The sequence below is a fragment of the Dermacentor andersoni genome, chromosome 10, assembly GCF_023375885.2.
Source record: "Dermacentor andersoni chromosome 10, qqDerAnde1_hic_scaffold, whole genome shotgun sequence".
Lineage (NCBI taxonomy): Eukaryota > Metazoa > Arthropoda > Arachnida > Ixodida > Ixodidae > Dermacentor > Dermacentor andersoni.
The window spans coordinates 83104011-83392368 of record NC_092823.1 but is presented as its reverse complement, the minus strand read 5'-3'; the positions used below and the strand labels follow the sequence as shown (position 1 = coordinate 83392368).

At 46.6% G+C, this 288358-nt stretch overlaps 6 protein-coding genes and 2 long non-coding RNA genes across 17 annotated transcripts; 5 read left to right on the top strand and 3 right to left on the bottom strand.

Moving 5' to 3' along the window:
- Window positions 1-8318: 8318 nt before the first annotated feature.
- LOC126543506 (uncharacterized) lies at window positions 8319-14535 on the top strand. Its single transcript, XM_055078025.2, has 3 exons — window positions 8319-9211; window positions 12169-13099; window positions 13907-14535. Exons 1-3 carry the CDS (start codon window positions 8319-8321, stop codon window positions 14312-14314), a joined length of 2232 nt encoding a protein of 743 aa, XP_054934000.1. The 3' UTR covers window positions 14315-14535.
- Window positions 14536-37511: 22976 nt separating this feature from the next.
- Window positions 37512-40236, bottom strand: LOC129388341 (uncharacterized). Its single transcript, XR_008615312.1, has 2 exons — window positions 39750-40236; window positions 37512-37743 (listed from the first exon to the last, which is right to left on the bottom strand). It is a non-coding gene; the product is annotated as an uncharacterized lncRNA (long non-coding RNA).
- A 6382-nt stretch (window positions 40237-46618) lies between these two features.
- Window positions 46619-50264, top strand: LOC129388037 (uncharacterized). The gene is made up of 3 exons (XM_055078022.2): window positions 46619-46677; window positions 47924-48854; window positions 49661-50264. Exons 1-3 carry the CDS (start codon window positions 46619-46621, stop codon window positions 50066-50068), a joined length of 1398 nt encoding a protein of 465 aa, XP_054933997.2. The 3' UTR covers window positions 50069-50264.
- Window positions 50265-53764: 3500 nt separating this feature from the next.
- On the bottom strand, window positions 53765-75109 carry LOC129380707 (uncharacterized). Its single transcript, XM_055062478.2, has 7 exons — window positions 75026-75109; window positions 68284-68401; window positions 63523-63635; window positions 60687-60755; window positions 59522-59557; window positions 55503-55571; window positions 53765-53933 (listed from the first exon to the last, which is right to left on the bottom strand). The coding sequence occupies exons 2-7, from the start codon at window positions 68387-68389 to the stop codon at window positions 53829-53831; spliced, it is 498 nt and encodes a 165-aa protein (XP_054918453.2). The 5' UTR covers window positions 68390-68401; window positions 75026-75109; the 3' UTR covers window positions 53765-53828.
- An 8144-nt stretch (window positions 75110-83253) lies between these two features.
- On the bottom strand, window positions 83254-118402 carry Taldo (transaldolase). The gene is made up of 8 exons (XM_050191420.3): window positions 118184-118402; window positions 115336-115459; window positions 102340-102447; window positions 96724-96855; window positions 94306-94366; window positions 92253-92497; window positions 89428-89495; window positions 83254-83712 (listed from the first exon to the last, which is right to left on the bottom strand). Exons 1-8 carry the CDS (start codon window positions 118281-118283, stop codon window positions 83552-83554), a joined length of 999 nt encoding a protein of 332 aa, XP_050047377.1. The 5' UTR covers window positions 118284-118402; the 3' UTR covers window positions 83254-83551.
- A 3296-nt stretch (window positions 118403-121698) lies between these two features.
- On the top strand, window positions 121699-184178 carry LOC126544177 (E3 ubiquitin-protein ligase Mdm2-like). 6 transcript variants are annotated; one of them, XM_050191414.3, is made up of 11 exons: window positions 121714-121781; window positions 128585-128618; window positions 132523-132600; window positions 136353-136486; window positions 141401-141456; window positions 148374-148561; window positions 149402-149674; window positions 155281-155385; window positions 170985-171308; window positions 172990-173046; window positions 173766-184178. In XM_050191414.3, exons 2-11 carry the CDS (start codon window positions 128595-128597, stop codon window positions 174081-174083), a joined length of 1557 nt encoding a protein of 518 aa, XP_050047371.1. In that variant the 5' UTR covers window positions 121714-121781; window positions 128585-128594; the 3' UTR covers window positions 174084-184178. The 6 variants fall into 6 exon arrangements, with proteins under 6 accessions (XP_050047373.1, XP_050047371.1, XP_050047372.1 ...); XM_050191415.3 differs by lacking the exon at window positions 121714-121781 and adding an exon at window positions 121839-122478; XM_055062475.2 differs by lacking the exon at window positions 121714-121781 and adding an exon at window positions 121839-123179.
- Window positions 184179-187964: 3786 nt separating this feature from the next.
- Window positions 187965-217507, top strand: LOC126544181 (uncharacterized). Of its 5 annotated transcripts, none has more exons than XM_072284909.1 (9): window positions 187965-188382; window positions 189046-189144; window positions 194614-194721; window positions 194860-194923; window positions 195074-195316; window positions 195782-195955; window positions 196050-196234; window positions 201894-202264; window positions 217333-217507. In XM_072284909.1, the coding sequence occupies exons 1-5, from the start codon at window positions 188044-188046 to the stop codon at window positions 195154-195156; spliced, it is 693 nt and encodes a 230-aa protein (XP_072141010.1). In that variant the 5' UTR covers window positions 187965-188043; the 3' UTR covers window positions 195157-195316; window positions 195782-195955; window positions 196050-196234; window positions 201894-202264; window positions 217333-217507. The 5 variants fall into 5 exon arrangements, with proteins under 5 accessions (XP_072141010.1, XP_072141008.1, XP_072141009.1 ...); XM_072284907.1 differs by lacking the exons at window positions 196050-196234; window positions 217333-217507 and adding an exon at window positions 209617-211762 and having other exon boundaries at window positions 201894-201979; window positions 202093-202264; XM_072284908.1 differs by lacking the exon at window positions 217333-217507 and having other exon boundaries at window positions 201894-211762.
- A 31550-nt stretch (window positions 217508-249057) lies between these two features.
- On the top strand, window positions 249058-282537 carry LOC140213535 (uncharacterized). Its single transcript, XR_011890395.1, has 4 exons — window positions 249058-249304; window positions 273650-273719; window positions 279047-279106; window positions 282286-282537. It is a non-coding gene; the product is annotated as an uncharacterized lncRNA (long non-coding RNA).
- The last annotated feature ends 5821 nt before the right edge of the window (window positions 282538-288358 follow it).

The following is a 288358-nucleotide window of genomic DNA, read 5'->3' as shown; positions in this document are numbered from 1 at the left end:
TGTGTGAATATGCCTTGACCCAAAGAACTTAAACGCAGCCGCGAAGCGACATCACTATCGCATTCCAGTTCCAGAAGAACTGTTCGCGCGGCTAAGTGGGCGAACAGTGTTCTCAGTTTTGGAGGCTAAGAGTGCTTTTTGGCTGCTAGCTCTTGACGAAAGCAGCTCATATTTGTGCAAATTTGCCACACCTTGGGGACGCTATAAGTTCTTCCGGGTACCATTTGGCCTCAACACAGCACCTGAACTTTCTCATCAAGAAATCTACAGTATCTTTGAACGTCCAGGTATTGTCACGCCATACTTTGACGACATCTTGATCACATCAAGAACACTTGATGAGCATGTGGGACACTTGCGTAAAGTTCTCAGCATAGCGCGAGCTAACCTCCAACTGAACTATGACAAACTCAAACTAGGTTTGCCCTCAGTCACCTACCTAGGACATCAGCTGACACAGCAACGCATCAACCCTGATCCCAGTAAAGTCAAGGCCATCAATGCAATACCAGCACCAACTAGCATAGCGGAGCTGCTTCGCTTTCTGGGATTGGCAACATACCACATGAAGTTCGTCCCGAATTTATCAATAAAGGCACAGCCCCTTCAAGAACTTCTTAAGTCTGACATCACATGGATATGGACTCCTCAGATGACGGATACATTCAACGAGATCAAGAACAAGATGACAACAGCGCCAGTGTTGCACTATTTTGACCCACCACAGGCTATAGCCATATCCACAGATGCAAGTTCCTATGAAATCGGCAGTGTCCTACTTCAGGATGGACATCCAGTAGCCTACGCGTCTGCAGCACTCACACCAACCTAGCAGCGCGATGTGCAAATTGAGAAGAAACTGTGGTGTTTCCCTGTGAACTGTTTCACTATTATGTCTGTGGTCGCAGCATTGTGGTTGAGGCTGATCACAAACCTCTCGTTGGTCTTCATTTAAGGATTTCCACAAAGTTTCTTCCAGGCTACAACGCCTACTACTTCGATTGCAGCGCTATAATGTGAAGTTGGCATACGTACCTGGTAAACACTTAACAGTTGCAGACAAGCTGTCTCCCGCCGCTGATCTAGCAGCAACCATTAAGACCTCGGACCAAGAGTATCAGGTTCTGACCTGTACATTGGTGCAGGTCTCAACCTCAAAGCTAGCTGGGATAAGAAGCTGCACAGCTACTGATAGCACACTCCAACGTGCAGCCTGGTAAATCCAGAAAGGCCGCCCTATCAAAATCTTAAAAATTCCGCGAACAGTGAAGCCCTACTATTCAATCAAGAGTGAACTGTATGCAACTGATGAATTTCTTTGTTACGGTGAGCGGCTTGTGCCCCTGGCATGCCCAAAGGACGTAATCTCAAGGATCCGCATGACCCATCGTGGCATAGGTTCCTGAAAGAATACAGCTCGTCCGAGTGTCTACTGGCCTCGAATAAGCCAGGAAATTGAAGAGATGGTATATTGTGAGCTCTGCCAACGCCATCAGCGTGCTAATAAGCGAGAACCACTCCTTGGCAGAGAACTGCCGACACGTCCGTGGGAAAAAGTGGCAATGGATTTTTCCTACTACAATGGTGCCACATATTTGCTTTTAGTGGACTACTACTCCAAGTTTGTAGATGACAAGAAAATGTCAACAACTTCAGCCTCATCTGTGATCTTAGTGCTCAAGGACACGTATGCACGGTTTGACATACCTTCAGAAGTCGTAACTGATCAAGCACCTCCATTTGACTCCACTGAGTTTATAAACTTCAACATGGAATAGGACATCGCTCACAAAGCCACATCTCCTCTTTTCCCTCATTCAAATGGACAAGTTGAGAGAACGGTCCCGCTATTATTATAACAATGACAAAAGCGCTTTCTGAGGGCAAGGAACTCTCAAAGGTGATCATGAACCACAGATCAACTCCAATGAATGGCCTCCTGTCCCCAGCAGAGATGCTTATGGGAAGAAGGATAAGAACGTTTATTCCAGCCCTTGTTAACACACTACCGCCACAAGGTGCTCCAGAAGAAGCTTCAAGCAAGGTAGCAGGCACAGCACAAGAATGCAGACCAGATTGCTCCGAGACCAGCCTCCGTTGGGCAAGAACCTGTCAGTGTGGTTGTGGCATTGAAAGAAATGAGACAATGGAAAAAATGAGACAATGCAGTCATAACCCAAGTAGGCCCAGAGCCACGGAGGTACACATTCAAAGCAGCCAATGGTCAAGCGTACCTGCGCAACTGACATCATCTACGAGTGCGACGCCACTCAAGGGATCCCCTGGAAACATCTGAAGACTACTATCCCGTTGAATGAATAGAAGAAAGTGAGCCACACCATTCCTCACGCCAAAGTCTTCCGCCTGACTGATCCTCAGACCTGAAAACGGTGCCACCGCAAGCATTTCCGAAAAAGACGCGCTCGGGAAGACCAGTGAGAATTCCTTCAAGATTTCTCCTGTGAAGGACAGCAGGCTGGCACATATGATTGAGTCCAAACAGGCTATAGTACACAGATAGAATATGCAGACTTAACAGAAGGCAGGAAAAAAATATCGCAATTATAACAGAGAAGTTCATGATCACTCGAACACCCTCGCGAAGCAACAGTGGCATGAAATTTGTAACTCTGCCAATGGTTGACTCAAACATGGAGGTAGCTGGAACTTCCTCACGCATTTGCTCAACGAGAATGAAACAAGGACAAGCGAAAGAAACTACAGCAAAGTTGGTTGATCAAGAAAGCCAGGATAAAACACAGCGGAAAATCATGGATGGACGCGCAGCCAAATATCTCCCACTTAAAGAATCAAACGAAGAAGACGAGAACCCTCAATATACGGGAGGCATATGTGAAGAACTTGACCGGGAGTTTACCGAAAGTGAAGTCAAGGCGGCTCTTCACAGTCTTAATGGTAGATCGGCGGCGGGACCTGACGGAATAACTAATAAGACAATAAGAAATCTAGATGATGGATCAATTTCTTATTCAACTGAACATTTCAAGCATGTTGGGGAAGAAAGAGGTATACTCCGAGGAATGGACGGTGGCCAATACTATCCTCATACGAAAACTATGCAAACAACTCAAGCTTGATAACATCCATCCTATTTCCTTTACGTCATGTCTAGGCAAAGCTATGGAACGTGTCATACTAAATTGGCTCACGAAATGTGTCGACCAGAACGACATCCCGTACACCTTCCCGAGCTGTCAACGTCCCGAGCTGCCAACTCAGGATGCTGTGCAACTGATCAAACACCAACTTATACAGGCCCGCACAGCGCATACAAAAGCCCTTTTGGGATTGGATGTGGAAAAAGCTTTTGACCGTATAAAGCATAGGGCAACAGACATTCTGTCGGAGATGGGGTTACGCAAAAGACTTCTTAACATGATGAAGGACTTCCTTAGTTTGTATGTTGCAGAGAACACACTTAAAGCATGTGGTTGAAGTGCTTGGCAGCTAAATGAGAACACTTGATCACTGAACACCACGGAAAAGGTTGTAAACCAAGAGCTTACATTCCGGAATATAAGCAGAGAATGTGCTTATAAGATCACGAAGGATCCCCAACGAGAATAAATGAAAAGATGAAGGTTCTTGGGTAACACATCGAAGGAAAATGTGCTAACTATTGAATAATACAACATATCTCGAATAGAACAGATGAAGTCATTCGGTTACTAAGAATTACCAACAGACACAGAGGCCTAGGGGAAGACAACGCTTTGAGGCTAATACACGCCTTTGCTCTCTGTCAATTCACATATGTGACTGGATTATTTCCATGGAAGCAGCCAGAACGTAACAAACTTAATGTGATGCACAGGAAGGTTGTTAAAATAGTCTTAGGCATACTGAGTACTGCTGCAACGGACAAATTCATGAATAGAGAGGTGCACAACACAATGGACTAAATCGCGGAGGCCCGACAGCTAGCGCAACAAGAAAGATTCACAAAAAGAGGAGCTGGTAGGAACATATTACAGACAATAGGTGTAGGACTGAGTAAATAACGCATCCCAATAGAGGTTGAAGTAGAATTAAGGACTCAAGTCATGAATAAGATTAGAACCAACCCTCTCCCCAGAATATCAAAAAGAGAAAGAAAAGAGTTAAGCATTCTTGCAGGAAATAGAGCAGCAGAACCAACTGGCAGCTATAGTTGATGCTACTGGATGGAAGGTGAAAAAGCATATACGGCCATTGTATCAAATTCTCAAGGGGAGGTGCAAGATGCAATTACTATTTTTACCAAGGACCCCATGGTTGCAGAACAAGCAGCAATTGCTCTAGCCATGAGGAGTAATAAGTGGGACTGCATTTAGAGTGATTCAAATGCCACTTTAAAGGGTTTGCTAAAGGCTAGTTAGCTGGAGCTGCAGCTAAACTTTTTGAAAGCATTGGGATTATGAGAACTGAAATACGATCGTTTCCTGAGCATTTGGGGAAGTGGAGCAGACTTGGGTTCACCTCAATGAGGTTGCTCATGACTTGGGCCGAGAACTTGCTAACCGTGACGGTTACAACCGAGCCGTTCGCCATCAAGCAAAATAATAAAGAGGTGATTTAATAACTTACAATGACATTAACAAACATTACTATCTAGGCCGCCGGCAATTCCTATTGCACCATTCAAAACTGAAGAAGGCTCTGCAAGTCTCACTGCACTTATTGCAAACAGGTGCATGTCCCACGGCGTACCACATTAATATAATATATCCAATGAGGGAGATAAGATGCACTGCAACAAATGTAATGGCATCATGGGAATCAGACATATGCTGCCGGGGTGTCCCGCGACTCTCCGCAACATCAAGATGCCAAGTTCGGACGGTTGGTTAGGATTCATTGTAAGGTTAACTACAGCGCAACACGACACGGACAACCATGTCTAACATATATATAGGTGCCAGTTCACAACCATAACATGCACGAGACAAACAGATACATCGAGGCAACTGTGACCAACTGATGCATAATCAAAAATACCTTCGTTTTGTGTTTCTTATGTTGCTCTGTATCGAACCCTACAATTAACTCTCCCCAGCCTCGTTGAAGAATGCACACAGTTGGAAAAAAATATTCAAAGCCCATTTTTTCAAGACCAACTAAGGGCTGTCCAGAGGGCCCATGATGTCGCTGAACGGCTTGGCTTGACAGTGCCAACGTGGGAGCCTTGGCTTAAAAAGTCGAGCCTCTGCACCTCATTTCAATAAAAGCTTTCACACACAGACACAGAGGTCAGCTGCTACCATAAGAGAAGCAGACAACTCACGCGACATGGCGGTATGCCAGGCGAAGAAGTCTTGGATTTAAATTTCACTACAATTTCTATTTCTCCCGTTGTTAAAAGCTACAAAATATCTGCTGAACAATCGACGTGAAGAGGAGAACTAGCAGATTACTCGGCTATGCTAGGCTGTTACGTGCCAAGAATAAAAGAGCTTTTTGTAAACTAAGCAAACGTACGTGGGCATACGCTAAGAGATCACACTGACTAACAAGCTTTAGCAACGCAGGCATCCAAATGCTTCCAAAGCCAAAATACGAGCTAGCAGTGGATTAGAATATGCTGGAAACCTTATAGTCATCTCTCTAGCCATCTTGAAGCTTTGCTTCACGCTTGATTACTACGCATTTTTGATGCGTCGAGGCTGACTTAGGTGGCATGCGCGAAACTGCTCAGGCTGACAGGAAGGAAGGGAAAAGTGGAGAAGCAAAGGCATGGAGGTTAGCCAGTTTAGCTTAACCGGTTTGCTACCCTACACATGGGAGCGCGATGGGGGGAGTTGAAAGATGGGGAAAGGAGAGAGAGAGACATAGAGCACATAGCACAGCACACACATCGTCAGTTAGAGTCCATCGTTCTTAAGTGGTACGTGATATCACTGTCACAGCCGCTGACAGAATTAGAGGCATGTCTATGTGCAAGCACGCAGTTTACTTCAAGTTTTATACAAACATACCAAAAATCCTATAGGCTAATGCTGTAGCTGTATTGGTAGGCTCTCATTTGGGTAGCAGGTGGAAGAATCTTCAGCGTGCAGTAAGGCGTTCTTGTGTGGTCGTTGTCGAACATTTTGTTGTTCATATCTACGGACGAGGTCTACCGACATTTTCTCCCTTCGTGGTAAAAGCCTATCTCAACAGCATTGACAGATTTCGAGGTAAGCGTGTTGATAAAGCCTTACTGAAGAACAGTTGCGTATAGGAGTATAGTGTTCACGTATAGTATTCACGTATAGTATAGTATTCACCGTGTACAGTGTTCACTTATCACTGTTCGCGAGGCAGCGACAGCGGGGATCCGCGCCATGTTTGTGGTCGCGTCGGTCGTGGAGCGTCGGAAAAATTCCAGCAGTGCTTCTCACGCGAACAACTGATTGCCATCTTTGGCCCGCTTATCGTGTTTTGGACTTAACCGCTCGCTGATATTTCAGCAGGGTCGTCTCAGTGTTTCGCACGCAGTGTTCTTCTTATTTGTTTATTGCACAGGTCTACGTGCAGTGTTTACGTAAACGGGCCGACTACGCGCCCTGGCCGTGCGTCAAGTGAGCTTCGCTGTCACGGTGAACTGGGCCTTGTTTGGCGGCAGCCATCGCACAAGAGAGAAGCCCGGCGATAGAAATGTTGCCCAGATTGTGTTCTTCTCGATACCTGGTTATCTCTTCCTCACAACAGCCTCAATGTAAAAGAGCATAGCAGCTATGGGCGAGCATGCCTCTGCAAGGCCTGCCATGCAGGTGCAGAGTAAGCCAGCACCTGGGCGTGTAATTTTACGAGAAGCCATCGTGGGAGTGGCGTTTCTTTGAATGATTGTCATTGACGAACACGGGAGGGCCAAAAAAATAAACGGTTTTGGAATGACCAGCAGAATTCACGCAACATAAAATATCACGAAGGCTGTGGAATCACAGAGTTTATTTCTCGGTTTCCTTTTTTTTTTTTTCAGTGAAGCAACGTTAGGCATACCTTTAAGACGCAAGTGGACAGTAGGCAGTAAATTCTGCAATGACGGCTATCACGTTACGCGAGCACTTTGAGGCGCGGCTGGTGTACCCAGCCGCTCGCCAGTTAACTGCGGCCTTCCATCGACTTATCGACTTTGAATTGCTCGCGCGTCACGAAGCTCGAATAATTCACAAAGTGACCCTTGATATCTGCGAGGTCCAGGCGAAGCAGTAGTTCGACATCGCGCAGAAGCTCATCATCTATTAGTTCGAGCGGGTCGACAAAATCCCACAAGGGCACTCAGCTTTCATTAGGTGATTTATCTGGTTCGCTCAGCTAACGCACGTGCGCGCTTACGGGCATCGCACACTTACGCCACACCACTCGATAGCCGAGCCTCAAAAGTACTTTTCGTCAGAAAAAATAGGGCTCGTGCATATTGCTGGCTGCTTGGCGACTCAGGCCTGCTCGTTTAGGCAGCGCGAACTAACGACCCAAGTAATGGCGTACGCCGCAAGCGCTCCTAGTGGATGACGTCATGTGCATACCTCTTGTTCGTTAACGCTGCTGCAATATCGTGAGCAGTATGAGAGGGAACACGCTAACTCGTGGCAAACAGCCTGGAAACCGAGTCAGAGCGGTACGTGGATGGCGCTGTCGAAAGCAGAGGGGAAAGGGGCACGCTCTTCCGTTAACTGTTGGCACTCCCACCGCGCCTGCGTTTGTCGAAAACGGCAACCAACGACATTTGACTGACGGCCGATTGCCGATAAGGTGGTTACGTGCACAGTAACTTACAGCGAGTCACTATTTCTCGGTCATGTTTTCTTTCTTTTTTTCACTTTTTTGAGAGCTTGTGTGTCTAAAGCGCCCGTTCGTCCGTTTAGCGTAAGGTATATTCAGATACACCCCCATAACACCTGATGTTTATACTGTGCAGCGCACCGTGTCACGCGTTCCAGACAGACGGACACATTTCCCAGGGAAGGAGCTCTCGAATGTTTACGCTTCAAAACACTGCTGGTAGTGGCTATGCTTTGGTGGACAGAGTTACCAATAACCGCAATATCAAATAGCTTTATCAATGCGCGCTGGCGGTGCGAAGTTCTGCACTTTGTATAAAGAGACGCATGATGGGAGTGCCAACAGTGATCAAAACGGCGTCCTCCTTTCCACTCTGTTTCCGACGGTGGCCACCACGTATCGCCCATAGCAGGGTTCGAGGCTATGTGACACGTGCACCTCTGTTCCCGCCCATATTGCTCACGATAGCGCACCCTTTCATACTATTTGCAGGTCTTGCTGAACTGCGTTTACGTGGCAGCAATCCCTTTCGCCATCCAGTGGATTGTTGAACCATGTCTAAGGCACCTCATGCAGGCCACGCCGTCGACGCCAGCTATGCCCTCGACAACAGCAGCAACGAATGGAGCGCGCAGAACATTCCATGCACCAAGGGGGACGGTGCGAGCTGTAAGTTACTGGAGCACCATCCGGAAATTAATAGGGTACTTCTAGGCGCTGCCCTGGAGCTTCGGGAAGACAAGCGAGGACAGAGCAGAGGTGATGTCCTTATTGCGGCTGTCGAGGCAAGCACTTGCCGGTTCGCCTCGTACAGCTCTAACGAAAACTGGTGCAAAGCGAGAGCACTGAATCTCGTTGAGCGTCTACTCGCCCAGCACCGCTGCATCACGGCGATGGAATTCAACAGCAACCTGATGCTTCGCCCATCGTTGCTCTCGGCAGTAAAACGACACCCCTGTTTGAAAAGCTTTACTGTATGCGGAAGATTCATTGCATCCGACGGCGCAGCTGTGGTGTTCGACGTGATAGGATCTTTGCCGCAGCTCAAGAATCTAGCTTTCAAGTCTTACGAGTTCGAGAAGGAATCCTCGACTACGAGCTGCGTCATTGACTACTCATTTGACCTTCGCATAAGTTGTCTGTCGACCCTTGACCTCGCAGAGCTGCGAATTCCCAGCACTGAGGCCGGTTGGCTCGTCCGGGCACTCATTGAAAACGAAAGCATCACCGACCTCTGCGTCGGAGAGTGCGTGTTTTCGTACGGAGATGACTCCTATCCAAGGTTCCCGACGTACCTCGCGAAGGAAAATTGCCCGCTGCGAAAATTGACGCTCAAATCGAACGCCTACTTCATCAGAGGGTCACTCATGGGGAAACTTGTCGACGCATTTTGCAAAATGAATTTTTTGAAGGAACTGAACGTGGACATCGTCGCGACAACAATGTTGTAAGTAAAATTGAAATTGTATTTTGGATAGGCTCTGCAGTTGTAGAATATCGCAACGGTTCTTAAGCGACCTTAGCTTTCTTGACACTGTGACACTGTGAGGCACGTAAAATTTAACGCGTACACTATAGTCAGTCAGTCAAGAGCTTTATTGAGGTCCTGAGGGGGGTTTAAGCCGTTAGAGATCGCACGCGGGGAGCTCCTTGGGCCGAAACCGTAGGCGACGCCCAAGTCGGGACGGGAACGTGGTGACGCTCCGCCAGTTCTTGGGCCCTCTGGACGGCCTTGAGTTGGAGTTTGAGGTCCGGGCTTTTGAGGGCTTCTTCCCATTCGGGCTCACTGGAGAGAGGACCCTCTGGTAACGCGGTACATTGCCAAAGCATGTGCGAGAGTGAGCAATAGAGTTCTGGGCAGTCTGGGCAATTTGCCGGGATTTCTGAATTGTAGCTGTAGCCAGCATTTAATTGCGGAGAGTTCGGCAAAAAAATTACTAATTTTTTTCTACTGTATTAGCTTTTTGTTCGAATAGATGACATTTCATGTTCTTTTTCGTTTCTTTAGAAAATGCGTGTAGCCTTCATGGTCGGAATAAAAGTGCACAAATCGTTTTATCTTTCCCGGATTTCGAACTATGTTTGGGTAATGGAAGAATAATAATGGCACATACAATCCTGCAGGTTGTGCTCTTTTTGTTGGACTATGTAATGTCCGGTGTTAGCATGTGCCGTCCTTATCGTCCTTACAAGTACCTGTTCTCCGACACGAAACAAGAAAATTAAGTAGGTAATTCTTTAAAATATGCTTTCTGCCAGAGGGTCTCGTAGTCAATTCAAGAACAGCTTAGTCGGTGTTGTACTGTTTAGTACGGTTATCGTCCCAATATTTCAAGGGAAATTTCTTGTGACTGCCGCTGAAACGACCATCTATCTTGGCACTTTTGCAAGTTTGCGCCACACGCTCCGATCGACATGTCGGTGTGACGTCATGCATGTCCGTGTTTCCATTTATTTGCACTGTTTCAGCGCTGCAAGCGTTGTCGCCACCCTGTGGCTCCCTCAAAATTCAACACGGTCTTTCTTTATCAAAAAGAAATGATTTATGGACCAGAGCAGACGGCGTAAGAATTCATGAGACCGAAAACCTTCAAGGTGGCGTCGTCACCGCTTTTCTCTTTTTGGGTCTTTTCTGCCTTACCAGGCCCCGCTCGTAATAACAGTGGAATTTTTTTTCCTTTTTTGATTTGCTGCACTTTTATACACTTGGGCTCGGCGGCTGCCTGGTGATCGCGGCACAATCTCGCGCGCCATATATGGAGGAAATTGTGGGGCGGCAGCGGTGCTGGGCGGTGCTTGACTCTGCAAACAAGTGCTTATTTTGCGCGGTCTCATGCGCCGTATCTTGAAAGGTATCTGCAGACGGCTCCTACCTTTGTGCGCGCTGTGTTCTAGCCGCTCTTGCATTGAACCGATAGACGGCACGAAGGTCACTTCGCTCGCTGCTGCTGCCGCACCTGCTCACACCAACGCTATGAAAGCAATTGCCCGCGCCCATCGAGTGTGATGTGTTCATGTTTGATTATGCGTGCTGGCACCATGCTTGTTAATTCAGTAATAAACGAATGTTTCCACTTTTATACGGCAGATAAATCTACTATCCTTACATTGTATGGGGAACAAGCGCTGACCAGGACAAGCGATGGCAGTTTGAGGGGGTAACTAAAATATGTTGACACCATCCGGTAGGAAGGCCACGAGGATCGCACGACATATTTAACAATCACGAATGCACGCCTTGATCAATGTTTGTTGAGCCCGATGCACTCAGCCGGGTTCTTTCTATGGGCATGCGGGTTGGGAGGAGCGCATACGCTGTTGCGTTCTGGCACGTCAATGCCAAGACGGATCATTTTCTGGATGCATGTGCTTCAATATGAGCGGCAAATTTGGCGATGCAAAATCGTTGTATGTTCTAGTGTAAACTGCGCCCACTGCTCGCTAGGCTGTACGTTACGGCGCTGCCCTGGACTCGCGAAATTTCAGCGCTGGTTGCCCATAGCTGTTTACTAATTTCTATCGCAATCAATGCTTCGGTTTCCGGTTTCCGGGCCGAATGCCTATACGACGCCTGAATAGAAGGTCGTTCCCCGCTATACCGACACTCTCCGTGCGAATGGCAGTGCCCAATTAGACCTTCCCTAGCGTGCAATCTTGGGGCGATGGGCACACAGCCTAACTGCGCCAGAGTAACCATTGGTGTCGCTGAATGTTGGCACGCTACGGCCTCTCCAAATGCTCCTTCGCTAAGCCACCGCAAGAGCGGTATCTGCAAGGAACCGGCGCTTTTGTGAGCGCAGAAGGTCATGGTCCATGAAATTAAGACGCATGATCTGGGTTAAACAATACCGGAAGACTAACTACGTCCAAGAGGACGCCTGATGTTCACTCGTCAATGTAAATCAGTGCGCATTGAGACCTGCAGAGACGTGGACCTCAGACATAGCGGATGGCTCAGGCTCCTGAAATAACCGTAGTAGAGTTGGGTGCAGGTCATTCTATTTATTTATTTATTTATTTATTTATTTATTTATTTATTTATTTATTCCTCAAATGCCCCTGGAGAGGGGTATTACATGAGGGGTGGGCAGCTTAAAAGGTGTTCGATGGCAGTCTTGAACTCAGTCGCACTGGATTGGTCCGTCGCTTGTTCCGGCAGATAATTTCAGTCTCTCGTTGACGTTGTACGTTGGAAAAACGAATGCAGATGGGATGATGTACGCGCATGCGGGGGGTATACTGACTTTTAATGATGAGTCCGGGATGAATTAGTCCGTTAAGAGACTTCAATTTCAGTTTTTAACACGAGTTTATATTGGAGTCCAAATGTTCGATTCTCGCGTTTGCTTACAAGGGGTCAATGTTCATTCAACTCAAAATGTCTTTTCTATATATTGTTTCCAGCGTACCTACGTTCGCCCTCTTTGCCGAAGTGGCCACTCGGAGCGCCAAACTACTCATCCTGAAGTTGCCTTGGACGTCAAGATGTTCCATTTTTGGTGCCCACATTACAAGTCCTGAAGCCACGCAATGCATGAAGTCCTGGCAAACAGCCTTGCAAGGATCGAAGTCACCGCTCAAGCAGCTGCGCGTCGACTTGAAGGGCTTCGGCAAAACCGAATGCGACACTTTCTTCGACGCAATCGCCAACAATGAATCTCTGCGGCTGGTGGAAGTCGACACTTTGCCATTCATTGATGGGCTCGACAAGGTCTCCAAAACTATTCTGGAGCGAGGTCTGAACGATCGAGTGCTCATCAAAGGACACCATCGGCACAGCAACGCAAACCACCTGCTGAAATGCCCGCAAATCAGCAGCGTGGCCGTAACGGTGGAGTGGTTCGTTTTCCGCCAGCGTGTCGGCCCACAGTCATTTATCTCGACTCTGGAAGTGGTCGGTAGCTCCAGTAACGTAACGTCACTGCTGGTCGAGGGCAATAGATTCGATCGCGACGAATTATCTGCCTTGGCAGCATGCCTAAGGAACGCGGCTGTACTCACTGATGTCGACATAAACCTGAGGGGCGCTATGGCTGTCTTATCAGAAAAGGATCGTACGCATGTGCGGGCGGAACTAGTGTCAGCGCTGGCCTCCAACCTCAAACTTGTCAAAGTCAGCATCAAAGGCGTGCTGCTGTCCAATGACGACTTGAACGTCCTCGCACATTGGGCCAGCAAGAGCCTTAGCATCACCGAATTCACCATGACTCCTGTCTGTTGTGGTGGTACCACGCCTGGCAAGCTTTGTGAAGAGCTGCAAATTGCTTTTGAGCAAAGGCCCGGTGCGCTAAAGGAAGCATTCAACTTCAAGAACATCGCACTTGCAGACATCCTGGTATGGCACAGTGATAACGGCTGTCTCCTTCGTTTCTGAGCACAAAAAAATGTTATGTTACGGAAGACAGGGAAGAAATATAATTTGCAGAAGAGTTGGGAGGATTACCAGACGGTACCTTGATGCTAGTGTCCTCACGAACAGCGGCCTGTTCGAACATTTTCTGACTTCGCCAATACATATTTTTCGGCACCAGACTGCCTCATAAGCGGTATAAATCGTACTAATATGCGCAGGCTTTGCGGCTTTTAGGAAATGAGATAAATAACGTCGTGAAAGCATCGCAAATCCATTCGAGGATACAAGTAACTCATGCGAAACAAGCCACCGAAGCTGCGGTGAGCACGCAAGGCGATTAGGCGAGATATACGAATGGAGCACTGCGAAACAAATAGACATGAAGTAAAGAAAGCTCCGCCTTAAAAAGAGCGGAGAGCATATCTCTTGCGCTAATAGATTGCAATTTCTCCGCCAGTATTTATTTGTGTGCAGAAAATAGAGGTTGTCTGTGATTTCGCTCTGCATTCATATTCCTGCAATTTCAATCTTAGTTCTACTCCGAATACTTCACTCGCGTTGCTACGACTTCTTTTCTACAGTTTCCGAGATCATCTCAGCTGCAATATGAGCACAACTATGATGTCGAAGTACGTTGGCTGTTTGAATGAAAGCTATTTCCTTATTGGGAAGCGTCGTACGCTTCCATTTGCGCGCACACCATCAAACACTTTAGAAATTTGGACCGGTTCAGGCTTATCATACGTTTTTTTCTACTTTAACCATGACGTGCTTTCTTTTTTCATGCAGCAAGCGACCATACGGAATGCCTCCACCGTCTCGGCCGCTTCAGAATTCGTGCTAGGTCAGCAAGATACCTTGGACGGTGCGGATGCCATCGAGCTGATGCACGACCATCCACGCCTCCTCGAGATGGTGATGGAAGGTGCTGACGTCACAAAGACGAAAGCTAAAGAGAAGATCAGCAGCGCTCTTCTGCGTGTGCAAAACTGTAACCTTGAGGGGTTTATGAGAATCGCAGGCGTCGTCAAGGAGAGGGTGGAGTGCCTTCGTCATCCCGATGCCAGGTTTCAGCTCGTTGACATTAACCACCACTGCTGGCTGCACATTCGCAGGTTCCTGAAGATAAGGGACGTTGTCAACATTGAGCCGCTGTCGGTTAATCAAAACGACGCGTGGGCTTTTGAATGCGATTAGCACACCATAAATAAAAGATCTAGCATTCTCCTGAGCGGAAACTTGCTTAGTCTGAGTACGAGTGGCACCCAAGGAATAAAATTGTACAATATTTAGTGACCTTATACTCTGTTAAAAGGTTAATCACCGAAGCTGTGTGGGATGACTACATTGACGACTATATTGACTCATACGGTTACTGCTATATTGGTTGAAAAAAGACGCCCGCAACTTCGTGGTTCTTCTGGTCTTTATTTTCTCATTCGTTACCACAGTGACCACAGCTTCGAGGTCGCTGTGGTAAAACGCCATCGGTTGTACGGCCATGCAAGACCCGTTCTTGCCAAGGGTTAAGTCTACATACGGCCGGTGACACTCTGTCGGCACATTGGCCGCCGTGTCGCACTCAATTCCAAACCGTTCCAACCAGAAGGATACAATCCATTCTCTGTCGTCGTGGAATCGGCTGGGAATGGACGCCTGCCCAAGTGCATGCGCCCTTTCCCAGGCCTTCCCGCGACGAACAAGCCAGCGAAATAATCGACAGTGCCTGTGCCCCTCCTTATTTTTATTGAAATGAAGATAAAAGTGTTCAGAGATTGCTTAGCAACGGACGCCTGCGAATGGGCAACATTCACAAGCGCTTTGCCAAGGACAGCAACCACGAGCGCATGCAGGTGGCAATGGTAACGAATAAGAGTACTTCTAAACGACAGAAATATGTAGTCACCCTGTAACTTCTCGTTCTTGTCCCTCCCCACTTGCCTGCCCGATGAAAGAACACACTGAGAGCGACCGCCGCGACTGATAACATCACGCGGAAACAGTTGTACGACTTATCGCTCTGGCAGATTCTTTTTCAACATCTCGAACACATTTTTTTCCACATCCTAGCCATGGAGAGCTTAGATGTAAAAATGTGTTTTAGTGAGTCTGAGTTTGCCATTTCTTTTGCCGACTTGTGGCTGAGAGGTAGATCTCTATTGAGCGTTTGAGCGTGTTTCAGGAGGCGGGTATGAACGGGCATGAGTGCAGCTGAGTTAGAATGCATTTGTCATTTCTGCGTGCCTTATTTCAAAAGAACTTAAAGTGTCGGCATCTATGACATTGCAGATCAAATAACCGCCTCACTCAGTTGGCGTGCCGGCGCAACAGTCATCTATGTTCTCCCGAGAATGCTGCGCGCTCTCTAAATATTCGCTTATCCACGCCATTTCTGGTAACAATATATCGTCCAGCCAACATGTTGTGTTCAAGCTAAAGAGGAAGGAGAAATCGCCACTATAGCAGCCCTCCGTATAGCACGGCTTTGAGTCGCTGTTTTCTAAAGAAGCCCAGAGCCTCATCTAGTAGCCGGTCTCAGTAGGATGCGACACTGGTAATAGGCGCAACTTGCTATGTTTTCCAGTCTTTTGGCCTCAGTTCGTGTTTGAGCTGCACGATATACACTGTATTTCAACGTTGGGGCTTCTTTCAGAACCTTCAAGGCAGCATTCCTGCACTGCAAAAATTTGTGAAGAAATGGCAGCGCAACCCTAAATTTTAATTTTCCTAGTAAGGGAAAACTGCCTGTAGGTTTTGCAAATAGTCTAAATTTTCGATATGTACAGTGCTTAGCGATTGGACAGCTATACTGGGACCGCATTAATGTCACTTGCTTTCCTAGCGCATTTGCATGGATACGATTACCTAAAACTGCTTTGCAATGCAATGAGTCACTTCTCACATTCACCTTTAGAAGCCAGCGTCCTTTGCCACTCACAGGCGGATGCACACCGTGAAGCCGCCAGTGGGCGCGCACTCTGGGGCGACGTCATGGGCTGGACGGCCGGTGACCCCGCTACCAGATGGCGCTCTCATCCGCGGCAGCGGATTATTGACACCGCGCATTACTGAATTACCGCGAATTACTGACAAAAGTTGGTGCACGCACTAAGGTTTTCAGACGCCTGACAAAGCGAGTGCCTGAAAAACAAGGTTTTCTGAAGTGTTTAAGTGAAATGGGAAAGAACAATAAATATGCACCTCACTGAGAAAAAAGAAAAATTATTCAACGTAACTGGAGCCTCAAATTTCAAAACAATTACCTGTGGTTGGAAAAATTAGTTCCCACTTTGATGGCTCACGAAGTTCCAGGCAGTTTCATACAGGAGGATAGCGAAGACACAGACGAAATGAAAGAGCACGAGCGCTAGTACCGTCATGAATCACTACAACCAGCTTGCATTTCGGTTAGTAAAGATTTCACAATCACGATTTCATCACGTGACTTCATGTCCTGGATTGCTGCCGTCTGCGCCTCTTCTGTGGGTCGTACAGACAGAAAATCTCGGCTTTTTATCACATCTGTATTCCGGTGCTCGAGCATGACACATACTGATGACAAACATTGCAAAGGCTTTGTCCGCAAGCTTCAACATACCGACGAGTGCCCCAAACCATTCGGCCCGTTCGTGGGACAACAGGAAAAACAAGACCTTCGAAAGGGGAGATGGCAACGTCCCATGCACGCGAGAAAGGAAGCACGCCATCGACAGAGCGTAGAGGCGCTTTCTGGCAATGGCGTCCCCTTACTCAGACCTTTGTGTGGATAGCTTTTGCTAGTCTTCCTTGAGTTTTTGGTGCATTCTCGGTGATGAGGAATTGTTATTGAGGGGGAAGGGGACATCCCTCGCGGCCATTGCCGTAACTGAATCGCACAAGTCGGACATTCGAACTATTCTACTGTAGGCGGAGCTATGGTCAGTCGGCGTTGCAGGAAGTGGTCTCTCTCTCTCTCTCTCTCTCTCTCTCTCTCTCTCTCTCTCTCTCTCTCTCTCTCTCTCTCTCTCTCTCTCTTTCACGTACTAGCTAAGATCAACGCTGCATAACTTCGGCGATTGCAGGAGCCGGTACTCTTGCACCGTCTGGAACATGGCCGTCTTGAACATGAAGCACGTTTGGCGTTTCATGTTTTTTAAGAGCTGTAAGATTTCTTTTTGAGAGTTGTCGTCAAATCCAGGATTGGTTTCAATGTCACCACAGCAAAGAAATTGGCATATTACGAAAACTAATTCGCCACTCAAACCACACAACATTTGGGGGCACGGAAGTAGCAGAAGACATCAATTGCTAGAACGGTTAGCACAAAGGGAAGCGTCACAACAGACCTTCATGAAGTGGAAGGAAGGAATGTCAGCCATGTTGGCTGTAGTGCCACAGCTGTGCCCACTGAAGCCGGATTGTAGTGCAGGGCCCTTTAGAAGTTCGGTTGGAACTGCAGTTCTTTTCGAGTTCTTGCCTGTCGTATAGCCTGCCAGAGGAAAGTGCCTCCAGCAGTATTGGCGATCAGTGAGAGGCGGACCAGTTTAGGCTCAAGAAAGCAGGCGGCGGGGTCACTCGCAGACCATACACCCTAGCCCAGGAATACCGCGAACTAAGCCACGTCCTATATGAAGTGGAAGGAACTAATGTGAGCCATGTTTGCTGCAGTGCCACTCATGTGCCCACATTTAATTCTCACGGCAGCCCCTGACACAGTTGACCAAATTGTGTCTATTAAAGGTTTTAGCGATAATTCCTTACTGCAAGTAACTCTTAACATACCCTCATCTTTTACAGGTTTTGCTATTAAATGATACGCGATTACAATAAAGTCAATTGCGACGTTATGAATTCCGAATTAGATATATTCTTTTCCCACGTACTGTTTCCTTTATATTCTTTCGGTGGACGAGAATTGGATCCTCTTCAGGAATAAGATTTCTGCCTTGGTTAACGAATACGTCCCTCTCATTAACATCACCAATGGTAAATCTAACCCATGGTAACCCAGATCAATACGCGTACTGAGAAACAGGTGAAGCGCCACTAGGATAGTGCTAAACGCTTGCGCGCGCAAGTAGCTTGAGACACAAGCAAGGAAAGCCCGAACATTTACTGTTCCGGGCTGTCTTCAGCTAAAAGTAAATACTTTGCTCAAGACTAAGCAGCTCTTTAAAAATCTAGTCCCAGAAAGTTCTGGGATTACTGTGCTTCACTGTGCTTCTACCTTGAGCACTTATTTTTCTTCTATATTCACCACAGATCAGCCTGATCCGCTGGATATATCAGAACTAAACTACCAATATATGTCACCATTAATAAAGGTGGACACTGTCCCACGCCTGGTAAATAACCTCAAGCTAACGACATCATGCGGCGTTGACGACATTAATTTTAAAATTCTGTAAAACACCTCATAGCATCTAGTAAAAGTATGTCTTACATCGTTAGGGAATCGTTAGAGACTGGAGTGCTGCCCTCAGACTGGAAGATAGCAAAGGTCATGCCCATATTTATTTCAGGTAATAAATGCACACCGGAAGACTACCGTCCACTATCATTAACATCTATACGCTACAAAATGCTAGAACTTGGTTTGCATAAAATGTCTATAGCCATGTGGAATCCAACAATTTTTTCTTTTCTAATCAAGACGGATTTCGGAGAAACTACTCGTGTGAGACGCAATGATTCGAATTAAAAACTGATTTACATACTAACATTGAAGAGGATCTCCAAACTGATTGTGCTTTTCTAGACATTTCAAAAACGTTCGACCTTGTAGCACATTGGCGTTTGATGTTGAGATGATCTGCTCTTAAATTAGATTCTATTACTCTAACATGCATTCGCAAATTTCTATCTAATCATTAGCAATTATTCCTCTCCTCTTTCACACGTTACTTGAGGTGCACCACAAGGCAGCGTTCTTAGGCCGCTACTATTTCTAATTTACATTAATGACCTACCCAATAACATTTCCTCACAGTTCCGGCTTTTTTTAACAACACATTTTTCAACTCTACACAAACAAACGTATTATTTTTGTCACTCCCTTTCCCTTTACTAGTTTCCAAGCAGGCATTCAATGGTGTTTTGTTACAGCCTAATTTTACCCCTCTCGCTCTGAAATTTTATGGATTATATTTCGCTGAAATTTTATTGATGAATGAGCTGTCACGTTCAAAAGCGTTCGTTTTGTTTCTTGTAAATATTGTAAAACTATATTACTGTATATTAGCGCATTTCTTACGCTGTATCTATTGTGCAAGTATTCACATATGGATTCTAAATATTGTATGTTTTAATCTTTCATTGTTCTCTCCCCTTTTACACAACGCAGCGGCGAATCGGGCGCACAATAACGCGGAGACAACCAATCTTCCCCTATTGCGTAGTGAAATCCGTCTGCTCCTGAGACAGATTTCTTGTCGCCTCAGCAAAACTACCTGGTTTGATCAGATATACTTTATAGACCCATGTATAAACTTATCAATGCCGGAAAATCGAAGAGACAACAGAAAATTTGAAACATTGGTTCACCGCCTGCATCTTGGTACTGCATTTACAAAACATTTCTTGTACAGATAAAACATGTCTCTAGTCCGCAGTGTTCTTGTGGCCATCCAGACGAAGATGTGCATCATCTTCTCCTCGAGTGCATGAAATACGATCCACAAAGAAGGGTACTGCAAGCAAATTTGTTGATATTAGACAGAAGACCATTCACTCTAAAAAATATACTAGGCCCATGGCCAACTGCGGGCCTTCAAAAAAGAGCGCTTCTTGCTCTGAAAATGTTTTTAGAAGACACCAACATTTTTGGAAAGTATTAGGTATCAGATGATCCGAATACGCTAAATGAGTAACGCAAACGTTGTTCGTGGTTCATAATTGTTTTATGTGGTGATCGCAAATTTTACACAATATGTATATTTCTGTTCTGTACTTGCAGTGCATTACATGTGTTGTGTGTTCTGGCTGTTCAAAATATCTGACTTTGTATATGCGTACGTGGACTGAACTAATGCACGGAACTTTGCGACTCATTTAATGTTTGACTATATATTTTTTATTCATCCTGTGTTCTACTGAGTGCCATATTTTGTGTCGCTATTCGCCCTTTTTACGCAAATTTGTTTCCTTTGCCAAGTGACAAGGAGTAGCCGGTGCCACCATAAAGGCGCCAACCTCTCCTAATATTCATTTCAATAAAAAAAAAAGAGGTTAGGAAAGCACTGGAGCCTGAAACGTCTCGAGAGGCAGAATGCAGAAGAAATTTATTGAATGTAAGCCCTGCCACAATGATTGCTGAGCAGGAAATGCGCAAGGCCCAAAGCAATGCTAAGCATTACTATCACAGGTCGGGTCGAACGCGACGTTTTGAAGTTGGGGAAAAAGTAATGATCCTGAAGCCCTCATTGAAAAACAAAGTACAGGTTCAATGGTAATGACCCGTTGACATATTTCAGAAATTATCTGAAACCAACTACGTGATCATGGTACCGGGAAAACGAAGGAAACCACAAGTGTACCACAGCAATCTACTTAAACCCTACCGGAAGAGAGAGGCCATTGTGAACATGTCCCTTAACCAACCTGAGGACCAGCTTGTTGACTTTCCGGGGTTAACACCAATAACGGGGGCAAAAGACATTCACGACACCATTGACAAGCTAGTAGAGCAGGCGGAGTTGAATCCAAATCAAAAGACCGAACTGAGGGAGCTCGTGTTTGAATTTAGACATATTTTCAGACACACCCGGCAGAAACACTGCGATCATTCACGATATAGAGTTAACCTCATCCGACCCAGTTCTTTCGAAAGCTTATCGCGTTTCACCTCGTCAACGTCAACTCATGGCCGCTGAAAGAAACAAGATATTAGAACTAGATGTAATCTAACCCGGAGAGAGTGATTATACCTCGCCTCTTATCATGGTTGCGGTCCCAGGAAAGGAGCCGTGACCGTGTATCGACTACCGCCGGGTCAACTTAATCACCAAGGACCCGACCTACCCAATACCGCTTATCGAGGAGAAGCTTGAGAAAGTGAGCAGTGCTAATTTCATATCTAAGCTCGATTTAGTCAAAGGGTACTGGCAGGTTCCGTTGACCGAGGGGGCAAGCAGGCTTGCGGCGTTTATTTCCCCAATGGGAGCCTTTCGGCCGAAAGTCCTGAGCTTCGGATTGAAGACTGCTCCCTATTGTTTCTCTAGCCTTATGGACCAGGTGCTACGGGGAATGGAGGACTTTGCACTTCCATATCTCGATGACATAGCAATCTTTTCTTCATCATGGGCGGACCTTATGCAACACCTGCTTACAATGTTGTGTCATCTATGAGAAGCCAACTTAACTGTCAACGCCACCAAATGCCAATTAGGGCGCGCGGAGCTAGCTCATCCATATTATGTAATAGGGCAAGGCCATCGTTGGCCTTCCAAGGTTAAACTGACCGCTATAGACAACTTCCCGCAACTACGCACCAAGTGGGACATAGGTCATTCCTTGGCTTGGCAGGTTATACCGCGTTATTCGGAGATTGCAAGTTCGTTAACAGATGCTGTCAGAAAAACAGAACCACAAAGTGGGATGACGCAAAAGAAAGGCTTTTAGTATGCTGAAGAAATCACTAACGAATCATCCAGTGTTGAACGCGCCCAACTATCATAAGCCATACATTCTTCAGTGTGATGCCTGCGACTGGGGTATGGGGGTGGTGCTTTGTCAAAAGAGAGATGACGAAAACGAACACCCTGTGCTGTACGCCAGTAGAAAGCTTTCAGTTCGTGAGGAAGCATGCAGTGCATCAGAAAAGGAATGCGCCTGCGTAGTATGGGCGGTGAAAAAGCTAGCATGTTATATAGCTGGTTCAAAGTTCACCATAGGACTGACCACTGTCCCCTCACATTGGTGCAGTCCATGTCTAGGTAAACGGTCGTCTTTTGCGCTAGAGCTTGGCTCTTCAACAGTACACCTTCGATATTTACTACAAGAAGGGTAAGCTTAACGGCAATATCGACGGCCTGGGTCGTTGCCCATAGAGTAACGAAAGCCCCATGCTCACTTGGTTTTCCGTGGCATTTTAACGTTTGTATTTTTTTCATAGGCTTTTCTTATCGCGAAGTTGTAGTCGATGGTTAGCTGATTTTAGTAACCACGTCTTAACGCTTTCAAGAAATGGCTGTTTTTAGTGTTCAAGGGGGGAGGAGGCGCGAAATGAATCGGAAAGCAGTAGCGGGTTTTCTGCTTTTTTTTCTTTATCCTGGTGTATCTTGGAGTAGGGTGGCCGTGTGCCCGCTGTTTTGTAATTGTGGATCCGGCACTGTTCTGGGATGATTGCTTGCTTAGACAGGAGACGAAAAGTTGCCAAACCTGTTTGCAAGTCCTGTTTCACCGCACCGAACAAGGAGAAAAGACACAAGAGCGCCACGAGGACTGATGAACAATTCCCAGGAATCTACCAGCTACGAACCAAGGGTTCGTCACCCCTGAGGGGAATCCTGCTACTGAAACGCCGAACCCTCGCCCAGTGGTTGCTGGCCCCTACGCGTCGGGATCTTCCTCCCCCGCCGGACATGCTGTTTCGGTTGGCGTGTAGCACCCCGTGCAAAAAGGATGTTCGACCACCATGCCTCAACGAAACGAAAGGTGAATTCCCAATTTGTTGTGGTTGTCTCGAGGGGTTGCCGGTCTGGCTGGCACCCTGCAGTACTTACACACCGCTTTGTTTGTGTGCGACTTCAGAGGGATCCTTTCCACGAACTGTCAAGCTCTACAGGAGAACTTCCATGAAGACGTCAACTGGGAGAATGGATCTATTGCCCATAGAGAACGAGATACCCTTTCCATGGACTGTCAACATTTTCCGCGAACCAAACAGGCCCCGCGGGTTGCCGCCAGAGGAAGCAAGCCCGTACCACCGAACCTGGGCGCATGGATCAGCAGCCCCATCCCCGACCAGACCTGCGGGTTTCCCCCTGCGGAAGCAAGCCCGTACCACCGAACCTGGGCGCATGGATCAGCAGCCCCATCCCCGACCAGACCTGCGGGTTTCCCCCTGCGGAAGCAAGCCCGTACCACCAAACCTGAGCGCATGGATCAGCAGCCCCATCCCCGACCAGACCTGCGGGTTTCCCCCTGGGGAAGCAAGCCCGTACCACCGAACCTGGGCGCATGGATCAGCAGCCCCATCCCCGACCAGACCTGCGGGTTTCCCCCTGCGGAAGCAAGCCCATACCATCGAACCTCGGCGCATGGATCAGCAGCCCCATCCCCGCCCAGATCTGCGGGTTGCCCCTGCGGAAGCAAGCCCGTACCACCGAACCTGGGCGCATGGATCAGCAGCCCCATCCCCGACCAGACCTGCGGGTTTCCCCCTGCGGAAGCAAGCCCGTACCACTGAACCTGGGCGCATGGATCAGCAGCCCCATCCCCGACCAGACCTGCGGGTTTCCCCCTGCGGAAGCAAGCCCGTACAACCAAACCTGGGCGCATGGATCAGCAGCCCCATCCCCGACCAGACCTGCGGATTTCCCCCTGCGGAAGCAAGCCCGTACCATCGAACCTCGGCGCATGGATCAGCAGCCCCATCCCCGACCAGACCTGTGGGTTGCCCCCTGCGGAAGCAAGCACGTACCACCGAACCTGGGCGCATGGATCAGCAGCCCCATCCTTGTCCAGACCTGCGGTTTGCCCCCTGCGGAAGCAAGCCCATACCATCGAACCTCGGCGCATGGATCAGCAGCCCCATCCCCACCCAGATCTGCGGGTTGCCCTCTGCGGAAGCAAGCCCGTACCACTGAACCTGGGCGCATGGATCAGCAGCCCCATCCCCGACCAGACCTGCGGGTTTCCCCCTGCGGAAGCAAACCCGTACCACTGAACCTGGGCGCATGGATCAGCAGCCCCATCCCCGACCAGACCTGCGGGTTTCCCCCTGCGGAAGCAAGCCCGTACCACCGAACCTGGGCGCATGGATCAGCAGCCCCATCCTTGTCCAGACCTGCGGTTTGCCCCCTGCGGAAGCAAGCCCGTACTACTGAACCTGGGCGCATGGATCAGCAGCCCCATCCCCGACCAGACCTGCGGGTTTCCCCCTGCGGAAGCAAGCCCATACCATCGAACCTCGGCGCATGGATCAGCAGCCCCATCCCCGCCCAGATCTGCGGGTTGCCCCCTGCGGAAGCAAGCCCGTACCACCGAGCCTGGGCGCATGGATCAGCAGCCCCATCCCCGACCAGACCTGCGGGTTTCCCCCTGCGGAAGCAAGCCCATACCATCGAAGCTCGGCGCATGGGTCAGCAGCCCCATCCCCGACCAGACCTGCGGGTTTCCCCCTGCGGAAGCAAGCCCGTACCACCGAACCTGGGCGCATGGATCGGCAGCCCTATCCCCGACCAGACCTGCGGGTTTCCCCCTGCGGAAGCAAGCCCGTACCATCGAACCTCGGCGCATGAATCAGCAGCCCCATCCCCGACCAGACCTGCGGGTTTCCCCATGCGGAAGCAAGCCCATACCATCGAACCTCGGCGCATGGATCAGCATCCCCATCCCCGACCAGACCTGCGGGTTTCTCCCTGCGGAAGCAAGCCCGTACCACCGAACCTGGGCGCATGGATCAGCAGCCCCATCCCCGACCAGACCTGCGGGTTTCCCCCTGCGGAAGCAAGCCCATACCATCGAACCTCGGCGCATGGATCAGCAGCCCCATCCCCGCCCAGATCTGCGGCTTGCCCCCTGCGGAAACAAGCCCGTACCACCGAACCTGGGCGCATGGGTCAGCAGCTCCATCCCCGACCAGACCTGCGGGTTTCCCCCTGCGGAAGCAAGCCCGTACCACCGAACCTGGGCGCATGGATCAGCAGCCCCATCCCCGACCAGGCACCAGGGTTGCCACCTGTAGAGGCAGGGCCGTGCAAGCTCACCGAGGAAGAGTGATCAGCTGCCCATTCACAACCACTATCAGTGCCTGTCACGTGATGTTGACGTGAGCAAGACTCCCGCCTACAACATTAATGGGCCTATTTAAAGGGCCCCGCAATGTAATCTTGCACTTCATTCTCTTCTTCTCATCGTTCCCCAACAATTGAATAAACCGTGCAAGTTTCGCACTAGAAGTCGTCTCGTCCCTGCCTGATCGCCATGGTCTGCCGGATGCCTGCAGCCCGCCGACAACGCCACGCTACTCAGAAGTAACGTCGGTCGGGCTTCGAGAAACAGGCGTCGCAAGAAATGATCGGCAGTGGTGGGGTATGCTACCCTGGAGAACGCAACAATGCACCGCTTCAGATATTCCATACTGTGAGGAGCTACTGCGCATACCTAAGCCGTACACCTACTAACGTTACTGTTAGGCCGCCGTACCGACCCAACTAAACATGCGCGAACTCCGGCCAGACATCTACCACCGCTTCGGCGGTGGACGTAGGCGTAGTCATGGCTTCGCCTCTCACGCCTCTCTCTCTCTCTCACGCCAAATGATAATAAATGCGCTGTGCTGTCAAAATTGCGCCACTTTTGACAAGCGGCGTCCAGCACTATACCACTGGGGAAAAAGTGAGATGTCCAACGCGAGCGTCTGTTCCATAAATGCCTCCCGAACTTTCTGAGCTTTCAGCCAGCAAGACAGGGAGGCAACCAACTCCTTTGATCAAAGCGGAGCGGGTGCGTCTCCATCGGGAGCGCGAGCACAGGGAACTAAGGCAAGCGCCGAAAAGTCGGACAATCTACGAATGTAGCAATTTCAAGGAGCTCAGGGAAGTCTCGGGCACTACATCTCGGGCACTACAAGTAAGGGGTTTGCAAAATATTATTTTTCGGCAGCTAGATGAGATATACAGAAGCAAAATTTTCAAGATGGCACCCAAAAATCATGTTTTGTAAACCTCCCAAACATGTCCGAGAAGTTCTGCTAAGCCGTAAGCGGTCATTTCTTAAACCTAATTGCCCAAACAACCTTCGCGATACAACCGCACCTACTACGAATAAATAGCGTGCACATTTGTAAAATTACACCCTCCCGTTATCTTTAACATAAAAGAAGGACACGTAAGGCCATTTCTGCACCTTATTGCCCGTACATCCACTGCAGCATAGTCTGACGTACATGACATCCAATTTATAAGTATTCTAGATCTAGAAAAAAAAAAATGCCACACATTCTGAAAGAAGTCGTGTTCACGGCACTATTCCGCTGACATTCTAGCATGCTAAGCTTTTTTTAATGGAGGCGATGACGTCGCTGGTAGGAAGACAAGGTGCATTGCTGTGATGGTTTTCAGCTATGCATTTTTTTCGAGTTTAGTCTTTCAGACAGCTATTCTTACTGAGCTCATCTAATAAAGTTTTTTTGTCCACATCGAATTCTAATTTGCGGCCACTTGTTTATCTGCAGCAATGCTTTCATGCGTAACGATTTCAGTGCAGGCAACGGATTATGTTTACGGGTATTATTCCCACGGCAGTAGCTGGTCTTTTCGTGCATCTGCATAACACGGAAGCACGTGCTTCAGGTAAGTTCTGGCGCTTAGTGGCACCGACGGCGTTGCCGTCTTTATTGTTGCGGGAATAGCAGCAGCGCCGCGATTTGTCTTCAGTAGTAGTGAAAATATCATCGGTTTCAGATGAGCAGCAAATACGCCCCATTACCGTGTACGGAAAACACCTTACGCTCTATAATGAACATGAATATGCACGGCTACGATTCGCTGTATGATGTCGTGATCAGAAATGGGGGCTCTATATTTATGAAGTTCTGAACTAATATGGTAATCCGCTTCTATGGAAAGAAATATCTTTTGGGAGTTTGAGTGGTGCTCGCTCGACAAAGCTGTATGCGATAAAACACCTGAACCTTCGTTCCACCTCATTGCTCCTCTCTTCCACGCTCCAGCCTCAACCGTGGCGCCACCTACGACGTTTGAGCATAGCAGACGACCTTTCGCAGAGTGAATGCACGCATACCAAGGCGGTGGGCTTTAAGCGTTCGCGTTGGCTTTCTAGCTCCCAGTGACTTCGTGTTCAGCATAGAATTTCTATCAGAGGGTTATACAAATTCAGTGCAGGCAGCTTTTTTCCTCTGTTTTGATGACTATCTTTTGAAGAATTATCTCAACGAGCGCCAACGCCCCACCATGGCGACACCAAATGCATCACGTGCGCTACAATTAGGTGTCTCAAGATCTTTTTTTGCGAATGTTTGCGATTAACACGTTTGCGATCGAATGTCAACATCCTGGCCGGCAGCAAGACTTCAGTAAATTAAATTATCCGCGTCGACCTCACCACGTGAACTCGCGGCACGAATCAGCTATGACGCACAAAGGCTGGCAGACGGCACGGACAATCGCTGCTATGAAGGTTCGATAGAGTATTGCAAGCTTCAGTGCCGCCAACATGCCAGCTTCCAAATCTTCTAAGTACGCTCAAAGGGTCAGAGGTGGGCGCTGGTGCTATCGTGTGTCTCGTTCCTCAAAGCCGACAGAAATACACGCGGGCGATCATCTTCGTACACAGAAAATGAAATCAGTTTTTTTTGTTTCTAGCATTCGTTCGCCAAGCGGGAAGGCTCAAACAAGAGCATAGCAAGCTTGCCTGTGTAAATTAATCTTTTTTTCAGGCGAGTGACTTAGTAGGAATAACAATTCATCGTGCGTTAGCTCACCCGTTCACGAAGTGACACACTTGTCGCGAGCCTAGTTGCACTCGGGTGCATGCATAGAGAACGGTTGCGCTCGCCCCGAAATAACATTTCCGAGATATGACTTTAGTGAAGTGATGACAACGCAAAAAATCGCCGCGCTATGACGCGCCCGAATTTCCGGTGTGTGATGCAGTCGTTCATCTTTAGGCGCCATTTTTTATCTCATTACGTGTTTAAGCGCGCCAACCTAAGTTCCCTACAGGGAGTGCGTATCAGAAACATAGTGACCCTATGCGAAATAATACTTGAGCGAACGTGCCAGCGAACGACTAAACGAACGACGGCTAAAATAGCCAAAAAAGAACGAGGGACCACCCATTTCCTTTGCGAGTGCTCTACCATCACACCTTAACCTTCCCACACTTTAAAGCTCATGCGAATTAGCATGTACGTCTCAAAGAGCTATGATGGGTATGATGGGCAGATAAATTCTCGCGCTCGAGCTTCAAATTCTGTCACAAGGACTGTGCTGAATCTTAAAAGTTTAGTAATCACCTTTTCGCACGCAGCATCGCCTGCCCGCGAATTCAAGCCTGTTGGCGCACAAAACGACAAGGCGCACCAAATACTACCACGTAGTACTTATATGAAGTGCACGCTGCGAAGGAATCCTGTTAAAGCGTGCAGACAAATGGCAACATGCTCAGTGAACTGTGCAATATCTACTAGGTTATGGCCCTCAACAAATTACGCAAGCCTCACATAAGCCATACTGTGAGAGACTCGAAACTCACCTAGCATCGTTGTGTGGAGGACGTTGGTCTCCCTCCAAGCTCGATGAATCCTTTGTCTTCACCCGGCGCGCTTACCCGATGGTATCGAGAAGAGCTTCTTGCCTCTGCCGAAACTATTCGCGTCTAAGGGCGTCAACCTGTGCTCCAGGCCAGTCAGTAGACGCCTGTCAAGCGAAAATGATGGTAGAGCGCGACGTTAAACAAACGAAGCCTGCATGAAGGCACACGTGATGTCACTAGGCCAATAGCGACGCGGCGTCAGCCTCGGCCAGGGCATGCGAGGAGGAGGCGGCAAATTTCAAAGCGTGTCGCTATTTTAGGAAGGTTGAGGTGCTTTAGTATGCGATAACATGCTATTTCACAAATTACACGTACCTGTATTATTTTAAGAATCAAACTTGTACTAGCAGTAAATCCCTATGGATTTAGCACGAGTCACTAAAAAACAGATAGCCAATACTCACTCATCAGTTTTATTCCCCGTAACAGCGCGAGAGTAGTTAATCCTTTCCCGCGCACGTCGTGCCGTTTTGTTGTGTTGATGTCTTCGAACATTTCCTGTGGATTTCAAGGTAACATTATTGGTGCCTCCACCCCACTGAATCATTATAACGGTAATGTGAAGCATTCCCGCCAAAACAATGCTGAGCCACACATCAGCTGTTTGGCGTAGTCCTTTGCGAAGTGTCATAGTTTCCAGCCTCTTCTGCTTCAAATCGTGTTTCAGGTGACCTTACTTGCGTTTTCACTGCGTTATAATATGCATTTGTTGTTTTTAAGTTTTTCTGTCGTTTTTTTACTGCTGTATGCACAGATATGTCCAGGAAATGTGAATAAAGATTGCAGCACTGCAGACGTGGAAGCATCGGCTCTGTTTTTTTCTTTCTTTCTCCATGCCCCGCTGACCAATTTTGAGAGTATAACGAAAAGAAGCATATCACTGGATCCGCGAAGCGACGGCGAATCGACCGGCACCGAGATTCGAGTTCTGGCTTGCATTTTCAAGATTCTACGGATTTTTTCAGCTTCGACACGCCGAGTTAAATTTATCGGAGCTAAGCTTAGTGAGGAGTAGGGCCTTTGTTGAGCCCAGTATGCCCATATGTCTGCAGGCATGGCAGATACATACAATGAATATGAATATTTTGCTGAACACCGAGCAAACAGTGCTGAAGACGACTTCAGTTAGCAAGTAGTGGCTGGCCGAAGATCACGAACTACCACACAGGCTGTGGATGAGGAGATAAGATTGCCACGTAATCGACGAGAGCATGGTGTCAAGGGAACCACCGTCGGCGGAATGCTTAGAAATCGGGTTATCAAACATTCGAGAATGCCTCAACTGCCCGACAAGCACAGTAAGATCATTAAATGACTTTGAGGAGGAGTCAAATTGAACAATGTGAGCACCACCACGATTGGTGCCTCAGTCATCGAGGCGTGCGGCCAAACGGAAGAGCAAGTCCATGAAGATGTTTTCTGCCCAAACTTCACTCAAAATATCATTGTAGTCAGCGCACCTAAGCCCGGCAATGCGGTGAAGTACGTTAGAATCATGTCCTTCCAGATTATGGAAGCGGAATGCGAGGTAAAAGCTTATGAAGCAGCACCACATGCCACGTGCAAAGGTATCATCCGAAGACTGGCCATTGGAGACTCGCAAGCTATGATAACGAGAAATATCGTGCATGGCTTGAATCCGCTTGCGCTGGCTGCCAAGCGCATCAAGACGTCCGGATAGGTCATTGTACTTTTCGATGGACTCAAAGTGCCCAATTTTGTCAGGTATGAATTCGCACTACTGAGATGCCACCTTCACAGGAAGCAAATCGACGTCTTCTTCACCTGAGGTAGGGCCGCACACCGCTCGTATGAGTGTTGAACCCCTGACTTTGTTCGGTGCAGGGGATGTGGAACTCGCAACCCAGCGGATGAATATGTGTGTGTACCTAAGTGTAAATTTTGTGAAGGCGATCACCCTACTGGTGACAAGTTTGGCAAGCAAATATTTGAAGTCCCTTACGTCGTACACTCCATGGAAGAGAGCGCCACAGGACTCGGTCGTCAACGAGAGCGCAGTTGGAGGCACAACAGCTGGCGCCCAAACATCGCCCTCAGGTCACGGAAAACTCACGCTCCAGGAGTCGCTCCAGATCCAGGCATCGTTCACTATCCAGGGAGAGAAGCCGCTCCAAGTCAAGGGAAGCGCAGGTGCTCTTCGTGGAAAGGGGCTCAAGACCTCGCGAGACGGAGACGCCAGGAACCACCTGGGCTGAGAAACTGAAAGGTACGGTGAGGGTTCCTGGCGGCGTCTCGGCGCCTGTGTCTGTTGGCACTGACGCCAAATTAGAGAAATTGGTAAATGAAGTCTCTTCTTTAAGAAAAGCTAATGAATAATTGACGAGCCGGGTAGTAGGACTTCGTAAAAAAGACTAGTCGAGCGCTGCTAGAGTAGAGATAGCTAGGCCTGTAAGCAAAATCAGCGATCCAGGGGAATACAGCTCCCCTGCCTCTGAATATAGGGCGGTGAGCTGCGAGAATGATTCCGTCTTCTCAGCCCTCAGTGAACTAAAAGAGGCACTTAAAGCGATAATAGAGACAGTGGAAACGACTGACCTTAAAGTGGACAAATTGTGTAAATGGAGGTTAAGGGCGAAGAAAATGCTTAGGGAGATTGAGGCGCAAGTGGATGACGACGATGAGTGTCTGCCATCGGAGGCGGATAGTGTAAAATCGTTTCCTGGAATGGCGGGGACCATCACAGAGAGGAAAATAGCCGATAATTGAAAGGCACCCTTACCTAATAACAATGTGCTGTAATCATGGAGTTAACATGTGGCAGTGTAATTGTGGCGGATTCCCACAAATGAAGGCAGCATTGCGACAGGTGATGAGGTCATCTGAGGCCAGGCCAAAGGTGATTATACTGCAGGAAACCTTAGCGGATGAAATAATGTTTGCCTGGTACAAAGCGATATGTAGAGACAAAGAAAGGGGAAGATGGTTGGCGACTCGCACCTGCAAAAAGTTGCGATATATTGACCATGATATTTATCTTAAGCGTTCCACCTTTGAATTTATTCTAGTTGAGATAATACTGAAAAGGAACAGAGGCAAGACGCGAAGCATTTTCTGTTTGAATATTTGCAACAGTCCTAAAGACGTGAGACAGAGGTTTAGAGCACTCTTCAACAAGGTGCTTTCGGTTGCCAAAAACTTCCCGCTAATTATTGGAGGGGACTTTAATGCTCCCTATCACACGTAGATACACTCGAAACACAAAGAAGGGAGAGGAGCTATGGAGTGTCGCCATGTATCTGGGGTTCTGCTTGACTGCCGACTCGGCGCGTCCCATCCGTTGTGGCACGTCCACAAGCAGGGACACCACACCAGATCTGGCTTTGTAAACAACTCAACAGGAGCTAATTGGGAAAACTCGAATACGGATCTCGGCCGCAGTCATTACATCATACACATAATGATACACATACCGAGATAGGAAACAAGAATCTTCAAATTCACTGATTGGGGTCAGTTCAGGAAAATCAGTGCAAACATAAAGTGGGGCCTTTAGATGCCGGGAGGTGAGTTACCACGCAACAGAAGACACGGACAAAGGGAACGCTTAAAAGTACGACGCGGCGTTGATTGTCGGCTGATAGTTTTATTGCAGATATGTCTAACAAATATATATATATATATATATATATAATCGAGGCAACTGTGACTCACCGACGCATAATCAAAAATACCTTCCTTTTCTCTGTGTATTGCGTTGTGCTGTAACGACTGTTACAATGAACCTTCCCCAACCTCGTCCAAGAATGGGCACAATAGGAAAAAAGGAGTTAAAGCCCATTTTTTCAAGACCAAATAAGGGCCGTCCAAAGGACCCATTATGTCGCTAAAGGAGGTCGCCTGGCAGTGCCAACGTGGGAGCCATGGCTTAAATAGTCGAGCCTCTGGACCTCGTTTCAATAAAAGTTTTCACACACACACACAGAGTTAAACTGCTACCAGGAAAGAAGCAGACAACTCACGCGGCATGGCGTTATGCTAGCCGGAGAAGTCTTGGCTTTAAATTTCACTACAATTTCTATTTCGCCCTTTGTTAAAAGCTACAAATGATCTGCTAAACAATCACAGTGAAGAGGAGAAAGTTTTCGAAGTTTCAAAGTTTATTTGTCAATACAGCGTACACATTCTTACGATCAGCCTGCAGGGGCTGGCGATCTTCGGAGAAGCGACCTCCGCACCCTTCCAAGACCGCTACGACGACTCGCTTTGTAAATACAACATTGCGCCTCTTCAACAGCCCAATGGTGACGCTCGTCTAGCCACGTTCGGTGGAACGAGTATTGTTAGTCGATTCGCTGTCACTTTCACGATTTCCACGTAGCAATAGAACTCCTGCAAAGGGATGTTTTGCGGTGCTTTCCCACGGGCCCCAGAGGTCGTCAATGTCAATGGACAGACGCGACGGCTACTGATTGCGGGGCCAGCTCTGGGATCAAGAGGCGCCTGCTCGGGTCAAGACCCCTGTCTACAAGAACCATCTCATTTTGGTGCGTTCAGTGAAACCAAAGTGCGGAAGTGAGTGTGTGAACCCTCCTCCTCATAGGCGGGTCGACTACGATGACTTTGGACGCTCCCATTGGTCGAAGGTTGAACGGCCGTTTCTCCACACCTAGGGATCTAGGGGAGGAATAAGTGTTTTAAGCCACCGTTTTGCGGCTGCTTAGTGTGCTTTCTTTTTCAGTCATGCTAGACTGATGAAATGTAACGGTCTCCACCCTTCATGTTAATACTATAAATAAATGTCATATTCCTCGTTCTCGATGAGAACAAGTCCCTCCCTTCAACAACCTCCTTAGCGTGGATTACTCGGACGACGGCATGGGCCAGCTACCATCTATTTCATGCCCCACCCCAACTCTTACAACATACATAAATTCTGATCGGCCTAAGCACGTGTTGCTTGTTGGCTAAATCTGACAGCCCAAAATAACACATATAAAACAAGTAAAGCTATACACAAGGCAATAAATTTACGCACTAATCTCTTAAACCAGTCATCATCTTTCTCTTGTTGCTTGCAAGACAAAGATCATCAGGAATTTCATTAAGTATAGCTGGTACATAGTAATTGCGTATATTTTTACCATTGTTACTATTGACCCATGGTTTAACAAAGCATTCTGTTTTTCTCAATGTAACATCCTCTTTTACAGGAGTTTTACATTCATAGGAATATTAACACCACGTCAACGCAACAAAATACAACAGCTCTCTGTCAACCGAGTGTAATTTGGTACCCTAAGATATACTGCTCCCGATTCGTTTTAGTATGACATTTAATGTTTACTTCTTATATTACGAGCAGTTTCCATATAATGTAGTACCGTAATTTAAAACAGGTTCCACTGATGCTCTGTAGGTTAGCCGTCTAAGGTGAAGCGGAGATTTCCCCCGAAGGTTGAAAAGGATTGCATGATTACATTGCAATGATTGGGATAGCCCGGAAGCTGGAAGAGGTCGACGGCGTACACCAGGCAACTTATGCCGACGATATCACCGTCAGAACTAACCAAGGCTCGCTCAGCCAAAAAGAAGAACGACTACAAGCCGCAGCAACATGCGTGGAAGAATGTGTTCGGGAAAGAGGCCTCGCCTGCTCGACGGAGAAGTCAGAGCTCCTGCGAGTCAGAAGAGGAAAACGCTCGGAAGAACAAATCAGCGTCACCCTAAAAGGACAAAAAATACCAGAAAAAGAAGCCATCAGGATTCTGGGAATGTGGGTGCAGAGCAATCAACGCTGCACACACACCATAAACCTACTCAAGCAAGCGACAGCACAGGTGGCACGTATGATCACCCGCGTCTCGCAAAAAAGAAGTGGCATGAAGTAGGAAGACACAGTCAAGTTGGTTAAGAGCCCCATAATCAGCCGGATCAGGTACGCCCTCCCATATTACAACGCAAACAAAGGCGAACGGGACCAGGCCGACGCCATCATAAGGAAAGCATACAAAACAGCGCTTCACCTGCCGGCCAACACCTCGACAGAGAAGCTGCTGGCCCTCGGACTCCACAACACGTTCGATTAGCTCAAAGAAGCGCAATTAGGGTCGCAGCTACTCAGACTCCAGCAGACTACCACGGGCAGAGAGCTCCTAAAAAAAACTGGGGCATAAAGAAATTGAAAGGGAAGAACAAAGAACGGCAAACCTACCCGATGAGTATCGCAGTACCATCAAGGTAGGGTCCCTGCCAAGAAACATGGACCCGAATTCGCGCACCGCCAGGCGGAACGCTAGGTAAAAATATGTAGAAAAATACCTAGCAACCAAGGCGAACACGGTATACACGGACGCCGTGGTATATCCCCGAGAACGAAGGAAAACAGAACAAAGAGTCTTCGCGGCAGTAGTAGACTCGGACTATAGGGAAATCGCTTGCGCCTCGGCACGGGATTGTACGGTAACCGAGGGAGAGGAGATGGCTGTTGCTCTAGCGGCTGTGGAGGCCTACCGCACAAATAGATCCCTTATAATTCTAACAGACTCCAAGGAAGCATTCCGAAACTGCATTAACGGCAGAATCGGTCAAAAACGCTCCAAAACTTCCTCCGCCCTGGCCGACAGAATAAACGCATTAGACACACCATCTTTTGGGTACCGGGGCAGACTGAGATTGAGGGCAACCAAAGGGTTGATAGGATCGCTCGCGAGCATACAAACCGAGCGGACCTAAACAGAGATCCTGAGGATTTCATGACAGTGATCCCAACGTACTCTGGCATACTAAATTACCATAGAGGGACGAGGATCAGGTATCCTCCGCCCCACAATACATTCACTAAACAACAGGCAGTTTACTGCCGATAGCTGCAGACAGGAACTTTCCCAAATTTACTTATACTAAGAAAAATGTTCCCATGTCAATACAGGGACACATGCCCGTGGTGTGGCGCAATACCCACACTTTATCACATAACATGCGAGTGCAATACGAATAAGGCAATCTACAAAATAGAAATCGAATGCGGAGCAGTGGGAGGGCGTGCTCTCCAGCGGCAACCCTAGCCTCGAACGGAGGCTGGTGGATCATGCCCGACGAGCAGCCACGCTCAGTGGTGCCCCGAAATAGGGGCGCCAACCATGCAGACCGGGGATCGTCATCAACCAACAGAAAAGGAAGACATCCAGCCTGACCGCTGAATTACTCTTTCTAGAGCAATAAAGTTTGCTTCCTCCTCCTTCCCCGAAGGTGATACAATCTTTCTAGACAGGTAAACGATCTGCTCGTTCCAAGTGAGATGTTGATCGAAGAGAATACGCAGATATTGATCTGTTCGCTCTATCTGCATGGATTCGCAATCACATGGGTAACAACGGGAGGAGTGTAAGTACAGTGGTTGGGTTAAAGCAACTGTTCCGCGGGAGTTTTAAAACATGTCAGTTTTGTTGTGTGAAGGTTTAAAAAATAAAAGTTTGTGAGAACCAGTCAATTACTTCAGTTGTATCTGCCTGAAGCGTTTTAACGTCATGACAGAACTATCGGTTTACTCTGCTACGCTAGACCTTTATGTGTCATGAATAACAGAGCTTGATATTCTTATAGTCTTGTAAACTAAGCAAACGTACGTGGACATACGCTAACAAATGACACTGATTAGCTAGCTATACCAACGTAGGCGCTCAAATGGTTCGAGAGCCAAAATACGAGCTAACAGTGGATTAGAATATGCTGACAACCTTACAGTCATCTCTCTAGCCATCTTGAAGCTTTCGTTCGCGCTTGATTACTACGCATTCGTAATGCGTGGGGGCTAACTTTGGTGGCATGCGCTTAAGTGCCCAGGCTGACAGACTTAGAGGCATCTCTATGAGCAAGCACGCAATTCACTTCAAGTTTTATAGAAAGATACCAAAAATCCTCCCACGAAACACGCAAGCAGCTATTTGATGTCTAAAAGATGTCTTGAACGGCTAATTCAAAAGCCTAGTAGCTGTCTTGATCAAGACATTTTGTAGCCATGGACGTCTAGAAGTACTTCACTAAGCCCTGCTAACGTTACGCTAAAAGTTGGCTAATGGACAGCTTGGCAAGAACAACTGAGGACTTTTATTAGACATTCCCTCAAATTTTTGCGGCAGCTGTTACAGTAGCACGACGTTTGCCCACTGTTACAATTTATTTTAAACGAGGCATGGACATCAGAAAAAAAGTTTATGTTGTCGGATAGAGTGATGCACAGGTAGTTTTTCCAGATGTGAACCATGGGAATGGTGTAGTACAGTCTCATTGGTCAATTAGTGCTTTTTAATTACATAAATCAATTGAATGCCGCCTGTCAGAATTATTTTGTAAATAAAACAAGATCTGTATTGTATGCTGATATCATTCCGATGTTCACCCATTGACCTAAACAAGAACATCTCTGCGTGAAACACGTCATTATTGACAAAACTTCGCCCTGCTGGGTCTCCACCAAATTGAAATAGCTTCTAGCAAAGAAAAATTTTGTCAGTGATACTGCAGTTCAGGCAAAAATTACATCCTGGTTTCAGCTACAGGGGGCACAATAGCCTTACACCAGTATACGAAACAGAACACTGTGCTGCAATGAGTTAAAAAATAATGGATAGTACACATCTGGAAAAACACTCTGCGAACCACTCTAACTAGCAATATAAATATATTTTTTCTGATGTCCATGCTTCATTTAAAAGTAAATTGTAACTTACTTTGTGGGTGCCTCTTGTAAGTAACGCCACATGCTTGCACAGCATCACGCAGAAATAATGGCCCGTTCTTCGGCATACCATCCATTAGTGAATTCCTTGTACATTGCATGTTACCAGAACTGAAAGATAAATCATAATATGCTGTTATTTTTTTTCATAAACTGTATGATGAGCTTTTCATGCATAAAAGATGATTGCACGCGAAAATGCAGCAAGACATCAACTTCACACCATGTCACATACTCATACTTTATTACCTAATAAATTAGAAAAGATGCAGAAAGTGTAATCAACAAGAGTGACAAATAGCAGCAAAGGTGATCATGGATAAATCTTGAAGATGATTGCCGCCGCTGCCAGAGTAGGCCAGCCTTCGTAGGAGAGCACTTGCTGCCCACAAAAGCTTGCTGTCACAGGCCACGCGTGACGGTTCTTGTAGACATAGGCAAGCAATACCTGCACAGAAGAGGGGAAAAATGGTGAGGGAGGAAATGGGAATATTGAAATTGGAACTTCAATTAGTAATATGTGCTAATTAAGAAGTTTGGCTCACAATAAAAATTAATTTAAGCACTCCTTTCTCTTAAATTACGGGTATCTTAAGGTATGTATGCGATGATGTTTAAAATGACTAGTATATTTCCTATCATAAGAAGCCAACAAACACTGACACCAAGGACAACATAGGGGAAATTACTTGTGCTTAACAAATGAAATAAAGAAACGATAAATTAATGAAAACTAAAGTGGATGAAAAAACACCTTGCCGCAGGTGGTAACCGAACCCACAAACTTCGCATTTCGCGTGCTATGCTCTACCAATTCAGCTACAGCGGCATCGTTTTCCCATCCACTTTCTCGGGTATTTATGTGTTCTAGTAGAACCTGGGAATGTCAGCCAGCGCCACAACTCGGAGACCTTGTTCCTGGCATATAGTCATTAAGTTGCATAGCAGAGTCAGCCTTTAAATTATTTTATGCTGTTTTGTGGCTAAAAAGCCACTCATCAACCTGTCACACAATTCTGAGAAGCTTCCTGCAAAATATAATCAGTTTAAAACAGTAATTCACTCTGCAGGTAAATGAGATACTAACTTAATTAAAAAGTTAAATAGCGTTTTAAATTGTTGAACTAAAAGCAAGTTTGGCATTTTGTGCTGCCTAGCTGTTGCCTTTCTTTCAAACTTAAACATGACACAGTACATAGTAAGCAGGTAGCGTGCAAAGGAGGACTGGTGATAAAGTATTGTTCCAAAGCAACACTCCTAGCTGGATCAATCACTTTTGTTGATATATTTTCATGTGACCCTAATTGGATTAGGGCAATACTTCACACAAATGATGCAACACCTTGGATGATGCGTCATACAAAATTGAAAGTATCTCACGATGTGATCAAACGATAACATTGCCCACTGTCTTGGAAGTGTTAACATGCTGTTTGCGCAAGAAAGTGTAAAGTTATTCATATAGGTAGCAAATTCATCAGTGCATCTATAGCCTCAGGTAATTCTGAGAATCTATGTTGACTTGCAATTGAGAAGCCACTGCACACAAAAAGGTGTATTCAAGTAATGGTCCATGCTGAATAATTTCCCACCTAGTGAAAAGGCAAATGTGGCAGGCTAATGGGCTAGGGCAAATAGATTGCTAAATTCTGATAACACCTCCAATTATATTATTGAAATAGGTGATAAAAAACAGCACAGGTAAAATTGCAGTTATGAAAAAATTTTAAAAGCACCTCAGCAAACTGCTGGAACCCTCAGCATCATGCCTGTTCTACATGCACATATGTTGCAGCTCAATCTACATCTCAGACGCAGGCGCCTCCACACATCACTTTGTGATCTCCTCACAAGCTACCTGATGTGATTCATTTTGCATGCGCCAGCCAAGTGCTGATGGTGGTAGAGCGAAATTGAAGTTTGTCCTTGTATGGAAGCCTCGGCCCATGTTTTATCAATTCTAGCGGCAAAGCACACCTTTTACAGCACACATAAATCTTAAATTAGACTGCTTGCTGATGCTGTACAGTAAATTCCCGTAAAGAAACTAAATCACACAGAAAACATTTAGAATACCAATCTAATCAAATACTGACTTGAATACATTTGTGCAGTAGGGAAGCAAGGTGTAATGTACACTGCTGTAGCAAATTTTTACTTATGTATGGTATACTTGTATGACACAGCAGGCTTAATTTTTGAGTTCTTACATAGCAATGACTGCCTACAGGTACATTTTGTAAGGCTTAGGGAAACTAATTATTACTAGAACTGCGTATGTACACTGGCACTGAGAAATTGGTTATAATAGTGGCAGTTTATAATGGACCAATGCAAAAAAAAAATGCCCGTTTGTGAGACACCAACTAGCTATTTTAACACGACGCGCTACCTGGCCTTAACCCATATAAAAAGCACTGGGAGGACCAGAGAGGGTACAGTACATTGGCTTACACTGATCATGATGAGGTCCCGTCATCCAGCTAGCGCCAAGGTACAAGAAGGATGTCCAGCCGTCTATAGAGTGAAAGGAACAAAATAAGATAGCATCAAGTCAGTTGAAAGGCAGATTTGCAATTACAAATAAGGTGACCCAGTCACAGTGATTCATTAATACATGCCAAGCTGTCGTGTTTTCACTCCCAGATGAAGCACCTACTAGGTTAAAGGTTTTGCTGCTTATTTAGAACACAAGTGAAATTTGTACATCAGCAGACGATTTAATTTGGAATTCTATAGATGAAGTAAACATTGCAGTTATATTTTTGTTTTGCTATAAAGTGGGAACGCTACAAACTGCATAGTCACTGACACACGCGCGCACACGCAAGAACAAAAGGACACAAAATAGGGCGAGTTCAGTCTGGTTCAGCATTACAGCCAGCGCGTCGTCTTCGAGTGCACTCCTTTCGGTTGGTTCGTGCTACGTTAACCACAAAGACTAACAAGCAGGGCAAAGTTCTGACTGGTTTTGCGAAAGTCGTGGAGCGCGGTAGTGCTGAACGGCTGAACACAAGAAGAACCCTCGTATAAAAGTAATGACGAAAACTCGCAGGGCAGAAGAGCCCATATATCACGAATTGTTCGCGGGTAACACCTAAAAATATTCACATTGTTGACGAAAAACGAAGTGCAATGTATTTCACTTACCGGAAAAAGTGTTGTCCGAACGTGCGACGCATACAAAGACGCACCGAGACACGAAGGCGGCGAACGCAGATCACGCCATTGTGGTAGTAAGCCGTCGGCGAAAACACGCAATACAGCCGATGTCACGAAGCACTGATGCAAAACACACGGCAAGCAGAATCAGCACAGCTAAATGACTCCAATTAATATCCAGTATAAATGTACAGAACGGCTTTGAATGACGCACAAGTGGCATAACGAACCCACAACCGAGACATTGGGGGCGACAGTGGCCGTTTTTTCAAACTTCCTGCCTCCCAGTGTTTCCAGCACAGAATCAGATGTCCGACAAATTTGGATTGTGTCGCCGAAGTGATCGCAGCGCGGTGGCTCTGTGACACCGCTGTGCAACGCCGGCGTTTCGCTCCTGCTGCTATCAGTATACCTGCTGCGCGAGCATAGAATGGCTTCCTGGCGTCGTGTGCGCGCCCCGTATGGAAAACAATAACACGCCCTTGATTGTTGAAGTTCTGATGTGAAATTATTTAATATCAAAGCCAATTAACTTATGTTGCTTCCAACGAGTTCGATTTGTCTGTGGCGTCTTTTATTCGCTAACGCCGACGGCCGACGGTAACCGCACTTTTAACACGTCGTTTGGCATTTTATGCACTTTTAGACAAAAAGATCTAGAAAAGTTCTTGAGTTAGACATTCTGAATGTGTTTACCAAAACACACTCTAGTGACACCAGTAGTGGGTTTTGCCGCAGATAGAATATATACTAGCATGTTCCAAGTGCGGAGGTTATGTTTAGAAGAAATTCTATCTTCAGTCTTGTCATAGACCAAGACGTCTATAGCCGTTTCAAGAAGTTTTTAAGAGGTTCTGTGTTTCGTGGGCTGTAGGCTAAAGTTGTAACCGTATTGGTGGCTCACATTTGAGAAGCAGGTGGGAAAATTGTCAGCGTTCTTATGTGGGCTTTGCTGCACATTGTCTATTTCATACCTACCTGACGAGGTCTACTGACATTTTCTCCCTTCGTGGTAGAAGCCTACTTCTCAAGAAAATTGACAGATCTTGAGGTAAGCGGGTTGACAGAGCCTTACTGAAGAACAGCTGCGTATAGTGAGCATTCGCTGATCACGGTTCGCGAAGCAGCGACAGCGGGGCATCCGCGCCATGTTTATGGTCACATCGGTCGTGGAGCGTCGGAAAAATTCCAGCAGTCCATCTCGCGCGAACAACCGATGCCTATCTTTGGGCCTACCTTTCGAGTTTTGGACTTAACCGGTCGCTGATATCTGAGCACGGTCGTTTCAGTGTTTCCAGCGCAGTACTGGTGGTATTTGTTTTTTGCACAGGTCTCCGAGCAGCGTTTACGTATCCGGGCAGACATGCACCGTGGCAGTGCGTCAAGTGAGCTTCGCTGTCATGGGGAACTGCGCTTTGTTTGGCTGCAGCCATCGCGCAAGAGAGAAGCCCGGCGATAGGAATGTTGCCCAGATTGTGTTCTTTTCGATACATGCTTATCTCTTCTTCACAACAGCCTGAATGTAAAAGAGCATACCAAATATGGGCGAGCATGCCTCGGCAAGGCCTGCCGTGCAGGTGAAACGGAAAGCCAGCACCTAGGCGTGTAATTTTACGAGAAGCCATCGTCGGAGTGGCGTTTCATTGAATGATTGTCATTGACGAACACGGGAGGGCCAAAAAGAAACCGTTTTGGAAAGACCAGCACAATTGACGCAACATAAAATATCACGAAGGCTGTGGTATCACAGTCTTTAGTTCCCGCTTTTTTTTTCACTGATGAAACGTTAAGTCTACCTTTAAGACGCAAGCGGACAGTACGCAGTAAATTCTGTAATGAAGGCGATCACGTTACGAGAGCACTTTGAGGCACGGCTGGCGCACCCAGCGCCCGCCTGATAACTGCGGCCTTCCATCAACCTGTCGGCTTTGAATTGCTCGCGCGTCACGAAGCTCGATTCATTCACAAAGTACCCCTTGATATATCCGAGATCCACGTGAGGCAGTAGTTCGACATTGCGCAGAAGCTCATCTTTTACTTCGAGCGGGTCGACAAAATCCCACGAGGGCACTCTGTTTTCATAGCGTGATTCCTCTGGTTCGCTCAACTAACGCACGTGCGCGCTTAAGCGCATCGTACATTTACGACACACCACTCGATAGCCGAGCCTCAAAAGTACTTTTCGTCAGAAAACATACGGCTCGTGCGTATTGCTGGCTGCTTGGTGACTCAGGCCTGCTTGCGTAGGCAGCGCGAACTGGCGACCCAAGTAATGGCGTACGCCGCTAGCGCTCCTAGTGGATGACGTCAGGTGCATACCCCCTATTCATGAACACTGTTGTAGTATCGTGAGCAATATGAGCGGGAACACACTAACGCTTGACAAACAGCCTCGAAACCGAGTCAGAGCGGTACGTGGATGGCGCTGTCGAAAGCAGAGGGGAAAGAGGGACGCTCTTCCGTTAACTGTTGGCACTCCCACCGCGCCTGCGTTTGTCGAAAACGGCAACCTACGGCATTTCACTGGCCACCGATTGCCGGTAAGGCGACTACGTGCACAATCAATTGCAGCGAGTCATTATTTTTCGGTCATGCTTTCTTTCTTCTTCTTTTTTTAAAGATGTGTATGCTACAATTGTGCTGCTACAGTGCTGCTATTGGTTACGCTTTGGTGCACAGAGTTATCAGTAACCACAATAACAAGTAGCTTTATCAATCTGCGCTGGCGATGTGAAGCTCCACACTTTGTATAAACAAACGCATGGTGGGAGTGCCAACAGTTTGTTTCCAACGGCGGCCACCAGGTATCGCCTATAGCAGGGTTTGAGGCGATCTGACACGCGCGCCTCCGTTCCCGCCTATATTGCACACGACAGTGCACCACTTCTCTCTATTTGCACGTCTTACTGCATTGAGTTTACGGGGCAGCACCCCCTTTCGCCATCCAGTGGACTGTTTAATCATGTCTAAGGCACCTCATGCAGGCCATGCCGTCGACGCCAGATGTGCCCTCGACTGCAGCAGCCACGCATGGAGCGCGCAGAACATTCCATGCACCAAGGGTGGCGGTGCGAACTGTCAATTACTGCAGCACCGTCCGGAAATTAATAGGATTCTTCTAGGCGCTGCCCTGGAACTTCGGGAAGACAGGCGAGGACAGAGCAGAGGTGATGCCCTAATTGCGGCGGTCGAGGCAAGCACTTGCTGGTACGCCTCGTACAGCTCTCAGGAAAACTTGTGCAAAGCGAGAGCACTGCACCTTGTTGAGCTTCTACTCGCCGAGCACCACTGCATCACGGCGATGGAATTCAACAGCAACCTGATGCTGCGCCCATCGTTGCTCTCGGCAGTAAAACGACACCCCTGTTTGAAAAGCTTTACTGTATGCGGAAGATTCATTGCATCCGACGGCGCAGCTGTGGTGTTCGACGTGATAGGATCTTTGCCGCAGCTCAAGAATCTAGCTTTCAAGTCTTACGAGTTCGAGAAGGAATACTCGACTACGAGCTGCATCATTGACTACTCATTTGACCTTCGCATAAGTTGTCTGTCGACCCTCGACCTCGCCGAGCTGCGAATTCCCAGCACTGAGGTCTGTTGCCTCGTCCAGGCGCTCATTGAAAACGAAAGCATCACCGACCTCTGCGTCGGAGAGTGCGTGTTCTCCTGCCGAGACAGAGACTTCAATGCAATGTTCCCGACGTACCTTGCGAAGGAAAATTGCGCGCTGCGAAAATTGACGCTCAAAGCGAGCGTGCATTCCATCAGCGGGTCACTCCTACGAGAACTCGTCGACGCGTTCTGCAAAATGAATTTTCTGGAGGAACTGAATGTGGACATCGACGTGACAACTACGTTGTAAGTAGAATTGCAATTGCATTTTGGATAGGCTGTGCAGTTTTAAAATGTCGCAACGCTTCTTAAGCGACCTTAGCTTTCTTGCGATTGGCTGGGCGTCACAGTGTCAAGTACACGCTACTCCGAGTGTTATCCCTCAATGCACTCATTTAGGCGCGTAAAATTTAACGCGTACACTATGGTAGTGCATTTTTTAAGCTGTAGCCAGCATTCAATTGTTAAGAGTTGGGCAAAAGAAATTACTAATTGCTTTTTTTACTGTATTAGCCTTTTATTCGAATAAATTACATTTCGTGTTCTTTTTCGTTTCTTTAGAAAATTTGTGTAGTCTAAATCGTTTTAACTTTCCCTGATTTCGAACTACCGTATTTACTCGCGTATAACCCGCCCTTGCATATAACCCGCACCCCTAACTTTGAACCCCATGAAATAAAAAAAAATATCCTCGCGTATAACCCGCACACTTACCTGAAAAAATGAGGACTAGGAAGTTGCAACTGAGCAAACAGTCACCATTTTAGTTTTCAAAACAAATATATTTGAAAACGACTGCCGCAACGTTGTCAGTGCTGTCGTTCAATTGTCAATCGTCGCCACTCTCACTGCTGCCGTCTGAGGCTTCATCGCCGCTCTCAAAGACGTAATCATCTTCGGTACCATCTAGGCTGTTGCTTATGGCACACTTCTTGAAACTCTTGCGTACCATGTCGGCCGGGATCATCCCCCATGCATCTACGATCCACTGGCACAGCAGTGCAATATCTGGCCTTCGCACGCGTCCCGTCGGCGTAAGGGCGTAAAGGCCATCGGCCATCCACTGGGCATATAGCCGCTTCACGTGAGCCTTGAAAGGCTTATTGATGCACACGTCGAGTGGTTGGAGCATGGAAGTCATGCCGCCAGGTATTACGACAAGGTCTGTGCCGTTGTCAGCGAGGCGAGCTTTCACCGCGTCAGTGCAGTGGCCTCGGAACGAATCCAGCACCAGCATCGAACGGCGTGCCAACAAGGCACCTGGTCTTTTTTCCCAGATTGCTTGAATCCAGTCAATGACGAGGTCACTGTTCATCCACGAGTTATCTTCCACTCGCACAACAATTCCTGGGGGAAGTGGTGTACTCGGTAGAGTCTTGCGCTTGAATATTACATACGGGCGCAGTTTGGTGCCGTCGGCCAAAGCACACAACATCACTGTGCAGCGCAGCTTGGTGTTGCCGCCAGTCAGCACACTAACAGATTTTGCGCCCTTTTTTTCCAGGGTCGTGTCCATAGGCATCTCGAAATATACTGGCGTTTGGTCAGCATTTCCCAGCTGAGATAGCAAGTAGTTGCGCTCTTTCCTCAGTCCGATGACGTAACGTTGAAAGTTGAGCAGCTTCTCCTCGTAAGCGTCGGGAAGCCGCTGGCACATGGTAGTTCGCCGCCGCATCGAAAATCCATGCCTGGCCATAAAGCGCTGCAGCCATCCGCGGCTCGCATGAAACTCGCGTGGAATGTGCATTTCCCGGGCCAGCTTCAGGGCTTGCATCTGCGCCATCTCTGTAGACACAGCGTGGCCACGACTCCTCTGCTCCTCGATGAATTTTGCAAGCTGCGTCTCGAGGTGAGGGTACGCGCCAGTCTTCGGGCCGCGAAACGCTCGCCTGTCCTTGTTCGCAGCTTCGAGAGAGTCTTTTTTCTTCCGCCAGTCGCGAATGCAAGATTCGTCGACATCGTTCTTTCTCGCAGCAGCTCTGTTGCCGATTTGTTCAGCAGCGGCGACGATCCTGAGTTTCTCCTTCGCCGTGAATGATTGCCGCCGAGACACACTCATGATGCCTAGACAAGGCTGGCGAACTGTGCAAACTGGGCGTACAAGAAACGGCACCTTACTCAAGGCCCATCAACGTCTGAACAAAGCGTATGCAAAGCATGCGAAACGCGTGGCTGGCGTGGGACTAAACAGACTATGGATGTGGATCTGGCTGTGACCTGCGTTGGCCTCTTGTTGGCTGGATGGATGGATCATAGTGGCTTAGCCCTTTGTAACGGTGGTGGCTTGCGCCCCCTAGCCTAGGATTCCCCCCTTTTTTTTCCCCCGTAATTTTGTTCGTATTGTGAACTGTAATTTGTCCCTCTTTTATAGACTCACTCGTCCCTAGCCCCTTTTGCACCAATCTTCCAACCTACTCTTTGTCACCACTACCCTTCTCTCATCCACACGTCCGTCCTCCCCTGCAAATCCCAGGGCACCCTCTATATCTATCGCCGCGTCTTCGGCAATGTCCGGACGAAGTGTTCTGCACCGCAAAACGATATGCTCCATGGTCTCCGCTTCCACGTGGTCTTCTTTCAGTCCATACTGGCCTTCGGTGGTCAAAAGGTTGGTGCAATATTAATATGCACTGCAACACACGTTGATGTCGATGGGGATGCGGACTCTGCACGGCAGGCCGCGCGTTGCCGTGAAGCCGACCCGCCGAGCCCCCCTTCTCCGGAATATTCGCGTATTACCCGCACCCCCACTTTTTAAACACATTTTTTCAATTTTTGGTGCGGGTTATATGCGAGTAAATACGGTATGTTCTAGTGTAAACTGCGCCCACTGCTCGCTAGGCTGTACGTTACGGCGCTGCCCTGGACACGCGAAATTTCCGCGGTGGTTGCCCATAGCTGTTTACTAATTTCTATCGCAATCAATGCTTCGCTTTCCGGGTGAAGCGCAGCCTTTTGTTCTCACCTTATCAAGTGATCAGGCGATGATAAAATATTGGAGCGCCCGAATGCCTGTACGACGCCTGAATAGGAGAAGGTCGCTCCCCGCTATACCGACCCTCACCGTGCGAATGGCAGCGCCCAATTAGACCTTCCCTAGCGTGCAATCTTCGTGCGATGGGCACACAGCCTAACTGCGCCAAGAATAACCATTGGTGTCGCTGAATGATGGTCCGCTACGGCCCCTCCATCTGCTCCTTCGCTAAGCCACTGCAAGAGCGGGAGCTGCAAGGAACCGGCGCTTTTGTGCGCGCAGAAGGTCATGGTCCATGACATTAAGACGCATGATCTGGGTTAAACAATACCGGAAGACTAACTACGTCTAAGAGGACGGCTGATGTTCCCTCGTCAATGTTAATCAGCGCGCACTGAGACCTCCAGAGACGTGGACATCAGACATAGCGGATGGCTGAGGCTCTTGAAATAACCGTAGAAGATAGAATTGGATGCACGTCATTTTATTTATTTATTTATGTATTTATTTATTTATTTATTTATTTATTTATTTATTTATTTATCAAATGCCCCTTGGAGAGGGGTTTTACATGAGGGGTGGGCAGCTTGAAAGGTGTTCGATGGCAGTCTTGAACTCAGTCACACTGGATTGGCCCATCGCTCGTTCAGACAGATAATTCGTCTCTCGCTGAACGAATGCAGATGGGGATGATGTGTGTGCATGCGGGGAGTATACTGACTTTGGACGATTAGTCCGGGATGAATTAGTCCGTTAAGAGACTTCAATTTCAGTTTTTAACACGAGCTTATATTGGAGTCCAAATGTTCATCAGTTATCGCGTTTGCTTACAAGTGGTCAATGTTCATTCAATTCATGTCTTTTCTGTATGTGTTTTCAGCGTACCTACGTTCACCCTCTTCGCTGATGTGGCCACTCGGAGCGCCAAACTACGCAGCCTGAAGTTGCCATGGGCAGACACATATTCCCTTCTCAATGCCCCAATTGCAAGTCCTGAAGCCACTCAGTGCATGAAGTCCTGGCACACAGCCTTGCAAGAATCGAAGTCAACCCTCAAGCAGCTGCGCGTCGACTTGAAGGGCTTCGGCGAAGCGGAATGCGACACTTTCTTCCACGCAATCGCCAACAATGAATCTCTGCAGTCGGTGGAAGTCGACACTTTGCCATTCATCGATGGGCTGGACAGGGTCTCCAAAACTATTCTGGGTCGAGGTCTGAACGATCGAGTGGTCATCAAAGGACACTACGAGCACAGCAACGCGAACCAGCTGCTGAAATGCCCGCAAATCAGCAGCGTTGCGGTAACGGTGGGGGAGTTCGTTTCACGCCAACGTGTCGGCCTGCAGTCAGTTATCTCGACTCTAGAAGTGGTCGGTAGCTCCGGTAACGTAACGTCACTCCTGGTTGAGTGCGATAGATTCAATCGCGACGAATTATCTGCCTTGGCGGCATGCCTAAGGGACGCGGCTGTGCTCACTGATGTCGACATAAACCTGAGGGGCGTTTTGGCTGTCTTATCAGAAAAGGATCGCACGGATGTGCGGGCGGAACTAGTGTCGGCGCTGGCCTCCAACCTCAAACTTGTCAAAGTCGGCATCAAAGGCGTGCTGCTGTCCAATGACGACTTGAACGTCCTCGCACATGGTGCCAGCAAGAGTCTCAGCCTCACCGAATTCACGATGACTCCTGCCTGTTGTTACATGATCCCAAATGCCAAGCCTTGTGAAGCCCAGCAAAGTGGTTTTCAGCACAAGCACAATGCCTTAATGGAAACATTCAGCTTCAAGAACATCGAACTTGCAGACGTTCTGGTATGTCAGAGTGATAACAGCTGTTTTCTTCGTTTCTGAACACAAAAAGAATGATTGTGTGACTGAACACAGCGAAGGAAGGTAATATGCTGAAGAGTTTCCTGTAAGAAGTGCCAGAGAATACTTGTAGGATAGCGTGCACATGAGCAGTGGCCTCTTGAAACGTTTACTGACTTTCCAAATAGATCATTTTCGACAGCAGACTCCATCATAAGCGGTATAAATCGGACTAATATGCGCAGGCTTTGCGGATTTTAGGACATCAGATAAAGTCGTGAAGGCATCACAAAACCATTTGAGTATGCAAGTAACTCGTTGGAAACGAGCCACCAAAGTAGCGGTGAGCACGCAAGGCTATTATGCGTGATATGCCAATGGAGCACGGCGAAACAAATGGTGATGAAGCAAAGAAAGCTCTGCCTTAAAAAGAACAGCGTGCATGGCTGTTACGTAAACAGATTGCAATTTCTCCACCAGTATTTATTTGTGCGCAGAAAATAGAGGTTGTCTGTGATTTTGCTCTGCATGCATATTTCGGCAATTTCAATCTTAGTTCTACTCCGGATGCTTCACTCGCGTTGCTATGAGTTCTTTTCGACAGTTTCCGACATCACCTCAGCTACAATATAAGCAAAGCTATGAAGTCGAAGCTACGTTAGCTGTTTGAAACAGAGCTATTTCCTTATTAGGAAGCGTCGTATGCTTCCATTTGCGCGCACACCATCAAACACTTCAGAAATTTGGATCGGTTCAGGCTTATCGTAAGTTTTTTCTACTTTAACCATGACGTGCTTTTTTTTATGCAGCAAGCGACCATACGGAATGCCTCCACCGTCTCGGTGACTTCACAATTCGTGCTAGGTCAGCAAGATACCTTGGACGGCGCGAATGCCATCGAGCTGATACACGACCATCCACGTCTCCTCGAAATGGTGATCGAAGGTGCTGACGTCACAAGGACCAAAGCTAAAGAGAAGATCAGCAGTGCTCTTTTGCGTGTGTACCACTGTAGCCTTGATGAGTTTATGAGAATCGCAGGCGTCGTCAAGGAGAGGGTGGAGTGCCTGCGTCATCCCAATGCAAGGCGGCAGCTCTCCGACATCGACCACTATTCTTGGCTACACATTCGCCGTTTCCTGAAGATAAGGGATGTTGTCAACATTGAGCCGGTGTCGGTTAATCAAAACGGTGCATGGGCTTTTGAATGCGATTAACACAGCATAAATAAAACACCTAGCAATCTCCTGAGCAGGAATTTGCGCAGTGTGAGTACAAGTGGCGCCCAAGAAATAAAATTTGGAAAAAAAAATAGTGCCCTTACACATGGTAAAAGGATAAGCAGCGAAGCTGTAGGGATGACCGCCTTGACGACTGTATTGATTCACATGGTTATTGCTATATTGGTTGAAGAAAGACGCACGTAAATTCGTGGCTGTTCTGGTCTTTATTTTCGCATTCGTTACCACAGTGACCATAGCTTCGAGGTCACTGTGGTACACCGCGATTGGTTGCACCGCTATGCTAGATATGTTCTTGCCAAAGGCTGTCTATACACGGCCGGTGACACGTGGTCGGCACATTGACGTCGGTGTGACACTCAATTCCAAACAATTCCAACCAGAAGTACAGAATCCACTCGCCGTCATCGGGGACAGGGCTGTGAATGGGCGCTTGCCCAAGTGCACGCGCCCTTTCCCAGGCCTTCCCGCGACAAGCAAGCGAGCGAGATAACAATTGACAGTGCCACTGCACCACCTTTTTTTTTTTATTGAAATGGAGATAATTGTTCGGACATTTATTAGCAACGGACGCCTGCGAATGGGTAACAGTCACTTGCGTTCTGCCAAGGACAGCAACCATGAACTCATACCAGCGGCGATGCTGTTCAGCCGCAGGCTACTCTTCTTCGTTACAAAAGAAAGATACAGTCACCCTATGACCCCTTCTCTACTCTCTCCGCTTGCCTGCTCGAAAAAAGAACGCATTCAGAGCCTGAAAACATCATGCGGAAACACTTGGACGACTGATCGCTCGGGCAGGTTGTGTTTGTCAACATCTCGGAGCATTTTTTTTCTTCCCAGATCTTAGCCATGGACTGCTTAGCTGTAAAAATGTGTTTTTAGTGAGTTTGAGATTACCGTTTCTTTTGCCGACTTGTGGCCGAAAGATAGAGCGCTATTGAGCGTTTGAGCGTGTCTCGGGAGGCGGGTGTGAACGGGCATGAGTGCAGTTGAGTTAGAATGTATTTTTCAGCCGTTTCTTTGCGCGTTATTTCAAGAAAGCTTAAAGTGTCGGCATCTGCGACACGGCAGAGGAAACAACCGCCTTATTCAGTTTCCACGCCGGCACAAAAGGCATCTGCGTTCTCCCTCTCTAAATATGCTCTCTCTAAATATGCTCTCTCTAAATATGCGCTTATGCACACAGTTTCTGGTAACAATATATCGTCGAACCCACATGTTGTGTTCAAGCTAAAGAGCAATGAGAAACCGGAACTATAGCAGCCCTCCGTACTGCTCGGTTTTGAGTCGCCGTTTTCTTAAAAGCCCAGAGCCTCACGTAGTAGCTGGTCTCAATACGATACGACACTGTTAATAGGTGCAACTTCCTATGCTCTCCAGTATTTTGCCCTCAGTTCATGTCTGAGCTGCACGATATACACTGTATTTCAACGTTAGGGATTCTTTCAGAATCTTCAATGCAGCATTCCTGCACTGCAAAAATTTGTGAAGGAATGGCAGCGCAGCCCCTTTTTAATTTTCCTAGTAAGGGAAAACTGCTTGTAGGTTTAGCAACTAGTCTATAAATTTTTGCCATGTACAGTGCACAGCGATTGGACAGCTACACTGGGACGGCATTAATGGCCACTCTCTTTCCTAGCGCATTTGCATGGACGCGACGACATAAAAATGCTTCGCAATGGATTGAGTCGCTTCTCACCGTCAATTTCGGAAGCCCGCGTCCTTTGCCACTCAAAGGCGCTTGCTCACGAGCCTCCGCCAATGGGCGCGCACTCTAGGCCTACGTCATGTGCCGGACGGCCGGTGACCCCGCTACCAGACACCGCTCGCATCCGCGGCAACAGATGATTGATCATGCGCATAGATGAATTACCGCGAATTCCTGACAAAAGCTGGTGCACGTACCAAGGTTTTCAGACGCCTCACAAAGCGAGTGCCTCAAGAACAAAGCTTTCTGACGTGTTTGAAGTGAAATGGGAAAGAACAATAATTATGCACCTCACTGAGGAACAAGAAAAATGATTGAACTTAACTGGAGCCTCAAATTTAAAAAGAATTACCTGTGATTGGAAAAATTTGTTCCCACTTGCATGGCTCATGAAGTGCCAGGCAGTTTCATACATGAGGATAGCGTAACCGCAGACACATTCAGAATAAAAGAACACCAGTGCTAGTACCGCCATGAATCGTTACAACGAGCTTTTATTTCGGTTAGTAAAGAGTTCACAATCGCGGTTTCATCACGTGACTTCACTTCCTGGAATGCTGCCGTCTACGCCTCGTCCGTGGGTCGTACAAACAGAAAATCCCGGCTATTTATCACATTTGTATTCTGTTACTCTTCAGGAATAAGATGTCTGCCTTGGTTAACAAGTACGTCTTTCTCATTACCATAACCAAAGATAAATCTAACTTATGGCTCACCAGATCCCTACGCGTACTGAGAAACAGGGAGAATGATGACACGGAGCATGGCTTATATTGAAAAGTCACAGTGCTGCACTCTTCTTCAGAGTAGCTTCTTTGCCTTGATTTATCGTCGGCGTCAAAGAGTTTGCCGTTCATGCGACAACAAAAGTTATTCAACAAAATGTTAGCACTGCACCATAACACACATCTCATGACAACTTTACTGGTGTGCCCTTCTTAACATTCGGGACACATGTATTTATTTCAGTCTAGATTATTCCTGACGACCGGTGCCACGAGATGGCCACACGTGCTCCACGAAAATGCTAGATGCTCCGCCTCCTCGGCGGCGCGGGCCGCCAGGCAAGCCGTCCGGTCTGAACAGGCGCGCGCGCTCACCGCCTCGCCGCGTTGAAAATCCGCTTGGCCGCTTAGACGCTCCGCTTTCGGTGTGAATGTGCCTTAAATGAGGATAGAGTCAATTGAGGCACTTGAACCTTCGACCTTTGGTGGGAATCGAAGCCGCGAGCTGGGGTGTGAATTAGGGAAAAGTTAATTAAGACACAGTTAGTTAAGGTAGAATTAGTTAGGGCCGTTGAACCCACGACCTTTGGCGGGAGAAAACAAATAATAGCAAGGAACGACGCATTCGAATGAAAATGTCAAGTAATGTATTGAATGTCTCGTGAGTGCGCAGGCTTGCACCTTCGTCCTATTTAGCGTAAGCTAAAGTAACTGTCGGCTTTTATTTTTTTATATCATTCCAGACATTGGCATATGCTCACAATGGCGGATAATCCGGCTTTATTATCGCTTTTGCCGCCCGCCGCATGCAGTAAAGCGTAGCTGCACTCTTGAGCCTGTTTCACATGTGGGTGCGTGCGCGACGGCGGCCGCTAAGCGGTACCGCGTCGGAGAAACGCTGCGTGGTTTCACATGCACCCTCATGACGCGACTCGCGACGCTGGTCGCGAGTCATGGGTTACCGCGGTTCCCCCAAACGACACGGAAGCTTCGCATATTCATGCGTCAGCACGTGCGGGGCGCAGGTTCTGTTATCCGAGAAAAAAGAACTCATGCTGTGACGATGCACTTTTACTTCGGTTTCACTTCCTGTTCTATAACATCCTCCTACTACAGGCGTGTAGCACCGTAGCTGGAGAGGATAGCTCTAATGAAATTTGGCGTGAAACGAGTCTGTCGGCGGCGTTCTCGATGCAAACACGCCGATGTAAACAGCCTATAAAGCAGTCAGCAAGATGCAAACAAACAGTTCTTTATTAATCAATGTGCGCTTGTTCAATCGTAGTGCCTTCTTTTTTATTCAGGTCCATCCGAAAGTCAATACTGCTTGCCGCCCTACAGCGACAGCATCGTCCATTGCTTGCATATCAAGGGGACGACTGCGATATACTTTCCACATGCACTCCTAAAAGTGAGAGGAATAGTAGAAATATAAATTCAAATTCGCACTTAAGTAATCTTTCAACAAAAGTACATTACCTCGCCTGTTGTCCCCTGCGCTAGTGAACATTGTCTCGCGAGCAAGTGAAATATTTGAAGCTTTCATCTTGCAATGCGCCGAGAATAACTGATTATAACTAATGACCGCGATAGGGCACACAGGCCTCTGTAATCCTCATCTTGCATCTGCTATCGTGGGTAATAATTAAACGGAGATGTACTCTGTTAGTTACGAGATGAAAGAACACCATGTAACCAGCCCAATTTCTCGCTCCGCGTTTAAAGTGCGTAACTAAGCAGTACGTTTCTCAAACCGAGTGCCAGTAATACCGTTTGACAGGGCTCACTCTGTCACGGTACGTATAGTCTGTCAAACTCAAACAAGTGCGATGAAAGGTTGTAAGGTCTACAAGGGTTTAGTCTGCTGCAAAAATTTCACGATTGCTCGGCTAAGACCCCCCGAGTTCGGCACGTACGGTCCAGAAATGGCGCGGAGAGACTCCGGCAGCAAAGGAAAACGATGTCCAACCCCTACGACCACCGTGGAACGCGTCCTTCTCCGTAGGGAGCGCAAGCACTGGAATCTGAGGCAAGCCCAGGAGACCCAACCGTGTACGAGTGCGGCACACTCGAGTGACGCAGGCCTGGCTCGAGCGGCGCCACCAGCATTATTTCTTTACGCTAGAGCCCAAGAACCCTCCGTACAAGTGGACCCACTATTAATAGGGAGCGAGAGATCGTGCTTGCAAAATTCTGCCGGAGGACCCCCTTTAGCTCTACCATTAGCTATGCGTGTAAGCCTTATAATGCGTAAATAAATGTGACTTGTGTATTTGGTTACGTTCTTTGTGTACTCTAATGCAAATAAACCCTCTGCAGGACGCAGATGTCGTTTCACGTGCCCTGCTGGAGTTGCGTCCCTGATGCAGCCTACCCAATTTTTTTCTTTTGTTTCATTCATAGCTCGCTGCTAAGTACCGCGCCGTTGGTGCCGTCCGTAGCAAGAGAGCTGAGTGAGGCTCCAGAAGTGCCCTTCATTGGCATATCGTCGTCGTTCGTGGTTGTTCGAGTGTCCTAGTTCCAGCTTCGTTGTCGTCCCGCCACCATCGTCATACAGTTGTTGTCACACTACGTTGTCATACAGTCGTGGCGCCCTCGTCATGTATTCGTCGAAGCACTGAAATGGCTCAGTGGCTATGAAGTACTGCCAAGCACCACTGGGCCATGAGATGACGATGAGCATATGAGGACGATGGCTTGACGACGACTGTACGACGACACCTGCTGATGCGGAGCACATGACTGCAATGTCTTGGAGGAGGCAGGACCTTTAGATTCCCAAGCGTTTCGGTGAGATCGAGATCGGGAGCGAAAACACCTGGCCCGCGCCGCAGCTCAGGCTTAAACAGTTAAGCGAGCAATGCACACTCGTAACCGCCCGGTCGGTATTTCTTTTTCTATTCTTTTTTTTTTTCTTTTGCTTACCTCTGCAATGAGGCTTGAGTTGCGCGCAAGGCTAACTTTTGTCACTCACCAGCGCCTTTTGTGAAGTTTCTACGTGAGCTTCGGAGATGTGCAGACTCGTTACATTTGACAAACCCTGCTGGAAAAGAAGAGTTACGCAGAGTGAATACTGCTGAGAAACACACACATCACAAGTAAGAAAGTCACGCGATCGTTTTAAAGTGTTACCATTCCTACGCCACTTCACGCACTTTCCAGGGACCGACTATCTATGTTTGTATCTATGTATCTCAGTATCTATACGTACCGAGGACAGAGACTGCAGGTGCTCAATGATTTCCTCGCACCCATAGAATTGCACGTCGCGCTATCGGTCATTGCAATACGGTATAAGTAGGTGTCCGTAAACGCCACTGCAAGTCATAGGGGGTACAACTTTGCCTCGCAGCGAGAAAGGCTAAATGACACTTGTAGCCGTAGCGAGGAGTCCAGCTTAAGCAGTCAGCAATAGCAGATACTCGAAGAACTCCAGGGAATTCAAACTGCAATCGAAGCCTACCCTGTCTAGGTGACATAGCCAATCTAAAAAGGAAGCTGTTGTTCGGGATCAACACTGATTTCCCAGTCCAAGTACAAGTAAAACGCGAAACATGATCTCATGGGACAGCTGTAGACCGATTACAAATAACCACTTCACTTCACTTCAGTTTAATACCTTGGAGGGGTACTGCATAATACCTAATAGTACCATAATACCTAATACCTTGGAGGGGTACTGAATAAGGGGTGCCTAATAAAGTAAATATTAAAAACAGGTGTTAATTTTGAAATATGGGTTGCAATAGCATCGGTAAAGGCATATGAGCTTGTGATGGCTTCAATGGCCTGTGGAACGCGGTTCCAGTCCCTTACTGCTGAAATAAAAAATGATGACCTTTGCGATGAGATATGTATGAAGGGGGCGCGATTTACGGTAGGTGATTAAGGTAGATCTAAGAAAACAAACGGAAAAGAGAGACAGTGGCAACCTAAAGTCGAAAAGAAAGCGTTGCCAAGCCAGATTCCGCTTTTAATTATGAAATGCTGATATTGCACGAATATGAAGAATAAGTAAACCTAGCAGCATGATAATGTACTCACTCGAGTGCATTTGTGATATTTGTTTGATGCGCGCTCCAGATGGGAGATGCATAATCAAGTTTCGACTTTACAAATGATTGATAGACGAACGTTTTCACTTGTTCCGGAGCATGACGTAGACGTCCCCTAGGAAATCCCAATGATTTATTAGCAGCTGAGATGATCTTGCTGGTCTGCAAGCGCTTGCATAGATCACAACGTAGAGTGACGCCGAGGTATTTGAATGATTGAACTGATTCTGCTGGTACATTAGCGACGGAATAGCTAAATCTAAGCGGTAGTCACGGCTGCGAGGGAAAGACGCAAGTTTACATTTCCTAGGATTTAGATTTATTAGCCAGCGATTACACTATTCTTGTACGTTACTAAGGTCGTTCAGAATGAATGTGTGGTCAAATGTGTCGGAAATTGTGCCGCAAACACAGGAACGTTACATGATACATGGGTTGGCAGATTGTTATTATGTGTTAAACTAAGAAGCGGTCCTAAGACGGATACCTGCGGAACTCCTGACATTTAATTATGATTATTAACGAAAACAACCTGAGAGGGGTTAGTCAAAAATACTCCAATCCACTTTACGACGTCAGGGTGTAAATTTAACTTTGATTTAATTTACCTTTTCAATTTACCTTGTTGATTTTCAGAGAGAAAATTTTATTTCAGCATTTGCAGGAAGCGGCTCTTTCAGTTAATACGTCATACCTTTTACGAAGTTTGCCAAAGTTGGTACGTTTAAACACAAGTCCCAATTTCGCCCGAAAGGCGAAGCATCGATTGGGATAGCAAATTAGTAGACAGCTGTATGAAGTAATCATTGCTTTACCGGCCGCGTAAACTTAGAAGAATTCGCTAAGTTAATAAGCGTGGTGTCAGCGTGCACCGGCAAACATCCCACTTGGTGACCGCGAACACTCGCTGTCAAAATGTTGACGTGAGCAAGAGCGGCAGCAGCAGCGAGTGAAGTGACCCTTGTGCTGTCTATCGCGTTAGCGCAAACACGGTGAGAACACAGCACGCACAACGGTATACGCCATCTTCATATAGCTCTCAAGATACGGCACGCCCGACCGCGCACCGCCGCGCAAACTACGCAGTTGCTGGTAGAGCAGAAGCCCCCCCCCCCCCCCCCCTCCCTCCAGGCTGCCTCCCTTCTTTGCTCCCTTTAGCGCGCGAGATCGAGCTGCGATCGTCAGTTCCCCTTGCGCCCGGTCGAAAATACGCAGTTGCTGCCGGAGTCCAACGCCGCACGCCCTCCCCTGCCTCCGTCCCTCCCTCCCATCCTGCCACAGCCTTTCGCGCGACGGAAGACGGCGTGCTTGCTCTCCGGTTTATAAAACCCCTTAAACTTCGTAAGGTAGTGCCACTCTTTGAAGAATGCCGCCTCCTCCACGCGCGCTCTGCCCGAGGCCGACGCCGCACGCTGTTGGCCTAATAGCATCACCTGGGCCCTCGCGCCGTGCATCAGCGCCATTTTTGCTCGAGAAGCGTCTAGGGAGTGGCGAGGAGCGCACATTGGTGCCGTTGCTACGCTCGAGCAGTGTAGGCGGCGCCAGGGTCGAAGAAAGCGCGTAAAAGAGAGGAGAAATGAGGAGGAGTGAAGGCGGAGGAGGAGAGTATCGCTACTATACGAAGTATAAGGGGCTTTACCGGTTTTCTCTCTGGAGCGCGCCAGATTGAGCCGCGATCATCGCACATACATCATACGACGCGCGGTGACGGGGTTATTGCCCTTTATACTTTATACAGAACATCACGGCGACGGAAAAAATGAGCAGGAGTGTCCATATAATTGCTATCACAATAAAGATTCCCCGACGATTATGATACGCTCTAACGTGAAATTTGAGTGCAGCTGTATACGTATTTTTCATTCACGATATATTGGCAGCCGCGAACAATGTGTCTCGTGCGGCACATTGCAAATGGAGCGAAGTAGGGCACGACTGCCACGCTAATCGTGCGATTGCGAAAGCCAGCGCGTGGGTGACGCATGGGTGCGATTCACAGCAGCCGCCACCGAGAGACCTCCCAGCCGACGGGCGCATTTTTGGCACCATCGCGGAGGCATCGTCGCCGCACTACGCTCTTCCTCTCACGCTTTCACTATGCCCTCCCCCGATTTCCTACTCATGGTTCCGCGTCACCCTTCTCTCCGCTTTCCTCCTCGCGTCTTCACCCCCCACTGTGCCCCGCGTACGCTGTCATCATTCGCAGTGCTCGTTCACTCGGTTACGCCGACGCTCGCAGCAGAAACGGTCGACTAAGAGCTGCGCTCTAAAACGACGAAAAGAAACTTGCCACCGGTAGGATTCGAAACCGCAATTTCCGCATTGCGCGCGCCTTACACTACCAACTCCGCTACAGCGGCAATTGTTCTCACGTCCACATTCTTGGCTATTTATATATGTGTACAAGATATAACCTCGGGTATGTTACCCAGCACCACTCATGGCCATGGCGGCGAATGCGGAACTTCATTAGCGTCGATGGTGTCACGTAGTACGAGAGCATTTAGGAGCATTCAGTGGACTAACGCTATTTCGTGTGCTACCTAAAAGCATCAAACCTGCCGGAGTTGAGAACGTCGCTATGCAATGAACGAGAAGAAAGGGATACAATGGGACCGATTTCAGCTTATTCTCACAGGCCTACCTGGAGGAGCCTCGATTCACCACAGGTAGGCTCGATGCACTCAGACTCGCACTCGCACCCGGCGACCTCACTCGAGACTCCTGTGTCGGTGTGACTCCCTGAGTCGACTCGTGAGCGAGGTCACCGGCCTACGGCAGTGTATGTACATATTCAGCTCTCCGCAAAGCAACCTCGCGGACTGGAACGCTATGTGGTTCCGATTGCGGCAAATATGAACACCAAATCAACCAACAAAAACTAACTTTTGGGTGGTTTTCTCGTTAACGTGGCTTTGCTGAATAGCAGATCTCTCACCTGTTTACGAACCACTTGCAAAGTGCAGTCATATACCTGAAAAAAAAAGGTAAATTTTCGCAACGTGTTACTTTTCTATGGTGGTACATTCACACGTTTTTGGATCTATCGATACGACATCAAACGTGGAGAATACATCGTCAAAGAAACCTTTACAATTGGGATCATGCCGGACAGTCCACGGAATGCGCCTCAGGCCGTTCTTCGCACCGCTAACGTGCTCTGCGCCTATTTCTCTACTTTTGTTGCGATAGCGATTGCGTACGCACGCTCGAGCCGAATTCGGGGGGTTGCCGTTGGCGTTGTCATGCTGTCCTGCTATCTACGGCGCACGCGCGACCCGAGCGTGGGAAGATTAGAAAGACTCCGGAGACGCGAAGTACGTTCGGCTGCAAAAGCGACGAAGTCACGTGGACGTAACCGCTACGCTGCGCTAATCAGGCGCTGCTGAGGCCAGGGCATCGATCTGCTAGCGCGAGCCTTGTGCGAATACACACACACATTAACGTTGCCGCCGAGTAGATGTGTGCATAGCGCACCGTGATGAACGTCAAGCCCAATTTTCATCGAGGCACGGTGCCTTCAACGCCGCTAGTACGCTCTTCATCGCGTCAGCGCTCTGAGGCCGCCCTCCGACTTTCGTGCGAAAGTGGCAATTTCTTTTATTGCGTTATTTGCGTTCACGCTCACTCGTGGAGCACTCGTGTATTGTTTTGGGTATCGCCACAATGCCTTCCAAGAGGGGAGGCTTTGTATATAGAATAAAAACAGGGGCAGCGCCACACAGGAAGAGCGAGTAAAGAGCACAGGACAGAGCGCTGTGTCGAGCGCTCTGTCCTGTTCTCTTTACTCGCTCGTCCTGCGTTGCGCTGTTCCTGTTCTTATTCTAAAGATGAACCAACCAGCCCCATTGAACACACTGCGGACGCCTGCTTTGTATTGCGTGTTGCGTGCTCCGTGCTATATATTCACATTAATGTGCTGAACATGCATTGCCTATCCTTACGAAGCACTGCTAGGACAATCCGATCGGATTATTAAAAAGATGAACTCACCACGTCGATCACAGATTACACCTGATGCAAATATCAACAAAGCAAAAATTTCGAAGCTGTTTTCACCGACTGCTGCTTTTACAAAATATATTTCGGATGTGCATACGTACAAGTTCCGGCGCTCCGTTTCGGGCGAAGGACTTGCATGTGTTGTAATGGGTACAAAATGCCAAGATGGTCTGCGAATAAACATTGTCACAGAAACAATCGAAGATGGCAGTTAAAGTCGGCGATACCTTTCTTATTTAACCCGCTGCATATCCCCGTGCCACTCGTGAATTTTGAAATTTTATGGGCACATCAGCAGACACAGAAAGCGGCAATCTCGCCACCAACCACGACGCCAAAAGAAACCATCACATAGTATATTTTGTTGTAATCGCTGCACCTCTGTTGAAACTCTGCAGTGACTTCCACGATCCCTATTCCCGCATTCATAAATGCACTTAACTTGAACCTCACGCTTGACTTGATTTAAATGACGTCTGTCGGGACCGCGCCTAACAAAACGCAATGAGTGTCTTTGGAACGTGCACGTCAAGCGTCGGTTATATCAAGTCAAGGATGGGCTTCAAGTTCAAATGCATTTCTGAATACGGGGATTAGTATCTTGGCCGCAGCTTCGTTGCAATGCCTATCAACCAAGGGACCGCGCTAGATGCCAAGGTGTCTGTTGAAGATGGCAGGCTATCGTTCTAATATATTTAAGGCTTCATACCCCTTGGCACATCAATTCTGGAGTATTGGCCAGGAATCGGCGCGTACCAATATCACGTATGCGCGGTACTGAACCTGTCTGTTCGCGCACGAACCCAGTGGAGCGTTTCGTCTACTCGGTAAGACAGCAGACAGCACGCATCTAGCTGCACTGTCTAGTAGACAACTTGTTTTACTGGGTATGTAACACTGCTTATTTTTCCTAGATTGTCCCAACCATCCAAAGCGGCCAAGCAGCTCAAGAAAGCTATCGCTGTAATATGGACAGGTTTCTGGTATAAATCTGGGAAAGGCATTTCGGCTGTGATTTATAAACGATATTTATGCGGTTTCTGATGTACAAAATTAAGTCCTGAACAAAGGATGTTCGCCGGTACTGCACGTACGACATCATGCGGCAGACAACTTAAAAGCGGGATAAAGGATTAAAGGAACACACGACACGGCGCCTGTTTCAACCGTTTCCTCAATCTTTCGTGCCGATGTTGCGCTGTTTGCCGGTATTACGTAAGGTCTCCGGCATTTTAAATCTCCCGTCAACAATACGGCTTTAATAAATGCGGATGACTCGTCAGCCAACGGCCTACTAGGGCTATTTCATGTCCAGGAAGTTTGGACATCGCCCCTTTGGCAATGTGTTGAACATCTCCACAATATACCAGCGTAACTCGATGAACAGCACTTTCTAAAACCTATATTCTAAAGCCTCCATGTGTGTGCTCCTCCTTTCGGATATATATATAAACGAGAAGAAAGGGGGTTAACCGAGGGGCCCGATTTTTATTAGTCATATCATAAGAAGCCAACAAACACTGACACCAAGGACAACATAGGGGAAATTACTTGTGCTTAATAAATGAAATAAATAAACGATGAATTAATGGAAATTAAAGTGGATGAAGAAACAACTTGCCGCAGGTGGGAACCGAACCCACAAACTTCGCATTTCGCAACCTTCGCAGTAGTCCCCCTTCTACTGCCTAAGAGGGCACTAACCCGTTGGTCATGCTAGCTGGTCATCGCGCAAAAAAATTAACCGGAACCGCCCTGAACGGCAACTGCCGAACATATGCGTTGCTCTTATGGCGGTGTCGGCGTGGTGCAGAATGTATATGTTCGTCAATGTAAATATTTGCATATCCGTGCTCGTACTCCTCACGCACATACACACAAGTAATGCATACGACGGAAGGACAGCCTGTTGGGCTAGTTGGTCTAACTGTACTAGAAGTACACATCAGAAGGGCCGTCTGAAGTATATTTCTAGTGGCGCTTGTGCGTGTCTTTAGTGCCTTCTTTATGTGTATGTGGATTTTTTGCGCTGTAATTGGAATTTACAATGCGTACGACATGAACATAACCGCTCACAAACATCATTACCACATATAACACAGTCCGCATCGCGCCGATCGCCATATAATGCTACGCATTGGACAGTTCCCGCAAGGGAGGTTCCGCCTAACTTTCCGTGTATGTGTACTAGAACTTACCGTGGGAGTGTTATCCAGCAGTGGATAATCAGTTATCCACTGCAGTAATGAGCAGTGGTAAACAGTTATCCAGCAGTGGATAACACTTACGCCCATGGCAGCGGATGCAGAACACCACTTCTACGGTAAGCGTCCCCTAGTATGTGAACGTTTGGGTGAAGCCAACTGCCCAACCAATGTGCAGCGAGCTGGGGACTGTCGGATTTTTTTTTTTTTTTTTGTGCCTCTCAAAGATGTGTTCCAAAACGCTAAAATGAGTGCGAAGTGAGAGCAAGCCCGCGCTCATCGCGCGCGCAGAAGCAGGACTCTCGAAAGGGCTCTCAAAGAATCAACACTGCTGAATGGCTGGCTTGACGACCACGCAAAAGTGACAATGCAGGCTGAGCTTTCCTTCTCCTGGCAACCATAACTCGTTGCGTGTTCCTTAACTTCGTCTCAACCTTTTATCGTTGCGATAACATTATAGGCAGACTTCACCCATTTCGTAAGTATCATGTTCCTCTTATGAAAAATATTGCCCGATCTGGAAGACGGTGCAGTTTAACACAGCGTCTCAAAGCGCAAGCTGTCACGAGCGTATAATACGAGAAATTGACAAGTGACACACCCGCCAGACGCTTCAAAGCGCAACTTTGGCCCGATAGAAGCATGCATGCGATCATGGCTCGTAGATTATGCATGCACATGCGCACACCCAAGGGCTTTGGGAAGTAAGTGAACCATGCTTAGCTCTACTTACTCTGTGCACCTTGTCAGGCGCCATTGTCTTGGCGTACGCAAGAATATAGTTCTTGCACACTCTCATGACTTCTCCGAAAAGTGCCTTGGCGCTGAGAAGGCGAGGCCCGAGAGCTGGCGTTGTAGATAAGAATAATACATCTTAGTACCAATAGACCAAACAACATGGATAAGGCTCCGTTTAGAAAAAAAGTCACCGACGATTACGATACGCCCTGATTCGAAATTTGAGCGCAACTCTATACGTGTTTTCATTTCGCGATATATTGGCTGGCGTGGACCAACAGTCTCGTGCCGCACGTTGGAAACGGAGCGAAGTGAGGCGCCATTGCCTCTCTAATCTGGAGATTGGGAGAGTCAGCGCGTTGGGGGGCCAGCTCGTGGGTGACGCGTGGGCTCGATCCCCGGGACACGCCGCCGACTAAAAGCCCCTCCATACACGCTTTCGCCGACCAGGTTAGGTACCGCCAACCTACCCTCCTCCTCCACGCTCCTTCCTCGCTCACACCCTCAGCTTCTGGCGTCAAGCGGAAGTTGCGTAGTCCCAGCTTCTCATTTAGGCGGAAGCGACGTCACTTCTGCTAGAGGTACAAGCGTACAACAAGCGAAAATTCAGGAACCGGAAATACCGGAAGCGGAACGACCGGAAACGGATACCCCGGAAGCGGAAACTGTGGAAGCGGAACTGGTATGAGCGACGAATTAGGGAACAGCGGTGCACAACAAAGGTTGGCGCTACTTAGCAAAAGCGGCTTTGACGCGTGGATGGAGGGGCTTTACCGCTGACAAACCTCCCAGACAACGCGCCCTACTCTGGGGCCATCTCGTAGCCAATGTCGCCGCACTACGCTTTTGTTCTCACGCTTTCGCCATACTCTCCTCCACTCTCCTTCTCGTGGTTCCGCTCAGTTTCACTGCACCCTCCTCTCCGCTTTCCTCCTCGCGCGTCTTCTGTCTCGCTGCTTTCTTTTAATCCGCCGCTACGCCGCGCGTTGGCTTTCGCTGTGCTCGTTCGCTCCGTTACGCCGGGAATGCCGGCGCTCGCGGCAAGAACGGGCGGCCTAAGAGTTGCGCTCTAAAATAAAACTTCAGAAAAATAACTAGGAAAACAGAAACCTAGGAAAAATAAAGTAAAGCTAGGAGAAAGCTCTTCATTACGCCTCCGATTTAGATCAGTTCTAGCAGTAATTTCCTTTTTTGGAGGGGCATTTACTTCATTGCGCAACTATTCTCACTTTATCAATGTAAATGAGAGGAGTAGAAGGGCCAATATCATTATCCCCGTTTAAGATACACTGCACTCCCAGCGCACGTCTTGATCGGTACGCTGCGGCACCCAACAGCGCCACAAGGGCGGCGCCCGTTCAATAGTGCTCGCAATTATTCCACTCCAGCGATGATAACGCGGCCTAGAACGTGTGGTCATCACTACTGGCTGGTTGCGTACGCTGTCTCATGGGAGAAAACAAACGTGTCCGCGCCAATATATGATGACTCATCCCGTTTCTCGGAGGCGCGCACCTTCGCTAATCAAGAAGACGACGGCGTGTACGTAGCAGACGAGCGGAGCGAGAGCCGTTTTCAATGAAAAAATCGTAGGCTTTGACTAACCGCTTTATTTTATTGCGATAGCAAATATATGGACAGTCGAGGCGCATTTCTGCCATCATCGTCGGCGTCGGCGTGATGTCCCGCATAAAGTCGTAGGCCGATTACGTCGTCGCCGTATGATGTATGGGAGAGTGAAAGCGTGCGAGGGTGAGCCGACGATGGTGGTTCACTCTCGCGCGCGCTAAGGAGGAAAGCGGAGATGAAGCGCGCTGTCTTCCGTCGCGCGCAAGGCACTGGGGGGAGGGAGGCGTTCTGCTCCAGCGGTGACTGCGTATGAGCCGGCCCAGCGGACCCTATCCTGAAAGCGATCTGCGATAGGGACAGAGTGCACCGAGTAGCGATAGCTTCATGTGTGCTGTGTTCTAGCCACTTAGTTCGCGTTGAAGCGAGGAGGAGCACGAAGGTCAATTCGCTCGCTGTTGCTGCCGCCCTTTCTCACTCCAGCGTTTTGACCGCGAGCGAGATGTGTTCATTCTTGCTTGTGAGCACGTGACACCATCCCTGTTAATTTCGCTAGCAAGTGAATGTTTGCAAGTTTACGCGGCCGATAAACTACTGTCCTTACTACTTCTCGCTGCCTACTAATGTGGTATCGCAATCGATGCTTCCCCTTTCGGGCGAAACTGCGACATTTTTTTTTACTGATAAGTAAAACTGCCTGTGTTATCGAGAACGTTAGGTTGATTGCCTCCATTTACAATTCTTAGGCAAAACGTAAAGCTTGCATGATGTTTCGAAAGCAAATTTGGGCCATAAGCACCATCTTGTACGCATCGTGCCCTACTTCAGGCGTTAAAGAAAATGGAGGAATGTGCAGAATAGAGCCTTAGGAGTGCGATTCTATTTCGTCAACCGTTAAAGTTGATGGAATTTTGTCAACTACGACATCGAAATATTAAAATGAAAATTCGATACCGCAGCCAATGCGCTAAATCTCTATCAGCTTGCCGTGCGTCGCGTACGGTTTAACGTGAAGCCAGAATACGAGCTCGAACGTTTGGTATCATGCACCTTTAATGGTATATTGCCATGGCATTTTCGACTTGTAATTTTTTCCCTTGTTTGCCTTAGGCGAATGTCTTGGGCTCCAATATACTAGAAAATTGGCTGGTAAGCATCACATCACACTAAATAATTGCTGTGCGGCTTTTCCATGGAACTGTTTCGGTTTGGTTTCCCAGGCGGCGTGCGTTTCATAACGCACTGACACTGAGAGGGGTCACGAAAAAGCAGCCAATCACGACGTTTCGCCACTCACTCTGGCTCACTCGCTCTTCTGATTCGCTGTTAGGCTTTGCGCTGCCACATGTAGCAGCCTAATGTGCCACTGCGCGAGCCAGAGCGAGTGCTGACGCGTCGCGAAATCCTGCTCACACGTGACCTACTTTCAATGCTATGACGTCAAGAAACGTACGCCGCCTGGGAAGATGAAACCGAAACTGGCTCGTGGGCTGAAATATCAGTGGTCAGTTAGAGGCGCTAAAGTACGCTCGACTGTTGAAATTTATTTCTTAACCCTAAGGGCGCAGCTATATCCGGGCGCCGGAGCCGGGATTCGCAATGGCATTCTACTTCTGAGCACGCCATCATGCTCAGTGAGCCACCAATTTGGCTTTAGACAAATATATAAAATACCACTTTTCTTACTTACATGGTAAGTGGATATACACCGACACTTGGCCGGATGCAATTAGAAGACTCCTCTTCGCATTCGTCCCTTGCGCGCGGGCGAGATAGAGCTGCGATTGTCAGCTCCCCTCGCACGATTTCACTAGCACATACAGCGCAGGGCGCGCGGCGATGGTGTCATCGTCCTTAGACTTTATACGGAACCTCACAGCGACGCCGACGCCCACTGACATTGACGGTAGAAATGCGCTTGGAGTGTCCATATAATATCATCAACTCTAGATGTCGGCTTTCAAATAGCGAATACTTATCCATGCTTATATCTTGTACCCAGTCCTGCAATAGCCCTTCCTGGGTCGCAGTATGTCCGAGTAAATGAAATATAATAATCCAAACTTTATTAAAAAGCTATGTCCAGAAAGAGAAGTACCAAACGATTGCGAGAAGTGTAATGACATCATTACTCTGTATCATATGCTTTGGCAGTGTCCTGTGTCTTTCACAGACTGTGACAAGAAAATAGATTGGTGGCAACGAGTCCTTCACAGAGGAGTTATTTTAGATCAAGTACAGGCCGTCCAGAAGGCCCACGATATGACTGTAAAGTTAAACTTTACTGTCCCGACGGGGGAGCTGAGGCTTTTATTTTTATTAATTTACATGCCTCAAAGTAAAAAATGTCCCAACGTGGGAGCCGCCTGCGCCAACCTAAAGGTTAATCTTCAGGACCTGAGTAAAGTTCATCATACCATACCATAAAAGATGACGTGCGCAAATACCAAGATAACGAGATATTTCAGTGCTCACTCCTAGTTCTCTAGGTCCTGATATACGATTCATTACCAAGCACACACGATATATTACGAAAACACAAAGTGAGAAAGATGGATGGATGGATGGATGCAAAACTTTAATAAGGTCCTGACGTACGCGACTCAGCGCGCTGCGGGCCGCTCCCACGTTGGGACAGTCAGGCCTTGCCCGACCGCCGCATCGTGGGCCCTCTGGACAGCCCATAGTTGCGCCCCGGCATCGGGGCTCTTGATAGCGGAGAACCACTTGTCCTCATTGATTTGTTCTGTGCCTCGTAACGAGGGGCAACGCCAGAGCATATGGTCTAGGCTAGCGATGTCATTGCAGTGCCTGCAAGAACTAGTGGCATAGGTGTCGGGATAAATTTTGTGGAATAAAGCCGGGTTGGGAGAAAGATAAATTTTATTTTGTACCATAAGCCCACTAGCCAGCAATAAGCATTTTTATGACACAGGCACGATATCGAACAAACGCGAGTATAGGGCACGACGCACCAGCGCTCATCTCGTTTATTTATGTTTCTTGCCTCGTTACTTTAGAGATCGAGAATGCAATTTGTTTTCAAATAAATCGACATAAGCCTTAGAGACAACAGCAATGCATTTTTTCTCATCCATGGATATTAAAAGAACTTTTGCACACACTGCGCTATATTGAGAGGAGCCGGGCTTGTTTATGCAAGTATAACATATCAAAGATCGCTTCTTACGTGGCAGTTTCGTGTTGCATGAAAAGCTTGGACCCAGCAAGGAAGCCCCCAGCAGGAAGAGGACACCTAGTGGCCTGGCGATGCCCATATGCCGATGAACCATCATAGATCGGTACCACTGAATTCGGAAAGAGATGAGAGAAAAGTGTCGACACCAGTGCGATTAACATTAAAGCAGTGTAGAGACACACCGCCGAAACGGGTCGCGTTATGAGGCGCGTACTGCACCCGGGTTCCTCTGTCGCGCTTCCATCTTGACACGCAGCGCTATCGGGTGGTGCCACCGTGAATCCCGCGCGTAGCCTCCGAGATGGGTGGCGCGCCGATGCATGCGAACGCTAAGAATTGTTTTCTTGGTGCTCGCCGTGGATTCGTGGAGTACCGCTAAAAGCGTCGCGCTGCTGCCCTTCAGGAACCAGCGCGACGCGGGTTCTGTTGCGCGCAGCACCGGATGCATTTTAGAGGTTCTTGTGTCACTGAAGAATGGCGCCAAAGAGGTTAGATGCGGACACACATACGTACAGTCGCGGTCAAAAATACGCGGCCCACGGCTCCAGTCGGCGGAGCGGCCGCGAGCCGCACCGCGGCGCTCGCGTCGGCGCTGCGAGAGTTTGCGCTCTGACGACAGGTATCTCCCTACGTATCGTCCGTATCCGTTACGTATCCGCCCGTTACGTATCGTCCGTTACGTATCCGCCCGAGAGCGAGGGAGATACCTGTCGTCAGAGCGCAAACTCTCGCAGCGCCGACGCGAGCGCCGCGGTGCGGCTCGCGGCCGCTCCGCCGACTGGAGCCGTGGGCCGCGTATTTTTGACCGCGACTGTACGTACATAGAATATTGCGAAATTGGTGAGGTTCCCCAAGAACGCTAATCGCATTTACAAACTTCGAGCGTCTGTTTGTGGGGGTGGGCACTTTGACACCATGATTACATTGAAGCGACTAGCCTTCTTTTCCTATTTCCCCCCTCACTGTTCTTGGTGCTCGCTGGTTGTACGTTTACCGCCGACACAAAAAAAGAACGCTGACGCAACGCGCGAGTGCTGACCCGCAACCGACTTACAGGGCGCCGTTCGCCGCCGAATGCCAACTAGCTTTCTGAGATCAAGGAGGTTTTAAAATGGAATTGCTGAGGTGGAGATGACGTCCCCAAAGTGAAGCCGTGTCATTGCCATCTTACCACATGCACGAGGCAAGGTAGCACTTTCTTCCCACCTCGTGCTATCTGAGGTCGTTAGTTTTGCCCTACGGATATTGTTCCACTACTTCATTTCTGTTGCTAGTTTACGATGAAAGCCTAAACTCTGTTCTCAAACGTTACGGAATATGATCATGTTAGTGCGCAGCTAAAGCTAATATCTTCGCCATAAACTCCGAGGACAAGGACAAGGACAAAAGAAGGTATAAAACGAAGACACTTGTCCTTGTCTTGTGTTGCGCTGCAACGAACCTTACTGTGAATCCCAAACAACTGGGCCAACTTGCCGTTTTGATGCATTTTCTTTTCCAATTAGCCTAGCGTCCATAATAAGTAACCAAAAGTAACAGCTGTGAGCGGATTTCAACTGTCGCGGCTCTCTTTCAAAGTAGAATTATAGGCAAATTCTGGCTTCACCTGCGCTGGTAAGAAACAGCGGGGGCTGCCACTCCAGCAAACATTTTTTTAAAACCTCCTTATTTGAGACGCACGTGATGTCCCAGAAGCATTTTAGAGTGTCGTTCACAGGCTGTACTAAAGCACAACTCTAATAATCCTCTACTCCTGGCACCCTTTTTCCTGCGGCGGCTGGGCTTTTGCGTTTATGTATTTGTACTACCGCTGCAGATGTGCTAGTTGGTTACTATGCTCTCTACGAAATTGCGCAATGAAACTCAGACTTCATCACTGTAACATCTATGCGCCTTCGAGCGCATCATTTCTTTAGTACAGCTACTAGCATTCTACAAACGTTCGGCTACTCGCTTACATTGACAATCATCGTCAATGATTTCTGCACAATTTTTGTTATCTTTATTTCCCCCTCTGTTCATTTTCTTAACATTTTTTTTTAATAATCATGTGAACCTATATGTGAACACCGCACATTGGGATAGAAATGGGGCTAGCAATCGTCTCCTCAAAAGAGAACGACGTCATCCCTTCGAAGAGCATGTAGGGTGAAAAATAGAGGAAAGAGAAAGGGAAGCTGGAAAAAAGAAGAAAGGATAGTCCCGAAGCACACGTCTCGCGTTGATTGTCAACGTGAATTAGCACTGAAGCAATGTACGAGCAAACCGTTTTGACATCGCCGAAACGCGTAGTGTATGACGTGGGGATGCACCCAGTCTCCTATCTCGTGATTCGATGATGACGATGAATGGGGCGGTGACAGATAGTCACGTAGCCTACTTGAGTTATTCATGCATGCTATACATGTTTTTCATTCCAGCATTTTGGCATCTACACAATATTTTTTTTTCTTCAGAACTTCTCCATTTACCTTGTATCGCTACCTATGCCTGTAACGGATACAGTCGTATCCATTTCTTCCGTGATTTTTTTTTTTACCAATAGTCTAAACGTCTCTTGCTTAACTCGACTGCTCACCGTTTGATGCTTCTGCCCACGTTAAAGTCAGGCCCTCCTGGAAGGTGTACGTTACCTGCGGGTCCCGCTGGGTTAACCCCTTCGCATTCCATTAGGATGTGCTGAGTGGTCTCCGGATTTTTGCTGAGGCATACACATGCCTCACTTCTGAATATTTGCTCCAGCACGTTTTCGACCTTAGGCAACCAGCTAGAGCCTCAAATATCAAGGCACTGCCGTTTGTCTTATCGTACACATTTTCCCTTCTAATTTCTTTCTTCCCATTCTTGTAAATCTCCATGGTCTTCTTTCCTTCTGTTGTTTGCACCCAATTCACTCTATTTGTTTCTCTGACTTTCTTTCTGGTCACTCCTGGTTTTCTATTTACACTTTCAATCCCCTTGTACTTGGCTGTCAACTTTCTTGGCCTCTTCCTAAATTCCGTGTCCATGTTTTTCAGGTAGAGATACGTGTGCACTTCAGCCGCCCATTTATTCTGATGCGTGCTCCTCAGACTTCCCTCTAGACACACTGCGCCATCTATCATCACCATCACCATCATCATCAGCCAATTTTATGACCCCTTCAGGACGAAGGCCTCTCCCTGCGGCCTTCAATTACCCCTGTCCTGCGACAACCGATTCCAACTAGCGCCCGCGAATTTCCTCATTTCATCGCTCCACCTAGTCTTCTGCCGCCACCGATCGCGTTTCCCTTCTCTTTGTACCCAGTGTGTAACCCTAATGGTCCGACGGTTACCTAACCTGCGCATTACTTGACCTGCCCAGTTCCATTTTTTTCACCTTAATGTCAATTAGAATATTGGCTATACCCGTTTGCTCTGTGATCCAACCCACTCTCTTTCTGTCTCTTCTACCATTCTGTCTTTCTACCATTCTTCGTTCCATCTCTCTTTGCGCGGTCCTTAACTTGGTCTCAAGCTTCTTTGTCATTCTCGAAGTGTCTGCCGCATATGTCAGCACCGGTAAAATGCACTGATTGTACACCTTCCTTTTCAATGATAATAGTAAGCTTCGAGTCAGGAGATGACAATGTCCGCCGTATGCGATCCAATCAATTTTTATTCTTCTATGAATTTCCTTCTCATGATCAGGTTTCCCTGTGATTAGCTGACCTAGGTAAACATACTCCTTCATGGTCTCTAGAGGTTGACTGGCGATCCTGAACTCTTATTCCCTTACCAATCTATTCATCATTGTCTTCTGCATATTAATAATCAGCCCCACTGTTACACTCTCTCTGTTAAGGTCCTCAATCATTTGTCGTAACTCGTCTGCAGTGTTGCTGAATAGAACAATGTCATCGGCAAACCGAATGTTGCTGAGATATTTGCAGTGGATCCTTAGTCCTAAGCCTTCCCAGTTTAATATCTTGAATACTTCTTCCAAGCACGCAGTGTACAGCATTTGAGAGATTGTGTCTCCCTGTCTGACCCTTTTCTTTATAGGTATCTTCCTACTTTTCTTCTGTACAATTAAGGTAGCTGTAGAATTTCTGTAGGTATTTTCCAAGGCATATACGTAAGCGGTCTGTAATCCTTGATTACGTAATGCCTCTATGACTGCTGGTATCTCTACTGAATCAAATTCCTTGAAATCTATGAAAGCCATATAAAGAGGCTTATTGTACTCTGCGGATTTCTCGATTGCCTCGTTAATGAGATGGATGTGATCCACTGTAGAGTATCCCTTCCTGAAGCCAGCCTGTTCCCTTGGTTGACTAAAGTGCAATGCTGCCCTTATTCTATTGGAGATTATTTTGGTGAATGTTTTATATAATACTGGGATTAAGCTAACGATCCTCTAATTTTAGAATTCCTTTCACGTCTCCCTTTTTATGAATTAGTATAATGTTTGGATTCTTCCAGTTTTCTGGGACCCTTGCAGTCGATATCTACTTCATATATAGAACCGCCAATTTTCCAAGCATTATGTCTCCTCCACCTTAAATTAAATTGACTGTTATTCCATCTTCTCCTGCCGCTCTTCCTTATTTCATGTCTTGCAAGGCCCCTCTGGCCTCATCGCTAGATATAGGAGGAGTTTCTGTATCTGGTTCAATACTGTTTCTAATGCAGGTATCCTGACTCCTTTGGGTACTGTACAGGTCAGTATAGAATTAGGCCGGTTCCTTTACTATACCTTCGAGATTGCTGATGATACTACCTTGCTTATATTGCAGTGCATACGTCTTGGTTTGTCCTATGCCAAGTTTCCTTCTCACCGATTTCAGGCTGCGTCCATTTTTTACGGCTTCTTCAGTCTTTCTCATGTTGTAGTTTCGCATATCACTTATTTTCACCTTGTTGATCAGTTTTGACAATTCCGCGAATTCTATCTTATCTCTTGAGTTGGACACTTTCATTTTCGCCGTTTCTTAATTAGGTTCTTTGTTACTTGGGAGCGTTTGCCTACTGGTTGCCTTAGTGCCTTGCCTCCCACTTCAATTGCTGATTCTGAAGCCAACCTAGTTACGGTTTCATTCATTAGCTCTAAGTCATCCTCATCTCTCTGTTCTAAGGCTGCATATCTGTTTTGCAAGTACCAGCCTGAATTTGTCTGCTTTTATTCTTACTGCCTCTAGAGGCTGCCAAAGCTCAAAGCCATTCTTCACAAGGCAAGCGCGACGGCCGGCCAGAGCACGCTGATCGCGTGCGGCAACTTTAATGCGTTGGATTCGGCGTGGGTCTACACCGAGAGCAATGCGAAAGGCACAAACATGTCCTGAGATGCGGCGGAACTCGGCTGTACCCTCATAACCGACCCGGCTCACCCAAGGAGAATTGGCAACTCCATGTCCCGAGATACCACCCCCAACCTCACGTTCATCAAGGACAACGAACCGATCACGATCGCATGGAGGAACACGGGGGTGGACCTCGGCAGCAACCACATGATCGTGGAAATCGTCATACCGGAGCAGGGCAGTACTAACGTCAGGAAACATACGTGGATTGATTGGGCCGCTTTCAGAGATAACACAAATCAGGAGGAGGAAGAAAAGACCGAAATCGATGACATGGAAATGTGGATCAACAAGATCATCCAAGAAGCTCGAAACTCAACCAAGGACATAGAAATAGACCTTGGAACGAACAGAATGGACAGCCGACTGGCCCACCTCATCGAGGCGAAGCAGTCCATTCTCAACAGATGGAAAAAGCAACTCCTCAATCGTAGGCTACGAAAGAAGGTCGCAGAACTCAACAGTCCAATTGAGGAACGCTGTCGCACGCTATGCGTGCAGCAGTAGACCGAGATATGCAACGCCGCCGACGGCCAGATGGACAACGGGCAAACGCGGCGTTCTCTGGTAACCGCAGTCCGCCTGTGGGCCGGCCTTCACTGGATGTACCACCGCGGGCCCGTAATTTGGACACCCCTGGACTACCAGTGACTCAAGTTGGCGGGAAAACGGCTACAGACAAAAATAGAAACGTGGCAACAAAAACATTCCCGAAAGTGCGTGAAGTATCCAAAGAATGCTAATCGCATTCGGCATTTCCCATTTGACACCATGTTCGGTTGCCACGGGGTGTTACAAGATGGCGCAGCATGTCTGTTTAAAGCGAACACTTGTGCTTGTGACGAGAGCACCTAGTGACAATGGCAAGGTGACTGCTCGGCAACAGCGACTATGGTGCGTCGAATAATCTATTTTTGTCCAGCGACGAAACGTAACAGCCTGTTCTTTCACAACCTCAGCCGATTCCGAAAGTAGCGCGCACTAAACTGGGTCCCTTGTGGCTCTGGCTGCTGCAAGGGTAGGAAATTCGTGTTCTCCCGCTTTTATAAGCGAACTCAAGCCATGGGGCGTGACGCAGGCACGAATCATGTCCGACCACAGGCTTGCACGAGGAAGGAGAAGGTTAAACTTATTCTCTCGGGACATTACATGTGTCTGCCGTCTAATGAGTAGCACATCAAGATGTTGCGCTGCGGACCACTGCTTCAAATCTCACCATCGGGAACGTAATTTTCTCTATCTAAGAGGCCCCAAAGGAGGCGAGATGTGAAGCTACCCAGCGCAAATCTCCTTGCAAAAAGGCAAAGAGCACTGCGTGAAGGAAGCAAGATAAATCACTCTAAACACTTACAATTCAATACGCGTGAGTAATAAGCAGAAAAAAATGTAATGTGCAACAGAATCACGAACCTTCTTTTCTCTCCTGAGCCGCAGGTGGTTCACAGTTTTTTCACCGCGCTCACGTAGCCACTGGTTCTCACAATAGAACTTCACGTAGCGTATTCCAGTCGATGTGTTCTACTTTCTCTCTAAGGTAAACGCACCGTCCCATTTATCAATGAAAGCTAGCAAAGGCTCTATTCAAAAAATACATACAGGTTGACCTGGTGAATAAATAAGTGAAGCTTTCGTTACGAATAATTTAGTTTTTTGTGTGCCATCGACAGTGCATGAAAACAGTGAAAAAGCAAACATCCCACGCACACATGGGCGGCTGTAGCAGCAGCCCATGCTTCTTGCTCGAGCTAGTATTCTTGATATCCAGCTGCATACCTTGGTCATGGGCTTTCCCTCCTTCCTCTCTCTCAGTCAGGCTGAATGCCTGGGCAAACACGCACTGTTTCTTCTCTATGGAGTTAGAAAAACTCTGCTACGTGTCCTCTTCATTTCTCATTCGCGCAAATGTAATCGCGTACGCAAACGACCTTCCTGTTCGTATAGCGCGTGTATTTTAAGGAATTTCTCCGCTCTCTGCGACGATGAGTTCTGAGAAATCCCGAGCGAAGTTTACTGAATTGATGACCAAGTAAATAAAAAAGAAATCCCTGCAGTCGCAGGATGGGCGGGGGAGGTGCAAAAGTCTGTGCCGAAAGCAAATGAAATAACAGGAAAATAAATAAAATGACGAGACGGCGATGAGCGCTGACGAAAGATCATCACCGACGCTAGGCCCAAGATCGCGCCGTTCCGCTCGGTGCGCCGTTCCTGACCACCGCATTAACCACTACGAACGCCAAGAAATGAAAGGTTTACAAAAGTGCTGCATGGGCAGGGAATCCTAAAAATATCCACCCAGGAACGTCGGTCCCACACGCTGTGGCTCGTCGACGCTTCCCAGCAGGCACCTTCTTATACATCAGTCGTCGGTTGCGGTGCGCTCCAACAGCGAGACCCTGCGGTCTACAGCAGCGCGGTTGAATATGTCGCGGAGAACTGGCTCTCGTCGTGAAAGAGGATAAGCGTGCACGGCAGATGGGACGATACCGCCAAGCTGAACAACGTGACTTTGCAACGCGGGCGTGTGCCCGACCTCTGGTCTAAGAATCGCGAGACAGATTTTTCCGACGTGGTCAGCGCTTAAGACCCCTTTTGCCGACCTGTTCGGTCGCCCTGCTGTCCGCAAGCTGCGCGCACACCAGCGTTTGCGCCAACGAGCACAGCAACCGGGATAATAATTCACGAGCAACATCGAAGACATTCTCGACCTGTGTAAAAGAGTCAATGCGACCATGTCAGAGTTTTGTCAATCACGAATGTCATGAAATCAATAGACGACGACGTGTTCCATATGCTGCTTGCAAAGAGCCCGCACACTGTAGCAGAAGTCATCACCGTGTGCCAAAGTTACTAAGAGCTACGCAAGCAGCGACCTTTAGCCTTCATTCGCACGACGAACATCTTGCTGGATTGGCTCCCGTCTGTGACCAGTAATCTCTGCTCGCAGAGACCGAAGTGTTCATGCGTTAGGAAGTTGCTCGTCAGCTCTCCTTAGTACTGTTCGCTCAGCCACCACAGTTACAGCAGCCTACTCCACATCTCGCGCCCATTGTTCGTCATGCGATTGAGCAATAAATCGCCTGTGCTGCTCCTGCATCGTCAGAGGCTCTCAGCTACACTGAAGTCATCATCAGGCCACAAACACTCCCTTCTCTTGTGCCTCCCAGTTACGCCGACGTCGTCGATATAGGTCGCCACCACAGGCGGCCGTACGATGATTTCAACAGATGCTTCGTACACCGCGTCCTGTGACCTGGATGGCATCTGCCAGCGTGAGTTCGGGGCGTACATTGGACGATCGGCCAGTTGATGTGGTTTTCGTGACGCCGGTCATATGGCGCGCTATTCGAGAGCTTTAGTATAGCATAAGCGGCACGACGCAATACGCAACGAAATAGCGGAATCAAACTGCGCATGCGCCAGACGCCCCGGCACCTTCGCCCTTTGCGCGCCTCCTCTATCTTTAGAATTTAGCGTGAGACACTAACGCTCGCAAAGACGGTTGATCGGGGAAACACGGCGCGGCCTTCTAGACGAGAGCCGCCCACTTATTATCATTCGACTCGTCGTCCTGTGCTGTTTGGTCCATTCGTTCCCCAACAGATGCTTCTATTTGTTTTATATGTGTCGTGATCTTCCGACAGAAAAGTGTTAGAGACAACAGCAGGGCGCTATTTCCGAAATCCGTCCTTAATTTTATTGCGATAGCAATTACATGGACACTCCAGGGGCCTTTCTGCCGTCGCTGTCGGCGTCGCTGTGATGTTCCGTATGAAGTCCAAGGGCGATAACATCGTCGCCGTGCGCCGTATACGGCATGTGCCAGTGAAAGCGTGCGAGGGCGAGCCGACGATGGCGGCTCAATCTCGCGCGTGCAAGGGAGGAAAGCGGGGAGGAAGTGCGCCGTCATCCGTCGCGCGCAACGCACCGGGGGAAGGGGATGAAGGGAGGGGGGGGGCGTTCTACTGTACTGCGGCTGCTGCTACGTGGGCCGTATCTTGAAAGCGATCTGCAGTGAGTACGAGTCTAGTTTCGCCGGCGGCTCACACCTTCGTGCGTGCTTTCTCACCGCTTACTTTGCGTTGGAGTGAGAGGTAGCACGAAGCACAATTCGCACGCTGCTGCTACCACTCTTCTCGACGCCAGCATCACAGCGAAAGACATTCAACAAGAGCGGACACTCCCATAGAGCCCAGCGGCCGAAATTGACTGTAGCGCAGCAAACGGATGGGATTAACTCATTTCGGTTTCTGTTTTGGGCGCGCGTGCTTTGAACTCTAGCTGGCATGCGCTACGCCGGCTGCGCTACTCGCCGATTTTTCTTTTTTTTTTTTTTTGCTTCTGCTCAATTGCACGCGGCCTTAGTGGGGAGTTGTTTGTTTAATTAAAATGATTGTGAACGATCTTTATAAGCCTCCATCGGATCTGTGCAACATGCTATTTCATAAAGTAGACGCAAAACGGCTTGTATATGAGGAAATGTTTATTTCGCTCTATATGAATGGTCGTTCCGGGCTTTTTGTGCATTCATCCAGCATTGTGGCACCACATAAGCAGCATTAATTCCCGTATGAAGCTCCACCGGACGGCTTCAGCTGAAGAAGGTAAATTACAAGCATCTGTCATTTTGGTATTTACACCTTACAGGAATACTGCGTGTAGAGGGGAAACGTGCGAAAGTGGTGAATGGGCGGCATTAGAAACAAAAGCAATTCGCCTTTCCATATATAGTGTCGAAAATACCCGTCTGATTCCAAGCCGCTCTATAAATTAGGAAGAAAACATCTAATTTCCAAGCATTCCTCCATTCCCGGGCATAATTTCCTGCACTTTAATAGCAGAAATGCACGGGTGACTGCGCGTTTTCAAAACTACTTGGCCTCAGGTGACGCGATAGTACGCTACATACAGAGAGGTGGCCACAACACAGGCTCTCAGCAAGACCATGCTGGACGCTCGTAGAATGCCTTCTACTCGCACTCAAGAGAAATGCGTGGGTGCAAAAGCTGTTTACAGTCGTTCAGAAAACACAATTTTCGTGTTCTTGGTTTTTGAGCTGCTCGGCGTTCTCTTTTGCGCATTCTGCCGGATCAAGCAACACACTTTGTTATTATCACTCTTGGCAATTGCTTGTCGCGTCTTCGACAAGCGTGAGTACCGAAAGAAGTTATATCTTGCGGGGCCATAGAAGGCGTCACAAACTCGTCTCACTAAGATTCAGTACACGCCAAACTGTCACCTCGGGCGGCTTGCTTTTTACAGCGAAGCTGTATACCTCTACCGTCCAAGGAGATTCTCGTGTCATTGTAAGCAAAAAACCTCCCCATACGGGGACCGATGCCGGAGTGCAATGCCGGGCCGACCCGCGGCGGAGGTTAAAGAGGCGTTAAGCACTACCCATACTTGCGCCGATCCCGAAGATAGTGCAATACCGGGCCCACCCGCGCCGGAGGTGAAGCAGGCGTTGAGCACTCCCCATACGTGGCCCGATCCCGAAGATAGTGCTATGCCGGGTCGACCCGGGACGGAGCTGAGGCGGGCGTTAAGCCCTCCTCATACGTGGGCATATCCCGAAGGCCGTTGCCGGTAAGCGTAAGAAGTCAGGAATATTTGAATGGTACCGCGTTCCACTCTTAAAGGTGTAGTTTAAGCGTCTTCCAAACTTTTGCTTGCTTACGGGGGTATGAGCCATTGCCTACGCGGGTATGAGTCATCGCTGATGACGATAAATGTTTTTAACGCGACAGCGTTAAAGCTCCCGTTCAGCGGAAAAGGCGGCGGCGTCCACGGAGTGTCGAAAAATCCACGTCACAGTCATGTGATTCAGTCATTCCGTACAGAGTGGAGACAACCAAGGCATCTACTACGGCGTTGGCCACGCGAATCGCGGACGCCTTCGCAGACGTACGCCTCTGGCGGATGCCGTAGGGACGCTTTGCGGTCGCTCGTTCATTCATTCATTCATTCGTTCGTTATAAATGAATGAATGCGCACAAACAACAGTGACTGTGTAAGAATAAAAACCACTGAAGGGAACAATTAAGCTATCGCGTCATACCCTTAAAGCCCAGACCACACGTACGCTTGCGGACGCGCGCAAGCTCGCGTTCACGCGCCCACGCATGCGCAAGCCGGCATTTGCTCGTACGCGTCGAAACGCGGCGTGATCTCGGGGAACAGCTCCTCTCCGTTATCGCGCGCTTGAGTTGCCTCGCGTCGGCGCGCCTGGTTACGCAGATACGACGAGGAACGTTCAACACTCCGTGAAGCAGATTTATATCATGCAAGTGGTTCTTTTACTTAAATGATATTACCCGACAAAAAAAAACGACACGGACGTGAGAGAAGACGACACACCAAGCGCAAGCTTTCAACTGGTGGTGTGTCGTCTTCTCTCACGTCCGTGTCGTTTTTTGTTTGTCGCGCAATATCATTTAAGTAATGGATTACCAACTTGCCCGGAATGCTGCTCTCATTAAGTGGTTCTTCTTTCCTTTTGGCGCTGATCTAACAGCTATAAAAATATAACAATTACGTTTATAGATATCGAAGAATTTTGAAACACTGTCGATAACAAAGTACGAAGCGGCGCCTGCTAAGGCGTCTGCGAGTGACCTCAGTGAGCACGCGTCGTCCCGCGTCTTTGTGGATGCAAACCGCCATTACGCGCGAGGCGCGGACGCGAGCCTGCGCGCGTCCGCAAGCGTACGTGTGGTCTCAACTTAAAGGCGCAGCTTAAGCGTCCCCCTATCTTTTGAGCTTACTCTTTATTGAAACGTACGCTGTTCTGCACGTTGCATGCGTGGTTTCAATGAATGAATGCACTGTTTGCTACTCTTTACTGAGTGCTTGTGGCCTCTGCGTTACGAGGGGCAAGAGCCATTGCATTTTTGCTTGCCTAGGGGGCTACGAGCCATTGATGACGATTCTTAATTTTGTTCACGGAGGGACACGAGAAACGCTGACCGCCGAGAAGCCAACTGCTTCGTTGTAAAACGCCGGAGTTGTACTTTAAAGATCACGAGCCATTCCACTCTGTTGAAGTGGATGATCGGCGAAGCCGTTTAGCACACAACACAGGGGTGGCACAGAATTTTGAACAAAGGCACGAGCTCAGTTACCGTTTTTATATACATTCGCGTAGACGATGGGACAGCCGCCGCGAGGATCCGGAGGAAACTAGACACGCGTGACGTTTCGACGGGATCGCCGCCACGGGAGAGCGGAAGGGAAGTAGATACGCAAACGCTTGGAACGCCGACAAGGAGAGGGCGGTGCGAACGTAGATATGGCCGACGTGGGTCAAAGTGCAGTGCAGCTGATAAAGCTTAATATCTGACGCAGGTTCTATTTGAAATCAAGATATTAAACTTACTTTTGCAAGATGTCGGAGTGCTTGAAGCCTGCTTCGCCTCCGCCGCGGGTCTCCGTGATCGGCCCACGGTTTTTGCACGCGCAGAAAAATGCACAGGACCCTAGCCATAAACAGCTTCGCTGTAAAATGACGAAACCAATTGTGGAAGCACTGTCACGCTCCACCCAATCGGCTCTGTCGGAGTCAGAACAGCAATCTGGCTTCTATGCTGGCATGAGCCTTGCGTGCACGAACATTAGCGTTTCCACTGACCAGCTGTTGCTGGGTGCGTTCAACGCCACCAGTGTCAACGACGGGATAAATTTACGTAATCCTTTAAGCTTTGGACGCCGACCAATGCCAACAGCTCTCCTTCGGTCTGGAACGCCGCTGGCGATGCTCGCCCCGCCGGCGTTCCGAGGCCACTTCAGCACTCCACGCTAAACCTTGCTACTCTTTCAATGCTTCGGGCGAAACCGGCAATATGTTTAGGCAGCTGTTGACTGCGCAGCTATGGTGCGAAGCCTCAATTCCTCGAGGAAGCCGCAATTATATACAGCCCCTTTCATGCGACTCCATTCGAAACCCGCGCCAAGTGCAACGCGGCTTCGGACGTGAAAAAAAAAAAAAAAAGAAGGTGCCTCGTTACGTCACCGAAAACAGAGGTGGCAATCGGGTGGCCGAAGCTCAAAAGCGCGCCAGTCAGCCCGGTGCAATGGTTGACAGCAAAATAAATATTGCGTTTCCAAATTGGACATTCTAATTGTGATGTTTCCCTGGAAACGCTCGGGGGTCCCGCTGACCCCTCTTGTTCAGTCGTGTGTCCTGAACAGACTACGCACGGTGTACAGCCGCGATCAATTTGAAAGTGATCGCTCGAGCTGCGACCGGCGCGCCTTCCAAGCAGCATAGCGGCCGATTTTGGAACTGCGAAGATAAAAATTGCGCTGCCTTCTTCCCCTTTTACGCTCGTACAGGCTGCAACCGTCACCCCCAAGAATAACTCGCCACATTTTTGTGTTTGTTACCGTTTGATGGCAATGATGTGTGCGCGTCCCTGCCTCATGCATACATTGGCTAACAATGACGCCTCTGTGCAATAGCTGATAAAGCAATCGAAATGAATTCGCAGGTTATCTCGTGAAGGGTGACGAAAAGCTGCGAGTTGCCAGACGGGAGTGACACCTGCTCAGGGAACAGCAAAAGAGAGAGAGGGAAGCTATCTGATGTTTCCCTCTTGACTGACGGTGATGACGTAACGTGGCGCTGCTCCTAGTTTCGGTCGCCGCTCGAGCGATCACCTTCAAATTGATCGCGACTGTACGTGTGCAGTCGAATGCAAAAGTCTAGATACCACGGCACATGCAAAATAAAAACTAAAAATTCTAGCACAGCCGTGCTACGTGAAACTGCATGAAAGCACGGCGCTGGTAAAGCGGGCGCACGCTGGCAGCACACTTGATTTCAGCCGCGATGCTCGAGAAGAAAAAAATGTAGCGGCAACGCCGGTCCTTAAACTTCTGCACGCGATTGTACGTGTGTGTGTGCACATCAGGGTTTGATGACATGAACAGTCACCTCTTTCGCACCCGAAACTGCGCAGCACGTTTATTTAGGACCTGGACTTTTCGACAAGAACTCCGAAAAACTGGTTTTCCGAATAGTTGAAGCAGTAAGTTTACAAATATGCAACTCTGCACCAAAACAGATGTTGCAGTTCTGTAAATGGCATCAGTTTCATATCTAGTGGACGAATCTCTTATAAAAATTTTGAGAGCTTACATAAAATTGTCACAATGTTTACAAGCATATTGCAAAAGATCTGCTCACAGATTTACTCACAAATAGGCAGCATACATACATCAATTTTGTCTGCTTTAGATGGTATGTCAGGCATAATCTGCATGATTGCAATAATTTTCACTGCCAAGTTAGAGCTGTAAAGACTGGAATTTCTTAAAATTTCAAAATTTGAAAAACTGTACTTTTTGAATCTCAGCTCAAATGACGAGTACCTTCCAGAGAGTCACTAGAATGAAACTTTCTTTTGAATTCAACAAACCCCATTAAAATCGGTGTAAAGATTGCCAAAAAGAAAAAACATTTCTACAGACCCGTGAATTTAGGTAGGAACTACACAGCTAAATTTTCTTAAAATGAAATGCTGACGGAACCATGTTATCACACTAAGGGATGACTATCTGTACAATATGCAACAGTGGAAATCGCATTCAGTACTCTATCAGTTGGGTGATGAAACAATACATTAAGAGGCCAAACAAGTGCATTTCTGCCAACATACAAAAATTTTCTTTATTCTCTATGAACAAAACATCTCTCAACAAGTTATATTGCGAAAAGTGGCTTTAATTTTTCATAGCAAAACTTTCTGTACTCAAAACTCGCATTAAAAATATAACTGCTTCTTTGAAATTTGCTCCCAGCATATCACCATAAGGGCACACATTGTGCGAAAAAAAGGTGTGTGGGGGGCGAGTGGGGGTGATGACAAGCAAATCAAGCCGACAACCGTTGACGGCACTGAAGTGCCCTCCTATGTGAAGGTCTTAACCGAAGAACCGCAATCACTTGAGCTTCTCGCGGAGAATGTTCTCAAGCTTGACAGCGTCAGCAGCGAACTTGCGGATGCCATCCGACAGCTTGTCAGTTGCCATCTGGTCTTCATTCAGCTCCCAGCGGAAGGTTGGCTCGTTTACTTCGACCTTCTTCAAGTCCAACTTCTTGGCTGCAAGAATTCAGAAAGCAGGCTACTAAGCAAATAGAGTAACGATTGTTAATTAAAATTATTCAGTTAAGACAGTGTTCAAACAAACGGGTCCGTTCGAATACCACATTCAGTAACGAATATGGGACAGCATGCGATACAGTCGCAGAACGATAATCGAGGTTTGGTCGGGGGCGACTACCTAAAACTCCGAATGAACAGATTACGAAATGAAGAATTCGTCAGAAAGTAAGTCTTTATTTCATAAGTTGCTAAAAAAGCTGTTCAATACGTCACTGCACAAGCAGATGTTTGCATGCGACCTGGCCAGTCTGTATCCCAATCATTGCTAGTTGTCGCTACAGATACACCAAAGTACAGTCAATGCATGCACCAAAGCCCTATCCCCAGCCATTAAAACAAACCGACCATGCTCCGATAGACTTATAAACGCATGTTTCTTCGCAAAGGTCATTTTCCGGTAGTTTACTCACTGAATCGCTGTTCTCTTTAACAGAGACACTGAGTGTAGAATTGGCACTGTTTGAAGTTGCTTGATGATTGCGACCAACCAATAATTTTAACAGCAGTCAAGGAAATCGCCTAACAACATGTTGCAATTTAGTATGCAAAAGAACAAATCTGCAGAACTCATGACAAAATGCAAATGCAGTTTTTTACTAAGCGGATTTACTTGGCTTGTGCCATGGCTTGGCCAGAGTCGAATATGACTCGACTGGCTAGGCAACTAGGCCTTGCTACTTTCGGTTTCGAGGAGCTGCCAGAGATGTACCAAAACAAAAATGTTACTCATCTGCTTGACATGGTCAACCCAGTCGCCGAATTGGCACATGGTTGTGCAGGCAGAGCTGAACAGAGTCCACATTAATAAACTGTGTGCTGTAAGGTGTCCAACATTTCCACGGAACTGCCTGAATTATCAGTTAGCAACCGTACTGTATCACTGAGTGCAACTGCCATGCATTTCTGGAAGAACTGTCTTGGGGAATTGGAAATTACTGAGGAAGTGCAGCTAATTTGAGCTGGGAATGCAAAGAGAAGGATAATCGCAACGGCGTGCCCCCCCAAACTAAGTGCCTATCATACGGCGTCACAGCATTTAGCACTGGTCATTCATTGGCGATGCAGAGTGCCTTAAAAGCCCATTTCTTCACAGCATCGTTAATCTGCCTATCCGTTAAAGCATGGTATGTGATGGCAGTATGCTAAAACGTTGATAGTGCGGCACTTAACCTCCATGCCATGGAGAAGTACTGCGTGCACTGGGGACAATGCATCAGGATCACGAAAGCTAAAACGCTCAATTCTTGTTAGATTTGAACTCAAATTAGATCATTCCCACCGCAAACCCTCACGGTGGGCCCAGCTTGAGTGTGTAATGCCAGTAATTTCGATGCGACACTACTGCTGCAATGACGTTGCGCGTCACCACAGTGGCTAGCGTCGCATCGGACTTTGGCCTTTGGCTTAGGTTTTTCAGAAAGGCAGTTTGTAGGAGCGAGCAATTTTGCTCAGAATAACCACTGCACAGGTTTTGGAGTTCCAATTCCCAGAATTTTTTTCCCTATTCAAGTACGTGCAACTGTGCCACGACCAACTGATCGCTTTGAATGACCTATCAATTTGAATTAGGAGATTTCAAATCTAACAAGATTTTAACAATAAATTATCTTCACATATTATTTGCACATTTCAGGAAGGAGTACACATTAAAAAGAATGAAATGAAACAGTACAAGAAGCTTGATCCAAACAATGGCTGAAAATCACTTCAGAAAGCATGAAGTTGGCCGAGTTTTGCCCATCATGGTTTATGCTTGGTAAAGCAGCAGGCTGAAAGCTGCGATATTTGAACCAGGAAATTTTTATCAAGTGACAAACTGTGGATGTCAAACAACCAATGTCACTGAAGCCATCTTCGTCTGTTGGGCTAGTTGGTCTAACATTGTGTATTTTTTGCACTGTATTAGGAATTTACATACACATAAATAAGGCACGACAGACACGGACAAGTGCTCGTCAGCGTCGGTCATGTCTTCTTTATACGTATGTAATTATGTGTATGTGTATATTTTACATTTTATTTGGAATTTACTGAAGCCATCGTTCTGTCAAAAGGACTGGTCTTCATCAGAGCAACTACTTCAGCGATGAAAACGACTGAAAGTGATCTGCAATATAATGTACAAGGGGTCTCGGGCACTGTTGCCATATTTTTTGTAAGCATGTCGCTAAAGTCAGAAAAGCAAAGTTGCTAAACTCAGTGCTAAAGATGGTCGCTAAAACATATGTTAACTTCGAATACCGTAGCCATTTTGGAACACAATAATACAAGCTAATGTGGTGTAAATGACTTACCTAAATGTTTTATATTTGTCTAGGGCCCATGTGGGTGAAGGACAAACAGTGAATTCACCAGCCGTGTGTAGAGTTATATTATTTTTCACTAATATTGATACGCATACTTATCCCTTTGTCGGGGACTGCATTTCACCCTCTAGCCACTTAATGTTATCGCGCAGCACAAGTCGGGCCTACATGATTGTAACTTACTGGAATGTTATCAATGGTGCTATCCCTTCTCTGTTGTCAGCAAAGATTCTGTAATTCAATTGTATGCTTAATGCGAATTGTGTAGTACTTTCTGGAAGACATGCGGGTATCAGCGATTACTTTGGAACCTTCGACGACTCGTGCATGAAAACTGACGCGCTTGACCAACAGATCCATTTTCAATGATCGCCAACTGTGTTCACCGCTTTCGTCGCGCTTTGAGTGTAGCCCGTATTAATGGGCGAACCTGTGCCCAGAAAAGAGTTAATTTTGCCATTCACAGTGTTGTTACTGTGTTCTTCACCGTCAATACCACGCGACAATATACAGTTAAACCTCAATACAACATACTTCAATATAACAAAATTCTCAATACAACGAAGTACAGTATTTAACTTTTCATAACTCTTGTCCATAAAACACCATGCATTTAGAACCTCAATACAACAAAGTGTTTTTACAAACGATTTCAATGTAACAAAATTTCACAGCCACCACAAACGAATACCTAGACAATAATTGGAAACTGCCATGGATGCAGATGGTCCAACAGTTGAATTTCAAGTGGCTGCTTGTGAAAACACCTCCCAAATTACGCACCGCGCAACCAAGAGCGACAGCCAAAGTGGAGCAGCAGCATCATATTCCGATAAAATCCAAGTCCGATAGGATCCTATCGCACTCCGTGCACTGCATGCTTTGGGTGCAAGTGAAAACATGAGAGGGCGAGCTGAAGAGGATGGTGGCTTGACGAGCTTCATCTTGCAGCACTAACAAGGGGAAAGTGTGGGAAGGGAGCGAGCTCTTGGTAATGCAAACAAGCATGACCGAGAGGTAGAGCACTGCACAAGCCCGGGCCGACCCTTGAGGTGCTTCTTTGATGTTTCAGATATGGATTCTGAACAACTGCGTGAGCACTTACCGTATTTACTCGCATAATGATCGCACTCGCCTAATGATTGCACCCCTGAATTTTGTCGACAAGATTTGTTTTGTTTTTTTGCTTTCCCGTATAATGATCGCACCCCAAACTTGTCGCAGCGATATGTTGTGTGCCGTCTAGCTAATGATGATCACGCTTACCATCTGTCGAATGCTATGCGAACGACTCTTGAAGACATACCAAGCGATATGCACGCATCAAACATTCTTAAGCAGATGCACCATTTCATTCCTTTTATCACTTTCCACACTTTCATGAAATAACAAAAGCTACAACCAAACTTTCCTCAGCTTTATTACTTGTAGGCATCAGAATGGTCTTGGTCAACAACAAAAAGGCACCTTTCGATTCTTCTCGTCTGCCACAAATCGCAAGTGGCAACAATAGTGGCCATGTTTACACTGATACGTTAGAAGTGTACCCTATTCATACGCCGACGCTTATAACGCAGCTAAGATATTCGCCCACCATAAGCGGAAATGTGCCGCATTAGAATAGCAGTAAAGACAAGTGCCGCAGTTTACGCAACTTGTCCGCCATGTGTTTCTATGTCACTGCCAGCTAAGTGCGCCCATCTCCGTTTCTGTCCCTCGAAGTGGATATCGCTACGTTATTGTCGCAAACTTGCCCATGTTAACGATATGATTCATTACTGATACGGAAGAAACTGTTTCAATGCGCGTAATGTACTCGCGAGAAGAAAAATCATCACGTTCGGCGGGTTCGGCTTGCTCTGCCGGCCGCCATTCTTGTTTTGGTGTCCCGCACTGTTAGCGGCAGCCGCCTGCTTGTTAACCCATTGTCATCCCGCAGCAAACGCGGGATGAAAAAAAGAATGTTTCTTTTAGCAGGAAATTTAACCCGTGTAATGATCGCACCCCTGAATTTGCATCAATTTCTTTGACAAAAGAAGTTCGATCATACTGCGAGTAAATATGGCATTACTGCTTTACACCTACTCTAAACTCCAGTGATCAGGCTATAATCTTATGTGTCACGGTATACGTTTAAACATCTTGAAATAAGATGTTAAAACATTGAAGCACCAGAAATGAGCGCATTTCTAGCGGTAACAACAGAGCTGAAACAAAGTTGTGTGAATATTATCACATTTGTGAAAAATTTATTACTGTAGTTTATTCATGAATTCAAAATGAAACCATGTGTAACACTGCACACATTTAAAAAGAATGTCGTTTTATTGTTACCTGAAACTCTTAAATTTACTTTTTTTCTGAAAGTAAGTCACTGAAGAATTTAAATCAGCAATAAAAGAATATGAAGCTGGGACGATGGTTTTGAGGAAGGAATGCAACTCTCAAAGGGTTAACATGCAAAAAAGGTTGCTTTGAGGAAATGCACCAGGTTCTGCACCCCGTCATTTATAAATATGGCAGCACAGCACGACTCTCTCAAGCAGCAGACTTTAATGCCACATTTTTTGAGCACACGTGATTGTGCAGCACATGGTGCGCTCACTTCAGATTTCACTTGGCTGGCCTAGTTAAATGCTCAACAGGAAGCATAAGTCAATAAATCGGAGATTTTATTTGGACGTTAAAAAATACCAAGCAGAACCAGACCTCAACCCCTTTCTCTTCTTCAGCATCATTTTACTTCAATGCAATATGAATATCTGTCCCAGCCAGACAAGGTACCGTTCAATCATCAATTGCTGTACTTACAAACGAGCAAAATTAAGAATTTGTAAGAATATCGCAAAACACAAGCAGTGGAGAGGGTGGGTAACACTTTTTCTTAAAGTATGCCCCAAGCACAATCTTATTGTGGGATACTTACACACATTTATTAATGACATCTACATTGAGATATAGCACACAAACAGCAGCAACCTTCAAAGTCTAAAAAGTGACAAGCAACATAATTTTATGATCAACAATGTTTTGAGAGACTGGTGTTGCCGATATTGCCTGCTTCCAGAACTTGCCTGAATAAACCTGTTTGAAGGATGCACCCTGCTAGCGCCACATTTTGCACCACCACAAAAGAAGGTACAGGTACCACTACAATTTCTTTTTTGTAGTGCATTTTTGCAATAGCGTAGTGCCCGATCTTGCAACACTTTTAGATCTTTTTTTTTTGCGAACAGAATTTCTTTTCATAAAAGCTGCCACAATAATTGTAAAATGGTAGAACGAACCCTACTTCGTAGACTTCATGAAAAATTCGGGAGAGCTGGAAGGCTATGAATTCTCTCACCCTTAGCTTCAGACAGGTGGTGGACAATGGGCTCGGTTGAGTTAGCCAACTCGGACAGGAGTCCGGGGCTGCAATGGAGAGGAGAACAACTTCTTGGTCAGTACAGTACAAGCGCCCACACACGCACAGTGTCAACCCAAGACTTTTTTCTTTCTGGTTTGGTGAATATGGTCAGATTCTCGTTCAACCCCGAAATGGAAGAATCATGATTCATACTGGTTTGAATAGGTTTATGTTTGCATAACCAAACAACTGCAAGAAAACAACACAAATTGACGTAAAAAAACAATGTCAATTTCAACAACGTGAAACAATGTTCACAATAAAGGCATTTTATTGTGAACAAGGCTCTCGTAAGGGAGCCGAGGCTGAGATATGAAATTTCGGTACTTCATTTTGCTAGGTGCTTCACTTCACGTTTTTTCTATATGCACTACACTCAACCACAAAATTTTACGGAACACAATACCTACGAAAAAGCTGTCTATCTGTGCAGCCTCACAATGCAGCCTTGTATTCACATTTACAGCCTCTACCAGTATATGTGAACTACGTTGTGATGTTGGGTTTTACAGACTTGTTACAGGCTGCTTGAGAATTGCTTTTCCCGAGATGCCGTGGTCCGTAAACTTTTGTGGATGACTGTACTTTTCCAGCCAGGCTGGTTGCCATCAAGCTTTGGATTTCAGAATAATCACGATAACATAAAACAAACCACCACCCATTACATACCCATCATGGGATAGATTGCAAATCACATTAACGTCACCAATCATATCCCAAAAATAGTTGTGCCACTATTTTTTTCCTCTTGTGAATAATTACGACAGTCATGGAATCACTGGGACTCTGATATCTCTGCTGAATTCAACATCTCTTTATAACCAATGAAGGCCATATAAAAAGAGGCTTGTTGTATTCCTCAAACGTCTAAAATTACCTGACTGATGAAATGAGTGTGGTCCATTGTGGAAAGTCTCTCTTTCTAAAAGCAGCCCTTTCTGTGGGCTGTTACACATAATTGCCATCATGTGCTACGCATTGTGCCATTGATAAAGGGACGGAATGCCACTGCCACTCCAATGCCCCACGGCAACTGCCGCATTTAGTTACCCCTCAGCTCACAAGATGAAACCACAGATGGCCCCTTTGTTTTCACATGGTGCCTTACAAGTTAGGCTTTCACTCATTTAACTGGTGTGCAAGCTGTATGTGGCTTGCGTAGGTGCACTATTCTCATTAGCAAACACACTGACCATGTGGATTTACAATCGGTAAGGTTCATTACCCTTTCTTGTCTTCAGCATCTACATTTACTCCTTGAGGCACCAATTGGTTCGCACATTGAACATCTAGTTTCACGACAATTCTTGCACCTTTAGAACCGTGAAAAGTACACAGCTGCAGAATGAATTAAGAACTTTCAATGCTTCTGCGAGGTTTCTCAAGTTTACAAAATGTGGATGCTATGCAAGATCGCTACAGGAAAGTCAGGCATGAAATCAACAAATAATTTATGGCTAGTATAATTGTAAAGCCCTCATGCAGCCACTTCAATAACACGCCAGATGCAAAACATTGGGAAACAAATAAGTGAAGCCCCTACAGAATGACGTGCCAACACTAAAAGCAAATACCAAGCCGTGTGCTGCCTTCCAATTCGTTTCACAACACACTACAATTAATATCGAAACATGAAATGCACGTCCAATCTGGAGTCTCTTTCAAGATGCAAGCGACACATCTTAAATATTTTTATCGGTGCTCTTGCCTTTCGTGCCCTATCATGGCATGGTAAATTATGCACGCAGTGACTGAAGCGGTTACGCTGGAACCTCGACAACAGTCGTATCTTAAGGCAAGTTTATTTTTGTTCGACCTTCCTGAAAGGCTCATGCTGCGAAGTATCTTTCAGAAATTGTTCACCATGGTGGCCAATTCCCCATTCCGAGGCACAAATACCAGCACAGAGACTAATCCTGGAGAGATGCAGCTGTGTAGTCCATGCTTCTTCCCACCAGGTGCAAGCAAAAGAGCAACTATTCCAAGCTGTAAGCATCAGCCTGGCATGTAATGCCCAGCGAGCTTCATCCCTTTAGCACATGTATCTGCACCAACACTGTCACTTCAGCGCACGTTTTTCATACTTTGAAGCGAGAATGTTGATAGCAAAGGTGCAGCATGCGACAAATTGGTGATGAATGTCTTGGAAGATAAGCCTGCTAGCGAAATCAAACAAAATTAACTTTCCTTAACGTGCAACTGTCTTCAAGTTTCTAATGCTAGTGTACACTCCATTAAACGAAAACAAAATTTGTATTTCATTATTTTAGATAAGTGGACTTTTTACTATAATTACCCCTGCAGAGCGTCAGCCAATGAGCCTGATTACCTGTGCAAGCTGCATTTGTGCAGCCAGTACAGCGTTTTAATAAGGTTTGTGAAAGTTTCAATTTCGAATGCATGACACAGTTTTATTGCAAGTAAACTCTGTAGTCTTGTTCCTAGTCCTACAAGTTCTACCTGCATTTTTATTTGCTTACATTGCGAATTTCTTTATGGACCTCAACTACCCCCGAGTCTGGAATCCAGATCCATTTTTTTTTGTCAGTTTTCACTGCGCACCCCCCCACCGTAACAAAGAATATAAGAGTCAACTCAGATACATCTTGCTCGGCAACTACCCGGGCTGCCTTCTACAATAGTCTCAGTGAGCACAATACCCCACACTATAGTTGACAACAGCCTAGCTAGCGCACGTCCAACAATAACACCTCAGCACGCACACGCAGGCAGCTGCTGGCGCCCTGCCCGAGCACACTCGCCTGATGGTGAGCAGGTCGCAGCCGGCCAGGGCGCGCACCTGTCCCACATTGCGGAATGACGCCCCCATGACGACGGTCGCGTAGCCGTGCCGCTTGTAGTACTCATAGATGCGCGTCACGCTCTTCACACCTGGGTCCTGCAGAGGCTCGAAACTCTTCTGGTTGGTGTTGGCCACGTGCCAGTCCAGGATGCGCCCCACGAAGGGCGAGATGAGCGTCACGCCTGCCTCTGCACACGCCACCGCCTGCGGACGTCGTCGAGGATACGGGCTTCACCAGAGTGACGGATCTCGATCCGTCGCCAATGTGCCCCCACAAATCCAGACGATAAGCTTCAACTACCTTTTTTTGTTTTCGTCAAAGTCGAATAAAATGGTCGTTGCACTCAACTGAAGTATGCCCAACAATGCAGCAGGAAGTAAAGGTTATCTGTGTAACTCAGAAAACCAATTATAATTAGTTACACTTACTATATATTTACTCCAAAACATGTACTTTTTTTTTTACAGATGCAGTACTTTCCCACTGCCAGAAGAAAAGGCTAGTACGTTTTTTTTTTTTTTCAATTTTCTTTAATGTGGAACTGTGTTTGATTTTTCGGGGGCTAAAAGAAATAAAGCCCTCCGGTGAATTCATGCCAAATATCAAGCAAGAGTCACTCTTTTTCCCTCACTCCCATGGTGGGCCGCCTTTCATACAAACTTGACAAAAAGGCAAAGTCACATCGCTAGCTACCCTAACATTGTGTCCTGCAAAAATGGAGCCTTTCACCTTCGCATTACTATCATGATATGTCAGGCCCAGGGTGCAAGCAGCATGCTCTCCAGTGAATCTAATGCGTATACAGCTTTTATAGGTTTCAAACTAGAAAGCTAACCTAGAAATGACCATTGTATGTTTATGCTACTAAAACAGTTCTGTTGGATTGCCCCAGGACGTCCTCCCTTCATAAAAGCCACATTAGAGTTCCTAAACAAAGAAATCTAATTGTCACCCAATCTTGTAACAAGAGAAATGTAGCACAACTGATTCTGGCATGACTTGTTACCACTAGTTTAACATGTAAAATAACTTACAATTTGAATGTGCTTTTGTAGTTATACTGAAAGTGGCATGGCGTCGTAGTCGGGCTATAAGTCGGGCTATGTGTGAACTAGTTCTGTCACCATCCATGGTTGCCATCGTGCGATGGCAGTGACACTGGCTAGGCTCGCTTGACTGTAGGCTCTTGTGAACGCCACCAATGCTGTTTTAGTTCGGCATCAGACAGCACCACCCAAGCAATTTTCGGATATATTTGCTTGGAAAAAAAGGGGTGGCACCCTAATTAAGTAAACACTGTGATAATTCATTATGATCTACCATTTTCACTTTCAGATCTTCCAGAGGCAGACTGAAAATAGCCGTTTTCGGTGCAAGATAACGCATGTTGAATGAATTCGCTGAACCCTAAGCGCTATTGGAGTCACCACTGCAGTCACCATTGAAGTCGAGCAAATGCATGATGTCCAGCAAAGTTCTAATTACCTGATGAAACTAATTTCAGGAGTGAAATCGCAAAGGTTTGGTCGCTGGAAATGTGTGGGCACTGGCCGGGACCTTCAGTCAAGATCAAATTAACAAAAAAAATCGAATTAACAGAAGCCTATTCTATTAGTGAAGCTTACAGCACAAGTCCACTTGCACCACCAATGTATACGGCCTGTCTTAAACATTTGCATCTGTGCTTTTGGTTTTGATGCATTATGTTGGTGAGCACGTATGCACACAGTGCCAGAAAGGGATAAGCACGAAGTTTCATTGTAGTTCCCAGATGTCATGAGAACGTGTCGTCGTGCTAGATGGCGTCAGATGCCTTTGCACCACAATACACTTTTTGATCATCCTGCACACTCTTATTGAACTGTTTCAATGAGAAGTGTCTCAATTATGATGATTTTTGGGGAAAAAAGCAAACGAGCTTGATGGAGGCTGTGCGGAAGTGACAGAACAGGGTGCAGAAGCCAGTCCCATTTCAGCAATAGTGACACAGCAAGCTTATCTCTGCCCCCACCTGTGTGAAGTTGAACAGCAGGGTCATGTTGCAGTGGATACCATGTTGAGACTCCAGAACTCTGTGTGCGGAAGAGAAAACAAAGAACAAGGTGGCTAAAACATTACTAAATCAAAGGTATTTAAAGAAAATTATCGGATTTATGGTCCCAACACCGCACAGTGGATACGGATGCACTATTGGTGGGCTCTGCGTTAATTTTGACCACATGGTTTTCTTTAAGCCTTTAAGGACGATACAAAAATTTGAGGAACATGCAGCAAAGACTCATTTTATTTTTTTTCGTGCAAATGAGTCAATCATGTAGCAAGACCATGCAATAAATTTGTCAGAAAGGCCAATTTTACTGAAATTTTTTTCTACACTGAAACAAAAGTGGGCTTTACTGCACACAAGTTAGTGTATGCCCCCACAATTAGGTGCAAACATTCTGATGATCATATAAAGCAAGACCATGCAATGAACTTCCATCAGAAAGGTGAAGCTTATTAAGAAATAAATTTTACACTAGCTGTAACAGAGGTGGGCTTCATTGCACACAAGCAAGTTTATGCTCCCAACTTCACTCTTCAAAGCTCCTTGTGCCATTTGAAGCTACCTACAACAAGCCCCAAAGAAAGCACGTAATTTAGAAGAAGCACGGAGCAACACACAAGCTCAAGTCTTCTTCAGGCTTGTACAAAAAAAAAGTGAACTGGATGAACTGGTCTCATTGCTAATTTTTTTATAAATTTTTTTGGCAAGCTTCTGATGGATGAGCTGAGCTTGTCTTCCATGCGTAAAGGGTAAATGTGCAATCAAAGCATGATACATGACTGTTTTTGCATTCGGCTCCCACCGGAACGTAGCCATTGCAGCCGGGAATACAAAACCGTAGCCATGCACTCAGTTGCAGGATGCTGCAGCCACTTCCCCACCGCAGCAGGTCATAAAAGCTATAACTTGTCAAAATTTTTACACAGAAAGCGAGACCTTACCAAGCTATATTTTCGACATACTGCACCCAGCGGCAACTTTCTGTGGCACCATGGCCAAAGCTATCGAGCCGAAGCAGATGTACAAGGGTGCTGTTGAAGATATGGGCACGCATTCCCGGACGGTTGCTTTCAGCTGTATCACTTTCAGTGCACGCCTACTGGCTTGTCGAGCACTACATCATGCGAAAGCGATAGTACCGCCGAAAGTGATCGTTCAAGAAGATGCCCCGTCCCGACTTCTAGTTTCTCTTGCAAGTATGAAATCTAGTTTTTATAACAAAGCCCAAAGTTGCCCAAAAAAGAAAAAAAAAATGGCAAGGCACACTCAAGAAATGTGTTGAAATAATACATGACCTACAGAGACCTCAATGGCCAATATGTGTACCCAATCTTGCTGTTATATCTAGTTCCATGAAGCACCAATGAAACTCCACTAAAGTTGTATGTTCTCTCAAAGAGAGAGCAACACTAAATCATGCATTGTTATGCTGTTCTTCCCAAGCACTCTTTTCCTCAGCGTCACCTGCACCACCACCACATTCAGATGCTACAGAGATACCATAGCTTTAGTCAAGCTAGCAAAAAACGTGTACCAAAGGCATCAGAGCAGAGCCTCAACGCTGCTGCTGCCTAGAAATAAAAGCAACAAGGATTGATAACACCACTGAAGACTTTTCTGAAGTGAGTAACATGGTCCTACAGCAGAGAAAAAAAAAAAGGAAGGCATGCTCAGCAGGTCCAAGTCAAAGACTATGTTCAGCATCTCCATTGCAATGTACCCTTGGCAAACGTGGCCATACAACTGAACAAATGTTTACATAAGCAATGCTCAAGACTGGTCTTCAATTGAACACTGCTGTGCACCAATGTCACTTTATGCCCTTACAAGCAGGCAAATTCATAATAAGCTTTATTTTCATTTCCACAGCTTCAAATTAGATTTTACAAAGAGCCGTGATGCTACAATGATGTCCCGATACCTAGCCTACAACTGCTTAGCCATGTCAAAAATCGAAGTGGTGGTTGTCAGTGCCAATTGCTACTTAATGCTCTGCACAGGACAACAGCAATGATGGATTAGCATTGATAGCACAATTTTAGAAAGTAGTAATCTCGCCAGAGAGGACATGCAACAAGCTGTTGCAGTTATGCAATGGAGCACTGAAGGGTTATGCATTGGCTTCAGCTTATTCTGTAGTAACTGTGCGCCCTCATGTCTGCTAGCCTCCCGATTCAGTCAAGTGGCAGAACGACTGCTGCGGAAAGGTGATGGTGCACTGTGCAGTACCCGAGTTAAGACAAGTTTTTCTTTAACAGCAAGCTCTCTGCCTGGGGTAGCTGTGTGTATTTCCTTCATAGCTTCGGGCTACTTTCAAATGGACGACAATTTTTTTTCTCTCATAATTCAAGCCCTCGTGCAAGTGGCGAAGAAGGAGCTCACTTGGCGGCCTGAATTCCTTCCCAGGTGGAGGCCAGCTTGATGAGGATGCGCTTCTTGTCGATGCCGTGCTCTTTGTACAGGGCGATGAGGTGCAAAGCTTTGGCAATGGACGCCTCCTTGTTGAAAGACAGCCTGCACCAGAAGAAATTGCAACCACAGGGCTATTGCAGAGAGAGCCAAGTGAGGACTATCCAGTTTCAAAAGAGTCGCTAAACAAAACCTGTTATAAGTGAACAAGCATGGCATGAAGAGCATAGAGTCAATCACACCAGGAAATCGCACAAATCTATTGTTTCAATTTAGAGGTTGGCATGAGAGAGTAGACGTGAGTGATGCCTCATAAGTGATGGAAACAACCCCTCTTGGTAGCCCGCCAGTTGCCAACACTGTTTTACAAACCATACCTTAACAAGGCTCTTCCTGGCACGAAGTGATACAGATTACAAGGTGTTGATTTTGGCCACTATCAACAATGTGTTTCACTTGCGTGATTCCTTTTCGTCAATGACGCAGACAAGTGAGAGCTGCGCCACCTATGCCCGACGCTTGTGCGCATGCGAGAGTTAGAAATTTGGGGACTGCGCATAGGTACTACAAAGGAGTGTGTGCTTTTGTCCATTCGGTCTCTAGCCGATGGCAATATGCACTACGCGAGAACCGGCACTTAACTTCCGTTCAAAAGGGATCAGCAGCCAATGCAGACAGCGTGGTCAATAAGCATACAACATGACAAATTCACACTAACAACATGTCATTATTTATGAGTCTGCAGCCGCGAAGGTGGCATCTACCCAAGCCCCCACCAGCACACTGGATTGCTTTGCTCCCCTTGGCAGGAACCCTCCATGTCACACCTGGTTGTAAAGCATAGGTAAAAAACAGCTACTGCAGAAGTGAAAGGGAGAAATGATATAGTAATGCAGATTTTTTTTTTTTAAGCCGTTCGAACCAGTTGGACTAACAGACTTCCAAATCACAAGTGCAATGTTGTGATCGGTACACCACGAAAGACGTATCGAAGGAAAGCTTATTCCGGAGTACCTATTTATCTACGGTCACATAGTATAGCTCAACTAGGGACAAATGGGCAAATATGTGTCCGTGTCTGTAGTACCTAGGCGCAGTGCCCACATTTCTCTGTTGCAACTCACACATGCATACGTGAGTAAAGAAAACGCACTGCATCTCTTGCATGTCTGTGCCCTTGAGAAAACGGAAACATGTTTCCACTCAGTACGCGCTAGGTGGTGGTTAGAATCAAACAGACCCAAGCTTGGTCACAGCCAGCATATCTTTAGCCGAATTTATGCTTAGGACTTTGGCTATTGAAGTATAAAAGTTTGTTTCAAAATAACTATGCAGAAAAGAAAAGTAATGTTTACCAGCCTGGCAAGAGAATGAGAATTCGTGGGCAGCCGTCAGCCTCTAAACTCTGTACAAGATTATGTTTATCTAGGCCAATTTCTCTTGAGAGACCCTGATCAAGGACATTTACAAAAAAATAAAAAGTTATAATGCCTGTTGCCTGCCACATATGCAGGCTAAGCCATCCTTATCCACCCCTTATGTAATACCCTTTAGAGGGGTAACAAAGTGAAGTGAAATCATGGCTTGCCAACTACCACTACCCTTGAAAAAAAAACTACCATCACTGCATTCTACTGGTACTGACATAAGGGGCAGAAACTTGGATCTTCGTAAATAAGCTTGAGAAGTTGGGGATTATGCTACGAGTGATGGAATGAAAAATGATAGGCACAACATTAAGAGACAGGAAGACAGCGATGTGGATCAGGAAGCAAACAGGGGTAGCCAATATAGTAGTAACAATTAAGCAAAATTTAGGCAGCCCATTTAATGTTTAGGGCAAAGAACATGTGGTCTATTACAGTTACAGAATCAGTGCGAAGTGAAGAAAAGTGCCGTCAAGGACGGCCTAAGAGGCAAGTGATGCAATAAAATTAGAAACGTTGGCCGACAGAACACTGGGGAAATTGAACATCGCTGGGAAAGGCCTTTGTTCCCCAGTGGACATAAGATGATGATGGCCAACATGCCTTTATTATTAATTTATGGATGTAATGAGGCTTATAACTGCCACTATAATGCAAGATGCATGCACAAGGACTTCCCGACTGGTTGACCGAGTGACCAACATTGTTTAACATAAAGAAGCAGTACAGTGCAAGACACTGCAGTGGAGGACTTCAGATTAATTTTGACCACCAGCGGTTCTTCAACGGGACCCTGTGATGACCCACTTATGGGGGCAAAGGTTCGTGTACTCAATGGTTCGGTTGGTTCTCTTAGGCGGAGCCTCCGAGAACCGAATTGAGGACAAAGCCGTTGGTTTGAACAAACACACAAAGACTTAATCAAACTAGAAAAAAAAAGGCTTAAGATAAATAGAAGAAAAGAGAAAACATGTCTAAAATAAACACTCAAGAAGACATTGCGGCAAGGAACACATATAGGGCTTGTATGTGGTTAACGAGTACGAGAGTCCGGGCTTGCCACGAGGGCGGGGACGCGTCACAGTCTCGACGCGGCGATGCGGCGACAAGCTGGCAAAAGGAGTGGCGTCGGTCTCACCATAGGTCGCGGTGTAAGCTGACCGACCGAGCGACCGGAGCGCGCCAGCTCTGGCTAGGCGAGGTAAAGTGGGCGGCTTGGTGGCAGGAGTGGACGGCGGCGGCGTTCTGGCCGGACAGCTGGAGGTAGAGCTCGGGCCCGTAGCCCGACTGCTCCTGTCTCGCCCACGGCGCGGTAGCTCGAACGCCGGCCTCGAGCAGCAGGCGGCACGGCAGACGGGGGTGGCGTTCTGGCCGGGCAGCTGGCGTAGAACTCGGGCCCGAAGCCCGACTGTTCTCGCACTGCCCACTGGCGCAAAAGCTCACCGGCCTTGAGGAGCTGACGGCACGCTCAGGTAGACGGGCGACGCACAGGAACAGGTTGGCAGGAGGCCCCGGTCGGGTGAAGTCCTGGTGGGCTCGGGTCCGGAACCCGACGGCCCGTCTTCAACGCCCGCTCCGGTGGTTGACCTCCTGCCGTCGCTTCCTGGGACTGTCCTGGCGTCTCCCCGGCGCCCGGTCGGTCAGCTTACACCGCGACCTCTGGTGAGACCGGCGCCACTCCTTCTGCCAGCTTCTCACCGTGTTGCCGCGTCGAGACTGCGACGCGTCCCCACCCTCGTGGCAAGCCCGGACTCGCGCCCTCGTTAACCTCATGCAAGCCCTATGTGTGTTCCTTACCGCAATGTCCGCTTGAGTGTTTTGCTTTCTATTTTCTTCTGTTTATCTTAAGCTTTCTTTAGTTTGATTAAAAGTATTTGTGTGTGTGTGTTCAAACCAACGGCTTTGTCCTCAATTGGGTTCTCGGCGGCTCCGCCTAAGAGAGCCAACCGAAACATTGAGTACACGAACCTTTGCCCCCATAAGTGGGTCATCACAGACCCTAAAGAGATGCAGTAAATCCATTTAGACTGAGAAAATATCCCCTCAAAACTACTTTCATTGATTTCCCAGTTATGGTTTGATTATTAGAAGAGAAAATGAAAGTCAAAGTTCCAGTTTCTAAATTTTGCGACAACACCCTAGAGCTGGTAGGTCAGTAGGGGTGTGCGAAAATATTTTTGAAACCGAATCAGTTACGAACCGAAACAGTGCCAAAAGCGAATCGAATATTGAATACCTTTTAAATAGTTTTCGAATAATGAATAGCCATTATAATATAAAACAAGGTTCACACCTCAGTATTCTTGAAGTTATCAAAATTCTGTCATTGCACAATACGCTATAAAGCGTTGCTTATTAAAAGCACTAATTGAGCATTAGGAGCAAACAAGTAGTTTCTTCGCATGGACAGGGCTCCGCAATGGGTGCGAATGACCACTGTACAGCCTGTAAAGCAAGGCTACCTAAATGACGTAGCCTGCTCCACTACACATATTCTCATTATGTCCTTATTATAACTGCAGGGGTGAAAGCTTACTGTACTTTCGCTCCAATTTTATGTTTACTTCGGTGCAGTTGACACTGAAATACCTGAAAAGTATTCTAAACAGACTTGCCTTTATGAATAGTGACTATCTGATTCGAAGACCAAATTGAATAGGACACTATTCAATTCGTTATCAGAAAGTTTCAAATATCCACACACACACCTATACATAAGTACGACGTCATGAATTTTAAAGTACATTTTTTTATTTGGGTTGTTGCGCCCGAGTAAAAGTGGCCGATGTCTGCATTTGTAGTGTATCTAGTAATAGCTAGCCTAATGGCCGAAGTAGGAGCTTCAACAGAAATTGTCATTCGGCGGTGCCCTTGAAACATCGCCTCAGCGGCGGAACACAACTGGCATGGCCAAGTTCCTAAGTGCCAGTGTCTGCCAAGGTGGCCGTATAGTTACCAGCCCATACCCATCGTCTACTCCCAATTATAGCACATAATGCAACTAGCGAGTTGTAACGATGTTCTTATGTGGTGCGCCAAGTGATAAGCAATTATTTCGAAGAATCATGAGCGCTCGCTTGCACCCTATGTGATTGAACTGTTTAGTGCCAAACAGGTGACCGTTATTTTTGTTGGTTTGGGGTCACTTCAGGTTCAGGCACATTCTAAGAGTATCTGTTCGGATTCAGTTCTGGCTATAATTCCGGTTCTGGTACGGTTTTCGGTTCGGGGTTGGGCCAAAACCCCCCTGGATGAGACACTTGGCCATTTTTAGAGCCCAGCTCTTGGGTGCTTTTTCTGGGTCGAGCATTGGTGTCCCTCGACGTAACTGCGCGAATGCGCTCGTGCCACTGTTTGCGCATTCGTCGTCGTCAACAGCCGGCTCCGATGCCGTTCATCATGCCAGTGTTCCAATACTGCCCCTCCCTCTGCGAAGGTGCTGACAACACTGTCCCACTACCAGTCAGTGCGGTGATTTCGGTCTCAAGTCTTCAATATATGTACTGCAAAATGAAAACACCTATCGAGCTGCACTCAAATTTCGCATTAGGGAGTATCAAAATAGTCTGATCTGCAGTCGACAATTAACTTGTTCACGTCCTTTTACCTGGTAACCAGATTATATTTTTATTTGAAAAAAAGAAATTGAACATGTCTTGCTGCACAATAAGCCGATATTTATTAAACGTAATAATGAGAACTGATTTAAGACATACAAAGCACCACCCTATTACACCTTGGGTACATTCCTCTGAAGTCTATGGTGCCTCAGAATAAAATTATGTGACTGATGTATTTATGGCCAGTCAATCGTAACTCATTTTTGAGGAGTGTAAACTAGTGTCGCAATGAGGCTTGTTGGTTTGTCATCTTGGAATATCAGTATAACGCCTGCAGAAGAGGACAACAGAGGGCACATTAACATACAGACACGGTGCCAAGTTCTAACAAAGTCCTGTTAATGTTGTTGGAACTAATCACCACATCTGTGCATTCATTTGCCTTCTATTATCCTCGTCTGTATGCACTACAGTAGCATTTCATGAAGAGGGCAAGTCTCTTATGAAGTCTGTATATGCTACATACATTCAATGTAGCAACTCCAGCCCCTTTTGTAACACACTGTAGCCATTTGATGGTTTAGAGAAAGCAGTCTTCTTACCTGGCATCAACTTCAGTAGACACTCTGCCGGGGATGATCTTGAGAATCTCTGAGCCAAAGAGTACCACCAGCTTGTCCATGGCATGGACCACCTGTTCATCCACAGTCCTGAGGAAAACACACGGAGAGAAAAAAGTTTACTCAGTAGACATTCCCCTTTCAATAACTGGAAAGTTCCTGCATAAAACTGCGAAGCCAGAATGGTATCGCATCCCTTGCACAAACTTGGGGCATCAAGTGCATAACTACAACAAATGCGTACCCAGACTACTGTTTACCCCAACACAAGAAGAATTGGAAAACTGTAACGAGGTCAATGTGAGGGAGAAAGACAAGGACACTTGTGACAACAGGAATGCCACAGGACACATTTCTTCTTGGCCTTGTGCTTTGTTACATACCCCTTTTGCAAAGTGAGCTAACTCGTCCAGTTCACTGCTATTCTAAACAAAGGACACTTCACCATAAGCCGATCAGTGACCCTCTGCAATCTCCACAGCAAACAGCTGTTAAAGAGACACTAAGAAGGTGCATTAAACTGGGACAGCAAATGAAATTTCAGAATACTATAATTGTCAGTCTTACCATTAGCAGTGTTTTGGTATGTGTTAAGCCAACAAACACACAAATGTAGGATGAGTGTAAGTTCCTACACTTTGCCCTCATGAGATGCTGAGTTTTGAACAGGTGGGGCCCTATGTCCAAAGCCCCACTGGCCTTAGCCAGCCGCCGGACTTGATCCAGAAGTGCTAGCTGCACCTCTGGGTCCAAGCTGGCAAGTTATGTCTCCCATTGTTCTGTGTTAAAATTTATCTTACTCCCCTAGAAGTACACTAGGTTTTCTGGTTTTTTAGTGCACCCCCACGAGATGTGTCATGTCGGTCTATCGCCACACCACAGGCAAGTATCTGGGTAAAGCGTCTGATATATTTCTTTTAGCCTTAATATATTGGGATATAAACGCTTGTTTAAGTTTTTCGGAGGTCTGCAGCCTACCCACCTTTGAGGAATTTATGGGCAGTTCCATATCTTTTGCGTGTGAGAAAAGGTATAAAGGAAAAAAGATACCATTCAGCACATACAAGCACTTGTAATGACCAGGGCAAAGTACGGACTACCATACCACATGCTGGACAGGGGAGAGGAGGACCGTGTGGACTCCCTCATTGAGAGCACCTATAAAATAGCACTTGGCCTGCCCCTAGGAACATCGACAGTGCGACTTTTGGCTCTGGGCAAACCCAACACTTGCAACAAGTTGAGCACAGCAGTCCTGGCTAAAGCAGAGCTCTGCCCTACCAGCAGGGCATTCCTGATCAGAAATGGGCTCCCACCCTACCCTCAGAACCTCCATGAGGAGCTGACAGATGTAATCCATGAAATTTGCAAAAAGGTTGCAGTAGCACCTATCCCCAAAAACGAACCACAATTATCATGCAAACAGACGCAAGCAAAGAATGAAGTGGCTCCGGAAAAAATTCGGGTCCGACGCGAGCGTAACATACGTTGACGCAGCGAGCTATGACAGACTGAGCCATGTAGTTACGATAGTAAATAACATGAAACTGCTTACAAGCGCCTCTATACAGATAACTTTGACTACAAAGACTGAAGCTTCAACCATAGCCTTAGCCATAAGTTACCAAAAACGTAGAGGAGAACGGTCAGCAATTTTGTAGTACTTGCAGGAGGCATGCAGCAGCCCATTACAACCCTGAAGTTAATGGGTCATAGACTTGCGCATAACTACAGATTGATCTGGTGCCCGCGACATGCCAGGCTCGAGGGGAATGAGAGGGCCGACGCTCTAGCTCGAGAATTTAGTAACCAAGCAGAGCCCTCAGCTCCCTCGAGCCAAATGGCAATACCGACAACAGCCAGAGATATTCTAGCTCACCAACACGGTTGAAATTCAACCAAAATAGCTGCAGAAAAGCAATTACAGTTAAAACTCTATAACGAAGTCGGTAAAATCGGCAATTTGCTTCATTATATCGAAATACTGCTGTACTGAAATTCGACCTTTTATGCAAATAAGTACAGTCATTAATCGATTTATCTTACATGGAAAAGGGCCACAAAATTTTTATAATTATCAGGCCATTGAAAAAAAAAACAAATTTGAATGAGAATACAATTCATTTTGTCAAATTTGGCAGTCTGCTACAAATGATACGATCTCAAGCCATGTCGACGTTATCTTCTCATCGGCGGTGCGAATTAAGCGCAGCCGCGCATGCTTCCGCATCCACTCCGCCCCCGCAGCTGATACGGTCATGGGGGTTAAGTTGGTGCACGTCTCATTTTCTGGTGCAGCCTTGGTTGTGCGCATGGCTGTAAGCGCAAATGAGTGCATATGCAGCCCGTGCACCCTGCTTCAGAGGTAATCTACCACATGTGCAAAGAGAGGGCATGCCAAGATGGAGTGACATCATGTAGGCTGTCTTGCCGCGAGTTTAGTACTGGAGGCTGCGTAATCTTGAATCGAGTTGAAGCCAGAGGCAGACGAAGCATTCATTTGCCCCTTCCCGCATTTTTCATGATAGTGTCGCCCAGAGCGGGCAACAATTTCAGCATTTCTGGCCCTCACTTCTCAATGGATCAATGATACTGTAATGCGACTCTCAACCTCTCTGCTACCACAAGTGCCCTTCTGCACTGTTTTTATCGACAAGAGCACTGCCCAAGCTATTTTAGCCCCGACAGGTGGCAAATATTGTGCTATGTTGGCCTCAAAGCTAGATGTAGTAGCGTGTAGTTGTACTTAATTACCTTCGAAATCATGCGACGGCTAAGAAGGTGAAGTTTTATTAGTTATGAAAGAAATACACATTGAGTGGACTGATTCTGCCTTAAAGAGCAGCATTCAAACGCTAGAAGCTGCTTTGGTGCTCAATGAAATAATTTTGTGCCGCAGCGCTTCCAAGTATGTGGCATAAACTGTTTCATTTGTCATTTCTCTACGTTTTAATGTGGGTTATTTTCTGACAATGCGCTGCTTTTTTTATTTCTTTTAGTGTCCCTATAGGCTTTCGCTCTTCAGTGTTTTCGTGTGACATTTCAAGCGGTGAAGTCCTCTCACTTTATCACATTTCTTTCAACATTTCTTGTCAGTGTAGCATGTGCCGTTGTTAAGTAAAATAAAATGGCTTTGTGTGCCTCTACGTTTTCATTTGGTATGGCTATATACTGGGCCCTCTGGAACAGGGCTCAAAAGTCTAAATGCTCCGACATCCTACGGACATCTGGATAAGGTACGAACGCCGATGTCCAGCACAGAACATTCACGGATATCCACTGGACATACGGATGACATCCAAACATTTGAGTCCCATATAGGATGTTCTGTGGGCAAACAAGGTTATGAAGACCTGATCAGTTTTAACCAGTGGATATCCTACAGACGTCGTTACTATAGGATGTTTGACACCACACATTGCAGGGAGCTATACTTTTTTCGGCCTCAGAGAAACAATCGAATGTTGGTATACGATATGCAGTGTTTTTATCTCTTCTTTCCAATCGTATAGCATACAGTAATCGTTTCACACTACGCAAATACAGTCCCTTACCCATGCCAGTACAAGTAACCTGTGGCACAGCAAATGATTTTGGTGGTGATGCCGCTCATGCTTTGTCATTTAACATAATGCCAGAAACTTATTTCTTCAATAGCCATAAAAAATATGGCAGCTAGTCTTCATGTGCTGTTCTTGTTTTCGGAGTTGCCGCACCACGCCTCCAAGCTGCTGAACTGCATCCCTGCAATACGGAGGCACACAGCCAAGTAGTCCGGACTTCGATGCTGGCAAAACAAAGGGTTGCCGGTTACGTCAGCTATTTGTCTAGTGCTCGCACGCTTTGGTACAGCCATTCATGTCTGCCAAAATTAAACCAGGAGAATGAACGATAAGTGAAGCAATCGTAATGAATTTTGCATGCTCTATATATTTGACCCTGTGTTGTCAGGAGCTCGCCGTAACAGCTGGCTATAACAACAGAAGCAACACGACTTCCGTGGCTGATGAACCGTTGTGACAAAGTCGGACACATTCATGGACCCTTGTTGCCTTCGAAGCGATTTGACAAAATTTTCCTTATATAGTGGAGATGCTGCCATGCATGAGGATGATAGCGCGCTTTGCTTGCGTCTGGAGTACAAAAGTGATCTTCACCGTTACGGGAATGCGGCGGCCAGCTATTTGGTACAGTTATGCTGCCTACATGCAGTCAAAAGTCATTGCCGTATCTAAAAATTGAAATGCGCGGGCTGCAACAGTATGAATAGCTTCAAGCTGTTATAATCGTTATTTAGCAAAGCGTCACGCAAGACACTGAAATGTATGAAAATTTTGAACAAAGCAGGACAAATTAGGTTTGTGCACCTGTCATTTGGACATTTATTTAGTCCTGTTCAATTATTGTATTCCAACTAGGGCTTGGCTTAAATTATGGGTGGTTACATTTTTCTGCTTTGCGTTTAAATATGTATTTACAAGCTGTAAAAAAGGTTTTGCTTGTTTGCTTCAGTTAGCTCAACATGTGCGATTGCACGATTCATTAGACGCACTTTCTTGAAATTGGCAACCCTCAAGACGACATCTATATACCTGATGTTGCAGATAGATTGACTGAAGCATCACCGAAAAGGAAACTGCTTGTTGAAGATGGCCATACAGCATTGTGCAGAAAGCACCAGCCTATAAAAGATGCCAGTTTGCTGACCTTTTCATACACGTCACATAACCTGAAGAGAAGCCGAGACCTACTCAATTGAATGCTTATGTGAAGATTGCCCACAGTTGCTTATAAGTGCTGTGGCCTCCAGCTTGCAGCCCGACGTCTGGAAGCATGTGTGCCGACTGTTGTATGTTGCTTTTTCACTCCAAATAATTTTTAAATGCACAGTAAGAGTGTCCGTTCCTTCCTAGCTGTGCACCAGTAAGATGGGTCTCCATTAAAATCAGTGCCATAATTGTGTGTTGCAGCACTTATGTTGCATTAAAAAAAAACATGCATGTGAATGTTGCAACAGCACTGACATGGCAGTGACCTCAGTGGCAGAAGACCACATCTGGTGCCGGTACATATACAATAAAATAAAAAAAAAATTGACACCCCTTGGACACTCCATATTTGCAAAATATGTATTCTATGGATGTCCTGCAAGAGAAAATAGCCTCTTGTATACATCCTTGGGATGTCCGAATATCTGGCTTTGATGTGCACGGGACATCTGCTGGACAACCCTCTTGGTTGCACCTTAAGCTCCTAGACGTCCATAGTACAGCCGGCAGATATGTGCCGATATCTACAGGACATCCACATGTCCACCAAATGTTGTCCTCTGGATATCCGGTGGACATTCATTGTCCATTGGAGTATGCTCTGTCAAGCAGTAAGTGCATTCTGTAGTTTTTCAGCCCGAATTTCTTCCTCTGTGGACAGAAAACAGGTCACTTCAGTTTCTAAGACAACGAATTTTCACTCGGCCAGTGAATGCCTAGGTCTTTTAGATGTCCTGAACATGTACTGAAAAGATCCTCAAACGCTCCTCCGAGGATGCACCAAATCTAAACAAATGGACTTTATGGGGATAATTTCATGGTCATGTGGGGCATCCCGAATACGTCCAAACGTACTCAACTGTACATACCGAGGATGTCATTGTGTTTTCTAGGCAATGACCATAGCAAACATGCTGCCGCTCAAAATATTTTACATTTTCTTACAGTGCTGGTGCATTTTGGTTGTTCAGAATAAACAAAAACATACAAACAGGAAAGCATATATAGCCAGAAAAGAGTAGTCAGATCATCTGTTGCCAGGCGCACCACTGCTGCATAACATTTATTGATGTAGCATGGTACACAGTTGAATTTCGTCAAAAATATTGTTCAATGAGGCGAACTTCTAATGCACAATTAATAAGCGTTGCCCGAGCCTCATTAAAATACAACAAATTTTAGATTCTTTTGCAGCTCATTAACCTGGCTCCTGCGAGCACTAGGAGCGGCTTTCCCACACAGCCCAGGACCGTAAGATGGCGGACCATGGCGAAACTGGATTCTCTTCAGGAGCACTTGCAGGAAGGAACACTAGATTCGAAACGCCGCTGGCGCAACTGCGACGTCACCGGCAACACGATGCAGCCGCGAAGCGAAAGAGTCGCCCGCTCAAAGCGCGCGTCGAGCACTGTCCGCCATCTTGCGTTCCCGCGCACTGAGCTAGCTGTCACGACGGTGTCCGCTTCGCGAGCTCAAGAACCGAGCGAAGCGCTAAGCATCATGGTACGGAACAACGCGCGCCAACGCGCATTGAATGACCTTACGGCGTGCGCACGGCGTTGCAAGATAGGTCGTTGACGCATCCGACACTAAAATGAGAGATAGCAGACACGCAAATTATACGGCGCAACGTTACTGGACTACATCAACGTTGACATTGGAAGGCAGTGCTCGAGTCGCCAGACCCAGACTCGTGAAGGTCAAAGCGCCGCCGAAAGTGAGACCGGCCGTGTCGACGGCCGACTGAAGTAAAGAAAACTCAAAAGCGGCCAAGGTCCTCCTCTCCCTCGATCCACCGGCACGGCTGCTTCCAGCAAGAGACGAAAGCTGCCAGACGCAGACGCGTATTCAGCACAGAAAACAAGATGAAAAAAGAAAAAAACGAGGCCTAGCAGGAAACGATGGAGGGCAGGGCAACGAAAAAGAGCTGCAGCGACGAAGGGAAAAGGAAATCACGAGAGCGCTTAACCGTCAATACCACCACGCAGCGGCAGCTGCACTGGAAATAGGCGTCGCTAGCCGAGGAACTAAAAAGAAATAGGTAAAAACAATAAATTAAAAGAGGGTTACAAAGTTGTAGACGAACGATTGAGCACGCACGAAAGACAAGGTGAGGAACGCGCGAAGGACCGCGCCACCCTAACCGCGCGCGCAGTCAAGGGCCGCGCCAACCTGTGCGTACCGTGTTTGCCCGTGTATAACCCAAATCGACCACCCTGCACCAAGAACTTCAAGGCTCAGTGCTGTGCCCAACAGCTACCGAGATTATTTTTTAAAGAGAAGCTTTCTAGGCGGACCAGGGCTTTCCAGGCCGTGGCTGCTCGGTGTTGCTTTGCATGCATAGATATGACGTGTCCTGAGGTGGGATCGAAGTTCGATCGGTCTCCCAGCATTGCAGCCCAAAGATCTACACGTTATTTGCCCAGAACCGCAGGTATACTTCGTGTTAACGCCAACTATGGCTTGTTGAGATGATCACCGAGTGTGCCACATGGCGTAGCACGGGCGCGCGAGACCTATATGCGCCAGTTCCATTTACGCCAAAGATGCAGGAACGAAATTCGCACATATACAGCATTCGGTTAACCGCCTCACGAAAGCTCCGATTAACATTCCAAGATGTGCGTGGCATCGATCAGCCTAACTTTATTTTCCCCCTAGAGTTACAGCTTTTTCCATCGCCACCTCACCGCGCGCATGACGCAATTAAATGTCGTTCTCTCGCAAGTGCATTGCAGTTAAGGGCTACCAAAAAAGAAGTGGAATGCAAGAAATTAAAAGGAGGTGCCTGCACCCACTTCTGCCAACGCCTGCTTTATTTCCAATCGCAGACGTTCGTATACAAACGCCGCGCAGGCGCAAAAGCGCGGAGGTTCCCGGCTCTCTTGCGAATTCGTCGCGGTCGTGGCGCTTTCGAACACGATGAAAGCAAAAGAAAAAGAACCACAATAATCAGCTATATCACGAGAATCTTCGACGTGCAAAGTGGGCCGAGACAATGACGCAGCTGCGTGTCGGCGTGTTCAGAGGTTGGATTGTATCCGGGAAAACCCGGCATCTGTCCGTCAAGGTCTCAAGGGGCCAGCGCGCGCGTCGACCGACTCACGACAAGCGCCTGCGGTTTCGTCAGTCGGCGTTGGTCAAACCCGAGCGGTGCGCGGAAAGCGGAACCGCAGCCGTTCCGCCTTCCTTGTTCTTTCGTGACGAAACGAACAAAGAAAACGAAAAGCGCCCGCGCAACAGCTCCGCAAGGTCTCGTACGGTCCGAAAAAGGAAGGCAAAAAAAGCACCGCCCAAGCGCTCCATACAGATGGTTGACCGGCGATGCTGAAACGTGCGGCCCCGGTGTTTATCAGTGGGTTAATCCCGACGGTTCGTTAAACGACGGCTTGGTAGGCTGCCGGATCCTGTGTGCGCAGTTGCTGCTTGCGCTCGGCTGCACGAGCCTGCTCTGGTGCCCGGGCTGCAGCATCGGCACGGCGTAGACGAGCTCGTTCCCGGTTCTGCTCGCGACGTTGCTGATCGAAAGCTGCCTGCTCCTCAGGAGTACGTATGACGCGTGGCCTACGCATTCCGGAGCCGGAGAGAAACTGCTGCACGCGCGCTCGGCTGCGACGCAGAGCAACGACGTCACCACTGGCGCAGCGAATCGCGCGCCTCTTTCTTTTCGCGCATGAGTATGGGGATGCGCCGGAGAATTTTTCGGCGTACCGGCGACAGACGAACGGACCGACGGGCGAATCGGCTATCCACATACAGCTTCGCTCTAAAAACACGCACCGAGTTCAGGATGGTCATCAATATGCTGGCAGATTCTGCTAACAGGCTGTTAAAGACACTGCCACGGGTCGATAAACGCTAAAGGTAAACAATAGATCAGGCTAGATTGAACAAGTATTCATTCAAAACCACGCGTAGTATCGTTAATTTCAGAGTGAAAGTGATTACTAAATGAAAATAAAGGCCAAACTTCCATTTTGCGAATTTTGCGCCAAAACCGCCGCGCCCGTATATCAGTGTGACGTCACGGATTTCAAAGAATTTCGCGTATTTGGGCCTTTGTGGCACAGTAATAATTCTGGAATATTCCTGCGCTCAGTCTTTGGCTATATTAAAATGAGATGTTAGTCCAAAAATAGGCCCGTGCAGGCGCTGTACGTCAAAATTCAATGACGTCACTGCGAGGAGGGGTGGAAACTTCTAGGTGGGGCGTCGCCACTTTGATGTTCACAATATATGTCCCTTTAGCCAGCCACTGCATTTAGCATTGCTTGTAGCTTTTAATAATAATGAGGCCAGGTGTATCGTTAGTATATTTTTGACCTAGCACTGCATTTTCCACAATGGGGCCTATTGGAATTTGTCCACGAAGGAACTCTTCCATCAAGAAGAGCTAAGCAACAGGTGTAACCTAAAACTGTTAAAGGTTCCCTGAAACGGTTCGGCCAAATTTTGTAGACTTGTAGGGTACAGCTACAGTTAACCATTCGCACCAAAATTTGTGTGAAGCGTCTCATATTAAGTGAGCTACGGACGATTACAAGTTACCCTTCTCCATAGGCATGCATTTTCTCCCCAACTCGTTCGCCGAGTGATCGGGGCTAAGCTCCGCCTTCACTAGCTCTGCGTCATGATGGCACGTCGTGCCGTCTACTTCCGGTTCACTAGAAGAGAGAACGCGAAGCCTCTCCAACCTCTCCGCCAGTAAGCTTGGCAGTCGACCCCAGGCGAGGGCTATCGAAGCAGCGAGCAGGGAAGCGTTGCGAGGATTCTGTTGCAGCGCCGAGTGTGTCCGGAATTCCGGTAATCACAGGAGAGCTCGGCATTTAGACGGATGGATGGAGGCATAAACTCAAGCTGGTGAAGGAGCTTTAGCGTAGACATACGTAAGCGGCCTGATCGGTCTGCACGGTCCAGCCACCTGGTGGCGCAGAGCTTAACCAGCCAAACAAGGAGATGATATTGCTTTAACCAACAGTAAAACATTTAAATATTTGCAAGAACGTGTTCACGATTACGCTCCTGCGGAAAATGTACACCAGCAGCAAATTATAATACACTTCGCTACTGCTACTGTGTTTCAATTCAGCTCTGTGCCACCAGGTTGCCCCACCGTGCAGACCATTCATGTTTGCGCCATTTGCGCCTCTACTCATCCCGCAAAACGGCACGCTGAAAGGGTCAGGCCCAAACCGCTTGCGCTTACCCGAATACCGGACACGCGAAGCATTATTAGAGACTTAGCTTGTACGCTATTCCGGTAAACGGGAGTGGTTTGGGCGGATTACCGGATGGTCGGGGCGTAAACGTGAGCGGTGAAGCCGCCTGGTGTTGTAGAGCTCAACCAGACAAACGCATAGCTAAAACTGCAGTAACTCACCATATCCTGCTTCGCCACTCGCGCAAATTTTTGGCAGCGGCGTAATTGTGAACACGATTACGCCACTGTCGAAAATTTACGCCAGCAGCTAAGCAGAACATAGTAATTAGCTCTGTGTTTGTGTGGTTGAGCTTTGCGCCACCAGCTGGCGCCACCAATCTGGCCGCTCACGTTGACGCCCCCGCTAAACCGGAAAACCGCCCGCGCTTGCCCGAATACCGGACACGCTAAGTCTCTATTGTGGTAGTAATCCCCCGGCGTAAAGCGACGGCCGCAAAGGCGCAAATCCTGGCGCCGATCGGTAGCGACAATCCAATGCGCTTCAGCCACTCCGTTCGTCTGCTGCCTTGCAGAGGGACGTGATGCGGTAGCTTGACATTGCCAGTCGTTACGTTTGCTACCCACAACGTAACAAGGGCGAAATGATCGAGATAACACGGAGCACGTTGTAACGCAAGCAGACGGCAACTGCTTTGTGCCGGAAGTGCTTAAGTGTAGCGAGAAATTGTCCGTGTGCATTCTCTTTGTTACTTTCTTTTGATAGAAACAAATTAGAGAGCTTTAGGTTAGGGGACGCAAGCGGCCACGGTACTGCACATGCGCATACACCTACGTTTGGGTCAGCGCAGAACCGTCGCCCTATAGTTATTAGCGTACGCAAGCCCGCTTGCGTCCCCTAACCAAAAACTCTCCATTAACTAACATTCCAACTACAGTTAAACCTCGATATAGAGAAGTCCGTAAAATCGGCAATTTGCTTCATTATATCGAAATTTCATTCTACTGAAATACGACCATTTATGCAAATAGAGGCGCCGATCAATTTTTCTTACACGGGAAAGGGCCCCAAAATTTACCGAATTATCGGGCAATCGAAAAAAAAATCAAATTTCAATAAAAATCATTCGTTTTGATAAAGTTGGGAGCCGGCGAAGAAGGATACTGTTTCATGCCAGGTTCGTCGACGATATCTTCTCGGCGGTACGAATTAAGCGAAGCCAGCCACACTTTCACGTGCACTCCACCCCCGCACTGGGACGGCGCTATCAGGAAAAAGCGCCTGCAGCGGGAAGCGAATGCTTCGTCTGCCGCTTGCTCCAACGGGTCACCGAAACTAGAGATTACGCAACTTCCAATACTAAACACGCGGTAGGACAGCTTACACGGTGCCACGCCGTTACAGCCATGCGCAGCCACGGCCGAGACCCGCGCCAACTTACTCCCTCCCTCCCTCCGACCCTCGCGCGCGCTTGATCGCGTTACCGCGAGCTTGCTCTCCTCCCTTTTTTCCCTTTGCTCACGCGGGGAGGCGGCACTCGTGCGTGAAAAGCCACCATCTTTATTTCTCACCCTCGCACACTTTCACTCGCACCTAAAGCACAAAGTGGGCGGGGCGCGATAGGATCTTACCGCACTTGGACTTTATACGGAACATGGCGTGGCTCCACTTCGGTGGTCGCTCTTGTTGCGCCGCGCGCGATTTGAGATGTGTTTGCAAACAGCCGCTTGTAATTCAATCATACGACCATCTGCATCCGCGGACCTATTGTCTCGGCATTCTGTTGCGGCGCAGTGAAATTTCGTTATATGAAATGGCATACAAACGCACTTTCTTATATTGAGGTTCTAAATGCATGATGTTCTATGGACAAGAGGTTGTGAAAAGCTCAATACTTCGTTATATCGAGAATTTCGTTATGTTTAATTTCATTATATCGAGGTTTAACTGTATTACGAACATTTGTTCACCACAAAGTTCCAAAAATTATCGGTGATGCGCCCTGGGCCGCCAATCTGATAGCTCGCCCTACAAGCATCATTAGGGTGGGCAACTTGCATCAAATGGTCAGAGGCGGCTGAAAATTCAGCCGAGTGGCATGTTGCGATCGGTAGCGATGTACATTTCATAAAACCTTATAATAAATTACAGGCTTTCTGCGAAACACATAGATGCATCAATTAATGGTGAGAATGACCTGCCCTAACAATTCAGTACATCTGTACAAAATCATCAAATCGTTTCAGCGTCCTTTTCATGAGCAGGCACTTTTTCTATCAGTTTCTAGTAGTTTCTAGGGTGCATGTGTACAGTGGACTCCTTCCAACATGGAAAGGGGTCTAGAAAATCTGTTTGCCTTATCAAAAAGATGTGTTAGCAGAACTGCAATGCATCTATGAGATATCCTAATGTACTGTTGGACCGATTTGCTTAGTTACATCTACCTCAATAAACCTCTACTGCAAGTTGATGTGGAAAGATTACAACGAAGGCGCCAAATAAAACAACGGAAGAAGGAAGGCGACACGGGACAACCACATAGGCACCCACCAGCATGTGCTCAGTGATGTGGAATGAGAGAAACTAATTTTCCGAGCATCAGCAACTCCTCAGATCTCTCGAAATTAGCAGACGTCTGACCAACTCTGTCGTGTTTACTTTCCCTGGAGAGCCTGGCGAATAAATTTCAGTAATGGACAAGTTCCCCAAGAAAGGCCACAAACCGCAACAAATAGAGTACCATGTGACGAGAAGATTTCTTCCCCCGCCGACCCCATTTACGAGGTCCTATATCCACCATGGCTTAGAAATCTTGTTGACAAAGCATCTGATCACGTTTTGTGCACACGTTGATAGGATCAGTTTTGCCCAGACACGCCTGGTCCCTGCACTTCTTGGGCACAGGACACTGTGCTATATCACATCAAACATCCACTATCATATCCCGCAAGCAGACATGTCAGATACCACTGGTGGGAACCCCGTGGATAGCAATGTGCGTGTTATTGCATGCGTAAATAAGGACAAGCAAAACAGAAGGAACAACTCACTTTCCTTTAGTCTTGCCATACTGCACAGCTTCGTCCACTAGATGAGCGTACTGGGGAAGCTTGGAGGCGGCCAGGATGAGTGATGGATTCGTAGTGGCATCCGTCGGCTTGTACTGCTTCATCACTGCAGTGGACAGAAGCTCTTGTGGGCAGGTGAACCAATTTGTGTAAAATAGGTGCTACGCACATTAACTCCTACAGTTATGGCTTCCTCAGAGTAATGGACACTAAGGTGACACGGCATCCAAAGAAGGGAGAAAATAATTGCAAGAACGGCTTTTCATTGGCAAGTTAGTTTTGCCAAAATCCAAAAGGCAGAGAAAGTTTTCCTGGAAAGGAAAAATATTCGTCCACCTAAACTGTAGCAGGAAGCTACACACAAAACCCTTACAGGTTTCTAATAAAGTTTCACAGTTGAAGAAAAATTTGCCCTTGTCCGGGGATTGAAACCAAGACCACCGCCTTCTTCCAGGGCAGTCAATGTTTTATCTGAACTAGCAAGGAGGCTTGTTTCTCTGCCAGGAACACTTGCTTGTGCTGCCTCAGAATACACCACACCAGAAGCACTTAATAGACAAATCTGAATGCATTTAGTGCCTGAGGATCATAGAACTCTCAATTTCCTTGACTGACCAGTGTTGCTAGTTTACGCACTTGGGCAAACATTCAATCACTTAGCGAAGATTGAAAATTTTATGCTTTCTCTATCATAGCCACATTAAAATACTACAGGCAGCGTATATTTAAGAACCTTTCAAACATTAATTGAGAGCCGATCATTGAAGATATGCCATTCCAAAAGCCACAACATTTGTAGGTGCACCATTTTTGCACATTCCATTTGACGTTGAAAATTGTTTACACCCCAGAGACATTCATTTGCACTCTGCCGACGCATTTATCAACGATTCCATTACGGGAACTCTCAGCGGTAACTTTGGAAGTTTCTTTTTACCGATATTGTGCGTTTTCCTGCTAATTAGTGTCATGTCATCGAATCAAAGTATTCGTAGAACCAATACATTCAAGTATTCTACAAGTGACTGTAAGTGATACCTATACTTCGTCAATTGGTTACTTGCAATTGTAATTTGCAGATTTTCTCAAGCTGAAATTTCATACACAATTTTTCCTGTTACATTTCATGGACACATTTCATGGCCTCATAAAATGCCCTTGAACCACTGTGCATTATTTTATTAATTGTTACATTTATATGCACTCCTGCAAAGGCTCGACTGAGTAGGGCCTTCAGTATTTGAAGAAAAACTACTTGCACAACTGACCGTGCATGACAATAATCAAACGCTTTCTTCCATGAGCACGTGCATGTTCAGTGGTCACTGACCGGTACAGTGAACTGACATCTCTTCCGGGACTCATCCAATGTCATCTTGCCATGCAGTGCTATTGTTATTAGTTATTTATGCAGTGAAGCATACAGATTTAAGTGCAACAATTATTTTTAATCAAATGTTACACCTTTGTAGCATTCAGTAGTTGTCAAAGTTGTCCATATGATAGTGACATATTTTGTTGCAGAGGCTTACAACGAATGCAACTGCCCCTCACCCCACCCCTACATTTGCTGACCGCCACACTGAATTCCACAGTATTATTTTCACCTATTCCTTTAGACTAGCAACAGCTTTGTATTTTATATAACCCACCTCCTTCACTGCAATAGTCCCAGCGGCTTCTAAAAAACCCAATTCCTGGGAACATACCTTTTTTACCAAACAAATGTCTGTTTTTGTGGCCAATTTCACTTTCTTTAGGAGTCACTCTCTGGTAACTTTGGAAGCCTTAATGGAGCAATTAAATAAACTTTTTGTAAAAGCGTGCACAAGCCGCCTAAATAAAATTAACTGTGACGTCACAGACGTGGTACCACACAACTCGGGCATCAAGGGTGCACGATCTACTCGTACATGTAAAAGAACATTAACCAATACGAAAAAAGCTAGAAGGGTGCGTTAAAAGTGCAATATAATTAAATAATTTAAGACACGTCTTTATTATGGACAAGTGTAGAAAAAGTAAAAACGAAACTGCGTTCGCAAACATACGTGTTGTGTAACGTGCAATGTAGTTTAAAGAGCCCGAAACGACTTCTCGTGTGAACGGTATCGGCGTCACAAGTTACAAACGAAATAAAGGAAAGACCGCGACCGCCGGGCTAGTTAGCCATGCCAGACAGGAAAAGCTTGGCTGTTTAAAAGTACGGTGCGAAAGAGAGGAGCCACGCCCACTCGAAAGCAAATAAGCGATAGCAAATTACCACCGCTTAAACGTCTCCTTCGGCGTTACAAAGCTAACAACTTGAAGGACAGCCGGCCGATAGGATTAGGATCTCTCTCGGGACCGATGGACGGTCAACTGATCACAGACACTGATAAGTGCTGAAATTCCGCTCTCGACATCGCAGGTTGGCGACGAATAAAGAAGAACCGCGACCACCTGCTGCAAACGCCGCCCAACAGCCCGCAAAAGTAGAGGTGGCAAACGCCGCAACAGGAGACCGGCCTTTTCCGCCAGTAATTTCCAGGCGGATGAGACAATCGCCCTGCAGCAGGAAACAGCGGGGCGCTCAGCGGTATTCGATCCGCTGACGACTGAAGCGCAGTCGGGTGAATATCACCCTATGATACCGCTTTTAGCATGTCGGTGCATCGGACAATTATTAACGTATACAACTGTTATAGAAACGAGAATTCCTTTCAGCTCCGAACGACCGGCCGGTCAACTGTAATCTTAGTGAAATTGAGGGCACGTGGTACAGTGGTGTCGTCATTACTTTTTTTTTTTTTTTCTTCCCTTCAGTTTCTTTGGCGAAAGCATCACGCACCTTCGAAGTCTCCCGTGTCGGCGACAACGGTGGTGACCTCCTTCAGCTGATCCAGAGACGAGGCCATCTTCGCACGCTTGATACCGTCAGCACCAGTCATAGCAAGTTGCCGGGTTCCCGGGGTTTTTATACGGCCACAGCGACGCACGCGTGCGTACGGCTCGTACGGCTTCCTTCTTCCTTCGCCAAGCGTTTCTATGGTTGCGTAACGTAGAGAAACCTTAGTAGCCACACTTCACTTAAACCTCATGGCACCAAAAGCGTACGTTGCGATTGGTCAATGGCAGTGGCACAACCAGGCCCGACAGAAGTTCGAAAAATGTGATTGGCTCTCGGTGGTTTTTCTGGCTGTCTGTGCAAAGCTACTATACTAATTTTGTCTATGGCACTTAAGCTCTTTTCCAAGCGTTTCCAAGCGTCATTAGGATTGCTTAAATTACTTCTAAACAACGTATAGTACAGCTGCTTAAGGTAATTGATTTATTTTCAGATTTACAGAATAAATTACTGTTTTATTAAAAGAAAACGAAACCGGAACTGCTGAGATTTCTCACTGAGTGGGGTGAGTGGCCATTGGTCTGGCGCATCGTTTCAGTTGCGTCGCACGACGACGAAAGATGTAAAAAAATGACGTGGCGGCGCTGCGATCGAAGTAGCGTGGGCGTTTGCACGCCATCAGGAGATTTTCTGCAGTGATTATATCGTGAACAATATGTTCCGTAGTGACTTACGTTTCCTTTCTTGAAAACACTGCGCTCGATATATTCCTGTAAAAAATAATGTCACGCTGATGACGCACATATCGTTCATGGCGTGGACGTACCGGTCGTACAGCGTTAAAGAGAATTAAAAGAGAGGCGACGCACGTGGTACAGCGTTGGAGTCATTCCGAAAAGAACAGACTGCTGTTTGTTTATATCCTGCGATACTCAGAAAGTTAGAGGGAGGGGTGTGCACCGGGCATATGCCACTGAATTTGTTTTTACAACGGAGCTGTATATGGCTAGGGTCATAGAGTTACTATACTGGCTAGGGTATCAAAGAATTTTCGTGTCCGCACACAAAAACTATCGTCATCAATGGCTCATACCACCGCAAGCAACCACAAAATGCAATGGCTCATAGCACCGTAAGACAGAGGCTACAATTACGCACTCAGCAAAGTGAAGCGAACAGTGCTTACGTTCTTTCTAATCACATATACAACGTGTCGAAAACTGTCGATCGCCATCAATGGCTCATACCCCCGTGAGCAAGCAAAAGTGCAATGGATCATATAGCCCGTAAGGTTCATGGCTACTCACTCTGCGTGGGTTAGTTGCGATGACACGTACTATCCCTGTGGTCGTTCTCGATGATTTCAATGTGGATGTGTCAGCCGAAAAGGGAGTGGTTTACGCGTTTCGTGATGCAGACATACGCGCTTGGGATGCCCCACCGATCCGGCCCAACCGACCACCCAGTGTAAGTGCATCGGTTTGACATCATCAAAGAATGTGCTTGCAGTTGCGAGTATGCCGATCAGTGTATATCATGGTGACCACAAAGTCATTGTGACCGTCGTTACTAAGTGACAATCGAGTCATGCCAATAAAGTATTTACCACAAGTTTTCTTACCACGATGTTTACAGTTCCGCTTGGTCATCCACCTTCACAGGGCGGTGAATTTTTTTCTAAGGCCTTCATTTAATGCAAAAAAATAAATAGTCGAATATGCCATGTCATATTACACCTTTCATATCCACGTTTATAGCCAAAAATTTAAATATTCCCTAACCAGTCTTTCCATCGGCCCCTATTTGCTAAGACCATCAAAAGTTGTTAGTCACTTAGCATACACTAAAGAGGATGAAGGCGAAAGCGTGTGCGCTCACGATACATTCATTACATTACTTGGCATTGTCATTCGAATGAGTTACTTCCTATTATTGGTTTTCTCCCACTAAAGGTCGTGGGTTTGAGTGTCCAAATTAACTTCCAATTAACACCAAAGGTAGTGGGTTCGACTCTCGACCGACCTTCACAATGCCAATTAGAATCCAACTTGGGGATATGGCCAGTTCGCCTCTTTCTCCAAGTACTTTGGTTCTAATGAATGGAATGCATGAACTCTGGGGTTTTACTTGCCGATACCACTATTTGATCACTTGATTACGAGGCATGCCCTAGCGGGGGACTTCGGATTATTTTTGACCACCAGAGATCTTTAACGTGCTTCCAATGCACGGTACACGGGACTTTTTGCATTTCGTCCCCATCTAAATACGGCCGCCGCGGCCAGGATTTGATCCAGCGACCTCGTGCTTAGAAGCGCAACACCAGCAAGCCACCGCGGCGGGTAAGTGGGTTCGACTCCCGCCAAAGGACATGTGTTCGAGTGCCTTAAGTGCACCATAATTCACTTCGCTTTAATTAAACAAAAGCTATAGTGGGTTCGACTCTTGACTTTCACGATGTCATCCAACTTGGAGGATATATATATGGCCGGTTCGCCCATAACCTCAATTGGGTTCGCCTCCCACCAAAGGTCGAGGGTTCGACTCTTGACGTTCGCGATGGCAATTTAAATCCAACTTGGTTCGCCCATATCTCCAAGTGGGTTCGACTTCCTATGAACCTTGGCGCCATAACGCCGGACATTGGATTTTTTGTCCCATGAGCTGTCTAAGCTAGGCTTTCACCTCAATTCACTTCAATTTATTTACGCTCGAGCTATGTGGTCATTCAACGAAAATACGCTACGTTCCCGAATCCCGCATAAGAGTGAGACTGCGAAAATTTCACTGACTAGCTTATTTATCGGTCGTTGACGAAATAATGGTCAATCAATGCTGACACCGAAGCAGTTGAAGTACTATTAGGGTACTAGTACTATCGCGCTCAGCGTGAGCTACAGCGCGTGGCAAAGCGGTCGCGCGTAGTACTAAGCGCGATAGTACCGTTCAGAACCTGCTGAGGTGAATAAAGAACGACACTGAAATATCTGTACATGTACATTTTTGCAACTAAGTGAGCTACTGGTTCCAAACTAGCCGTTCGTACAGCATGCACGCGCTCGCTAGGAGAGGATCGACGCTCCTGAAAACAACAAAAAGAAAACAAATTATGCTGTGCACTCGATGTTTCAAACTTACGGATATATGCCACATATATGCCACAATTACACTCCTGTTTAAATAAAAGCACCGGTTTAGGAACATCCACAGAGAACGTCTATAACCCACTACACGCACAATCGCCCTTGGCGGCCGCAACACTATTATGTCGAACACCCATTTCGCTAGCAGCGCCCTCGGCCCCTATTTAAACGTTGCTTCAGCGGGCACCTGCTGATAGATGCACTAGGCCGAATGTACAACCAACTTAAGCCTAAAAGTGCTGTCAACCGGTGGAATTCTAGCCACTATTAAAAATTCCTGGGCTTTTTCAGCACGTAAACTATTTCTAAGAAGTAAAGACTAATTAAAGTGTTTTATAGTTCTTTCGACGACATTTCACAAGTTGCTTGCTTTTTGAGGCGTCACCTCTGGTGGCCGAGCCTTGCACTACCGGAACAAAAACAAAGCACCTCCCTGAATCTGTTCGGCATATTTGCTGGTAAGCGAAAAGTTGTTTTCCGATATTGCACGTTTTCAACGTTACCGACGCTGCACCCCTGCGTTGCCGCATACGGCGGCGATGCTACCGAAGCCTGCACAAATGCGTTTCGAGCTGTATGCATTTTTCCCCCGAGTTCTTCGACCGGTCGCGACAACCGACAGCTTGGCGCGTCTTGTCGGAATTTTCGTCGCATATTTCGCGTAAAACGCATGACAAACAGCACCGACCACGACAAACAGGCTCATATATGTTCGCAGCACGCAAACAGCATGAAAAAAACACCGTTTTTCGAGTTCCACGTTGTTGACGAGCCGGTCGATCCTCCCAGCGTCGCGCGGGCTGGTGAGCAATCGGGCGGTTAATGCTACGCGGCGTTCAAATATTCGAATTTGAACATTTGAACGTTTGAAAAAAAAGGCTTGTCCGACGGCGGCACAGGCATGTCGGGCGCGCGCGGGTCTGAATCACACTGCCTGCTACGTGCGACAATAGAGGAAACTAGAACGTAAGCAATTGCAACGTCAGCGGCCAACCCTCGCTTATGTGCGAGCGCGTTGTCGCCCGCCCCGACATGTTCGGGCAAGAGCACTGCGCAAGTAACGCCGCGTCGTCTCGCACCGCCGGTTGGCGATCTCGTGGCACTTCATCCTGAGCGCGCCGCCGGCACCCACGGTTAGAGCTCGTCGCCACAAAAGTAAGCTTTTGGACTTGAAAAAACTTAGAAAAACTATGCAAAGATGGGTACAGGGCATTCGGGGTTCTTTTTATTTTTTTTTTTTTTTTTGTTATGGCTTGTAGCACGTGGTCTCGTAGACTGCGCGTCGCCGGGTTACCATGACACCGCGCTTCTGTGGCAGATCAGTTTGAAACGCGGCTGTGGTTTTTACGCGTAGCTTCAGTGACAGTATCTTTAAAAAAATATTTCGCGTTTTTGGTTGTTGGGTTTCTCCCACTAACGCCGCTATGTGTGCGTCAATTACTACCGCCCTAATGGCTTTCTTTTGTTGAGAGGGGGCGGTTTGGTCTTAAGTTCGTGACTGCACTTTCGGGCACGGTGTCTTCGCTTCCGCCCCTCTAAGCGAGTCGAATTTAAAATGCTATGTTAGGTCAACTACTCGAAGTCGCTGCCGTAGGCCGTTTATTATTATTTTTATTTCCCCTGATTGCCCTGCATACCGTAGTTCCAAGTCATTCCAGCCGTCTTTCTGCATATCCCAAGATTTTGTGAAAAGCAGGCTGATTGCGTTGACATAGTTTTGTAATGGTACATGCAACAAATGTTTCACAAGCCGTGTGCTCAGTCATGTAAATTTTAATTGTTTCTGTCGAGCGCCGTCAAGTTCATTGGCACATTATCCTCTGTGTAGTGTCACAGGATACAGTGACATTGTATTGGTAAGTGATGCGAAAGAGTGCGTGGCTACTGTGCCCTCGAGTGATGTCATCCACAAATACAAGTACATGACTAAGCATGTCTGTGAGTCAGTATTTAAGGGACTCAATGCTTGTGCCAAAATCTAGCAGGAGCTAGGCAGTGCCCATTTTCTTTAATCATAAATACGTAAGGTAGCAATGGAAATAATTGCTTGAAGCACTTTTGTACTGCCAAAGTATTCATCTCATGTTTGAAATATGAAAGCCTTTACAAAAGCCTCTGCTTTCTTTGAAGTTAAACAGTCTTTCATACCAGAACCTATTATTGATAGTCACAGCCGATCTTGTCACTAATGCCTAGCCATTTGTTTGTGTAGATGTGAATTCTTTTTATTAGGATAAATACATGCAGTAAAGGGGTTATTAGCCCTCAACCAGAATGTAGTCTTGCTAACTAATAGGAGCTCGGCTGTTGCATGCATGGGCATGCATTGCATTGGCGAAAAGGGCTGTGCCAATTTGCTGCCTTCAATGGAGGCAACATCATTGATGTCACTTCAATATGTTTTCTATCTATCCTTTTTTAAAGAAATTCATATTCCGTTGAACCTTTGTTCATATAGTGGTCTGAACTTCTTTTTTTTTTTTCTAGCATCGCTGTCTGTTTGATAAGCTCACTCGCAACTTTCACATAATAACAGCAGCGGTTGCATTGCAACTGTGGTATTTTCCAGAAACAAGTTGAAAGCATTCATTTAGTTAGCATTTTTACACTTTCAGGGGAAGTGTAAAAGAAAGAAAGCTCAGTGGTGTTTACTTGAACCACTGAAACATATACATCCCGATTCCTAGCTACAGTGTAGTTTTAACAAACTTGTAAAAAGAGAAAGGGGTTTGCGTGCCCAGATATTTAGATGGGACAGAACCTTTCCTGTCTCATGTTCATATATTGAACTTATTTTTTAACGATGTTACCAAACCATCCTGCCAAGCATTCCATTCTTATAAGGACTTCAAATCAAAGTTGAACATCTTAAGGCACATGTTTAAATCTGTGCATATTTACTGTTCTTGCATGGTGATCATTGCTTAATTCCTTAGGATTATTGCTATGTATAAATCAAATCCTAATTTATTACAGACACTGAAGTTAATAACATGAGTAACACATGTATTTCTGGAAAACGTATATGTAGCGGTGTGGATCTTGTGTTAGGAACATTGCTTTAAGTGATCTGTCACTCGTGGGATACTGTGAAATAAAGATAGATCAGCTGACCATGCTGAAGTAGTTCGAAGGTTCCTTGAAGTAAGATGTTCAGGCTTCTTGGTGCTCATCTAATGAAGTCATCAGGAAGCCTGCAAAGTTGCAGCCTTCTCGTGAGAGCGCAAGCTTCCTTGCTTCTAAAAGCATCTAAACTTGGCAACAAGTTTAAGGAACTTCAGCCACTTTTGGGCACTGCTGTTTTTTCTTGTCTGTGGTTGTGCATAAGAAGAAAAGAAAGTCTGCACGTGGATGGTATAATCTACTCTTAAAGGGAACGCATAATTAGTAAATAACCCATAGACGATTTGGATAAGAAAAAAAGAAATGCTTAATGTGTCACGATAGGTAAAGTAGACCTGTATTGGGTAATAAAATTGTTGAAGCCTTTTGGTGTCAAACCAGCGGTGATCAGTCTCAAAATGGTAATATAACTTGGTGTTCTATACAGTGAACTGCACTGTGTGATATTATCTGCGGGTCTGTGCAACACGAATAGAGTCCCTCCTTTAAAAAAAAGAAAGTAAGATCTGCAGACTTGTGTAGGTGTACACTAGAAACCAATACAAAAGGGAACACCTGATTTGCATTTAGAGCAGTAAATTTTTCTTGATTCTTTGCCCCGAAATCAAGAGAGCACAAATGAGCAAGTTCCTAGGCAGGGGAGTTGGTTAGCAGGCGTTATTAGTGAGTGAGGCCATAGGTCACACAAGTATGCAGGTTAGGTGCTCCTTATTGTATTGGTGCGTCCTGCAGGACCACTGTATGACGCACTGTGACTCGTAGCTTCTTACTGCAATGTTGCGCAGTTTTGGGCTTGCTGAAGCAAATCTTCCATGCAATAAAAAAAAAAGAGCACATATGAACACGGAACTGGTCACACACTTGAGTGTTAATCTTTCAGTAATGTGCACCTGTAGTTCACACGGAACCTCCGTAACGTTCGTGGTCTGGTTTGCGCCCTTTGAGAAATGGGCATCTTGTTACCTCTTTCCTACACTCGGGGGCACAAGTTGCGCTAGGTCAAAAATTGCTGCTCCCGCTGTTGGAAACGATTGAGTGCATGGTGAGATTGTGAAGTGCATCCAGCGTTTGTGTTGCAGCAACTGTCACTCGCCAAGCCAACAACCATCACATTTCTTTTAAGGTAACTTGATGCGGGCAGCCTATGCTCACATTGTTGAAGAGAATCGATCACTGCCACTCACTGTTGTGAGCTACCACTCTGTAATCTCAGCACGACCACTCTGTACTGGGGAAAGGGAGGTGCGTTCACTGTCGGCCATGCTTTTGATTGTCGAGATCAAAGTACAGCCTGACCCCACGGGGCCAATCTGTCTCCATGGGGCAAAGGTTCACATACATTAGGAGGCTGGAATGAGGGAGTCTAGAACTTCAGTCAGAGATAAGTGGAGGCGCAAACTGCACAACGCCATATCCTAGAACCAAATAAACCAGTTTATATTCCTTACAGTTTGGCTCCACAGTTCTGTTGTTGCGTGGAAGGAAATTTTTGCTCTGACATGTAATTGATGAATGGCGTTGGATAATTCTACATTACAAAATCCTTCAAAGGCATAATGATACTGTTATCAGTTTTGGACGAGGCAGAAGAAGTGGCCAACACCATAGTGGCTTGTGTGTGATGCCTTTGTGTGCGTATGCAAATGCAGGTTATATGTGAGAAAATAGCATACATGAAGGGCAAATGAAGTCTTGTGGCTCGATGGATTTTTACGAAGTGCAGCCCTGGATCTCACCATTCTGTCACCTTGAATACCTCAAGCACACCTTTCTGATAACAGTTCCTTTAATCAATGCTTCCAGAACAAATTATTTAGCAACTTTTAGTGGTTTTCACTGTAGTAAGGCATTGTGAAGCATGTTACATTTGTAAAAGTGTTGCCAGAATTGGTGTTTCCAAGCTCTTTGCAGAAGTCCTAGAAATGCTTTATAGGTGAATGTCATCAACTTCCTGCCAGGCTTCGGCTTACTCCCAGAGTGAGAGGGAAGGAGGTTTGCACAGCTGTCAGTTTTTACGTGTGGATATGTTTCACCAATGCGAGTGGTCGAACTAGGGATGCCGTGAAATTAGCACTGTCGTTGGTACAGAAATATTTGCTGCATACACTCATGCTGGATGTATGAATGCCTGAGTTTTGGTCGTTAAAGGCTCTCTGGCCTCACTCGGTACCACTACCATGGGGACCAAGAGGTCAGTCCAGATGAGGTGCGGTTATTGTACCCTCTGGACGAGTCCATGAACCTGAAAAGACGTGGGAAGTGTTGGTGCGAAGGAAAAAAAAAAGAATGCATTATTTTAAATTAACCCTGCAACAGTTTTCATAATGGGATGAGGTATTGGGCCAAGATGGGTCGAGTGCATGCTATCGTAAGGAGTCATCTGGGTGCAGCTTTAATAAAAAAGCTATGTGTACTTGAACTTGGTAGTTGAACTTTGCCTCGGAATTCCTTTCCCATTCTGATTAAACCACCGCCTTCCAGTGAAATGACTATACCTCTCAAACACAGATAACTGTGGTACTGTAATGATAGTAATGGGAAAGGGGAGGTCTTGTGTCACTCTCACTTCAATGTTAAAAGTTAGTTGGACTTGTGAAGTTTGGCACATTCTTCTTGGTAAATTCCAACCTTGTGCTCCATACAGAGTACATGGCTGAATTCTGCCCTTACGAAAACTGTTGCAGGTTTCTTTTAAAGTGTTTATTAATGAGAAAAATGGTATTGGATGTAGTTGCCTAAAGCAGAAATAAACTGTTAGAACAACGTGGCCCAGCTTAAATATTCCAAGTTATTTTAATGGAAAAAAGGAAAAGGCTTTTTCTTTGTACGTATGGGAAATTTATGCACACAAAAAAAGCAAGCAAAGCAGTTTGGTGAAAATCGAGGAAGTTGGCATGTTTTCAGCAGGAATGCAAGTTTGCTCGCTCTGGTAATCTTGCTGGAGTTCTATCTCAATAATTTATTATGCTTAATTATGCGAAAACTGTCAGTGGCTGAAATATACTTTTTCTTTCTTTCGTTGGAATTTTCATTTAACAGAAACCTGTAGAGCTAAAAGATTTAAAAAGCTGCACAAATTGTTTTAATTTCTAGCTGATCTAGTTTGCCGAGCTAACTAAACTTGTTAACCAGTGCAAGTTAGCCTTTTGATTATGTTCGCAGACTTGCCTGTCGTCATGCAGTGCAAGTACAAAAATAATCATTGAATTTTTGCAAAGTTTCATTCCTCTGTGTGGCATGCCAGCTAAAATTATGGCTCTGCTTGTTGATTTTTGGTCACCTGGGGTGGCTTGCACGAAGCATTTTGAGTCAAAATAAAGCTCAGTTGCACTTGAAGACTCCTGCACCCTAAAGAAGCACTCAGCTATGCTAGGCAACGTCGGAAGCACCCTAGAGCACTGGAACTCGAGATATCTCCTGCACTAGCCTACGAGATGGCACACACCGACACATCAGCTGGCGCAAGGCAGACTTAGATCAAAGTGCAGTGTTTTTGGATGGGTGTTCGCACTATCAGTCCAGTTGTACAGGAAAAGGTCTAGAAAATTCACTCCACTTGAGTCCATTCAACAGTGTATGAACCAAATAAGTAAAAATATGCTATATATTGATATAGTCACACTTCGACTGCTTTGGACATTTGAAGGTTGAGGTTTGCCATGATTGCTTTTGATAGTTTGTGCTTCTAATTTGGAACAAATTTAAACAAAGTGAAACTTTATTGCAGTTAGCCTTTTAATACACCTCATTCTTCTCCCCACACACACACACCCCTCTTGGTTGTTGCCCACAACCTTCCTCGCCAGCCAGGCTAACACAGAAATGTTGACAAAGCACACCATTACCCAAAGGCATTTCCAAGATCGCCAGCTCGGTGCTTGTTTAGAGGCATGGCACGGCCAACTTTTAACTGCTGTTAAAATGCTCCGTGCAAGTTGTTCTCAGATAAACCTGTCGAAACAGAGAAAAAAAAAAGAAAAAAAAAACAAAAGGTGTAAAATTTTCCACGTTGGCATATCTTTTTTTTTTTTGTTCCCACGATTTTCAACAATGGGTTCAAGTCTCTTCTTTCCTCCCCATGAATTTGGTCCATTACCACTCTTGTCTGTATGTGTGTGTGTGTTGTACACTCTTGCAGGTAGTAAAGCATGAGCCGTGTGTCAATTGAACAGGTAAGAAAAGGGAAGACGAGGAGGCTGATTCCCCAATTGGCTCTTGCCTTTCCCTTTTCCATACTTACTTGCTTTGCGACCATCTTTGGTTGACACCTCTTCCCCTCACGGTTTGCTTTTGACTGGCGTTTGGGTCCACTTTTACGTTTTGACTTATTGTTGCGGCACTTAAAATTGCACCTTGCTTGACGCTTCTGCTATCAGTTATCTCGCAGTGTGTATGATTGCAAACCATCAACAAACTGTTTTGCAAACATGGGGTGCGATCTTAAAGTGGTTTGGAAAGTGAACCATTAGCTTGGCCTCGCGGGATTGGTCAGGATCGTTTTTTTGTCGGCGAACTGTTGTAAGATTGCACCTATGGTTATTTACCTCATTCACTACCTTTATTTATTTATTTGACCATGCGGGCACGAGTAATTGACATTTGAAATGTATAATTTCTGGGGAAACTTGTTTGAAACAATGTACTCACGATATTGTGCCATAGGTTGCCAATAGTAGACAGTGGGTGACAAGGTGCTCCGTAATTGCTGTTTCAGTGTTCATAGTAGTGGCACCATCCTGTAAGACCACATTTAAAAAGAAAGGATAATAAATTGTTGCCGGCAGTGGTAAATTGAAGGTGTAGAGATTTATTTTGGAGCCTTCGATGGCTGTCTGGTCACTACTATTGAAATATATGAGGAATGACCTGTAGAAACCACCTTACTTAAGCACTTGACTGCGTGGCTGTTTTGTATCGCTCACAATCTTCACAACACTACTGCAGTTAGTTTGGTAAACCAATTTACTTTCTTTTTGTCTATGTGTCTGATAAACTCTTATGGGAGTATGCTAGCTGCTATGGTGATTGAGGCATTTCTATGTGCACCAGTGGGACATACTGGGCACCTGCTGCACCACTGACTGACACTAAGGTACAGCAATCTGCACACACACAGCCGACGTCGTGCTCATTTTTGCACGGCAGTGTAATCGAGATGCTTAGGACAACTGGGTGTGAGCACCACATAGAGTGCCACATGCTATCCTGTGTGCTATGGCACCCAATCCTTGCATTTTAGCACTGCATACAACCATGTTACTGCCTAGGGAACAACCGATTAGTGTTACATATCCGACTTCCTGCAGTCATTGTCAAAGCTCTGCGCTGCGCTCGCATCTTCCAAAGCACTGAAATGCGTGCAATAAACTTGCCTATGCCACGCATAACTTGCACATGCGAATACAATTTTTTTCTTTCAGCAAACTACGCTTGATGTCTTACCGCACTTAGTACACATATTTAGTTAAGCCACATGTATGCTTGCCAGCACGCACAAACTCGCATCTGCGCTCCTGCAACACGTGCAAGATGGGTGCGGGACGGCTCGCGCGCGTCGACGTGAGCGTGAATATCTGCGCAGACAGATAACGGCTGTTCGGGCTGGCTCGCAGCGCCACTCGCTTGGAGCAATGATGTTGCGCACGTAGCACAACGTTTTCCATGTGCACGACCGGACTGGAGATCACGCTCGTATGGTCGTCTGGCCAGGCTAAATGGTGTGGAGCGTGGACCAGCTCGACCGACGGGCAGTAGCCATACCTAGATTGTGCATTTTGAAACGCTACGAATAGCTCAGTGTGAATGAAGCGAAGTTTGCCGAAGGTGCGCCCAGGCACCATGCCAGGTGTGCAACCCGGCGTGCGTCTCTTGTAGATGCAAATTGCCGTTCTTTGACAGGCCTGGCAGGCGCAGAACACATACATGAGCTTGCGCGTGTTGGCAAGTGTACTTGCGGTTTGGGATTTTCTCGGTCATTTGCTTCTTTATTTTTGTTAATTTAGCAAGCATTTCGTAAAAAATGCCCTCGGCTAAACTTTTGCACACTCTTGCATGAAATATGTAGTGTTAATTGCATGCTTGTCAGTAGCATCTTGTTTCATTGTTTGAACTGTCATGTTAGTAGTATACCTGCAGTGCCCATTTGCTAGTAACTAATGTTAATACTAAAAGGGGTGTTTATTGGAGGTTTTGATACTAGCATGTTTATTGTGTGTGCTTCTGTTGGTAAAGCTGCAAAAGGCAGCGTTGTCAACATTGGCATGTATGTTAAAATACGTATCAAAACCTACAACCACACTTGCCAAGTTGGTAAAGGGAAGTAGCATTTGCACGTTGCTTCGACATTTATGCACCTTCCTAATTTGCATGCTTCAGTGGTCGGTTTTTAGTAGCAACGTTTAGGGCATTGTGTCAGCATTCTCGGCACAGGGCACTATTTGGGACACTAAAAGTACATTGTGATTCAGGCTGAGATGTTTTAGGTTTGTGGTCTGTGATCCTTTACTAATTCTTTGAATGCCCCGGTTTCACAAAGAGCAGAGCTGAGGTGAGTAAGAAAAATGACAAAGAAGTTGATCTCGTTGCTTCACTTGAAATTGGGTGCTTGTTTTACAGTCATTAACCCTGTGTGTCAAGTGATCTGAAGCATAAAGCTAATGTCTAATGACTCAATTGAAAAGCAGGTGTGCATTTGGCAATGTCACTACGACGAAGATATTAGCAGCTGAGAGAGGGAACGAAAAGAAAGCATCCTTATTGAACTGGGCTGGTATTACGCAAGGGTTCCTTTTGCTTGATTGTATTCCTTTGTGTCCACCTATTCACGGCTGGCTGATCTCAGTAATAATGGATGAAGTGCCGCTTGGACCACTAACAAAGCACAACAAGGAATATCGTCAAAATATAATCGTTACATTATTTTGGCCTCAGTTATTGCTCTTTGGCCTTAGGGCAGCAGGCGAAAATCAATGTACTCCGTTTCAAACTTGGCAGGCTCATGCTGGAGATGCGTACGCATGTAGTGCGGCCATCGAAGTTTTACTTCACACGTTTCGCAGTTGAGTTAATAATCAGCGTCACTTTCTACAGAGCAACCATATCACAATTGAACTTGTGGAATATGAGGTTATGTCAAATTGCGCTTTATTTTTGTACCTTCATGCTTCCCGTATCCAATGTACAAGGTTATGCCCACAAGCGCTAGCGGTGGGCGGTGGCAGCAGGTCACATAGATGTGTCACTGTGTTTGCTCGATTGCAAATAGATTAAAATGTGCAATGCCTTCCATGTAGCAATTCTCATGTTTTGTGGCATAAAAGTGTGGAACTTAAGCATACATCGAATTATAGGACGCATACCTATATGTATTCCTTTCCTGTGTGACCCACTATTTTTTGGTTGCGTCTCTTTGGCTTAGCCTTCATAGCTTTGCCTGTTATGCATGAAACGAAGTACAGTGTCCTCAAGGCAGTGTGAAATGGCCTGCCACAGTTTCACGTGCTCACACATGGCCATGACCGCAGGCCTGAAGCAGGAGGTCAAAAGCAGGATAGAGAGCGTTCGCCATATGTGTTTCAAGCTGTCAAATCATGGAAGCTGTGAGAAGAGGGCACGCAAAGAGTAGCTACAAAATTGTGAGGCTGACGTGCTTGTGGGAGGAAGTAGGGACCATGGGCAAAATTCTGCAAGCAGGCTTTCCCACACATCTGGCCTTGCCCTAAATAAACATGATGGTCACATTCTTGCTAGTAGAACTGCTAAAGTTAAGAAATGCGTTTTGAAAGTTTAGACAGTGCGGGCAACATAGGGCGGCAACATTGATGTTGCCAGCTTACTTACTACCTTACTTAACGATGGTAGTGCACTCGCACATTTTGCATATCGTCTGTTGTGATCTCCTAGCATTTCTGTAACGTCCTACCTCAGCCTGAATTCTGTGTTTGTCTTTTAGTGTCCCTTGAAGCTTTTAGTTCGGCAACATCGCATGTCAACTGTGTTAGTAAATTTTTGTGTGTGGTTGTGTGTGTGTGTCTTGTGCCCGTCTGACCGTGTGAATTCGCTCCACTGTGTGAATAGCTCTTCATACCAAAGGATGGACTCATGGAGTGCCTTAAAACAGTGGGGGCTAAGCCGGGGCCCTTTACTTTCCCACAGGTGAGCTTTTGAGTTTCATCGCTCACTTTCTTTTTGTTGTTGAAAGTACACATTCAAAATGGGCATTTCTTTAGGAATGCCGAAATAGTTGTGGCAGGATCCCAACTGACGGCATGTGATTTGTTGGATTGCATATGTAGAAATGTCAGGCAAGATGGCCATGCTGTTCCGAGTTGGATTTCCACCCAGAGGAGCTGCACCTCTAATGGGGGTGCAGTACAAGGCTGCTCAGTAGCGAATCTTATGTGCATGGCAAATAACCCCCCTATAGCCTAACTCTTGAGCTCACCATTCTGATAGATATCCCCAGTAACCAATGTTACTTTGGCCTGTTAAAGATATGTAATTGAGGCTCAAAGTACAATATGGCTGTCATTCTCTACTGAAACTACAAATAAAGTTCCTTTGCAGGCACTTATCAATAAAGATCGAGATAATTCCTGATGTTACTTTGGCCTGTTAAAAGTCTGTATAAACAAATAAACTAACGAGGGTTAAAAAATAAGCGCACTATCTAATTTGACTAGAGTCTCTGGCCTTCTCAAGCTCATCGTAAAGTCGCAAGTTCTTGCTGTCACTCATTCTTTTTTCTTTTTTGAACGACAGGTTTGTGATGTTGTACACGTAAAAGTAAGGTGCTTCGATTTGCGTCTGTGACCATGTGCCAGCATTAAAGGAAAGATGACGTGCTAGCGGGAATTCGCCCTTATTTCGCCGTTTTTCAGACTTTGAGAATTGATAACTGCAGTGCTCTTAATAGTTCACGTACCATGGTAAGAGAGAGTAATGGTGATTTCTCCTCACTTGGAAAAAGGAAAATCATTACTTAAGAGCCAGTGTGGACCGGGCATTGCTCATCATGGCTGTTGCATGCCCGTCCGTGTTGAATTGGATTGGACTACAGAAATTTTCAGTCGCATTCACACTAGCTTGTCACTATGCAACTTTTCTTTTGTGCTTCATCCTGATGTGCATGTCATTTTCTAGTGTGTTTTCCCCGAAAAATGTGCATGTTAGAATCAAGTGAATAACGGTACTTCGCAGGCCATGCGGACCCCTGTTTTTCAGCCTTCTCTTCAACGAATCCAGTGCTTACAACCTCAAAAGCACATGTGTGTACACCACAATATGGGCACACACACACGCTCACTTGTCATTAAGGTCTTGTTAGCTGCAGGTATTGCCAGTATTTCCCTGCCTCTTGTGGCACTTTGATTCTTAAAGTAAGTATGAATACTAACCGGCCCCGATTTCGGTTCTTGTGCAGGGAATTGCTAACAAAGAGTGTGAATGCCGCTGCGTACATTTTGATTACAAAATGTGGGTCCGCTCCGCAAACTGTAGTGCAGCTTTTGCAGCAAGACAAAAACGTGAGCATGTTGTTTTTGAGACGGTTGGCAAAGCTGGTTACACTCGCTGTCAGAGCAAGCTCGGTTAGCCAGAAGAGATGATAAAACAAAGGACCAGTGGCAGACACTATCATGATGTGATTGTATGAGCTGCTTGCTGCGATGCCATGAATTTTGCAAGCGCGTGCTCGGGGTCTAGTTGTAATTATTATCTGATATCGTCAAAGGAGGACTTCACTGTATCTTAAAGGAGCCAAAGATTCAGCCTAGCGAGGTTTAGGAACTAATTCGTGCACCAAAATGACCCAGATGCAGCAAGGTGTACCTTGAAGTTTGACGTTACACTGATGACACACCAGCACTAAAGTTCTTGCTCAAATATTAAGAAAAGAAATGCTGGCTCTCATTTTTTCCAGTAATATTTTATTTTGTGCCAAGTAAGTTTATAAAGAATACTTTAACATAGTATTTGAAGAATACTTCAAAAATATATTGTTAGAGAGTTTTAGCTTGTTTGCAAACCTCTTACTGTTTGCAATTTACTGGGTTACCACAGCCATAGACGGCAGCAGCAAAGCTAGTAGTGACATCTTGTGATGCGTTGTCCCACTACGATTTATCTGAAAAATATTTGTCCTGCGCAAGTTTCTTTTTTCTTCTTTTTTGAAGGAAAATCATAAAAGGGCAGCACATTAATGATTATGTTGTTGCCAATGCCTTACATTGTAGTTAAGTAGAGTACGGTAGCTCACTGCAGTGTTAGCTTTGCGGGCTTTCTTGTTAAGCTCTCCGTCATAAGAAGTTGCTACGAGCGTTTTTACGGCCGCATATCCCCCTGGTAACCCGGTAAACTGCGAATGGTCAAGAGTATGCAGACATGCTAGAACTCTCTATTGTTGCTGTTTAATTACAAAAGATCAAGTTGAGAGATGTTAGCCAACAAGGTTTTGTAATTGTGTCAGTATTACATGCTGTGTTTTGAGGCTTTGTAAGCGAGAGAAGGTGAGAAAATGGTTGACAGGCGGCAACGCTATATGGAAATTCTTGCACCATCACTCCATGAGTCCGTCTGCTTAAGCGCAGTGAATTGTCTACTGAGAATCGCGTAGCATTGAAATATAAGCAAAGGCTTATCACCAGCATTGTCGGCTTCTCTTTTTCGCCAACTTCAGCGCAGACAATTCACTTGGCATGTTTTGATAACTTTTCCTCTGCCAAAATGACCAACATGCATGAAAGTACTGTCACTGGTGTCTTTGGCCGTTAAATTCAATTCTGCAAAAGTAAACGTATATGCATAGAGTTTTGCAATACTGTACTAACACTAGTTTAAACTTAATCTGTGTTTCTATGTGAGGTACTTATAAATTCTGTAAGACATACATGTACAGAGGAAATGAGGACTTGCTCGAAGGTTTGTATGACTTCTGCATAAATACTAAATAGCTGTTAGACTTGCATGAGGCAATGATTTGCATTCATAATCATGATTATATCTGAATGCTGAAATTGCATGAGAGCATTAGAAAGCACCAACAGCACAGTTTCAAAAGTTACTACTTGATAATTTGAAAGCATAGTTTACTGCAGTTGTCATATGACTGGCTAAGTTTGGTTTGCTCTTTCGGAATGTCTTGTGACAGAGTTTCTATGGTGTCATTACCAAGGATCTTTTGGTAGGACTTTGAAAGCTTGTAATGCGCTAGATTATGTTATGGTGCTATTTTGCTGATTGGTGGGAGTAACTAAAGGGTATGCCATGGTGCTACAGGCAACATGTGGTACATTTCAGATGCAGTTCTTTCATTGTTTTCTATAAAAAAAATTGGGGATGTTCAAAATGTGCAGTACCTTTGGGTTCTAGAAGAACATCAAGAATCTTGGAACACCGCTTAAAAAAACTCTCTGAATGTATACCTTCCTTGAATTCTTTGATAAGTGGTGGGGAAGTGGTTTCTATCATGAAAACGAGCACACTTGATGCTATGGTCAATTTGAAAATATTTGGCACTGTTGCCTATGTAGTGCCTATTGATGGTACATAGTTTTATAAATGGTTACTACCATATATTTGTCACCACACTCACTGTAATTTGTGAATACCTAGCTTCTAAACAAATGGCAAAGCTAAAAAGTGGCATGGCTCTTTTAGACAAAGAAAACATCTCCCAGCAAGCAGCCATAGAGAGCTTGGGAGAGAGGATTGCGGCTGAAAAAACAAGCAAAATTTTTTTGCTTAAGTTTGCAGCCTGCTTCACAGCCCTACAGATTTACTACTCCATCAAAGTCCTTTGATGAGCCTCTTAATCTCGGTCCATACAGGCGTGGAAAAAAAAAAAACGCCTGCTTGATCTTTTTCTTCTTCACATTTTGTGATTAAAGATGTGTGTGCCTCCCATGCAGATAATAGACCTTGTGAGAACGTATGTCATGGAACGGCGGCTCGCTGATGCCAAGTTGCCAACCATGATCGTCTGTGGCCATGACCCACTGGGCAAGGTGTTTGGTGTGGAACGTTTTCTAGTCAACGAAGTCATGTAAGTGGGCCTCTCCTGTGGCGGGGCGGGCCTGTCGTCGTGTCTTTCTTGTAACCGTGCTGCTGCCGTGCCTGACCCACCAGCATTGCCGCGATGGTTGGCCCTAAAGCGCAACAGAAAAATGGCATTGGTTTGTACGAGAATATATGCAGTGCTGATGGAGAGTCGGTCGCTTGGATTCTTAGCCCTGTTAAGCCAGTGTGAGTCAGGGTATACTCATTGTAGTAATATATTGCTTAGGCATTTCATGGCTACACTTAGTTTCACACTTGGCAGGCAACGCTGTGGAGGCTATGCAGGTAATGCATTCGTTGAAGTCTCGCTCCGTGCGTTTCACGGTGCGGTTCTTGATCTTTGAAGCGCCCAACAGAATAGCTACTTCATAAATTATGACTGCAGCTTCATATATTATGACTGTAAGGTTACATCAGATATTGATTAATTGTGCGCATTTGAGGTTCCAGTACGCAATGTACTATGTTTTGGTTGCGACTGTAAGCAGTGTGCCATGGGCACTGGTCGCAGAAACACGTGCCGCGCCACTTCTTTGGTGCCTAATAAGTTGCGATCTGTGATGCCTTTCATGTAACATTTACGTCAACTTTTGTAACATTGTTACGTCGACGTACATGCCGTATACCTTTACAGGCTTCAGTTAGTTTGACTGTGGTGACCCCAATAGTGACCCCTTCAGTGGCAGCATCTGTCCCCGCAGAGCTTATAGTACAGTGAATTGAACACACGTCATCTCCTGTTGAAAACACCTCTTCTTTTTTGCAAGCCTTAGGGAGCCTTTCAAGCACTAATCATAGCTCTCAATGTCTGATTGTAGTATTTGCCCCAATTCTAATGCGGTCTTCTTCTTGTTCTCTCTCTCTCTCTTTTTTTCTCAGTGAAAATTGGCCAAAAATTGCCTGTGTGGTGCAATCGGTTATGAAACCAAAACTGCCTTCGGGGCATTTGTATGCTTTATCTCATATGACGGTTGTATTGCGGTGAAGCTGGCTTTAAAGACAACCGTGCAGCAAAGCTGATTTTTAAAAAACTGTCTGGCTTTGTGCACCACATAGTAGACCCTTGGTCATTTTCTTTGCTGAAAAATTGGGTGTGCATTAGGTTGCTACTTTGTTTAGGACCTTTAATGTTGTTTCTATGACAGATTTCTACTTTGGATGCATAAGAAAGGGACGCACATTTGATTTGGGAATGTGTAGAATCGGGTAAATACTGCCAAATGAATCATCAGTGTGTTATAGCGCTTTCCCTGCATCTTATTCAATTCTACCTGCCGGATAATTCGATGAATTTCATCAGTCCTGTGGGGATAGAATTAGTGAAAGTCGACTGTATCTTTCTTTGTGAACAGATATGAGAGTCACAAGAGGCCTCTCTAGTTTTGGTAGCTTTGCCTGCTATGTTTGAGATAGGAATTTTTTTTTTTAATTTAAATTCCTTTACCACAAGCAGTGTTCTTTTTTCTTCTACTTTTGTTATGGGAATGAAGATCACGATATTCGTAATTAAGGATGCAAATAGAGTTGGGCTGTCCTCGACTGCAAGGATAAAGGTTTTGCTTGGCGACCATGATCACGCACATATTCAACCAAAATGCTACCATTACAAAACAGTTTGGTGCCTCTATTTTGTCCATGTCAAAGGAAAAAAGCCAGGGAAAAAGAATGTTAATGACCTCACCATATAAATATGCATTAGGGATCGCCGATTAGCTCACTGTCTTAATGCTGAAGACAGGCCCGTTGAGTCCATCCGTGTTTCCCTGTAATTATGACCAATCATTCGTTGCAATTCTGTTGGGTTGGATTGACAAGGTTTCGGGATGTCTGCATGCATTTCTTTTATTTTGGTTGTTGCTGTGTTCTCTCCTGACCTGCTAAAGTTCTGCAGTGTGTTGAGAGGCTGTCTTGTGGATATGCACACTCAAAAGAAAAGCCTTTGTAGAGCATGCTTTAATACCCCCCGTAATTGTGCCTACTGTTAATTGCGCCTACAACTTGCGCCAATTTTCCAAAGCCTATAAAATTTACACCGTGGAGGAAACAGTTTCAAACCATGTGGGTAATATGTATCCTATAGTAATGTAGGCATCCTAACTGCTGTGTTCCGAGCCTGTTTCCGAGTCTGTCCGAGTCTACGGTAGTTTCAAGAAGCTTGTGTGCACAAGAAATTTCAGGCCTCATGTCAGTGCTACGATAATTTCTTATGGCGTAATAGCTGCGTAAATTGTAATCCTGCAATTTTGCGTAATTCAGTGAATGTATATTGAGGTGTTTAAGTGTAGCAACATGTGACCTGCAGTATTTTAATGTGATAGGCTCCACAAGGTGCCGTGGATCACAGTACTGGACCACAGACCATCCTACACTTAGTCTTTTAGAAGGGATTCTGTTGTTGCCATGATTTATTTTGTATCCGTGTTCGCACATTTGCAGTAATTTTACGCAGGTGCTGCAGGAAAATGATTGAGCAAGTTATTAAAAAAATTAACTGAATGAGAAAAGTAATCTTGGACAGCGTGGTAGGAAGATTTACTAATGTGGAGCAGCCATTAGAAGTAAACATGATGGAACGTTGTAGTTGTCGACCATAAAGAAATTGGAACGCATTAATGCAAAGATGACTTTTTTGTTGCACAGAGGCGACATCACTGATTTCAATACAAGAAAGCATTTATTGATTGACCAGAAACTATGATTGTTCAGCTCTCTGGATAATTTTTGTCTTTATGTGTAACTTGTAAAAGAATGGAGCCTGCAGAATGTTCTATCAGGGAACATGCAGGTCCGGTGGGTACAGCACGCAGCAACCAAAAGTGGGCCACTTAGGTTGTCTCGAGATAAATGCAACATGTTCTTGTGCTTTCGTTTGCCACGTCTTCACTCGTCACACACACACGTACGCACAAAAATTCTTGTGCTTCTATAATAGCAACATTGAAAAATAAACAGCCTCCGAAAGTCATGCAGAGTCGTATAGAACCAACCAGCCTAATCTTTGATCTTACTAAGTGAATCCTCTAAGTTTAAATGACAGAGCTTGTCACGCCCCCTCCCCTCTTTTTTTTTTTCTTACTGCAAGTTTATCATGGCACGCTGCTTCTTGCAGATACCGTATTACTGTTGTCAAGGAAAAGAGCCTGAGTGGTAAATTTGAAATAAACGGCTTGCTGATACAGTCAGCACTCTGGAACATTAAACATAGAGTTGCGATATGGTTTCATGTTTTAACATGGTTGTGGCTGATAAAGGAGCCATAGCAGTGGCATACAGCTCCGGTAATACTATTAAAAGCAGATTGCTGATAATAAAAGTACATGTTGCATACTTGGTGATTACCGTTTACGTTAACTTGCACCCAAAGAAGAAATGTAAAAAAGTTTATAAATGCACTAGTAGTAAGCATTCTAATCAATATAATAACTGACCAACGATTGTGTCATGTTAAATGATTCATGCTGTTTATACATGAATTTTCCCGTGTACTGATAACTTGTTGTAGAAATACCTCACTATACTTGTGTAATGTTTCTTTGTTAGCTTACTGCAAGCCTTGATGAAACTGTCTGCAGTTGCATTAGCTTATTCCTTGTCTGGTTCATGATGCAATTGTTACGTTAAATCCTGACTAGTCAAGACGTGGCAGAGGTGAGCTTTGACGCGCACTGCTTGAGCGATTTGTTTTCAGTACTGCAACAGGTTGGTATTGCTCTCAGTGCTTTCCCACTTCTTGCTCTTGTTGGTGTTTCATATGTTGCCCAAGTCAAGTCAGCGTTCCTGGTGCCAAGACACGAAATACTATGAATCATTGGCAGCGTAACATTAACAGCGAAACATTTGTGCTCGCATAAAACTACTTTAATCTTCGAGTGGGACATGAAATTCAAGGTGTGTTTTGCTTACACCGTAAAGCGTGTACTTTTGAACTACGGCAGGATCATGATGGGCTTGGACTTTTCTGCTGACGGCCTTTTAAGAATGCTGACGGGACGAGGGCACGGTGTGACGGGGCCTGCAACAGGACGGGTGCCAGATTGGTAACGGCAGTTAAAAAAAACGTGCTTAGCTGTTGTGGAGCTGTGTCTATTACAGGCGGTACCGTGTGTGGACACAGGTGGTTAGTCCTGCATTCATTGGTGCCATTTTTTACAGAGCCGTTTAAGCGACGAGTCAGCAGAAGGACTGACAATATGTTTGTATAACATATAAAAAAGCTGTTTGAAATGACATAACCACAATAGACTTGCCACAGTTGCTGCATTGCTCCTGAAGCAGGCAGTATTGACCAATCTGGCACCTGTCGTGTTGCCTGTACATGTCTTGAGACTTGAAAAAGAAAAGAAAGAAAGGAAAAAAAGAATATCCGGTACTGCCTTTTGTTTGAAACGAACTTTTTGCAATCCACTCGTCGTATTTTTTTCCCCTGTGCTTTTTTCCTCAGGGACGACGGGGAAAATGACATTTTGAAAAATAATTCAGCAGACGACCCTGCTCTGCTACCTGTCGTCTGCATCTTCTTCAGTGCAAACATCACCTACTGTGCTGCCTTAGATGTTAATTTCTGTCAAATTATTTTTTTTCTCCTTGTTGGGAAAAAAAAAAAAAGAGAAGAACTGCCTATTGAATTTGGCTCCTCGAAAATTGTGGTGGTTTTGAATAAGCGAGGGAAGGCAAAGGAAGACGTCATACGTGTTGACGGCATGTCTTCTTCAGTGGATTGAAGCCGTCGTCTGCCGTGTTGCACCATCTACAACGCCGACTGACGGCATTTAAGCGGGGACACATCATTTTGGAAGGATGATGGTGGGACGACGGGAGTTTGTGAACTTCGAGGACTTGCGAGGAAAAAGGAAACGAAAGATGTCACGTTCTTTCCATGTTTTTTCTTCTTCTTCTATAGCGATCATCTAGTCAAACAAATGTATGCTGTACCACCGCAGCATGTAGTATCTCAAGGTAACTATACAAGCGGTGGTTTGTCTTTTTTTTTTGTTAACCGTAGATTTAGAAGTCTGTATTTTTCGCTGTGCCATGCTTGAGATGCGACGGACAGCCGAAAGTCCTGGCTGCGCTGTTGCTTGTGGGGCATAAGACGGATGCGAAAATGTTTTCTTTCACTCGGCTGTGGCTCATGGTCTTGGGAAACTCAAAGGCTAGCAGCAGTTCTTGCCTCCAGTTGGCAGTAACTTGCACCAAATCATTGTCAAGTCAGTACACTCCTGCTGCTCAACGCAGACTGTATTGTGGTGGTGAGCCCTTCCTGTGATGAAAAGGAGAGGCGTCTTGTTTCCAGGAGGTCACAGCTAAGTGTGTTTGATGGATGAAAAAGTACACCCAGCACAATATCTCGTAAGCATTCTATAGTAGGCTGTGGTAGTGGTTCCAAGTTGGTAGTGACCAGGTTTAAGCTCTAGGTGCTTCATATTGCTTGCTGTATACAATTGATAATTAGGGATACTGCTGTCTTGAGACGTTCAGTTGGCAAAGTTGAGAACGGCTGTTTCTTATTGAACTGTTTATTTCTTTTTTTGCATTTGATCTGGGTCGTTGGGAATAACAGAATTTTGCAGACAAGTTATCGCAAATTTCTTGCCAGCCTTTTCACTGAACCTTTCAACAGCTGATGCTCACAAAAGTTGGCAGAAGTTGCTGCACTCACCTTGAACCTCTTGGCGATGGAAGGTTTTGCAGACCTTAGCTTGAAGAACACCTGCTGGAGGAGTTCTTTCTTAACGTGAACTTTCTGTGCTCAGAGCTTGAAGTTTAGCTTCTGTAAGCCAATCAGTGAAAGCATCTGTTCAGGTTGAAAGCTTCCATTAGTAGCTTCTACAGGTGGTAAGGAGAGTGTCTTGCTTTCTCAATTTTTTTTCTGATTTGCAGCATGTGCGAATACAGTACCTCCAAGGTGCTCTCCTGCAATGCATACTTCTGAACACGCAGCTTCAAACGCCCTGCTATTGACTTAGAGGTACCTGAAATTCGTGAAAGACAAATGCATGCCAGTCATCATTCCTTTCTCCAATAGCTGAGGGATTATTCTTTGGGAGTTACAGGTTCTTAATCACTCTTGTGGATGTGTTGTAGCTGTCGTAGTCTCTCGTAGCACAGTTCAGCATTTCTTCTGGTCTTGAGCATATATTATCCACGACCTGATGCACGGCTCAGTACGAGGTGTTGATTCAGCCGGGCTCTGTGCTTGGCAGGTGCGTTTTTAGAATGTTTTCTTAGCAATACTCTAGTCGATTCCACTGTTGGGCAAAAAACATTGGTTCAAAGTAGCTGGAAATCCATAACACCTAAATTTTTTTTTTCGGAATAAGACTGGCGACAGTGCTTGTCTAGGACAGGTGACAGTGCTTGCTTTGTCATCTGCCCTGTTCTGTCGATGTAGATATGATGTGGTCATTGAAGGTAGGCTTTTGTGGCTACGGCTAGCCTTGAATCTGGCCCGTCTTCATTCAGTATTGATTGTTTCTCGGGTTCAGCGCATTGTCTCGCTTTAAGAGCGACAGTTTTGTCTTGGCTCTTGCATAAGCTAATGCCTCGGCTTCACACATAATGATGACTTTTGCCACCGAGCCCTTTGGGAGTCCCACAGGCCATGTGCACGCCGAATGATGAGCAGAGTTGTATGTTTGCGCAAACTTGTTAACGACTTGGTCGCAACGGTAGAAAACCTCCCGAGGCTGAGAGTTGTTGACCGAAATGCAGTCAGCAGCTCAAGATTCTTGCTCGACGCTGCCTTGGCGGCGGTACCTGAAAAAACTCTGAACTCTGAAGTTTGCTTCAGTTCCTTAATGAGAGTCTGGGCAAAAGTTGGTTAGCTGCAATGACTAGCGTCGTCTGCACATCTTGTAAAAAGTTTTGCAGTTGCATAGGCATTTGTTGTGGCCATGCGGGATGTAGTGCAATAGCTTTATGAGTACTGGGCAAGGCTTGCGTAGCAACCCAGCACTGCCGTTGAATGGCAAATTCTCATGGTTGTCCATGAATGGAAGCCTCTAGGGAGTAGTTCTTTTTGCCGATTTTCAGACCAAGTCGTTGAACCTGCCTGAGCTGTGTTCTAACGGCTTTGTTTTGGTGACTGCCTTGTTTTTTTGCTTAATTGCATCTGTCTGTGCCCCGTCAAGGAAACACTCCTTTCCTTTAGCTTCTAAAGCTTTGTCTCTTCCTTCGATTGGCTTGAGGAGTGATTTTCATTTTTTGACGTAACTTTTTTGGTAAGTTGCGTGTGGGAAAGGAGTGTTGCCTCTCAAGCTGTGCACTCGTAGATTTTGTAGGTATTTGGGTGCAGAACGCAGCAGAACTGGACAGGATTTTGGCTGTTATCGAAAATCACATTATCTCGATCGCAATGTAGGTCATGTTACATCTCACTGACAAGATGTGCTTTGAAAGGTGTGTCGAATGTTTCCAGTAAGCTTTGTGACGTAGCACATCAGGCCTACATACCGAATGTTGCATAAATATGAGCACCAGGTATCCATGACTTTTCCCGACTAAATCGCTGGCATCATTCGGGCTTAAAGGGGCCCGAACCACTCTTCATCGAAGTGGAGGAAGGCATTTGAAGTGAAACTAGGCTATTTCAGAAATAGCCGCAAAATGTACTTTTATGTGTTCAGCAGAAGCGGAGTTATTGGCAATCAAACACGGCCTCCGCTGTGCTCCCGTTCCTTCTTCAGTGCTTTGCTCTGCGAAAGCTACGGTGCAGGGGGGCGGGCCCACAATGCTTTGCCTTCTAAATGTCACCATGGCGCGCAGTTCAAATTTCATTTTGGATGTTAACGTAGACGCCATGACTTCCACTTTCGATGCTTACGACGCACTAAACATAAGCCAAACGCGGTTGTCCTCGGCGAGCCACTGTGTGCTTAGCCGGTGGACTTGTGGCGGCACCCCACGGCGGCTGCGGTATCTACGCCATGTAGCCGACAGCAGCTTGATGTCGGCTATCGGCCAATAGCAGCTGTCTAATGGAGTGACAAAATAGTGCATCTAGAAGAGAGCCTTCTGTTGGAAAGAGAGCATTTGAGAGAGAGGTGACTTTGCAATCCTCTTGGAAGCTCCACGTAAAATGAGCAACGACATCACTGGCACTGTGCCCAGACAGCATGCGTGGCAGTAAATTGAGACAATTTATCCTAATCCAATATTTGAAGCCAGTCATTCGAGCATAACTGGTTCCAGACGTCCAAATAGCTGACGTTGCTACTTTCTGCATCATAATGAATTCCGGACAAGTTCGCTTTTAAATGTTAAACTGAGCTGCGGAAAAGAGCAACCGTCGTGCCTTTACAGGCACGACGGTTGCTGTACAGGCACGACGAGCGATGTGGCATTTACGCCTCACAGTCGCACAAGCATAAAGGGAGCATCCTTATGAAGTCGTGATCTCGCTGAAACGCTGTTGGCTTGCATGCTGGCTTCTGCAGTGCGGGGTCTGATTCTGCCGGCTCAAAAGCGCGTATTGTCTTGCTCAAGGTCATGATTAATGCGCTGTTGCCACTTTGATGGTGTCACTGACAACAACCTAAATGAGAGGGAGAAATAGAAAGACTTACGACTCCCAGCTCACCGCTGCTGCACGAGGCTACAACAGTGTAGCCGAGAGAGTGCGTGCAAGCGGTGACAGGCAGAAATGAGGGGGAAAAGTAAGCGGAAATGTGGGCCGGCGCGGTGCCTGGCTCTGCTAGCGAGCTTGGCTCCATGCGCTTTTTGCTATTGCTAGGTGAGATGCGAGTGCTAGCAACGCTTCCTAGTTGCCTTTTCTGCTATTTTAGAAGTTGAGATTTCGGGGTGTCTGGAGTTTGGCACAAAAAAACTTTTTGGGGTAAAGGGTGAAAAACGCACGGGTTGTCACTGTGATGTGAAAAGAAAATGTCAATTTGACCAAAATTTCGAGATGTCAGAGTTTGAATTAATGAGCGTTCACTCTATACTAAACTGCACAAGCCAGGAATTGCCACCTTTCTATAAACATGCAGGCATGAATGAGTGAGCGGTTTGGCTAGAAGAATTGTGTATACAGTTAAACCTAGGTGTAACAATCTTCAACATATCAATATTCTTTACGTAATTAATCATACTCTCAAAATTTGCTGCTCATAAAACATTTTTGCCAATACGATGTACCAGACGATGAAGCCAGAGAATGCATTAAGGAAGTTAATTATATTTAATTGAGGTCTGGGAAATGATGAGGTGAAGAGAAATGAAAGTGGACAAAAAGATAACTTGCCGCAAGTGGGTATTGAACCTCATCTTCCTAATTACCAGGGCTAATCATTATTGTGCAATATGCACCCAAGAAAGTAGGGGGTAGGATGGGCGTTACGGTAGCTTGATTTGTAAAGCACCATGCTGTTGCTTGTATGGTTAGTTTGTATGGTTGTGATTAACAACAACAAAAATCGCACTCCTTGGATATCCTTATTCTTCTTGTTTACATATTTTTGGCCCTGACATGTCCGTGATTTTGGTGCAAAAATATTTAATATTTCATCTCTGCTTCAAAGCTGCAGAGTTGCTCAAACTCTGAAAGAAAGCGCATGCAAGAAACTGTTGGCCACTAAATTACAAATTTTGTCATGACATTGATGCTTAGTCGATGAGCTTCTTTGTAACAGTTAACAGCAGGAATAATTGGCAACGACAGTTGCTGCACCGATACTGTGCTCTTCAGAGGTGAAGCTCTTCCCAGATTTAAACGACGTGTAAAGTTGCATAATATAATAAACTAGGGGTGTGCGAATACCAAATAGGAGATTTCGAATCGAATCGAGTATGAAAAGCTGAATATCGAATATTGGAATACTTTTAGCACAATTTAATGCTTGCAAATTTTGGGCAAGTAAACAGGCTTGTGCCCGTGCTCGGGAGCCTCCTAGCATTGCATAACAAGAATGCAGCAAGCTATTAGCATACTATAGGTAGTTATAGCATAAGTAACTTGGGTACATGGAAACGAAGTTATACAGTTATACGACGGTAAAGAATGTGCGCTGTCTGCTCATTTTCATTGCCACCTGCCAAAGATTCTGAAATCTAGAGGGTCACGGCAAATTTGCACGACAGGACCCCCCCCCCCTTTTTTTTTTCATCCGCCATCCACGCAAATGCATGCAACCAAGTCATGGCACTTTTGCGCACTCCATGTAAATCCAGTGCGAGTCTTGAGACGGCTCGCTCGAAGCTAGAATAAGACACTGATGCCCTCCTACGAACGGTGTCGGGAGCAAGAGGCTGCTGTACAGTGTGTCGCAAGATGGTGGCCCTGAACACCTTCCATACACTCACTTTCGTTCGCGAGGCGATTTGTAGGCTTTCCGAATGTCGTGCAGCTGCGGATACATCTGAGTCAATTCGGCACCCAACCGTAACTTTAGTCACGGATGCCCGATGAAACGGTGCTGATTAGGCCTATGGCCTAGGCAGTGTTCACCGATGTGGTGTTGCCAATGTGGTAACAGGCCGCAAGCCATTGCGGAATGCTTGCCGCTAATATGTTCGAACGGGCGGCTCATCGGCTATGTTCGGTCGCGTGATCACGCGTGCTGGTTAGTTTGACGGCAAGACGGGGAGGGGGGGGTCGAATCCCGGATGCATTTCGATGGGGGCAAAATGTGAAAATACCCGTGTAGTTAGATTTAGGTGCACAGTAAAGAACCCTAGGTGGTCTAAATTTCCGCAGTGCCCCGCAACGGCGTGCCTCATTATCGGATCGTGGCTTTGGCATGTAGATCCCCATACTTAGACCAACGGCTGTTGAAGCGGCGTGAAGTTTGTTGCCGCATATACGCAAAGGAAGGCACACAGGTAACTTCTAAGGTGCTCCCAATTCTAGACGTCTAGCTTTGATACAATATCATATGATGTGATGGTCTAACACTACCTGGCGGCCTTATTTATGCAACGGTTAACTTCAATTCATTGTGCCTGCACTCTTCAATGATGTCATCCTTAGACATGTGCACAAGGCACAGCCGAGACAGAAAATGGCTGACTAAACAGTTTAGAAGTAAAGTATAAAGGCTTCCGAAAGATTAGAGAAAGGCTGATGTCTTTGTGCGCGATGCCAATACCATGCAGACACTGCGTGATGGGCACACCATTGCAGGATGATTAGGCAGCCTGCCATTATTGTGAGCGGTGCTGCTGCCCATACATCAATAATACTCGAGTGAGTGGTTGTAGTAGTGTATACGGCATTAGAGTGCATTCGCAAGCACAATCATGTGAAATTTATTTGCTAGAAGCCAACCTCCAGTTTTGCTGCACGACGCACCCGGGAAGTGAAAAGATTGACACCGCAACAATTGCACAGATGTCGGGACTGTCTGCACCCTTGATGCTTGGCATCCTGTTCTCTAAAACTAACCACTCGAGCTGTTTTCTTTCATTTAATAACTTGTAGATTAATTTTCTCAGGCACAGTCGTTTTTCTAACCGTGACAGGCAAACCCCTGTGGTTGGATGAGAGCGTGACGTGATGGTGAGGCGTGCGTTGGTCGTGCTTTTTTTTTTTTCCCTTCTTTAAAGAACTATAAGGTGTGTGAAAAAAAAAAAAAAAGAACGATGGATGTGTCTGACTGCAAGGGCGACCTCCTTGGTCGTTGCTTTGACATTTCATTTCCGCGACGACCAGCGCACGCCGCTGTTTGTGACTGGGCGGCTGCCGAACCTCCACTGCATGGTTGCGAATGAGTGAGTGACTGGGTGCGACGTTTATTGCCTTCTCACTTTGCATGACCAAAGAAATGCGGTGCTTCTCTTGCGCCATTGAAGGGATTTTTCTCCTCGCTTTCCTGACACATTTTGTCCTCTTCTCTCCCACTTCCTTTCCTCGGCGGGCTCTCGATTGAAACATTTAGGAACGTTAAAGCGGGAACTCCAGTCGGGCGACAACGGCACCAGCGACGCACTGGTCACCAAGCGTGCGCGCCTGGACGCAGATTCGACGAGTGGCGCAAGTGCGTCATGCACGTTGTCCCCCGTTCGTCTGTACATACCACCGTCTCCGTGCTACGACAGCGGGCCAGAGACGGAATACAGCTACCAGGTGAGCTATGCCGTGCAATCACGAAAGCAAATGGCTTTCTTTGGCTCTTTCACCCCGTTTCAGTAATTGGGGGCCGGTGGTCGGCACGATCCATGGATGGCTGTCATAATTTTAATGTTTCGAACATCACTTGCAGTGCTTACATAGACAGGGACCAAAAGAATGACGAAGACAAGTGCTGACTTCCAACTGATTTTTATGTTTCAGTAACACGCACATATACGGGACACCAAGACAAAAGCCCCCCCCCCAAAGCATAAAACCGACATCTGCTTCAATGATAAGTCTAGTGCATTCATTAGGATGCCTAGCTAAAGTAGTGTTTTTTTTCAAAATTTCACAGCCGATAACGAAGGGTGCACGCTCTCGTACTACAGAGTTGCGGGGCGTGTGCGCCACCAACAGTGAATATGCGGGCAGGGGTGCGAATGCAGCGCCAATTGCGACATTGTGAATTGCCGCACGATGTTGGGAAAATATTGAAAAGTGGACAAATGACAAAAATTGCGCCGCACTTCGCCCAGAACACAGGGTTGCAGACTTCCTTGAAAACCTTGAATAGCCTTGAATTGGAAAGAATGAATCAAGGGCCCTTGAAACTTCACTGAAAATGACTGTGCCCCTTGAATTCCTTGAAACAAGGCTTGGGGTGCTTCTCTTTTTGAACATTCAATGTAGCAAATTTTGCATGGGGCTATTCCACACACACTCTCTACAGGGAAACAAATTTAGATATTTTCACTTGAGTGGGCCACCAAACTATTGCAATGCGCTGTGTCCACAGCCGCTGACGATGGGCATGTTCCAATCCCTGCTGCACTGTTGTCACGCTCTGTCCAGGGCCACGAGACGGAGTTCATCAAGGACACGAGCGACGACCTCTGGTTCCTCGAGGAGTCCTCGTCGGACGACAACTCGACCGACGACGAGATCACGCAGCGACGGCTCATGAGGGTCGCGGCCCTGGCGGCCGAGCTGCTGCAGCGCGAGGAGGAAGGCGGCCACATCGACGACGACTGCCCGTACGAGGTGGAGTACGAGATCGAGGAAGAGGAGTCTGACCACCACACTGCCGGAAAGGCAGGCAGCATCTCCTCCGACAGCGACATTGAGGCGAGTGACCCTTCCTCACGCGGCGGTGTGGGTGGTCGCAAGGCAGTTTTCTTCCTTTTGTTTCTCGACGATCTCGGTTGTGCAAACTTTCTTACGACCCCACGTGTCCCTTGTATAGTCGGTCTATGACATCGACCAAAATATTGTATATCATTCGTGTCCGCCGCAGGGGTCCTGTAATTGTGGTATCGCACTGCTGGGCTCTAGGTCGTGCTGCAGTGGCCGCATTTCGATAAGCGTGAAAGGCACGATCGCTTGTGCGCTTAGATTTAGGCGCACATTAAAGAATGCCAATTGGTCAAAATAATCCTGTGTGCCTCGCAATCAGATTGTGGTTCTGGCAAGTGAAAACCCCATATTCTAATTAATAATAAAAAAGAAATAACAGTTAAACCTCTATATAACGGAAGTCGGTAGAATCGGTAATTTGCTTCGTCATATCGAAATTTCGTTGTATTGAAATTTTACATTTTATGCAAATACAGTCGAACCCGGCTATATCGAACTCGCAAAAAAATGCCTATCTCGGCAATGACTCTGCAACGGTCACCGGGACCGAGGTTGTGCAGCAGGCCCGGATCCTCGCGCGTGACCGGCCAGTCTGCTCCATCCACCAGGCTCAGCTTGACCGTGGACCGTCGTCCGTGGACATCCCCGGAACAGTCCAGTCCTTTGGAATAGCAGGGCTGCCTCCTGGCTCTGATTAGGCACGCTTTTCTTTTTTCCGCTCCACGAACCGTCACCGCCTCCTTGTCGCCAGTCTTCCGAGCCCCCGAAGCGCATGCTCTCTCGCCCTCGTGCTTCCTCCTTTTAACGCGAAAGCGTTAAGGAGCTCGTGTCGCAGGAAAGTTGGTGTCGGCGTCAGCGGCGTTGGCCGTGAGCGATAAATCCAAGAAGGCACTTCATAAATAAAAAACATCTTGCAAGATGGGCTGGTGGGAATCGAACCAGGGCATCCGGGGTGTGAGACGGAGACGCTACCACTCAGCCACGAGTTCGTTCCTTCAAAACGGGACAAAATCGCCTCTAGTGAATGCGGTGTTGCCTTAGAAACGTGCCGTAGAAAGTTGTGCTGCGGTGTATATCAGTAATTATGACCATGTAACTTACAGAAGTCGTAGTTTCACGAGTAGCGAAGTACGTTTCCGCTACATTTCTTCTGCGCTCTGCGCGCATGCAGAGCCATCTTCCGGCAAACACAGAAGACCCCCTCCTCGCAATGTACGGCGCTGCCCCGACACGTGGCGCGCCACCCGCCCCATGTTCGCGTCCGCCTTCATGGCGCGTCGGGGCCCGGCTATCTGTGCCGATCGCGACGTTTGGCTGGCGTAGCGCGTTTGATAGGCGGTGCGAACGGGGTGTGATAATGCTATCGCGTTCCACTCTTGAAGGTGAAGCTTAAGCGTCCTCCAATTCATTTCTCGCGTCTCCCTCTTCAGCTTTCTGCCACCTGTTTGCTATTCTCTTTTTCTGGACTGTTGCTGGTTTCTCCCAGGGATTGTTGCAGTCGTCGACACAACATCTCAACACAAGTCCGACGTCGCGCGTATCGTATCAGTCTGAAGCAGTTTCGGATGAACCACTTGTACACGGCCGCCTCGATGTCGCGGCTGTGCGTATGCGTCAGGCGCCACGGGCACCGGGTCATTTCTCCGCTTTAGCCCTGATCTCCCCCTTATTCTCCAAGATCGTGCGGACAGTGCACCTTGGAATCTTGTACGCTGTGACAACATCCGTCTTCTTACCGCGTTCAACTCGATTCACGATTTCGAGCTTCACGGCGAAAGGCAAATTCAGTGCGCTTCATGCTAGCCATCACGGCAACACTTTGGGAGAAGGCCCGCAAGGCGCAAACACCAGGAACGAGGAAAGTAGCAAACCAAGTCGGACTTGCACCACCTTTACGACAAAGCCACAAGAGCCTCTGATTGGTTGTCTGAGCAAACACTGCGGGCGGGCCGGGATCATTTTTTGCAGGGGGGTTCTTGCCGACTCGCTCGATGTGGCGCGGTCACGGTAGGCAGAGCGGGTAGATGCAACCGCACTGCCAGGTTTCCCTGCTGCTGTGAGGGAGAGCCAACTTCTGGAGGCACTTTTTCGCAGCTTGACGTTTGATATATTGGGAGTCGCTGCTATCTTTCTTTCGCTCGATGTAAGCGTAATTATATATATATATATACACAGTCAAACCCGGCTATATCGAACTCGCAAAAAAACGCCTATCAGTTCGATATAGAGCATAATTCGATATAAGCCTGCTAAATAATTGGATGTCATAAAAGCACATACCATTTATAAAATCACTTTATTGACGAAACTAGCTTAGTTTCGCATAAGTTAGTCTTGCATTTTCTTATGCTTGGGCACTTTCGCTGCCTGTGACGCACGCACTTCCCCACGTTGTCTAAGGAGTCCGAGCAGCTGAGGCCGCAACCTTCCGCATTCGCGCAGAAGCACCGGACTAATGCGAGTGCACCAATCACTTCGGAGGATGTGGGCAAAAGACCGTAGTTGCTTTCCTCAGTGTGCCTACTTTCATTTATGCTCGGTACGATGTCGGCGATGTAGTCCGTGGTCGCGACACCATCATCTGCACTCACAAACTCGTCCGCCGTTGATTCGAATGTCCCGGAAATTTTGACAGCTCGCTCCAAACTTCGGCAACACCGGCAACGGCTTCGTCGCATTCATCAGAATTTACAGTCATCATCGAGCACGCGGAAACCGGCACGTATGAAGAACGCCTCGTACACGGCCGTGCGTACGCGTCGAGCGCCATGGGCACCGGGTTGCGAGTCTGGCCACTTTAGCCCTAATCGTGCCGAGAGTGCTCCTCGGAATCTTGCACGCTGCGGGGACATCGCGTTCGACGCGATTTATGATTTCGATCTTCACGACGGAAGGCGAATTCTGCCGCTCCATCACGGCAACACTGCGGGAGAAGGCCCACAAGGCGCAAACACGATAAACCAGAGAAGCAGCCAGACAACTCGCACTTTCGCCATATTGCACGAAGAGCGCACAAGAGCCTCTGATTCGCTGTCTGAGCAAGCGCTGTAGGCTGGCCAGGATCATTTTTTGCTGGGGAGTGTCGATAGATAGTGATCTAAAGAAAGGAAGGACGCTTGATTCTGCAACCCGTGAGGGAGCACGCCGAAGCGTCGTCAGGGGAGAGGGAGTGGGAAGTGAAAGATGATAGAGAAAGAGGGAGGATAATAGACTTCACTATGCGCGACAGGGGGAGTGTCGACGGCTCGCCTGAACAGCCCGAGACAGCGCGGTCGCGGTAGGGAGAGCGGTTGGATGGAGCCGCGCCGCCGGGTTTCCCCGCTACCGCGAGGGAAAGCCAACTTCTGGGGGAACTTTTCCGCCGCTTGACGTTCGATATATCGGGAGTCACTGCAATATTTGTTCGATGTAAGCGTAATTTTTGCTATATATACTCATTGTAACTATACCGTGACCAGAAATTGTTCGATATATAGAATAATTCGATGTAAACGGGTTCGATATAGTCGGGTTCGACTGATATATATATATATATATATATATATATATATATATATATATACTCACAGTAACTGTACTGTGTTCACAAATTGTTCGATATACAGGATAATTTGATGTAAACAGGCTCGATATTGTCGGGTTTGACTGTATTGAGCAGTTTTGGTGGCGGGTGTGAACAGGAGCTGAAGGAAAGCAATTCGACACATCAGGCTAGGTGGGACAGCCACATGCACCAGACAAGCGCTAGAAAGAAAGCTGGTGGTGGGGTGGGATAAATGGAGGTGGGAGCAGCTGTTCTGCTTTTCAACAGGTCTCTTAGAAAAGAATGACCTCAGATACACAACCATTCTTTCAGGTGGTGAAAGCAGCACCTTCATTTGGCAGGAAGCAGATGTATGTGATTTCATCAGAATCCAAAACAAGGATAGTGGGAACCATGCACCGAAGTGCATGGGCAATTTGATTGTAAGGCACAAGGGAGGTGGCTCTGAAACCCTCAGAAAGGGAAGGCTTACTGGTGACCTCATAAGAAAGGCGAGGTTGCATTATGGCTGGGCCTGCAAATCTCACAAGGCCATGCGGATGGCTGTAATGGCGACATGCCATTATGTAACTTCAAACGACAGGTCAAATCACAGCCTGTGCCTGGCAGGCCCGGATTCTCGGTGCCGCCAAAATGCAGCCCTAGCAAAGGAAGAATCCACTCCGAAGGCACCAATGTAATTTACCACCACCTGTGCCCAGACCTCGGCCACTGATTTATGAGCGCCAGTCGTAAAGAAAGCTTCTATAAAGGGGCTAACGGGGTAAAACCCAAAACAGTAACCAAAGCCTTCATATTTATTTGGGCATGTGCGTCTAAGGAATGCCATGCTTCACTGTTACACACACTTGAACCTGCACTTAGCTGAGGCAGTGATGAAGTTCAGCTGTGGCAATTGGAATCTCGTCACATTCAAATATGCACATTCGACTTATTATTTTGTAATAACCTGTGTGGTATTTATTTTTGTAACTTTTCTCAGAATTTAAATTTATGACTGTTCAACATTTGAGGCCAAAATATCTCGGCATATAGGGCAGGTGCAACATTTGTGGTTTTTTTTTTTTTTTTTTTTTTTTTGTTGTTGTGGAAACCTAAGTGCGTAGAGAAACCAATTATGGTAGCAGAATTTTGAGCACGAGCCTTCATAATAATTGTTAAAATTGCAACTGCATGGCAGGTGCCTTTGAAAATGCAAAGTTCATGTTGCTGTAAAATAACTAAAGATGGCCGAGTAACTAAAGATGACTCGAAATCTAACCAAAACAGTCACCGAAGCCCGACGCAGTAGCACTGCTAGGCCTAATGGCTTAAGCAGCGCTGGGCGGCGTGCTCTTGACGAAGGTAACGTCGTGGCCGCCACGGTTGCGGATGCCAAGTTGACAGGGGAAGTTTGCCATTAATGCAGTATGAGTGGTTCATCAACAACCGGGCCATAGATCGTCAGCCGGCAACTACCAGAAGTGCTCCTACCAAGTTTATCTATGCACTTATTGGACAGAAAGAGTTTAGGCTCAGGTGTAGGCAGCTAGCGCCGGACGGAATTTGTACAAAACAGCCTAAATTGCCGCCATCGCCAATTCGTGGTCAAATGCTGTCGGCGGCGACGATGTGCAATGCACACGAGCTGTGCAATGAAAGCAAAATAGCTCCGTGGGGTCAACCATCACGAAATCTCAAGTGAATATTATTTCACTGAAGCGCAATGCCGAGCAAAAAGTCTGTGAGTGAGTGTCTTGTACTTGCTGGCATTTTAGAAAAGAAGGAAGTTTTTTTTATTTCTCGAAGCTGGTTTTTCTCTGCCATTCTTGCAGCTCCGTCTGGGTGAAAAAAATCAATTGGCCACTGTATAGAAGGGTTGATGCATACAGAATAATGCAGTGATGAACATTCCTGGCATTTTGAGTGTGCTATAAAGGTACTTCATTCCTGGTTTACCTCTTTTTCAGACAGTCTTGCAGAGTGAATAATTGATTGGCAACTGAAGAATGCTAATAGTCTACGAAATGGTTTAGAATTGTGTGAAAGGATTGTTGCATTTCCTTTCGTGCAGGACGTGGCCCAGGCGGAGATCCTGATTTGTGTAAATGACGATGACGCGCAGTTCTGGGCCGACTCGTCTGACAGCTACTCTTCCGACTCAGAGATTGGCGATGCGGTGAGTCGAGGAAGCAGTTTTTTTATGCGACGACAAGTGCGATGAAAAGCTTATCTTCAGAGGTGTTTACACCTGGAGCAGTTACTTCCAACAGCGTGTGGAAATTTTATACGCACAATTCTTTTTTATCTGAGCCACTTTTAAAAAAGTAGGAAGTGCCGATGTTAGCAACACTAAGAAGTGAGAGCGATGACGATAACCCGATTCGCAAATTGGCAAAGTGGAACCATGGGCAGCTTTCACAGGAGCGAGTGCAACTTTTGTTAACCATCCACATTTTGACCTTTTCAGCCACATTTGAAAATGAAAATCTGCCCCTTTAGGTATCTAGTCGTAAAGTATGTTGACGCACGATAGTGGGGTCATTGAGAGCAACTTAGCCCTGGAGGCATGAATGGCAATCATTTTGACTCTTTCTGTAAATAATCTAGCAGGATGCATCATTAGCTGGTTAGTGAGTACTCTTCGGTTTGCAGAGAACCGACGTCACGACCCTGGTGTATCGTAACATGTTGCATACGCAGTCCGAAGACTTGCGTCAGGGGCGACGTTGAGAGCGGTTTAGCTCCAAAGTGAGAATGGCTGGCGCTTCGTGCCACGCCAGAGTCAGACCCATGCGCAAGACATCAGTAGTGTGTCGATAGGTGTGCTTTGGAGGGGATGGCCTTCGTCGCAGTGCATGACATCTTAATGAAGATATGAAAACAGGGTGGCTCATAGGTTCTTTTTTCCTTTTGTCTGTGTTCTGAGACACCAGGGCAGTTTGACGGGTCACAGAAATGGAATGGTTTATGTGTTCATTTGTTTGTTGTTTGTTTTCTTTTTATCTCTTTCGGCGGTTGGAAGTATAGAGAGAGAGAGAGAGAGAAATTTTCATCTGTATGTGACATCTCAGTTGACCCACGCATGACGGTGGAACGTTGGTGATTTTGCCGTGAGGGTTCAGGAGGGGCAACCAAGGTGTTAAAATTTGACTCCCGACTACTCACGAGGGTTCCTGACACAGCAGTGGTCAGGGTGTCTACCAACCGGGAAAACCGGGAAATCCGGGAATCCTCAGGGAACTTGAATAGTCTGGAAATACTCAGGGAAAACTCAGGGAATTTGTGCTTCTATCAGGGAAAATTAGCTGTAACCTAATTGAAAGGGAACGAAAGTCGCGTTAATGCTGGTTCCAGTAACAGGAATCGCAACGAATCGTCATTGACGCTGTGTCACCGGCACGAGGTATTGCCAGAGTAGTTAACGACCGATTTTCCGGACGCCCGATTTTTCAGACATGCCCGATAATCCGCACGGCTTTGCGGCACCACCACGTACTCCATATAGTCAATGTATATTGCCCTGACTGCATTTCTGAAATCGAATTAATCAAAGCCGCCACCGCTGCCATTTTTATTATCTCGTCGCCTTGAACCGGCACTTTCGCACGCAGATCCGCTGGCAGCCGTAGTCACCACCGCGGCAACGTTAGGCCTAGCTGCTTCTACGTTCGCTGTTAAGCTTCTTGTCATTCGGTGCCGTGTTTTTCATTGAAAGAATTCGCCGCTATCAGCAATGGCACCCACTCCGCCTTTGTAATCCTCGCGATTGGCTTCGAAGCTCGCAGAGCACAGCGCGTTGCGTTATGCCAGTCTCCGAAAGTTAGCTTCGCCTCTGTACGCGAGTGTTATGCGGTGAAGCATAACAAGCGTCGGAAGGGGCAATTGTCACGGGACACAGTATGTATTCCTTAATTATACACGCGTGCACCCCCGTGTCCTGTCACAGTACGAGCACCGATATGCTTAATAAGTGTACTGGCAGGCCTTAAGAGCTTTTTCGGACTGCCCGATTTTTCGGATGTTATTGCGACCCTAGGGAGCCCGAAAAATCGGACGTTGACTGTACAACTGACCAAGAGGATTTTTCAAATGATCCATGGGTTCAACGCGTGGCAAAAGGAGGATGAGAACAGAAAGGACCGACGCACCGAGGAATTAACGGGAAAGCAAGCGTGCCGCCGCCTCTTTGAAGGAGCTTGAGCTCAAAAAACAAAGTGTTGGCTGACGCCGAGATGCAGGTGTCCCACATCCAAACAAAAATAAACTCTTTAAAGCAGTGAAACGCAACACTGAGATGTTGTGTAGGGGCTGAGAGTATGTCAGGACAGTTGAGGTTGACTTCCCAGCTGCTCGGAGAGAATTTTAGTTGTGACAAAGTTCAGGCCTCATACCGATGACCTTGCTATCAGTTGATGGAAATAGCTCATATTAAAAAATAATTTACTTGTGTATGCATCTCCTTTTCATTCGTATTTGAAAATGTTTGACTTGATTTGGAATGGATTTTGCCATTTTTTTTGCTGTGCATTTTACTAACACCTTCCTTCTGTTTTCTTTTTAAATAAGATAGATATTACTCCTTACTATTCAAACTGGATTAAGTCATTTTTTTTTTCAACATGCTTACTAGAGAGTGCCAGCATCGGGCAGCATGGTGCCAGCCTGTCTTGATGTAAAACAAAGTTCTGGCTCATTCAGGGAATTTTGCAAAGGTGCTCAAGGAAAACATGGAAAACTCGGGGAATATGGAAATGTCAACTTGGTAGACACCCTGGTGGTGCTCTCCGCTTTCGCTCTGCCGAGTTGAATGTGGCACTCCCGATGTAAACGAAGTTTCTGTCCGTACAAATGGGGTTACATCGGTTGTAGATAGCTTGCTATGTATATACTCCGTACATAAAGTCTAGTCTACCAAGTGCGAACATCTATAGCATATCACGTCTGATGGAAGAGGAGCAGCACATTGGTGCCAGCTGATGAAGTTTCTTTACCAAGTATAGCTGGGCCACTATCTCGTACGCATTCGAAAAGCCAAAGTTCGGTTTCACCTCACGCAATTGTCCAGGCCACACCGATATCGCGGCCTAGGCCAATCGAGGCCAATCGCGTGAGGCGAAACTGAACGTCGGCTTTTCGAACACGTACAAGATAGCGGCACTGGTCACACCAGCCTGAACATTCAATGCTACAATGGGGGAGGAAACTTCAGCGCATTGCTGTACCGACGCGTCTTTAATTTCTATCTTTCTTTTTTTCCACCGAGTACACACCTACGTCATGGTTTGTTGCATGGCAATGCAGCATTAGAAAAATAACTTGAATTTGACATGACAATAAGCACAATGACAATTCAGCACTTGGATATCACAGTTGCGCCATATAAGGGCTTCACTGCCCCCACAAACTGCACCGCATTTCTCCCCTCTGCAGAGCTAACCCATTTGCCGTCACCCGCCACCCATGTGTGGGCCTTGCGCATTGCAAGTTTTTTTTACCTAAAGCAATAGTCTGCTACATGCTCATTTGTCTTTGCGCCACGAGTACCTAGTCTAACATTTGGTGGGGAAATTATGAAACATACATTTGTTCACATCTGGAAATCATTCAGATCTTACTCTGTGCAGTTTTGAAAATCACAGCCGTCTTAATGCGTGAAAAAGTTCTGAGCACTCTGGCATGGGTTGTCGTCGTCCTCTAGTGAACCCGACCAAGTCACGTCTGCCGTCAGATCTGCTTTCGTCTCCAAAAAGAAGGCTTAAAGAAAAAGGCTATTGTGAAAGCTTGTCATCACTGGCGCTGTCAATGAGAGAGGGCGCACTGGCCACTCGACGCCACCATATCTCCTGCTGCCTGAGAGGATCAAGAAAACCAAAAACATGCAAAAGTGCATTCAAGCAACACACGTAGCTGTTGCCATCTAGCAGTAACATATCTAACCGTGCTCAGATAACTCCGCAAGGGCTGCTTTATTAATAGCTTCGAAAAGTTCAAAATATGGCTGCCCAGCGATTCACCGGCTTCGACAGCGAATGGGTTAGAGGCATCTATGCTTATGTCCGAAGTCGTGAGCTAAAAAGTGTGATGGCATCTTTGAGTTCCAGGAGCCTCGACAGCACGAGGTTTCATCTTGTGTCAACGTCCTGCCCAACTTGGAGCACGTCCTTGTTGAGCTGCCCGTGCAGATTGGCCAGTCTTTTCTGTGCACTAGAGTCCTGCAATCGCCTTTGCCTTCTTGAAGAGTTTGTTGATCACCAGGGTACACGTGACATCGCATCTCTGATCATCACCTTGCAGTGTGTGCCTCAAACAGGCTCATTGGAGCCATGGCAGTTTCCTGGCAGCTGCTCGAATATTATGACCATTGTTCGTCACGATGCAATTCACAGTCAGTTGGTAGCTCCCAGTCGGCATACAGTCGCCGGCTGTTTATTCGGACCTCACGGGGACTGCGGAAATGTCTGAATAAACAGGTGTCCGAAAAAGCAGATTAGGAAAAAAAAAAAAAATGAAATCCTTTATTTCCACGCACTTATTCGGGCTCGGCAGTAGGCTTGAAGAAATCGTGAGTGCGCCATTGCACGCTATTCGGTTTACGTGCAATCAGATAAGCCTGAATCTCAGAGAGGGTCGTACGGTCACTATAGGCGGCTGAAAGCACAGTCACTGCTTATGCACGCTCCGCATGCGACGGCAGCGTAGCACATGGTGCGTCATCTTCCGACTCTGAGTTATCGTCCGGCGGCGCAGCAGAAACCTGACGAATGATCTTGCCGTCGTTGAGTTTTGCGCATGTCAGTACAGCAGTGTCAGCACCTGTGAAACTGTCAAATGAGACGGTGTCCGGAATCGCAATGCAACCACTGCGCAGGTCTCGGCAGAACATTTTCCGCGTCAGTAGGGAGCGCATCGGAAGGCGACAAATCTTAGGCCTCCCGGCACCCGCTTGACGTCATTCCCCAGTGCAGTCTGCGCAGGCACTGTCGGCGCTATTAGACACTTGACGCGATGTTTCCGTATGCCGCGTTGGATCACCGAAACCTCGACGCAGCACACAAAGCAAACACCACCATGCCGACACCAGTCGCACAAACGAAAAACCTGGCCTGCTCGCAGCGTCATGTGCGAAAGAAACAAATCAGCTGCTGGATTGTCTTGACATGGCTTACTAAGCTGAAACCGGAACTGCTGTACGGCCACTCTATCGAACCAGGCAGAAACGATGATGATGAGCGGGGATTTCCAGTAGCGCCACTTCGTGGGGCGGCAAGGAGGCTACGTTCAAAAGAAAAATGGCGTTCAGCAAGTCGAACTACGCGCCGATCAGAGTCGGTGCATGATGCCCTCGATCGACGAGAGGTTGCAAGGTGTCCGAACTTTCGGCACTTGTTATACATTATGGTCTATGGGGAGAATGGCGGTGCTGCGAAGCTGACCGAATAATCGGGCATGTCCGAATTTTTGGAGTCCGGAAAATCGGTCGGCGACTGTATAGCTGCTCCAATGAAGGAACAATGTTCATGGCCATGTTACTCTACGGTGAATGTCTTATGTTCAGATTGAACTTTTTCATCTCGAATTTCTTGCTTAAGAAAATAAACAAGAAGAAAGGGGATTAACCAAGGGGCCCGATTTTCATTAGTCATATCGTAAGAAGCCAACAAACACTGACACCAAGGACAACACAGGGAAAATTACTTGCACTTAATAAATGAAATAAAGAAACAATAAATTAATCATATCAAAAATCAAAACTAAATCAAGTGCATCATTTTGAGAACAGTTTATTTCTCATCGCTTCAATTCACACCAAAAATAAGATGGACTGCTATTCGCAGTGTCCAGACCGCGAAACACGTGATGCAGTCAAGCTGTCTTGCATGCTCTGCAGTGGCTACCAGATGCAGGCTCAGGGTTGAACTTGCCCGGCATCGCAAGTCTCGTTCGTGCTGCAGGTTTTGACAGTGGTCGTCGCTTTTTCCGAAAGGTAGAATTCCACAGTTTTGTGGGAAAAACGAAACAGTAGCTGATGCTTGTGTCTCCGGCGGCAGCGTCGTGCATGGGTCGGGCGGTCGGTACGGCAAAGTGCTGGCCGGCCAGCTCCCCGCCGTGGTGGCCGTGGATCGTGCCGTTGCAGAGGTGTTCACATGTTCTAGTGTGGGTGAACTGCCATATCTCGGCAACCATTATCCAGAGAACAGCAGGCAGCAATGTGCTGTGTCACTTGGTTGTACGATTACTGTGTAAACCCATTTATTTATTATTTATTTCAGTTTCGATGCTTTCATAATTTTTGCTGTTGCCTTCGGCTTGGGCAGTGGTGTATGCAGAGTTCCACCATTTCATCCGGTTCTGGCCTGCAGTGGGTCTACGGAACCGCCCAGCCAGAGAAAAACCGAAATGCAGCAGTAGTGTGCTGTGCAATAGGCGGAGCAACACTAAAAAAAAACAATGTCTGGCTCTGTGCTCTACTAGCGTGCAGTAGCCAGAAAGAAAATCGAAGAAGCCCAGTGCACCTTACTGCTTGGTGGATGGCTGCACACACACTGCCTGCCTCCAGAATGTCCTGGAGGCAGGGAGTGTCCGGCTATGGCACTAATTTTATCTGCAGTGGCCATTCCCCACGTCAGGGTACCTCTGGAGGACCTTGCTGGCGACCCCATGGAGTGCCGTGCTGTCACCATCCGGCTGAGCTCCTGCGACACCATGGTAGCCAGCACATACATCCGGCCTGCTCGTACCTGGAATGCACCTAGCCTGCTGCCACCATTTCCCCAGCTGGGCCAGGAGTCCCTGGTGCACAGAAACTTCAGTGGCTATTGCTCCTCTGGGGTTAGCGGAAACTGCTGCAGCCATGGATGGGCCATTGCGTACGTCACTCTACGAGCAGGGCTTCGGCTGCTGAAGACGGGGCAGCCAGCCTTAGTGCAGCGAAGTGTCAGCAGTGCCATGGACTTCAACCTCACGGCTGAACACAGTGCCTGTGCCTGGGCCACTGTTCCGGACAGCTGGGGCTCGGACGACTACCCAATTCTTCAGTGTCCAGCCAAACTGCCGGGTCATGGCTCTGTTGTGCAACAATGTTCATTGGGACGTGTTCAGGAAGCATTGTGCTGCAGCTCCAGCCGAAGTACATCAACGCTGTCACAGCCACTGTCAAGTCCTGTGTACAAGCTGGCTCTCTAGTACCTGACCTCGGGCAACTTCTTGTGTGCAACCAGGAGACAAGCTGAGCGACAGCCAATCGCACCAAAACAAGAGATTGACGCAATGTGCCGGCGGCACTGTAACTTTCGCCAAAGGCGCAGCTGATGAGGCATCTGCCCTTCCATCTCAAGCTCCTGTTGCAGTTCCCCTGCCTGGCACCTCCTCTGGTCGCTCCTGCAGGGGCATAAAGTACAGCAGCCCATCTTAGCTGTGGCAATCAGGATGCATATTTTCGAGTTGGGCCTGGCAAATCCTTTGATGCTTATTGCGGCATGGTGGCTCCCTCTGGCCCTGGTAACCATGACCACAGGGACAACTCCATCCTTCTCCGGCCTACTCCCAGACTGGACCATGGCACAGACAGCAGCCCTCTGCAGTGAACCTTCCGAGCTGCACATACTCACAGCTGCTCTGGGTTGCACGAGGCATTGCGACACCTCGGTAGCTGAAGGCATGACTTCGTGATGCTTCTCAAGCTGGCAGACGTTGAAAAGACACTGCTCTTGGAGTGCTTGAATGATGTCTGGAGCTGTGGCTGGCTGCCCGAGGCTTAGCTCACGGCCATCATTGTACCTGTCCTGAAGGCGAGGAAGTCCACAACGACACCCTGATCCTACAGGCCTGTATCACGACCTCAACTGCCTGCAAGTTGATGAAGGCCATGGCGCTGGGGTATCATGAGTGGGTTGCCGGATGCCTGGCTTCTTCCCTGAGCGGCAGACGGGTTTCTGGTGGCACTGTTCCATCTCAGATGTCATCTCTACATTGGAGGAGTGAGGGGATGACCACAACGATTTATCTTGTCATTTCTGACAGTCCTTTCCTTCCGAGTTTGGGTGGTACGCACACCGAGTATCCGAGGTCTGTCACAGCTGGTGCACCCCAAGGATCTTTGTTGAGCCACTTGTTTTTCAACATGGCTGTCTCACACCTCCCGTCTGTCATCCCTGCTGATCACCGGTTCCCCGTCCACTGCTTGATTTATGCGGATGACATTGCACTCTGGACGAGTAGACTGAAAAGAAACCTCTGTCTCGTCTGCACCAGCCTTCAGCAGTCCGAGGATGCCTTGGTGTTTTCCTTCACATCAATGGAACTCTCCATCTTTCGTACCAAGTCTAAAGCCTTGCTAATACATCTGAATGCAGCAACTCGCCGCAGGGCCCTCCAGCTTGCCTTCAATGGGTCCAGGCTATCGTGGAAAATTGTGGTCGCCTACCTAGGTTGCCGATCGACCGCCTACTCACACGGGTTCTGGCATTCACATCCCTCGCTGCCCAAGCCAAGAAAGTCCAGCAGGAGGCAGGCTGAATCCTACTGCCGGGCCGTGGCTGCACATCGAGATGACCTCTCCACCTACATCGAGCTGTGGCGACTTCCCAGCTACTGTACACATTGTCAGTTGGGTCCCTGGCCCCACCACAGTTGCAGCGTTCGAAACCTTGGGGACGCAGTCTGGATGTGTCTTGGCCTTCCTCAGTCCTCCAGGGTTGCCGCAACGTTTGCTGAGGCGGAAGCACGGCTCCTATGATAGCTTTTCCTGCCGCACGGCCTCACACATATTGACTGGCTGGCCCGTGCCCTTCATAGGTCTGCCTGCCTGTCCTGCCTCCAGAGCCTGCCGGCCTCGCGCATGGCGAACCTGTGCCACGTGCACGAGGAGGTCATCGGCTGCCATCCCGGCTGTCCCATGTGCCCCACTGCACGAGAGACCACTCAGCGTGACAACTCGGGGGAGCCTACCTGTTGCCTCTCCCGCTGACCTGCTTTTCTCCCAAAAGTCACCACATCCTAGTCTGCACAGCACTCCTAGAGCTCCTGGAAGCAACCGGGCTGGCGTGGTTTCACTAGTGTCCTGCCTTGCTATGTACTGCCCGCGGGACGGTGCTGCCAACGGTCAATCCTTTTGTTCTCTCCTTCTCCTCTTCCCTTATAGACACTGAAGCGTGCTCCCTACAGGGAAGCAGAGATAGCACCTCTTTCCTCTATGCAACCTCTCACTGACTCTCTTGGAGTACACTTTATAAATCAACTACAGTCAAACCCACTTATAAGAACATTCAAGTGCCACAACAATTCTATTGTTATAACCGATAATTCTTACAACTGGGTGGCATAAAAGAATGCATAATGGGGATCCGGTGCAGCTGTTTCAAAAAATATTATAATGGTTATCCTCCCTACCACTTTCCTCCATATGGCTTCTGATTGCGTTGACTCATTTAACTTTTTAACTCTGCTTCCTGCGCACTCCAATCGCATGTTGTTAATAAGCTGTTGCTATCGGCATTCAAGAATGGCACTGTTATATCAACTGCAAAGAGGGGTCACGGGTGGCAAGCGACAAAGAGCCCCACCGAGGCATCACCTTCGTGATCCCAAATGGCGACTTTTAAAAAAACAAGGGAAGGTTGCCGCGGCGGCATCTCAGCCTGAGAAATCCAGAAGAAACACTGGCCGATCGCCACCAGCATTCGCCATGTACTTCCTACTGGCTTGCACGTCAGCCTTGCTTCCTTTACGCAAAGCTGGCCAACATCCTTTTCCAAGGCATCCGGGTGCTTCACATAGGGAAGCGGAAGGTCCCTCGCAAGAACGAGCCCATGAGGTACTATGTCATCTACAGGATCTCCCATGGGGACAGTGTTGGGGCAACCTGCCCTACCGTGTCGGTGCTGCCATCGTGGCCTTCACTGTCGCTATCAGGTGCAAGCACATTCGCAACGAACGGCTTGTCGGTTAGAAGCATTTCGTTTCCAAATCTGTAGCAGCGCGCTTTCTTTTCACCGCCAACGTTGTGTATGTTTCGTTTTGCCGCCGAGTGAAATGAGGCTGAGAAAACACGTATCCAAGAATGGCTTCAATGCAACGAATAAAGACACGCACAAGCAACTTAATTCATTTGCCGAATTGCGCAGAATGAGGCTCCAGTGAGCAATCTGGGAGCAGCGCCGGTTGTGCACTTGGCGCGGTCCATTCGTGTTCGGAGGGTTGGAAGGGCGACGGCAGAGATGCGCGCAAGGTTTGCGTGGCATCTCTCGCGGAGAGAAGCAGCGCACGGCGGCAGTTGGGGTGGCGGACGATAATGCAGTGGCTCGCATTTCACATTTTCGTTTTTCTTCACAAGGATTTCACATTTCATTACCTTTCGGCATTGACACCCAGCACCCAGATTTCATCGTTATAATGGATAATGCAGCATAGTGACGTTGTAGTAAGCAGGTTATTTCTCCATAGAAAACATACAAAAGTTGATGGTGCAGCAGCTTTTCTATTGTTATATACTGATACATTGTTAAAACCATTTCGTTATGAGTGGTTTTGACTGTAGTAATAATAAATGTAGCTTGACACAAACGTAAAGCTGCTTCTTTTTGCATGCGTGTTACAAGCTTTGGTACACTTAAGGGCAGTAGTGACGTTCCGCGTTCCATGCAGGAGGAGTATTCGAGGAGGAGGAGGGAATGGTGCTACCTTGAAACTTGTCTAGGGACCTTATCCTGAACACCGCGCTTCGAGGAATCCGATTACCCGGTTTGCAAGACGATGTTTCTGTTGCCCAAACTTTTCCTACGGAAGAATGCGAGCAAATGAAGATTTTTGCCTCACCTAACATTTTTCTAGTTTGTTGCTAGGTTTACTAGCCATAGAGGCCCCATGTACATGCTTGAAATGGCCATAAACTTTGTTATCATAGCAGGAACATATCCTAACAAGCCGAGATCTGGAAAAAAGGCATTGCAGAGGCAATTGATCGCGGTTTACAGCATGGCAAAACGTCTGTTCGAAAGTCCCCATATTGAGTTAGACCTTGTAGTGATACCGTGTCCACTTCCCACACTGAAAGGGTGGATTCGGTTCCCGATGCTGATGTACTTTTTTTTACTCTTAATATATATATTTTTTTTTCGTTTCCAGAGTAGAGAAAACGGTATAAATAGTTCGTTTCGTCACATTCACAAGTTTGCGGCAGCGCTTTCTTTTTCCCCGATGGCTATAAACAAATCTTGCTAGTGCAACATAGAGATCATCGTAAATGTACATGTTATTAGATATTTACATGCTATCAGCTGATGCCAGAAACAGCTACCTTGTAGTCTCTACATTGCATATACGCTTGCCGCAATGCAGAGAATACCCACGGCGGCATTCGTCTCTTTCTTGCTTCGTGTAGTGCAAGGCAGTGGTGAACATTGTGCATAATGCCACCATGTCATCATCCACCGTGAGCAGCCCCTCTTCAGATATCGCTCCATGTAACTCAAGATTAGAGAGAAGAGCTGCGTAGGAAAGAGACGCGGCACCGCACTTGGTTCAAATCAACAGGAAGTAGACAACACTTGTGTCACCACTTGAAGGAGATAATACATACTGTATAGACTCGTGTAAGGACCACACTTCTTTTTTTTAAAAGAATTTTGACGATGTGCGGTTCTTACACAGGGCCGAAGCGTTAAATGGTCCCAGCGCAGCTGTGCACACCCCGGATCCGTTGCATCAGAGCTCAATGCACAGCTCTCGCCATCTAGTAGCGGCACGTGGAACTATGCAGCGCGCAAAAATTTGCCGATGCCTACATGCAGCATTGGGACACCGAACGCGACTGCTTCTTTGTTGGAAATTTCTCTGTTGGAAATTTTTTTCGGAAATTTCGGGCTCCCAGGTTGGGAGTGTGGCCCTTACATGAGTCCATGCGGTGGCAATGGTCGCATGGTGTAAAAGTAGAGGGGAAACACTGCAGCTTGAAGGGAGGGTAGTATTTAACCATTTGTACCTCTATTATAAGGCACTGACACGAACCTTGTGAGAAAGCATCCCTTGAGAGAGACCCTCTGTGTCTGAGCATACAACAAAAACTGTTTCAGGGACCCTTTAAGTATGCAAAACACAGAAAACAACATCGAAATGCAGCTCATTTTCTATGGAGAAGCATGGAAAGCGTGCCTTCTGCTTGCTTTTGATTGACAAATCATCTCTGGTGCGTGTGTCTTTGCAGTAGGAGACTTTATCTAGCAGCTGTGAAACATCTGCTGACCCACCTAAAGATCGTATCTTACACAATGACTGTTCACTGAGAACAGTTGGCAATGTATTTCCGAATTCCGCGCATTACGAAGCTGTTTGCCAGAACGTGCAGTGTGACACCAGTGTCAGTAGGGACTTGCGATACACACAGGAGTGTTTGATGTAATAGTTCTGCGGAAACCCTCAAGGTGGAGAGAAGTAATTAATTAAGGGAAAATGAGACATCCACCTAAACATAGCGCTTAGCTACGTTTGGGTGGATGTCTCATTTTCCCTTTGTTAAATACAGGAGTGTGCATCAGTGTCATGGAGAGTATAGAAGTACGAAGCTCAGATTAGCAAAGTGTTTAAAGAGGCTCGCAGTGAGTATTGTGAAGTGTTTGCTAAGGCGTGAGTAGGTTTCGGGCTGTGATGAACCAGACACTGAGGACTTATAAGTGGTGTGAGAATGTTCCTTGTACAGCTTCGCTGTCTTTGATGTATCACTTGCTCAGATGTGCACACACCTGTGGAGGTTCTTTTTTTCTTTCTTTTTTTCTCAATAACTTGCAGAAATGCTATCAGGCATTCTTGCTATCAATTTTAGTAGACCGTTTTATTGAGGGTGCCGCCATTTTGCGATCACAGCGCCGTCTATCGTCTGATGCCATGCTGATATGTGGGATCGCACTGGAGGGTGCATGGCAAACGTGCTGTTGACCACGAGTGGCACGTTTTTGCATTTTTCCGAGAGGTGTCAACAAGGTTTTGGGATTGCGAAACTTCTTAGTGTGTTGTTTCTAAGATGTGAGCTTAGATATAGCCGCAATATTGAACAGCCACAGAGGCCCTGCCACACCTCTGCCCATGATCGAAATAGGAGGCTAGTCAAGTCTGAACATCGTCGATACTTAGCATTTGTGCCACGTGGTATTATTGTATGCGTAGCCTTGAACTCTGTTCAGGTATCACTCGAGTAACAACAATCACAGAGAGTGTGCCACAACAGCATACATCTCGATACAGGTAACTGCAAAGCTCCGAGGAAACATGCTTTGCTAGCTTTCGTGCTCATTAAATTTTCGCGGTACAATTTTCTAAGCATCGTTTACCTGGCATCCGGGCGTCAAACTTTACTAAATAAGGAACTGCAAAATAACTTGACCGGAAGGGTTGTTAACATGCGAAAAACGACCCGATAGCAGTGGCTTCGGTATGCCTCGGTCAACCGCGCGCACGCAACATGTTGAAAGCGTACGCACACTCTTCGATATTGAATGGTTCCTATGCAAGGGCACCTCACCAACTCGCGAGAGCTGTAAAACGAACAACTACTTTTCGCAGCAGCAACTTCATTTTCTAAGGTAATACAACCTGCAATGCGCGACGTCAGCCAGGCACCTTGCCGGCAACATGAGGAAGCACGGGACAGTCTCTGTCAACTAAGGGTGGCCGGCACATGGTAGGCATGGCTTTGGTTACAGAAAGAAACAAAACGCACCTTGATTTTCTTAGTTGGTACGTACTGTTTTCATATTAACGTCCTCGCTGAAAAACTTTCACCAGAACGTTGGTTGCCATGCCTGATAACCTTCGAACATATTTGAACAGAATAACTTTAATGTGCGTGAACGAAGGACTAGTTGACTTCGGCCATTCGTGATAGTTGACCGAGTCGAATACGCACCTTTCATTTATATCAGAGTTTGATCATGGGTGCCGAGTTTGCCACAGTGCCCTCACTGAAAACAAAATTTTCTCAACACACACGGGACTAAGCTGATGGCTTCAGGTTCTTTCTGTTTGTGCTTGCAGTCCAAAGCGAACGCTTGTCTGCAAATACAGTGGTGGAGTCCACGAAGCTGCCGTGGCTGGAGATGCACTTCATGTTCGCTTCCGAATACAGCACAGGGGCAGCCTATCGGCCTTGAGTCGTATGACATTGCAGCAATCGCAGGCAGAACATGTTAGAGTCGCACTAATTTGCAAAGACACCGCTACTGTTCCAAGCTGCCAATGGAAGAAACGGCGATCCTCACACACCGGTGCATGGAGGAAGGTGCGCTGGTTCGTGGCTATGTTCCTCCTCGCCTATGAAACGGTCGATAGTAGGTCTATGAATGCGAATGCCATGTCTGCCAGCCCTCCCGAGTTTTACGTAAAATTTAAGTATTTGAGCTCGGTCTACGATTCGATGAACGTTGCATTAATGTTTATGAAAAATAAGGTCTGTCAGCAGACAGTTCAGCTGGTTGTTCACTCAACGTTCAGTTGGAAGTCTTCTGTTGGTGAAAGGATGCAAGAGAGGTGCTTGCTTCGACCAAGCTTGTAGAGAATCTTCCGACGCAGCAAAAGCAACAACAGCAATGTCACTGAAAAAGCCACTGTAATCTGAAAACAATGCATTGCTTCTCATTCTCTGTGGTTCCAAGTTAGCTGTTGTGCTTGTGTTGTGTCTAAAAGTGAATCCTTGATAAATGCATGTGTACACACAAGAGGTGTATGCTTGGGACGTGCTTCGAAGAAAAAAAAAAAGCTTTAAAGAAAATAACGTAATTGTATTACATGTACAGCAAGCAACAGCAGCTGAAATTTCAAATGTCTATATTCTTACTTGAGCAGGAAAATAACGAAGGTAGCAGTGATCCTGTAACTACGGTCAAGCTTTGTCGTTATAATCAGGCTGTCATAAGTAGCAGCACTTCGTCTTCTATCATTTGAAATTAAGGGCGGCAAATTTTCTGAACATCATACACGGTTATTTCGCGTGGGTGGCAAATGAGAGCTGACCCACCGACCTTTCTGAACCCACGACGAAGCACTTCTCTTATGCGCATTTAAGGCCCACAAAGGACATTGTGAATGCGATTAAAGCAGAAGACATCAATGTGTACTGCGGTGACAATTAAGCAATCATCAATGTGGTGCAATGAATAAAATGTGGCAAAATAGCAGGAATGCAATAAAATGACCGTGTTGAAAACAGTGACATTCGGATCATGTCACGAGCACCTTTTACTATCGTTTTTTTTTTTCTTTTTTTTCTTTCCAGTGGAAGAAAGTTTGATTTTGTAAAAAGAAAGAAAAATACACTTCAACTGTCTTATTCGTGGTTGGTGGTCAGACTCTGCAAAAAAAAGTCTATTCTTTTGCTCTCTCTCTCTCTTCTTGCCCTCTTTTTCGCCCGCTCTTTTGTGTTTTCGTTTGGGCTACATTTGCTATCATTGTCGATTGTTTCTGCTTGGTTTGTTTATTTTGCTAAGATAAATGAGCACCGTTTTTTCCAACTTGTCACTTTAGCTTCGCACAGATACTTGGGATCTATGCGGAAGGCCCATTTGTGTTCAGAAGACCAGGCTTAGGCCCATCAGTGAACATGCCCGAGGGCATCCCGGTCTCGCCAAAAGAATGCTTTACCCGGCCTGGCTTGCGCTTTAGGACTGACCCGTGCCTGTCGAGTACTCTAGTCCTCTGTCCGCGAGATTTCTCTTTAATTTTAAAGTTCGCGTGTTGTCAGGTAGTGTGCAACACGCTTCGTAACACGTGCCGATAACTGGGGGGGAGCAGGACCTGTGGCAGTGCCGGCTTTGTGGTACGCGGTGCGAGCCCCACGGTTTGTCGGCCGTGCAACGGTACTGCACCACCTGCTGGAAGGACCGCTTCGGATGGCTGCCAGACCGGGAGGAGCGGCACCCGCCCCAGAAGAAGCGCCGCCGGGTTCAGCGTCGCAACAGCCTCAGGGCGAGCATCTGCCGCGTCTCAAGCACACTGGGCAGCGGCGGCGTGAGCTCGGACCGGCACCGGCTCAACAGTGCCGGCGAGGAAAGTCGGTCGGGGTCGTCCTGCAATGACAGCGTGAAGCTGCACTCGGAAGGACCTGGCAGCAACTCGGTGAGTGATGCGGGGCCGAGGCTTTTCAGTCGCGGGTGGCGTTCGCTGCAGTGTGGTGGGCGTCGCGCGCAGACTTTAAGCGGTGCTGCCTGGCACTCCGAGGAAAATAGTATCAGCTGAGCTGCAGGGCGCGCGAGGTATTTGAGAACGTAACAAAGACTTCGCGATTTCGCTCAAGAACCGAAGTATTCATTCCAAATTTTTAACCCTTTTGGGGTGTTTTTCACCTATGCGATCGCCCGGGGTCGATTTTTTAGTGCAGATTCCAATTCTTCTTAGGGACCTATTTCTAAAAAATATTACCACAGTTTTTCTAGGGTGATCGTAAAGGGAGAAAAAAATATTTTGTGTTGGTATATATATGTACTGCTCATTCATGAATAACAACAACAATAAAAAAAAGAAATAAACTTGTAAGAATTAAAAATTTGATGCATTTTTATGCACATCGTTCGAGGCCTTGAATATGCGCACACGAGAATAACTCGCAAGCCTCAAATGTTCCTGCTCTTACATTAATATGTACGTCCATAGCATGATCGAACTGCATAGGTGCGTGCACTCAACAAAACTGTTTGGTTGTGTGCCCGTCAAAAAAACGCAACACGTGGGACAAACTTCTGGTAATCTTCATCTTATCGCCAACCAGAGGCAATTAGTTTTCGCAGGTGCCAAAAAAAAAAAGCAACAGCAACGCATGCACGGCGGCATCCTTCCTATGCGCGCCCCTGTGAGCAAGCACTACACGAGCGAGAAACATGCGGTCGTCCTTTGAGCGATTAGTAACGAGATAGCCATCAGTTTTGCAAGCGCAAGAAGCCAAAATCGCCCGCGGAACAGAACCCAAACCGCCGCCTGCCCGTGCGCGCGCCCATGCACAAGCGGTAGCGTATAGACGTGCGGGAGGAAACTAGCTCTAAAACAAACCATGCAACGAAAACCGAGAGAGGGAGGCACGCGAGAAAAATTCCCTGTATTTCCCACATAGTGGCAGCACATGACAGAAAAGAAAAAGTTAGGAAATTGGCACACTTTTTAAGCGTACAGACGGCGCCGTAAATATACGGCATCGACCATTTTTGGCCTTGTTCGCGGCGCCATATATTTACGTCATTGACCCTCAAAGGGTTAAGAAAGAAAAAAAAAGTGCGACAGAATATTTTTTTGTCGGGTTGTTTTAAAAGAACACCGAGGAAAATATGTCTAGCTAGGTCGATGGATTGTTCATCTAGAAGTCTAGGACGGTTTTCTATATGCCAATATATCACATTGGTGTGTAGAAAATTGCTGCCGAAGGTGCCGCTGTTGCTCCTAAACTGCTTGCACCAAAATGGACATGCTGAGCTAACGCCCACGTGATCACCCTCCCTACTGCTCTGTGTGAATCAGACAATGCTGACGTTACATCAGAGGTATAATAGTCCAAGATACGTGGTGCCACTCCCCAGTTCTCCATTTTCATCATTTTCTTGCTTACAAAAACTATGTTCTCACTCTGAATTTGTTATTACCGAAGGCTAATTTTTCAGTCTAGCTCGACCCAATGCTTTCCTTACGCGTCGATTTCACCTTTGTCTGTAGTGTCCATCCAAGAACCCATTGTATTCTTAATCCAGTGGCTGCGTCGTTTTTTTTTTTTTTCAATACCTAGGAGCCTGAAAAGTGTCTTCTCATATTGCAGAACACCAACGGATCACAAGAGAGTTTCGGTGGTGGGAGCACTTCAGAGGGGCTGTCGGTAAGTGCGTCCGCATTTTCCTTGGCATACAGCGAACATCTTAGGTGGTCGTCCCTAACGTGCGATTTTGTGCGAGTCATTATCATTGAGTATTATATGTTGAACCATTTTTGCAACAGTCATTGTCTGCCACTTCGCTCACATAATCACCACCCTCGTTGGTGCCGACATTGTGGGTGGAGTTGGCGCCATCTGAAGCTGCTTGAAGTTGCCTGGGATCTTGTCGCTATTTTGACATCCAAATTAACCCCCCTCCCCCGGCACATGTTTCGTCATGTGACCTGCAACATTGGGCACACAGGAGGACTGTGCGCATCAAGCCACTATCCTTCTCTGCTCCCCCTCGCACTTTCCCTTGCACCCACAGAAAATGGCACACAGGGCGCATTCTTATTGCACTTGGACTTTACACGGAACATAGGCTTCTTCTGGTACATGTTGCATGCTGATGCAGGAAAGATCACGCTTTTTCAATGCAAGCCCAGTCGTGGTTGCGGTTTTGCGTGCTGTACCGCACAATTGATTGGGCGTAATATTCAAAGGGGCTTTCCTTAGTTCGGACTCAACTTTATTCAACTAAATTTCCACTCTGCTTGGAGTTCGAATTGACGAGATTCTACTGAATTTACGCCGCACTTGGCACACTTGTGTGACCACTGCCCGGTGGAACTGCGACGGTTCTCGGTAACCGACTGATGCACTGTCGTTCACGCGAACAGCACATCGACGACGGCGACGAGGGAGACGGCTTCAGCCCGGCGACGACCGGTGCGAGCCAAGAGGCACCCGACGACTGGTCTCAGCCCGGTTGCAGCACGGACAAGCAGGACGGCGACGGGCTGGCGCTCCGTAGTTCGGCAGTGGCAGACCTGTGCACCATCTGCATGGCGCGCCCCAAGTGCGGCATTCTGGTGCACGGTCGGACGAGTCACCGTCTCACGTGCTACAAGTGCGCGTTGCAGCTGCAGAAGCGAAACCAGCCGTGTCCGGTGTGCCGACGCCGGATCCAGCGCGTCGTGCGCAACTTCGACGCCTGAGGCATGGGCGTTCGTCTTTTTCTTGTGGTGCGCTCGCTCGTCAGCTCGCTGGGGAGCTTAAATCCTCCACTCGTGTGCAACGTGCCGCAGGAGCTGGCGAAAAGTGTGCAACTTCAACACTTTGGCCAGGAGTGACCTTTTCGGTGATTTGGCTGTTGCGCACGACTGTTTCCTCGTCACGTGTTCTGGCTTTTCTTCTCTTTTCGCACTCCGCGAACTCTCGCATTGCAGAATGCAAGTTTGCAGCTGAAAAATGTTCTAGTGAATTTTCTTTTTCCGTTGCTGTGTTTTTTTTCTTTCCATCTGTGCAACATGGCGCAACTGCAATTAGTAGCATGTTTGCATTTCTTCCTCAGAAAAGCTCCCACACCCTCGAGGCTTAAATTTGCCACTGCTACTGTTGGTTCAAATAAAGAATCAAGTCTTGTTGTTTTATCATTATTGATTTCTTAAGGGAAGATGAGGCGCTTCAAAAAAAGAAGAAACTATTTTTTAAGCAATTCGAATAAAATTTGCTCCGTTAATGTATTTTCACCAAGTGATCTCAAGAATGAAATTGATAAATATTTTTATAATACCCAAAGCCAGATGTTCTTTGCTTTAGCACCTAATTAGCTAATTAACAGCAACTTAGACCACAAGGAATCGATTCTGAATGTTCATAGTGTATTGTAAGCTATAAATTATTGTTTTAGGCCACTTGAAGCAAAGTTATAGGTTGTCAAACTTAGTCATAACAAAAAGAAAATGGAAAAGTAATTTAAAGTGCCTCATCCCCCCTGAAAAGCTGGTCCCAATCTATAGTACTAGTGCAGTTGAATCCCCAAACCATGAAATTTATAACATCTATAAACAAATTATTGCAGAAAATATCTTAGTTGTGACATTCTCAACTGAGCACGTGACATGTGACCAGTAGTCTAAAAGGCAAAAACCTTTACTTGGCCCTGCCTGTGATTCTGGTTAAAGGGACACTAAAGCGAAACAATAAATCAGTTTAGACTAATGAAGCATTGTTTGAGAACCCTGCAGGCAGTCATTAAAAACAAATTGTTTGATTATTAGATGAGAAAATGAAGGTCCAAGTGTCAGTAATTGAATTTCGCGCCGAAACCCCAGCACCGGTACGTCAGCGTGACGTCAGGTATTCCAAAGTATGTTTTCGCATTTGGGCAGCGTTGGCCAAATAACGATTCCCGAAACTTGCCATGTTCAATATTTGGTTCCTTTAGAACACAATGTAGTCAATCTGTACCGCTATATATAATTAGTAGGCCCTAGAAGATGCCATCAAAATCCAAGACGTCACAGGCTCCAGGTGCGGGAACTTAAGTAGGCGTCGCCACCCGTATTTCGGTCTTGCGCTTTTTCTGACTTGCCAAACGTCTTATCGTTGTAAGACTGGTGTTTTTGGTGTTTTAGAACGGTCATTTACTGATGCAAAAGAAATCATCTTTCACTTTAGTGTCCCTTTAAGCTGTGGTTGTAGTTACATGGGACTTGAGTCGATGTAATGTGTTCGTGCGTGTTACTTGTTTCGGAGTCGCTGCATTGTGCACATTATGTCCATCTGGACTATTTCAATTGAAGCCATCATAATCGAGTTCATCGGGTACTCTGTGAATTACTTCTTCGTTGGTCTCCGTCCCATGAGCATTTGGACAGGTGTCAGTCTCCCGATGATGTTGTCAGACTGTTCTGTCATGGGGTTATTCTGTTTTCTTTTTTTGGTTCCTTTCGCGATAGCCCACAAATGGGAAAATTCACAGACGTTGCAACCTGTCAGTCAACTTTGTATCCTCGTTTTCTGTTGCGGCATAGCTAAAGAATGAAGTCGGTTGCTCTTTCGACAAAACTTCGTGTGGCCTTAGCACTGGTCACTTAAAACCACAGCTCATTATGCAGCTGGAAAAAAATTGCAACAGCGTTAGCAAATCAGCCTAGATTTCTTGTAAAGCACCCAGATTCTTTTGTGCTGACGGTTTTTAGTAAGTCCACTGTAGACCTCAGATCGAGGGGCCAAGGACTACTGACGTGCAGTTCAATGGAGAATGTGTCACAGGTTTGTCAGCTCGGCGTTTTTTTTTCAACGCCTTTGGCAGGAGGCGGTGTGCGAAAAGCAAACAGACATTCTTGATCTTTTGCCTGCTGTGTATGGCTGGTTCAGAAGCTGGATGCATTTCTCTCTGAAATGGGCTGTAGCCACTGGAAATGGCACTGGCTGAATCTTGGTGGTACCTCAGTTTTCAGACAGTGTGGCCGATTCTTGAACATCCATCTACGACGTTTTACTGGAAGGCTTCGATTTATATTAAAACAGCTAGGCTGTGTACTGTTCAGAATGTCTAAAGGCGTGTGCTTGTCTGTCTCCTCTGCGTTGAAAAACAGCAGCATTCTTTTTTTCCTTTCGCTGCATTCACTTCCATCATAACGCTGCCTCTCGGACCAGAGAGTTCCATTCAGGATCATCTCCTAAGAGTGCTGCAGCATTGTGGTAAGAAGTGCCCTGTAAAGGAAATACACTGTCGGCATTGTAAATATTAGGTGAAGCATGGTCCTTCGAGATGCCAGAGACATTGACTGCCAACCTGAGAATTGGTGTCATCAGCCAAGGTAGTCTTCCCATGCGACACTTTATTGAAGAAAGCTAATGTTGATTCTCTTCAGCTGTCGGCCTCGACAATGTCCTCAGTGCTTGGAATGCATCCAATCTTTCAGTTTATTTTCTGCGCCATGTCACATCGGGGTCATTAGGCACACGTCTTCACAATCCATGTGCACATTGGTTTGCCTAGCATTTCGTGTGCTAACCACTTTGCTTTCTTGTGATGCATGTCTCTCGGGCATGTCACTTGGCTCTGTGTCATCGCTTATTCAGTGTTGTGGAGATGATGCTGGCTTTTAATCTTCGAGAATCAGGCTCGGTAACACACACTTTTTCTTCAAATGAAAGAAAGTGTAGATTCTTCTTTTTTAGGGACTAGTGGTTTCCTTCTTAGACATTAGTCAGGTGATATGCCTGCGCTGTGAAGCAGCTGCGGTGCTTTGAAATTGACCTTGTGGACTTGCATGTGATAATCTTTGTCTTGTTCACTGCAGCTTCGTCGCCAAATTTGTCATAGGGCTCTACCATCACATTGCTGTCACCTGATAGTTGTCACATGGTGGTGGTGTCACATGATGCTTCATAAGCTCTGACTGAATCCTTGAATCCTGAATCCTTTTGCTCCTGTTGCCATTGCCTGCGCCGAGGAACTTTAAAAACTGGTATAATTTCTTGAAGCTATGGACATAGCAGTATCATTAGGCTTGCTGCGCAGAAGCTTATCAGCTGCTGCAGAAATGCGATTGTGAACACCATATTGTTAGAGAGATAATTTTGATGAATTGCATTCTACTGGACGCTGATGGGATGAAACAAACTTTGTTGGGATGGAGATGACAATGACGCGGCACTTGTGGTTCTGGGATTCAACTGTACTAGTGGCGCACCAGCTTTACTGCTGTTCTTCGGTACTATAGTGCATTCTCGAATAAGCTGTTTCAAAGTAGTACTAAGTTAATATATATATATCTGTACATAAAAAAAAACACACACATTTTTGAGTACTTGTAATTTGCTATTGAACGCTCTGCGGTGTTTCTGAACTGACAGTATGACAGGATTGAATTGTCACACAGTCCCGCCAAGGACAACGAGCAACACAGGTCATCGTTCAACCCTTGCCCATGTTTTATGCTGGACCTGCAAATTCTGTTGTGCTATTGTGGGTGAATGGAACGCATTCCAGTTGGAGCTTAGCAGAACGCATTCTTCCATTTCCACTTCCAACATCTTGTGTGATGTTGGGAATGGTTTCGGCTTGTATGCTTTATTTGGGGTGGCTTTGCCAAAAGACTAAATGGCAGTTCGAACGCGCGCTTTCGAGTTATTACTCAGTAGAAGGGTTCCGGTGTACACTTCCTCCTTCAAGTTTAATTCGTTCGCCTTAGCTCTTAGCTGTTCTTATCGCTGTAGCCTTTCCAAAGTCGCATACTTTCACAGATATGATAACAGCTGTGCTGGCGTGATGCCCTAGTTCTTTTTCGTTAGGTCTAGAGGTAACATCAAGAGTGCCATTTAAACGAGCAACTTCTAGGTCAGTGGGACGCCGCAGTTACCTCTGAATTACTTTTGTAAATTTTATTTTCGTTGACATTGCCTGACCTCAACACCAGCACGACTGTCATTATTGAATGTGAGAACATGCGCCTTCCTTAAGGTTTCTATGGTGAGGGCAGGGATGATTAAGCTTACCATGTGTGTAAATATTGAAATGGAGCTCTGAACCTTCAACTTCGCGTTTCACCATCCACGGAACTGCAACCTAGGCTGTAAATATCTTGTCTAGTAACAGGGGCATCCGAGCTTATGGTCTGAGCAGATTTCAGCCCAGAGCATTGGGCCTCTGTCTGTGCGCTTCGCTTTGCACTTGTCTCGTACCGAGGCTTGCAGCTCTTGTAAATAGCTCTAGTAACTAATAGGAGAAAGTTGAGGCTTGTTACCCAAGCACACCTCAAACTGGAATCGTGAGTTCTTTAGCTGTCTGCACGCTTATCTGCCCATTTTCATTACTTGTCGCTGCAGAAGCAATTCTCTCTACTTACACCTTGTGGACTTCAGTTCAGAGGCTCAGTTCTGCGGCTTATTTGAATTCATTGCTCTGAAAAAGGCTTTGACTGAGCTTGAAACTGGCTGCTTCAGTAAAGCATTTTTTCAAAGTGCGTTCCTTTCAGGCAAAGAGAAATAGCTTTCACCAGCGAGAGCTACATTTCAGAAAAATGTAGTTGGATATTTTAATAATGTATTCTTTTCGAAGGATTTTTTTCTTTAGCTGCAACGAAGTTTTTTGCTCCCAGAAAAGAAAAAAAAAAATAGCTGTCACCAGGAACAACTGTATTTCTTGTTAAGGTTCTTTTTTCATGTTCATATGAGCAATGAAGTAAACGTCATCTTTAATTTAATTCTTACTCTTATGAGTGATCACTGCTCTGCGAGTTTACATATGCAAATGCCTTGTGCAGTGCTGTACATCCATACATTTCTCACTTAATAAATGTTTGATACGTGCAATAATACACACTAACTGTTCATACTAATGAGATACGTGTTATTTCTTTCCGTAATTCGGAAACAATTAGTTACAGCACATTTATCTGCAGAGAGTGGAAAAGCTTGCCATCTGTATTTCTTTTGCTCTGTCACTCGTGTAACCTAATTTGCCTGCTTACTGTGTTTGGAACGCTTGTGATGCTCTTTTATAGTGTGTCGACTGTATGCACGTTAGGCTTAACACATTCTGTTTAAAGTTGGCAGTGGTAATAATGTAAGACTGTATAAACTTAATGCATTTGCCAATGCAACTGACATTTTCTTCTTGTGATCCGAGTTCTTTTTGTGTGGATTTGCATCTCTCCATGTCCAGGGAGAAGACGCCGCCGTCTGGAGTGTGTTTTGTCACGCAATGGATAGGCAGTCATTGAAGCAAGCAGTTGCCACTCCATGTTTTTGTGCGTGACAATTTGTGTAATGGCGGCCAGGTAGCATCCAATGTTTTGTGTAACGAAAAGAAACAAATGTAAAACTTGAAAGAGTGTGAGAAAGGGCGTGGTTTTTCGTTTCTATGTTGCAGGGCAGCGTTCATCGCTTTGTGGATGCCTCTGCACGTCGATCTCATCTGAACATGTCCTAAGCAAGCTTTAGCAGGAGCCAATCAGGTGCCAGCTACCTTACTGTAAATGGGGGCTCAGTGTTGTCACAGCTGTACTTGCCATTGTGCACCATGATTGACCAGTGTTGCAAATCAGTTAGTGGCCCATGAAAACCTTGTGTCAAGACGCCATTGTCAAGGCCTTTTGTTGAAGGCAGTACGTTGTTGTCAGGCTCCGGAACATGATGCTGTGCTGCTTCCTGACAGTGCCTTGGCATAGGCATTAGTTGTTAAAAAAAGCCTTTTATTCTTTTTTACTTGCGAAAACTGATAGGAACCCTAACGCTACCTAAATAGGAATGTGATGTTGGAAGAAGTGCGCCGGGAAAACAGTTTCATGCAGTTGTAAATCTAGCATTTGTTCCTCCGGAGTTCTTTCTATGTTTTGTCTCCATTTACGGACAGTCAATCACGATGCGTAGCCATAGTCTTCAGCTAACCTAGTTTTCTTGCCCAATGCGTGGGCCATATCGCATGTTATTGAAGTTGACTTGTCCTCTGTTCCAGAGGTCCGTGCTACTCTAGACACATCGGAGCTTTCGAGCCGATGACCAAATTTCTCGCGCATTGGAGTTTTCGAGCACTGGCTTAAGGTCAGCTGTGATTACATGTGACATGCTGCTATGTACGTGAACGGTGTACTCGCGTTTGCTGTGTGAGAAAGTGCGCACCGCTTTCGTTGGGAGTGAGCAACGCAGTTGCGTGCAGTATGCAGATGTGACCACGTTGTGGGGAAGAATGTGCACAGCTGCGTTTTCAATCATTTATTGGTGCAAGCGGGGATGTGCTTGTGTCCTAGTGCCTCATAGCTGGATACCCTAGATGCCTTTGAGCAGCGAGATGTGTGTGCGTGTGTTTTTTACAGTGTACAAAATACTAAGTGTATTGGACCCACGAACTGATACTTTTTGTACAGTGCATTCACTGCTGAGCTCTCTCTCTGGTCCCAATAGCTGGATACATGAAATGCTCTCGAGCTCCTTTTTTGTTGTGTAGGTGTAATTTTATACAGCGCGAATGGTGCTGCGAATGTTCTTTTACATTTTGCACGAGTTTGTCGCACCACTGTATCCCAGACAAAACCAAATCTACCAACCAGTATTTTTGGCATCGTTTGGCAGTGTAAATAATGCATTTGTGTCTATGATGTGCATGCCAATGTGCATGCCCTGAGTGCCTTGGTTGAGGGACGGGCTCCTAACAAGCGCTCTCAAGTTTGAGTTTATGCGGCAGAAGCCAGGATGACACATGTGTAACCCATAGTTTTATCTGTGTAAGAGATTATATTTGTGCACTGTAATAGCCGGACAGCTTGTACACTTTGCACAGCCTAAGGATCATATAGCCAGCCTCGTAGCTTAAGAAGAAAGAAGCTTGCGTAGTTTTAGTAATTTATTTTATTAACACATCTTGTTACCTAACCAGTTTCTTTTGAGGCATGATTGTTTGGGCAGTGAAAGGTACTTGTGCCTTAGCCTTTTCAGTCTTTTTTTGCAATGCCAAGGTTTGTGCCCTTTGTTACATGTAATGAAAGTGACTTCATCACCAAAGTTTCAAGGTGTGTGTCTGCGTTCATGTGAAACTGTCTTAGATTTGTGTGGCGTGTTAATGTATAAGTTAATCGGGGTTGGGCTTTCGTTTTGGCTTTCTGTCATCGGCATGTAGTGTTCTCGTTTTGTGTGGTTGTTGCACTCTTTCTATAGTGGCCACGTCGATGTGATTTGCAGGCAGTTTGCTCGTTGAGAAAGCATTTGTCTCGTGTAAAATGTATGTTAGCCTTTATTTTTATATATAACATTCACTGTTTTAATGTGGTTGCGGCAGGCAGTGTTCTTAGTTTTATGGGATTTTGTGGCTTTGAGTTTGTCTGCTAGAATGTTTGGGTCTATGTTTGCTGTTTGTGCTGTTCTAAAGTAGCTTGAAGGTCGAGGACGCGAGCGGCAGCTTTACGTTCGTTCTAGTTTTCAAATGCTTCCTGTGCCTAGTGCGTGTTTGCTTTGTGCCTCTTAATTCTTCAGTGCAGTAAGGGTTTGTCACTTTGGGCCTGGCATGTTGCCTTTGAAGGCCTGCTTCCATGGCATGGTACCGTGCTAAATCTTGTGCATCAGTGTTGGCACGGCAACACTGTTTAACCAATTTTGCCTTTGCCCACTTTTGTCACAGGCAGAAAAGAAATGCGAAAACTTATTTTTTAGGACTGCCAGACCAATCTGTTTCCTCTGCCGGTGCTAGATTTAAGATATGCTAACATTCTGTGGCAGTTCTTGGGTGCATGGTCTGGCAGGCGTACAGTTGGTTCAGATAGCCCATAACTCATTTTACGTTGAAGGGATGTGCGTGGAAATGGAGTAATGTGCAGTGCAAACTGCCCATCCAAATTCCATCGGCTTATGTCTTCCATCCATGAAGAGCACAAGTCAGTTTTCATCATCATCACGAGAAGTCACAGTTCTGCTCTCAACACGTCTGCTCTTTGAGAGCAGAAGTTGTACTTGTGTTTTGCTCTGTGCTCTTCACAGCTTGTTTGTTCGCAGTTGTTCTGTCCAGAATTTTGTTCCTCTGCAGTTCTGTCAGTTGTCTTGCGCTGCCTGCTCTCCAACATGTACTACCAAGCTTGCTTGGCCACGTTACTGCAGTTACTAGTGGTAGCTGGGGGCCTCTCTGCATGAGCATAGGCATCCATCATGTGCAGACATAAGCAGTGCTACACACAACAGGTGCTTTACAACGGGCAATAGAGTGCAGGGTGCATTTTTCAGGCATCGGCAGTGCAAGAAAGTGGCTCGTCTGTTTCACCGAGTTTCATATGTAGCAAAATGGGTCCCATTGCGATGGTGGCAAAGCAGCAGCATGCTTTATGGCTAACAAAGTGGCAGGCTTTTACTGTGGCGTCTTTTGATGGCTTTCTTTTTGCTTTGTGTTGGTGTGTCGAGGGGACAGTTCTGTATTTTGTTTTTATGAAGGCTGTTATATCTTTTTCACTATCTTGTTTCTTTTTTTTTTTTTCTAGTTCGAAAAAAAGGCACTGAGCAGTGCTAAACAAGCAGCTTTATTTAAGCACTTGGGCACTACTGCCAGCCACAATATTTATAGGTTGTTAATATATTTCTAATCTGAAACCTTGCAATTTGCTGGCTTGTTCTATTCACTAGTGCTTATGAAGTAGCAGCATTCCTAGTATTTTGCAGGGGTTCTTATTGTTGATTTTTTTACTTGTTTCTTTTCTATGAGAAATTTAGTACTACAGAGGGGTATCACTGAAATCTTTTGTTTTCAATTTCCCTGCTGGAAGTTCACCCTGAAAATAATTTTTTGTTTAAGTTAACCACACTAGTGTCCTGGTAGGGTCACAAAAAGCGTAGCTTCTTTATTTACAGTGTTTTCAATTTAGTTACTGTTATTTTTGTAGCAAATAATTGTATATCTGTACATAGTGTGTGCTTTTTTCATTTAGTGCTAATGGTCCTTATTGTCGATGCCAATTGCGTGAGAAAAAAAAAAAAAGGCTAAGAATGGCTGGGTGTGGCAGATGCTTAAATAAGACTGCTTGTTCATGACAAAGCGTACGCCTCTGAATTACTGTTTTTCATTTCATTGCTTCATGTCTTCATTATAATCACAGGGAACATCACGTCATGACATTATCTTAAGCATTGATGCATCGATTTCATGAAACATGGCAATCACACTGTTAACATTGCCAAGATGCACACTAAGCACATCTGTCGTGTTGTTGAGCAGAAATAAGGGTGAGGAGATAGGATGTGGAGAGGACGCATTTTTTCAGCCCTTATTTGCGTTCAAGGACACTACATGATGCACCAACTGACCCAACAGCCAACGCTTCTAAGCACATCTGCCTTGTATGATAACACGATGTATCTTGGCTCCAACTACAGTGCAGGCATTGCCCAACGTGAATTAGATGCACCTATGCTGGATGCTATTGCATCAAAAGTATGCTGTAAACACAGACCTTCTGGTTACTGCTTTACATATTCTTGCTAGTTACTGTTGTAGAGTGGAAAATGAAAACTATTTGTGCAAGGAGCGAATTACTCCTAACCTCTGTGATACTTGTATCTTAGACTTGAATTCAATAGCCAGCGCTGTAGTTCGTTCAGTTGCAGGCTGCAGAATACTGGCGTTGACTCGTTTTGGCATGCTTCAATTTCATCCCTCCTTGCTCCCCCTTCCCATTTCTTACCCTCGTCCCCAGGTGCTGAGGATGGCACCTCTAGCATGTCAACCTCACCACCCTTCCCAAATTCTTTTTTATGTAATATTTGTGGATATTCATGTGTGGTGCCCACAAGAGAAGAATAAAGGAAAAATATGAAAAGCCTGTGAGTGCTTTCTGACTTGGTTAAATTAGCTGTGTACAAATACTCAAGCATACGAATCAGATAGTGAACATTCAAATAATTAAATTTGCAAATCGAATATCTGCTATTTGGTGAAAGGCGTGGTTTTGGTACTGGTACTGGTACCGTGGTACACTGCAGCCATTCCAAGGCGCACAGTCAACATTGATTCAAGGTTCGTCCTGGTCACGAAGCAGACCAAGGGAACGGCAACTAAAGCAGTGGGTATAAAAAATCAAGAAAGCATGTACGAAGATCGGGTCAATTAGCTGCCGGAAAGCTTGCAAATCGTAAAGGGTACGTGTGTGCATGCACTGATGCACGCAGTTCGGAGTTTTCTGCTACGCCTGCTTGCACTAGGTTCTGGCTGGTTGTCTGCAAACCCCAATGCTGTTACAATGGCTGTCAGTCTAATCCGTATCTGTGGTCTAGGAAACAATGAGCCCACACGAACATAAGCTTGCCAGCGGTAAATTTTTTATCCTAAGCATACTGCCTGGGCCTTAAGCCTAATCGGCGCTGCTGCATTGTGGGTCGGCGAGCTGGCAAAACTTTCGTCACAAGTACACTGCCTAGGCCTAGGCTAAAGTCTAATCGGCGCTGCGTCGTCAGGAGTGGGCAACTAAAGATGCGGCTTGGAGCCAAATTGACACAGAGTTGTTCGCAGCGACTGCATGGCTCTCTGAAAAATCGACTAACCGCCTCGCCAATAAAAGTGAGTGCACAGGTTTGACATCTACACTCACGGCTGCCATATTTTGAGACACCTTCGGACATGAAGCTGCATACGAAGCTAAAATTCAGGCGCATTTGTAATAAACCATGTTTTATTAATTTATTAAGGCGAAAGCCTTTCTGCGCTCGTGGTGAAGTTTGTGAGCAGACCTGACTGCCGGAGTGTCTGCCGAAGCGTCGTCAAGCCATATGAACACTGATTAAAGAATGAGAAATGATTGATAGTGACAGTTAATGAATGGTAATGTTATAATAGAGATTGGTAGAGGTTAATGATTACTAATGACTGCGAAATTACCAATATGTCTGACGGTGGCTTGTAATGACCACAATTGATTAGAAATGACTCGAATGACTGAAATGACCAATATGTCTAATGACTGCTTGTAATGACCACAATTGATTACAAATGACTAAATAGGCTTACTAGTGAGCAGTAATCACTAATAATGACTGAAATGACCAACATATCTAACGACAACTTGTAATGACTGCAATTGATTAGTGATGACTGATCATGACTACAAAATGACCAACATATCTAATGACAAATTGTAATGACTACAATTGATTGGAAATTACTAAAAATGCGTAGTGACTGAAATGACTAAGATATGACCAACATGTCGAACGACTGCTTGCAATAACCACAGTTGATTACAAATCACTAAAAATGCTTAGTAGTGAGCAGTTATGACTAAAATAAAGAAGAGGCAAATGATAAGAGGAGGAAAAGTAAGCTTTTGCCGTTCACCTCTTAAGAGATCCTGTAATTTTCTGCTTACGTGGCGAAGTTTTAGGATTGCCTTGAAAGAGCAATGAATTCCGTCTATTCACAAATTATTAAAAAGAACATGGACGGTAAATCGCAATATCCAGGTAGCTACAATTGAAAATAGTCACTAATTACCTTCCTAATTCGCTTTATGTTGCATGTTGAACTAGTGAAATTGAGCAGTAAAGTAATGCGCTTGCTTAGCGGAAATAGAGTAATACCAATTTTGACTTTGCCCTTTCTCTCTTTGTATCCTCTCTATCGCTTTGACGTCCATGTCTTCAAAATGCGTTGCAAAATATATTGGTGTTGCCACTTGCATACTTTAGTGGGGAAGGATGTCTCAAAAGTGGCGCTAGTCTTGCGATTTCTTCTAGGCAGATAAGGGCTTCACTATGTCTCGGTTTCAATTTTTGTATGTTCCTACACACTATGAGGTCAATGTCATAGGGTCGTCTTTAATTTTGTCCACACTCTTGCGAGCGATCCCTGCGCTGGGAGTTCTCCTGGTGGCGCTAAGGACCGCCAGGAAAATTTAGGGACCACTGGTGTCATGGCGTGCGGGTACGCAGTCGCTCAGTAATTTTCATGTTCTGCGTGCCATGTGTATAAAGCGCTGAATAATTACGCAGGACATAGCGTGCTCAAACCGACTGAGCAGGATGATTTAGGAAGCCTTGAACGACACAAATGAGGTATAGATCCCATGCACTGTGGAAATCGACGTTGCATGCGAAGCATTTTGCAGGTAGCTATCCAGCGTCGTTGTTTGGGGTTCTGAAAAGCGTTACCAGGTAGCCCAACGTGTGTGCATGAGACGAGCAGTTGTGTGCTTGAGCTACGGGCGTGTGCGAGAACACAGCAGCAAGACAACGATCCTACGTTGCGGCGGCAGTTGGGTGCCGATTTTGCGGCGTATCCATTATTGGATTCTGCATAGGTACTGGACTAGCATGGCAGTGGCTTTGTGGTCGTGACAGGGCGCTGGTAAGTACGAGGTCGCGGGTTGGAAATTCTTGGCCGCGGAGGCCACATTTCGATGAGGGCGCAATGAAGAAACGACTATGTATACCGTATACATTGGGCGCACGTTAAGAAACATCAGATGCCAAAATTGATCCGGAGTCCCCCAATACGGAGTGTCTCATAATCATATCGGGGTATTTGCCCGTAAACACTCCCAGAATTTAATTTTGGAGCAGCTTTTGAGCTCCTGTTCCTGCGTTGAGTGTCGGCGTAACCGAGCGAACGAGCACAGCGGGGGATGAAAGACTGCGATAGCGAGGAAAGTGGAGGAGGGCGCTGCGGACGTATGAGGACGAAATAGGAGGAGGAGAGTATGGCGTAGGGGTGAGGAGGAAAGCGGAGTGCCGCACGAGACGAGACTTGCTTCACGGCGGCAAGCAGGGATGCGGCGAGCGCGTCACCTGATACCATATATGGAAACAAAGCGCTAGTGGGGCATTCGCCTGTTGCAGGAGCAAGACGCGGCAGCCCTCTCTGAAACGCTGCTTTCTGTAGGTGACAGCAGGCGGTGACACAAGCTTGTGCTTGCGCCGTCGCCGTAGCGGCTCGCATGCCCATAAGCACAGGCAAATTTGCACTTCTTTTTCCCTAAAAATCAGACAATTGACTGTGCCAAGTGCTATATTAAACGAAGTCGACGCCAAAATGTGATCTTTCTGCAAAATTTAAGAAAGAACAGTGCAGTGCGGAGCGTAAAACCTTTCTTCGAACACGCGCAGCGAAATATGCAGGACCCTGTATGTGCGCCACGATGCCAGATTTTTAACTAGAAAATAGTTTCTTTCTGCCAGCACCAACGCGCTTAAGTTCAAGAAGCGAAACTCCACAAGGTGTTATAGCTCAAGTCTGTACGTGTTTCTTTAAACTTAAGCACACGTGTAATTTTTTTTATTCGCTTCCTCATTTTGCATTGTTAGCGGTAGGTGCCTGTCCTGAGTCTCCATCCCAGCCACGGAGGAAGTTTCCTTCCTCCATGATCCCAGCAATGCAGCCATATTTTGCGAGACCATGGTTTATAGCAATAGAGTTCAGCATGCTGTTCGGGTTTTATATAGGAATTATAATTTTAATGTGCTTTAACAGAACATCTATATGCAAAGGCACCCAGATTTTTTCTCTGCGCCCCACATTTGTCACGGCTAGGTGGCGTATGCCGCCGCCCGATTTAAAGGGTTCAGCCATAGCTTCCTATATTTTTTATATAGGAGGCTATGTGTTCAGCCTCATCAATCCATCCATCCGGTGCACAAGCTGCCGTACGCGCGCGAGTATAGCCAGCGCTTGTAAGTACCCAGAATTTTGGTATCTCCATGCGGTACAACATGCCCTCGACGCGTTGTGCGGTAGATGGGTGCCAGCACTACAGTATGAGTACTACTGGCATATCGTACCACTTGCTGCCCGTCGACGAAAACAGGAAAAGGCTATGGGAAGAGGCTACTGGTCGGTCGTTGCCACCTTATGCTCGCGTCTGCTCTGCGCACTTCTGTGCCTCGGACTACCTGCCGTTGTCGATGTATCACAAGCGAAGACGCCTTAAAAGGACAGCTGTGCCATCTCTCTTCGTGCGTACCAGGAAGCGGACGGTACGAAAACGGCTACCAAGCTCGGGCGTGCCGTGTACCTTCGTGTGCACCGGTGGACTCACGGTAGGGAGTTTTCTATTATTTGATCTTCATTAACTTGCTGAAGCAGTTAATGAAGATTAGAAGACCCGCTTGCGTCTGTGTCTTTGGATGACTGTACAATTTGGTTCATTAGCAAAGCGGAAGCACGATTCCAGTACAACATATTTGATCTGTGACGCAGCTGAAGCAGGTCGACAGACGTTCGCGCCGTTATGCTAATGTGCCAGAGATGCGGCGCGATCTCGTGCAGAACTGCATATTAGGACTGCTGTAGTAGTGCTGATCGCCGGCTGCGAGGCACAGCAGCAAACTGCTAAGTTGTGCGTCGATTATGGAATAAAATTACAATATTAAAGTTCATGCGTGTGGTGCGAATGTGTTTTGGTCGCAGTGAAATTCAGTACACGTGAAAACGCGAAGTGCTCAAAGTTGGTGGTCAAACTAGGTAGGAGACTATTACTAAAATTGAGCCTAATTCATGTGTAGCCTTGGCACAGAAGCCGTCAACCCCATAGCTTCCTAGTACTGTGCCAGCTTTACACAACCAATACATTTTCAAGTACAGAAAAGGGCCAAATGTGTGTGGATTTAGCATGGAATGTCCAATGATTTAATCACGCGTGTTAACCACTATTAGCAATATCTTTGTCAGTGACATTGGATGTGTATGATTGAACTGTGCAGTTTCACCGTGATGTGTTCGTGGGCAGCATTGCCACAGCTGAAGTGGGGGCATATGCAGAGGTCAGCACAACTAGTTGTGCTGCTGAAGCTTCTGAGCTGGTAAGTGCAGGAAGTATTACATAAGTAAGCATTATGGTTTAGTAACGTCTGCTGTCTGGCTAATCGGTACATGGCTAGAAATGGTTTTAGGTGCAAAGTAAGACACGGACGAGGGAATGGACATGAACAGGCACGCACTCGGAGCTGATATTTATTTTACGTGATGCTTCGCTTCATATACCCTCAGACATGTGCACAAAAACATAAACAAATGAGTTTACGCGAGATAAATACCAAGCTCCATCGCATCCTATCAGCAAGAAAACTAAACGCGTTCTTGTAAAGCAACAACGGCGGAACGCTGATACACTGGTCTCCAGATTTTCTTATATACATGGCCTCTGCTAGTTCCCGTGCCACCATATCTCTTCTTTTCCGTAGTATGGACGTCAGACTCTGGAGTTTTGCTAGACGCGTAGCGCCACCTGCCGTTGCGAAGAGGCAGTAATTGAGTAGTGCGAAGCCCGACTCTCTTGCTAAGTTGCCTATGCAGCTAGCGACTGCGAAACAACGATTTAACTAGATTTTCGTCCATATTGCGAGTGTATTGCGCATTTAACACCCAGACAGAGAGCTATGAATTTCTACGCTAGTCGGACGCGCCGCTGAACTGCCATTAAGCGCTTGCTGGCTCACTCTTCAGACTGATGGCGGAAACGACGGCAACCGCGATAGCTCCGCGCGCTACGAAGAAAGGCCGCACTATACGTTACTGTTGTGTTGTAAATTGCCATGAACGTGAAGGACGGAATAACAACGTTCAGTTTTACCGATTTCTATCGCGATCGTATTAACGGGAATGGCGAGAGCGCTGGATACGGGCCGTTCAACCTGTTGGGTAATCGGATTATTTGCATTCCCCACAACACAGCGGCTCGCATGAGAAAGTGCGACAATTTTTTTCTTCTGTAATTGTGTTGCGTAGCCCTGACGGAGGACAATGGTAGCCAAGCGAAAACTCAAGAATCTGCAGCCGCCACTTCGTTAGTAACAGAAACAACAACGTTGCGAACCATCCTGCTTATGTGCCATCGATATCTCCACCTTTTAACAGACGTCCGCCTCCGCTGGACTCAACAAGTGCAACGCAGAGAATTGGCAGGTCAGCTTAACCAAGCATTTTGGTTCGTTTATGAATTCAAAATCCTGTTCTAGAGCATCGTTGTATCGCGAGCTCATTTCCACTTTCGGTATTTTGTAAGTCCTGCGCCGATACAGCAAGCACGCTTCGCAATGTGCTGAGCCTGCTCGACTGTGTTTTTCAAATATTCAATGTGAACCAATTTGAAATGCTTAGATTTTTATGCTGATATACAGACAAACCTGATGCTCTCTGTATTTGCAAGTTGCAGCACGCCGAAATAACACTTGAGACTTTATTTTATATTGTACACGCACTTCGCCCTGCTGAGCTTCCTTTCCGAAGCGTGGATGGGCAGAAGAAGCTTTCCAGGTCCTTGATTTTTAGGAAACCGGGCCTCAACACAAACGAAAGAGAAGGGTCCATTGTGGCCTATGCACCTTCGCTTGCGGACAGCTCTTCTTGCACTACTCAGTTAGCGCCAAGGCTGCGATGGGGGCGCTGGTGGCGGGTTTTTCCGCAGCGCCGCCTGGGCAGAGTCTGAGGTCTATGCATGTGCTTTCCAGCAAAGGTTCACATGGGCACACTTTGCAATGGTACGGCAAATACGAGCCTGTCCCATTTCCGATTGATAATGCGTGTTCTCGCAAGCGATCATTCGTACAACAGCCAGTTTGGTCGATGTATACCTTGCCGCAGCTCAGAGGAATCTTATAAACAACCCTGGCTGAACATTTCAAAAGACACTTTGCGTGCTTCTTGACACATTTGGCACTTTTTATGGATGACAGGCGAATGCAAATGCAAAAAAGTTTCTGAGGAGGCAAAAACGTTACCAGAAGAACATACTAAGGGGCTGTATTCTGAAGCATTGTTGGGCTCGTGTCGAAATTTCTTCAACAAAGCTTTGCCCACCGAAGATTAAAAAAAATTTTGGGAAGCCCGTCGATGCAGGCCTAGAAATCTACAAATTGAAGCTTTCCTGAATAACACGGGGACAAAACCTACCTAGTTTGTGCCAACTGTAAGTTTGTACTTACAAAAGCAGTTTTTACTGTTTTCGGATGGGCGGAATGAAATGGCAAAGATTCTTTCTGTTCACGGGCCATACATCCAACACACATGGTTCTCACGAAGCGTGAGATGATCTAAACATTGAAGCTTGTCGATAACAGGAAGCTCACGTGTAAACTTGAACCCTTGTCGAAAAACTTTAAAGTTGTCTAAAAGGCCTGTAACATACTCAGTGTAGGCCCTGTCCCCTTGCTTCTTCAAAACAAATGAGTTGTCTACATACATAAAAATATTGTCTACATACCTAAACACCTGCATAACCTTGTCGTTTACTTAACAAAGCAGTTTCCAAGTGGCTGTGAATTTTTGCGAGGAAAATGTTGCATAACACAGGTGCGACACATGACCCTTATACATATGCCATTCTTCTGCACAAATAACTCATAAAAAAAATGAATGTCGCCCGAAGATAAAATTTCAAAAGTGCTAAAAAACTTTCTACCGGAACTTCGGCATTGTTCTGGAAAGACACATCCCCATGTGTCTATACAAAACTGCACAATACAAGATATACAAAACTGCAAAGCTATAATGCAAAATACAATACAAAACTGCACAGTATAAAAATACAAAACAATGTACAATACAATGCAAAATTGCACAGTAAAAAAATACAAAACAAAGTACAATACAATATTTCAATACAATACAAAACTGCACAGCTATAATACAATATACAATACAAAACTGCACAGTACAAAAATACAATATTTCAATACAATACAAGACTGCACAGTACGAAAATACAAAACAAAATACAATACAATATTTCAATACAATACAAAACTGTACTGCTATAAATAGCTCCCTTTGTTGTGTAAAATAAGATAGGTCTTCAACATCAATTGAAAAATTATACACGACAGAGTAATTGCCCTCAAGGAACGCAATTATGTCACAGGAATTTTTTTACTAAGAGCTGGTCGTCCAATACCAGCCTATTAAAGTGCTTCAACAAATACCGACTGACCAATAACTGCCATAAGTTGTTTTTGCTGACAATGCACCGAACAGCATCTCAGGCTTTGTTAAAGGACAAGATTTTGCAGGTGTTTAGGTATGCAAAACATTTTTTTATTGTTTTGAACAAGCAACAGGACAGTACCTACACAGAGTGTGTTATGAACGTATTAGACACCTTTAAAGTACTCGGACAAGGGCTCAAGTTTACCCATGAGCTTCCTTATATTGACAAGCTGCAATTTTTAGATCTTCATCTCGCGCTTCATGAAAACCATGTTTGTTCTTGCTGTTTCATTCCACCTCTTCCAAAACAGTCAAAAGAGCTATTGCCAGTACAAGCTTACAGTTGGCATGAACTAGGTCTTGTCCCTACATCATTCAGGAAGGCTTCAACTTGCAGAATTCTAGGCCTGTATCGGCGGGCTTCCGAACTTTTTTGTTAGCTTGGGTGGGTGAAGCTTTGTTGAAGAAATTTCGGCTTGAGCCTAGCAATGCTTCGAAAGAAAGCGCGTACTGTTGTCTTTCCATATCTACACAGATTGCCTCATTAATTAAAGAATGTGGCTTCTAGGTATGCTGTTCTGGTAGTGTTTTTGGCTCCTCAGAAACTTTTTTGCATTTGTCTTTTGTCTGTAAAAAGTGCTGAGTGTATGAAGAAGCATGCAAAGTGTTTTTGAAATGTTTGGCCAGGGTTTATAAGATTTCTGTAAGCTGTGGCAAGGTATGCATCGGCCAAAGTGTTTGTTGTATGAGAGATCACTTGCGAGAGCATGCATTATCAATCAGAAATGGGACAGGCTCACATTTGCCATACCTTTGCAAAGTGTGCATGTGTGAGCCTTTGCTGGAAAACACATACATATTACGGAAAAGAACAGATGCGGTGGCACGGGAACTAGCACAGGCTAGGTATATAAGAAAATTTGGAGACTAGTGTATCAGGGTTCTGTTGCCGCTTTACAAGAATGAGTTTAGTTTTCTTGCTGATAAGATGTGATTAAGCTTGGTATCTATCTCGCGTAAACTCATTTGTTTATTATGCAAGAAAAGGTGAGGCGTGCAGACAGGACACAAGAGAAGAGAAGTGAACAACACGAACAAAATGAGCGCCAGTTTTAGTGAACAGGTCTGGCGCCTATTAGAAGCAGGCTATCCTAGCGTAGCAGTGGCTACTGTGGCTGAACGCCTAAAGAAGTCAGTTTCGAGAGGGACGGACGTGATTGCAGAAAGCAGTAATAGCAAAAGAAAGAGTAGTGGCTATTCCGTGCATTCATTCAGTGTCGCACAGGCTTAAAAAAGTTGCAAGTAGATGTGATGTTAATGTTGCTTTCACTGCTCCCAATAAGCTAGGTAAGGTATGCGCTGCTGTGCAGAGGAAAAGGGAGCAGGTAAAAGGCAAAAAAAAAGAACAGGTATTTGTCCAGTGAAGCTCAATAAGAACAACAGTTTTACTGACTGTTGTATGCATGTGGTTTATAATGCTCCCTTTAGCTGTGGCCAGTTCTATGTAGGGCAAGCGGGGCGGTGTATCAATCAAGAGGCTAATGGAACATAAAAGGTCGTTAACCAGTGGATCGCCTTCTAATATTTCCCCACATTGCCAAGATTGTAACTACACGCCTAAGTTAGATGAATGCACGATATTGTACAGGCACAAGAATGAAGATATGCGACTTATGGTAGAGGCATGGCATATCTGTAATGGTGGAAGTGTGTGCATCAGTCAGCCTTCGATTGTTTTATATAAGGAAGAGATTAAGTGCCTTAACAGCTATCTCTCATGTAGACCGGCAGATGTACCTGACCGACACGTGGTGATACCATTCCAGAGCTTACGCAGATGAGTTTTGTGCCTTCTTTCTTTTTTTTCGCCTCAGTGCTCCCTTCAGTTGATAGTCGGCGTCCGTGGTGTCCCCGTCTCTTGTGTCCTGTCTGCACGCCTCACCTTTTCTTGCATAATGTATCCTTACCAACTAGCTCAGCTTTCTGTCGTTCTAAGCTTCATTTGTTTATGTTCTTGTGCACATGTCTGAGGGCGTATGAAACGAAGCATTGGGTAAAATAAATATCACTTGTGAGCGTGCACCTGTTAGTGTCTTATTTTGCACCTAAAACCATTCGAAGACGTTGGTGCAGCTCTATCACATTTATCAGTTCAGTAGTGCCGTGGTTGTTAGTATGTTGCTTCTGAATATTGCAAGTCATCATAGGCCCAGCGAAGGGCAGTCAGATGAGTAGTTCCTTTGGTGCATAGTCTTAAGTGGTTTGGTCACCTTTATGTGATTACCAGTTATAGCTGAGCATGTTGTTAATAGCACTGGGTGTACTATGAATAGTTCTGCACCATGCAGGCTCCATATAATGGTGCATCAGAGCAGCAGCACATTGCAGCCAGTGAAGTGGCAACAAACACAGAGGATAGCAGAATGATCAGTACTGCAATCAATGCTCCTGTGCTGGTAAGTCATGAAACAATTAAGAAATAACACATTTCTAAATTTCAGCCTGTGTACTTCTAATCACTCGAGTAGAGAAGAAACTTCGGCATGCTTCACTAAGTGGCATATAAACGTTCCCGTATTTCTGTTTGCTTTCAGAGTGAGCCACATGAGGAACACGCCTATGCATCTAGGTTGTTTGCTCCAAGATTTGTCCCTGCAAGTGAGTTGCAATGCGGAACACACCTACTTAACATGTTTGTTTTTGCTGACATCTGCGATTCCTTCTTCTTTTCTGCTCTTTTTTTTATTCCAAACATCCTCATGTAATGTAGCCATTTAAAATGTTACAAATATGTTTTCCTGATTTCAGGCACCCAGGCCAACCTGCTTGTATCACCTGAAAAAAGAGATTTTGCCACCCAAACAGAGCTTTTGGTGTGGCAAAGGAGGTGATGCAAAATTATGTAGCTATTTTGCCCACTGCGACTTCCGCACGAAAGCAACAACAGAAAAGTGACGCATACGAAATCTTGGATGACTCTGTAGAAGCCAGCCCTATCGTGGACATAAATGACCACAGCTACCTGCCGACATCGGATAGCAGCATGGAATTGTAAGTGCGTTGCTGATTTGGTAGCAGCATTACATTCACTAAATGACTGTTTTTGTCAAAGACTTGCCACCCAGACTGCAGTATGAGAGAAAGTACACGGCATTCGAAAGTTGTCTATCGCAGCTTTTCAAGGCTTGCAGTGTGCGTGGTGAGAGGCAAGGCTTCAGTGCACACTCACGGGACAATGCTAGCTGTAACTGCTGTCTGCAAATTTGAGCACAAAATTTTATGGCACAGTCAGCTCTCCACCAATGGAATGGCAGCTGGTCACATCCTGCTTTGTAGGGGCCATCTTATGCAGTTGCGCTAGCCCAATCAAAGTGCTGCACTTCCTAGAATTATCAAACGTTCAGGTTTTCTCAAAGACAGCCTATGTCTACCAAAGGGGCTGTCTCCTGCCAGCCATAAAGAAGATAACAAAATATGTTCCCAGGCAAGGCAGGAATAATATTTTCACTTGTGCAGGTTTGGCCAGCAGAAGAGGTTGCCCTTATCGAAGCATAAAAAGGCCGGGACCTTTGTCTGCTTGGAGAAGAGAGGCATTATTCATATGGGCATTCAGCCAAGTACCTGACCTAAACCTTGATGGATGCTGAGACGACAATGATAATCCGCTTTGTGCATGTGCAGGTTGGAGAGGTAAGAGATGGTTATGTATGAGTTCTGTGACATTTCATGCTATGTGGTCTGTTGCTGCGAGAATACTAAAGCGGGTTATGTTGGGGCATGTTAGTCAACAGATGTGAAAACAAGCCCACACGTGGAACCAGCAGGCTTGATAACGGGCTTTGCTTATCTGAAGCACATTGATCTGAAGGTTGCCTCACTAACGACTGACCGCCATCTAGGGATCAGAATACCTGCGTGACCATGATAATGATGTCAACCATGAGCTAGACAGCTGGCATGTTGCCAAAGGTATGTGTGGAAAATACCCAATATACATTTATTTGTTATATTTTTTTGGTGATACCTCAAGTACTCCATTAGGGGGGTGAATATCTAGTACGTTGTATTTTTGATGAATGCCTTGAACATTGAATGACTGGAATGGTGCACCACTTCAGCAGGTAAATGATTCCAGTCTTTCACTGTTTGAATGCAGAAAGAGTTAAGATGAACAGTGGTGCGAGCTGGAGGGGTGTAAATAGCTTTTGAATGGCTATCGTGACATGAAGTGCGATGCGCAGGCGTTAGGTCAGTCTGGGGAAGTGAATAATACCTTATCAAAGAGGCATAGCCTTGGTGCTTTGCGGCAGTGCTGGAGGGTTGGAAGGTTCAGACATGACTTAAGTTTAGTGACGCCGGTGTGGTAAGAGTAGTCGGAGTGAATAAACCTTGCTGTGCAATTCTGTATGGATTCCAGTGCTGTTGCCAGGTTAGATTGGTGTGGGTCTCACACTGAGCATGTATATTCCAGTTTGGTTTAAACAAGTGTTAAAGGGACCCTGAAACGATTTTGACGATTTTCTACAAACGTATGAGTCGTTAGAGTAGGTTCTTCTGATCATTAATTGACACATCTAAGTGCTCCGCGTAACGCGTGTAATTTATTATGAGGTTTTAAAAATGCACATCGCTGCCGATCGGAGCACGCTGCTCGGCGGAATTTTACACCGCCCCTACCCATATGACGAAAATCACCCATATGACGTCAGTGGGGCGAGCTATCCGATTGGCTGACTAGGGCGCGTGATCAATAATTTTTCCAACTTTATGGTAAACAAATGATCTTCGTAATAGTTGGAATGTTAGTTCATTTGTTTTTATAAACAGAAAGTAACATAAAGAGAATGCACAAGAACGATTTTTCAATACAATTAAGCACTTCCGGCACACAGCAAGTGTCGTCTGCTTGTGTTGCAACGTACTCCATTTTGACGAGAGCTCCGCGGTCAGAGTCGGTCTCAGTCTTTTCGCGAGCACTATGATTCGACTTTGTTGCTTTGTGGACTGCAAACGCAGCGACTGGCAATATGTCAAGCTGCGACATCGTGTCCCTCTGCAAGGCAGCATACGAGCGAGCTGGCTGCTGCGCATCGGACTGCCGCTATCTGATCGGCGCCAGGGTTTGCGCGTTTGTGGCGGTCACTTTGCACCGGAAGATTGCTAACGCAATAGCGTTTCGCGAGTCCGGTATTAGGGCAAATGCAAGCGCAACGGGACAGGGTCTGGCTGCTTGACTGTGCCGTAACGGGATGAGCCATGGGATGAGCAGAATCGCAAATGCGAATGGTCTGCACGGTGCAGCCACCTGGTGGCACAGAGCTCAACCATACACAGTAGCAGTAACGAAGTGTATTCTTCTTTGGCTGCTGGTGTGTTTTTTTCGCAGGAGTGTAATCATCAACACTTTGTTTTTATAAATGTTTAAAATGTTTTACACTTGGTTAGAGCAATATTAGCGCTTTGTTTGGCTGGTTAAGCGCTGCGCCAACAAGTGGCTGGACCGTGCAGACCGATCAGGCCGCACGTACGTCTACGCTAAAGTTCCTTCATCAGCTTGAGTTTATGCCTCCAGTCATTTGTCGAAATGACCAGCTTGCCTGTGGTTACCGGAATACCAGACACGTTCGGCGCTACGACAGAATGCTCGCAACGCACGCTGCTTCGATAGCTCTCGCTTGGGGTCGACGGCCAAGCAGCTAGCGGAGATTTCACGCGGGCGGGGGCGGGCTCCAAAACAGCCGGAAGTGGACGATGTGACGTCGCATCGTGACGCGAAACCAGTGAAGGCGGAGCTTAGCCCCGATCGCTCGGCGAACGAGTTGAGGAGGAAAAGCATGACTAGGGAGGAGGGTAACTTCTAATCGCTTGTAACTCCATTAATACGTAACGCTTCACTTAAATTGTGGTGTGAATGTTCTACTTAAGCTGTACCCTACGCGTCTACAAAATTTGTCCGAACCGTTTCAGGGGCCCTTTAAATATGCTAGTAGTTTTACTGAAGGGGAAACAAGGCATAGATTACAGCACAGGTAGCACAGAAAACACGATTGGCAAATTCTGCAAATGTGTTTAGACCAACTGAGGTTGCTGGACACTGTAACTACCTAAGTACTTATAAAAAGTGACGGCACATATTTAAGAACCAACAGTAATGTGTTTACAGTGGAATCTCGATAATACGAATGTCACGGGGTCACAAAAAATATTCGTATTAGCCGAAATTCGTATCATCGAAACGATTAAAACTAGCTAAATTCAGAGGTGAACTCACTCAGGCACACGTACCTAAAAAGCATTTATTTCTTAAAGAAGAAGTCTCTAATGTCCTTCTGCTTCTTTTCCTTTGTCAGGTCACTTAGCAGACTGTTTAAATCCATAAAGACGCGTGCAGCGTTTCAGCCGCTGGTGGTGGGCTTTCGCCGTCGCCCACGTCTAACACAAAGAACGCTGTCCGAAGCACAGCAGCTATTCCATCCGATGGCACGCGGAAAAGGAGGAAAAGCACAAAAGCAACAAAAGCGCCACCGCTTCAAACTTTTCGCGCAGTCGCGGCCTCCGCTCTGTCTGGCACCGCATCCGCGCGTCCACACCAAAAGAGAAAGGGAGAAATTGCGTGGGTGCGCGCTGTTCTCTTTTGCGGTTATCGGTGGGGCGGCGCAAAAGCCCTTCCCATGCTCGTGTCGCGTCTGTCCGTGTGCTGGAATCATGCCAAGTGTGGCCTCTCCTCCGCACTGCGGCGCAACCTCCTCCCCTCCTTAGCAACCGGCGCGCCGGTGGGGGGCGCAGCTGTGCACAGCAACCATGACGTCACACAGTAGCAGTAGAACGAGCGGGCGCGCGTCGGCGGTAGGCAGCTGCACCGCCGTTCCTTCGCCAGACGTCTCGTTGCAGTCGAGTGAGTGAGACGCATGGCTCCGAGGCGGCCCAGTGATTCCACGCCAAGCTGTTCGGGGAAGCGGCATGGGACGCCGGATTCCCCCAATGCCAGAAGAACGAGGAGCGAATGTGCATGCGTCAACTGAACATGTCACCAGATGCGAAAGCAAGGGAGGCGGTACGGAAACGCGAGCAGCGACTGATTAGATCGCTGAGTAACAAAGGCAGGGAAGCAGAACGAAAGCGGCAGCAGCGACAGGCAATATCGCTGAACACCAAAGCGAATGAATTGGAGCGCAGACGGCAGCAGCGTCTGGGTTTCGCCAAGCACACTTTATTATTTCCAGTGTCTTCAGTAATTTGCGTATCAACCGACGCTGGTCAAAAATCGATTCGTAAAACCATTCTTTAGCTCGTTGCCATGTAATGAGGCTCAGCTGGCACCACGGAAAAATTTGTTTCCTCTAGAAATTCATATTAGCCGTGATCGTATCATCGAGATTTCACTGTAGCTGGAACAAATGATTAGCAGCGATGAAAAGTAAATAGGAACGTTTTTTTGACGTTGAGAGACATTGGCCAATTATTACACTAGGTTTCAATGATGTTAAGGTCAGACTGGAAAGCACAAGAATCAGCATTGTTAGTAATAGGATGATATATCATGCATATAAATGAACAAAAACACAGAAACAAAAGACAAACAAATAAGCAATATCAGCAAGTAATCTTATTTCCGAAGAACAACCACTTGGTAAGTCGTTAATGTATATTAAGAACAGTAGTGGCCCCAGGACAGTGCCTTGTGGCACACCGGAGATAACGGGTGATAAGTTAGGTGAGCATTGGTTAGCATAAACGAACTGTTGGCGGTTAGTCAGAAAGTTGCGTATTCATTGGAGAACAAAAGGGTTAAGGTTGAGACGCGATAGCTTTAGGAAGATAAGGGTTCATGAGAAACCTTGTCGAGCGCCTTTTGGAAATCTAGAAAGAGGACATTTATAGGTGCTTTTTGATTAAGGTACGAGCTTACGTCATTAACGAAGAGAGCTAGTTGAGTCTCGCAGGACATGCTTTTCTGGAAACAGTATTTATGGACGAGACACAAGTCAGCGCTTGTGTCTCGTCCTTGTTACTTTGTGGTTGCATGTGTTTGCGCTGTTACAATTTTTATGTCAAGTATTTATTAGGATTGAAAAAAACTAGCAGATGTTAGAAACTTTACAATATGAGAATAAATGACCTGACAGAGATCTTTAACATAATTTGAATACAAATATTGTATTGACTGGCATTGTTATATGCAGCACTTTAGCTTTAATGACTATTAGAAACAATGATTGTACCATGCCATTATCACCAGTCCAATAAAAACATCAGTACTCAGTACTGACTGCTTTTCACTTTGACATATGCATGAATTTGTGTGTCCCATGCGACAGTTTTTAAAGGGACCGACATGTAATTTTTATGATACTCCCATTTTTTTCATGCAACAAGAACCTTGCCGGTCAGTGACCAATCGTACAGTGGTAATGTGGAAAACTGATCGGAAAATTTTTCAATCTTCAGTCACCAAGCCAAGTTTTTGAAAGCAAATGATGCTTTTACACCAGTAGTGGCTGTTCGTGTAGTACCAGCACCCATTTATGGTACAATTAGTCATTTTGTATCGAGAGACCACAGAACTTGGTGTACTCACTAGCAAACTTGCGCATGTACAAAAGTACCCTGCAACATCATGCAATGAGGGTTGCCATGTCTCGGCATGGGTCTGCCGTTCCACTCGCCTCGAAAGCAGCAGCATTTGTTAGTGTGAACACATCGCATGCATCTCAAGTACCAATGTTTCTCTGCAATCTCGTTTTTGACTTTCCATGCCAATTTAAACTTACAATTGCTACTTAAATCACATACAGCACACTCAATTCTATCACTATAAGTTACGGTCTTTTTGTTTCCATCATCTCATAACACATGCAGCATGGTCATCAGTCGCTTTAAAATTTGCGGAATAAAAATAGCTGATTTAGAAACTTGTCTTCAGTTTGAGATGTACTGATGACTTCGGCATTACAAATTGTGTTTCAACATACAGGGCTGCAAAAAAAATTGGGAGCCCTTTCGAGAAAGGCTGGCTGTGCATCTCTCGTGGATGGATCCAAGCACTTTGCAGTCATTTATATTTCTGCGTTGCGATGGCAGAAGATGATGTGGCACTTAGTCTGAGCATTTGTGATATTGTGACTTAGGCTAAGTACTGCGAAAATTCAGGTTGCTCTTGTGTACATGCCCTTGCTGCGTAAACCATTCATAGACTTCAGTATCTGTTTGTCTTCTTGAACGCTAGTTTAATTTGAATTCAATAGCATTGTTAGACTGCTTCACCCACTACTGATTGTAAATAAAAGCTCTGCATTAGAGTGTGTGCTTGAATACTAACTACATGAATGTCGACAGTCATCGTGAGATGTGTTCTGCTGCAACTTTTCATTTCTCCCATGTCTATGCTTCCTTTCGGTTTTGGACTGCAATAGTAAACCAGGTAGAACACCAGACATGAATTGCAGGAGTATAAAGTCACAGTTATGTCGCAGAGTTGAAGCTCATGGCATTTAGTTATGTATGGATATAACATAGTCGAGGTTAAGACCATGCTTGTTAAACAGTGGCCACAGTGTCTGAAATGGCCTGCATTCCTGTTCAGTGCACTTGTGATGCGTATACCTTTTATCTGTATTTGTATTTACAGGACTTACAACTTTCACAACTGGCATGAAGAGCCGTACCATCAGTGCCTGCATGACGAACTGCCTCACAAGGATTGGCTTGGCCCCAGTACAAACTTTCTTTCCCTACTAGGCTCAAGATTGCAAAGTATTGTTACCAGACAACTGGCCCTTGTATGCTTGTAGCATTGCTGCATTTTATGGCAATCATTATCTTTACAGAAGCAGTTGTGTTCCATAAGCCCAGTGTCATTGTCTTGAATCGTCGACTTTTGATGGACATTGCACAGCTGTCGTCCAAAACCCAGACGTTTTGCCTAGGATCATTCCATGCGCTGCCGATATGCTTCGCTCCTAAGTCAGTGGCGTACTCACCAAATGTCATGCCTACGAGGTAAAGTGTTGCTATATGTCTTGAACAGTGTTTGAAAAGTTGATTGAAAAATTTTTTCACGTATTTATTGTTCTCTGATTGACTGTGGTGCTGATGTTGTTATCTTGGCTGAAACATGGCTTTCAATCAAAATATGTGATAGTGAAATCTTTCAGTGCAGCAGTGCATATAACTTTTACAGATCTGACCATAAATGCGAAATTGGTTGTCGTGTATTTATTGCAGCGTCTGTTCATTTGTCTTCAACTGTCATACCATTCACGTTTCCCTTGGAAATTGTGTGTGCATGTGTTTGCTTGGGCGAAAGAAATGTTATTGTATCTGCATGTTCTTATCCACCAAAGCCTTTATTATAGATCACTATAAATATAAAATTATTATAATTATAAGCTTTTATCATAAATTATAGTTATTATAAAATTATAAATATTCAGACCAGCTAAACTGGACCATACTCCAAATACTCAAGCTTGTCGCTGATATGTGCCATTGAGCTCTGTTTGTGGTGCATTTTGTTCCCCTTGGTATATGTTGACGTTAAACCGGCGTTACAACAAGAGCATTTGTTCTGGAACACGTCATGTGTGACACCAGGTGACAATGGGTAGCCTATCAGAATATCATATTGGAATATAAATACAGTCGAACCTCGATGTATCGAACAGTGCGGTGGTCGCAAAAAAGTTTGATATAGAAAATCAAGTAAAGAACGCGTCTGTGATGGTTAGGATCGTCACGTCGCAAGGCGTGGGATGCGAGGAAGATGGAGGAGACGGTACATAATTAGCAAACACACGACGATTATATTAGACGGTACGTAAATACGAAGAATACCTTCAACTAGAACCATGCACGTGAGGCTGTTCGTAAACAAGGAAAAAAAATTTAGTCTCGCAAGGTTGCGGTTGAAGTCTGTAGCGTGGTGAGACTCGTAGAGTCTTTGAGGCGGAACACTCGCTGGTAGAGTGATGACCGGCATGGAAGAACAGACGCAGCAGCATGGGGCAGGAAAAGGTGGACGGCCCACAGCTCCGTAGATGAGAACAGGCCACTCCGAAGGCTCGAGCAAGAAGACTGCCCAAAGCGCTCGTTTCGATGACCGACGCCCGGTCACCCGAACTTCACGCGTAGAAGCATGTTCCGAGATATTAGCAGGCCGACCTGAGGCCTCGTGCAAGGTGATGTCTGAGGCGCTCCTCATCTCGATGACGGACGCTCGCTCTCCCTAACTTCACGCGTAGATGCGGGTTCGAGGCTGCAGCACGCCGCTCCGAGGTCTCGTGCTGTGCAACGACCCGAGGCGTTCTCGGTCCCGAAGACAGACGCCTGGTCAAGTGAACCTCACTCATAGATGTGGGTTCCGTAGGCCCTGCGGCCCTAGTCGTGCCGGCGTTCCAACGATCACCTCTGCACGAGCCCCTTTTTCCTCTTGTTGAGGACAGCCGCAATGTCGTCTGCTCTTGCATTCTGTACTTTGTGAGCACTTCTTCACAGCGTCAAAAACTTCTGCAAATAAATAAATGAACCAAGGGTGCAATCAGGGATCGTTATTCGGAGCGCCGTTCGGTTGTCTAGGCCGCGCTGACTTTGTTAGCTGGGAGCGCGCGGTTGACTGCGCCCTACGCAATTAGCCTAGGCAACGCCTCCTCAAACTATAGACCTTTTCATTGGGTGAGGAGGAAAGGGCACGTGCCGAGCCTTTTCTCCTCTCTGGCTTGTGTGATTCGGCGCTGCGCTGCTTGAAAGAATTGCTGTCGCGTGCTGTGGAACGATTTCAAGATGTTTTAGGTCATACTTTGTGAAATTTACTCAATGTACATTCATTAAGGTCGTTAGAGAAGCCTTTCGGTGCATCGGCAAATACAGTACGCGGAAATGTCTCTTGGGGGCGTAAGCATGTGATGCGCATTATCAGCCGCAGTGTGTTTATGTGTTGTGAACTATTTTGCGTATATCGGCTTTAATTCAACGAAGAGAACCAGTGTTTCTGTGTTACTATTGGCACGCGTGAGGAAAGTAGAGACGAGGCGTGAGACTAGGAGTCTCGGTGCCAACTGGTTTTTATTCTTTGTGCGCCAGCCCTTTCTCGGCTGCCTGCTGGCTACAGTCGACTGCGGTCGGCTATGTTCCGCGCTGGCAGCACCGCAGCTTATCCGCGGCATATTTGTTTTCACCACAGCACTCCCCCCCTAGTGAGAACACGAACGGAACCAACACAACAAGACACTCGTGCAATTAGAGGTTGAGGCGATTTGGCGCATTTAGATGTCTGCCACTGCGCGTGTGGTAGGTGCGAGTATCAGGCGTGGGTGCATTTTCCGCCCTGGTGGAAACCGCTGCCCTGGGACGAGGCACTTTTGTATGGGTTCCAGGCAATGGGGTGGAGGTGGGTGTCATGGACTGCGTTTCCATGTACACAGGTTTAAGTCTGTCCAACAACACAACTTCTCGCCGCCCCCGTATTTTGATAGTAAATGTCTTCTGTCCACAACGGAGAACCTTGAATGGCCCCTCGTACGGTGCTTGTAGTGGTCGTCGTACAGTGTTGTTCTGCAGAAAGACGTGACTACATGACTCAAGCTCATTACTCACGTGTGTCCTCTTCTCTGTAAGCTGTTGCGGAGGTGTAGCTCGGAGCTTGTTCATGATGTCACGGAGGCGAGATGCGTAGTCGCTGGTGGAAACGCGAGCTTGCTGTTGGCCAGATGCAAAGAAATCACCGGGCAGACGTAGCGTCGTGCCGTAGACAAGTCCCGCAGCGCTGCAGCCGATATCTGCCTTGCACGCTGTGTGTATGCCCAAGAGCACGATAGGCAGTGCTTCCATCCAAGAGTCATGTTCACTTGCCATGAGTGCTGCTTTCAGCTGCCAGTGAAACCTCTCGACCATTCGATTGCTCATCGGGCGGTAGGCCATAGTCCTGATGCGCGAGGCGCCAATGAGTTTCGTCAGACTGGCGAACAACGCAGACTCAAACTGGCTTCCTCTGTCCGTTGTAATGTAGGAAGGTGCACCAAAACGACAGCCAGTGGTTTACAAAAGCGTGAGCAACAGTTTCGGCTGTAATGTCGGTAATCGGGATGGCTTCTGCCCACCGCGTGAAATGGTCGACCAAAGCGATGCAAGTACGTTTGGCCCTGGCAAGGTGTCAATGGTCCGACTATGTCTATATGGATGTGGTAGAATCGAGCATCTGGTCCTGGGAAAGTCTCCAATGGTGTCACCGTGTGACGCTGAACTTTGGACCGTTGACACGCATGACACTCTCGAGTCCACTGTCAGGAATCGCGGTTGATGCCAGGCCATACGAAACGTGCCGTGAGCAGCTTCTGGGTCGCCTGGATTCCTGGGTGTGAAAGCTCGTGTAATGAAGGGTATACCTCTCGACGGAGGCAAGCAGGCACGAATGGGGCTACTTGTACAGTTGAGCCCGCTTATAACGAACCCGAGCGTCACACGGAATTCGTTCGTTCTATCCAGAAGTTCGTGGTATGTGGGCCACACACAAAAATTGACATCAATCAAAACAAACATTTATTGAGAAAAAAAATTGGTGATCGTTGTCTGCTTCGTCAGAGCACATCCAATAACGGCGGTTTCAAGCTTGTTCAAAGCTGTGATGTGTTCGTCACCCAAGGCCTTAAAATACACAAGATTTCTAAGTGCCTCAATATGGCTCACTGCTGTGGTCGCGCTTACGAGTGCTGGCTCCGACGGATCGTTGTCATCGTCCGATGCTTCGGCGTCGCTTGATGCCCGCACTTCAGCAGCGTCGTCTACATCAACAAAATCTTGCCAATCAAGATCGCAGCCGGCCAGGTTAGCGTCAACCACGCGTCGCCACAAGTCGTCGTCAGGCTGGCTTTGTTCAGTGTCTTCAATGCCTGCTTCAGGTGCGTCGGCGAAGCCGGCCTTGCGAAAACAATTCCGGATGCATTCGGGTGTCACTTCCATCCACGCTGCTTTGATCATTTCTATCGCCGAGTACAGCGAGACCTGCAGAGGCACATTGGCCGCGGGGTGATCAACTGCAATCAGCATCCGCTGCACAACACGGCGCCTGTAGGCCGCTTTAAACGACCCTATTACACCCATGTCCAGCGGTTGCGCTTTTGAAGTTACATTTGGCGGCAGAAAAAGCAGCTCAACTGCCGTTAAGACAGCTTGGACATGGTGGGCGGTACAGTTGTCGAGAATCAGAAGAACTTTGAGCCCTTTCTTCGCCATGCTGCTGTCAAAGTCAACTAGCCATTCCGCGAACAACTCGCATGTCATCCATGACTTCGAGTTATGCCTGTAACGCACTGGTACATATGTGCGGAAGCAACGTGGCCTCTTTGATTTACCGATGACAAATGGCAAGCATCGATCGCTTCCATCCATGTTGGTGCACAAAAGCACAGTTATGCGAACTTTGCTGTGCTTGCCCAGCACATTTGTCACCCTTCATAGCGTGCGTTTTGCCGGGCAGCATTTGATAGAATAGCGCCGTTTCATTGGCGTTATACCCATCCCTTTCAGCATAGCTTGATACACGGGCCAAGTTTTTAGACATCCACGTGTTGATGTCTTCGTCGCTTACCGATGCCGATTCGCCGTTGATGGTCCTGAAAATAATTCCGTGGCGGAGCTTGAAGCGATGGAGCCAGCCATTGCCAGGGGAAAAATCTGGGAAGTCCAAGAGGAACGCTAAGTCCTTTGCTTTGGACAACATCAGCGGCCCGCTGATGGGAACATTGCGTGCTCGAGTATCAAGGAACCACTTTAGAAGCGCGTCTTCAACGTCTGCATATGTGGCTTTCCGTAGGCGCTTCCTCGTCGCGGAGTCCGTGGCGGCACTCTTGTAGATTTTGTCCTCCTTTAGTATTGTGGATATTGTCGATTTCGACAAACCATACTTTTTTCACCAGTTTGTGGTTTTTTGCGCCTTGGGAAAGGTCTTTCAAGATCAACAGTTTCATGGCCAAGTCCAAAGCTTTTCGCTTCACTGTTGAAGTAGACGCCGGCGAATCTGCCATCTTGGATAGGCACGGGAGCACACCCGTAGGAAACAACGCCGACAATGCTAGCACAACCACAAGAAAAAAAAAAGACAGTCCCGCAGTCATGCGAGGCGCGGCGTTAAGGGGGAGGGAGAAAAGGGGGTACGAAAGCACATGATCACGTGCTACGTTGTCAATTGGTGGAAAACTGCAGACAGCTGTTGCCTTGAATATTTCTTGAAGTGTCACTGTCAGCGATGTCACAGCATAGAGATGTACGGAGGCGCACTTGCTGATATACTTCATTCCCCCTCCCTTTATTTGCCGCCCCCCCCTCCTCTTGATGCGTAGCGCCCGTGAGGAGAAGGGCACTCAGCGTTTAGTTTGAAATTCCAGCTCCTTCCGTGCCGCGTAGCGACGTAATTCTTAGCAGACGCGTTCGTGAGCGCGCATTGTATGCACTGTGCGTGTCAGCTCAAGATGGCCAGACCTGGTGAGGTGCCGTCTCGCTCCCTGAAGGTACGCGGCGCTGGAGAGCTCCCGCAGACATCAGGGCGTCGAGCGCACCGTGGGGAATGAGGCGAGAATGCGCGAAAGGCTAACGCCACTTTGCCGATGCGACCTTGCGCTCTGCTACAGGCATTCTTCATCGGTTGCGGGTGGTTTCGCCTCTCTAGGCTCGTGGTGAAGTTTGTGTCAGCAGACCTGACCATTGCAGCATACGCCGAAGCGTCATCACGTCGTATGAAGAGAGATTAAAGAATGAAAGATGATTCTGATAGCGACAGTTAGTGAATAATAACGTTATAATAAAGATTGGTAGAGGGTAGGAATGACTAGCAATGATTATTAATGACTCCGAAATGCACAGTATGTCTAGCGATTGCTTGTAATTACCGCAATTGATTACAAATGTCTAGTAAGGTGTAGGAATCAAAATTAAAATAATTACTAGTGACTATGAAATGACAAATATGTCTAACGTCCACTTGTAACGCCTACAGTTGATTAGAAATGACTAAATTGCTTAGTAATGATAAACAATGACTAATAATGACTGAAATGCCTTGTAATGACTAAGATATGACCAACATGTCTAACGACAGCTTCCTCGCACTTCCTCGTTGGCGCACTTCCTCGTTGGAAGTGCTCAATCCTATCCCGCTGCGTGAATATGTCAGCTTAGAAGTGTACGAGTTCAAAAAGGAAAGCGGAGTTGGGATGCCTCTGCCTGGAAGGTCACTTTTCTCAGGCAAGGGTAATCTGACAGCACTCGACATCGGAGACCTTCTAATGGACAAAAATCGTGCGCGTTGGTTCATCCGAGAGCTCATTGAAAATAAAAGCATCACTGAACTCTGCGTTGGAGAAAGCGTGTTCGGCTACCGCGATGAAGCCTCCAACGCAGTCTTCGCCAGATACCTCGCCAAAGAAGACTCCACGCTACGCAAATTGACTCTCAAATCACCAGACTTTTCCGACAGGGGGCTCACCTCTGATGAAAACACTCCTGATAGAAATCGTCGAGGCCATTTCCGAGATGAACACCTTGAAAGAACTCAATGCAGTCATCGTTGTGGACGACCCATTATTGTAAGTATAGCTTAAAATGTATTATGAGTCGCCACAACCAATAGGGCATCTCGCAGCACTTATTAGGGGACGTAAGCTGTTTTTCTCCGCAATGCCGAACATGGTCATATAGGCATATTTGGCACTAAGCATGATACATGAAATTTGATTTAGGGGATGCTACTCAACACAATACATGTAGCGCTGTATTTCATACGCTGGAGCGAGCTTTTGAATTCTGAAGCGTTCCGGAAACAAATAATTTTAACTACACAAATATTATTTATTTACAACAAATATTTTCTCGAAAGAAATCGCTCTTCACGGCGTGAAATAAAAGTGAACTCGTTCTTATATTTTTCTTTGATTTCAAACTATGGTTGGGAATTGCATGTTGATGAACGAGTTATATGTAACGGTGAGTTATGTTTTTCTCTTAAAATTTGTAGTGGCAATTGGTAAAATTACTATTGGTGTCGTCTATTCAAGATCTTGTTTTATTTGTAACTCGAGACGTGAGCAGTGCATGTTGATTAGTTAAAGTTGGACTTGCTCATGAAGGGAAAGAAAGCGCAATTGAAGTGACTTAGTAAGATTGCCTGTCGTTCTTTAATGATTGCTAATAATATGGAAGATGAGGAGCCCTAACGAAAAAAGGGACATACAAACATCGTTCTGGTTGAATTTTGCCCCGGAAACTCAGCCCCTCATTTCAATGCACTAAACAGTGTTTGTCTCGCGTTTTTTAAATTTAGTCTTAATTTTCTAACGAAAACTATTTTGTACATGTCTTTCCAGCATGGATACGATCACCCTCTTCGCCGAACTGATCAAACGGAATGCCACACTACGCCGCCTGAGGCTACCTTCGTCGTTGAATGTGTGCCTTAAGTCATCCTGGGATCCAGATAAACAGTTTCCGGATCCCCAAGCGGCGACGTGCATGAAGTCCTTGTGTGAAGCCCTGCAAGAATCAAACTCGTCGCTCAGCCAGCTCTCCATCGATTTGCGGCCCTTTGAAGAAGCAGAGTGCCACGCCTTCTTCGGCGCAGTGGCGGACAACAAAGAAATCAAGTCCGTGGTCGTCAAATCCTTGCCCTGCATAGATGGTATCGACAGAGTCTCGACAACTATCCGGGAGCGGGGACTTGATGATCGCGTTGTCGTCAAGAGTTTTTGCATTCACCACAACACCATAAAGCTACAGCAATGTCCGCAAATCTACAATGCAACTATCGCATCGAGCAAAACAATATCCAACGTCCTGCCCTCAGTTATGACAGCTTTACGTGTTGTCTGCGGTTGCAAGCACGTAACTTCACTGTGTGTTCATACCGATGTCTTCAAATGCTATGAATTTTGTGCCCTGGCTGCATATATAAGGGTCTCCTCCACGCTTAATGAGGTAGACATATATATACCTTACTCACGAGTGGGACTGTCGGACAAACCAGGAAATTCGGGATGTGGAGCGAGAACTGGTGGCAGCCCTTGCCTCTAACCTCAAGCTAGTCAGAGTCAACGTCGAAGGTCTGGTGCTTTTCTGGTACGACTTGATCGTGCTCGCGCATGGCGCTAGCAAGTCTCAGCCTCATCGAGTTCACCGGGATTCCTGCGAGCATCTTCAACGCGATGCATCATGAAGCCCGTGGAGAGGTGCGCAGCCATTCTGTACACAAGGCCGAAGCGTTCAGGGAAGCTGCCAACCACAAGGAGAGCGCCCTGCTGGACATTCTGGTATGGCTCTGTTTTAACTGCTTTTTGTTTGTGGCCATTACATGGAAAGCGGTGGCCTACTGAAGACATCGCAGGCACTGGACAATATTTAGGAAAGTTACAAGGTGGAACAATGATTTCTATCAACATTTTGCGACAAAAACGCTGTTATTCTGCAAGACTTCACATATGCGCAAAGAGTAATTGTACTGCTTTCTTTAGAAAACTCGCCGTGCTTCGAAATTTAGAGAGCCAAATAATGTCAAAAGGGGCGTTACACGAACGCTTGTAGGAACAAGTATGCAGTCTTCGGCAGCAGATCTTGGCATCCTCAGGGGAGAGAAAAACAAGGTGGCTCCTGCTGGCGTCGAAGAAAAGCTCTAAATAGGGGCTATTCGTCTCAACTACTAGGACGAGGTTGTGCACCTCTTGACTCTTCTCATTCGCTACACCGCCGAACCGGGAAGCTGTTATGAAGCCATTGAACACTGTTTGCCAACGCCAATTTGAAAGTGTTCCATCTTCTATTTAATGTGTTTTGAGATGTTATGTTCAGGCAGCGTCCTGTCATTTTGCTCGTATTGCATACCGTGGCATGAACGGCGTTGGGAGATCAGTTGACACATGCTAATTTGGAACAGTAAGCGTTGTGGCCTTTCGTATTGAGCGATATTTCGGTTCTGAAAGAAGAAAGTTTAGATAGATATATCTGTCCCTTTACTATGTACTGTTGCTTTAATTTGCTTTGTGCACTTTGAAGAGAGTCATTTCAGGCACTTATTAGGCGCTGGGGTTCTGCAAACCAATGTCCATAGTTTTGAAGTTAAAAAGTAACACGCAATAAAGCGACTGTTTGGCCTTCTATATATGTATACGTGTTTACCATTGTGTGATCATCGCCGATACGTTTCTTACTTTTTATGTTATTCTGTACATAAGTCTCAACTGCCAGGTGTTAATTGTTGTGCTGTATGATGTAATCGTCATGCCTGACGAAAGTAAGAAATATTCCGTGTTTTCCTGCAGTGAAGCACTAGCCAGCATTTACAGGTGCAGGATCGGGTCACTACACACGTTGAAGGCGCGAGATGGGAAACGAAAACTTGAATGTAGTACGGCATGAGCATTTTGTTGGACATTTATATGTACACTTCTTGCGTATGCATGCGCAAAAAAAAAACGACCTTAACGCGATCTTTCAGTCTGAATAAAAAGTTTTCTTGCTGCCCAGGTCTAGTCCGATTTGCACTGCCATGCTGACTGCAGTGGCCATAGGATACCAGAAAGTTTGATTGGCCCGAGGCCGACGCAACTAAGCAGGGCATTCCGCATGACGGCGGAAAGATGGTCAATCCCCAACGAAAGAATCTCGTGCATATTAATCGGAGCACAATCACAGCAACAGAGTAGTAAAAAGACGGGAGCGAGAGATGGAAACACATGGCCGTTACTGCATACTTGTGGTGTTGGGTTGTAGCAACAGGTTCGCTTGGCCTCGTGACGCTCGCCCATTTAACGACTGTCACGATCCACCAACGGACCAAGGAGTCTAACATGTGCGCGAGTCAATGGGTCTCTCGAAACCCAATGGCGCAATGAAACGTGAAGGCCCCTTGCGGGCTGCGTTGCGATCCCGGACCGCACAGGGGTCCGACAAAGGGAGCAGCAACGGCCCGTCCCAGGCGCTCACTCGTCGCCGGGGCGGAGCGAGAGCGCACACGTTGGCACCCGAAAGATGGTGAACTATGCCCGGGCAGGACGAGGCCAGAGGCATCAGCAGGTCCCAGGTCCTTTCCCGGACGGTAAACCAGCTGGTAGCTGTAAGCTCTGCCAGCCTCAAGGCCCAGCGTACCACTCGAGGCGATGCCTGCACAGGAACTGCCTTGTCAGGTCCCAGCAGCCCCAACATCGGCTTGTGGTCTGTGACCGCCTCGAACTTCCGGCCCCAAAGGTACTGGTGGAAGCGTTCGACACCGAACATGAGGGCCAAACCTTCCTTGTCCAGCTGGCTGTAACGTTTTTCTGCAGCATGAAGCCGTCGGGAAGCAAACGACACAGGGTGTTCCTGGCCATCTTTGTCCCGGTGTGCCAGGACGGCTCCCACACCGTACGGCGACGCATCTACGGTAAGGACTACAGGCTTAGCAGGATCGAAATGCACCAGCACTGGAGCCTTGGTGATTAGTTCCTTGCTGCGCTGGAAGGCCTGGTCCTGCTCCTTCTTCCAGACCCATTGCTGACCATCTCGAAGCAGAAGATGGAGCGGCTGTAGATGCTGCTGCAGGTTCGCCAGAAAACTCCTGTAGAAGTTGAGGCCCAGGTAGCTCTGAAGCTCCTTCTTGTTCTGGGGCTTAGGTGCCTTGAGCACCGCATCAACTTTGCGGGGAGCCGGGGCTAGGCCTGCCTGGGAAATGATATGTCCCAAGTACTCAACGCTGGGGGCTAGGAAAACACACTTTTCCAGCTTGAGCTTGAGGCCGGCATCCTGTAGTCGTGCCAAGACGTTGTGCAGGTTCTGCAGGTGGTCCCCGTCGTCGCTGCCAGTAACCAGGATGTCGTCCAAGTACACCGCCACGTGCCTCATGCCCCTGAAGAGGTTGTCCATCTCCCTCTGGAATATGGCTGGGGCTGAGGCCACGCCAAACGGTAAGCGCGTGTACTGAAAGAGTCCCAAAGTTGTCGATATAGTGACAAACTTCCGGGAGGCATCCTGGAGCACCAGCTGCTGGTAAGCATCTCTGAGGTCGAGCTTGGTAAACTTCTGTCCACCGGACAATGCTGACCAGAGATCTTCAATCCGGGGCAGTGGGTACTTCTCGACGGTAGCGACGGGGTTGATGGTAACTGAAATCTCCACAGATTCTGACACTGCCATCTCGCTTGAGGACTGGCACGATGGGAGCGGCCCATTCAGGTGTCTTTACGGGCACCAGGATGCCCTCTCGCTGCAACCGTTGCAGCTCCTGGGTAACCCCGTCCTTCAGGGCGAACGGCAGTGGGCGAGGCTTGAAAAAGCGTGGCCGGGCTCCCTCAGGTACATAGATGCCAGCCGTCGTGCCGGCAAATGTGCCCACCCCTGGCTGGAACAGGGACTTGAACTGGGTCAGGAGGCTGGGGACGTCTTGCACCACATGCAGGCTGGCTTTCTGGTACTGTGGCAGACGAACGCCCAATGCATGAATCCAGTTTCGGCCCAGCAGCGTCGGCGACGACCCCTTCGTTAAGTAAAGGGGAAGGGTTGCCTCCCTGTCGCCAAAGCGAACGCTGACCTGTGCCTGACCCTGGGAGAGTTGCCCGGAGTAGCTGCGCAGCATCACGCCCGAAGCCTCGACGGGCACGCCGGGGAAAGTCCGCTTGAAGAGCTTCCCGGCCATTACAGACACGCTGGCCCCCGTGTCCAGCTCCATGGAAATGGGGTGCCCGCAGATTTCGACGGTCAGCATGTATGGCGGCACAGACGACGGTACAAAGCATGTGTGCCACATGTCGAAAATCGGCGGGTCCTCGGCCACGACGTGGAGCCTGGCCGCGGAAGAACTTGAGCTTGCTGCCGCATGCCTCCGCCACGTACCCTTGCGACGGCTACCCTGGCCGCGGGCTTGTGTTGTACTTGGGCTTGAATCAGGCTGCTGCTTGCTGTTCGTCCTCCCACTTCGGCATACACGTGCCAGGTGCCCAGTTTTCCCGCACGTAAAGCATTGTGCTTGAGTGAACTGGCACTGTGAAGGGGAGTGGGCACCACCACAGCGACCACAGGTACTGCCCTTTGTCGCGAACTTGTTGACCGCCGCTTCCGCCGACGGTGAGCCAGACGCACGGGAAATCTCGCTGGCGTCCTTGGCGGCAGCTTCCATTGCCAGCGCTGCCTTCACGGCGTCGTCCAGCGACGGGTCGGGAAGCTCCAGGAGTCGCGTCTGCATGGCGGGGTTGTTGATTCCGCAGACGAAACGGTCCCGGAGCAGCGAGTCCAGTTGGTCCCCGAAGGCGCAGGCACTCGCTAACCCTCGTAGCGCAGCAACGAATTGCCCGCGGGTCTCTCCTTCCCGGCGGCTCCGGTTGTTGAAGCGGAAACGCTCCATTAGCGTGGACGGTGCGGGGTTAAAATGCAAGCGCAGTATGGCAAGCAGCTCACCCAGCGTCTTAACGTGCGGCGTGGCTGGCTTGAGAAGGTCGAGCAAGAGGCTGAAGACGCGGGTCCCGCAGCTGGCCAGGAAAATGTCCCGCTGTTTGGCCTCGGGTGTGTCGTTTGCCCGGAAGAACACGTGGACTTGCTCCTCGTAAATTTGCCAGGCGGACCCATCTCCCTCGAACGGCTCGAGCCTTCCGTACAGCGGCATGGCGACAGCAACGGGGGGCGGTGTTTCGCCGCTCACGGCGGCGTGAGACGCTCCGTAGGTACTCGTCGCCAGCTTCTTCGCCAGTGTCACGAGGACCCCATCCTCGTCGCCAGTGTCACGATCCACCCCGGTTCGTGAACAAGGGAGGGCTTCTGGCACCCTCCGATAGCCGGACGTTCCGCAGCGTGGTGGTGCTGAATGCTTACTGACCGGCGAGCTGCCGTGCTCGTCGGTGTTTATTGTGGTGCGGGTGACCACTGTTGCCTGCCGAGCTATAGCAGGCCGCCGAGCTTGGCGGGCGAACCAAGATTATGTCCGAGGTTGCGTCACATACTTGCTACAACGACACACCGCGCCTACTTAAAGACGGCCACGCAGAGAAGTCTGCGCAATAAGCGGGTTCCACTCAGCCGAGCACCGGAGAAATCTTAAAGGATCTTTTTTTTGTCATTCAAGAGCAGAAGACACGCGCATGCGCAGCTGCATAAGTTGGCGTCAAAGAGGTTTAGTGCAGAGCGGCCGTACCGAGTGGCCACGTAGGGTGGGGCATAAGTTTGCATCAAGTTCGTTGAAGAGGTGCACAAACCCAGTGCTCCATGTTGGCATCAAACAGCTTTATTCAACAACAGCACATGCCCAGTCGTACACACCCAGTTAGTTACTCGGATGGATGGACGGATGGACGGACGGACGGACGGACGGAAAATTTGTCCCCGGAAATTGCTTGGAGTACCCAAGAATGCTAGACGCATTAAAACATTTCACATACTGTTAGTCAAAGTTCCACTTAATGTCACTACCAGTATAGGGTTACTTCGGTCTCCCTTTATGTACCCGGGATTGTTGTAAAGAGTAATATGTGCATCGTTAAGGTAAAGCTAATAATAACCACATAATGAATGTTTATTCAGCGGCACCTAATTCTTTATTCTGCAAGGACCTATCTTTATTATGACGTTATCTTACGCACTGTGGAAGATGCGTTATTTTCCGGCTCCAGTAACAAAGGTTATCGTGGCGTTCTGTCGTTTGAACATATTTAAAACATCGGCTATGCTTACACATGCGTTGTGGAAAACGGTAAACAAGCATGGTGAACGTGTTCGTCGATTATTATTATTTTTTTATGTTGTTTTTCATGTACTCACACAACCATTCGAGCAGGCAGGTGAGTCGGAGTCAATAACGCCAAGGGTGCGAAACGAACTTAGATCGCAGTCTTTAGACTACACTCTTTTCCCTCCTGCTCTCATGCGCGTTGTCCCAGTGCGTTGTAGTCATGCGATCCCACCTATTTCTTTATTGCATTGAAAAACGGGGAGCCAATATTGTTAATTGTCATGTGCTTCTCGAGGGATTTGGGACACCAGATTTCGACACTTTGCAGGCAGCCATAAATATCACGTTAATGTAACATCATTACATGAGCGTTCTTTACCCCGTTAGAAGTATCGCCGTATCACATCGAAAAAATGGGGGTGGATCGTCCAGGCTGTCTTACACAGCATTTCGAAGTGCTAACTGTCACGGGGGAAGAATGAAAAAAAAAAATCCAGCGCGTAACGCAGGTGTCAAAGGTTTGAAAGAGGTACATTGAACAGAAAACAGACTGTGTGCGTTCATGGTATGATTCAAAGAGCAGTGAGATGCTATGCTGGAAAAGGTAAGATGCCATCATCGGTCCCGAATTTCTTTGTAGCATTATGACCGTTGTTCAACTGTTAATGTAGGTAGCTAACATAAAATCCGTGTTAAGGAGCCAGCTTACGCGAGCTTCTTGTAGTTTTCAGAAAATCCAAACTTTGTGAAACATGCGAGGTATAGAAAAGTACGTCACTTGTATTAAAAAAAAGGTCAGTTAAGTTCACGGGCTTTACGTGACACAAACACGATACGAATATGAGGCGCGCCGTATAATGAGGGACTTCGCGGATCAATTTCGAACCCCTCGAGTCTTTAACCTGCATGCAATGCACGGTTCACGCGTGTTTTTGCATTACGCCCTCACCGAAATGCCACGTCGACAGCCGGGATTTGATGTCGTTTTAATAGAGGACGGTATGCAACGTCCCTTGTCGGCATATAGGCGGAGACCTCTCATTTTCCTGAAAAGGAAAGGGTCCATTTAAGGTGGCCTCCTTTTGTGCGCTGCCATATAATATCAAGCTCAATGTTCATGTAGGCTCGGTGCGTGAGTTTATTAAATCATTACCTACCGAAGTGTATTGAGAGTGTAGAGTGTAAATCAGTGCAATGGAAGGAAGGGGATGGTGGCTCTTTCACCTGCAGTTTTTTTTTTTCTCATTCCTCAACTGGCCACTCTGCACTAGGAGGAAAAGGGCAGAAAAGAATGTGAAAAAAGAAGTAGAGATGGTGCGGGCGAACCTATATGCCAAAGGAAAAAGAAGGCGCGTATAACAACGCCTCCACTTTCCCGGAAAATCAAAGAAGATGCGTTTAGGGAAGCGAAGAGTTGACCTATACGTGAAGACACGGAGCCATGGCTCACGAATTTTCCTAGTCCCTACCGAATGTAATGCATGAAACGGATCGCTGTATTTTACGTGAAATTTAAATCACACATAATATCGGATTTTTTGTAAACCCAAGAAAATAATAAAAATGCTCTGCTTCGACGCTCCATGGTTTGACTCGACGGCACATATCGAGAATCGTATGCAGCTTTAACTGGAAGCGCTAAAGGGGTAAACATTCATCAGTATACGCATTCGAGAAGCAATGCTTTTTTATTGTTTTGTGGATGTGGACTTGCACAGGAAAATGACTGTCGGGACGACAATCGGTGCGAGCCAAATGGCCGCCCGTATTCTGCGCCAGCGCTGGCCTTTCATCGTTCACGGCGTTCTTCTGATCGCCCTCGCCCAGTGGAGAACATTCAGGTGAGAGTTGAGGCTCAATCAGCGCACGCGGCACACAGCCGTCTCACCTCTCGTTAAAGTTGTGTTGTATGCGAAGGTCACTTGGCATAAGCCAAACTGGTTCCCTCAAATATTTGTTTCTTTCTTCTGTTTTCCTTCCTTGCGTGGCCGAATACAAGCTGTTTGTCCTTTGCGCACAATGTGGTCACTCCTTCTTTTCTTGTGCGATAAATTTGATGGCTTACCTGGTATAGGAAAAATACGCCTGCCGCGGACTTTGTTTCCAACGATCTATAGGGTCTGTAGACTATTCAGCGAAAAAGCACGTGTTATGACAGGAGGCAAGCCGGTAATTTATTCACAGACACTTGTACTAATCACTGCCTATCATTGGTATCGCTAATAATGTGGCGACGCAGAACTGCTCTATAAAAACAACATATATACTGTGCGAGATAGCCGCGCTTCCGATGCTAACTTGTTTCTTAGCACCGGCTTGTGAAACTTCGTAAATTACCCTCCATCCAAAAAAAAAAAAAGAAAAGAAGGATGAAGGATGACGTCGTTTCGATGCTCGCTTATCTAAAAGTCTAAGATGTAACTAAGCCTAAGATGTCAGACTATAAAATTTAGATAGAGGTTTCGCCGTGATCTGTGATTAGCGTTTGGCGTTTCGTGTGGTTGGAGCTTGTGTTGCCACTCCTGTCTGGTAACCAAACACCGATCTTCCCGCACTTTTGTGTTCTGCGCTGCATTCGTGCGATGGAATTATCCAGAACCCCCTTGTGCAGATAGCGAAGGAGCCGCATTACCGCGCGACATGTATGATTTGAGGCGAACGAGGCGCGCTATGTCTGAGTGTCGCTGTCGACAACCCTTTGATGTGGCATCGTGTGTAAGTGGCGACTAAGCAGTTTTTCAAGAAACCATGTGGGCACGTGCAAGAACTCTTCACGCACCGTCCGGAATCGGGTCGGTGCATGATGTGCGCGCGCGCGCGATTTAGCAAGCTTCCACTGCGTATATTGCAAAAGTTGCCTGGCGTCGCCATCTATAGAAAAGCGGAGAAACGACGCAATGCGGGAAAATGGCATCCTAGGATTGTCTGGACCTCTAGCCCGAAGAAAATACGAAACGGCGTAAATCATGCTGTTTCCTGTACGCGATTGTAACGGATACATGGTAGGGTCTGATCCAAGGTTTTCTTGCTGCACGTCTACATACATCTATAGCATGTCTGCGATGGTGCCATCTAACCCTTACAGCAGTGGGTTGGTTTGGGAAGGATAGGAAGCCAGTTTCGTATCGATAGTGCGCGCCTTTGAAGACGTTGCTCATAAATTTCGCTGTAACATTGATAACGCTGGGCACCATTACTGAGAATGGTGTGGTATGTACAAAACAGCAAATATTTAAGCCTTGGCGCGTTGTAGAGCTTTTGTCTCGGCGTAGCGCTTAAGGGTTTCGGGGCAACCACTATCGATTTGTTTCTGGCAGATGACATCGATGCGTTGGAGAAACCCAGCAAGCTTCGTAAACGACGATTTGTTGTGCGGTCATTCTCGGCATCTTTGCACGTAACCATGGACGCAGGTAGGAAGTCCTGGCCAGCCATACTTCTGGCGCACTCGCGCTAGAGTGCGCATAAAGCTTAAGCGTCCTGATGTGGGTATGTCCTGCAAATCAAGGAGAATGCCGTCACGGAGTTTGGCAGGCAAAACCAGCAGGTGTAGGCTTTGTCGCGGGTAGTCGAGCTGATTTTGAAGCGAAGCTTACTTTGCCTCTTCGGTCGACTTTCCCACTGCTGCTGCTGCTTCGGGCTGCTGTGGCTGTGGCTGTCTCGCACATCACCACCGGGGGTCGTTCAGAACGCGTCTATAGATGACGAACGCGAGTAAGGGAGCAAAGGCAACAAGAGAAACTCGTTTTCAGCCCACCGCGTCGAATGTGCACAATGCCCTCTGCAGCTCCCTGGCGGTCGCCACATTAGTCGCTTGACTGCTGTAATTAACCGTGACTACCCTCAGAAGCACTGCAGAAACTGCACCGCTTCCCCTTATACTAACGTTCGAGGCCACAGGGGATGCAGATACCGCAGAAACAACTGTAGAGAGGAGAGCAGAAGAAAAAGGAGAGGGACGAGAAGAGGCACTTCCAATATAAGAGACGGGGGAGGTGACGTGAGAAGGTAAGGAAACCCCATTACTAGACGACAGCGGTTGCGGGGAAACTATAAATTCAAGGTACGGTAGAGTGCGTTGCTGCTATTTCTGAAAAATAAACGCCATGCAAATATATCAAGCACGCAGCTTACGCAGGGCGTGCAGAAGCACAGACGCATTAATTAAAGCACACCGCAGAATGCAGGAGACACCACGGAAGCGGTCGACCGCTAAATGAACACTTCTGTGCCCGCCGTGTTAGCTTTACGGCTATGGTATTGCTAGAGGTCGTGGACTTGATCCCAATCGCAGCAGCCGAATTTCCGTGGGGGCGAAATAGAAAAACGCAAGTGCACTGACATTTTGTGACACGTTAAAGAATGTCATGGTGTCAACATTAATCCAGAGTCCGCCGCTACGGCTTGCCTTATAATCTGAGTGTGGTTTTGGCACATACAGCCCCTTAATCCAATTACAGTCGAACAGTTCTGCCGCAATGCGATGTGCCATGTGAGGAAATGACAGTGCTAAACCCTCTCCGAGGTTATAAATTAGGCGCACGTACAAAAACGCTTCAAGCAAACAGCCCTTACGGCGTGTTCTGTGTACTACGCAGACAAACAGCAATGGTGCACGCAAGGTAACGTTTAACATCAACTCACCACTCTCGTGTTAGCCTAAACGTTGAAGAAATTAAGCTTTAGCCGCCAACGTCACCGCTAATTATCATCAGTCAAAGCATCCAGCGCGGATAGCTTCGCTTGCATCGATTTCAGCAGTGCATGGGATCTCCATAATTTTTACCACGTGACACCACTGCGCAAGCCGAACGGCGAGAGGCCTAGTAAGTTGTAAAGGTATGGTAAGAATGTACCCCTTAATGTGATTGATCCGATTTATACATAGTGCCACAGGAACACATTATAATGTCCCATTACGTACCAACCAAATACCTTTTTCGGCGCCTATACAACGCACGGGGTGGCGCCACAGGACGGCGCCTACGGCGAAATTGTGGTTGTAATGTCCCTAATATCAGGCGTGCTGCTACCCGGCGCATTTACCGCTCGCCGCCTAGGCTTTGTTCGGCTCTCTGCAGGGTTCCTAACCTATCGCTGCCCCAACACCTTCCTATGTCGATTTTTTTTTTTACTTCCTGCTGCTTTGCCACGTACCCGCTCTTGTCCCCTCAACCGTGGAGTGAGAGCACTCGTTTTCTTTTGTGTCTCTTCGTGTACAGCCATCCGCTGCCTACAGCAGTCGCACGCGTCCTCACCTTAATGAGCTTTTAAGTCTAACCTGCCTTCTGGACGTGTGGATAGGAGGGCCTAACGAAGTTAGGCCCTCCTATCCACACGTCCAGAAGTTAGGCCCTCCTATACAGCTTTTCTCAGGCTCCTTATCCATGTTTGTAATTATTCTACCGCAATTTGCTACAGGATCTGTCGCCACCTTCTTGATTTGGACACAGTGAGAGACATTCTGGAATCATTACACAAATGGGAGAAAATAACAGAAGTTGATTATAACCTAAGTTTAATAATTTTCTTTTTTCCGTGTTTATTTTCCCTCCCGACGCAGTATTGTTCTGCTTGAGTTCGTTGTTCTTTGGGGCATATATATATATATATATATATATATATATATATATATATATATATATATATATATATATATTGGCACGCACTAGTTACGCTAGAAGTCGAGGAAGAAGAAGTGTGCGTGGTAGCTGCTACAAATTATTCCATTATTAAAGAAAAAATCAGCAGGACTTGACTTAGACAACATAAGACCGATTTCTCTTACTTCTAATGTCGTCAAATTAATAGAAAGAGTTCTTCACGGCCGCATAACAAATTATATGCAGGATGATACTCTTCTCAGTCCTTGCCAGATTGGATTTCGTCCCGGGCACTCCACATGGTGCGCCCATGTAGATTTAGAGAGCCGCATTAAACATGCTCACTGTAAACGAGAGTACGCAGCTTTGGTGACGTTAGATGTATCAAAAGCATACGACTCTGTAGAACATGGTATTTTTTAAAATAAACTTCAGTCTACGAATTTTCTTAAATATATAACCGCTTGGATCTATGAATTTATAAGAGATAGAGAGTTTTATTGTTACCAACACGGTATTTCGACTTCCCAACACAAGCAGACAAGAGGTGTACCACAGGGTTCCGTTCTTTCATCTATATTATTTAACGTTTTGCTAAGCACAATTCCTTTGTCTCCGGAAGTACGTGTTTATGTTTACGCCGACGATACCGCATTTTTTACGTCCGCAAATAATATACATTCACTACAACAGTCGTTGCAGAATTACTTAGGAATGCTGGAGACATGGCTAGAGGGGTTGTATGTCGTTAAATATTAGCAAAAGTGCGGTATTAGTATTCCCATTAACTGCACAGGTGCATATATCTTTACAATACCGACAGGAAATCATTCCCCAAGTTGACGAAGTCAACTACCTTGGTGTCATTTACGATGGCAAACTCACCTGGCGCAGTCACATTGAATATATTAAAACAAAGGCAGAACGAGCCGTAGCTATGCTCCGCCGGCTCAGCCACCGACGCTCTGGACTACGCAGGGATACCTTACTGATGATCTATAAAATGTATATTCGGCCCATATTAGAATTCGGCTGCGTAATATTTTCCGGTGGCCCCGCCTACAAAATTAAACCTCTGATACTTTTAGAAAGAGAAGCTCTACAGTCATGCCTTGGGCTACCTAGATTTGTTGCCAACGTTGTTCTTTATCAGGAAGCTCATATACCCACCCTAGATTGCAGATTCCGCATACTTACGGTTCAGACATTTTTAAAAAATTATGATTATTTTAAAAGGCGTACGCAATATATATTTATCACTGAACCGTCTGAGTTTTTCCAAGTATCGTGGTCGAGATTCCACAGTCCTCAGGTAATATTCGTACAAGAACAGTTACAAAAATTGGATGTGTCCCTACGCCATGTTTACCATTCAGATGATGCCTTACCAGACCTCAAAATTCAGTTCGATGACATATTTCCAAATCATGCTAAGCTATTACCAAGGCGATATTTAATTAATATCTTAAACGGCCACCTACACCAGCTAACCACTGACAATGTAATAGCTACGGACGCTTCTGTGTGCAATGAGAAGGCAGGAGTGGGGATCTTCTCTGAATCTCTTCAGTGGTCTTACTCCCTTCGCCTTCCCGACTTCACACCTATATTTCAGGCAGAATTATTAGCGATTATATTAGCATTACGAAAACTGCCTCAATATGACCCATTAGCTGTTATTGTGACCGACTCGCTATCTGCATGCACAGCACTAACTGCATCTTTAAATTCAGCAATTCAAAGAACATTTCGTTCGATGGTGCCTCCGTACTTACGAAAAGTACGTTTGCTTTGGGTACCCGGACAACATGGTTTGCATTTGAATGAAATGGCTGATTCACTCGCACGAGCTTCCCTGAACGGCTTTATCATATCTGTTTTGCCATCAGCTTATGTCACCGTGGCTAGGTACAGAAATTTCGCTATATCTCAAAACTCTGCTATATCCATGCTAACACCGTCTTCTGATTTTCACCATCTTGGCTTCCCATGGAATACTAATTGGTGTCCTTCAAGGCAATTGAAAGTTTCCTTTACAAAATTGAGAGGTCGCATACCTCCTCTAAATTTTTACTTACACAGGTCTGGTCTCGCAGTGTCCCCTCTATGTTCTTTTTGCAGTGAGCCTGAAACTGTCGAACATTACTTTCTCTCGTGCCGCCGCTTTCTAAGACAAAGAAAACTATTAGAATACTCATTTACCAAACTTAGCCTTTCGCTAACCTCGCCAACCATTCTTTCTTTTGGGGCGACTTCACTGGGATCCAGCCACAGGGATGCTTTTCTGGCAGTTTACAATTTTATTAGAGACACAAAAAGAGTACCTTGCTGAATTTCTAAAATTATCCATAATTTATATTATTTCATTTCTTTACGTTTACTTATTTTATCGAAATTCCTAACAATATTTAATTACACTTCTAATTTACAGTACTAACGTCCCACGCTCCACTATACAAATCTAGTTTCTCTCTGCTTCTAACCATACGGAAAACCGCCTGCTTCTTGGCCAATCCCCCATAGTAGGTACGCGCCACTGTCTGGGACACAAGACAAGACAAGACAAAACGAACTGTAAACGGCCGTTCGCTTAGAAATGACTGACTGGCTTTTCCTCTCGTGACAAAGTATGCCTACGGGTCCTGAACCAGAAGCTACCGACGCTGCAGTACCTCGGGGACGGCAGAAATCTATCGAAGCAGCCGTCGCCTCCAAGGTCTTCCACCGCAATACAGTCCCCTGGCAAGCTCCGTGAGGAAGATGTCAACAACTACCGCAAGCCAAACCGAGGGGATCCCAAATGCTGCCGTACCATGCATTCTCAATGCACCTCGCACGCCTAACCCGTTCCATGGCGACGCCTTTGAGGACGTTGAAGACTGGTTGGACCATTTCGACCGGGTCGCCGCCTTTAACGGAAGTGCTGGGTACGCATCCATCGTATGCCTACGGGTCCTGAACCAGAAGCTACCGACGCTGCAGTACCTCGGGGACGGCAGAAATCTATCGAAGCAGCCGTCGCCTCCAAGGTCTTCCACCGCAATACAGTCCCCTGGCAAGCTCCGTGAGGAAGATGTCAACAACTACCGCAAGCCAAACCGAGGGGATCCCAAATGCTGCCGTACCATGCATTCTCAATGCACCTCGCACGCCTAACCCGTTCCATGGCGACGCCTTTGAGGACGTTGAAGACTGGTTGGACCATTTCGACCGGGTCGCCGCCTTTAACGACTGGGACGATCGCCGTGAGCTGAAGAACGTCTACTTTTCCCTTTTAGACGCGGCCGGAGTATGGTACGAGAACCACGAAGCCTCATTTACCAGCTGGCAGGAGTTTTACCGACTGCTTTGCGAAGCCTTCTGCACTCCCGAAAGGAAAGAAAGAGCCGAACAGGCACTGTCTTCGAGGTTCCACATGCCAAACGAAACCGTCGCCATGTTCGTCGAAGACATGACGCGATTGTTCCGTCGGGCCGATCCACTAATGCCAGAAGACAAGAAGGTGCGTCTGTTAATGCGAGACGTAAAGGAACAGCTTTTCGCGGGCCTCGTGCGCAATCCTCCTACAACAGTCTCTCAGTTCGTTCGTGAGGCAACAGTCATGGAACGTATGCTTCGGCAGCGGCTCTCGCAGTATGAACGCCAGACCACCATGACTGCTGCATGCTCTCTCGTACCTGCAAATGATGACAGGGAGTCCCTTACCGAGATAATACGACAAATTGTTCGAGAAGAACTGCAGAAGTCCTATGCATCGTTTCCGGCACCTCCCAGTGCCGCGGTTCTTACGGATGTCATTCGAGAAGAAATCGGCAAAGTGGTTCATCCCTCGCCACCAACACGACCCGAACCTCCCACGTTCTCGTACGCGGATGCTCTTGGGGCTTGCGCGCCGTCGACGGGCCGTTTTTCGCAGCCGCCTGCTGGGATTTCTCGACGCTCCCCAAGTGCAATCCACCGCACGAATCCGCAAGCACCCTTTCATCCTGGTCCGTGCAAATCTACAGTATGGCGCGCCCCCGACAACAGTCCGTTGTGCTATCATTGCGGGGAGGCTGGTCACATGTATCGCCACTGCCAGTACCGACGGATTGGTCTGCGGGGATACCATCCGGACGCCCGTTGCCCGGGTGAAGCAGGCGTGAGCACTCCCCATACGTGGGCCGATCCCGAAGATTGTGCAATAGCGGGCCGACCCGCGGCGGAGCTGAAGTAGGCGTTAAGTACACTCCATATGTGGGCCACATGACACGACATGACACACATGTCATGATATCCATGACAGATCATTTATGTTTGTCGTACACTCTTGTCATGCTATACCAGTTTCGGTACATACCAAATTAACGCAACAACCATGAGAGCACCAAGATGTAGGAGGCTGGCTGGCTGGCGGGCTGGCTGGCTGGCTGGCTGGCTGGATGGATGGATGGATAGATAGATAGATAGATAGATAGATAGATAGATAGATAGATAGATAGATAGATAGATAGATAGATAGATAGATAGATAGATAGATAGATAGATAGATAGATAGATAGATAGATACTGTCGAAGTGGCAATGTTCGCCAAGAAATGATTCGCATTTAAAAGAAAGTAACAGAAAGAGAACGCACAAAGACAATTTATCACTACACTCACGCACTTCTGGCACACAGCAAGTGTCATCAGCCTGCGTTAGAACGTGCTCCGTGTTGACGCCAGCTGCGCGGTCTCGATCTGTCTTTGCGCGAGCACCATGGTTCGCCCTACGTTATGGGCTGCAAACGTAGCGATCGGCGACATATCGAGCTGCGACACCGTCTCCCTCTACAAGGCAAACATGCGAGTGGAGTGGCTGCAGTGCTTGTTGTCGGTATCGGCACCGCGCCAGCACTTACGCATTTGCGCCCGTTACGTCACGCTGAATGATTACTATATACCACAATAGTATTTAGCGTATTCTGTATTCGGCCAGACGGAAACGGAAGTGAACTGGGCCTGGGCGTTTCACGGGATGAGCGGAGGCGCAAACGGCCTATGGCTCCTGAACGGGCTGCACTGTGCAACTACCTGGTGATTCAGAGCTCAACCAAACACAGAACTAATATAGCAGTAACCAAGTGAATTCTACTTTGCTGCTGGCGTAAATTTTTAGCAGGAGCGCAAGCATGAACTCGTTGCTTTTCTAAATGTTTAAAATGTTTTACACTTGGTTACAGCAACATTAGCTCTTTGTTTGGCTGATCGAGCTCTGCGCCAGCAGGTGGCTGGACCGGGCAGACCGACCAGGCTGCTCACGTACATCTACGCTAAAGCTCTTTCAACACAGCAATAGTATTACGTAGGGGCTTTAGCTTACACTTCTACCCATCCGTCAAAATGCCCAGCTCGCCTGTGGTTACCGGAAATACCAAACACCGTCGGCGCTGCAACAGAATGCTCGGAATGGATGCTGCGTCGATAGCTCTCGCCTGGGATCGACGGCCAGGCGGCTGGCGGAGAAGTTGGAGAGCCTTCGCGCGCTGGCTCCCATACAATTGGCATCATGACGTCGCGTCATGACGTGGAGTCACTGGAGGCAGAGCGTAGCCCCGATCACTCTGCAAGCGAGTTAAGGAGAAAAAGCATGGTTATGGAGGAGGGTAGCCTGTAATCGTGCGTAGCTTTCTTATTATGAGACGCTTCACACAAATTGGGATGCAAATGTTTAACTGTAGCTGCACCCTACGCGTCTGCAAAATTTGTCCGAATCGTTTGAGGGACCATTTAATTCAGTGCAGCTCTATTAAACACAGGTCGAGAGCACATGGTTGCAATTATTTTTCGCTCATTAATAACCGTGAAGTGTGATTAAAGGACCGGCGACCAATTCAGTTGATCGGCCGCGCTGCCATCCAAAACCTTTTACTGGAATAAAGCAGATGGCCCTAACAATATGGCAGCCGAACCAGATGAAATCCCAATAAAGTGAATCAAGCAGCCGTGCCCGAAGAGCAAGGCACAGCTGACATACCGGGGCGAATATGCACCACAGGATGACGCATGTGTGTGCTACTGCTGCAAAAAAAACAAGAAAAACAAAAAAAAAAACAATAGTAATAGAGAAATCCAGAATCGACTCGGCACATTGTAATGGAAAGTCAAGATATTAATCCAATGGACATGAAGGGGAGGTCCACTATTCAGAAATCGGATTCAAAGAAGATGGAAGGATAAACTGGTCAGCAGTCAAGATAAGTAAGAGACGTTTAGGGCATTGGTAAAGGAAAGAGAGCAGGGGAGAGATTTATAGAACCGGAGTCATTGCCAGCGTAGGTGACGGTGCAGCATATAGTCGGTGACAACCTAACAATTACAAGGGTATTTGTACTTTGTCCTATTAAAACAAAATTTGCACGTGCCAGCCAATTAGATTCGCTTATGTAGTACCTGACATCAACTGGTTTCGCGTGTTTGTAAAAACTGTTTTCAAGATGAAACCCAAATGTCTAGGTTCACTTTAGAGGTGATCCTGAAGTCACTGCTCAGCCAGAGGTAATGGTTTAGCTTGAAACAACTACCTTTTATTTAATAATTTGCCTAGGATTTACATCAGCCGACCAAAGTCATTAAGCTGAAAGAGAGCTGGTTCAGCTCTCTTTCAGAGGCGACGAGCTGGTGCACTGGGTTTTTGTGGGTTGAGCTTCTTTGTAATTCGTAGGTTGTCACCGACTGTTCTAATGGAGGTTTTAAATATGAAAGTTAAGATAGAGATGAGATTGACAAAAGGCTAGATGGGGATATATATAGTATAATCTGAGTAAATCAAGCAGGCTATGATAGTATGAGTCCCCGCCGTTTAACGCTGCGAGCCCGGTGCTTTCCAGTAACGAACGGCATGCGCGTTATGAGCATGACATAGCATTCCCGATCGGAAACTAGCGGGCGCGGCGTTTTCAAGAAAGGAAACGCAAGCAAGGCAGATGACGATTATTGTTGTGTGGCAGATGTACACCCCAAAGGGTGTACCTTTGTCTAAGAGTGTACATGACAACCTGTAAATTCTGGTTGTAGTCAGTCACTGTGCTTTTGGCACTCTGGTCATGCAGCAGTTTAACAGTTTAGGCTATAATGAGCTATGTTTCCATGCAACAGGTCGTTTAAATTTCTTTGCTTAAGAGTGCTTAAGCATCTCTTTTGTTCTTCAACCGTTTCTGTTATTTTTTTCAGCAACTATTTGTTAAGCGTTTATGGAACGCTAGTCACGCTGCAGCCGTTTATTCTTGGAAAGCTTGTTGGCAACCAGGCTCTAAACATGTTGAAAGCCTATTCGCGCAGTTTTTGAATGATAACTAGCGATCTTGGTGTAAACCTGGTCTTTTTCCTTGATAGCTGTCTATTTTTGCAATAGTCAGTACAGGCGTGTGCTAAGTGTGAACTAATTTTACCAAAATAAGTGTTCCTGCTCTAAATATCCGTGTCTCGCGTTGGGCTATTTGATATATGATTCAAACCAACAGGGAATACTGCAATAAAAAAGAGTAAACGATTACATTGACACTTTTGTTCTACGCAGTTCGCCGATTGGAATACCAACATTTGCCAAGTGAGCTTGGAAAACTAGGGCCACAACTATCATCATTAATAGAAGTGGGCAGATGTCAACTGTTTCAAATGTGCATCGAATGCAAATAGTAAGTGTGCGCATCGATACTTGCTATTCGCATTCGATGCGCATTTGAAACATTTGATATTTGCCCACCTCTACTAATAATGATAGCTGTGGTCCTAGTTTTCCAAGCTTACTTGGCAAATGTTGGTATTCAGATCGGTGAACTGAGTAGAACAAAAGTGTCAATGTAATCACGTACTCTTTTTTACTGCACTATGCCCTGTTGGTTTGGTTACAAGCATGCGGACTCATGGGAAACGACACGTGTATCTGCCTCGCGCCATCTCTGCGCGAGGGCCTCTTAATAGCCACGGAACTGCTCGCAACAATGTAACTTCGATATAGTCTTAAAAGACGCAAGTGAGTATTCTGATCTAGCAGAAAAGAACACAGAAGCGGCAGGGCTCAAAAAGAAGGCTCAGTGACGCAGGCGCCGATTTTCAAGGCAGTTTTAAAAAAAATTGTGAACTGGAAAAATATATGGGTAGTGTAGGACACGAAACAAGATGACGACAGCAGATGGAACACAGACTCTTGGTTCTGGTGGGCAGAATACGTTACCCTCCTTGTCTGGTGACTGAATAAATGGCACTTTGACTGCGAGGTTTTGCACAATGCTGATTAATAGAGACAGGTTTTTGACGTCAGGAGGCTTGACTTAGGCATACCAGATACTTCATGGAGTAGGCTGGCTATGAATTAATTTAAACCACGAGTGGGACGGCCTGGGATTCTGTGAGGTGCCGGTGCGCATGCGCTCGCAGTGGGATCGGGGTCTCACAACCAAAACTCGGGACGTCACGCCCTCAAGCGGGACGCTATAGCGGCTAAGTCACCCAGCACCGCGAGTAGATAGCTTCGTCTTGTCCGCAAGCGTATTGCAGTTTATGGAATGCCCGGAGATGTACGAACATCCATTTTGGTGGCGCAATCTTGTGCTACAGAAGGTCACCAGAGAAAACGCATCTTTATGACAGCGGCCAAGCCTGTTATGCCAAACTGTTACTGTAAAGCCATCGGCACCTGCGTAACTGCTAACATGAAGTCCCGTTGTTTAGCGATAGCTGTTATGGCGTCACTCCCCTGGTCGTTTTGGTGTGAGCCGCAGTCGTCACTTGAATACCAAAATCATTTGCAGAAAATTACAAAGAAAGCAAAATTATCATTGTGCTACGGCGATTCGAACTTATGATCAACAGATTGACCACGCAGAATTATACCTATGAGCTGCTCTGCCGATGCTAGAGCCGTGGAGAACACTGATCCTGAAGAGCGCGATCGCTCCAACCGCTGCCATGATTGGCTAACACCCACCCAACACATGTGTACAAGATACATCAGGCGTGCACGGCTTTTTCGTGTTCTGGCGCGCCGCCTTCCCGGTTGCGGAGGTGACCCTAAGTTTTCTTCTTCTACATGCAATGACTATGATTGACCTCATAATCTTCATTAATCATCTAGCGCTCAGCTTCTCATGTTACTGAGTGGCGCTAACGTCGTGTTGTTTTTTTAAGGATAGCGGGAGGCCTTTTAATGGGGTAGCCGAAAAATAAATTTCAGTCAAGCCTAACGAATTCAGCTATACTAAGAGCTGTTTTAGTACAGGCCAGTCGCCAAGTCCGGACAGGTATAGGATGAGGAAAAAAAGAAAGGCGGGTTTTTCCACTTCACAGGGAGGCGCAACTTTCACAAAAAGAGCACGACTCACACTTTTGCTTCTCAAAATGTAACTACTCACTCGCATCCGCGAATGTTCACTCTAACAAACACCGCACGAAACAGTCTCTAAGCTTCACTGCTCATTATATTTTCATAGCTATGTCGTCACTGCTTCACGTGACAGGCGAGAGCAATCTGTTCTTTCGACGAGAACACTCACGTAACACAACGACGCTAATGACGCGTTGTGGTTGGACAAAGTGTCACGAGATGTCACTACCAGCCTTGCTGCTGCTGTACAACGTGTCTGGTGAGCCGGTATTCCATAAACGGTAATACCAGGGTCCTGCGATACTCTTCTTCTGGTCACGAAACTCCCGCGTAAAGCTACAGGGCGGCGATCCATGTAAAAGCCCGCCGTGGTCAGCGCCTATGGAAACTATGGAAGCGTGCTCAAGTTTGGCCTAATTAAGGAAAAGTGAAATAGTAGTTTAACACTAGATTGGGCAATCTTGAGTTTGTGGCGTAGAAGGCATAGTTTCTGGAAAGCGGGAGAGCAGATGGTATTTATGTGCAAGTTCCACGACACACGCTAATATTAGAACTAAATATTTATAGCAGGCTACTTTCAGCAAAGGTGCTGCAGCCAAATTGCAAGAGTAGTCAAAGGGAACTTTTTTGTAAGTTATGGGGAGATAGACAGACTTAGTTGCAATAAGAAGCATTGCGCATTGCTCACATCATTTTAACACATTGCCCAAGTTATAGTGAAGGTCAGATTGGTCACTAATGCCGGTAACTTCTCTAAGAAAAACACAATCATCAGCAACTAGACGAATTTGAACTGCGGTGTTAACCACATGGGTGAACGTTATCAGTCAGCCTAAACGACAAGTGAAAGGAGACATAGCGCCAGCTTGGCAGTTACATATAAAGATGGTACCTCATCGTGCATATGTCGTATCATTGAGCTTTCTTTGCAAAACAAAAAGAAAAAAGGTAACAAGGCAGTCATCTTTCTTTGAGGTTAGATCGTTTGTGGAGAAGCAAAAAAAGAAAAAAAGAACACAGATTTGTGTGACTTTGCAGAATCGGACCTCACCTCCCAGCAAGCCTGTCTCATTTTGCAGCTGCATTTAGTATTTCAATTACCTTTAATTAAACCATGTAGTTTCGAGCACTTGCTAAGGATGTTTTTTTTTAAGAAAAGGACCTGCTCCAACACACTTTTTTCTTCAGGAGCACATTAGCGATATTGTTCCTTTCATTTTCGCCAAATTTGTTCTCGGTGGCTCTGAAAGGGGCCTTGAAACACTTTTCTAACTATTCACAGAATGACGTCTCTAATAAAGGATGTCGTCTCACGAATCTCGCGCTGCAACAATTTTTCGTATCTTTCAAGTAATAAGTGAAGTTGTCGCACAGATACGCGGCTTTCTCTCTTCAAATCTCGTTTCTGTTAACGCTCCGGAAGCTACACAAGGGAGAAGCCAGGGGGGCAAAGCCTCGCCCAAAAGTTGAGTGTCTGGGCGGCGAACATGAGCTTTACTGCAAAATAAAGTCCCTTGATAATTTTAAAGTAGCGACACTCTTTGAACTCTGCCGCCACCGCGCGACCTCCTCGCCTCCTCCTCGCCCCATGCGCGTTCCCCCGCGGCAACCAGTATTGCCCCCGTTTTTCTGCACGACGATTGGTCTCCCTGCCGTTGCCCTTGGAAACGCGCGGATCTTGAGTTTTGCTTGTGTTTTTCTTTTTCGTTCGCGCCATTTTCCTCCTGAGCACGGCTGGCTGGGCGCTTTAGCTCGGCGTAGTGAACGTTGTACTCTGTGTTTCTGGTCTATGTGCTAGCGCTATGCCGGGCTGTTGCGCATATAACTGCAGCAAGAAGCCTGAAGATGGTTATGCCGTTTTTATGATACCACAGAAAGCGTGACGGCTTGCGTAGGAAGCAGTGACTGCATGACATTGGCCAAAAGAACTTTGTTCCGACAAAGAACAGCGTTGTTTGCGAGCTGATGAGTCTTTCTTATAGCTCGTAGCAAAGCATCCCGTAATGCGGCATTATTTGTTCATTCTTCCGGCCTGCTCATCAGCGTTTTTGTGGCGGTTGTCCTCAGTATGCTTAATATTCTGGGGCGACTCCTTCACTTCGCACGTCGCTAACTGTTGTTATTCAGTCGGAAGTGCAGTATTATTGATTCTGCTTTGCACCCTCAAAAAATTAGTGGCAAGTATGCCCGTAGTATTGCAGGTGATGAGCGTTAACTAGTCAAAATGGAGCTTTTTTTAAGTTTTAAGGCGAAAGCCTTTAGATCTTTATGTTTCAAGGTTGCGTTGTAAACTGGAAGTATCACGTGACCCAAGGAAGGCCAGAGGTGATCCAAAGCATGTCCACCCCTGTATAAGAGAATGATTACCCAAGTTAATTCATGAATCATTAGTGGTTGACATAAGGTGGATTAGGGAGAATTAAGGTTGGTTAGAGTGTATTAAAGAAGATTAAGGTGGATTAGAGTGCATTACGAAGGATTAAGATGCATGAATAAAGGTTAAGGTGCGTGGAGGAGGATTAAGTCGGATAATGGTGGATTAAGGTGAAGTGTTGATGAAAGGGTATTAAGACCCATTGGGGTGGATTAGGGTGCATAAACAAGGATTAGGGAGGATTAAGGTGGATAAAGGGAGATTAAGGTGAATTGGGGTTGATAAAGGAGGATTAAGACCGATTTCGATGGACTAGGGTAGATTAATGTGGATTAGGGACCATGGAGCTGGATTAGGCTTGATAGAGGCGGATTAGGGTGTATTATGGTAGATTGGGACCATTAAGCAGGATTGAGTGGGAAAAAAGTGCGTGAATAAGGATTAAGCTGGATGAAGGAGGATTAAGGCGGATTATGATGGATAGCGGTTGATAAAGGAGGATTAAGACCACATAGGGTAGGCTAAGTTGCATTGGGGGCGATGTAGGTTGATTAAGGTGGATTGGGAGTATTAAGGTGGATGAAGGAGCATTAAGGTGGATTAGGGTGGACTAAGGTGAATTGGGGTTCATTGAGTATTAAGACCGCTTAGTCTACCACAATCCTCCTAATGCACATTCATCGACCTCAATCCTCCTTCATTCACTTTAATCCATGAAAGTCCTCCTTAATGCACCCTAATCCACCTTCATCGACCTTAATCTACTCTAACCTTCCTTAATGCACTTTAGTCCTCCTTGATCAACCGTAATGCTTCCTCATTAACTTTGATACACCCTAGCCCACCATAATCCTCTTTAATACACCTTAATTCCTCTTAATTCACCCTTATCCTTCTTTGTGCATTTTAATCCACCATAATCCACTATGATCGTCCTCAATGCACATCAACGCACCTTCATTCACCCTAATTAACGTCATCGACCTTAATCCAACCTAGTCCTCCTTTATGCACCTTAATCCACCTTCATTCACCATAATGCACCTTCATCGACTTTAATCCACCTTAATCATCCTTAATTCACGCAAATTCATCTTAATCCAATCACTAATCAATCATTAGTTTGCTAATCATTAATCATCTCTTATACGTGGCTGCATATGCTTTGGTTCGCTTCCCGTCTTCCTTCGGTCACGTGATATTTTATGTAGCTCACAACGGGACCTTAAAACAGAGGTCTAAGGCTTTCTCTTAATAAGCCACACAAAAAGGGATGTGTCACAAGCAATACTAGATCAGACGCACGAAGTAAAGCGTCTGATCGTGCGGCAGAAAAATTGTCTGGAGTATAGAACTCGCCTCAAAACTCCCTTTAAACCAGTATACCCCGCTAATACGGCTTTAAGAAAAAACCAACCTCCGCATAAACGTTGCCTCCAGCATTATCGATGCTGTTATTAGCATTTCTCAAAATTTTCAACCCCACTGGGGCGCGCAACTGGCCCAAAATAACACACCTCCATAGAATCCTGCGGCCCGTCCGCGGGAGCCGAGGAGGAATAGCGTGCCGTGCGCAGCCGGCGGGCGAGGAGAATTGAGGAGGAAAGCGCCGTGAGGAGGAGAGTGTCGCTACTTTCAAATTATCAAGGGGCTTTACTGCAAAAGGGCTCGTCGCGCCACCCCGTGGCGGCTGTGGTAGACTACACTGCGTAGCATGCCGCTGCTATCTCGGTGGTCACACGTAGCAGACGTAGCTACGCGCAACTGTCGCGCTTATACCGGCAGTGCAAACATCAAATAACTGTATTGTCTTTTTGAGATCGCAGACATATATATGTTTCATTTATATATCTCAAAATTAGCGATAATGTATTACTGAAACCCGCCGTGGTTGCTCAGTGGCTACGGTGTGGGTCTGCTGAACACGAGGTCGCGGGATCGAATCCAGCCCGCGGTGGCGGCATTTCGATGGGGGCGAAATGCGAAAACAACCGTGTACTTAGATTTAGGTACACGTTAAAGAACCCCGGGTGGTCGAAATTTCCAGAGTCCTCCATTACGGCGTGCCTCATAATCAGAAAGAGGTTTTGGCACGTTAAACCCCATAATGTAATTTATTACTAAGAATGATCTCACGACCACGAAATCAGCCAGTAGCTGTTGGTGGGCCCGGCTGCTTGTGATGACTCTGCACGACGACATTACGGGAAGCGAGGGCGAGTGATTTTTCACTGTTTTCGACACGAGATTGTAAATTCCCTGCTCTGTACAGTGCGATAAAATATTGCTCACACGTTTACGGGAGCATATTGTGCAGATCGGCAATCTTTTCTTAGCATGATCCAAAAGTGATTCAGGGCTTCTTTAATAGTTCTTCCAGTACGGCTAGTCAAATTCTCGGCTGTTTCTTAAAACGCTCTAATAACACTAAAGAGGTTGTATAAGTAATTTACTACAAAATCTGTAAATAAACCATACACATAGAACTTTGGCTACGCATAACCCATAACATACCTCTTATTTCCCTTTGCCCATAAACAAACCCGTGACTTGATTGGTCCACTCGGGACAGCCTGGGCACTTCGTGTAACGCCGCCGACTATACTCGCGGACTTCTTTTCTTGGCTATGAAGCGAAGGCTACGGAAACTAAGCGCACCTCTTCCACCGCTGCTGGAAGTAGGCCTGCAACTTTGCTCTCGTTTTCTTAGTGAGAAATGAAAAACAACAATTTTTGTTGTTGTTTGCAGCACCTAATTTCAATGAGACGTAACATTCACCAGTCGGCTAATCGTATATTATTGAATTTCTAGTTTGCTCTTCCGAGTTTTCGCACACTCGAGAGTGTCGCGCGTTTTGTACATTCATCAAACGCAAAATGGCGCCCGTGTCTTCTGGTGAGTGTTCGTCGCTTGCTGTCCCACCAATCAACTCCCCCGAGAGGTTGGTGGCTAACTTTAAGAGGAAGCTTTAGCTCAGGCCCAACTCCGACGCGGCCTATTCAAATACATGTAAAACGCAAAAACGTTTTTCTGAGATAACCCCTGGACCGATTTTAATGAAGTTTGTTGCATTTCAGAGAGAAAGTTAAATTCTAGTGACTGTTGCAAGCGGAATTTCGATTTAGGTCCTGGATCTTGTTAAAAGAATTTTCAAAAATTCGGAAGTGCGAAAAAAATAGAAGGACGAAGTTTACAAATTCATAACTCTGCATCAAAAAATGATATCGCGGTTCTGTAAACGGCATCCATTAGACCATTGAAAGCGGACAGATTTGATATGTCATTTTATATATTAAGTGAACTTGTTACATTGTTTACAAAGGTTCTGCAAAAGCTGTATTTCCATATTACAAAATTTTTTTAGATTCATGTATAGCATATCAATTTTGTCCGCTTTAGATGTGCTATTAGATGCAATTAAAAGAATTGTATTATCATTTTTCGTTTTAGTGTTACAGAGTTGTAAACTGTATAGTTTCTTTTTTTGAAAATTTGCGATATTTGTCAAATTTTAATAAAAAATTAATGACCTAAATCAGAAATTCGAAACCAACAGTCACTAGATTTTAAGTTTTCCTTTTAAAAGCAACAAACCTCGTCAAATTTGGTGCAGTGGTTGCCGAGAAAAACGAATTCTCATTTTACATGTATTTAGATAGGAGCATCCGAGCTAAAGCTTCCTCTTAACAGCAAAAGACTGTTGAGGCACAAAAAAAAGTTTGTCCAGCGTCTGCGCGGAAACCAAGCGAACCCATATGGGAATCGCAACCACCGGCATGCACAATCAAGGGAGCGAGCTGACTGCTGTGCCGGCTCTACCGATGCCAGCATCGCTTGCGCGCCTAAGTCCTAATCGAAGCCATACGGCTGCTTCGAAGCTCCGACTCAGGCTGCGATGCTCGCTGTGCAAAACTTGGTATGCGAATAAACATTGATTCACGCCGAGTAAATTATATCTACCTTGAATAAAGTAATGAGGTTGTGCGCGGTTGGTGAAACCGAAACCGGTGCCGAGCGCGGCCGGACTACATTGCGGACGAATACAGTCATGTGCAGAAGCTCCGCCCCCCATAGCTTTCGCTTCATAGCCAAGAAAAGTTGTCCGCGAGTATATTGGTGTGCATCTTCCTTGTCTGCTTGGATCTTGTTTGTGCAAGAGGCATTCTTCCAGGTTTCGAAAAAAATCTTTTATGAACCACGTGTTGTGCAACAGAAACCTTGAGTGGAAAACTCTAAAGACGGTCTGCAATTTTCTCATCGACACTCTTAGTCTGATTATAATATTTGAGAAGTTGATTAATTATAATAGCTACATATGTAATTACGCGAAATACAAAAAGAGTTAGATTTGCTCTAAGCAAAAACGAACAGTAGCTTGATTTTGTCAAGCAACGTGGCACTTGCATATACTTAAGTTTCGACACAGGTTGCAGGGACACGCGGTACACAGAAAAACCGGGTTCTCACCGGCTGTCGAGATTACATTTTTTGCGCTCTCGAAAACTAAGTCTATCGGACGGTGTTTATTACGGCAGCGTTTCGTGACGTCATTGGCCGTCTCTGATTGCAGATAACGGCCGTGGTGCTGGCCGGCGTCCACCTCGTGCACGCCATCTACTGCCTCACGGGCTCGGTGACCCGACACCACAACATCAAGATCTCCGACCTGCAAGATACTTTCTCGGACCTCGTCCATTGAGATATGTGCGAGCTGCCAGTGCCTCGCACGTGTCGTCGTCGTGTACTTGTCGTTTTTCACTCTTTTATTAATACATATTGCAACCCTAAGAGGGTTATCGCTGAAACCTGCATTGCGTATTTTGCCCCGCTACTTTACCCGTGCATGACCTCAGCTCTCGGTGGGCAGCCCACGGGTCCAAATTACTGTATAAGCGGCTGCACAAAATATAAGGTTACAAATGTAGGGAGGTACAAGAAATGAAATTTGGGCGAGTTCGTAAGCATTCATGTTTGACATAAAAAAAGAAGGACACTAGAAAGGAAGACCAGACAGGGAGCGCTCGTCCTGCCTGGTCTTCATTTCTTGTTTCCTTCTTTTTTTGCGCTTTAAGTGAAATATAAGGAGGTCTGAAAATTAGATTCTTAGAATACGAACAGTCTAATATTTTATGTTAGATTCACAGCATATTCAAGAATCAATCTATTCCAAATTGTCGAATATTCGTTTCTGTTCAAATATACTGGGTAACAACACTTCGAATATCGAGCGTGTGAGATCGACGCAAGCGAGAGAAGTTCCGAATGATTTTGCTGCAGGAGATGCGTGGCCATCGCGCAGAGGCGCCAAGCAGTTCCTGAGTGTATGCACTCGGCGGATGACTTCTGCTCACTAATTTACGGTCATCCATTAAGAATGTCTCGCTTTGAGGCAGCTCACACAGGAATTGGTAGCATCCATCTATATTACCGTCCCTTTGAAGAAATGGGCGTGCTGCAGTATCACGCCTACCTTACTCAACGAACAGAGCACGCTTATTGCGTCTGATCACGTGCTGTTCCGTTGTTACGTTGTTATCCTTGTCATGGGGCACGGGAAAACTGAATTCAGAAAATCGTTTCTCATTTAAAAGCTCCCGAGTTCGCCGGACGTGCAGCGGCGATGAACGTTGCACGCACGTGACAAATTTCCCAAACAAGTTACTCTCTGGCCGAACGTGGTCCACGCAATTGATGTTGCACTTTCTTTCTAATTTAGAAAATATTCAAGTCGATACAGCAAATTCATTTCATTGCGATAGCAATTATATGGACACTGTAGGCGCATTTCTGCCATCGCCATGAAGTTACGTATAAATTCCAAGGGCGATAAAACCATTGACGCACGCCGGATGCTGTATGTGCTAGGGAAGGCGTGCGAGGGTTAGCCAGCGATCGCGGCTCAATCTCGCTAACGCAAGGGAGGGAAGCGAGGAGGAAGCGCGCCGTCTTACAGCGCGCGGGCGGCTCCGCGGACGGGTAGGGGGGGGGGGGGGGGGGCGTTCTACTCCGGGCAGCCCGGGCAGCCGCGCCCGCCCGCCTGGGCTGCTGTATCTTGAAAGGCATGTGCGACGCGGACACAATCCGCCGCACGCTGTGTTTCCGCGCTTTAGTTGCTGATGCGAGACTCAGCACGAACGTCAATTCACTCGCTGCTGCTGCCACGCTTCCTCATTCCAGCGTTTTGACGGCGTGTTTCCGCCGTCATCGAGGAAGATGTGTTCGTATTTGCTTGCGCGCGCGTGACACTTATATTGCTACTTGAGTTAGTATGCCTATGTTTACAAGTTTATACGGCTGATAGATCTGCTATCCTTAATTACTTCGAATAGCTGTCCACTAGCTTCGCATTTCGGGTGAAACTGCGACTTTTTTTCATGATTCCGCCTTTCTGTTTTTTAATGAATAGGCAAACTCCAGGAAAGCAGCGAAATAAGATTCGATTCGCAACGCGTCAAGTGCCGACATCCGTCCCTGCCATTCACCCCACTCATGTCGGTGCACCTCCGAATTTAAGCTCGAAATGGCGGTACGATGCGCGAGGAGCGCTGGATTGTGCGCTTATAGGCGTGCTTATAACATCACCGCTAATATCGATCCTACCTTGCTTGCACACACACACACACACACACACACACACACACACACACACACACACACACACACACACACACACACACACACACACACACACACACACACACACACACACACACACACACACACACACACACACACACACACACACACACACACACACACACACACACACACACACACACACACACACACACACACACACACACACACACACACACACATATGTGAGTGTGTGTGCCTTTTCCTTTTCTTTCTGGATAGAGTGGCAAGATAGATCATTCTAGCTCAGGCCGACCTCCTTGCCTTTCCTCCAATGAATTGTTATTCGCGCGAAGAGCTTCATACTAAGTGTACTTAAATAACGTGACTTAAATTTACTTATGTGTGTATATTGCTGTTTCGTGTATACTTTAGTGATTCCTTGGTCTGACTATCTGTTTTTTTTAATTGTAGAAGTTCCAGTACTACCTCTCTACTGAACATTAGGTTTGTAGACTCGTCAAGCTGCCCTGGCGTAGCTTTTTTATGCAACCTCTCCATCTGTAATGATGTAAAATGGGAAATTGAATTCAATTGGATTCGCCGCTCCTGTTCTGTAGGCTTTACAAGAATGCTCAATTACACAAAAATTCGTTCGTGGCAGACACGTGGGAAAATGACGACTTTCTGGCGAGTTCAAGACGTTTGCCGATGTGTGGTCGTCTCGGAGAACTAAGGCAGATAAAGAGAACAAAGACAAAACAAAACGAGCGCTGAAGCATCGTCACCAAACGGTGGCGGTTCTCGATCTAATCTATGGTTAAATTTGCTGTGCGCGAAGAAATGCCGACTATTTGACGCATCGGTAGCAACAGCAACCATTTCTAAGCTGACACAAGTTAACTGCAGGTCGAAAGCCACGTCAAAATATTTCTAGTCGAGCGTGCCCTAGGCAAGCTGGCGGAATACACCTGCTGGTTAGCTAACCTGATTGCTCCGACAAACTCTCTGCCGTCCTCTTGTACACTTCACACCAATTGTTACTCTAGCAGAAAAAAGTATATGTTGTAGGAAATACCTAATACGCTGTCTCATCCTCCTCCTTCCTTTTAATCCTGACTGCATCATCATCGTCCTACCCGTGCTACACTTTTATTCTTCATAGTCACACTACCTCCTAATGCTGCCCCTGTTATTTTCCTTTCCATCGGATTTCCTGGGGTTCTTTGTTCGAACATTCATAACCGCAAATGTTTGGCCCAACAAATCGGTACTGCAAGAATGCGTTGTATTCACAAGCATATCGGTAAGCCGCTCGTCACAAACTATACCTCGTCCGCACAGAACAAACCGGTACTGCCTATCCTCGAGGCAAAAGGACAAGTTCCATCCATGTTTCATACGAGACAAGCAATGCCGCAAGTAGGCTGGAGGGACTTCTCTCACTGAACCCATGCGCGGCGAATAAATAGCGAGTCACATAGGAAAGGTAAGGTAATTTGATGTAGCCAGGGCTGGTCAAAGATGCTTTGCAATTGTATCATGATACGATACAAGATACTCAGGCAACAGGTATTTGAGGTACAGATACAAGATACTAGCGGGGGGCAATTATTGTACCCATTATGATACTTTCCATTTTTATCCTAACTCTCTATTGCATGAATTATGAAAACGTCATTTGGAATATTATTGTTTCAGCTTTTATTATATGTTGAATGAACAAAACGATATACTAGAATTTTCAGATTTATTATGGCTGTATTGATACAGATACAGCTTTGTATGAAATATAGCACAACAGGAAAATTGACGAGTGGTCTTGCGGCCATAGGCGAAAGACAAAGCCTCACTGACTGTGTTCTTCTTAGTGTGATGTGTGGAATGAAGCAAAACAATTTGTTTTCTGCATTCAGGCATAGATGAACGTTGGACTTCCTGCATCTTACCGACGACTACTTTGTGCAAGATGGCCCCATACACCTTAACCTTTTCTCATAAAATTCCGGTCAGTCGTCAACTTGGTCAGATCGATGTCTTCGTATGGCGTTGCGGGAGCTGGTCCCCCGTGCGTTTTTCGGCTCGAATCTTGTATTCGATTTCTTGAGAAGGAGGCCTTCCTGGTTGCTTGTTGGGTAGGCACTTCTTATTTCAGGTCAGGCATTTCTGCACTTTCTGTTTTGAATTGAGCCTGCACGAATGGCGGCTGCACGATTAGCCTGTGCTGCACAATCTCGGAGCTTACGAATTGTTTATCTTGTTTTTTTTTTGCGTGACACTGAACAGATGGCAACACATTGCCTATTTTCCCGCTCAAATTCATACTGTGCCAAATAGGTCAAGAGGGCTCTCAGGCTACCCATCAGGACCCATACCGAGGATCTCCGCAAGCTGGGTGTACATAACACTGCCGACGAGATTGCCGAAGCCCAAGAACGCGCGCAACTCACTCGCCTGAGCACCACAGCGGCAGGTAAACACATCCTCGAAGAGCGCTGGGTTACCACCCTGCGGGATTTCCGATGGTCAGTACCCCGACCCCTGGGTGCATTCGAGACCAGTTCGAAGTGGCTCCTGTGCCCTGAAACGTCCATCCCGTCCATAACGAGGGCAGACGCAAGGCCAGAGCAGCAGCCATCCTCAAGCAACGAGACATCAGAGTCTTTAAAGACATTAGTCGCTGCTCTGCTTGCTGACCAGCTAGCGGGTCGCCATCGAGTTACAAGAACGTCAATAAGAAGCTTCTGCACGGTGGCGCAAATGCCGGTGTGGAATTTCACTTTGTCTGTAAAAGTATTACAACGGGTTGTGTTCGCTTTGCAGCACTACTCCTAGGTAAATTTGTAGCGGTAGGCTGAAACAGCTCGATGCTACAGCGAAACGGGGAAGGAAGGTGTGCATGACCCCCCCCCCCCCCCCCGCCCCCGTCATCGATGCCTTTCATGACGTGCTTGCTGATGTCAGCTTCGTCCATAGATGTGTTGAAGCGCTTGCAGAGCGACAGCACGTCTTCAGTGTAACTGTTGAAGGTCTCGTCCTGGCATTGAACTCGACCACGCAAGCGCTGCTCAGCGCGAAGCCGGCAAACGGCGGGACTGCCGAAGACCTCTGTCAAAGTTGTAGTGAAAGCCGACCAGGTGGTAAAATTGGTTTCATGATTGCGGAACCACACGTTTGCCACGTAAGTAAAGTAAAAGATCACATTTGTGAGCTTGGCGCGGCCATCCCACTTATTGTAGGCGCTGACACGGTCATATTCGGCGACCAGTCCTCCACGTCGTGGTCGCCTGTGCCGCTAAATATAGCCGGATCGCGCTGCCGGATGACGCCAGAGCAGACGATGGCCGGGGGCACGGGAGCAGCAGCCTTGGACGGTCCAGGATCATCCATTGCAATAGCTGGTGGTAGCGTCTGACTGCGGAGTTCCAGGATGTCGAAGAGAAATCCAGCACCTCCACCAAATACAAAGAGGGTGTTCGCCTATAGCTGCACTAGTTCTAGGTGAATTTGTAGCGGTAGGCTGAAACAGGGCGGTGCTATAGCGAAACAGGGAAACAAGTGCTTCTCGTTGTCTTCTTCTCTTTCACTAGCACCATACCCACTGCCCAGTGCCTTCAGTACAGTATTGCAGTTTACGGAACACCGGATCACCGGACAGGTGTACAGCAGCAACAACGCTGGTAGCGACATTTTTTGTGACGCATCGTGCATACAGAGAAACCACTTAAAGCTGCAGTGACGTCTCATATTCTACTGATCTGCTCGCATATAGGGTTCGTTAGCGACATATTCATTAATGTGCGATGCTTTTACGACTTTTCTTCAACGAGAAAACTTGTGCACCCCAAGAGCGTTTCATACGTATCGTGGTGGCACAAGGTGTCGCAGTATACCGCTGCTATTCACACTAATCTGGTTTCTCGCTTGGCCAGCATCTTCGGCCGTAGCGTACTTCCGACAGGCCCTGGCGAGCGTCCTTCATCGCCATCTCTCTCGCTTCGCAGTCGACGGTTTCCACAACCGCCGCCGCGTGACGTCAGCGACGCAACACCTGTTTTTCTTAGTTTTTCTGTGTGCGCGCGCCGCTTGTTTCCCTCCACCCGCTCTCGCTCGAGAAACTCACGTGGTTATAAAGCGAGGGCTTTACTAACCTCGTCGAGCCGAGTTTCGCCGTCGCCGCGAACTTGACCTTAATTTGACCGCAGCGGCGCCGTAGCCTTGGTAACGCATCACGTGACTTGCCGCGCCGAGCTCCGGCGCCGCCGCGTGTGCAGGCCGCAGCCGCCGTCTTGGTGCATGCGCTCTTCGCAGCTGGGTCACCGCGTGACCCCGTGACTCGCCGCGCGCCTGGCTAAAGGCTGTTTCACATGGCGCGATTTTCAGCCCGCGACACAGCGACTTCCGTCACTCAGCGACCGCGGCGACGTCGTGGGTTCTCCGCGACTGGATTCCAACAAGTTGGTCGCGCCATTGCCGAGTCGCAGCGACCGGCGCGATGTAGGAGGGGCAATGTGTGACGAAACAAAGCGCCGTCAAAATAGGCGCTTTTCTGTTTTACCACGCGTTGGTAGCTCTGTGGAGTGATGTCGCGTGCCAGTTTTAGCTATGTTTTAATAGGGCGTACCCACCAGCGTTTGCGGCTCAGGAGCTACTTAAGCATTTTTCTTTCTTTCGCTTACACAATTCGTTTAAAAGCAGAAGCTGCACGCTATCCAGGTCAGGAAAAGGACTCCGCTTCAGCAGAAGGCATGTACTCACTTGATCGCCACCGTCGTCAACCTCTTCATCGCTATAAATTGCGCCAGCAGCTTATACATGCACACTCAATAGTAGCTTGTTCTTCTGCAAAAGCAAATACTCATCCAGGAAAAAATGTTGTGGCTTCCGTTGTAGCAACGAAACTAGTGTACTAAGCGGAACCACCCCACCGACGCCGCACAAGCCGCACGCTCATACTTTCGGTATTGTACAGCCTCTCACTCACCGTATCTGCAAGCTGCCGTAAAGTCTCAACGCTTTTAAATGTTTAAAAATGGTGTACCTATCTATTATCGAATAATAATAGGAAAATTCGAATATTTGACTAGTTTCAATGTTGCTCTTATTTAACGATGCAGGCATAGATACTTTGTGAGCAGGAGACAACCTTGCGCATCACTGCGACGGAGATCGCGCTGCTGCAAACGCGTGTGAAAGCTGTCAGCGAAAACCACTCTGCGACGTGCGCGGCCGAACGATTTTTTTCCGCCCCAATCGCGCGATATGAACCAGCCTTAAGAGCCGCGCCCCGCTCGCCTAGTCAGTGCGAGCTTGGCCATGGATGGGAGCGAGACCGGTCTGTCTTCTCTGAGAGTTGCGCGGGAGCGGCACAACAGGCGTCGCACTGTCGAACGATGCGTGGCTACCCAAACCTAATGACAGTCATGTCCAGCCACCGACCTAGGGACAGCCGTCATACCTGGCTTAACGATGATGGTATACCTAAGTACAATAATCACAGCTGAGTCAAAGGTTAACCAAGTGAAACCAAGAATGAACTTGGTTAAACCAAGCTTTCGCTTTGCGTATCCAGGGTTAGCTGAGCTAGGCCGGGGCCAATTTATTTTGTACCACGCTGCGTTTTTTCAAGGCCATCGCGCAACGAGCCAGTTAAGGCTTTCGGATTAAAAGAACGACCAGCCACCGAAACAAACATTGGCCTTGACACGGGTTAAATTTCCATTAGTTAACTCAGGATTTTGGAAGCCGGTGTTTTGGGTTTAGTGTCGTTCCAAGTGTAGGTATAACTACGGGTTATGGGTAAGACGGCTGGAATGCGGAAGATATGAGCCAGTATAAATAGGAGATAGGACATCCATATGGGAAATGCGAGAGTTATTTAGAATGCTAAAATAAAGCAACCATACAAAACAATGATATGACGCTCTCATATTTTCTAATTTAAACGACTATGTGACTTATATGACAGATTGTCAAGTCGCCGGTCGTAGATCTGAACTGATGGCAGCGTTCGCGTTGCCATCGCAAGAAAGCATAAAAAGTAAAAGAGAAACAAAAGGAGAAAGAATTTAAAGAATGCCTTCTTACTTGCCATGATGGACTTGATTTATGTTTTCGTAAAAAAGAACAAGCAACAGAAAACCCACTGACAAAGATATCCGACCATTTTGCACCACACATAAGCGTTAATGCATAGCATTACTACAATGACAGGCTGCTACAACGGCCATTTATTTTTCTAGAAATAAGATATTGTCACGAAGGCCGTTTTCTCCTTATTGTCTGGGTGCATGGGTATCTGCCAATACCGCGATCGCAAATACAGTGATGAAAAGTAGGCAGCGGAATGTAGACAATCGATGACATCATCAATTCTAGGAAGCGGATAGACATCCTTTTTGGTAACCGCATTCAGTTTCCTGTAATCAATGCAAAACCGCCACGATCCATCCTTATTCTTTACTAAGATTACTGGTGCTGCCCACAGACTAGAGCACTCTTAAAAAACACTTTTCCGCAGCATGTCTTTCACCTGTTCAGCAATAACAGTCCTCTCTGTTGAATAAACGCGGTAAGGCTCTTGCCGAATGGGGTGCGCAGATCCGGTGTCAATTCTGTGGCGAGCACATGCTTGTCGCCTTGTGTGAAATCGAACACAGAAAGATGTGCCCACAAAACTTGTGCGAGAGCGTGGCGCTCATGTGAGGGCAGCGCCTTGTTGATCATCCGTAGGATCTGCTCTTCGGAAGTGCTTCGGTGGGGATCACTAGTATGAGACTGCTCCTCCTCGCATAGAACTGTAATGGAGCTGTAAGTAATCTCGTCAAATTCAGCGAGCTTCATATCACGCGGGAGAACAGCAGGGACGCAAGAACAATTGAACGCCCACAAATTTGAGGCGCCATTCACTATTCTCACGACAAAGCGTGGTACAAGTACCTCTTTCTTTGCGTATCTCGACGTAAGTGGCTGGACTTGCGCGTCAAACGATGAAAGGTCGGCAGCAGCGAAAGTGACAGGGATACGTGACAGCGACCAAGGCGGTAGCAGCAAATCGTTCGAAACAACACAATAGTTTTTCACTGGTAAGGATGTGTCGGCAAGGATGTGTCAAAGTAATGTCGCCTGTGCCATAGTTAACGGATGCACCACAATCCTGAAGAAAGTCAATCCCGAGAATCACTTCATGAGTACACAGCGGTAGTACGAGAAATTCTGTTTTAAGATCTTCTCCTCCGAATAAAACACTTGCAACACAAATACCAAGAGGGACTAGGCACTCTCCACTGACGCCACGAAACGTCACACCATCATTCCACGGGAACATAACTTTCCGACCCAGCCTCTCTTTGAAAGTCACACTCATGAGGGAAACGGTAGCACCAGTATCCACTAATACTGTTGCAGGTATACTATCAATTAAAACACGCACTTTGTTCTTAACAATCATAATAGGCAGAGGAGTATTTCACAGAGACGCAGACTGTCCGGCGACCTTACCTCCATCGGCCGCGCCGGCTAGTTTCCCGACGGCGGTGGTGACGTCCCGTACAAAAATGACTGTTGATTAACCATTGATATATTGTTGGGCAATTGTTGAAACAACGGACTTCAACAAATTTTCAAGAGCAATTGAGTTCATTCAACCGTTGCACAACAATGTTACCGTTGAGTGTTCTGAATAATAAATTTATTGGGTAATTAGTGTTGATTTTTCTAGTTGTTTTTTGTTGTGTAGCAGTTGAGTCCAGTATACAATAATTAGTACTCGCATATGAAGACATATGAAACATTTATTAGCATATGAAACATTTATTGCGATGCGTTCCAACCTCATTCCTGTCACTTTGCGGCAGGTAGGTTCTTCTTTCTCCTCGCTTTCATTAAAAGAAAATAATGTGTGAGCGATGGGGTGGAATCGAATGTCGGCCGTCGATCCCGGTACTCTAACCAATAGGCCACGAGCGCGCGCTTACTCCTCTCATTCGAAAGCCAGTAGGCTCTGAAATGCTTGGCGCGTTCGCCGCGTGCCACTTCCTCGTGCTTTCGCTGCAGCTGGCGCTTTGAAGCGCCTATCTCCGGGACCGCCCCACTTTCGTAGCCATTTTCGCTACGTGAAAACTGCAACATTAGACTAGATTCATGACCGCCCAAGTTCATAACGATTTATTTCTTCACCGGTGTACAAATGCCATCGTCGTTTTAACATACACTAGATGACATAACCATTGGTACGATCCGAAATGAGCACGTTTCGGGGAGCAGAAGAATGCGAAATTCCCTTGCAAACACAGTGACTACGCGCATGTGGAGTTCCCCAAAAGTAGACACGGCGGCAGCGCGGCCGGCGATAAGACACGTGCCGACAGGCGACGACGCTACCTTCGAGCGTCCGACGCGCTGTGGGAACCGTAGGATGCAAGTTCGCACACGCTACAAACATACACGGATGAGGTCTTCAAATTTCCTGCGACGTACCTTCTGTCCGTAAAGCAAACATAGTTTTTTTATCCAATGTCCGTGGTACTAGAGATCAAAGAACGAACGCGCTTTGAGATCGCAGCGCGCAGCCGCTATAACCATTCACTTCAAAGAGCTTCGGATTCAGCAACAGCCGCAACAGTATCACAGCTAATCGCTGTATCTGCGGCTGCTCCCGTCTCTCGCCTTGCAAGAAGCACGCGATTTATTTGAGCCTGGCCGAACTGTCGTCTTCTCATCTCCCAAGCCTGCAGGTCTCGTATGTTCACTTAAAGACACCAAAGAGAAATTAAAGAAATACAGGTAACGGACCCTTATCATAGCTTACTTGTCACCTCGTCATCTGCAAAGGCGCTACAAACTATTTTAGAAGCTTTATTTCTGTAAATATAGCAAAACTAGTAGCAATCTTTATTTCTAGGTAGCGCGACAAACGTCAAGGTAGCGTTTGGATGTGTATGTGTGCGCGGAAGCGGGTGCATCTGAGCTTCGTTTTGCGCACACTTTTGCAACAGTACACACGGTTACCACTAGTTTCGTAGTCGCATTTTTCGTTCGTAGTACTTATTGTTCACGCTACAAATTAGGTTGTTCTTAAAAATTTATAAAGGTTAGTTGATAAACAATTATTGCTAATTAATTAGCGGTTTTTGAGTGCCGATATTTTGTGTTTGAAAGGTTTTTATAGCTGAATACGATAGTGATGCTGTGAACGGCTTTAGGACTCAGTTATTCGGTTGCAGTTGCGCGGTGGTTCATGCCTCGTGCTATTTGATGAAAGTATTTTTTTCTTTTCGGACATCTTGACGCACATTTTAGTGAAATGCTTGAACGACGATAAGTGGGACGTTTATCCGTTGAAGTGGTTGGCTCACCCAGCTACTAGTCTTCCACTGATGTGTGAGCCTGGTTGTTTTGGTTTGTGCGGCAGAGGTCATGATGCCTGTTGGAGAGAAGGCACCCCGAAACAGTCGCAGCCGCACTTCCGAAGATAGGTAAGTTCTCGTTTTCTTGGGCACGTAGCCTTCTTTTCTATTTTGACATTGACGAGCTTGAGATGTTAAGCACACCGTTCACTTTCTTCAAGCAAACCGCATGCCCCTGAGCAAATGCGCGCGATACTAACTCTCGCTGCCACCGTCACTTCGTTTGAAACAATGGTAGGCGAAGAGGCAGCGGCGCCCCATGTGCGTATAATTTCATTGCTTCATTTGTTCCTGTCTAATAACGTTTCCTTCATTTGTATGAGAGAACACAGTTGGAACATAAGGATCGGCTTCTCTGCGCAGTGATAATTTTGTACAGTGGCCACGTCATCTTTCATGGGGGCTCACGTGGGCCGTCTAAGCGCTTGTTATCGCGTTCCGATACGTGAGAGGTGCGCTGCCTTTCAAGGTATTTAAGGCAGGCACTACGAGCTTAGGAGAACCGCGACAAATAATTGTGCAGCAGGTGTGTAGCTGTGCTACTTTTGTGCCACACTCGTACCCGAAGGCAGTTTTGCACTTCACGCTTACGCATTTCGTAACTATGGCGGCCGCCGTGGCAATTTGGGGCTCGAGGTCGTGGATACGATCCCTGCAGCGGCCGCATTCCAAAGGAGCGGAATGCAAAAACGCTCGTGCATTGTGCATTGAATGCAAGTAAAAATTCCCAGGAAGTCAAAATTAATACGGAGTCCCCAACTACGACGTGCCTCATAATCAGATCGTTGGTTTGGCACGTGCAACATCCGAATTATTTTTTTTTTCCGTAGTGGCTCATCGTATACCATACGGCTAGTGTGATCACCTTTTGTGCCGTAGCGGTTAAGCGCGCCTCGATTTAGGTTGCGGCTAATGATGCGGCGCACCGCGAAATATATTTCGCCTCCTTGGAATTTGCGGAGAACGGCCAACCGATTAGTCACAGCTTCCGCGCGGTGACTGTACACGGATACACAGCGCAAATGAATAGAGGTGTGGTGACGACGTCGGCAAAGAACACAGCCGCCGACGGGCTCACCTTATGACCTATCACTGCTAAACACCTACCACAGTAAGCATCTTTATCTAGCGCGGCGGGTTGCCGTTGAAGGCGTACTGTATAATTTTAATAAGCAGTAACCGAAACTTGCCACCCCTTCTCTGCTGCCTCTTTGAGTTCGACCGATCCGAATGTGCGTTGCTTCCAGAAGCGAAAGGAGCGCCAATCGGCGCGTTGTCGCCTCGAGCTAAGCGTCGCACTCGAGCACCGTTTGCGCGGTGAAGAATGACGCGTGCATGAAGCTAGCTCACTGCGCGGACGCTACCGCGCAAGACGCGCAAGGGCGTGTACGCGACGTTCTGCACACAAATCGCGCGGGATGATCGGAGCCACGCCGGAGCGGCTAGCTTCAAAGAAGCGGTACATGTTCTCACTCGTACAGGCACGCTCACGCTCGCATCGCTCTCGGCGTATCTTTAGGTGATTCCTGCTGCTGGACTTCTACCCAAAGATTCGATATCTGCTTGGTATCGGCTATGCACTGTCGCGTGGTCTTTGGTTCTGCGAGAGAGCCGGGAATATTTTTCCCCGCTGTGAAACATCGCTGTGCGTGTTTTAGCTAACATTTACCGTAGCAACCCATTTTTTCCTTTTCTCGACGGCACTCGTAAAGAGTCGCGAATTTTTACTTCTCCCAGGTTACGCATGCAGCAAATTCCCAGGGGCTAAATATTCCAAGGTTCTACGTCAATAGCACCTTGGCGTCGTGCATGAGACACCCGTTGATATGTGGCTGATTCACTAGCTCGCATCTCTGTTGCCACTCTCCATCAAGTGGGATTTTCAACTATTTTTTGTGCTTCTCTGTGGTGTACTAGCTGCCGCAAGGACGCTGTGAAGGCTTACTATTGATTTGCTCTGGCGTTTCATAGTAAAAGATGGGCCACCTTTTGAGGGGAGGCATTTACTTTTGTTTGTGAGAATGTTTACCAGCCTAACCAAGTGGTACGTGCGTACTGTAAACAGCAGTACGAACAGAGGCGGACGACGGACGACGAAATAGGTAGGAGCACACACGAGCGCAAGCTCTACTAAACGTTCACTTTTGATGACAGAGGCATTAAACACACTGGTCAACTTGACAAAGGTAAAAATCCGTGCATGCGTGGCAGAAACAGCCACGTGCGACAAGAAAAAAATATGAGAAAGCCATGTCATGTAGAATAAACGTGCGTGAAAAACGACAACTATCGGACAAATCTTTCGAAAAAGCGAAAGATTTGTCCGATAAGTGATACTGCCCAACGAGAAATACTCTTTTGAGAACTGCAAATTTTTCCCACTAAGGGCAACACATAACTTGGTTATGCATTTGTTTCGTTTGTGATCAATAAATATTGCTTCTGGAACTCCTCTGGTGTTGCGGTATAGAGCAGAAAGAACGATTGTTTCATCACAAAGACCAGAACACAAGAGGACTTATGGAAGGATTATTTATTGATCACGAAGAAATATTTATAAGCAAGATTTCTGTGACCCTTAGTGGGAAAGAGTTGCTGCAGTACTTCTCGTTAATATCACTTACAGGACAAACCTTTCAGTTTTCATGTTTTTGTTAGTTTTTGACGCACATGTTTATTCTACAGCACGTATTTCGGTCCTTTTTTGTTGTGCCGGGCTGTTTCTGCGGCGCATCCATGGCTTTTTGTTTGTGAAGTTGGCCAGTGTTTAAAATCTTTGTCTTCACGAATAAACTTCTAGTTGAGTCAGCGTTCATGTGTGTTCCTACCTTAATTTATCCTTCTCGTGTCTTTCTTTGGGTGGTTGTCAAATGTAAATGTACACCGAATTGGCGAACTGTCCATAGAATTGATACATGAAGTTACTTGCGCTGTTTATTTCAGGAAGAACGCTATAGGGTCTTATCTTTTTTTTATTTTTAACACTGAGTACATTTTTCTAGTTCAACTTCAAGGAGTCCCCTGAGGAAGCCAATAAGAGTGATGGTAACTTCCTTTGTAAGATTTATAAATTTCATCCATTCAAGGCATGGCACGGCACATGCATGATTGTAGGTTGCAAGCATTCGTAGTAAGATTTACTTTTCGGTTCTCATGACGCTTCTTTGTACTGTGCTGCATTCTCCAGGCACATGAACCTTTTTATGCTCTAAGTGCATGCGTTCTTTTTTTATGTTTTGGAGCGAAAATTGTGAGCTTAAATATGCATATGTATCACTTTCCTTGTAATTTTTTTCAACACGGGTGCTGTAGCTCCCTCCATCTTTCAGTTACCGCTTTGTCTCAATTTTTATGCAACCTTTACATATGTTATGCAGCAAAATTCTGGTGCTATTTTAATAACATTTTACCTGCGAAATTGAGTTTATTAGTGTTTCGTATATGCATTCATTTTCGTTTTTCACTGTCTCACCAATCTGGCTGTCGAGTCATTGGAACCTTTTCTCATCCTTTATGACTATTCATGGGTACTTGGTACTGAAAGTGCAGGTGACCATTTATTTGGCTGTTTGGAATTGTGTTAGCCGTGTGTTACTACCAATTTTCTGTGCTACATAATCATTTTTTCTCTTATCGTTCAAGGTATTAGCCATGCCTTAGCTGTTTATTGACTGAGGTACCACTGAGTTGCTGGGTATAGGGAAAAAGGCCCCAAAAAGTGCTTTAATTAGCTTAGTGGAAGTCCAGAAAAATTACCTGAAAATGAACTCACTAAATTGAGGAAATGCCACCAACAAACTCTTCTGTACCCCAAATCAACATAATCAAATGGTGTACTTTTTGTTCTTGACTTGTGCCAGGGAGATAAGCTCCATTCATTACACAAAAGTTTTTTAAGTTTATTTCTGAAGAAAGCAAACCTGGCTCGTGAGAAACACTTGATTCAGGTGTTCACCATGCCTGACAACTTTCTAAATGATGTCTCGTCAATTAAAAGATGTTGAGTGATGTTATTTTATAAAATAATTGGGCAACATGAAACTATATATATCTCGAAGACAAAGCTCAGGCAAGTCTACTTTGGTACTTCATTAAATTTTAATCGCGGTGAAAGACGTGTGCTAAAGCTTGTATATATTTACGTGAAGTCATTTGTTTCAAGTCTGTTATTTTGCCTTCTCACAGTCAGCCGTAGCTCTTCCTGTGATGTGTTAGTGTGCGAAACATTTTAATGTAACATATTCAGATGTCTTTTGTGTATTCACACGCAAGCAGCTTCAGGTGTTCATGTGTTCAAAGTTGGTTGTTACAAGGGTATGCGTAAGCCCTGCCTTTTGAGTCACTTTGCCTTCTAGTAATAAACGTAAGTCGAAAGTGAAGACCACAATGATCGTTTTGATTGAATTCATATGTATAGGTTTTTTCAGATGTATTTACGCTGCTAGAGTGCTGTAGGTAATAGCCTATGTCACCAGGTTCGATGTAGTGGGGCCTTATGTACTGTAATAATGTTTCACGTGCACGCATCTTTAGTGTAAATAAAGGTACTTCAAGTTGATCAGTCTCTCCTTTGATTTTGTTTGTGTTTGGGAAAGTTATGAGCAGGCACCGGGGCATCCAAGTGTGAACAGCAAAGCAATTTCAATATATGAATAAAAATCCACTAGCCCAACGAAACGTCAATCATATTTCAATGGCGACTTCTGAAATCTCAATGCCATCTCAACTGTGCCACAATGTGCTTACAGTGCTGTGGCAGTAATAACTCACAGGTCAACAGAACTACCGCAACATCAGTTCAACGCAGAATCAATGGTAACTCAACAACCATTCAACAAAGCGAACACAACGGGCCGTTAAGTACAATCGACTTTCAGTGGTAACTTAACAATTATTCAACATTGAGGTGCCCAATGGTTTTCCAATTGAATTTCAGTGGCCAATATTCAAGAGTCCTCAACACTCAACCCAAAAATTCTCCAACAAACTCTCAATTATTCCTCAATAAAAAAACTCAACATTGACCAACGATATTTCAATGCCTTCTCAATATTTTTTTTGTGTGGGGTAGCACGTCGCCGTGGTGACGGTGAACGGCGTTGGCGATTGGTTGGGGGCGTCAGGCTGCGGTCTGAAGCTGGCGAACCACTCCTACTATATTGACGTAAGGTATTCCGGGGTGGTGCGCCTGTGGCGTTTGCAGTATCAGGGTCTATCGGCCAACGGTCGTCATCACTGTCACGTTCAAAATTAGGCCAAGTTGGTGGTGGGCCATATGTTGTCTCTCGGTGCCGGCGACAAAAACGAGCAATGTGTCCGGAGGCGCCACAGCTGTAACACACAGGCGATGCGCGACCGACGTTGTAAGCCTCGGGGTCAACCCTGGGACGCTGCGAATAATAAACGCGATCTTCCGAATTTCGATTCGTGGTGGTAGCTCGACGAGTTCGTTGATCGTGCGTCATGTCGTCGGGAAAGGTACGTCGGGGCTCTCGCAGCTGATCGACTCGACAGTCTGCAACGCCTGGCATGGCAGACAATGCGGACACAGCAGATGCATCTTCTTGAGGTTGGTTGGAAGCGCAACCAAGCTGTTCGACATCCGCCCCTTTGGTGTGTCGTTCAAGTTGTTCGCGGACAATTTGTCTTATAGTTGCCGCAAGGTCAAATTGAAAATTGTAGTTGTTTTCGTCAACTCTTGCCACCGTTGTGACATTTGCTAACTTGCCGAACTTTGGCGTGATACGGCGCAGCTTCAAGGCCTCAAATGTGTGGCAATGCTTGATGAGGTCGGCGACTGAGGCGAGACTCTCCTTTCCGATTAAATAATTGTAAACATCCTCAGCTATGCCTTTGAGAAGGTGTCCAACCTTGTCCTATTCGGACATTCGAGGATTGACCGTTTTGCAAAGCTTCAGGATCGCCTCTATGTACGCAGTACAGGTCTCACCTGGGACTTGAGCGCGCTGAAGCAATGTCTGCTCCGCCCGCTTACTTTTCGTGGTGGAATCGTCAAAGCGCTTTGTGAGGTGAGTAACGAAGCTGTCCCACGTTGTGAAGGTATCTTCATGGTTTTCGAACCACACTAGCGCAGTGTCTGTGAGGAACAGAACCACATTATCGAGCTGAGCCGTGGAGTTCCAGCCGTTGTACTTGCTCACACTTGTAGTGGGTGAGCCATTCCTCTACATCCTCGCCGAATTTTTCTGAGAAAGGGTGGGGCTCCATCTGATGCATCCAGGCGCCGGTTCGCACTGGAGCAGCCAGAGAAGGTTGTTGGTCGCCGCTGTGGGACATCGGGATCTCAAGTGGTGTTGGAAACCAGTCGAGCGAGGCGTGGGGTCCTGCGTGGCACTTGCTGCAGTAGCTCCGTCGTCTTGGTCGAAGTACCCCGCACCTCCACCACAAAACTGTTACGATTAATGTTGAACCAGCTTTATTTAACGGACGAAATTGATGGTGAAGTCAAGGTCGCGTCTTGTTTGGTTTGGTTTGGTTTGGTGCCTGTAGTTATATATCACAACCCACTACGGGGGATTGGCCATGAGTCGGGCGGCAGTGGGTCGAAAAAGAATAAATACCTGAATAGGATTTTTTTAACTGAAAATGAGATTAAATTAATTCTAATCGTTACAAATAATTTTCATGCTATAATTATTTTAAATTAGAAATTATTTTTGGTTTCTGGTTGTGGAAAATAAAACAGTAAAATTAGCATGGAAGTCTCCTTGTTTGCATTATAAAATTATATATGGCATCACATACGTTTCTATTACAGTGTCCTAGTGCCGACGCCCCCAGAGACAGAATGATAGGTAGCGTAATGGCTAATCCAAATTGGCGGGAGGGACCTTCTAAAAGTCGTTTTCTATGCACGTTGAACCTACGACACTATAAAAAGAAATGACCCATAGTTTCGGGTTCATGACAAGAAAACATTTAGAAGGTGCCAAACCAGACCTATGGGAATAGAAATTAACCCGTAGTATTCGGCAACGCATACGCGTAAATAAAACTTCAAATGTTCTTGTTGCACACCATCCGCTGTGCCAAGGAAATCTAAGGTGCTGAAAATCGGTGTTACCTAATACACATGATTTGGCATGTTCTTCTTGAATGGAAAATTTTTAAAATCTTGCAGAAGTGACGTATGCCGAAGGTTTTAGGATCCTCAGTACCGGGCCTTTAAGAGATGCCGCTGCTAGTGCGTCTGCTGACTCGTTTAAAGTGAGCCCCACGTGCCCTGGCACCCATACCAGGTGGATGAGGCGTAAATGTTGGGAAATGAATGAATGAAATTCTCGGAGAATGATACTTGAATTGGGCACAGATAAAGCGGAGCAAGCAGACAAGGAGTCGGTCAAGATTACGGCTGAAGAAATAGATGTGGGAAGTTTCCGTAGAGCTAGGATGATCGCCAATAACTCTGGTTGAAATGTTGGCGTAAAGTCGGGTAGTCGAAGAGAGAAAGACCAATTTAATGATGTCGAAAAAATGCCCACTCCGGCCTTCTCTTCACTGACAGAAGCATCTGTGGCTATTACTGCATTTATTTGGAGGTTTTCAAGATGGTCATCTAATAAACCTTTTAGGTATCTAATAGGTAGGAGCTTAGCGTTATTGGGAAATATAGCGCCAAATTCGACACTTACTGTCGAAGTAGGTAAATTTTGAAAAGCCACATCTCGGATTGATATTTCTAATGGCTCTAATAGCTTCTGCACAAAAACTACCTGGGGACAATGCAGTCTGGACCATTGATTCTCAAAGGATGCAGTTCGTTCTCGAATAAACATATAGTAGGAGCGTCTCTGGGGAGAAGCAGAGATGTTTAGAAATGTTTGGACAGTCAGTATACGAAATCGAGTTTGAAGAGAGGGCAGGTGAGTTTCATGATATAAAATATTATTGCCTACAAATTTTAGAAGGCCGAGACACAGACGTAGTGATTCGCGCTCTAAAAGAACCAGAGGACGTAACTTATACGTAGGACCTCCTGAAAATAACACGCATCCAAACTGTAGAATGGGGCGGACATGCATACAATAAATCATCAGCAAGGTCTCCTTGCGCATTCCAAAATGGCTGCTGCAGACTCTTCGTAATAAACCAACAGCGCGTGCTCCTTTAGATGCGATGTATTCTATGTGTGTTTGCCAATCAAGCTTTTCGGTGTAAATCATTCCCCCATATTTTAAAGAATGTACCTGCGGAATAATCTCCTGGCCATATGACAGTGTTATTCGGACAGGAAAAGTTAAGGGAAAGATGATCGCACTTTTGTTGACATTTAGCGATATTTGTATTCCTTTTAGCCAAAAATCAATCTGATTCAAATACGACTGCAAAGTTTTATATAGGCTATGTATATCATTCGATACGTGAAAATGCGATATCATCAGCGTATACGTATACCTGTACGTCATGATGTGTCGGGATGTGATTTAGTAAAATAGTGAATAATACTGGGGAAAGTACTGCACCTTGAGGAACGCCCCTTGTCTGTTTGAAACTTTTAGAAGAAACACCGTTTTAATAGCAATAAAATGTTCGTCCGCTTAGAAAATTTTGAATCCATGCAATTATATACTGTGGAAGAGTGGATTCACACTATTGAGTCTGTTGATTAAAGTACTGTGGTCAACATTGTCCTACGCCTTTGCAATGTCTAATGTCACTAGGGCCGCGTACTGGTTGTTGCGGCGAGCGAGTTGAATTCTGCTCTCCAAGTCAACGTGAGCACACCAAATTGAGCAGCCGGGCCTGAATCCTATTTGAGAATAACTTAATATTTGGTTCTCGCCTATCCACCTATCGATGTGACCATACAGAACTCTCTCGATTAACTTTACAAGATTTGAGGTCAGAGAAATGTGTCTAATGTTGTCTATTGTATATCCATCGCCTGGCCTTTTGAGTAGTGGAATTATTTTGGCAACCTTCCAATCTGGATGAATCTATGCATCTTTAATCGAGTAATTTATGAAATTAAGCAAATCCTGGGGGGACAATTCGAATAATAATTTTATCATTGCTTTTATCAAAAACATAGACAAATATGATTTCACTAATACCGGGGAAAGCCTCGGTAGCGATCATTAAATCATAGAAATCCACATTCAGGTGGGTCCACCCCGCAAGAAGGGCAAACGAGTTTCGCTCACGGAATGGGACCACTTCCACCAGATTCGGGAGACAACCGCCACCTAGCATATAAACGATCTCGAGGCCTGGATCGGGGATCTCAGAGATTGCGTGAAACGCGCCACGAGGGAAATTCCTGAAGACGATGGTCTGGTCGAGGTGGATAGCCGCCTCCAACACTTGTGGGAAGCCAAAAAGAGCATGCAAACCCGCTGGAAAAATAATAAACTAAACCGTACCCTCCGCTTGCGCATGGCGTAAATCAACATAGAAATCAAGGAATACGCTAAACAATTAACCAAAACCATTAACCAAAAACCAATGGGAAAAGGTATGCGACAGCATGCAGGGACAACTCGGTCTAGCCGAAACATGGAATCTCCTCCGATATCTTATGGACCCGGATAAGAGTAAATCCGAGCAGAGGAAATGCCTCAATAAGATCACTCACCAATACCAGGGCACGAACGACGAGCTCCTAAGAGAGCTCAAAACCCGGTACGTAGGCACAAATGCACAAATCCCCCAGAAGCCATACACTGGTCCGGATAATCTTAACCTAGACGCACCCATCCTAGAGGCTGAAGTACGAGCCGTCTTGCTGAAACTCCGAACTAAATCTGCACCAGGCCCCGATGGAATAACAAATAAGACCCTCCGAAATCTAGACGACGCATCTATCACTGCCCTAACAGAGTACTTCAACCACTGTTGGGAAACAGGTTCTATCCCCTCACAATGGAAGCATGCACAAATAATTTTCATACCTGAACATGGTAAGCGACTACAGCTCGAGAACTTACGCCCGATCTCTCTGACCTCATGCGTAGGAAAACTCATGGAGTACGTTATACTTAACCGTCTACACAATTTTGCGGAGGACAACAACTTATTCCCGAACTCCATAATTGGCTTTCGTCCAAAACTTTCCACGCTAGACATCATGCTTCAGCTTAAACATCAAGTTCTGGACCACATACACAAGAATGGTACCCGGGCTGTTCTTGGCCTTGATCTTACAAAGGCCTTCGACAGCGTGGCGCATGAGGCTATACTAGAGAATCTGCAGTACCTAGGTGTGGGCCAGAGGACCTACAACTACATCAAAGATTTCCTCAACCACCACACAGTGGAACTAAGAATAGGAGAACTACAATCGGACAAGATCCCTCTTGGAAGTCGTGGAACACCGCAGGGATCAGTCTTATCCCCCTTCCTATTTAACGATGATCCGATTACCGGAACAACTTAATCAGATTCCAGATCTACACCACAGTCTGTATGCCGACGACATCACCCTGTGGGTGGTTAAAGGTAGCGATAGAGATATAGAAACCACGCTGCAACAAGCTGTAGACACGGTTGAAAAGTACGTTACCGACAAAGGCCTCGCCTGCTCTAAAAGTCGTTCACTCGGTCGATCCGGTACCTCTGCCGCCGTATTGCGTTGAGAGTCTGGCGTCGTTGCTCGTTCGGAGGTGCCCGGGCTCGCGATTGTCGTTTTCGTTAAGCATCGCGGGACAGTTCGTCGTCGGTGGTAGTTTCGCGCCGGCACCGTTTACATTCACGCTGTTGTTCCCTCCGGCGCTCCTCATACGCATGTTGTTCTTTGGGTGTAGGAACTATATGTATCCGCCCCATCGATAACGCAGCTGTTGAATAGCTCACACCCCCTTAATCAATGGCTCGTATCCCGACCCCTGTGGCACATACCCATAGGGGTATGTGCCAATGAGTTTGGACCCTTTCTGCACTGTCACGAAGATAGGCCCGCATGATAAGCTTTACTGTTGCCGGACGCCGAAAAGACTACGGAAGGTTAGTCATATACAGCTTTCGCTGTTAAAACTCAGTACCCGTCCACTCTGTGAAGAAAGATGACCAGCGAAGCTGTGTATCTGGGCCCCTTAATGGCGAACTGCACCTCAGCCGTGGGTCGGCCCGGCGTTTCACTATTTTAGGGATCCGCACACGTATGGGCGTCACCTCCGCCACGGGTCGGCCAGGCATTGCACTGTCTCCGTGATATTTTTCTACACGCGCACACGATAGCGGGGAAAGTAGCCCTTAATAGCTTCGCTGTAGAAATGGGAAGCTCATTGAAAATTTAGGTAACAGATATTTTTAAATTCAATAGGTAAGATATGACTTCCTTGCTTGATTATTTGTTGGCTTCATGGAATCGCTGTCTCGCATAAGTAATTTTGGGCATTAATCTCTCTTATTCCTGGAAAAATGAGTGGGCCTTACAATAATCTAATTATTGTCGTTATGGTTTGCACTAACGCTTATCTGCGGTGGAAAATGATCGGATGTCTTTATGAGTGGGTTTTCTTTTGTTTGACAGTTTTCATAAAAACGCGCCAAAGACGAAGACGAAAGGAACACATATGACAGGACTGCCAAATTAATTTGCTCAATAAGTTTACCGCACCTATATTAATTATAGCGAATTTCGAGATTCATTGCGATCAAATTTAAATAAAGAGGGACGACTAGGTGACGGATTAAAGGCACCTAATTTGTGCCACGTTATAAGACACAGTTATAGAAAGTCGAGATTCAGTATGTAGTCAACCAAAGGTGGTACTTACTCCTCCTGGTGGAATCCTGACTGTGAACGCGAATACAGAAAACGAAAAACAGCGTGGAAAAACTTACTGTATAACCAGTGTCCACGTAATTGGATTGTCTGTAAATTTGTTGCAGCTACATTCAGGCAGACAGTTGACAAAGCGAAAGAAAATTATAACGCAAAAAATTACAGTTATTTATAACAGTGTAGTAATAGAAAAGCCCTATTTAGGTTTCTACCGTCTAAAAAGATTGTTTCAGCACCAACAAATATAGAATCTCTTAGTTTAACTCCCGCGGAATTGGTGCAGTCACTGGAGGAGATTGCAAAAGGCTTAGAGAGTCGGGTTACGTCACTTCTACACTATCATATGCCGGCACCTGAACAAGCTGATTAATTGACAGCAGTCACATTACAAGAATTTGTGAAATTGGTAAAGTCAGTGTCCGCTTCAGCTCCATGTCTTGATGGCTTAACTACAGCAATGATAAAAATAATATTCGAATTATCTCCCCAGGGTTTGCTTATGTTTACAAATTTTTCAACTCAGCATACATGGATTTATCTAGATTGGAAAGTTGCCAATTTCCGCTCCTTAAAGAAGCAGGGTGATGAAAACACAATAGACAACATTAGGCCTATTTCTCTCACTTCCAATCTTCTAAAGTGAATGAAGAGAGTATTGTATGGCCCTTTCGAAAGGTGGATAGGCGACAACCAAACATTAGGTGACTCTCAAATAGGATTCAGGCCTGGGTGCTCAATTTGGTGTGCTCATGTTGATCTGAGGAGTCGAATTCAACTCGCTCGCCGCAGCAACCAGTAGGCGACCTTAGTGACATTGAACATTGCGAAGGCGTATGACAGTGTCGAGCACACCATCTTGATCGACATACTTGAAAGTGTGAATCTCCTCAGTATATAATTGCATGGATTCGTAATTTCCTGAGCGGACGTACATTTTATTGCTATCAAAATGGTGTTTCTTCTCAACGTTACAAAGAGACAAGGGGTGTTCCTCAAGGCGCAGCACTCTCCCCCATTTTATTTAATATTTTACTAAGTCATATTCCTACACACCGTGATGTGCAGGTATGTGTACACGCTGATGATATTGCACTTTTTCGGTGTCAAGCGATATACATAGCCTTGAGAAATTATTGCAGTCATATTTCAATCAAATTGAAATGTGGCAAAGGGAATACAAATGTCGCTAAATGTCAACGAAACTGTCATCATAGATTTCCCCTTTACGTTTCCCCTTTACTTCACCCATCTCGAGAACCTCCATATAAATACAGTAATAGCTACAGATGCTTCTGTCAGTGAAGATAAGGCAGGTGTCGGCATTTTTTCGCCATAGGTAAGTTCGTCTTTCTCTCTTCGACTGTGCGACAACCAAACCAAGGTACTGTTGGTTTGATTGTTATATTTTCAAACGCATAAATAATTTGAATAGCATTGAATTGCCCGCAAATGACGAGACAGTAAAATTCAGACACACACGAACAGTATGAGCGCTACGTAAATAACCTCGTAAATGAAGTTCATCATGGCAAGCAAGAAGGAGTTCATTAAAGTCTTTCTCCTTTTGTTTCTCTATTACTTTTTTATGTTTCTTTTTTTGCGATGGCAGCGGACACTCTGCAGTCCGGGTGAACGACCGGCGACTCGACAATCTGACGCAACGGATACATATTGAGTCGTTTAAGTTAGAAAGGAAGTGGTCGTCAAATCGTTGTTTCCTATCGTAGCTTTATTTTGGCATCCCTGACAACTCTGGCATTTCTCATATGGATGTCTGTCCTCTGTTTATACCGATTCATATCTCTCATGTCCCAGCCGTCTCACCCATCACGCGTACCTGTACTTGCAATGACACTGAAGGCAAAGGGCAATAACCTGCAACATCTGGCATCGACTAACGGAAATGGGACACGTGTCAAGGCAGAAACACACAGGCACATTTCGCTTCAACGGCCAGCCGCTCTAATATTTAACAGCGTATGAGAGACAAGCCGGCGCTAATTCAATCGAGCTAAGCCTCCCTCCAGGTAACTCCGGTCTTCTGGAAACAAGCTGCTTTCGACTCCTTACGTATACGGTAAATGACGGTCAGTTTTCTTTCGCTAGTTGTTAAAATCACATTGCGGGACGCGAATCACGTTGCTGACCAGGCCTCGGTTCTACTCTGGCCGATATCGCAGAGTCTCGCTGAATCTGCTTCAAACATCCCATCAAGTATCGCCAAGTCACCCTTGTCGCTGTAGCTTCACTCATAAGCTGGCACGGGCGCAAAAGACGCGTGTTAGCGCTTGTGGCGACATAAAGAGCGTCCGACTTAATCTTGCATGAAAGTGCACGACCCATAGCTGTACCTGCCTTTCCTATGTGGCTCTCTATTTATTCGCCACGAATAGGTTCAGTGAGAGAAGTCTCTCCAGCATTCGTGTAGCGTTGTCTGCCGTGTAGGAGACATGGATGTAACATGTGTTCCTGCCTCGAGGATAGGCAATGCCGGTTTGTTTTGTGCGAACGAGATAGAGGTGGTTCGTGAAGGGCGGTTGCTGATATGCTTGTGAATACAACGTACTTTTGCAGTACTAATCTGTGCGGCCAAACATCTGTGGCTTAGAATGTTGAAACAAATAATTGCACGAATCTGATGGAAAGGAAAATAACAGGTGCAGCATTAGGACGTAGTATGAGTATCAATAATATAAGTGTATTACGGGAAGAATGATGTTCTATTAGGTATTAAAAGGAAGAAGGAGAATGAGGCACCTTATCATGTATTGCGTAGAATGGATAACCCTCCTGCTATTGTAGCGCTTGGTGTGAATGGAAGTGAAACGCATAAGAGGACGGCAGAGGAATTGTCGGAGCTATCAGGTTAGGTAACCAGCAGGTGTGGTATCAGGTTAGCTTGCCTGAGGCACGCTTGACTAAAAATACATTGATGTGGCCTCTGACCTGCAGCTAGTCACTGATGTGTCATCTTAGCAATAGTTGCTGTTGCTACCGATGCGTCAAACAGTCGGCATTTCTTTGCGCTCAGCAAATGTAACCATGGATGGATGCATGGATGTTATAAGCGTCCCCTTTTGAACGGGGCGGTGGGCTGCGCCACCAAGCTCTTGCTATTATGCTGCCTAATGTCCTACCTAGGTTAAATAATAAAAAAAACACTATCAATTACCACGCCCAAATTTTCTGATCCCCTATTGCGAACGGTGCTGTTGTACGTCTCCGTCTTTTGTCGTTTCCCTACTTTTCTTCCACCAATCCTCCAATCGCCGCTTACTAATGTCTTACTAATAACACAATGTCGTCCACATAAAATAAACCTGGGAGTTGCTGCTCTACTGAGAGATTAGACCCGATATTACTTCCTTCTAGCGCCCTATCCATCCTCACCATGTACATCATAAACAGCAGCGGGGACAAAGGGCATCCCTGCCTCAGTCCCTTGTTGATATGAACTTTCTCCTCGCTCCTCATCCCTTCCCATTCAACGCAAACGGTATTTTCTAGGTAAATTTCTCTCAAAAGCTGTAGACAATCGTTACCTAAGCCTTCCCCTTCCAGAATATCCCACAAAATGTTGCGGTCTACGTTGTCGTAGGCTCCTGTAATGTCTAAAAAGGGCACATATACCGGTCTGCTTTTTGCTTTTGATATTTCAATACACTGAGTAATAACAAACAACTTATCATCCAAACGCCTACCTATTCTGAAGCCATTCTGAAGGTCTCCCAAAATGCCATTATTCTCTGCCCATGCTTGAAGCTTTAATTTGATTGCCTGCATTGCTAGCCTGTATGTTACCGATGTAATGGTCAACGGTCTATACGAGTGAATTCATTCTTTCTCCGCCTTACCTTTATAAATTAAAATCATTCTACTTTGTCGCCAACTGTCTGGTATTCGTCTTTCTTTTGAAGTTTTTTCCACTGCTTTCACCAGAGATTTTTGGTCCTAGTTCATTTATCAGCCTAACGGGAAGCTCGTCTAGCCCTGTGGCTGTGCGCTTCGGAATTTTCTCTTCTGCTTTCTTCCAGTTTAAATTTGTCAGCACCAGCTCCTTTTCCCTTTGGGTCTCTTTCATGCTCTTTTTTTCTTCAAATACAACCTCATCATTTCCTTGGAAAGATTCGGCTGTTACTTTTCGGATGTAATTTATTGCCGCTTCTCCTTCCCATCTGTTTTCATCTTCGTCTAGGATATGTTGTTGTATTGTTGTTGACTTCCTGCCTAATAATTTTATGTGGTTCCAAAATATTCAAGGTGCGGCCTTGTTTTTCTCACGTATTTCTGACAACCAACTTTCACTGTCACCTTTTAATTTTGCTTGCACCAGTATTTGAACCATAGACTTTTTCTCGTTATATTTCCCATTTACTGGTTACTTCATCCTGCGGCAACTGCGCCTTCTTTGCCTGCCTGTGCTCTCGAGCTGCTTTCTGTCGTTCGGCGATCGCTTCTCGTATCTCCTTGTTCCACCAACTTTTCGGTTTCTTTTTCCCTTTCCAACGAACATGTTGTTTCTCTTTCCGTATTTCTGTCGTTATTACACTTAGAAGCTCACCATATTCCCACTCTTTACTTGGCCATTTTCCAAGTTCTTCCTCGACTCTAGTAACTATATTTGCTATTTGTTCAGCGTTCAGATTTGGACTGGCAATTTTGCTCTCCTTGCTGTCTTTCCCAACTACATATCCCATTTTTAAAATGATGCGTTTATGGTCACTCCCTATGCTGCTATGCCCTTCCTCATCAATAACCATTTCTCTCAACTTATCACGAATTCCTTCTGCCATTAGACAGTAATCAATTGTTGTTTGCCGGTTTCCCACTTCCCACGTTATCTGCCCTTCACACTTAGGCCCTGTGTTCACGATAACGAGGTTATGTTGCTCACAAAGGTCTAGCGTTGACTTCCCGTTATTGTCGGTATAGCCATCTAAATCCTGTATGTGGGCATTCATGTCACCTAATAGGACAATTTCAGCACCATTCCCGAAACCCTTAATATCAGCGCTTATGCATTCCACTAACTCTTTATTCTTCTCGGTGCAATTTTTTCCGGTCCACAAATCCGTAACCCCCAGCCAAGTTTCTTTCCTACTCATTACCAAAGAATGTGCGTGACAATGGAACGCAGACGCCCGACGCGACAGGAGAGGGAGTGTCAGCAAAATACATGGAATGCATGCAGCGTGATGAAGAGTTAGCTGGAAAGAGCGGCACCTACCTTGAGGCCGCCACGCGGAAAAAGCAGGAGCCCAGGTGACGATGGCGGCCCTGTACCTGATAACCAAAGATGCTCTTGACATTGTGAATTTACTCTTTTCCATTTGGCTCCTTGATGGATGAGCATTCCGACTCCCCCTTCCTTTCTTTCCGACTTATTTTTGTTGCACCCTTCCCATACATAATTCTCAATAAGTGGCGGCTCTTCTGAGTCTTTAAGGTGCGTTTCTGTAACCGCATACACCCTATTTGTTCTCTGTTACTGCTCCTCAATCTCTGCCTACTTTTCCTGTTTTCTGCCGCCCTGCATGTTTATGTAGCCTATTGCATGGCGAGCTCTTTTTCTTGCTTTCCTCCTTAGTAGAAGAAAACAAAATACTTCGAAACAGTTTAGCCGAGCTACGAGCCGAGTTTGAAGCTTTTAAGCGCACGGCAAACAACAGCACATCACAGCAACCCATACAAATTGCGGACCACACTTCCAAATCACCACCACAAACATCACTGCAACAAAGTACCGCCTCCAGCACTCATTCGTTAACGCTGCAACAGTTAGCACAAAACATGCAACTAATGTTCGCAGAGCTACACAAACTCAAACGAATGGTAGAGGATGTGCAAACAAAAGTCGCAGCCGTCCCCCGAAAGAGGTTCAGCCAAAGTCCGGGAGCTCCTACCAGGACACCGAAAGCTATAGAGCACACTGATAGCGACAGTAATATCCATGAATAATATGGCAAACAACAGAAAGACCGGACACATTGAAATCTGGCAATGGAATTGCTGCACGCTACGCACTAAATTGGCTAATTTCACGCACTACATAGAATCGGCGCCAATCCCTCCCGACGTTATCTGTATTCAGGAAATAGGGAAACAAAATCAAAAACTCAAAGGCTGCGAGCTTTATGCTCACCCTGACTACCCTCAAGTAGCCACCTTTGCCAAGAAGGATGGCGCGATTAGCGTAAATTATTTTTTCCGGGAACCTATTCAGCACCAGATAATCACGATTTGGCCGCAGAAAAGGGGCAAACCTAAAACAATTATTGTCAACGTTTATAGTTCTCCCAGAGAAAAACAGGCGGATTTTGAAAACGTGGTGGCCACCGCGGTGCGACTCGCTCAAGGTAGGGACAAATTAATATTGTTAGGCGACTTTAACGCTCAACACTCAAACTGGGGCTACAGTAGAGTCAATCCCAAGGGCATATTGTTAGCAGACGTTGTAGAGCGCTACGGACTTTTCCAGCTAACTCAACCGGATCTCCCAACGCGAATCGGGAACAGCGTGTCCCAGGACACTTCCCCCGACCTCACGTTCACCAACAACGAAAGTGGACGAACCTAGGTGAAGACGAAGACGAAAGGAACACATATGACAGGACTGCCAAATTAATTTGCTCAATAAGTTTACCGCACCTATATTAATTATAGCGAATTTCGAGCACCATTCCCGAAACCCTTAATATCAGCGCTTATGCATTCCACTAACTCTTTATTCTTCTCTGTGCAATTTTTTCCGGTCCACAAATACGTAACCCCCAGCCAAGTTTCTTTCCTACTCATTACCAAAGAATGTGCGTGACGATGGAACGCAGACGCCCGACGCGACAGGAGAGGGAGTGTCAGCAAAATACATGCTGGGAGTGTCATGGGAGTGTCAAATACATGGGAGTGTCAGCAATACAGAAAATGGACGAACCTGGGTGAAAACCTAGGAAGTGATCACTATATTTTAAGCATATCGGTTAATGCAGCCAGGATTCGAAGAGCTATTGGCAAGGCAAGGCTATCCGACTGGACCAAATTTCGTGAAAAACAGAAAACAATCGGCAGCATAACAGACGTAGGAGAATGGGCCGAGCATATCCGAGTTATTCACTCTAGGGTCACCAAAACAATTGAAACGACAACGGAGGCTCCAGCCGTGGATCGTCACCTGTTGCATCTCTGGGAAGCCCGGAGAGGCCTCACAAAAAGGTGGAAAAGGCAGAAGCCTAATCGTAAACTCAGGATACGGATAGCTCAGCTAGCGCAGGAAGCTAACGAATACGCACAAAAGTTAAGCGACAGCAATTGGCGTCAGTTCAGCGACTCGCTTCGGGGCACGTTGACTACAAAGAAAACATGGCGCATTCTTCGAAGTATGATTGACCCGGGAGGAACAAAAACAGTCGCGAATCGCACACTTAAGCTGCTTGAAAACGAGTTTGAAGGTCGGGAAGCTGACATGATAGACAAAATTAAAGAGATATACGTAGGAACTGTACCGACCGGGCAATCCACCAAACCCGTTTACGAAGGTCAGGACCAACCGGAACTGGACGCCCCCATAACCTTTGAAGAGCTTTACGCAGCGGCACACTCCTTCAAGAAAAACACGACCCCAGGGGTAGATCAGGTCACGAACGCAATGATTCGCAATCTAAGTGACGACACGCTAAAGAGCTTGACCAAATTCTTCAACGACACGGTCTGGACAGAGGACGGCATCCTTCCAAAAGAATGGAAGGAAGCAAAAATTATTCTTATTCCAAAACCAGGTAAGCCTCGTAACATCAACAACCTTCGACCCATCTCCCTAACGTCGTGCGCGGGGAAACTCTTTGAAAAGGTTGTGCAGGTCCGGCTCTCAAACCACATAGAGCTAAACAACATGTTCCCCTCCAACATGTTCGGTTTCCGACCCCACGTGTCAGCGCAGGACATTTTTCTACTACTAAAGCACGAGGTCCTGCACCCCAACAGAGGGTCGGAAGATAAATTTGTACTGGCATTGGACATCAAAAAGGCCTTCGACAGCCTCTCCCACCACGCTATTCTGGAGGGACTGGAAGCGGCGAACTGCGGATCGCGAATTTATAACTACGTGCGCTCGTTCCTCAGCCACCGCACGGCCACAATCGGATTAGGCTCCACGAGGTCCGACACCTTCAACTGTCCCGACAGAGGTACCCCTCAGGGAGCTATACTCTCTCCACTGCTATTCAATGTAGGGATGAGAAAGCTAGCTCTGGAGCTAGATAAACACCCGAATCTCGGTTGTGCGATATATGCCGATGATATCACGTTCTGGGCTCACCAGGGGTCCTACGGGGACAAGCAAGAAACCCTTCAAAAGGCCATAGACGCAGTCGTGGAATACGCGAGGGCGGCGGACATGGCATGCGCACCCGAAAAATCGGAATTCATTCGGGTGCGTGCGAAGTACGCAAGAAAGAAGGACTGGGTGCCACTCACTCTGACTCTCGACGGGGTGCCAATTCGTGAAGTGGAGACACTCAGAATATTGGGGATGTGGATACAGCAGAATGATGGAACATCTCACACCCTACAAAAACTAGAGGCGGTCACAGGAAACGTGGCCAGAATGATCAGGAGAGTGGCAAGAAGCAGAGACGGCCTAACTGAGGGAGAGACCATCAGCCTGGTTCACGCATTCGTAATTAGCCGACTCACATACGCCCTTCCGTATCAGGCTTTGACAAACCAAGAGATTAAACAGGCAAACGCAATAATAAGAAAAGCCTTCAAAGCCGCCCTTGGTCTTCCCGAATGCACAAGCACAGAGAGATTCGAGGGACTGGGCCTGCACAATACTTTTGACGAGTACGCAGTCGCGACGTTATATGCCCAGAAAGAAAGACTTTGTTCTTCAACTCAGGGCAGGGAAGTATTGGCGAGGTTAGGCTTTCCCCTGAGACCCCAGTATTGCGGAGAGGAAACGGCACAGATAGACCGCAATGTTCGATCGCACATCGCGGTGGCCCCAATTCCCAAAAACATGCGCCCCAAGTACCATCCCGGACGACGCAGAGCAAGGGCAAAGACCCTTCACAAACGTTTCGGCATGGGACTGGGGGTGTATTATACGGATGCCAGTCGAGCCAGCTCAGACACTTTCAGCATAGTCTCTACATGCAACAACAACATCCAACATAACAACGGCATCCTTCAAAACCTCCTCGGCATGCGTGGCAGAGGCTGCAGCCATCGTCTTGGCCATTCAGGACGCCGAGCGCCAAACCAATTCGGCTATCATATTATCCGACTCACAAGCGGCTTGCCGCCTGTTTTTACAAAGGACGGCACCCAAATCAATAATCAAAATTTTAGGCACTCAACAAGAGGGGCACCACACTATCCTCTGGTGTCCGGCACACGAGCGACTGGCAGGAAACGCTAAGGCAGACCGTATTGCTCGAGGTTTGAACGTCCGAGCAACGGCATGGCCTAGCGACGTCCTTCCACCGAATTCTCATGACATCCTCCTACAGCAAAGGCAGGAGCGGAGCCGTTTTGGACACCCTCACTCCGATTTAAACAGCGAACAGGAGAGGAACTGGCGTCGTATTCAGACGAATACATACCCCAACCTGCACCACCTACACAGAATACACCCCACGAGGTTCACTGACGAGTGCCCGTGGTGCACAGACACACCCACACTAAAACACATCACATGGGAGTGCCCCAGGAGGCTTCCGCACATGGACAGTCCCATATTACACCAACATCCACTAATGATGAATAGGCAGTGGGAGGCATGGCTTGCGGACAAGGGTCGGGAGAGCCAGTTGGCTCTTCTGGACCAAGCCCAGCGAGCCGCTCGTGCCAGTGGGGCCCTGGAATAGGGGCTCCAACCATCGTGCCTTATTTTATTTACATTGAATAAAGTTTTACTCTCTCTCTCTCTCTCCTTTTTCTGTTTTCGACGGCGATGCTCTTCTGAAGTTCCCCTAGAGGACCTTCTTCATTACTATCTACTCTGACCTCCTGAGCGCCCGCGGGCCCCCTAAAAAAGCAACAGCGCGACCACCAAGTCGGCAGCCCACTTCTCGTGCCAGCCTGTAATTGAAGTGGATCCCATCTCGTTCAAAACAACCACAACTTCTCACTTCCCTGTTTACTTCGACAACCTCGAAGCCTTTCTCTCGGCTTATTTTCCATATTGCCTCATTAGCAGCCACTACGGCTCTTTGCACGTGACTGTCAGGTACAGGCACCTCCGGCACCGTGCACACCACAATCTGCACCTGAGGGGATAGCTCGCGCAAGTCGTCTACCCCCTTCGCCATGCGCTGGGCTAGTCCTGGCTCTTTCCGGTTTAGAATGTCATATAACCCACCTGCTACTATGAAAAGGTTGCACACGTGGGCATTTTCCGCGAGCTTTTCTTTTGCTCGCTCCATGACAGAACCCAGTGTCCGCCCTGGAAATGTCCCTACCGCCACTCTTTTGTCGCCTTTCACCCTCTCCACAATTGCTTTTGAGCACGCAGCCATGCTTGAGTCGCCAGCGATAATCACCCTTTCACTCTCTCCTACATCGCCCTGCTTCCCTTTGTCCTTTTCCGCGTGATTCGGACACGACAAGGGGCATTGTCCCCTGGGCTCCTGCTTTTCCCGCGTGGCGGCCTCAAGGTAGGTGCCGCTCTTTCCAGCTAACTCTTCATCACGCTGCACGCATTCCATGTACTTTGCTGACACTCCCTCTCCTGTCGCATCGGGCGTCTACGTTCCATTGTCACGCACATTCTCGTTCACAATGGCGGCCCTGTTCATCTTTTCCTCGGCTGCTTCAAGTCTCTTTTCAACTACCTTCCGTGCATCACGCTCCTTGTTTAGCTAATTTTTGAGTTCTTGCACCTGTTTGAGAAGCTCTTCCTTGAACGCCTCCATTTTCTGCAACCTAGTATAGACATCACATTGTGTGCCGGTTGATTCGATGCCCTCTCCATTATCATCCGTCTCCTCATCTGCCTTGAGGGACCCCCCGCGCACTGCTTGCTTTACCTTCTTTCTCGCCATGTATTGCACGGCTTTTTGCAAATACTACAAAAATTTAATGCTTACTACTGATGCAAATACTATAATACTATATCAATGCAGAGCGAGTTCCCTTTAGCAAAGACCGATACGCACAGGATTCCAATCCTCAATATACCGCAAAGCAACTCTCACCACTGTTTCAAAAGCAATCAATGCAGCGGAGACCGAAGGTATGACACGCTCTAGCACGCGCTCAACCACGCGGGCACGCTCTCACTTTCCTACCAAAACCCGCGCAGTAAAAGCACTAATAGCTATTTGTCTTGCCACTTCCAAGCTACCATTTAAAGACTTCAAACTCTCAACGTCCTTTCGTGCCACGTGTTGGAGCATCTGGCTCGAAAGGACTCTCTAACCATCCTGCAAAACAAATGTACACGAAGCAGACCCGCGCACCCGAAATACAGGAGACAAAAAAAAAGAAAGAAAAAGAAAACCACCCATTTACTACTGAAAGGCAAAAAATCAGCAAATAAAGAACAGAAACAAGCTCAAAGCATGCAGAAAAACTTATGATTTCGTCGCCGCCACGGAGCCCCGAAAAGCGCGTCCATTCGCCCAAAATCCAAACAAGACTTCCATGGACTCCCAAGACTTCCAATCTAATCCATGGATCTATCTATCCATGGATCAGATTGTTAACCGCCACCTTGTGGTGACGATGCTTCAGCGCTGCCTTTGTATTGTCTTTGTTGACTTTATCTGCCTTAGTTCTCTGAGAAGCCCACACATCGACAAACGTCTTGAAATCGGCAGACAGTCGTTCTTTTTGTTCATGTCACCCGCGAACGAATGTTTGCGTAATTCAGTCCTTGTAAAGCCTACAGAACAGGAGAAGCGAATTAATTAGAGGAAGGGCAAGGGTGGTCTGCCTGAGCTAGAATGATTTATCTGTCACTCTACCAAAGAATGAAAGGTAGAGAAAAATCTAAGTATCTATCTATCTATCTATCTATCTATCTATCTATCTATCTATCTATCTATCTATCTATCTATCTATCTATCTATCTATCTATCTATCTATCTATCTATCTATCTATCTATGTCTGTTGGTCTGTCAGTCTATCTGTCTGGCATATGTCAGTTTTCCGTTTGTAGATCACAAAACTACGTGTTGGGGTCAGCAATTTTTGCCTGTTCCCTAAATTCAGTATCACTAACAATGGCGCTATCGATGCGCGAGGTTGTGAAGACTAACTGGTGAGCCCACTTCCTCTACAGCGTGTTCCTCGAGAATTCCATGTATGTTGTGTCCATTTCGATATATGAACGGAGTTATGTTACATGAGCGTTGATAAACAATTTTTAGGCGTTTTGGATAGAGAACAATTTGCTTTAGCCGGCTTTCTGATGTTCGAGGTTAACTTGAGTAGAGAGAATACCAATTTTATTCGCGTGAGTGTGTCAGTAGCGTAATCAATGTAAGACCGATGTTAGCGCTGATTTGCGCTAAACAAACACGCTTATAGCCTGTCGATGCAGCCCTCCTCGCGCATCGAAACGCCATTACGAGGGTAAATTGGGAGGTACACCGGCATGAGCGGGGTGAATTGCGGGTGGCGTGTCGGCATGTGAGTCATTGTGAATGGAATCTTATTTCGCTCGCAGATCAGCAAGTTCAACGCAATACCAACATGCGCTTCTTCTCCGTAGCACTTCCTTCTTGGACTCGTGGTCGGTGAGTGAGACGAACATTATTATTTCACTCAAGTGGGCTGAGTGTTGCCTGCTCACATGTGATGGACTAAGCGAGGATTGCGTGATTTTGCGCTTAATTCGCTCGTTTCCCTTCTGCGTCGGTGTGAGCTTGTCGAGCCTTTTATTAGCAGTGTCTCGATGTGGAAAAGCAATCTTCATTTTCAATATTTTGACTAGTGAAGACCACATAAAAAAACCTTATACATAGCGTTGAATGCAAACGTAATTTTTTGACAACCTAATACAATATCATAAGCGTATTGAGTACGTAGATTTGCAGTTTATTAGGCTCGCAACCAGGTTTGAATAACATTTCCACATGGTTGCTCTGTATTATTGCTAGCGTTCTTTTTGGCTTCCGAAGGCTATCATGTCCGGAAATATTACTCGCTCTTCTGTAATCTAGAGTAGATTTAAGCATGAAATGGAAACCGGTGAAATAGTCTCGTTGGAGATCATACTAGCCACAATCTTAAAATGGGTGTAGGGCATGTTCGCAAAGGCACACCTACCACACCGCATCGCACCACTCTACACCGCAGCACACCGCACCACGTCCTATTCTGCACTGGTCCACATGAACAGTGCCCAGCTGGAAGAAGAAAAACGGCTGAAGACAGCACGACATGCAACGAAAAACGCCAGGGAGACAGAGCGCGCTACCCAGCTAGAAGCAGGAATGCGCTCGAAGGAGGCCCGACGCAGCGTGGCGCCATCTCTCGAGCTGACGCAAAACCCGTGCCGGGAAACTCACGGACCGCTGGTGTTCGAAAGAGCACAGGCAACTCTGTCTCAGCGCTAAAAGATGACAGTGAAGTCTATCGTGCCGTGTATCCGCATATTGAACGTCTTTATTCGATATGACAAATAAAACTACGGCACACTAGAAGTAACAGCTTGTGAAATGTTGTAACAAACATTAGGAAGAACTCGGAAGCAATATTTTTGTAACTTGTTTCGACAGTAACTAGCGTAATAAGGCGGACCTGGACAAATGGTTGGGGGCCAGAGACGGCGTTTTCTTAAGTTTTGTCTGGTTGCCCCGATGATCTCGTTTTGCTCTCGCAACGATGCCCGTAAAAGGCTCTGGCTTGTGGCTCAAGGTCACTTGAAGGTCGCCGACAACGGGAGATAAAAGCGTTTCATGCTTAAGAGCAGCGCATCTATCTACATGTAAGAGACATCTAAGTTATTTCGTGATATAATGTATCAGCTAGTAGGTGTAAACATTTTATATGCAACATACATTTCTTTCCTTTCTTATGTTTGCGCGGAGTTTCCAGAAAATTGTATAAATTTGGAGGCGCTGCGGAGAAAACCAAGATAGACTGCATTATTAGAAGGGCGTATAAGCAAGCCTTGGGACTTCCGGCAAATACGTCAAACGAGAAATTCTTGGCGCTCGGTGTGCACAACACATTAGACGAACTTATTGAGGCCCAGAGAGTAGCGCAGTATGAAAGGCTTACACAGAGTTTGACGGGGAGACACATCTTAGATGACATCGGAATAACCTACGAAGCACAGCACGGAGTGCGGAGAGACATCCCAAGGAAAATAAGGGAACATCTATCAATACCCCCACTCCCCAGAAACATGCACCCGGAGTTTCACCAAGATCGAAGAAACGCACGAGCGAGAGCTCTCCACAAAAGATTCCGTAGTGCCAGGGACGTGGTCTATGTGGACGCGGCGGAGTACGCAAATGGACATAGTATGTCCATAGTTGCTACGAGTCTAGAGGGTGACTGCAGAGTTAGTGGGACGGTAAAAACATGGAAGGCAGAGGTGGCGGAGGAAGCTGCCTTAGCACTGGCAATAGCCTCCACGGAAGCTAACATCGTAGTAAGCGACTGCAAGACAGCCGTCAAGAACTATGCAAAGGGAAGAATCTCGCCGGAAGCACTGAGAATTTTAAACAACTTTCGTGAAGATCGCGACATCCACATTATTTGGGCACCCGCACACTCCTCCCTTCCCGGGAACGAAATAGCGCACAACCTGGCTCGAGAACTGACAGGCCGAGCAGGTGACACGCAACAAATACTGGGAACGGAGAGAGACCGGATGACCAGCTTTAACGAGATCACCAAACACTATAAATTGGGAAGGGCCCATTTCCCCCCGGCACACTCCTCGTTAAATAGACGGCAAGCGACGGCATGGCGCCTCTTACAAACAGATACTTATCCGAACCCGGTGGCCTACCACCGCTACTACCCGGACCTTTACACGGATAGATGTAGATTCTGTGAAGAAAGGGCGGACCTACAACATATTGTTTGGGCTTGTCCTCGTACACCCATACAGAATAAAATAATTAAGACCAGAGAGCAGTGGGAGACCGCGTTGCTCAGCTGTGCACCGGAAGACCAACTCAAGGCAATCCAGCAGGCCGAAGATGCCGCCAGGGCCCAAGGGCTCGAGGCCGTCATTTAGGTAGAGGCCTAGGTCTCAAATCTGCTGTGCACAAATAAAGTTTATTCCTCCTCCTCCTCCTCCTTAGGAGCAGTGTCATAGTTCGTGATTGAATAGTGTTCACGTAGTGACGTGCCCGGTGAGGATACATGGCGCTTTTCGTGCACCCTGTTCTTCGATAATCTGGAATTGAGAATAAATACTACGACATGTGCCTTGACTATCGTGGCTTATCAAGAGACTGTCTCACGTGATTGGCTGGTCTTATTGACAAAAGATAACGAAAATTCGCACTTAAGCGAACCTTATCATCTCACTTCTCACATAGGAAAGCATAGAGAACATTAGATCATTTCTCAGCCACGTACTAATCGTGGTCTACAACTGTTGTATTTTTCTCGACGCAAGAAATTACGAGTGATCCTACCTAATTTTTACAGCTTGCAACCATTATCCCAGAGAACACCACAGTAAAGAATGTGTTTTTAATGTTTCTTTTATATTTAGTGCTCCGTAATATTTGTTATTGTACGCTCTGTTATGCATAATTTAGAAATTATTTTGTACCGTCTGTTTTTTGGCTGCTTTTGACAGCTGGAGTTGACGCGGCTCGCCAAGCTGATAAAATGCAGTTTTTTTTCTCCTATTATTCTCACCGCTAGGGTGCATTTCATCGTGTAGGGGTGTGGTGACATAAACCAAACGAAATAAATCCAATAAAATGAAATGAAAATAATAAAATTCGGGGGCGATCGTAACGGTCTCGCCTGTAGGTAAGTGGAGAAGATTAAAGGGACCCGAGGGGCTGGATATTTATTTCATACGAAAGCGTTAAATGAGCCATTTAGCGAAGAAAGCCGCCGGCTTCGTCAGCAGTGAAACGGCTCCTAACTTCCCATTGGCTGCGACGCCACGTGACGAGAGCGCTTCCGCGTGCTCGTGACGCTGGATCGGGCCTCGACGGAGCATGCGGGTGCAAAAGTAAAGCCTGCTTGCACGCTATTGCGTGAGGCGAGAGGGTATCGCCGTGACGTCACCTCACCCTCGCTCTAGGAAACTCGCGCGATTCCCACGTTCCCTTTCAGCGCTAGCTGTGGCCCGCGTTTTGGCCCGCGTTTTGGTGTGGTGACATAAACCAAACGAAATAAATTCAATAAAATGAAATGAAAATAATAAAATATGGCGGTGATCGTAACTGCCTCACCTGTAGGTAAGTGGAGAAGATTAAAGGGACCCGAGTAGCTGGATATTTATTTCATACGAAAGGGTAAATTTAGCCATTTAGCGAAGAAAGCCGTCGGCGTTGTGAGCAGTGAAACGGCACCTAGCTTCCCGTTGGCTGCGACGCCACGTCACGTGACACTGGCTCGGGCCTAGACAGAGCAGCGGGTGCAAGAGTAAAGCTCCTTGGATGCTATTGCGTGAGGGGAGAGGGTATCGCCGTGACGTCACCTCACCCTCGCTCTCGGAAACTAGCGTATTCCCACTTTCCGGTTCAGCCTTTTGTTCAGAGCAAGCTGTCGCCCACGTTCTAACTGCGCCTTGTTCAAGTCAAATCGAATTTCGACAAGCGTCTCAATGCGCTCGCTTTCCCGCGAGGAGTTGATAACTCGAAGGACCACTCAGTGGCGTTGGACATTAATGCGTTCGCATTCACAAATCACAAGAAGTGCTCTGTGGATTTTTTCTCTAGTAATTTACAACTGTACGCGAGCCAAGACGGACGACAAAGCCAGATAAAGCATAAAGGAAATCAAGTGCTACGTTTATTAAAAAAAAGAGAAATAAAAAGGAGACGACTGGAAGCCACATATAGTTGCCGCTCTTAGGAGCCAAAGCCGCGTCTTTACGCGTCCGGTGTTTGGTTAGTTCAGCTGCCGCGGCAGCCGCACTACCGTCCATTTTCCTGGGTGACTGTGTAGAAGATTAGGCCTAGCGGTGTTAGCCAATGCTGCTTATGGTCATAGGCGTATGGGGAATTTTCTTTTACCGCAGGCATCACGTAGTAGGTGATCTTACTGTAGCATAGGAACGGGCAACTGTACTAATACACCCTCATGCACTGGGCATCAGGGCGACTAAATTCGGTACTGTTCTACGAAGGAAAAAATAGAGTTTCTAAATGAGAATAGGGTTCCTAATGAATATTAGAAGAATGTGTCCAGGAGTCCATCCGAACTGTTCCGCGACCTAGAAATGGAGAAAAGCGAAAGAAAAAAGTGATAAAACAAAAGAAGGACAACACTGAAGAACGAGGAACACCCGCATACAATAAATATAGGCAGATGCATTAAATAATAAATATATTATAAGTAACGTAAATATGTCACCGCGTATAATTTACCAGGCCATGAAGACGGCGATGGGATAACGCCGATATAGAACAACAAAAAGATGGTGACAACGAAGTACTGCTTCCTTGCTGAAGAAATGTGAGATCAACTTATGCCCAATTTTTTTAGTAATGTGATTTTTTGTCTCGATTATTGTCTCCTTTAGAGTTTACGTGTAGTTTCAGTTTCATGCCCAGTTGTGTGTGTACAAGTCTTGTAGTTTTTCCTTATTCGTGTCTTTGCTAGGTAGTAGCAGCTTCTTGTTACAACCTCTATTATCGCGTGATGATGACCAAGAGACGAGGCAGCTATTGTTGTGCCACGTCATGATTTCGCCACGGGTCATTCGCCACTGCAAAATGCGGCTTTGTTTCTATATCTTGTTACAAACTCTCATATCATTTGAATGTACGACCCGCGCTACTATGAGTAAATAACAGCACTTCCATATATCACGAAATACCGCTTACAACAAAGCGAATTTTCCGTACGGATGAGTTCGTTATAGAGATGGTTTATGTCATGCGCATGTACATTGTGTTTTGCCTGCATGCAGCTTTTCTGGCCTTCTGTTGCACAACAGCGGATGAAACACACCTGCCGCATCCGCGAGTCCGTAAGTACATGTATATTATTACAGTATGAATTATGTTGTTTTATGCAGCCTAGCCATGATATGAATATGGCGCGCGCCGTATAGTGGGGACTCCGGAATATTTTGACCACCTGCGGTTTTTAGGAGGCAGCTCTTAAAGACCCGCTCCTGCGGTGAACGTCGTCGGCGGCGGCGTAACCGTGCAAACGAGCACAACAGTGAAAAATGTAAGAGCGAACGGGCAGCGGCAGATGATAAACGCGAGCCGCTGACTGCGGACACCAATGAGAACGGCCCGTTCAGTGACGTGGGCGCGGGAAACTTGTTTCGTGTAATTTTATGCGGACCCGCCCGACCCCTCGATGCGTACTCCTATCTGGTCTCAGCAGGACCGCTAGTTTCGTACTATAGTCTGCTCGCGTCAGATCTCGCTCGCGCTTGGTTGGTCGGCTTGGTTTGGACTCGATCGTGCTTGTTTCGGTTGTCATGGTTTGAGATTGTCTTGTAACTTGATTATATGCACGACGAGAATTGTGTAGTACTTTCTGGAAGCCAAGCGGCACCAGCGATTGCACTGGAACATTCCAGGAGTGACCTATAATGCCGACGCGTTCGGCTTACAGGTCAAATTTTCGACGATTGCCTACACTGCTACATGTCTCTATCAGAATTCTTTGGCTCACTATTTCGCGAAACGAAAACACGTATAGAGCTGCGCTCAAATTGCCCTTTAGAGAGTATCGTAATCGTGGATGAATTTTTTTTAACATGCACCTAAATCTAGGTGCCGAGGGTTTTCGGATTTCTGCCCCATCGAAATACGACCGGCGCTGCCGGAATTGGTCCTGCCACCATGAGCTCAGTAGCGCATTGCCACAGCCACTAGGCTACCATGGCGAGGTAACCCTCTCATTAGAGAGTGTTAGCATGCCCGTATAGATAGACCGTTTCTTTTCTAATAGACTGAACAGAAAATTTAAAGATCGCCTGTACCAGATAGCACAATTGTAGTTATTCAGCACGATTACACGTAGAGGCAGAAATAACTTGTAATTGACCAGTCAACAATAAATGGTAGTCAACAGTTAGGCTTCTAAATAAATAATTTACCATAACTGCGAGTCGGCCTAGTTGGAACAGATTCATCGTAAAACGTTTTGTGCGCAAACAAACAGGGACGAAGAATAGGGGCAAGCGCTCGTCCTTGTGTTGCCCCTATTCTTCGTCCCTGCTTGTTTGCGCACAAAAAGTTGTAAGATGAATAATTTACCGTGCTATGTGGCATATACAAATTGTAGTCAGTGATCTAATTTGCAAATTCTCTTTACCACTAAGAAGTGTCTGTGTGTTCTGCCGTTTTGCGGAACTCCGGGCAGATGTATATAAGTCCCAGTGCTCGTAGTACCGTGCTATGGGGACCTAAGTTGAGCCACTGAGAGCACACTGAACTATTATTGCAATGGCGGACGCTGTGTCACTAGCGTGGGGGATTCAGCAGCCACATAGTCATTCATATACAGTGGCTCCTTTCTAGTTCCTTCATGATGACAGCAGGGAAGCCATCTTTCCTAGAGTTTCAGTAATATTTACAAATTTGGGCTCGTGTTAAGATTTTACGAAGGTTGCATCGAGGTTTACAAAAAGTTCTGTTGACGAAACAGTTTCGTTTTTAGGTCTGCGACGATACTCTTGTATGGAGTTGATGGTGAAAGGAAGCAAATGTGTACTTGGTTCAGACAAGTTGATTCTGGCAAGTTCCTGGCGGGCGCGTGGCATGACGGCAAGCTGTAGCCTTCTTCAATAATCATGCATTCATTCAATACAGTTTCTTTATTGGTGTAGGGAACCTTTTTTACGCATCGAAGTGCCAGCTGAATTCAATATATGACCTGGCATCTCGTATATCTAAAGGTTTATTTACTTGACACAAGCCCTTCAGTCACATGTCCTCACTGAGGCGTAACCGAAACCTGTGGACAGTGCTTGAAGATGCAGAGGCTCGTGGACATGCTTGCTCCGTGCTCTCGCGTATTTAAAAGGAAATGGGGCCTTATGCTACCCAGGGGCAATTTGAACTCACTGAATTTCGATTCATGGACTTGAATTCACTGGTAGTGACTCAGACTGCCGAATGGCTCCCGGTCCAAGTGACCGCGAGTGAGCTGACTCGGGGGTGAATTGGCGCACCTGTCATATAAAGCGAGCGTTGCTTGTTCGCAGCATAGAGGTTACTACAAAAATCACTAGGGGAAATTGTGGCGCTAATGTTTTAGGGAGCTATCCACCGTCATACCCGTTCGGCTATGTCGTTGCGTTGCTGAGCGCGCGGTCGCGGGTTCGCTTTGTGCCGCGGGGGCCGCCTTCTAATGGAGTCGGGATGCAAAAACGATCGTGCATCAAAGCCCCCACTGTGGCGCGCCTCATAATCAGATAATGGTTGTGGGACGTAAATCCGAATGACTCTTTTTGTTTTTCTATGGGAGCTGCAAGAATGGTGGTTCCACCAGCATAAGAATGATGCGCAGCACATGAATTTCCCTAAACCTCGTCCTCCTGGCTTTAAACGCATTTGTGAATTAGCAACCTAACCATATTCAACAATAGGCTACTCCATAAACAAAACAATTTTCAATCATTGCGCACGCGCGCCGAGAGCAATCGCTTTGTTGTGTTTTGAAAACCATGAGTGGTGGAAAACTTGGAAAAACAAAAACGTTGTAGGTGACTTCGCAGACACGTTAGAAGTCACAAGATGTATGTTATACATGCATGCCCTAAGCATCGTTCTCATGGAAGCTTAGCGATCGCAATGTCAGTGTTCCCTGAAGTAACGCTTGCAGGAAAGTCTCTTGTTTGGACCATGGCCACCAAAGCCACGGTGCTGGTGCTGCGACAGTGAAGTGCACGTAGTCCAAACCTCATACTGCAAGTTGAGACAGCGCAACAAGATGCGGTGAAGGAACGCTTGCTAACTTCACCAACGCTATTCCTATGTGTACTTGTAGCTTTTGTCGTCGTCTTTTCGCGTTGTTTAAACTTGCGGTATGCGGAAACTTGCCAGAACATAAATACCCCTCACTCCAAACCTGTTTGCTACTGCTCGAATAAATGAGCTCCACCTGGCCAGCGGTGGCTCCTTGTGGTTTTCTAAAGTGTGGACGCGAAGGATTTGGCATAACGTCATCATCTACATTTCGCAGGTCGAAGTGCCGGCTGCCCAATCGTGAACCGTTATGACCAGTTGTGCAAGAAGAGCGGCCACAAATCAGGACATTGCGCGGGTATAAACTGCGCATGCCTTCATTAGAGAGCGGCACTCAACAAAAAACGCAAATAAAGCCATAACTTGTGCTTGCTGTGCGCGGTGCTGCCATTACAATAACAACAACTACTTTGTGTGTTGCATGACATACAAATATATTTTACCGACAGCGGTAGGGTCGTGCTTCAGCATGCCTGCTGTACGGTCTTGAGCGACAACCTTCCGTGTACCACCGCGGAATGCTGATTAGCAGTTATGGGTCATTTTCCAGTAGTTAGTAACAAGTCTAGAAAATTAGGCTTTACATTCGATCCAGTTATCCCATGGCACAGTTAAAGCGACAAGCAAGAAAAACAAATTAAGCTTTATGAATAAATAAGTTTTTATGGTATCCCGCGAAGCACGCGTTCAATGTGAGCGGAAACATGGTAGGTCGCAAAAAATGAAAGAAACAAACGACAAGTGGCGATGTCGTCTCGAACTTTCCGCGCCACTTTTTCTTGACGCCATGGATTTTGACAGCGCGTCATACTGCCTAGTGCAACGAAGAAACACTGCATTATAGGTGAACCAAGGAAGGTTTACATAACCTTTCCTGGTGCTGAAATTGTTTAGATAGGAAGTAAATACAGTTAAACCTCGATATAACGAAGTAGGTGACATCGGCAATTTGCTTCGTTATATCGAGATTTCGTTGTATTCAAATTCGACCTTTCTTGGAAAATAGGTCTAGTCGCCGATTGATTTTTCTTACGCGAAACGCAGCCGGAGAATTTTTGAATTTATTGGGCAATCGAAAAACGCAAATATGAATCAAAACAATTAATTTTGATAAATTTGGGAGTCGGCGTCGAAAGATACGGTTTCATTGAGCGTGGGCGATATCGTCACATAGGCGGTACAAATTAAGCGAAGCCAGCCACACTTTCGCGCACTCTTCGCCCCCGGAGGCGTGGAATCGCTCGTAGTAGGCGTGGAGCACTAACTTCATAACTGCACATGCATATCTACAGGGGACGCTTTACATGCTTTATGGGCAAGTGCCGAATTATTTTCCTGCAGAAGTCAGGGCTTGCCCTTAATTCAGCCATGTTTGAGATGTGGCGCAGTTACACGTAGCTTCGGCCCCACGCAGCCCAACAAGATGTTTACGCGGATGACGATGGACTTGGCGACCCCAGCTGACGCCACACCTGCGTCGGCTGCAAGCAACCGGTGTAGGACCCACCACCAAAAATATGATATGCGACTCTGTGCATCACCAGCCAAGAAGAGGTGCTTAGCTGCGAGAATGTGGTTGCGACGAGTGGACAACCGAGAAGACCATTGCCTAGCCCTTGAATCTCTCCGGGATTTTGTCTGGGAATCTAGGCTATTACACCGGGTGCAGAGATCCCGCACCTCGCAGCGCGCCTATTTTCACTTTCACATGCCTCGCATTATAGCGTTAGTGTTTTTAGGGTACTTCAGGTGTTTTCACGGCGCTCCGACTTCTTGTACATAAACATTTTCCCGCCTCTGTGGGTGATTGGGTAGTCCATGGTTTAATGGCTAGCGCTTGGGATAGCTGTGCATGAGGGAAGAAGTTTCGAAACCAACCATCGGACCAACTTGGTTCAGTTAGTGTGTGCCAATGCGTACAAATCGAATGTGCCGTTATTCAACGAACCTCTTTCACGTAGACATGGGTAAATGTAGTATATGCGGGACTGGAACTGTTGTTCAATGAAGCTCTTTGACGCAAACTTCGAGTACTGGGTGTGTGCCACTCGATCTGTGCTGGTCTTCAATGAGCCACTTTAAAGCGAAGCTTTCTTTGCCTTCTCCTTCGACTTTCCCCACTGCTGCTGCTGCTGCTGTCCGGCACACCGCGTCGGGGGGTCGTTCAGCGCGTGTACATGCATGGAAGGAGCGTGGCAGAGAAGAGACGCGAGATACTCGTTTCCACCCCACCGCGTCGAATGTGCACAATGCCCTCTGGAGCTTCCGGGTCGTCGCCAATTTAGCCTCTTGACAGCTGTAAATATCGTGCTCGCAAGCATTTACCTTTCTGCCAACATGCAAGTCCAGGGGAAAGCAAGACAGAATGAAAGAGAGGAGGGTAGAGGAGGCAGAGGATGGGTAGAACCGACGCAGCCGAGAAACCAGTGAATAGGGAAAACGTGACGTGAGAAGGCAAAGAAGCGCTGGGTGAACTTAAGTTCAAGGTGCGGTACGGTGCGTTTCTGCTATTTCTGAAAAACAAAACAAAGGGTAATAAATAAAAGGGTAATAAGTGCCACAAAAGAATTCTGAAACGCTGTAAAAGCACTGCGTGTTTACACCTAAAGCTCAGAAACGGCCATAAGGTGGGAAGACGGTAACTTCCCCGCAGGAGATGACCCGCTTACGTATATCACAGATGTTATTATGAATATTTGCGGCAAGAAAGAGCGTTGTCCAGATTCAAGCACATCCAATAACAGGATCAAAAGTTATCGTTCGAAGTGTTTACTTAAATAAAAAGCCGAAGAATATGTTTGTAATAATAGGGCAGCGGGACCCGATACAATTGCAATACAGCTAATCAAACAGCTGGGTTCTAAAGGGAACGCAGTTCTGACTAATTTTATAAAGCAAGTGATTAAAAACGACCCGCAGTTTCACCCAAAAGGCGTAGCATCGATTGCAATCACAAGTTAGTAGACAACTGTACGAAGTAAGGATAGCATGCAGTTTTTATCAGTCGTACAAACTTGTAAACATTTGCCTACTAACTAAATGTAGAACCAAGTGTCACGTGCGCACAAGGCAATATGAAAACATCGCACTCGATGACCGCGCACACAGAAAGCGCGGCAGCGAATTCTCTCGCTTCAACGGGCACTAAGCGGCGAGATCACAGCGCACACGAAGATATGCACACTCGCCGTACTCTGTGCCCATCGCAGATGGCTTTCAAGACAGCGCTTGCGCGGCCGAGCTGGGCCACGCCATACGCGGCCGCCGCTAGAGTAGAACCCCAAGGTCGATCCAAACAGGTCGCGAAGGTTCGGGCGAAAAGCGGTTCAGTACGAATTGTCACCGACATCAGCAAGGGGAGTTATGGGAGCAGCGACTGAAGCGCGACTATGTTTGGAGGGAACAAGCATTGGTAAAGAAAACAGCGTTTTTTTATTCAAGCGAGACACGGTTAGATTCATTCAACGAAAATAAAATTCCTGGTCAATCTTGTATATTCGTGACGAGTTAAGAAAATACAAATTTATTGATTTTACTATCATTAATAAATGCATCTCTTTTCGGAGCAATGCAGCTCTTGAAATGTGCAGAAAGGCGCGCTCGTAAACTTCACCTGTTGAAATACGCCCCCGTCACATGTTGTGCTTTTTTTGGTTGGCGAAGTTTGAATTTGGTGACGCGGGTAGCTTCATCGCTTCTTAACCTGTTTAGTCAAAAGTAGGGAGTTACGACCGCCAGATAATTGTGTGTTTGCTTTCCTGCGACTGCGCTGGCCGACGGGCTTAGCATCCGACGATAGGATCACCACTACTCTACACCTAAAGCTTTCGTCGGCCTCCAAAGAAAGTATGTTCTGTGCAGGGGTGCGATTTCGACAGCCCTACGGCTGGCCTTTTCTGCATGGCTTTCCGCGCTGAAAGCTCGAAACGCCCATCAAGTCGAATGGCGGGGCATTTGAATATATAACTCCAAGGGCAGGCCAACAAAATAAATTTCGGGCCTTCGAAAGCAACATGACGTCACTTTTTCTTTTAACGAATATGGCGTCACATTATTTTTTCTTCCGCCGGAAGTGTTCTCACCACATACAGATGGCGCTAAGCCCCATGAACTGCCGATGAACCACCATGTTTTGAACGTATGGGCTCCTATGGAAGCTTCGCTACTAGGTATATTTACCTTGAGAAACCCCCCCCCCCCCCCCTCCGTGCCTTGCAGGCAGTGGAGGACGGCGTGCTTCCTCACCGCTTTCCTCACTTGCCTCCGCGAGATTGAACTGTCATCGTCGGTTCGCCCTTGTACATACAGCATATACTGCGAGCGGTGACGATGTTATCACCCCTAGACTTTATAGGAAACATCACGACGGACGGCGACTGCAGAAATGGACCTGGAAGGTTGATATAATTGCTATCAACATGCAAGATATAAATACCGTTTGGGTGGCGCTAAAGCAAGATTAGCTTTGTCTATAAGGGCAAAGGTGATAAGGATAAGACGAGCTCGCACAGGACAGTTACATTAACGTAGGGGATATATAGAAGGGCAATGCAAGTCAATGAATTGGAGCTGTTGAAGTTGATGGTGGAGGAGTGCGACATACTGGGAGACGTACAGGGTGGTCTCAGGCCAGGCAGAGCCATAAAGTATAATACATTTGTACTTATGCATGTACTTAGAGATTTTAATAACTCAAAATAGACCTTCATGGATAGAGTTTCTAGATTTTAAGTAAGCCTAGCACAACTTCGACAGGGAATTTCTATCGCATATTCTCAAGTACGAGAACATAGACGGTGATTTAGTGTAGCTGTTCAGGGAGATATATAGGGACAACCTATAGTAGAATTCGTATGGGAAGGCTGTAAATGCAATGAAGTTGGGTAAATTCACCGAGGGCTGAAACAAAGGAGTCTTGTGTCTCCATTTTTGTTCTCGCTTTATGTTCATGGCACAGAAAGACGACTGTAAATAGCTTAAGTTAATTAGGTTTCGATTTATCTTACATTCCTAATGGCCAGAAGGTGTAAGAGAAAGTCCCTGAACTGATGTAAGCAGGCCACATAGTACTACTAGCACACAATTCAACATATTTACATAAACTTGCGTATATCTGTGGCAACGCAGCGACATATGTACAACGAAGTTAAGAACAGAGAAATGGGCAATTATGACTTTTAATGAAGACACGAGTAGTGACGCGTTATCAATTCAATCAATCTGTCACTTCGGTTTTTTTTATAAGTAAATTGGTTTTGGAACAGCTTTATACAGTGACTGGTCGCAAAGTAAAAAAAAAACCGTAAGCAGGACCCCTCACGACGGATTGTAAATCAAGAAATAAAGCGAACCTAACAGCACAGTGGTGAAAAAATTATTGAGTAGATTAAAGACGAAAAACTACTCGGGTACCTAAGTAATTCTTAGGATATGGAAATGTGAGGGCGTTACTTTTCGCCGAGTGTGTGGCTGAGTTATGTCACGGAGTTTAATGTTGCGGCGAAATGTTACTGAGTTCAGTACAGCTGCGTTATGTTTCAGGTTGCAATGTTGCTGCTTATGAAGTTGCAACAACGCAAGATGCGTAACCGGCAATATTGCTATCTGTCAGGTGAGTTTCATTTGTGGAGTTCTCAATAAAGTATTGTTTCAAGCACACTGCGTTGAGTGTTCTTTCTCGATGACACCGCTTTCCAGCATGGCGACACCGCATTGCCAAGCGATGACAGTACTTTTGTGAGTAGCGCCATGGTGTTGACATTACGTTTCTTCATCGAGTTCGTTGGTGAGCTCCACATCATACTCTGGGGGTATGTCGTAGCGGTCATCGTCCTCCGACGGGTGCCCAAAGCGTATTGCATCTTCGTCACCTTCGTCGTTGTCGTTGGCCATGGGCTCTGGTGACGGCGTCTGCCGGTCTAAGTTGACCGATAGTAGCATGGCCTTGTGATCGTAGTAGTATCGCTGCCTTGCGATAGTCTGCAGTGAACTGGCCCCCCTGCCACGCTTTGCTGTGTGGCCCGAGGACGTAGACGCAAGGGATCCAACTTCGGATGATGAAGACTCCGAAAGCCGACAATGGCGCCACTCCTATCATACAGCATTTATTGAATCAGGCGCCAGGCAGAGCCCAACCTCCTGCACATCGCCGAAGATATTCATCGCTGTCGCCTGTTGCGACGCTGGCGCAGTGGTTAGGGCGATTGGCCTCCGGTCCTGAGAGCATGTTCAATTCTATCCAGATTATACTTCCTTATGTCCGCTGTCTTACGCTTGTTGATTAACTTGGA

Coding starts and splice junctions, on each gene's coding strand:
- LOC126544181 (XM_072284906.1), top strand. CDS start 201,763: ATGTATGGATATAACATAGTCGAGGTTAAGACCATGCTTGTTAAACAG. Junction 201,980..202,092: donor CAAGGATTGGCTTGGCCCCA/GTACAAACTTTC, acceptor TTATCTTTACAG/AAGCAGTTGTGTTCCATAAG. Junction 202,265..209,616: donor CCAAATGTCATGCCTACGAG/GTAAAGTGTTGC, acceptor ATGTCTTTCCAG/CATGGATACGATCACCCTCT.
- LOC129388037 (XM_055078022.2), top strand. CDS start 46,619: ATGGTCTCCGCTTCCACGTGGTCTTCTTTCAGTCCATACTGGCCTTCG. Junction 46,678..47,923: donor TGGCCTTCGGTGGTCAAAAG/GTTGGTGCAATA, acceptor ATGTGTTTTCAG/CGTACCTACGTTCACCCTCT. Junction 48,855..49,660: donor TCGAACTTGCAGACGTTCTG/GTATGTCAGAGT, acceptor TTTTTTATGCAG/CAAGCGACCATACGGAATGC.
- LOC129380707 (XM_055062478.2), bottom strand. CDS start 68,389: ATGATGGTTCATCGGCATATGGGCATCGCCAGGCCACTAGGTGTCCTC. Junction 60,756..63,522: donor CGCCTGACAAGGTGCACAGA/GTAAGTAGAGCT, acceptor GTTTATTCGCAG/ACCATCTTGGCATTTTGTAC. Junction 59,558..60,686: donor GAAACGGAGCGCCGGAACTT/GTACGTATGCAC, acceptor TTTTTTTTTCAG/GTATATGACTGCACTTTGCA.
- LOC126543506 (XM_055078025.2), top strand. CDS start 8,319: ATGTCTAAGGCACCTCATGCAGGCCACGCCGTCGACGCCAGCTATGCC. Junction 9,212..12,168: donor ATCGTCGCGACAACAATGTT/GTAAGTAAAATT, acceptor TATTGTTTCCAG/CGTACCTACGTTCGCCCTCT. Junction 13,100..13,906: donor TCGCACTTGCAGACATCCTG/GTATGGCACAGT, acceptor TTTTTCATGCAG/CAAGCGACCATACGGAATGC.
- LOC126544177 (XM_050191414.3), top strand. CDS start 128,595: ATGAGCCGTGTGTCAATTGAACAG. Junction 155,386..170,984: donor ACTCAGAGATTGGCGATGCG/GTGAGTCGAGGA, acceptor GGGGGGGAGCAG/GACCTGTGGCAGTGCCGGCT. Junction 171,309..172,989: donor AAGGACCTGGCAGCAACTCG/GTGAGTGATGCG, acceptor CTCATATTGCAG/AACACCAACGGATCACAAGA.
- Taldo (XM_050191420.3), bottom strand. CDS start 118,283: ATGACTGGTGCTGACGGTATCAAGCGTGCGAAGATGGCCTCGTCTCTG. Junction 96,856..102,339: donor TCTACTGAAGTTGATGCCAG/GTAAGAAGACTG, acceptor CTTCTGGTGCAG/GCTGTCTTTCAACAAGGAGG. Junction 89,496..92,252: donor TGCGACCTGCTCACCATCAG/GCGAGTGTGCTC, acceptor TCTCCATTGCAG/CCCCGGACTCCTGTCCGAGT.